The 272,959-nt window shown below is 57.3% G+C and overlaps 18 protein-coding genes across 43 annotated transcripts in view; 5 read left to right on the top strand and 13 right to left on the bottom strand.

Moving 5' to 3' along the window:
* LOC130253000 (brain-specific homeobox/POU domain protein 3) overlaps positions 1-1,448 on the bottom strand; it is a 1,599-nt gene extending 151 nt beyond the window's left edge. The window contains exons 1-2 of the mRNA XM_056491182.1: positions 1,329-1,448; positions 1-749 (exon numbers count right to left, since the gene is read on the bottom strand). The exon at positions 1-749 is cut by the window's left edge and continues 151 nt beyond it. Coding sequence (XP_056347157.1) covers positions 1-749; positions 1,329-1,448 — 869 coding nt within the window. The remainder of the gene's footprint in view (positions 750-1,328) is intronic.
* A 49,135-nt stretch (positions 1,449-50,583) lies between these two features.
* Positions 50,584-57,011, bottom strand: SPRY3 (sprouty RTK signaling antagonist 3). 2 transcript variants are annotated; one of them, XR_008840486.1, is made up of 3 exons: positions 56,895-57,011; positions 50,777-53,995; positions 50,584-50,612 (listed from the first exon to the last, which is right to left on the bottom strand). XR_008840486.1 is itself a non-coding variant. In XM_056491188.1 (2 exons), exon 2 carries the CDS (start codon positions 53,946-53,948, stop codon positions 53,112-53,114), a length of 837 nt encoding a protein of 278 aa, XP_056347163.1. In that variant the 5' UTR covers positions 53,949-53,995; positions 54,090-54,271; the 3' UTR covers positions 52,220-53,111. The 2 variants fall into 2 exon arrangements, 1 of the variants encoding a protein (XP_056347163.1); XM_056491188.1 differs by lacking the exons at positions 50,584-50,612; positions 56,895-57,011 and adding an exon at positions 54,090-54,271 and having other exon boundaries at positions 52,220-53,995.
* A 19,043-nt stretch (positions 57,012-76,054) lies between these two features.
* Positions 76,055-88,019, top strand: TMLHE (trimethyllysine hydroxylase, epsilon). 9 transcript variants are annotated; one of them, XR_008840485.1, is made up of 10 exons: positions 76,055-76,175; positions 76,269-76,428; positions 80,545-80,790; positions 81,570-81,746; positions 82,422-82,701; positions 83,645-83,764; positions 83,932-84,168; positions 85,372-85,510; positions 86,225-86,579; positions 86,857-88,019. XR_008840485.1 is itself a non-coding variant. In XM_056491179.1 (10 exons), the coding sequence occupies exons 3-9, from the start codon at positions 80,619-80,621 to the stop codon at positions 86,354-86,356; spliced, it is 1,257 nt and encodes a 418-aa protein (XP_056347154.1). In that variant the 5' UTR covers positions 76,055-76,175; positions 76,269-76,428; positions 80,545-80,618; the 3' UTR covers positions 86,357-86,377; positions 86,662-88,019. The 9 variants fall into 9 exon arrangements, 6 of the variants coding, with proteins under 6 accessions (XP_056347154.1, XP_056347153.1, XP_056347152.1 ...); XR_008840484.1 differs by having other exon boundaries at positions 86,770-88,019; XR_008840483.1 differs by having other exon boundaries at positions 86,225-86,823.
* Positions 88,020-89,304: 1,285 nt separating this feature from the next.
* On the top strand, positions 89,305-97,105 carry LOC130252996 (uncharacterized). The gene is made up of 10 exons (XM_056491168.1): positions 89,305-89,482; positions 91,678-92,004; positions 93,043-93,312; positions 93,628-93,744; positions 93,911-94,012; positions 94,649-94,771; positions 94,910-95,002; positions 95,703-95,795; positions 96,425-96,482; positions 96,940-97,105. Exons 1-10 carry the CDS (start codon positions 89,416-89,418, stop codon positions 96,983-96,985), a joined length of 1,296 nt encoding a protein of 431 aa, XP_056347143.1. The 5' UTR covers positions 89,305-89,415; the 3' UTR covers positions 96,986-97,105.
* Positions 97,106-97,994: 889 nt separating this feature from the next.
* LOC130253005 (leucine-rich repeats and immunoglobulin-like domains protein 2) lies at positions 97,995-103,437 on the bottom strand. The gene is made up of 6 exons (XM_056491190.1): positions 103,227-103,437; positions 100,770-100,973; positions 99,884-100,153; positions 99,535-99,594; positions 99,372-99,420; positions 97,995-98,801 (listed from the first exon to the last, which is right to left on the bottom strand). The coding sequence occupies exons 1-6, from the start codon at positions 103,354-103,356 to the stop codon at positions 98,798-98,800; spliced, it is 717 nt and encodes a 238-aa protein (XP_056347165.1). The 5' UTR covers positions 103,357-103,437; the 3' UTR covers positions 97,995-98,797.
* Positions 103,438-106,384: 2,947 nt separating this feature from the next.
* Positions 106,385-112,612, top strand: LOC130253001 (tumor necrosis factor ligand superfamily member 10-like). Of its 2 annotated transcripts, XM_056491183.1 has the most exons (5): positions 106,386-106,737; positions 109,003-109,149; positions 109,374-109,410; positions 109,699-109,806; positions 110,232-112,612. In XM_056491183.1, the coding sequence occupies exons 1-5, from the start codon at positions 106,474-106,476 to the stop codon at positions 110,663-110,665; spliced, it is 990 nt and encodes a 329-aa protein (XP_056347158.1). In that variant the 5' UTR covers positions 106,386-106,473; the 3' UTR covers positions 110,666-112,612. The 2 variants fall into 2 exon arrangements, with proteins under 2 accessions (XP_056347159.1, XP_056347158.1); XM_056491184.1 differs by lacking the exon at positions 109,003-109,149 and having other exon boundaries at positions 106,385-106,737.
* Positions 112,613-113,793: 1,181 nt separating this feature from the next.
* ARHGAP36 (Rho GTPase activating protein 36) lies at positions 113,794-173,343 on the bottom strand. Of its 6 annotated transcripts, XR_008840482.1 has the most exons (12): positions 173,259-173,343; positions 171,650-171,783; positions 169,006-169,068; positions 167,786-168,033; positions 165,379-165,574; positions 164,268-164,323; positions 162,697-162,847; positions 161,716-161,879; positions 160,478-160,648; positions 160,055-160,152; positions 157,947-158,904; positions 113,794-113,811 (listed from the first exon to the last, which is right to left on the bottom strand). XR_008840482.1 is itself a non-coding variant. In XM_056491166.1 (11 exons), the coding sequence occupies exons 2-11, from the start codon at positions 171,762-171,764 to the stop codon at positions 158,787-158,789; spliced, it is 1,365 nt and encodes a 454-aa protein (XP_056347141.1). In that variant the 5' UTR covers positions 171,765-171,783; positions 173,259-173,343; the 3' UTR covers positions 157,249-158,786. The 6 variants fall into 6 exon arrangements, 5 of the variants coding, with proteins under 5 accessions (XP_056347141.1, XP_056347138.1, XP_056347139.1 ...); XM_056491166.1 differs by lacking the exon at positions 113,794-113,811 and having other exon boundaries at positions 157,249-158,904; positions 161,731-161,879; XM_056491163.1 differs by lacking the exon at positions 113,794-113,811 and having other exon boundaries at positions 157,258-158,904.
* On the bottom strand, positions 116,791-144,949 carry LOC130252991 (H(+)/Cl(-) exchange transporter 5). Of its 6 annotated transcripts, none has more exons than XM_056491151.1 (13): positions 144,869-144,949; positions 134,960-135,109; positions 129,979-130,130; positions 128,654-128,753; positions 127,175-127,359; positions 126,279-126,401; positions 125,657-125,863; positions 124,496-124,576; positions 122,962-123,504; positions 122,164-122,350; positions 121,047-121,445; positions 118,080-118,296; positions 116,791-117,163 (listed from the first exon to the last, which is right to left on the bottom strand). In XM_056491151.1, exons 2-13 carry the CDS (start codon positions 135,090-135,092, stop codon positions 117,073-117,075), a joined length of 2,418 nt encoding a protein of 805 aa, XP_056347126.1. In that variant the 5' UTR covers positions 135,093-135,109; positions 144,869-144,949; the 3' UTR covers positions 116,791-117,072. The 6 variants fall into 6 exon arrangements, with proteins under 6 accessions (XP_056347126.1, XP_056347130.1, XP_056347125.1 ...); XM_056491155.1 differs by having other exon boundaries at positions 144,839-144,926; XM_056491150.1 differs by lacking the exon at positions 144,869-144,949 and adding an exon at positions 138,061-138,080.
* LOC130253008 (regulator of cell cycle RGCC-like) lies at positions 151,001-156,079 on the bottom strand. 2 transcript variants are annotated; one of them, XM_056491196.1, is made up of 5 exons: positions 155,684-156,079; positions 155,063-155,218; positions 154,303-154,383; positions 154,022-154,084; positions 151,001-151,271 (listed from the first exon to the last, which is right to left on the bottom strand). In XM_056491196.1, the coding sequence occupies exons 2-5, from the start codon at positions 155,214-155,216 to the stop codon at positions 151,231-151,233; spliced, it is 339 nt and encodes a 112-aa protein (XP_056347171.1). In that variant the 5' UTR covers positions 155,217-155,218; positions 155,684-156,079; the 3' UTR covers positions 151,001-151,230. The 2 variants fall into 2 exon arrangements, with proteins under 2 accessions (XP_056347171.1, XP_056347173.1); XM_056491198.1 differs by lacking the exon at positions 151,001-151,271 and adding an exon at positions 152,444-152,871.
* Positions 173,344-175,707: 2,364 nt separating the features above from the next.
* ENOX2 (ecto-NOX disulfide-thiol exchanger 2) lies at positions 175,708-199,086 on the bottom strand. 3 transcript variants are annotated; one of them, XM_056491157.1, is made up of 15 exons: positions 199,040-199,086; positions 191,079-191,189; positions 189,874-190,005; positions 188,034-188,189; positions 187,216-187,422; positions 186,271-186,504; positions 184,132-184,344; positions 182,645-182,751; positions 180,579-180,693; positions 180,178-180,359; positions 179,617-179,724; positions 178,839-178,895; positions 177,853-177,961; positions 177,560-177,645; positions 175,708-176,325 (listed from the first exon to the last, which is right to left on the bottom strand). In XM_056491157.1, the coding sequence occupies exons 3-15, from the start codon at positions 189,968-189,970 to the stop codon at positions 176,194-176,196; spliced, it is 1,803 nt and encodes a 600-aa protein (XP_056347132.1). In that variant the 5' UTR covers positions 189,971-190,005; positions 191,079-191,189; positions 199,040-199,086; the 3' UTR covers positions 175,708-176,193. The 3 variants fall into 3 exon arrangements, with proteins under 3 accessions (XP_056347132.1, XP_056347133.1, XP_056347131.1); XM_056491158.1 differs by lacking the exon at positions 199,040-199,086 and adding an exon at positions 198,961-198,992; XM_056491156.1 differs by lacking the exon at positions 199,040-199,086 and adding an exon at positions 198,137-198,219.
* A 183-nt stretch (positions 199,087-199,269) lies between these two features.
* GPR119 (G protein-coupled receptor 119) lies at positions 199,270-202,388 on the bottom strand. The gene has a single exon (XM_056491181.1). It carries the CDS (start codon positions 201,668-201,670, stop codon positions 200,627-200,629), a length of 1,044 nt encoding a protein of 347 aa, XP_056347156.1. The 5' UTR covers positions 201,671-202,388; the 3' UTR covers positions 199,270-200,626.
* Positions 202,389-204,245: 1,857 nt separating this feature from the next.
* SLC25A14 (solute carrier family 25 member 14) lies at positions 204,246-210,528 on the bottom strand. Of its 2 annotated transcripts, none has more exons than XM_056491185.1 (9): positions 210,252-210,528; positions 210,017-210,164; positions 209,432-209,526; positions 207,923-208,008; positions 207,230-207,325; positions 206,771-206,895; positions 205,196-205,331; positions 204,916-204,996; positions 204,246-204,563 (listed from the first exon to the last, which is right to left on the bottom strand). In XM_056491185.1, exons 1-9 carry the CDS (start codon positions 210,313-210,315, stop codon positions 204,522-204,524), a joined length of 873 nt encoding a protein of 290 aa, XP_056347160.1. In that variant the 5' UTR covers positions 210,316-210,528; the 3' UTR covers positions 204,246-204,521. The 2 variants fall into 2 exon arrangements, with proteins under 2 accessions (XP_056347160.1, XP_056347161.1); XM_056491186.1 differs by having other exon boundaries at positions 210,017-210,126; positions 210,252-210,347.
* Positions 210,529-210,799: 271 nt separating this feature from the next.
* On the bottom strand, positions 210,800-212,905 carry RBMX2 (RNA binding motif protein X-linked 2). The gene is made up of 6 exons (XM_056491187.1): positions 212,843-212,905; positions 212,642-212,757; positions 212,507-212,558; positions 212,309-212,438; positions 212,036-212,216; positions 210,800-211,558 (listed from the first exon to the last, which is right to left on the bottom strand). The coding sequence occupies exons 1-6, from the start codon at positions 212,845-212,847 to the stop codon at positions 211,176-211,178; spliced, it is 867 nt and encodes a 288-aa protein (XP_056347162.1). The 5' UTR covers positions 212,848-212,905; the 3' UTR covers positions 210,800-211,175.
* Positions 212,906-213,230: 325 nt separating this feature from the next.
* RAB33A (RAB33A, member RAS oncogene family) lies at positions 213,231-216,438 on the bottom strand. The gene is made up of 2 exons (XM_056491375.1): positions 216,009-216,438; positions 213,231-213,752 (listed from the first exon to the last, which is right to left on the bottom strand). Exons 1-2 carry the CDS (start codon positions 216,231-216,233, stop codon positions 213,294-213,296), a joined length of 684 nt encoding a protein of 227 aa, XP_056347350.1. The 5' UTR covers positions 216,234-216,438; the 3' UTR covers positions 213,231-213,293.
* A 1,492-nt stretch (positions 216,439-217,930) lies between these two features.
* Positions 217,931-221,868, bottom strand: MARS2 (methionyl-tRNA synthetase 2, mitochondrial). Its single transcript, XM_056491103.1, has 3 exons — positions 221,529-221,868; positions 220,740-221,074; positions 217,931-219,158 (listed from the first exon to the last, which is right to left on the bottom strand). Exons 1-3 carry the CDS (start codon positions 221,815-221,817, stop codon positions 217,956-217,958), a joined length of 1,827 nt encoding a protein of 608 aa, XP_056347078.1. The 5' UTR covers positions 221,818-221,868; the 3' UTR covers positions 217,931-217,955.
* Positions 221,716-236,481, top strand: AIFM1 (apoptosis inducing factor mitochondria associated 1). 2 transcript variants are annotated; one of them, XM_056491102.1, is made up of 17 exons: positions 221,716-222,025; positions 223,041-223,183; positions 225,714-225,798; positions 226,372-226,389; positions 226,823-226,935; positions 227,406-227,536; positions 228,025-228,115; positions 228,813-228,897; positions 229,628-229,704; positions 230,065-230,173; positions 230,727-230,834; positions 231,587-231,675; positions 231,752-231,892; positions 232,871-233,013; positions 234,377-234,501; positions 234,977-235,173; positions 236,279-236,481. In XM_056491102.1, exons 1-17 carry the CDS (start codon positions 221,965-221,967, stop codon positions 236,348-236,350), a joined length of 1,788 nt encoding a protein of 595 aa, XP_056347077.1. In that variant the 5' UTR covers positions 221,716-221,964; the 3' UTR covers positions 236,351-236,481. The 2 variants fall into 2 exon arrangements, with proteins under 2 accessions (XP_056347077.1, XP_056347076.1); XM_056491101.1 differs by lacking the exon at positions 223,041-223,183 and adding an exon at positions 223,965-224,092 and having other exon boundaries at positions 221,813-222,025.
* An 829-nt stretch (positions 236,482-237,310) lies between these two features.
* On the top strand, positions 237,311-239,989 carry LOC130253303 (mucin-4-like). The gene is made up of 4 exons (XM_056491792.1): positions 237,311-237,412; positions 237,467-238,587; positions 238,702-239,410; positions 239,521-239,989. Exons 1-4 carry the CDS (start codon positions 237,311-237,313, stop codon positions 239,968-239,970), a joined length of 2,382 nt encoding a protein of 793 aa, XP_056347767.1. The 3' UTR covers positions 239,971-239,989.
* A 748-nt stretch (positions 239,990-240,737) lies between these two features.
* Positions 240,738-264,234, bottom strand: BCORL1 (BCL6 corepressor like 1). The gene is made up of 14 exons (XM_056491021.1): positions 264,146-264,234; positions 256,879-257,017; positions 254,588-254,678; positions 251,797-254,349; positions 251,378-251,543; positions 250,854-250,934; positions 250,244-250,705; positions 248,131-248,360; positions 247,839-248,045; positions 247,599-247,765; positions 247,343-247,488; positions 246,415-246,492; positions 243,047-243,200; positions 240,738-242,099 (listed from the first exon to the last, which is right to left on the bottom strand). The coding sequence occupies exons 2-14, from the start codon at positions 256,962-256,964 to the stop codon at positions 241,823-241,825; spliced, it is 4,698 nt and encodes a 1,565-aa protein (XP_056346996.1). The 5' UTR covers positions 256,965-257,017; positions 264,146-264,234; the 3' UTR covers positions 240,738-241,822.
* Between the last annotated feature and the right edge of the window lie 8,725 nt (positions 264,235-272,959).

Below are 272,959 nucleotides of genomic sequence, written 5' to 3'. Positions count from 1 at the left end.
AGCGAGCGCTTCTCGGGGGCGGCGATGGACGTGCGCTTGCGCTTCTTGTCCCCCCCCGTGTAGATCTCGGGTTTGGTCATTTTCTCCCTCTGCGCCCTCTCCGCCTCCTCCAGCCACGCTTCCAGGATGGGCTTGAGGGCCACCATGTTATTGTGGGACAAGGTGAGCGACTCGAACCTGCAGATGGTGCTCTGGCTCAGGCAGCCCACGCCGGGGATCTTCAGGTTGGCCAGCGCCGAGCCCACGTCGGCCTGGGTGACCCCCAGCTTGATCCTGCGCTGCTTGAAGCGCTCGGCGAAGGACTCGAGCTCCCGCGGGTCCGTCTCGGTCTCGGGGCCGGAGATGACGGCGTGGGAAGCGAGGCCGTGGGGGTGGGACATGGGGGGCTGGGGGGGGTGGTGGCCCATGTGGCCGATGGGCGGCATGTGCGAGTGCGGGTGCGAGGGCGTGGAGCCCACCTCGGGCACCCCCGGGAGCGGCAGCGCCGAGTTCAGGTGCTCCAGCAGCTCGCCCTCCAAGCCCTGCGAGGGCTGGTGGTGGTGGTGGTGCGGGTGGTGCGTGCTGAGCACGGCCGGGTGGTGCAGGTGCACGGAGGACGAGGTAGGAGTGCAGGACACGCTGCTCATGGTGTGGTAGGTGGCGTCCGGCTTGAAGGGGTGAGTTTTCTGCGACACGATATCCACGGCGGCCAGAGCCTCGGCTCCCCGCAGCAGGGTCTCGTCAAAGCCCGCAAAGATGTTCCCCTGGATCTGGGGGGGGGGAAAGCGGAGCGGAGGAAAAAAAAAAACGAGAGAGGGTTAAAGAGAAGCGGCGGAGATCCCGTTCTGTCCCGGGCAGGGAACGCGAAGCGAGCGCTCCCCAAAGAAAAACAGCAAACCCCGAGCGCTGCCCCTCCAAGTCGGGCACTCGCTCTGCGCTCCGGGGAGACCTCCCCAAAAAACCAGGCAGCGGCAGAGGCCGGAGCCCTCGGGGGTCCCGCAGCCGCAGCGCTCGCACGGAGCTCGGCTGGAGATCCCCGAGCGGGACCGACCCCGCACCCCCGGCTGGCGCAGACCCCCTTTCCCAAGGAACAGCTGTCCCAGACCCCACAGGAACAGCCCCCCGGCTGTCCCAGACCCACAGGAACAGAGCCCCGGCTGTCCCAGACCCCTCGGGAACAGCCCCCCGGCTGTCCCAGACCCCCCGGCTGTCCCAGACCCCCTTCCCCAGGGTGCAGCGCCCCGGAGGAGGCAGGAAGGGAAGGACTGACCCCCCCAAACCCAAAGGACACCTGGACCCAGAGTCGGCGGGCACGGAGGGTCCCGCCAGCCGAGCTGGGGGTCGCTCACCTGGGGGGCGGGCAGGCAGGCTCTGCGGATGGCTTCGGAGCTGCTGTGCAGGTGCGGGTACTTGGGCTCGTGCAGGATGGGGTGCATGCTGAACGCCTGCTTGCTGTTCATGGACATCATGGTGGCAGCGGGGCAGAGCGGGGCAGGGCAGGGCAGGGCAGGGCGCTCCGGCACCCGGCTCGGGGGCGCGGTATTGTCTGGCTCCGCCGCCCGGCATCAATGGCATTATAGCCCGGCCCCCCCGCCCCCCGCCCACCGGGAGGGGACAGCGAAATGTCCCTCCCACCGCCCGCCCCCGGGCAGTGAGCTCAGCCCCCCTCAAACCGGGGCTCAGCCCCCGCGCTGCCCGTGGGACCCCCTCCCCAAATCGGTCTCTTCGTGCTCTGGTTGTTACACCCCGCTCCCCCAAAAACTGAGATCCCCAGGTGTCGGTGAGCCCCCCCAAACCGGGGCTCAACCCCTCATCTCCGCCCCTCCCCGGCTCTGCTCATCCTGCAGGTGCGTCCCTCTCCCTGTCACCCCTCTCCTTGTCACCCCTCTCCTTGTCACCCCTCCCTGTCAGCCCCTCCCTGTCACCCCTCTCCTTGTCACCCCTCTCCCTGTCACCCCTCTCCTTGTCACCCCTCCCTGTCACCCCTCTCCTTGTCACCCTTCCCTGTCAGCCCCTCCCTGTCACCCCTCTCCCTGTCACCCCTCTCTTTGTCACCCCTCCTGTCACCCTTTCCCTGTTACACCCCTAACTCTAACCCTCTCCCTGTCACCCTTCCCTGTCACCCCTCTCTGTCACCCCCTCCCTGTTACATCCCTAACTCTAACCCTCTCCCTGTCACCCCTCTCCCTGTCTCTCCCTTCTTGTCACCCCCTCCCCGTCACCCGCGGCTCCGGGGGAATTTGGGAACAGAACAGCAGAACAACCCGGAACCCCGGGCTGAAGAGGATCCGTCCCACTTCTCCCTTTGAAAGGAAGAAAAAAAATACAATTTTTGGGTCAAAAATCATAAAAGCAAAGAAATCGACAAAAGTTTCACCGACTTTGTTTTTTTTCCCCTGCTTCAACGAACCTCCGTGGCTCGTTCCCCCAGTCCTCCCGTGAAGAGTCCCGCGGGTTCCAGGATTTTGTGCGCAGCCTCTCCACGCTCCCCTCTCCCTCCCATCGCCGCCCGTTTCCCCACAGCCCGAGCTTTCCTTCCCTCCCTCCCTGCCTGCCTGGCACCAGGGCCACTCCTGCCACCGCCGGAGTTTGGATCAGGGGCGTGGGGGCAGTTCCAGCCCCCCCAGATGCTCGCAAAAGGTGCGGGAGGAGCGTGGGAGCAGCACAGAGCAGGGGGTGCCAAGGAGGAGCCCAGCGCCGGTGATGGGGGACAGGAGCGTCCTTTGCTCGCTCTCAAGGGAGCCAGGAGCGATTCTCCAGCCCCCAAATCCATCCTCGATGGCTTCGGCACACGCTGCAGCTGTTCCAGAGCCGGGGCAGGATCTCTCCTGCTCCCTTTCTTCTGTCCCGGGGATCCTGCCAGGACTGGGGACAGACATTGCCCAGGAAAGGAAAATCCTGACCTGACCTCGGATCCCCACCTTCCCTGAGAGGCTGAACCCCCAAAAATCCCAGGCTGGCTTGGGCTGGGAGGCACCTCAGGATCATCCAGGGACACGAGGGAACCTCCGGAGGCGTTTCCTTGGTGCTGGACCTGCCCAGGGGAAGCTCAGATCCAGCTCAGGAGGCTGAAAGCACAATCACCGTGTCTGGTCATCCCCACAGCACCCCCAAAACCGGGGAGAAGTGGGGGAGAGTCCCCGGGGCTGGATCCTGACTCCAGGGAAATCCTCCTGGGGAACAAACTGCCCAGGGGTGTCCCCTGGTGTCCCCTGGGGCTCTGCCAGCCCTTCCTGAGCCCTGGGGGTCCCACCAGGCCCTGCCAGGATGCTCAGAGCTCTTCCCTTCCCCTGCTGCCAGCCCAGCTCTGAGTCACGGTCTGCACTCTGCTCCTGCAGGATCCAGGGATGGACAGGGCAGAGAGGAGGCTGGAAAGCTCCACTGAGGCTTCCAGAATTCCTCAGAAGGGGAATTGTCCCTTCCAGGTGCTCCCCTCCATTTTGTTTGGTCGTTCTCCCCCATGGAGAGAATGACAAAACTCTGGGAGTTTTGTCTCAGCTCCTTTCACTGCCCCTCTACCCCCCTTTTCCTCATCCTCTGCATTTCAGCAGCTCAGGGAAGGTTGGAAGGAGCAGTTCAGCTCCCAGCCCCGGATTTCACTCTCCCCAAGGAAGCAAACCTGTGCCAAGCTGCGTTTTGCTGCTGCTCCTGTAGGAAAATTGGATCAGATGAAGCAAAGAGCATTTCCTCCTTCCCACTGCTCTGTGTGCCAGCACAGCTCTCCAAAGCACCGAGCCTTTGCTCTTCTCCTGTCACACCCCTGAGCATCCTGCCCCCAACTTTGTCCTGACAGTGAACTTCTTGAGCAAGGGAGGATCCCCAAAAGCAGGGAAAAAGAAGGAAAACCTTCCTGTCTTTGTGCAGAGATGCACAAAGCATCATTTGGAAGCACCAAACAGGGAGGAGTTTCTACCACAGTGATGATCACAAACATCTCCAGCGCTTCCACAGTTGTTGCTTTAGCCCTGGGCAACTCGGAATATTGGCACTTCCAAGGAGAGGGATGAACTTCCAGTGGCTTTGTGGAGTAGGATGGAGCAGCTCTGAAATGCTCCTTGTAGCTTTGTCATATCTGTTCCAGCTTTCCTCCCTAACTGACCCAAAAACTGGAATAGTCCCACTCACAGCAGCAAGAAATGCTTCACTGGAATCAGAATTAAAAGGGGGAAAGGCAGGATCCTTCCTGTTAAAACCAAGCAAAGAAGCACTGAACAAAAAACCCTCATGGTCAGAGTCCTAGGGAAAAAAAATTCCTTCCAGGGTGATTCCAGCTTCCAGGCTAAGAGCTGGCACCCCAGCCTGGTCAGTGTGAAATAATTCCCTGTGCAGAAGTGAAGAGCCAGGAGTCTCTCACGTTGTGCCCTGTGGTTCTGTGCCATGGGATGGCAAATGACCCAACAGGGAGAGGATGTTGTGGGAACCGTGACCAGTGCCCAGCTTCCCCCTCCCACTGGAACAACAATCCTGGCAGACCCCCCAGCAGGGTGTGAGCTGCTGTTTTTTGGAGCTGCCCCATGATCTCCCTGCCTGTAACCAAGCCCTGCTGGCTCCTGGGGCCGTGTTTCCATCAGAGAGGAAAGCTGGCTGCAGAGGCCCTGCCTGCCATGTGCTCCCTGCCTCAGGCACTTGCCTGCAGACTCCAGCTGTTTTTATTACCTAAGTGGGTTTGATTGCTCCTTCATTTGTGCCTGAGCAGAGCCCTTGGCACCCTCGTGGGCTTTAATGGGGTCTGTGTGTTCTGGCTCCCAATTAAAGCCAGGGGCAGATTAACAGCTCCCAGCACCTCCAGCACGGAGCAGGGGGCACTTTCCAGGGTCCTGGAAGGGGACACGACTTTGTGCATCCCCAGCAGACAGCTGGGCTGGCTGGAAATGCTTCTGTCCCCAGGGACTGCTGCCACTTCCTTCTCGTCAGGGGAGGGTCAGCTCAGCCATGCCAGCCTTGCACAGACACGTTTCCACACTGGGGGACACGGGGCCAGCGTGGGTGTCACCCCACAGTGGGGGTAGGGGCAGGAAGGACAGCTCCCCACTTGCTGAGGCTGCTCCTGGGAAATGTCATGGAGGGATCAGAACATCAGGGCAAGAACCACTTGGTTCTCACCTCCCTTTTCCTTGTGCTCCTGCCCAGGGCCTGAGGAGGTGGAAGTAGCCAAAACCAGTGAATTTCTGGTGCACTTGGAATTTTCAACCCCAAGTTCTGGCTCCAGGAGCCATCCCAGCCTCTGGCAGACACCGTGATGGGATCATCCTGGGAACATCCCATTATCCCATCCCATCCCATCCCATCCCATCCCATCCCATCATCCCATCCCATCCATCCCATCCCATCCCTGTATCCCATCCCATCCCATCATCCCATCCCATCCCATCCCGCTCATCCCATCCCATCCCATCCCATCCCATCCCATCCCATCCCATCCCATCCAACTGTGGGACCCCAGGGAGGAGCCATCTGTCAGAATTAAGATGTTGGGTGATTAAATGCTTCTATCTCGTTGGAATTGGTGTTTTCTGATGGAAATTGGTTCTGTCAGGAAATGTGTAAGTGGTGCTGCCTGCCAGGGGTCCCTGCACTGGGAATGGGGACAGAGTGCAGGAATGGGATGGAAAATCCAGGCCCAGGAGCTTTGAAACTCAATTAAAGTCTGGCTCGCTGCTGAGACAGCCCTGTGGCATTGGGAAGAACATTCCTGAATGTTCTGAATTAAACTTGGTGTGGGTAAAGAACAAGAACTCAACAGGCTGAAGTGACACCTCATGGAAGACTCAACAGAATCCAAAATCTGTGTTGGAATTAGGAACAGACATTCCAGAACCGTGGGATCATTGGGGTGGGAAAAATCCTCTCAGATCCTTGAGTCCACTGATCTGTGTCCCCAAGTGCCAGAACCACACAGCTCCTGACCCCTCCAGCCAAAAAAAAACACACCTTCAAAATGTTTTTGGAGGAAAATGCAGGAGTGGCTCCTGGTGAGGATGAGCTGAGCAGAGCAGGGTGTTTAATGCAGGTCTTGCACTCGAGGTGGAAGGGGAAGATGATCCGTGCTGGCCAGCACATCCAGCTTGTAAAAATCCTCATTAAAACCCCACTGAGCCCAATCAGGAAAGATGGCTTTTAATTAAAAAGTGAAACCCTCCAGCCAACTTTTATAGGAGATTGCTGTGACCCCAGGAGATGCCAACCAGCAATGGACTCAACTCCTTCCGGAGGGAGGGAGGGAATCCTTCCCTTCCTTTGTCAGCTGGAACATCTCTGCTGCTTTTAAATGGGCAGCCTCACAGCTTCCCTGAGTGTGGTTTCTTCCATTAGGAAATGGGAATCTTCTAACAGCTCAGCCAGGCAGCAAAATTCCTGCACTCCATCTCCTGCATTAGGAACCCGGAGCTGGGAGAGAGAGCGAGAGGCAGAAAAGAAAATCCAGATGGGGCAAAGTGTAGCTCGACTTTTTGAATGCTAAATTATTTACAGTAAGTAAAATCGTGTGTGTCAATTGTGAAAAGAGTCCAATTTGTTTGATTTACATTGCAGGGGGGTGCCCTGGGGTAGGGGGTGTTTAACTATCTCCTCTAATGTAATTGCCTATGGCAGCCCAGTAAATATTTGATGGGCTGCCTGAGCGAGGGAAGGAGCTGGGGCTGATGCTCCTGCAGCCCTCACAGGGTATCAAATGCAGCTGCAGCCAGGCACTACCTGAGCCCTTCCCATTGTGTAACTTCAGCCCCTTTCCGCTCTGGGAATGTGCACTTCCTGCTGGGAAATCCAAAAAAACCCGTGCAGGGGTTTGGTTTATATAAGAAACCCAAATTTCTCTGTGGGTGCCTCGAAGGGAGGGTTTTCCTCAGTTTCTCAGCAGGTTTTGCTCTTGTCAGGGATGTTTGCATGGGAGGGTCAGAGCTTGGCTGAGGATGGTGAGGGGGATGTGGATGGACAAGGATGGGAAGGGCACAGAGGTGTCTGCAAAAAATTCGTAATCAGGTTTTTTTTCCATTTTTAGTGTTTCAAGCAGCACCAGGAGAGGTTTAGGCTGAACATCAGCAGGAATTTCCCCATGAAAAGGGTGGGCAGGGGATGCCCAGGGAGGTTTGGGGTCCCCATCACTGGAGGTGTCACCTGGATGTGGCACTCAGTGCTCTGGGACAAGGTGGGGATTTGGCACAGCTTGGACTCGATGGTCCTGGAGGCTTTTCCCACCCTCAGGGATCCTGGAATTCTGTGTCAGGATGGGCAGGCTCGGGGAATGGCCCCTGTGAGCTGGGGACAAGGCTGGGACAGAGCCCCTGCTCCCGTCTGGGCAGTCCATGGGAATTCCTGGAGGGAAGGGAATGTCACATCCCCCACCTGGGACGGTAAATATTTAACAAGGGGAACACCCCCTGCCTTGCTCCCTGCCCTCCTCATCCACATCCTCATCCTGCAGCTCTTCCAGCCCTGCGGGAAACACAGGGAAGAGGGAATTCACTGAGGAGCTGGGGCTGAAGGGGTTTGGATCTCCAGATTTGGGGGTGGGAAGTCAGGGATCTATCATGCTCATCCATGGGTTTTGTGGTTTGGAAGGGATACAAGGAGGCCTCCAGCCCAATTCCATGTGTGGAAAATCTGCTACAGTGGAGTTTGAGCCTCTCCAAGCACGGAGACACCAAGGCAGTGAGCAGGGAGAGGCCACCCAAAATCTTCATCTACAAAGGCAACCAGAAATCAGGAGTGGGTGCTGCACCCAGCTGGTGTGGCACGGAAACTCCTCAGGGCTGGGGGTGGAAGGGGCTGGGCTGGGATGGCACCAGCAGCCACGCAGGGAGGGACACGTGGGACAATCTCCACAGAGCCCACGGGGGTTTCGCTGGGGTTTTTTGGGATGATACCTGTGGCTGGAACAGAGGAGGGATGGAGGTGAGGAGCAGGATGAGGTCCTGGATGCAGGGGGAGGTTTGATGTGGAAATCTGAGCAGCTGCTCCCTGGGGTGGCAGCCTGCTGCTGCCAGGACACTTCCTCTGCTTGCCCGTGCTCCAGCTCTTACAGAAACCAGCTCTATTAATATCCCAGCTCTTCCTCTCGGCCCATTACTCTCCTGACGGGCCAAATTTCCAGTTAGCTCCTCTCCAAATTTAAACGATGGCTTCCCCCTGCCTCCTCCACCGCCACCTTTCCCAGAGATGTCTGCGCTGACCCAGATTGGGCTGCCGTGCCTGGCGCCGGGGCCATTAGATCCAAGAGCTGGGCTAGGACTGGCTGGCAGCCAGCCCCGAGCCACGGGAACCACGGGAACCACGGGAACCACGGGAACCACGGGAACCACGGGAACCACGGCAGCGGGAGCCCGGAACGTCAGCACCCTGGAGAGCGACGGAGCGCGGAGAGAGGCAGGGACGGAGGGATGGATGGATGGATGGATGATGGATGGATGATGGATGATGGATGGATGGATGGATGATGGATGGATGGATGGATGGATGGATGGATGGATGGATGGATGGATGGATGGATGATGGATGGATGGATGGATGGATGGATGATGGATGGATGGATGGATGGATGGATGATGGATGGATGGATGGATGATGGATGGATGGATGGATGGATGATGGATGGATGGATGGATGGATGGATGGATGATGGATGGATGGATTGGAGTCCCATGGAGTGGTGTGGGATTGGGATCCCATGGAGTGGTGTGGGATCATGGATTGCTGTAGGATCAGGACACCATGGAATGGTGTGGGATTGGGACATGAAGGAATTCTCTGGGACTGAGATTTCATGGACTGCTGAGGGATTGGGATACCATGGAATGGTTTGGGATTGGGATTTCATGGACTGCTGTGGGATTGCTTTTCCTCTGACCCATCTTGCAGCCCCCGTGGCTCCTGAAGTCCTGGGGACTCTTTTTGGGACACCCTGAGGACTCTGGGCCCTGTGGCAGGAGTGTCACTCTGTGCGTGCCCACGCCTCAGGTGCTGCTCTGAGCAGCTCCTCTTGCCCCTGGAGGCCCCAAGCTCCACCTCAAATCCCAGAGGAAAACTCTCAGCTGTGGCTTTGTGAAGAACCTGAGTCAGTGCAGAGGCCAAAATTCCATCGATCTGTGGAAGGGAAATGCACGATCTATGATTTATGGAAGGAGACCTTGCAAAGAGGGGCAGGAAGGAGGAGAACGTCCCCTGTGCTGGCTCTGGCCAAGGCAGCCCTTCCCCAAAACCGTCCTGGGAGTCTCCTCTGGCTCTGCTCATCCTCCTTGAGCCCCAGCCTTGGGAAGAGCCTCCTTTGGTCCTCCTGGAGCTGATGGGTGCGAAAGTGAAATGAGAGAGGAAGGGAGGAGAGGTGCCCTGCCTTCCTCCAGCCTTGCCCATCGCCATCACCTCGTGGTCATCCCACCATCCCAGCCCCTTCCAAAGGGATCCAGGGCACAACAGGCAGAGCAGCTCCTCATCCAAAGGAGCTCCTCACCCCAGCCAGTTCAAAAATGAATTCCAAAATGAGTTCCTGGGAATGAATGCAGGGAGGGTGTCCAGCAAGAGGAAGAAAGTGGAAGAAAGAGTAAGAAAGAAATGCTAAGGAAATAAAAAAGAAAAGGAAGAAAACGAGGAGAGAAAGGGAGGAAAAATAAGGAAGGAAAGAGAGAGTCTTGGTTTTCTGAGTTAGAAGCAAAATTATCTTGATTTCCATTTGAATAATTCATGTTTGCCACGGGCCATGTATTCCTGAGCTTGGGTGTCAAGTGTTTATTGAATATATCTCTTGACAGGGCACTTGTGTGATATTCAGCCATTGCCAGAGTGTGAAGAAAACACAGACAACAAATGGAAAAAGAGGGGGGAAGAAAGGAAACGCCGGGATGACGGCTTCCTCCGCCTCAGTTTGAGAATAATTGGCCCAAATGAAGCCCCTTTCCTTCCAGAAATCCCCCCTGCCCCCTCCCTCCATGGGGACCAGCACGGGGTATTGTCCCTACCCCAGAGGGAGAAGCTCTGGGATCATCCTCGAGGATGAATTTGAGACTTTGTCACCTCCCCAGGTTTGCCAGGACATGGAGATGTGATCCTGGAGATTTAGAGGGGATCCCAGTTGTGGGGTGAGCTGGGGGCTCACGAGTGGCTCCTGCATGATGTGGAGCTCATGTCCAGAGGGAAAAGAAAGGAAATCTCTTTCCAGGAGAAATTTCCAGGGAATTCTTTCCTGGGGAAAGGAAATCTCCTCTCCTGGGAGAGCCAGAGGGGAGCAGGGAGCTGGAGAATTCCCAGGGGAACCCCCGGGATCAGGAGGAATGGGGAGTCCCTGCGCAAACCTGGGTCAGCCTGCAGAGCCCTGGATCCCCCAAAGAACTGGGATCCCCATGTAGAACCCTGGATCCTCCAGCACAAACCTGGATCCCCTGAATCCACACTGGATCCCCCTGTAAAAGCCTGGATCCCCCTTCAGAGCCTGGGATACCCCCGGATCCCCCTGCAGAACTCTGGATCTCCCTGTAGAAGCTCGGATCTCCCTGTAAAGCCCCGAATCCCTCTGCAGAGCTCTGGGTCCTCCTGGATCCCCCTGCAGAGCCCCGGATCCACCTGAAGAACCCTGGATTCCCCTATAAAAGCCTGGATCCTCCTGAATCCACCCTGGATCCCCCCACAGAGCCCCGGAACACCCTGGATCCCCCTGTAGAACCCAGAATCCCCCTGCAGAGCCTCGGATCCCCCTGCAGAGCTCTGCATCCCCCCGGAACCCCCTGGAACCCCCCGGATCCCCCTGCAGAGCTCTGCATCCCCCCGGAACCCCCCGGATCCCCCCAGAAACCCCCTGGATCCCCGCGGAACCCCCCGGATCCTCCTGAAACCCCCCGGATCCCCCTGCAGAGCTCTGCATCCCCCAGGAACCCCCCGGATCCCTCTGGAACCCCCCGATTCCCCCGGAACCCCCCGATCCCCCCGGACCCCCCGATCCCTCTGGAACCCCCCGATCCCCCCGGAACCCCCGATCCCCCCGGACCCCCCGATCCCTCTGGAACCCCTCGGATCCCTCTGGAACCCCCCGATCCCCCCGGAACCCCCCGATCCCCCAGGAACCCCCCGATTCCCCTGGAACCCCCGATCCCCCCGGAACCCCCCGATCCCCCCGGAACCCCCCGATCCCCCAGGAACCCCCCGATTCCCCTGGAACCCCCCGATCCCCCTGGAACCCCCGATCCCCCCGGAACCCCCCGATCCCCCGCAGGCGCCCCGCCAGCAGCGGGGCCATGTGCGGAGCGCGGGGCAGGGGGAGCGGCCAGACACGGAGCCGGGGCCGCCCCAGCACCCAGCTCGCAGCTGGTGCAGCAGCAGGGAGCCCTGCCTGGCCATATGCTCTGCGGGCTGCTCCCCCGGCCCCGCCCGAGCCCCCGAGGGGCCCGCGGGGGGAGCCAAAAACCGGCCGGGGAGGAAAGGATGGAGTCAGAGCGGCGCCGCTCCGTGCGGGACAGCGCGGGGCTGGCACAGGGCTTGGGACATGGAGGGTCGCTGTCCGCGGGTGTCACACATGTCCGGGGGTGTCCCAAATGTCCGGGAGTGTCCCTTGGTACCCAGGAGTGTCCCACATGTCCAGGAGTGTTCCAAATTCCCAGGAGTGTCCCAAATGTCTAGGAGTGCCCTTGTGCAGGAGTGTCCCCTGTGTCCAGGAGTGTCCCAAATTCCCAGGAGTGTCCCTGTGCAGGACTGTCCCTGTCTAGGCGTGTCCCTGACCAGGAGTGTCCCTCATTCCCAGCAGTGTCCCTGGTGTCCAAGAGTCTCCCTGGTGTCCAGGAGTGTCCCCTGTGTCCAGGAGTGTCCCAAATGTCCAGGAGTGTCCCTATCCAGCAGTGTCCCTATCCAGGAGTGTCCCTGTGCAGGAGTGTCCCTGTGCAGGAGTGTCCCTTGTGTCCAGGAGTGTCCCAAATTCCCAGGAGTGTCCCAAATGTCCAGCAGTGTCCCTGTCAAGGAGTGTCCCTCATGTCCAGGGGTGTCCCCTGTGTCCAGGAGTGTCCCTGTCCAGGAGTGTCCCAAATTCCCAGGAGTGTTCCTGTGTCCAGGAGTGTCCCAAATGTTCAGGAGTGTCCCCTGTATCCAGAGTGTCCCTGTGCAGGTGTGTCCCTCATTCCCAGGAGTGTCCCTTGTATCCAGTAGTGTCCCAAATTCCCAGCAGTGTCCTGGTGTCCAGGAGTGTCCCTGTGTCCAGGAGTGCCCCAAATTCCCAGGAGTGTCCCAATTCCTCTCTCCAGAAATCTGATTCTTCCCAAATTGAGCCCCCAAAGAAATGGTGCAAATGGGAAATAAAAATAATAATTAAAAAAAAAAAAATCACTGCAGCTTTTATTTCCACAAAAACAGCCTCGTGATTGCACAGAAGTGCTCATGGAAAACATTTCAGCTCCTCGAAAAATTTCTTTCTCTACTGGAAAACCAAGAAACTAAAACCTAAACCCACGTTTTCTTTTCTTTTTTAAACTTCTTTTATCTTTTTTTCCTGAAATAATCTGTGTTTCTAATGACTCAAGGAGTGTCAGTTTGTGATTATCTGATGGAAGAAAAAAAAATATTTGGTTTTCCTGAGTTCTAATTCTGGATTATTCTTGTTATCTCTAATAATGGGTTGTTTCTGAGGAGGTTTAGTTTAACTTCACAACCAGAGGAAAAATTTTTACGTGAACAATACTTGTTTTCTTGTTTTTGTCATTAGACAGATCACCCTGGTCCTTTTCTGGCCAAAATATCTCAGAATTTCTGTTCCTTTGAACTGGAATCAGACTCTCTGCTCCTTAGGAAAACTGGTAGGGTTTGGGTTGGTTTGGGTTGGGGTTTATTTTAATTTTTATAAGAGTCTAAACAGAATTTAAAAAAAAAAAAAAAAAAAAAAAAGGCCAAAAGTGCATAGAAAAAAAAAAAAAAAGTGCATGAAATGAAATTATCAAGGACTGATGTGGAGTTTATCAGGTAATTCTGGAATTCACCACCAGTGTCCAGCCTGGCCTTGGACACTTCCAGGGATCCAGGGGCACCCTGTGCCTGGAATTCCATCCCAATATCCAACCTAAATCCAGTTTTAAAACCGTTCATCCTTGTCCTACCAAAAAAAAAAAAAAAAATTGTCCCCATCTGTCCCCTGGAGCAGAGGCTGTCTCTGACCTGAGCCAGCCCCTGAAGAGCAGCAACGGGGAAGGGAGACGAGCAAAAAGCAAACCAGGGAATAATTCCGGGTGTCAAAGGCACTTGGTGAAATCGCGGCAGGAGAGCTCGCCTGGATAAATGAGGCTCAAACTGTGGGAGCTGTGGCTCTTCCTGGGGTTTCTCCCAGCCGCAGTTTGGGTCCTGGCAGGGCAGAAGAAGCTGATGGCATCAAAGCCACCCCGAGTCTCAGGTGAATTCTGATCCCATTTCCCATCCCCACTGTCCATCCTGGGATGGAATCAAACCCACCCCGTGTCTCAGGTTAATTCTGTTCCCATTTCCCATCCCCACTGTCCATCCTGGGATGGCATCAAAGCCACCCCGAGTCTCAGGTTATTTCTGATCCCATTTCCCATCCTCACTGTCCCTACTCGGGATGGCATCAAACCCACCCCGTGTCTCAGGTTAATTCTGATCCCATTTCCCATCCTCACTGTCCATCCTGGGATGGCATCAAACCCACCCCGAGTCTCAGGTGAATTCTGATCCCATTTCCCATCCTCACCCTCCCCCAGTCTCCTTCCTGGTGTTCTGGTCACTCAGAGTGGTCACTCAGGGCTGGTTCACGAGGATTTTGGAGGTATTCAGGGGAACACCCACGATTTGAAAGGGGATAAATCTCCCTGATGGGGGAAAAGGAGGGACCCCGATGTGCTGAGTGCCCTCTCTGAGCGGGGCTGCTTCCAGGATGGGGAATTGTTGTCACCCCAAAAGCTGCAGTGTGAGGAGAGCAGAGCAAGGCCAATATTTTGGATTAACTGTGGGTGTGAGCTCAGCCAGACCTCACCTGCCAAGGAGCCCTTTAGCCCCAGATCCACCTCCTCAGTGCATCCCAAGGTGTTTAAACTGAAACCTGGTTTCATTGATCCAGCCTGAAATCGATGGGCAGCAGAGGGCTGAGCCACCGTCCAAATAAAGATAACACAAACAGCAATAAAATAGCACCATTGATTTTAAAACTCCCCATCTAAGGCTTTATAAAGTATTCATTAAATATCTATTAGGATAAATTGAAAGCATTAGGAACACGGGGAACTGGTTATGCAGATTTGCGAGTGTTTTTGGTTAATTTATAAGCGCTGCATCCGCACGGACAGAGCAGGAGACATCGACAATAATTACTCTGATCCGTTCTGTTGCTCTCTGCACAGCTCCAAGTCGTGGATTCAGAAGGGGCTCCGCGTCCTGGATTTGGAGGAGGTCGGAAGTTGGGGAAGGCGTTTTTCACCTCGGAGGAGGCACAAAGCCGCGTTTCTGCGGCGGGGGGAGCGGCGGCTCCTGACGGCTGCTGATTACACGCTCATTAGGGCGCTCCGAGGGTCACAGCTCCCAGCACATGCTGCCCGGGATCGCTTTCAGCCCCGGCCGGTGGGGACAGTGGGATGCGTGTCCCCTTTCGGCAGGGACACAGTTTAATGGTTGTCACTCAGCACGGAGCCGGGATGGGGTTATCCCGCTGGGAAATGGGGTCGGGACACATCGCACATCCCCGAGGGGATGCTCTGGGCTGGAAATGGGATCCGGACACATCCCAAATCCCCGAGGGGATGCTCTGGGCTGGGAAATGGGATCGGGACACATCCCCGAGGGGATGCTCTGGGATGGGAAATGGGATCGGGACACATCCCACATCCCCCAGGGGATGCTCTGGGCTGGAAATGGGATCGGGACACATCGCACATCCCCGAGGGGATGCTCTGGGATGGGAAATGGGATCGGGACACATCCCCGAGGGGATGCTCTGGGCTGGAAATGGGATCCGGCCACATCCCCGAGGGGATGCTCTGGGCTGGAAATGGGATCGGGACACATCGCACATCCCCGAGGGGATGCTCTGGGATGGGAAATGGGATCCGGACACATCCCCGAGGGGATGCTCTGGGATGGGAAATGGGATCCGGACACATCCCCGAGGGGATGCTCTGGGCTGGAAATGGGATCCGGACACATCCCCGAGGGGATGCTCTGGGCTGGAAATGGGATCGGGACACATCCCCGAGGGGATGCTCTGGGCCGGGACAAGCAGGGAAAGCCGCCCCGAGCTGCCTCTTGTGTTGGCAGAGCTGGGAATCCTTTCAGAGCACCGGTGCCTAAGGACAATTCCAAATCCAAACTGGATTTCTCTGGATGAGGAGTGAGACGGGCAGTGCCAGAGCGGGGTTTGTGCTGAGGGTCCCGGAATAAAACGGACCTGGAGAGAGTCCAGAGCTGCTGCAGGGCTGGGGGTGCTCACCTGGAGAGAGGGATCCAGCAGAGCTCAGGGTCTGAAGGGGCTCCAGGAGAGCTGGAGAGACAAGGGATGGAGGGACAGGACACAGGGAATGGCTCCCACTGCCACAGGCATGGGATGGATTTTGGGATACTGGGCAGGAAATTTCTCAGCTCCAGGAGGCTCAGGGACCTGTCCTGCTCATCTGTGCTCAGTGCTGAAGTTCTCAGCCTTACCTGAAGCCCAAACCACCTGAAATTGAGAATCACATCTATTGAAATAAAAATCCTAGATGAGTCCTTTCCCAGGATGTGCAAAGCGTGTGCATGGATTGACAGATTTACCTCCCCAGGGTTGTTTTTGGGCGACACCAGCATCCCCAGGGCTCAGCTTTCAGAGCAAATCCCATCCCAGCACAGGGATGTCACGGAGATGAACAACCAGGGAAGCCCAGAATGGTTTGGGTTGGAAGTGCCCTCAAACCCACCCAGTGCCAGCCCCCTGCCAGCCTTCCACTGCACCAGGGTGCTCGAATGATGCTGGGAAAGCCTTGAGAGAACAGCCCATAATGCTCCATCTTGCATTTTAGCCCCTTCCCTCGATGTTCCTGCCTTTCCTTCCCTCCCCATTCCCTTCTTCTCCTCCCTCTGAATGCTCTGGAAATACCTGGTTCGGTCTCTTTGTGAATTATTAGAGGCATTTACCATAGGGCCTCTCATTAATTATTCACAGCTGTTTTGTTCTGGGGCTCAGATGTAATTAATGGCTCAATTAATATTTAAATATTAACTATTTTTAAAAACCCAAGACATCTCTGTTAAGCTTGTCCATTGAGAAATAAAAGGCAGGGCCAGCAAGGCTCGGCCAGGGAAGCTCAGAGCACGACGTAGAGTGAGAGATCCAGGTGGGAATGGCAGGAATCTGGGAAGGGGCAGCAGGATGGGGCCACAAACCTCACCAGGAGAGCAGAGCAGAGGTCTGGAGGTGTTTGGTCCTTGGGGAACCACCACTGGTACCCGAAGTGGGAATTTCTCCACGGGCTTGCTGATCCAGAAACTCCCTGGATCCCTGCTCTGCCCAGGATTCCAGATTTAAAACCTGTCCATTCCAGATTTAAATCCTGTCCATTCCAGATTTAAAACGTCTCAATTCCAGATTTAAAACCTCTCAATTTCAGTTTTAAAACCTGTCAAAGCTGGGAATCCTGCTGGTGTTCCCATCACCTCGTCCTGCTCCACATCCCAGCTGCCAGCAGAAGGAGATGGAGGCAGATGGAACAGGAAAGATGCTCTGATCCAGCCCAGAACTTGGATTGCATGAACTGGGAATTCATGGGAAGTTTTTCCACTGCTGGACACCCCAGAACTGGACACAGAACTCTGGTGGGGTTTATGGTTTTGCCACTTGGGATATTTGATTTCCAGGTGAGTTGGTGAGAGACACTGAGCAAAGCAGGAACTTTTTTTTTTTTTTTAATTTTTTTTTTTTTTTTGGAACTCTGATGGACAAGGCTGGGGCTGGGGGTTATTGGAAAAGATGATATTTGGCCATGTGGGAGCCTGGGTTGGACAATGGGATATTCCAGTTTTCCTGCTCTGTAACGCTTTTGCTTTCACTGGATTTTTTTATAAAAAGAGAGAAAACTGCAAAAGCAAAGCGAGTTGAATGAATTAGAATGAAGTTGAGGTGGAACCAAACTAAAACACTCAGCTGTGACTGTGACAAACCCCAACTTCACTGCCACCAACTCTGCTCACTTCCATTTATCTGCTGCTTTCCCAGCTGAAATTCCCTCGGAACAGATTCCTCCCACCTACCCCAAGTGGCAGCAAAACGTCTTTTCCCCACAAAATACTCAACCCAGGGGGATTTTTTTTATTATTTTCCCCTCAGGGGAACAGTGCAGGAATATTTCCCGGGTGTTTCTCATTCAGTGAACGTCTCGGGGTTCCCTGGCAATGATGCTCGAACAAAGAGCCACGGCCAAAACGCTTTGGCCGCTCCCTCCCGGCCCCGGAGCCTCCAGGGGACGAGGTTTGTGCCACCGATCGGATTTTAGGCTCCGGTTCATCCCTCGGGGATGTCAGAGCCACCGAGATCTTCCCCACGTCCCGCTGCTTCCCTCTGACGGGAATCCGCCGTGCTAAATAAAGCATTCCTGGAGCCGGGTACCTGCGGCTGCTTTCCGCCGGCTCCTGCTCGCATCCTGCTCATCCTGGGGCTGATTTACAGCGCCCAGCTCCTCACCCCGATACCCGCAGCTGAATAATGCATGCGGGGGCTTTGTGCAGGGGCCGTAACCCGATCCGCAGCCGGGGAAGCCGCCCCATCGTGCGAGCGGCTGCCACCCGATCCGAGTGCCTCGAGCACGGGCTGCTGCCCGTCCAATGGCGCTTGTGGCGAGGAAACGAGAGCCTGGCGACTTGGGCACCGGCTGGCACCCGCTCCCCCCCGGCGGCTCTCCCGGAGCTCAGGGCATTTTTCTTTTTTCCCTTCTCTTTCCCGCTGTTCTCAGCATCCCGCTGGGATTTGGGCACCCAAAGTTCCAGCAGCACGGCCGGAGCGGCCGCCCCGCTTCGTCCCAGGGAATTTTGCCTTATCCATGGCCTGTCCAGAGGGTTTTTATCCCTGAACGTGGCCCTGCTGTGTCCTGTCCCTTCAAGGAGCTCGCTCAGGGCCTTCCTTCCAGCTGCATCCTCCTCCTTTCCCCATAAAAAACCGTCACAGCTCTTCTGCAGGCAGCTCCGAGCAGCCAGGAGTTCCCCGGTGCCAAAAAAAGTCTCCGTATTTCCATTTCTTTGGGAATGTCACCCTCCATTCACACACCTGGGAATTCCAGCTCTTGAGGCCTCGGTTCTCCTCTGGCTCTGTGTCACCACGGAGGGGTCACAGAGGGACCCTGGGCACCGAATTGTCCCGGCACCACGTCAGGAACGGGCTCCGTGCCAGCCTGAGGGGCCCTCAGACAAACCAGAGTGGGATTGTATCTGCACGGCAAGGAACGCGTGGAACAATGAAGGAATAATGATGGGATAATGATGGGATAATGATGGGATAAGCGCTGGTGAGGGATTGTCCCCGTCCCGGTGACCCTGGTGACGGGCCAGCCGTGGCCCCGCTGGCCCCGAGCGCTGCTCAGAGCTCGGCAGCGGCTCCCGGAGCCGGAGCCTCTCACCTCCAACCCCACCGGGAGCGAGGTTCAGCTGAGGGTGGAATGAAAATCAGTGCGGGCGGTGGGAGGCGAGGAGAGGGGTCACGTCCCCCGGGAGCTGGGGGAGAGCAGGGAAGGGGTTCAGCGACAGCGGCCACTGCTCCTCTGCTGAATCCTCCTTCTCCTGCTTCTGGCGCTGAATCCCGACCTAGCCCCGGATAAAGCCAGCGCTTTAACCCCGGAACCTGTGCGGAGAAAGCTGGATCTGATCGTTTTAACCCAGAAACCCACTGCAGGGAAACCTGGATCTGATTAATGTAATCCGGAAAGCCACTGCAGGGAAAGCTGGATCTGATCGTTTTAACCCAGAAATCCACTGCAGGGAAACCGGGATCTGGTCAGTTTAACCCAGAAATCCACTGCAGGGAAAGCTGGATCTGGATCAATATAACCCAGAAAGCCACTGCAGGGAAACCTGCATCTGATCGTTTTAACCCAGAAATCCACTGCAGGGAAAGCTGGATCCTGGATCAATATAACCCAGAAATCCACTGCAGGGAAACCTGGATCTGATCGTTTTAACCCAGAAATCCACTGCAGGGAAAGCTGGATCTGGATCAATATAACCCAGAAATCCACTGCAGGGAAACCTGGATCTGGATCAATATAACCCAGAAATCCACTGCAGGGAAAGCTGGATGTGATCAGTTTAAGCCAGGAACTCATTGGAGGGAAATCTGGATCTAATCGATTTAACTGCAAGGAAAGCTGGATCTGATCAGTTTAACTCTGGAACTTACTGCAGGGAAATCTGGATCTGATCAACGTAACACAGAAATCCACTGCTGGGGAAAAATGGATCTGGATCAATTTAACCCGGAAATCCACTGCAGGGAAAGCTGGATCTGATCAATTTAACCCAGAAATCCACTGCTGGGAAAAATGGGTCTGATCAATTTAACTCAGGCACTCAGTGCAGGGAAGGCTGGATGTGGTCAGTCTAACTCTGGAACCCACTGCAGGGAAAGCTGGATTTGGTCAATTTAAGCCAGAAATCCACTGCAGGGAAAGCTGGATCTGATCGATTATCCCAGGAATACTGTCAGGGAAAGATGGATCTGATCGATTATCCCAGGAATACTGTCAGGGAAAGATGGATCTGATCAATTTAACTCAGGAATCCACTGCAGGGGAAGCTGGATCTGATCGATTATCCCAGGAACACGCTCAGGGAAAGCTGGATCTGATCGATCATCCCAGGAACACGCTCAGGGAAAGCTGGAAAGCGGAAAGCCGGCCGGATTTTCCATCTGCCGCTGGCTGGGGGCTGCAGCGCTGCTGCCGGCGCTTTCCACCTCGGAGTAAACCCGGTGTAGAGCTATTCCTCCCCCTCGAACCCCCCAGGCGGCTGCGACAGTGACACAAAAGCCGAGATGGGGCGGGCTGGGCGCTCCCCGGCTCGGGGGGCTCGGAGGGGTCACCGGAGCCGGCGTCAGCTGTCAGGCACCGGCACAAAGAGCCACCCTGGCCGCTGGTGGCCGCTGGTGGCCGCTGGTGGCCCTGGTGGCCCTGGTGGCCACGGGGCACACAGAGAGGGGCTGGGAGCAGCAAAAACCCGCAGCTCCTGCACCGACAGCCAACCAACCCCACTGAGTCACCGCAGGGAAAATTCGGTTTGGGTACACAGCCAGGTTGGGAGTGTCTTTTTTTTTTTTTTTTTTTTTTTTTTTTCCTCTCCATCTGGAGGGGAAAAAATGTTTAAAAAAAAAAAAAAAAAAAAGTAGCAGAAATACACGCACGCACCCGGTGCTTCACCCTGTTTCTCCCCGAGCATTCCGTTCAGCAGCTGTTTGGACTTCGGCTTTAACCTGTCTGCGCTTGTCGCTGCTCATTTGAGGGATTTTTAAGAACAAAATCACCATTTTGAAGCCCAAAAAAGCCCCCGACTTCTTCTAAATCAATACTCTCCGACATTTTCTAGTAATTCCCCACTTTCTCCTCTTTTTTGATTTGGTTTATTGAACAGGTTTCAGTTCTGTTCAGGTGAGCTGGCTTATTAAATTCAAGCTGAGTGAAAGCTTTGCATGACACAGGCTTGGAGAGGGAGAAAAAAAAAAGAAGAAAAACCTGCCTTGAAACAGAATTTGTTGTGTTTTATTGCAGAAAACGCCTCACAATATTTTGCAAATTAAGTAGTTCTACTCAATGTTGCTGTTTAATTAAAAGGCTCGGTATTGCTGATTATTTATTGAGTAGAAAGAGATTTCTAATGGACTTTATTTTCCCTGCTCAGAAGGAGAAAACCCAAATCCTTCCTGCTCTTTGTGGCTCTGGAATAAAACCTTGGAAGTTGAATTGAAAGGGATGAAGGGTCTCTGGTTTCCGTCTCTGTTTGCCACCTGGACAGCTCGTCCCGGGCAGGTGACACACGCAGGGCGGGGCTGGTGACATTTGGGGGGGATTTTCCAGAGGGGTCTCACACTGTGGCTTTGGTACCCCCTGATCAGAACCCTCAGTCACCTCCCAGCGACACAGGGATGCTGTTCCCACCCCCACCTGCCTTTTTGACCTGTTTGTGATTGGATTTGTGGGTTTTTTTCCCCGTTAGTGCTTGGATTTGGGGGTTTTTCCCCATTAGTGCTTGGATTTGGGATTTTTCCCCTGTTTGTTCCTGGCTTTTTTTTTTTTTTTTTTTTTTTTTTCCCTTGTTTGTGCTTGGGTTTTGGGGGTTTTGCCCTACTTTTGCTTAGATTTTGGGTTTTTCCCCATTAGTGCTTGGATTTGGGGGTTTTGCCCTACTTTTGCTTGGGTTTGGGTTTTTTCCCTACTTTTGCTTGGATTTTGGGTTTTTTCCCCATTAGTGCTAGGATTTTGGCTTTTTTCCCCTATTTGTACTTGGGGTTTTCCCCCTGTTTGTTCCTGGGTTTTGGGTTTTTTCCCTGTTAGTGCTTGGGTTTTGGGGGTTTTGCCCTATTTGTGCTTGGATTTTGGGGTTTTTTCCCCTGTTTGTGTTTGGGTTTCAGTTCTTGACCCCCGTTTTTGCAGATCACCATCAGCCTTGCCATTGCTTTTCCCTCTTTGGTGCTTCACCCAGCAAACAGGGGCTGTGCGGAGGGAACAGGGACAGTTTAGGGGGAAATTTGGGGAATGTCCTGAAGGAACATTCTGCTTTTGGTGGGGTCAGGGCTGGGTGCGAGCTGTCCGTGGCTGGAGGAGGATGATGATGATGATGATGGTGATGAGGATGATGATGAGGAGGGGCTGTGTCCTCGCAGGGAGGATTCCCAGGACACCCCTCATTGTCCACACGCCGTTCCCAGCTGCTGCCCGGCCCGTCTCGGTAACGGGAGCTGACACGGCTCCGTGGGACCGCAGCCCCCCGGCGCAGCCGATAATTGGAATTAACTTTTGCCCTGGGAGCGCCTCCATTACCAGGGAACCCCGCGGAGGGCTGGGGTTTGTGGGGCCAGACTAAAATCCTTTTCCGAGGCTCCCCCCAGCTTCAGACCAGACTTTCTCCTGCCCTTTCCCCTCCCACCTCCTCTCCCGATCAGCTGCTCTCTGACTGGTAAAATGTTTACACTCCGTGCGGGTCCAGAAATCAATTAGAGACACATTTAGCTGACATATGGCTCCTCCAAACCCGTGGCCCCGGCGGATCCAGGCAGAGGAAATCAAGGAGCTGGGCTGGCGACCCTGTGTGCCACCCTTATGGACACCAACCCTTTTAAATCAGTTCTGCCCCAGGGCCAGGGGCCAGAGCCATTATTCCCTGACATTTATGACCAGAACTCGCCGCCTGCTCCATCCCTGGTTTTACCCATCAGGAAATTGGTAATTCTTCTCTTCCCCAAACATCAGCTGCGCTGGGAGGTCTCGATCTGCCGGGTTTGGAACGGGCAGCAAACACAGGGGTCGGGGAAGGATTTTGGCGTTGCTTTGGTGGCTCCTTTCCCCGCTGCTCCACTTTTCCTTCCCGTGGAAAAGTCCCACAGCCCCCAGAGCTGCTCCTCACCTGCCCCGGTGGCCACAGGGCCGAGGGAGCAGGAAACTGCTCCACAAAACTCCACCTAAAACCAATTATTAAATTAAAATTAATTTAATTAAAACCTCTTCCCCATGATTGAGAGGAAAATGTCCTTTAAACACTGAACTGATGTCCTGCAGTCTCTCCTCTGTGCCCTGTGACTGGGATCTCCATTAACACATCAGCTGGCACATCCCAGACAGAATTCCTACAGCAGCTCCCACGGCAGGTGATGGAAGGACAGAGAGGGAAGAGCTGGGGATGGTGGCAGGGAGCCAGGGAAGGGGGAACAGGCAGAGCAAGGGGACAGCGGCACCTTTGGGACACTGCCCGCTGGATTTGATGCAAATCCCAAATTTTAAACACGAAACTCTGCACCACAAACCGCGCGGTGGCACCAAGACGCTTCTGAGCCATCCAGGATCCAGGGGCAGAGATTTGTCACATCCCACGAGGTGTCCCAGGCCAGGCTGGACAGGGCTTGGTTCAAATGATTTTCCACTGGCCCCTCGCAAACGCTGGGATGGAAACCCCAAACCCCAAATCCACGAGGATTTATTTCCCTCTGGAGACACATCCAGCGCACTCGTGTTTCCTCCAGCCCCCACGGGCAGCGCTCCCGTGATTTGGTGATTTACCAAAACAAGAGTATTGGTCTAATCCCGATACTCAACCGTGACGGACAAAAGACTCTCCAACAATTTAAAGTTAGAAAATGTTTGTTCATTCAGCGTGAGGTAATCCTCTAATAAGCACTGCAAAATCACAGGTGATCACAGAGTTTATTTATTGGCAAAGGATTCAAACAAATATTCATAATAACAGCCCCTCCCATCCCCTGCTTCCTCTATAGTAATTAGCTGAAATAGGGATTAAGCGTTGATTGACATCTTAAATTAAGTCTGGGGTCGTTTTTTATGGGGAGGGGTCTTAAAAAGAGGAAGTAAGGCGAGTCTTCCTCACCCTAAACTCTTGACCATTTTTATCAATGACAATACAAATAATTTCTAGAGATAGCCCAATTTTTCAAAAAATGAGTTTCTGGTTGCATTTTCCATGTTCCTTTGCATCTGCTCACTAGTTTTGTTTTTTCCCATTGTAAGCACAGCCGAGCAAACATGAAACGACACAACCAATTATTCGAGTTTCAGATAACCGCTCCCTCCTAACTTTTAATTATTTTCAGCAAGGTAACTAAAATCCTAATTTTCTAAGATGAGCGTTTCACCGGAGCCCCCCGGAGGTGCAGCCGGGCTCGGGGCCCCATCTAGCGGCAATGGGCGGCCAGAGGGACCTTTCCCAGCCCATTAATGCCGGGGGATCAATGAGCGGCTGCCCCCGGCCGGGTATTTTTAGCCTGCAAATGTCGCGGGCTGCAATCCATCTCCCCCGCTCCATTTCCTCGCAGCATTTCCGAGGATGCCGCTGCAGCCAGACTGACGAGAGCCTGGCTGGGATTATTGCACCAGGAACCGCAGGGATGGGGCTGCGTGGAGGGCTGGGGGGCTCTGCTGGTTCCAGTAAAGGCACAGCGGTTTAAGTGGAAATGACTGCTATTGATCCTGGCAGCCACGCACCAGCAGAAGTAAAAATAAGCTGCTCTCAATTAACCCGCATTGATCCGAATTAAAAGAAAAATGGATCTGCCCTAAATAAAATGCCAGCCCCTCCAGGCTCGGTGGATTTTTAGCAGAAACAGGTGGTGGAGACGGGAAGGGGAAGGTTTGGGTTTGAGGGGCAGTTCTGGGCAGGAAAGCAGCAGCACAAACGGGACCTTCCTCAGAGGGTTTTTTTCCCCCTCTCTCCCTTGTTTTGAAGGTACAAAGGGCTCTTTGTCCCGAAGCCGATTTCCAGGAGTCCCCAGGAATGTGTCCAGAGCAGCACCGAGTGCAGAAGGCTCCAGGGGAGCCACGGGGGATGGGTGGGAGCTCCTCAGCCTTGGTGAAAATCTGTGGGCAGAACCAGAAAAGCAACAGATCTTCAGACCAAAAAGAAATTTTCCAAGTGAAAACGATGGAGAAACAGCAGAAAACACAATCCTGAGCCCTGCTCCTTCTCTCAGGAGTGGTCCAGCTCTCCAGAGCCGTGCAGGATCCTTCCCTCTCCTCCGGATCCCGGGCTCCGTGTCAAGGCTAAAAGCTCATTTGCTAATCACAGGAGCTGTGAAAAACAGCATTATCTTCCCCTGCGGGATCGGTACCGCGCTGCGCGATTCCTGCGGGGCCGGGGCTGCGGCAGGCACCGAGCCGGCCCCTCGGGACACGCGGGATGCAGCCGAGACTCGGGAACGGGGAATTCTGCTGCTCCGGAGCCCGGCTGCAGCTCAGGAAACAGGAACCCCCCGCTTGTGCCGTGGGAATTTGGGTGGGGAAGGAGCAGAAATGATGCAGAGGCCGCTTCAGTGGAGGTTGTTGTACCTGAGCTCTCAATCAGAATTCACTGCTCTCCTCTCTCCTCTTATCCTTGCTTTTCCCAAAAAAAATCCTCACACTTCCCTGCCACGGGATCTCCCCAGTCCCTCAATGTCCCTGGCACAAAACCCGAACCACGGCCCAGCTCTGGGCTCAGCAAGGGAGCCAAACCTTAAATTCCCTTGGGAAGACCCCAAGGAGAGACAACTCTCCTGTGCAGGCGATTCCATGGTGGATTCATGGAGTCATGGAATCGCCTGCACAGGAAAATCCCTCTGAGCTCATCCAACCCAGCCATTCCCCACCAGTAACCCCTGTCCCCAAGTGCCACATCCCCTGCAGGGACGGGCACTCCAAACCTCCCTGGCCAGTTCCAATCCCTGACCATGTTTCCCATGAGGAAATTCCTGCTGGTGTCCACCCTTGGCCCAGTCCTCTCTCGTCCTGTCCCTGTTTCCCAACAGATCCCAAATCCCTCCTGGCTGTCCCCTCATGTCAGGGAGTTGTGCAGAGCCAGAAGTTCCCCCTGATCCTCCTTGTCCCCAGGGAATCGATGTCCCAGGGAGCAGGGGCTGCTCTGGAGCTCCCACCCTGAGCTCCCAAGGCAAACTGGTGCCATTCCCAGCTCCCAGTGACACAGCCAAGCCAAGCAAAGCCTCACTGGGCACACACAGAGCCCCCAGCCCTGCTGGAGACGGCCAGAGGACACAGAGCACCTTTCCAGGCAGTGCCTGCACCAAGTTCTGGGATCTCTGGGATGCAGAGAGACACAGAGTCTCACTCAGGGCCTGGCACCTCTCTCACATCGATCTCAGCTCGGAGCTGGGTGCCAGGAGAGCAGCAGGAGGGAGCCCAGGCTCGGGCAGGGATGGAGCCACTTCCCCAAATCGCTGCTGAATCCCCGTCCTGGCTGGGGCTGCTCCAGGCACTGCCCGTGCTCCAGATGGGAGGAAATGCTGGGAAAATGAGCCTGGGGGTAGGGAAAGGGCACAGGGATGGATGGATGGATGGATGATGGATGGATGGATGGATGGATGGATGGATGGATGGATGGATGGATGATGGATGGATGATGGATGGATGGATGGATGGATGGATGGATGATGGATGGATGATGGATGGATGGATGGATGGATGATGGATGGATGATGGATGGATGGATGATGGATGGATGATGGATGGATGGATGGATGGATGGATGGATGGATGATGGATGGATGGATGGATGGATGGATGATGGATGGATGGATGATGGATGGATGATGGATGGATGGATGGATGGATGAATGATGGATGGATGGATGGATGGATGGATGGATGGATGGATGGATGGATGGATGATGGATGGATGATGGATGGATGGAAAGCAAAGTGACAAACATGTGGCTGCTGCTCTGGCATTTCCCTCTCAGTGAAATCAGGAGGAGAATTTCCCAGGCAAATTCACCTGCTGGAGACCCAAATTCATGCAAATTTGCATCGTTTCCTGCTGTAGCTGAGTGTCAGGAGGAGCAGCAGTGGAAGGCAGCAGCAGTTGGTGTCCAGCAGCCAGGGCTCAGCCAGGTTGAAGTTCCTGATCTGGACTTGGAGCCTTTTTTTTCTCCTTTTTGCTTCTGGACAGCACATTTATTAGGGAAGCCCTTTAATTTTTCCGTTTTGGAAGAACCCCAAATGGGCTTCCCGGCAAAACTAATGCGCAGGCACTGGGCATTAAGCACTGAGTAATCCTGGAAGTACAGACCCGATGTCTCTGCAGGCAGCAATAAACTTTTCAGCACAATACTGTAACCTCAACTCTTCCTCCTTTAATGGCTTTTCTCCGTGCCATTAACATCCCTGCAGAACTTCCCAGCCCTGCCACCAGCAGGTTCTGGGAGTCAAGGCTCAGGTGCTGCCCCTTCTCCAGGATCTTTGGGCTGGGAATGCTCCTGCAGGGTGAACACACATGGAAATCCTGGCCAGGCCTTTATTCTTCACCCAGGGCCAGGCTGGATGGAGCTCTGAGCAGCCTGGTCCAGTGGAAGGTGTCCCTGCCCATCAGGGGTTGGAATGGATGAGATTTAAGGTCCCTTCCAACCCAAACCATTCCAGGATTCTGTGACTTGCAGGATTCCTTGTGCCACACTGGGAGCAGGGAATGAGGGGGACAAAATCCTCCAGGGACTCATCTGAGGCCAGAGAAGGGTGGTGGAATTTCAGGAGTAAGAGCAGATTTTGCTCAGCTGATGGCAACAGGTTGTCCAGGATGGGCCACAGCTCCTGCAAAACGCAGATTTGGGAATGCCATGGTTGTCTTTTGGCACCTGCCACATCAGCACTGGGAAGGAGGGCTCACTTCTGAGCAAGAGGATGAAGAGAAGGTCTGGAAAATGAACTCCAGAGGTGGGAACATTCCCAGAGAGGAGCCAGCTCAGTTCCCTCTCCTGCTTTCCCCTGCTCTGCCCTGGTGGCTCAGACAGTTCCCAAGGCAGGGCTGGGGCTCCGAGCTGAGCCAGCTCCCTGCAGGCAATTAAAAAGCACTAAAGCTTGGCATGGAGCAGCAAAACCTGGCTCAGATTGATGTGGGGAGGAAGAGGAATTCCTGCCATTCAGCATCCTGAATTTCTGTCACCCAGAATCCCCAATTCCTGTCACTCAGAATCCCCAATTCCTGCCACTTAAAATCCCAAATTCCTGTCACTCAGAATCTCGAATTCCTGCTGCTCAGAATCCTGAATTCCTGACTCTCAGAATCCCAAAATCCTGTCGTTCAGAATCCTGAATTCCTTCTACTCAGAATCTCGAATTTCTGTCCCTCAGAATCCCGAATTCCTGCCACTCAGCATCCTGAATTCCTGTCACTGAGAATCCCAAATTCCTGTCACTCAGAATCCTGAATTCCTGCTGCTTAGAATCCTGAATTCCTGACTCTCAGAATTCCGAATTCCTGGTGCTCAGAATCCCGAATTCCTGTCACTCAGAATCCTGAATTCCTTTCCCTCAGAACCCCCAATTCCTGCCACTCAGCATCCAGAATTCCTGTCGTTCAGAATCCTGAATTCCTGCTGCTCAGAATCCTGAATTTGTGGTGCTCAGCATCCCAAATTCCTGCTGCTCAGCATCCTGAACTCCTGCTGCTCAGAGTCCTGAATTCCTATTACTCAGAATCCCAAAATCCTGTCCCTCAGAATCCCGAATTCCTGCTGCTCAGCATCCTGAATTCCTGTCACTGAGAATCCCAAATTCCTGTCACTCAGAATCCTGAATTCCTGCTGCTTAGAATCCTGAATTCCTGACTCTCAGAATTCTGACTTCCTGTCACTCAGAATCCCGAATTCCTTTCCCTCAGAACCCCCAATTCCTGCCACTCAGCATCCAGAATTCCTGTCGTTCAGAATCCTGAATTCCTGCTGCTCAGAATCTCGAATTCCTGCCACTTAGAATCCTGAATTCCTGCTGCACAAAATCCTGAATTTGTGGTGCTCAGCATCCCAAATTCCTGCTGCTCAGCATCCTGAATTCCTGTCACTGAGAATCCCAAAATCCTGTCACTCAGAATCCTGAATTCCTGCTGCTCAGAATCCCAAATTCCTGCTGCTCAGAATCCCAAATTCCTGTTGCTTAGAATCCCAAATTCCTGTCACTCAGCATCCCAAATTCCTGCTGCTCAAAATCAGACCCCCATCCTCAGCTGCCAGCCCCTTCCTGAGAAGATTTTCAGTGACACTTCCCCCACAGCCAGGGGAAGGACAGGGACCCTGCATCAGCAAGTTCCTGCTCTTCTTCTGCTTCACAAAATCAAAGATGCAACACTTCCCTCTGAAAGCAGACAGAGTTTTCTGCCTTAAATCATCCTCAAAAAAAAGTTTAAAAAGAGGCGAATTTCCTCTTGGAACAGATTCAGGGTTGTGTGAGACAGAAGATGCTTTTGGACATTTCAGGAAAAAACCTTGGGCAGTGCCAGGGGTGCAGGGGCAGCCACAGCTTCTCATTGCTAAATACCTGCAATATCTCACTGAAAATCCCTCCTTCAGCTCCAGCTCCTCCCTTCCTTCCCCTCTCCGGGATGGATCCATCCCCACCCTGCGGGGACGGACCCTGGCACCTGGAACTGCCAGCGGCAGCGTTTTCTCTTCACTTCGGAGCAAGCAAATAAATAAAGAAATAAGTCATCCCCAGAGCTCCCCCAAGGTGCCATTAAGGAGCTGAGAGTCGGTGATTAGTGGCAACAGGAAAAGGGGGGGCGAAAAAAAAAATTATAAACAAAGAAGTCATCGTGCTGTCCGTGGGGAGAGCACTTCTAAAAATCCTTTAACAGGTCTCATGAAAAATTCATTTCTCAGTGCTGGCGATACATCCTGATTAGTGACTGCAGCTGCTGGGCCAGGGCAGGGCAGGGCTGCAGGACACACCCTGCGCTGGAAACTGCAGTTCTATTGATATCCATCTACAATAGAAACGTTTTAATGCAGAAATCGAGGAAGGAATATAGCAAGTTTTGATACAGAAGAATTGTTGAGTGAGTTTTCTTGGGTAGTTGAGAAGCTAAAGAGGAAAATGGAAGTTTTTATGGTTTAGAGTAAAGGATAAATTTATTTTGAACAAAAGATGTTTTTTATTAAGTAAAAAGATTTTTTATTAAGTAAAAAGATTTTTACAGGAAAACAAAAATGTCGAGCTGTAAGTAGGAAGAAAGGTCTCAAAAATTTCCACTTAAAAACTTTTAGCTTAAACTGTAACACACTGAATTTTTGATTGGAGAATAATAACATGACTATAATAATGTTAGTAGTTATGATAAGCTATATGTAATAGAAAAGGTATTGATTGGTTGTTATATATTAAAAAAATTATATAATTCATTGTAACCAGAATTAGAGTGAACTATATATATTAAGGACTATATATATTAAATTTCTACATTTCTACTACCTTGCTTAACATATTTCTTAAGGCCTCTGTTTATTATATTTATAATTATTATTTCTTGACCTTGCATCTTTAACTTCCTTGTATTTCTCCATCCTGAGATTTGCTTTCACACAGGCTTTGGAGAGTTTCTATTTTCCTTTCTATTATTATTAATATTTTCTATTATATATTTTCTATTCTATATTATCTGTTATATATTTTCTATTATATATCATATAACATATACCATGTTATATTATATATTTTCTGTTATATATTATCTATTATATGCTTTCTATTATATATTTTCGATTATATATTATCTATTATATATTATCTATTATATATTATCTATTATATATTGTATATTATATATTTTCTACTATATATTATATATTATATGTTAAATATTATATATTATATATTATATTAAATATTATATACTATTTTCTATTTTCTATTTTCTATTTATATTATAGCCACAGGTTATGGGATGGACACACACGGGTTATGGGACACACACGGTTTATGGGATGGACACACACAGATTATGGGATGGACACACACAGATTATGGGATGGACACACACGGGTTATGGGATGGACACACACGGGTTATGGGATGGACACACACAGATTATGGGATGGACACACACGGGTTATGGGATGGACACACACGGGTTATGGGACACACACGGGTTATGGGACACACACGGTTTATGGGATGGACGCACACAAGTTATGGGATGAACACACACAGATTAAGGGATGGACACCTCCCTGCAGCAGCAGCTCAGCCGTGACCCGGGGGGTGATTTGTCTCCTGCTCTCCTGTCTGTTCCCCCTCTCCTCCTGCCATCTCCTAAGTGGAAGCGACTGCGGAGCTTCGGCCCCATTTATCTCCATGAGAGCGGTGACAGTGATGCATGAGGCGCGTCCCCGGGCCGGGCACGGTGACACGGCCGGCTCCGCTCCGCTGCCTGTCCCCGGGGCGATGTCACCGCTCGGGGCTCCGGGGACAGCAGCACAGAAGCCATTCTTCACACCTGGCTTCAAAGGAATCACAGAAATCAAAGAGAGCGCAACTCGCCCCTGGGCGCGCCCGTGGCTGCTCGGAACTTTCTGCTTTGCTCCTCTCCGGGTTTTTCTCCGAAGTCCCCGGTGCTCCTGAATGGTTTTGGGGGACAGGGAAGGGTCACCGCTGCCCAGGTGACATCACAGGGAATTTGGGATGGGGGCAGATGTTCCAAACGCCAGAATGGGATTTTATCAGTGAAACTGAGAGAGTTACTGTCCTGTGCCTCACCAAAGGGTCTGGGTGATGTTTGGTGCCTCTTTGCCATCCTTGACCTCAGCAAATTATCCACAAAACTTTGAAAAATAGAGTCAGGTTTTCCAGAAGATCCCCAGTTTCCATGACTCCATGATGCTAAATTATGGAATTTATTATAGATGCTAAATCACTAGTATAAATTATTATTGTGGTTATTATTATTATTGATGCTAAATTATGGAATTTTCAGCCTTTCAGCAGGAAGGTTCCCTCTCCATGGAGTGAGTGATGGGAATTTGGAGCTGATCTGATCAGCAGCACCTTTCCCGAACTGAAATCCTACGGGATGGAGCAGAGGTGGAGGCAGCACCATCCCTCTGCTCCCTGCTCTGGGCTCAGGAGCTTAAATCACCAGCAAGTGACTTTGTTCATGGATTATTTCAGTTTTTGGTTTTGTGTTTGGAGAGGGACCAGAGTGACCCAATTCCCCGCGAGCCGCTCCCGCAGAGCCCTTGGAATCTCTCGGCCTTTTTTTTTTTTCCATCTGCTTTCCCATTAAGGGGAAAAGCCCCAAAGCAAAGGCAAGGAGGCTCCATGCTGGTCAGGATCACTCCGGGGATCATTCCCGGGATCATTCCTGGAATCAGTCCCGGGATCATGCCCAGGATCATTCCGGGATCATTCTCGGGGTCATTCCAGGTTCATTCCCAGGATCATTGCCAGAATCATTCCAGGATTATTCCCTGGATCATTCCTGGGAGCATTTTCGGGATCATTCCCAGAATCATTCTCGGGATCATTCCCGGATATTCCCAGGATCATTCCCAGGATCTTTCTCGGGATCATTCCAGGATCATTCCAGGTTCATTCCCAGAATCATTCTCGGGATCATTCCCGGGATCATTCCCAGGATCATTCTCGGGATCATTTTCAGGATCATTCCAGGATCATTCCAGGATCATTCTCGGGATCATTCCCAAGATTATTCCCAGAATCATTCCCAGGATCATTCTCGGGATCATTCCCAGGATCATTCCCAGGATCATTCCTGATATAATTTCCAGTATCATTCTCAGGATCTTTCCCGGGATCATTCCCAGGATCATTCCAGGATCATTCTCGGGATCATTCTCGGGATCATTCCCAAGATTATTCCCAGGATCATTCTCGGGATCATTCCAGGATCATTCCAGGATCATTCCAGGATCATTCCAGGATCATTCCCAGGATCATTCCCAGAATCATTCCCAGGATCATTCACAGGATCATTCTCGGGATCATTCCCAGGATCATTCCCAGGATCATTCCTGATATAATTTCCAGAATCATTCTCAGGATCTTTCCCGGGATCATTTCCAGGATCATTCCCAGGATCATTCCTGATATCATTTCCAGGATCATTCCCAGAATCATCCCAGCCCCACAGAGCTCCAGGATCGTTTGGACCCCAGGGTGCCCAGGGTGGGATTTTGGGGTGTCAGTGCCCCGGGGGCGGCACTGGATGATCCCGGTGGGTCCCATCCTGTAATTCCAACCAGATTCCGATCCCCGCCGTCATTCCCGAGCGCTCCGCTGCACTCGCAGGCGGCGTCACAAGATGGAGCAATTGTCGCGTTTGTCGCTGCGGCTCCCGGCCCGTCTCGGGGCTCTTTTCGGGTGAATTTCCCTTCCCCGTGACCCGGGGGATGCCCGAACCCAAACCTGCTCCTCGAATCCCGCCAGCAGCTCTGCATTCCCTGCGCTGGGAGCACCCCGAGCCTCCTGCACCCACACCCCACGGGTGTCCCGTGCTCTGCCCCACCCAAAAATGTGCTCACAGAGCCCGGGGCTCATCAAAACCCCCGGGGATGAATTTTGGCAGCGCAGCAGCGCCTTGTGCCAGATCCCACCCGGGATGCAGAACTCCCCTTGAGAGCCCCACAGGTGCCAGCCCGGAGTTTTGGGGTGTGGCCCAAAGGTTTGTGGAGGGGGAAACAGCCAGGAGGGAAGCAGGAGGGTGGATGTGCCCTTGGGAAAGGTGGAGGAGCAGAGCAGGAGGTGAGCACAGGGCTGGTTCCTTGGGGAATTAAATAAATAAAATAAAACAGGGGAAATGCCCCTTTTCCAGAAGAGTGGCCCAGCTGGAGCAGTGCCCAGGAGGGTCTGGCCATGGAGAAGTGGCTCTGTGTGCCCATTCCTGGGGACTTCTGTCCTTGTCCCAGCCAGGATCTTCCCAAACCATCCCCAAACCGTGACTCCTTGAGCTGGAGCTGTTCCACGCCTCCAGATCCCTCCTCATTGAAAACATGTTTGGAAGAGGTTTTTTCCACAGCCACATTTTCCTTGGGACAGCTTTTCCTTCCTGAAGCTCTCTCTGAAGTCGACTGGCACAACAAAACAGCCTTTTTGGAGAGACCAGCTCCAGAGGAGTCCTTTGGCCTCTTGCTTCCCAAATTCTTCCACCAGGATGGGAAAACTGAGACAGCCTGGGGACAAATCCTTTCCCAGCAGCTCCATCTGCCAGAGGCCAGCCCAGAAACTCCCCTGGTCCCCATCCAGGCCGTGGCTGCAGGGACCCCACTCCAAATATTCCAGTGCAAGTTCAGGGCCACCCAGCACCAAAGCCAAGAGGGGGAAGCCACAGCTGTGCAAACATCTGGGTCTCCAGGAGCCCTGGGACCTCTCAGCGTGTGTGTGGTGACCGAGGGAGCAGCTCCAGCTCCTCTCCCATGGAGCTGCAGCCAAGCCCTGATTTTCCATGTTCATAAAACTATGGAATGGGTTGGGTTGGAAAGGTCCTTAAAATCACCTTGTTCCAGCCCCAGGCTGGGTGTAAGTCCAGGCTTGTGCCTGGATGAGCCCTCTCATCCAACTCAGACTGGTTTGGGTTGGAAGGATCCTTAAAATTCCCTAATTCCAGCCCCAGGCTGGGTGTAAATCCAGGCTCATGCCCAGATGAGCCCTCTCATCCAACTCAGACTGGTTTGGGTAGGAAGGGTCCTTAAAATCACCTTGTTCCAGCCCCAGGCTGGGTCTAAATCCAGGCTTGTGCCCAGATGAGCCCTCTCATCCAGCCCAGACTGTTTTGGGTTGGAAGGGTCCTTAAAATTCCCTAATTCCAGCCCCAAGCTGGATGTAAATCCAGGCTCGTGCCCAGATGAGCCCTCTCATCCAACCCAGACTGGTTTGGGTAGGAAGGGTCCTTAAAATCACCTGTTCCAGCCCCAAGCTGGGTTTAAATCCAGGCTCATGCCCAGATGAGCCCTCTCATCCAGCCCAGACTGGTTTGGCCCATCCAGTGCCACCCCTGCCATGGCAGGGACACCTTCCACTGTCCCAGGCTGCTCCAAATCTCACCCAGCCTGGCCTCGGGCACTGCCAGGAGCAGCCAGATCTTCCCTGGACACGCAGCACCAGGGATATTGGGCAGTGTCTCATCCTCTCCCTCCACGGCTGCACAAAAAGTGAGTTTCCCCATTTCCTCACCTGCAGGGGAGCAAAGGAAGCTGAACTCCCCTCTCAACAAGAGCAGCATCACAAACCCCACTAATAATCCCCCAGAAATGCCCCCTGGTCCTTGCCAGTCCCCCCAGCTGGCCTGGCTGCTCATTCCAGGCGTGTTTCTCATGGATGTCAGAGGAATGCAAAGCCCTGGGGTGTTGAGGGAGAGCAGCAGCAGATCCCTGCCCAGAAGGGACAGCAGGGCTGATGTCAGAGGAAATATATTTTTATCCCTGGTTCGAAAGGACAGGAAACGACCCAGAGGAAATGCATCAAAAATAAAACTAAAAAAAAAAAATAAAAATAAAGAGGAGCCTCCTGACAATGAAAAGTCCAGCTTTGCTTTCAAGTTTTACTTTTCCCAGGACACTGCCTCCCTCCTGCCCTCAGCCAAGAGAAGCCCCCACAAACAGGAAGCTGGGGCTAAATAAAGAATATAAATATATAAAGAATATAAAGAATATAAGGAATATAAAGAATATAAAGAATATAAAGAATATAAAGAATATAAAGAATATAAAGAATATAAAGAATATAAAGAATATAAAGAATATAAAGATTGGGGCTGGTTCAGGAGCCAGGGGGGCAGGACAGGGGGTGTGAGGGATGTGATTTTGGAAGGAATTGTTCCCTGGGAGGGTGGGCAGGCCATGGCACAGGGTGCCCAGAGAAGTTGTGGATCCCTGAGAAAGCACAGCTTGTTTAGGGAGAAGAGGGAAAAGTGAAAAGCAGCAGGGCCAGAGGTTTGGGAGTTTTCTTCCCCCTGCCTGCAGCCCCTCTCCCAACTTTTGATGGACAACTTCCTTCACGCTGAGTGACACTCGGGGACCCACCCGGCTTGGGGGGACGCCTGACCCTGTCCCCACCCCGCGGCAGGGACAAGAATGAGCCCGTGAACCCTGTCCCCCGAGCCGCGGGACACCGAGGGGCTCGGGCCACCCCCAGCACCCGCCGGTGCGCGGGGGACGCGCTCTCAAAGCCGCTTTTGTCGCCGGGCTGTCACCCGGGGCAGGGCCGTCCTGGCCTCCGGTTGCCAGGACGACCAGAGGAGGAGGAGGAGGATGGGGAGGAAGCAGCAGGAAGGTTTGGGTAGAAGCGAATCCCAAAAAGTGGCTCCGTGGCTGCCTCCAGGCGCTGCTCGGGGAGATGCTCCAAGCCCCCGCTGTTGAATTTGTCCATTTAAATCAGGCCAAAAGGAGGTTTGGGGATGGCTCCAAGCCCAGAGCAGCTGTGGCTGCCCCTGAATCCCTGGGAATGCCCAAGATCAGGTTGGACAGTGAGGCCTGGAGCAGCCTGGGATGGTGGAAGGTTCCCTGCCCATGGCAAGGGGGTAAAAATTAGAAAATTTTCAAGCTCCCTTCCAAACCATTCTACCATCCCATGAAATGCATTCTTAGGCCAATGTTTATGGCTGGTCCCTTCCCAGCTCTGCAGTTCCACGGGATTCCAGGGCAGTCCAAAGGAGTTTTCCTCCTCCTGGGCCGTTCACAGCTGTCAGGTGTTGGCAGCCCAGCTCAACGTGCACATGGAAATGGCTCATTCCTGGTGAGCAGCTCCAGGGCCAGCCAGGAGTTTGTGTACCAGAAAGGGGAGCTGGGAGGAGCAGTGAGACTCTCCTTTGGGCTGGGCACGAGAAAACAGGAGAGGACTGAATTTTCCAGGGAGATCTCTCTCACCTTTCAGGGTTCTCCTCGGGGAGAAGGATGCTAATCCTGCCCCATGGGCTATTTCAAGCCAGGCTGGCCTAATTGCCAGAGCTGTCCTTGCTGATTCCAGCTCTGGGGATGCTCTTCTCCTTCCCCAGGTGCTCAGGAGAGGACAAATCTGAGTCTGAACAAGAAATTCTGTCTCTCGTGCTTTTTATCCCCACCCTGGTGGGAAGAAGAAAAAGATCCTAAAAGTGGTAGAAATCCCTGTATTTACAGAGCCCCCATGGGAACAGGACCACCTCAGCTTTGGGGTTTTGTATTCACACCCCAGCAGCAGAACCACCTCACTTTTGGGGGTTTTGCACTCACACCCCATGGGAACTGAACCACCTCATCTTTGGGGTTTTTTCACACACCCCACAGGAGCAGAACCACCTCACCTTTAGGGTTTTACACTCACACCCCACAGGAGTAGAACCACCTCACCTTTGGGGTTTTTTCACTCACCCCATGGGAACTGAACCACCTCACCTTTGGGGTTTTGTATTCACACCCCAGCAGCAGAACCACCTCACCTTTGGGGTTTTACACTCACCCCACAGGAACAGAACCACCTCACCTTTGGGGTTTTTTCACACACCCCATGGGAACAGAACCACCTCACCTTTGGGATTTTACACTCACACCCCATGGGAACAGAACCACCTCACCTTTGGGGTTTTACACTCACACCCCATGGGAACTGAACCACCTCACCTTTGGGGTTTTTTCAGTCACCCCCCTCTCCCTTCAGCGTCAGCTGCCGGCAGATGGGAGTGTGGTGGATTATTTAGGGAAAACGCCCAATAACATCACAATTACTTACCATAAAAGCCTGGTGTTTCCAATAATAGCCCAATGTTCCAGGCACCTGTCCAACAGAGCTCTCCTACCTGCCCACAGCAGGGCTCAGATCCATCTCCAGGTGCCACTGCTGCTCTGCCAGGGACAGGGGCCGCAGGACCTGCCACCCCTTGGGGTCTGCAACCACAACCTGTGGGGAAGAGGCAGCACCAAGGCAGGAATTCAGCTGGAAACCAGCACTGGGAGTGTCCCAGGCCGGGCTGGAAGGGGCTTGGAGCAGCCTGGGATGGTGGGAGGTGTCCCTGCCCATGGGGTAGGACGAGGTGGGGTTTAAGGTCCCAGCATCTGCCAGGCTTTGGGTGCTGCTGCAGCTCCAGGCTGGCCCCAGATGCCACTGTCACCTCCTGACAGGGTCACCCCAGTGCTGGAATGAGGCAGAAAGGGATAAATGGGAACAAAAGGGCCCAGAATTGTTTTTCTTGGTCAGATCCCACGAGCCCCATCAGCCACATCCGCGATGGCTTTTCCAGACCGGGCTGGGCAGCCGGATTTTGCTCAAGAGTTCCCAGAGAACAGCAACAACAAAAAAAAAAAAATTAAAAAAAAAAAAAAATCATGGACATGTGTCTTGCTGCTGATAGGAACCCAGCAGCAAAGTTCCTCGTGGGCTTGGGAAAGAGTGGAGGAGCAGCAGGGATGGTGTAACAGGATGTGGGCATCTCATCTCCCTGGAGCAGGAGACAGCCCTGGCACCCACCCAGCACTCAGCTCCAATTTGTTTGCACACAGGCTCTGCTGGAAAATTGCATGCAGCCGGCCAGTTAATAAAAACCATCCTCCCAGAGCTCACCGGCAGCGTTTGCTGAATGAGAGATGGATGCTGAATTATTCACTCTGCGCCATCGGGGCTGGGAGAGGGAGGAAGATTTTGTGTTTGCTGTCAATTGTGGAGCTCTCCATTCTCGGGGCTCTGAGCTGCCATCTGCCACGGAATTCAGCACGAGGAGCGGGGAGGGGAGAGCAGGCAGCGTTTTCAGGCACTGGCTGCTCGTGCTGCAGCAGCTCCAGGGCTGGTTTTGGAGCAGTGGTGAGGAGGAGAAATCCAGGGGGAGTGAGGGGTGATGTGGCACTCGGAGATTTCCACCCACACAGACAGAGGAGGAACATCTGAGGGCACAAAAACCATCCTGCCTCTCCTGTCTGCCACACCTGGGTGGGGCAGGGAGAGGGCAGACCCAGCACAACCTTCTGGGTGTGTCACCGGCCTTCACAGCCAGAAATTCCCCCATTTCTCCAAACATCTGTTTTCTTTTTCTAATGAGCCACCTTTCAACCCCACCCCTGCCCCAAATTTTATTTGAAAAATTCAGGAAAAAAAAAAATTTAAATTAAAATTAAAATCTTGGTAAGGTGCTCAGCAGGGAGGTCCTTGTTCTCTTACACACTAGAAACACGCTGAGAGGAAATTTTGGGGAATTGCTGTTGGAGACATCCATGGCCAGGTGCTGTGGTGGAAGCTCAGGGTGCCTGATCTGTGCTGGGAGCTGACCCAGCCCTGCTGAGCCGTTTGTTTTATCAGGAACCAGACACAGCAGAGCCCTGCAGGCAGAGCTGGGCAGGGACACAGAGCTCCTTGGCTGGGCATGACAGGCTCTGGGAGAGCGTGGCAGCAGGAAACAACAAAAATCAGCCAGGAAAACAAAGTCCCTGATCTGTTCCAAGACTCTCAGCACTGAGCACCTGAGATTTTGGGGGTTCAGTGAAGATGGAGCAGAGGGCACTGTGGGATCCCTGTGTGTGTGACAGACAGGAGAGGGATGAGGATGCAGCCTGTGGCTTCCCACAGAGCATCCCAAAGCTGGGAAAAGCCATGAACTGAGAGCTCCTGCCCTGTGATGCCTTTTCCCCCCAGGCCAGGAGCCTTTCCTCCAGCAGGATCTGGGATCAGAGCCTGGCACCTCGCACAGAGGGGATGGGTGAGCTGGGAGATCAGGCTCAGGTTCATCAACCTGTGGCTGGGATTTGGCATCAACCTGGGGCTGGAATCTACAGGCTCAGGAAAACAATTCTGGGGTGTCTGCAGCCTCCTTCCATGGGGGAAGTTTGTGTAATGGTTTGAAAGCAAAACCAGCGAGAGACTCCAAGTCAGAAATACAATTTAATAGCAAAAAGGAGAAAAAATAAAATACCTGCAATAGAACAAAAGAAAAACCACTGACACAGTCAGAATAGAACCTGACACCCCGCTGGTCAGGGTGGTGGCAGCATCTAGATGAAGTGATCTTGTTGAAGCAGTGATCCTGTAGAAAGGTCTGGTTTTCCTCTGGAATCCAGTGGGAAAGGCTGCTCTGGTGTCCAAAATGTCAGTTTTTATCTGGGTAGGAAAGGCTTGGCTCCTCCCCTGGCTGGAGCATCTCCCAGTGGGATGATGGAATTTTATCAGTCATGCCCTGGGACTCACTGGCCATGAACAGGAGATATCTCCTGGAGGGAGGATGGGCTGTGGGAAGATAAAGATGATTGCCCAGCTGGTTTAAAGATGGCCCATTAACAGGAGATATCCCAGAGATAAGGTTTAACAGCTGGTGATAGAATCCACACTTTTGGGCACATCTTTACATCATAACCTAGAACACCATGGTGCACAGGGGCTGAGGTGGGTCTGGGACACAAATGGAGGCTGCAAACCAACCTCCACCCAGCAGGGAAAAGCTCCACAGGTTCCCTTCCCACTGCACCCCTGACAGTCTCCCCTTCTGCTCCTTTGTGAGCACCCACATCACAAAGATGGCAAAAATCAGGAGAGGGAAGGGCATGGGAGCCAGGACACGCCCCGAGGGATGAGGGCTGGGACACACAGCCCCTCAGGAGTCTGAATGTTTGGGGTCCCAAAGGCAGAGCTGGAGTTTGCAATGGCTGGTGAGGTGAGGAGGAAATCTGGGAACACCAGCTGATTTTGGGGAGGGATGCTCAGTGTGGCACAACCCTGAGCAGGACGTGACCCAGACACGGCGTCCCACTCCATGGAGCTGCTGATTTTCTCATCCCTGTGCTCCACATCTCCCACCTGGAGCCCCGGGGCACAGCAAGGAGCCACGGATGGGGGGCAGAAGGTGGTCCCCTCCCCTCAGGTGTGCCCTGAAGGTCTGACCCAACAGACACCGTGGCTCAGGGTGACACAAGCTCGGATTTCCAGCTCTCTTGGACCCTCCCACCTCTCCCAGCTCACTCTGGTGCTGCTTCCTTCACTCCTGCTGGGGAAGGGATGCTCCTGCACAGCCACGCGTTCACTTCCCACCCCTCTCCCTTTCCAAAGGTGTCCCTTCTGTCCTTAAGGAGCTGAGGGACATTCAAAAGGACGGGGAAACCCCCACAATTCCAGCTGTGGAGCCCATGGAGCCACTCCCCAGGTGAGGCTGTGCTGCTCTCACCCCTGGGACAAACCAGGACGTTCTCCCTGCTGGTTATTCCCCAGCACACTTCCCTGCCCCGGAATCACGGTGGGATTTCCCCCCCAGCCTGGGGGGTGCTGATTTTTGATGCCTGTGTGTTTATTTTTGCCTTTGCCAGGACCCCTCTCCGTCCCCAGCGCTCTTTGACCCCCTCGTGTCAGGAGTTCAATCTCTGACGTTCCACCCCTTGCCCCCACCTCATTCTCTTGGAGCTGCTCTGCCTTTGAAACCTGGTGCCACATGCCAGCCCCAAAGAGTCCTGATCAATCCCAGGGGACCCTGTGACCTTGCAACCCTCCCCAAAAAGGGCAGAGGGCAGAGCCCAGCTCTGGCCGTGTTTTCATTGCAGCGTTTGCTGGAGGGGGGAGGGAGGGAAAACTTTTCTTTCTCGTTTTCTTTCTGTCTTTCTTTCCAGCTGGGACACTCCTGGCTGCCTCCTCTGCCTCATTTAATGGAAGCAAGTGCCAGAACCACCAAAAATCAGGAGAACTGGTGAGGTAAATTGGAAAAATCAGGAGCACTGTAGGAAAGGAGTTGCTCCTGCCTGTGCCCTTGGGGGTGTAAAACTCACTGCAATGGGGGCACCAGAAAAATCCCAGAAAATCCCCAACAGGACTGCTCAGGGACCTGGTTTCTCTCCCCAGAGCTCAGCCCCTTGCATGGAACAAGTGTATTCCAAGGAATTCCAAGGAATTAAAGCACTTTTGAGCAGCCCTTGCAGTCTGAGCTCAGTGCTTTCTGCAGGACCCTGTTAGAGGAATTTTGGGGCATTTTTGATCAGAGATGTGCTGATAACTCACCCCAGATCCTAATGAGCCCAAACCTGTGGGGTGAGAGCAGCACAGCCTGGGGCTGGAGAAGCAGGAAAATCCCTCTTGGATCAGTGCCCCAAGTGCTGCCCAAGGACAGGAGGGATGGGGCACCTCATCCCCAGCTCCTGCTGCTGGTGGCACGGCCATGCACCATCCAATTAACCCTTCTGGCAGCTCCCATTAAAATAAAGGGGCCTCCAGGTCCCTGCTGGAGTGGCCTATTTTAGGTGAGCATCTCCTTGGTTTTGGCAGGGTGGGTGGAGTTGGGGAGGTGGTTATTTCAGGAAAGGGACGCTATAGATAACTGATCTGCCAGCCAGGTGTCATGTTCCTTCATTTATTTTCAATTACTTTGCCTCTGGAGCTCCGGTGAGAATTGCCTGGTGTCAGTTCATTTGGTCACCTCGGTGCCTCTCCGGGGTGTGGTGTGATCCATCCCCAGGGGAGGCTGTTACAAAACAGCTCCAGCTCAGCCTGGAGGCCTCTGTCACCCCACTCGGGGTCACCCCTGGGCTCTGGGAGCAGTGGGCAGGCAGTGTTGGGGTGGGAGGTTCCTTCTGCTGCTCGTGGTGGTGGCAGGGCCCAGCCCCTCACCTGCACAGCCCCAGGTGCAGCTGGCTGTCCCCACATGCAGGTGACAAGCTCTGTCCCTTGCCTCGTTGCTCTCAAGCCCGTTTGCCCCCTCAGCTGCTGAATTTTGGGCTGATGGTGGAATGGGTTGGGCTGGGTTGGAAGGGAGTTTGAAGATCATCCCATTCCACCCCTGCCATGGCCAGGGACACCTTCCACTGCCCCAGGCTGCTCCATCCCAGAATATCCCCAGGGATCCAGGAGCAGCTTCTCTGGGCAGCTGTGCCAGGACCCCACCACCCCCAAAAGGAAGAATTCCCTGCCAATATCCCATCCATCCATCCATCCATCCATCCATCCATCCATCCATCCATCCCTGCCCTGTGGCAGCTCAAAGACATTCTCCTTGTTTTTTGAGAACCCCCCTCCCACAGGGTTCACCACCTTTAAGGTGAAGTCTCTTCACCCTTGCTGTCACTTTGAGCCCATTTCACCTGCCTGAGCTGCTCTCCAGGTGTGATCCATCCATCCCTGGGGTGTCCCCACCCCTGTGGCAGGGCTGTGGCAGGGGCAGCAGCGCTCACACTGACAACAGTGGGGACCAAGGAGGGCATGATGTCATTTTCAGATCCGCTGGGAAGTTTTCAGCAGCCACATCTTGGAAAAAAAAAATAATTTCCCCACGAAAATAAAAAAAAAAAAAAAAAAAAAAGGACACATTTGCTCTGGTTTCAATGAGAAAGAAATAAATAGAAAGCCTGGGAGTGACTGTCCTTAATTGATTAGTCATTTCTGCAGATGATAATTGCACATCAAAAGACTGAGATCCTACTGTTCCATGCAAATGTCCTCGCCCAGAGCAGCACGGCACGGGGGAAGTGGGTACAGGAAACAAACCCTTTAGAGCTCCCCAGGAGGATTTGGAGCCCCACATCAGGAAAACAGTTTTGTTCTAGATGTGCCTTGAAGAAACATCCCAAACACCAGGCACGTCCCAGGAGCAGGACAAGGAGAGGGAGGAGGACAGGGAGCAGCCCAGGGAGGGGGTGTCCAGCCAGGGGAAACATCCCAAATTCAGCCAGCAGAGGAGAGATTTGCACTGTGCTGCTGCTGCTGCTGCAGGGGCTGGGGCTGGGCTGGACCCCAGGGCCACCCTGAGCCCCCTGGTCTGCAGCATCTGTGGCCACCAAGGCCAGAGTGAGGTGGCCAGAGGAAGGACCAGGCTAAAATCAGCCTGTGACCTCCAATCCCTGCTGGGGGTGTAAAACTCACTTATGGGGGCACCATAAAAATCCCAGAAAATCCCCAACAGGACTGCTCAGGAACCTGGTTTCTCTCCCCAAAGCTCAACCCCTTGCAATGGAACAAGTGTATTCCAAGGAATTCCAAGGAATTAAAGCACTTTTGAGCAGCCCTTGCAGTCTGAGCTCAGTGCTTTCTGCAGGACCCTGTTAGAGGAATTTTGGGGCATTTTTGATCAGAGATGTGCTGATAACTCACCCCAGATCCTAATGAGCCCAAACCTGTGGGGTGAGAGCAGCACAGCCTGGGGCTGGAGAAGCAGGAAAATCCCTCTTGGATGTGTGGCTGGGCAGCACCCCCAGTTGAGGATCCTGTTTGGTGCCTGCCAGGGGTGCCCAGGCTGTCCCTGAGCCCCCAGCGAGTGCCAGCCCTGGAGTCTGGCAAAGGAGGTTGTGAGCATGACTCAGTCAGCCTCCAAAAGCAGCAGCGAAAAACAAGGATCTGCTGTGAGCTGCATCTTGATTTTTAAGCCAATCTCGTGATGTTTTTCAGGGCTGGAGTGTGGCTCTGTGGTAGCCGGGCAGTGCTGAAACCCACAGGAGTTTTGGGGTTTTTTGGGGTGTGAAAATTGTCCTTTTTTTACACACCGGGGGTCCTGGAGATCCTCCTTCCCCACATCCCCAGGGCTGCAGTCCCAGCACAGGTCACCCTTTGGCGGGGGTCATTCCTTGTCAGGGATATTCCAAATTCTCCTGGCTGCCCTCAGAGCTGCCCCTCAGCCTTGTGATGCCTGCAGGGGCTCCTGAGCCTCGCTGAGCAGCTCTGTGATGAGGATGGAGAGCAGAGGTGTCCCAGCCCTACCCAGAGCACGGCAGGGTCTGTGTGAGCGATTCACTGGGACCGGTCCCACCCAAATTCCTGCAGGAACCACCTTGGCAGCACCAGCCAAACCCACCCGGGTTTAATTCATCCCCCAGCTGCCCATCGGCACCGGCGGGGAAGCAGCGCTGGGGATGCCCGGGGTGCTGAATTCCGTGCTGGGACACCCGGAGCCGGGCTGGGAGCGGCTCCGCTCGGGTGGGGGCACAGCAGGAGCGATGGGCGCTCGCAGGGCGAGTCCTCCGGGCTGTTTAGCATCCCAGGGAGCGATGAGCGGCTCCTGCCCGGGCTCCCCCCTCTCTCTGCTGTCTGCACAGCCGAGCTCTGGCTGCAAACGCCTTCCCCGGCCCTGCCGAGCCGCCGGGCGCCCACCCGGGGAGCCGGGGATGAGAGGGGATCCCGCCCGGGCATCCTCGGGGCGGCTGAGCTCGGCCTGGCTCCGGAAAGGGGAGATTTCAACAGCGGGGAGGGGAATGGGAATGGGAATAACGGGAATGGGAAGAATGGGAATAATGGGAATAATGGGAAGAATGGGAAGAATGGGAATGGGAATGGGAATGGGAATAATGGGAATGGGAATAATGGCAATGGGAATAATGGGAATAATGGGAATAATGGGAATGGGAATGGGAATAATGGGAATAATGGGAATAATGGGAATAATGGGAATGGGAATAATGGGAATGGGAATGGGAATAATGGGAATAATGGGAATAATGGGAATAATGGGAATAATGGGAATAATGGGAATGGGAATAATGGGAAGAATGGGAAGAATGGGAAGAATGGGAATGGGAATAATGGGAATAATGGCAATGGGAATAATGGGAATGGGAATAATGGGAAGAATGGGAATAATGGGAAAGAGAGTGGGGGTGGGAATGGGGATGGGAATGGGAATGATGGGAATAATGGGAATGGGAATGGGAATAATGGGAATGTGAATAATGGGAATAATGGGAATAATGGGAATAATGGGAATAATGGGAATGGGAATGGAAATGGGAATAATGGGAATAATGGGAATAATGGGAATAATGGGAATAATGGGAATGGGAATAATGGGAATAATGGGAATAATGGGAATAATGGGAATAATGGGAATAATGGGAATAATGGGAATAATGGGAATAATGGGAATAATGGGAATAATAGGAATAATGGGAATGGGAGTGGGAATGGGAATGGGAATGGGAGTGGGAATGGGAATGGGAATGGGAATGGGAATGGGAATGGGGATGGGAATGGGAATGGGAATAGGAAAGGGGATGGGAATGTGGAAGGTGGAAATGCATTTCTGGCCATGTCTGAGGAGGGTTTCGTGGGGCTGAGCTCACTCCTGGGACAGGCAGGACGGGATATTTCAGCCCTGAACAGCCAGGAACAGCCGGGGTTCATTCCAGGCTGGGCCCTGTGGTGGCTCGGAGCCCCAGCTCGCCTGGGGTGCTGCCACGGGGTGCTGGGGGGTCTCTCCTCATCCTCACACGGATGCAGAACAGAAAATTCAGTGCAGTTATCAAAGAATCAGCCTAATCTTCGGGGAAAACCCGATTTTTGAAGGTTTTTTGTTGTTCCTGGAACCATTATGACTTCCTCCACACAGAAGGAAAGTGTTCGAGTGAGCAATTCACATCTTTTTTGATTACCATGGTCTGCAGGTCACTGTCTCGTGTCAGTTCACAGGAGAGAGACCCAGAGGTGCCAGGATTCGGTGGCATGGGGACAGGGAAGGCTTGGGAAGGTGGCACCGACGGGGCTCGAGCAGGGTTAACAGAAATCCGCACATCTGGGGATGAAAGTGCTCGGCTGTGTCCAAAAGAGAGGGACCCTGGCACCGAGAGGAGCCGATGGGTGACAAATGGCCCGGAGCCACCTTTTGTTTGAGTGAGTCACAGCGGGGACTGGAGCCACATCTGCGCTCCAGAGCCTCGGGCACATCCGGGACGCGGGAGGAGGCGCTGGAAGCGATTTTGGAAAGCAGCAATGGCATGGGAAGGCTGGGATGTGGGGTTTGATCCAGCACAGCGGCTGGGAAGGCTCCTCAGCACAAACCTGGAAACCTCCCGGGAGAGGAGGGACCTGCAGGGAGAGGAGAAGGGTCCGGCCCAAACCAAGGGGGAGAAACTGGAGCCAACAAATGGAAGAGGAATGAAGGGGGTGTCACTAATCCCCCCTCAGCTGATTGATCAGCCACCAAATCTGTGTGCAAACACCTCGGTTGTGGAGGTGCTGGGATAAAACTAAACCCCAGATGTGAGGGAGAGCAGCTGTGGGTGAGCAGAGAGGGGTGGGGATGAGGATGGGGATGGGGATGAGGATGAGGATGAGGATGAGGATGAGGATGAGGATCAGGATGAAGATGAGGATCAGGATCAGGATCAGGATCAGGATGAGGATGAGGATCAGGATCAGGATCAGGATCAGGATGAGGATCAGGATGAAGATGAGGATGAGGATGAGGATGAGGATCAGGATCAGGATGAGGATGAGGATGAGGATGAGGATGAGGATCAGGATCAGGATCAGGATGAGGATCAGGATGAGGATGAGGATCAGGATCAGGATGAGGATCAGGAACAGGATGAAGATGAGGATGAGGATCAGAATGAGGATCAGGATCAGGATCAGGATCAGGATGAGGATCAGGATGAGGATCAGGATCAGGATGAAGATGATGAGGATGAGGATGAGGATGAGGATGAGGATGAGGATGAGGATCAGGATCAGGATGAAGATGAGGATGAGGATCAGGATCAGGATCAGGATCAGGATGAAGATGAGGATGAGGATGCCTGGGCTCTGGACAGGCAGGGCTCAGGGCTCCACAGCTCTGGGCTGTGCACAGGGAGCACAGGCAGCCTCCTGGCCCAGGAGCTGCTGGGCTGTGCCCCAAATTCCCCCTGGCTTGGGCTAAACCACCCCCAAGGTGCCTTCAGCAGCTGCAGCTCCCACCGTGGCCCTGTGGCACCACCCTCTCCTGAGGCAGCAGGGAAGCCCAAACTGGATTTTGGAGGTTTGAGCATCCAAGGTTCCCAGGGAGGTGAATTCTCAGTCCCTGCCCAGCCATCCTGAGCCGTGCCCCAGCCACCACGGAGACAAGAAGGAGACCATGTTCAAAATTAATATAGATTTTTATTGAATAGTTGCTCTAAGTGGGCTCGTGAAGCCACCCACAGAATCACTTCTTTCACCTCAGCAGTGCTTCTGTAACAGTTACCAGCTTTGCAAGAGAAGAAAACCAAACAGAAGAGGGTGCAATAAAATAAATAGGTTTTTTTTTCTTATCTTTAAAATAAACTTTTCAAATAAATACTTTGGTTTTTTAATTATTTTTTTTCCTTAAAAGGTACAAGAGTATTGTCAAAAAAAAAGAAACCAGCCATGAGGTTATAAACATATATTATACCTTAGAGAAAGGAACTAGAACGGGGAGAGCTGGGCAGGGATCTGTACAGAGGGGATTTGTACCCAGAAACTGGGGATGGGAGATCTGGGATGTCCTGGGGGGTCCTGACCATGACAGGAGGGGGAGCCAGAGCCATTCCCGCTGCCCCCGAGGGCTGGGACCCCTCCCCGCCCTCCCAAACCCCTCCTGTGACCCCTCCCCGCCCTCCCGAACCCCTCCTGGGACCCCTCCCCATCCAAACCTCTCCTGTGACCCCTCCCCACCCAAACCCCTCCTGTGACCCCTCCCCACCCAAACCCCTCCTGTGACCCCTCCCCATCCAAACCTCTCCTGTGACCCCTCCCCGCCCTCCCAAACCCCTCCTGGGACCCCTCCCCACCCAAACCTCTCCTGTGACCCCTCCCCATCCACCCAAACCCCTCCTGTGACCCCTCCCCGCCCTCCCAAACCTCTCCTGTGACCCCTCCCCATCCAAACCCCTCCTGTGACCCCTCCCCACCCACCCCAACCCCTCCTGTGACCCCTCCTCACCCAAACCTCTCCTGTGACCCCTCCCCACCCAAACCCCTCCTGTGACCCCTCCCCATCCACCCAAACCTCTCCTGTGACCCCTCCCCATCCAAATCCCTCCTGTGACCCCTCCCCATCCACCCAAACCTCTCCTGTGACCCCTCCCCATCCAAATCCCTCCTGTGACCCCTCCCCGCCCTCCCAAACCCCTCCTGTGACCCCTCCCCACCCAAACCCCTCCTGTGACCCCTCCCCACCCTCCCAAACCTCTCTTGTGACCCCTCCCCATCCAAACCTCTCCTGTGACCCCTCCCCATCCCCTGTGACCCCTCCCCGCCCACCCAAACCCCTCCTGGGACCCCTCCTCACCCAAACCCCTCCTGTGACCCCTCCCCACCCTCCCAAACCCCCCCAGGATTGCCAGGTTCGTGTCCTCAGCGGATTTTTCCGATTCCTCCCCCATGCAGGGGAGAGACCCCAGCCCCGCTCCCTGTGTGACTGCAGGAGATCCCGGCGCTCAGGGGGAAATGCACAAAGCGAACTAAATTCTGATTCCAGGCTCTGGTGTCTTTTGGTCCTCGCTCCATCTGGGTTCACCCCTGGGATGGGCAGGAGGGACCTCAGCGGGGTTTCGAGGGGATCTGTGAGTCCCAAAGAGCTTCCCCCTGTTCTTTGGGGCGCTGATGTTCCTCGGGGATGAGAGGACAGCAGCCCCAGGAGCGGTGGGGTGGCATGGGAGGGACGCTGGTCCAAAACAAAAACCATCAGAGGTTCCTGCATGGATGGGTGGGGAAAGGGGGCTCTGGGTGGGGAGCAGAGCTCAGGTCCTGCCCAGCAGCTCCTGAATCCCCTTCCCTGGCTCAGCGTGCCCCCAGCCCTGCATTCCCACTCTCCCAGTGGCAATTTCCCTGGCAGAGGAAAGGAACCAGCCCAGCAAGGTGGATCCGTCCCTGGGGGAGAGCCACACCTGGTGCTCCCAAAAGGAAACCAAGAAAGACACGTCAGGACAGACAGAAAGCCCCCAAAATTAATCCAAGACGTGTCAGGACAGACAGAAAGCCCCCAAAATGGAACAGGACACATCAGGACAGACAGAAAGCCCCAAAATGGAACCAAGACGTGTCAGGGCAGACAGAAAGCCCCCAAAATTAATCCAAGACATGTCAGGGAAGGCAAAAAGCCCCAAAAATGGAACCAGGACACGTCAGGACACACAGCCAGCCCGAGTGCCAGGACAGACAGCCCACAGGTGGGATCTGACTCACGGAGGGTGGGCAGGGAGGGAAGGGGCTCCCAGCCCCAAACCCTCAAACCCAAAGCGAGGTGAGGACGGAGCGGGGCGCAGCTGGGCACAGGAGGTGGGGAAGCTCCGGGAAAGAACCGGAGGCTGCCCAGAGCTCGGTGAACCGGAGCTTCGGTGCCTGGGGAGCTCCTGGTGCTTCCCGAGCTCTCCTGGCTGCTGAGAGAGAGGAGGGGAGCAGGAATTCCAGAGGAATTCCAGGTGAAGCCACCTGCCCAAAAACCGAGGAGAAACCAAGAGGCTGAACTCATCCAGCCCTGCAGGTCCTGGATGTGGTTTTGGGTTGGTTTTGGTTCTTTGAGAACAAAGCCCTGCTCTGGTCCCACAGCCCTCAGAGCCGGCTGGGGGTCCCCTCCTCTCCACTTCCATGGAATTCCATGGAATTATTCCTGCTGGAAAAGCCCCCTGAGCCCAAACATGAGCCCAGCACTGCCAAGCCACCACTAAACCACGTCCGCAGCTTTTAAACCCCTCCCCTGCTGCGTGCCCGGAATTCCATGAAATTCATCTCCTGGATTTGTCATTCCATGGAATTCATCTGCTGGATTTGTCATTCCATGGAGAGGAGACATCCCAGAGCCCCGGCCGTGCTCCCTGCCGGGAGGGGAGGCTCTGCACCCACCCGGGAAAAGCCCAGGAGGCTCCCCAAAATTCCTGGGGGTGACTGTGGCGGGCAGAGCTGGCTCTGGGGAGCTGATCCATGGGCAGCCCTCTGCTCATCCCCAGGCTGGTTTTGGGGATCCCTCTGCACATCCCCAGGCTGGTTTTGGGGATCCCTCTGCTCACCCCCAGAATGGTTTTGGGGATCCCTCTCTCCTCATCCCCAGAATGGTTTTGGGGATCCCTCTGCTCATCCCCAGAATGGTTTTGGGGATCCCTCTCTCCTCATCCCCAGAATGGTTTTGGGGATCCCTCTGCTCATCCCCAGGCTGGTTTTGGGGATCCCTCCTCTCCCCCAGGATGGTTTTGGGGCTGATCCATGCACAGCTCTCCCCTCACCCCCAGGATGGTTTTGGGGATCCCTCTGCTCATCCCCGGGATGGTTTTGGGGCTGATCCATGCACAGCTCTCCCTTCACCCCCAGGATGGTTTTGGGGATCCCTCCTCTCCCCCGGGCTGGTTTTGGGGATCCCTCTCCTCTCCCCCAGGCTGGTTTTGGGGCTGATCCATGCACAGCTCTCCCCTCTCCCCCAGGCTGGTTTTGGGGATCCCTCTCCTCTCCCCCAGGCTGGTTTTGGGGCTGATCCATGCACAGCTCTCCCCTCATCCCCAGGCTGGTTTTGGGGATCCCTCCTCTCCCCCGGGCTGGTTTTGGGGCTGATCCATGCACAGCTCTCCCTTCACCCCCAGGCTGGTTTTGGGGCTGATCCCTCTGCTCACCCCCAGGATGGTTTTGGGGATCCCTCCTCTCCCCCAGGCTGGTTTTGGGGCTGATCCATGCACAGCTCTCCCCTCACCCCCAGGATGGTTTTGGGGTGCCCTCTCCTCTCCCCCGGGCTGGTTTTGGGGCTGATCCATGCACAGCTCTCCCCTCACCCCCAGCCCCAGCCTGGGGGAGGTCACCCCGCGCTCGCATGACTCGGGAGGCCGTGAAAATGATGAAGCTTCACATGTTGAGTCATTCCACCATCAGGAGAGGAAGCAATGAATTGCAGAGATACAGAGGTGGTAACTAAATTTACAAGTGGGATCCGTTTGAAAAGGAGGAGGAGAAAAAAAAAAAAAAATCAAAGTAGAGCAAGTTGGAAAATTCTGTTCATTAGTTTTCTTTAAAAAGTTTCAATGAACTGTTTCACATTCTCATTCAAGGGAGACAGCTCCTCCAACCCACAGGGGAAAAGGGACCTTTTCTCCCTAAAAACGCTCTCTGGTTTCATGAGGAAGGAGTTTAATCAGCACCAATAGAAGAGTGAACTGAGCCTCCCAAAGGAAGAGACTCCTGCAGGAAGTGTCTCCCCACGACATCCCTTGGAAGCAGGGAGCCAAGCAATTACTGGCACCAGGATAAATGGATTTTATACTGGCTGCCACGGGGATGATCTTAGAGGGGGTCACACACCTACAGGGCATCCTCTGAGAAGGGCATGGCTTTAAAATCCAAACGGTCCCAGAGTCCAGGCTGGCCTCAGATGGGGCTCTGTCCTTTCCTCATGCCAGGAGATCCCTCTGCACCCCAGAACATCATCCTGAGACACCCAGGGTGAAATCAGGGTTTCACTCATGTCCTTAGCATTCTCCAGCACAAACCCCCCAGCAGGGATGGGATCCATCCCCCTTCCCCACAGAACCTCGGTGTTTGGGTGCCATTTGGGCCAGGGGGGCACAGCCAGCACAGGATTTCATCCATAACACTCCCAGGCAGGATGAATCACTCCCTGCAACAGAGGGAGCCTGGATCCACCAGGAATTTCAGAAAGAGGGTGGATGGGTGGGGGGAGGAGTCCCACAGTGATCCCACTTCTGCCTCACCTCTCGGCACTGAGCCCCACCCTCCCTGCAGGGCAGAAAATCCCATTTCCCCCTCTCCCAACAACCTGAGAACCAAGGGACTGGGATTAGCCACAAAATCGTCTTTCCCAGCGTGTGCAAGTGCACCAGGGAGCCAAACCTTGTACCTGGCACCGTTCACAGCAGTATCATGAATATTATTAGTAATAGAGCTACCCATCCTAACGTTATATTTATATCTACAAAAATAGATCCACAGGGCTCTACGGGAAGGGAGCTGGGTCTTGGAGAAGCCGAGGGATGTGTTGCATATATTCCTCTCACACCCCTGGGAAGGGGGACAGGCAGGCAGGACACCACCCCTGCTCCAAACTCCCCCAAAATGGTGCCAGTAGCTGGCTCCAGCCTGCTCCTGGCTGTCTGTGGGCGGCAGAAAACCCTCAGTGAGGTGAGGACTCAAAGGAAATTTGGCAGGGGGGGAAGGTTGGGGTCACCAGGATTCACAGCCCCTCCTGCTCTCCGTGTCCTCCTGCTCAGAATCCCCCCGTGGGGAGCCCCTGGAGCACTGGCTGCTCACACTTGGCTTTGTCATAATTTTTTTTAAAGTGAATTCAGTGCTGGTGGAAGGTACCAGATCGGGGTTCGAGCATCTGCTGGGGGGTGGGATGGAGCCCGGCAGCAGCTCCCAGCTCAGGCAGCCCTCCGAGGCTGGGAGGAATGAATGGCAATTTCCAAGCAGCTCCTTGTTGTCAGCCACAGCCCAGAGGGGACCTTTCCCTCGCTGCAGCCGGGCAGGAGCGAGTGGGCTGGGCTGCCTCCCATAGCTCCTTCCCCTGCCAGAAGGTTTCTAAAGCTTCCCACACCTTCTCTTCCTCTTTGAGACAGAAAAACACGGTGCCACCTCATTTTGGAGCTCGCTCACAGCTCCCAAGCCCGGAGGGAAGCTGCTGCCACTGGCGAGACCCCCTGGCACCCCTGGGGAAAGGGGCCTGTGGCCAGCCGAGGGGTGAAAGGCCACCCGTGGAAAGTGCTGGAGGAGGAGAAGGAGCGGGAGGAGGAGGTCTGGCACCGGGGTGCACTGAGCTCTCTCCTCTCCCACTGTGGGGCAGCTCCTAAAATACGGAGGGCAGAGTCCTGAGGGCCCTCAGGCAGCCCTGCCATGGGGGCAGAGCCCCAGGGACCCTCTGGGCCGCCTTTCCCGGTGGGACACAGCCAGCGAGGGCACCCGCAGCTCGCTCTGCCTCTCCCTCATGTGCAAAACCAACCACGGGTACCCCCAGCTCGGTGTCCCAAAGGTGATGCTGGGGACGGGGGGGACACTGCAGAGCGGAGGGAGCCGAGGGAGGAGGAGGAGGACGGAGGAGAGAAGAGGAGGATGGGGAGGAAGAGGAGCAAAGCCCGCTTTTTCTCCTCCTCGGGAGGGTCATACCGGCTTGTCCAGCGTTTTGGGGAAGGGCGTGCCGCCGGCCGAGGAGATCTTCCTGCAGACAGTGTTGGTGTGGCTCTGGCAGCGGCAGCCGGGGCGTTTCAGGCCGTCATAACCCCTCTGGCAAAGTTTGAGGCAGCCCAGCGTGGGGAAGTAGCAGCAGAGGCAGGGCAGGAGCAGGGACAGGGCGCTCATGGCAGCCCAGCGGGCGCAGCAGGAGCCCGGCCCGCAGGAGCAGGGCTCGTCGGCGCAGGTGTCCTCGTCGTCGGTGGAGCAGTGGTAGAAGAGCCCCTTGACGCAGCAGAGGCAGGTGCCGTAGTCGAGGAGGCTCTCGGCGGAGCAGAGGCAGCGCTGGTTGCAGAGCCAGCAGGAGGGCAGGCTGCGGGCGGCCGTGCAGCGCGGGCAGCGGCAGCGCCCGCACGCCTCGCAGCGCAGCGCGTGTCCCTTCCGCGGGGACACCTCGGCCTTGGGGTCACCCAACCGCGGCTGCGTCCTCACCGGGGACTGCCCCGAGTGCGACGGTGTCCTCGCCAGGGACTGCCCCGAGTGCGACGGCGACAGCAGCCGCTGCTCCGACGCCGCCGTGCCCTGCGACACCGAGCTGGCCGTGCTCGAGTGGCTCAGCTGCGGGTCCTGGAAGGTGGAAGAGGCCTGGGAGCACTCGTGTTTGTGCCCCGCGGAGGGGTTGGAGCGGCTTTGCTGGCCGCACGCCGCCGGGCGCTCCACGTAGTTGTTGCTGGCGCGGATGGAGCGGATCTGGTCGATGGAGAGCACCTGCTGGAAGTCCTCGGAGGAGGGGTCCATGGTCTGGTCACAGCTGGACGAGAGCTGCATTTCCAGCAGGCAGGAGACCCTGCGGCGTCAGGGCACATCTAAAAATCCTAAAGGGTGGGGCAGGAAGAGAGAAAATATCCCTGTTAGGCGATCCGTGCATCCACATCACTGAATCTCAGGCGGCTTTGGGAGGGAAGGGACCTTAAAGCTCATTGCAGCCAGGGCAGGGACACCTCGCACCGGAGCAAAGCAGAACACGAGGGCTGGAGAGCTCCAGATGAAGGGATTTCCATCAGCCGGACCCGCGGCTGTTCTGTGCCTGGGAATATTTCCCTGCCACATCCCAAGGGAAGAGCTGTAGGATCTGCCCCTGGACACAGCGGGCACAGCCTCTCTCAGCCTCCGAGCCTCTCGTGTCCTTCCCGAGGATTTCCCAGCCCTCGGCACCTCCTCCTCCTCCTCCTCCCTCCCCGGGGACACCGGCCAGAGGAGGGGAATGGGGAGCGGAGACTGATGCAGAGCAGGGCTCTGCTCTGCTCTGGGGGCTCCCAGCACACCCCGAGCAGCCTCGTGCTCCCATTCCCTGCGCACACCGGGAGCACTGGGATGGGGAGTCTGAGCACGGCCCACTCGAGGCAGCAGCAGGGACAAATTAAATCAAATTAAGCTTGGAAAAGCCCTCTGAGATCAGCCACTCCAACCATCAACCCCGCACCACCACATCCACCATGTCCTCAAGTGCCACATCCACACTTTTTTTTTGAACACTCCCAGGGATGAAATTGCAACCAATGATCCAACCAGCGGAAAGGAAAGAGAGGACGGGAAAGGGAAAAGGAAGGGAAATTGAAATGGAAAAGGGGAAAGGGAAAAGGGAAAAGGGAAAAGGGAAAAGAAAAGGGAAAAGGGAGAAGGGAAAAGGGAAAAGGGGAAAGGGGAAAGGGGAAAGGGGAAAGGGGAAAGGGAAAAGGGGAAAGGGGAAAGGGAAAAGGGAAAAGGGAAAAGGGGAAAGGGAAAAGGGGAAAGGGGAAAGGGGAAAGGGGAAAGGGGAGGGTAAAAGGGAAAAGGGGAAAGGGGAAAATGGAAAAGGGAAAAGGGAAAAGGGAAAAGGGAAAAGGGGAAAGGGGAAAGGGGCTCCCTCTGGCATTGCCCACGCTCAGCAGGACAGGGCGGCCGCTGCTCTCAAGTAGGTGAAGGGGCCACAGGTAGAATCTGCTCATGCAGCAGAGAGAGGCAGAGGGAAGATTGATTTTCATTAGCCAGGCTGACCTTGAGGAGCAGGGAAAAGCAAAGGCAACTTACTTTGACTGTTCAAGCAAGATCTCGCCTCTCCCATCCCCCTCTCCGGAAAGAAAAGGCAACTGAGCTGCTCAGATTTGGGGTTTTCCCCCAAATTCCCGGTGTGGGGAGATGCAGGCAGGGAGGAGTGGCTCACCCAGGACAGCCACAGGTGATTTGGGCGCCCTTTTCTCCCAGTGCAGTACCAAGGAGGGCAGGGCTGGCCCGGGGGAGGTTTGTGAGCTCCCTGCAGGGATGGGAACAGGTCAGAGGCAAAGTTCTGGTGTCACCTGCTGCCACCGAGCTGCTCACCCGGGAGGGTCTCACTGGAGTGGGGGGGATTTGGAGCCCCAACACCGCCCTGAAGGGGGCTGGCCCCTCTCGGGCTGCAGCTGGGACTGTGCAGAGGGATCCGGGAGCAGCCCTGGTGCGTGCCCAGCTCCCTCCCCACCCAGATCCCGTCGGGATGGGATCGTTCAGGGAACGCTGCTGGCTCACACCCGGGTGTCCATCCCCGCTCTCCTGGGCTCTGCACTTGGTCCTTGAGACTTGTGAGGGTCCCGAGGGGCTCGAACCAAAGGGAGAGACCCCACAGAGGGTCCTGCAGCCACGGAGCCGATGGGGCTGGGGGATAAAGGGCTGGCTCAGTGCAGGTAACACAAATCCTGAACACCTGGAGCTCGGGAGGCACCAGGAGATCCCTCGGCCGGGCTGGGGAGGGACAATGTGAGGAGGAATCAAGCTGGGGGATAGAGCCAGAGAGGAGCCGACCATGGGCTGTGCTGGACGCTCCGGATCCGGGGGCAGGGCTCAGACAAGACAGACCTGGGAGCACCCCCAGCACTGGAGCGGGACCCAAATGCCCCCAGAGCTGCGATTCCCGGGTGCAGGGATCTGACAAGGACCTGGGCTCCCTGGCGGGGAGGATGTTATCGTCCCTGTGGGAACCCGGGGCAGCTGAACAGAACATCTGTGGGTCCTCCAGAGGGACAGAATGATCGGAGCTGGGACCCCACTTCTTCCTCATCCCCCACCCTGGAATAGTTCAGTGCCCCCCACTCCCTGCCAGCCGGATTCCAGGGCTGCAATCCCTGGAAAATCCAAATCCCCGCTGAGCTGAGCATCCCCGGGGCTCTGCTGCACCCCTCGCTGCCCGCCTGGGGGGCTGGGGCAGCGTCCCCCCAACCTCCTCCTCCTCCTCACACCCTGCCTGCCAGGCGGGCACGCCAGCCCCGGAAACCGGGCCGGCTTTGTGGCCACCACCAGCCCCAAACATATAAAGTTCGTGTGATAATGGGCCGGAGGAGGGATCGTAAAAGCAAATTATTTACAGGCTGGAGGTGGCTGCGAGCCGGGGGCAAGCGGCTCAGGGCGCCAGGTGGGAGAAAAGGGACCCAAAAAACCCCCCGGGGTTTTTGGGGAGCCCGAGCCCCCGGCCCCCATCAGCGCGCAGCCCCCGCGCGGTCCCGCAGCCCCTCCACGCACCCGCAGCCGGGATTCGTGTGCGGGACACCCCACAGGACAAACCACGCGTGGCTCGGACCCACACGTGTGTGCAGGACCCCAAACCTTCCCCCCCTCTGCCCGCACGGAGCCGCAGCTCCCTCGCACATCCCGTGCGCATCCAGGAGCATCCCACGCGTGCCCAGGACCCCCACCCGCAGCCCACGCGTGCCCAGGATCCGCTCCCGCCCGCGGCCCACGCGTGTCCGAGCCGGGCGGACTCACCGCGCTCCATCCGCCCCGGCGGGGGCAGCCCCGGCCCCGCGGGCAGCGGGGGGGCCCCGCTCGGTGGGAACGGGAGGCTGGGAGGAGGGAGGAGGAGGAGGAGGAGGAGGGATGGAGGGATGGAGGGAGGGACCTGGCGCTGCCCGGGAGCATCGCGCTCCCCCTCGCTCTGCGCTGCCTTCCCGGAGCTCTTAACGCTTTACCCAAGTGGCGTCATCCCGCTGAAATGGACTCGGCCCATTAGCGGCTCCGCAGAGCCCCGCAGCGCTCCCCAGGCGCCCGGCCCAGCCCCGCCGCGGGATGCTCGGCCACTGTTTCAATATTTCCGTCTGTCCCGGGCTCCATGTCCCTCCCTGCCGCACACCGGGATGTTCCTTCTGCTCCCCCCGGGAAGTTCCCCCTGCGCCCCCCGGGATGTTCCCCCTGCGCCCCCCGGGACGGCCCCGCCGCACCCCAGCCCGGTGTCCCCCCTGCGCACACCGGGACAGCCCAGCTGGGGACACGGGACAGCCCAGCTGGGGACACGGGACAGCTCGGGGTCAGTGCGACACCGTGAGCAGGTCCGCAAAGAGCCGGGAGGGACTCGGGATCCATCACCTCGCGTTTGATCCCGAAATCGCCCTGAAACGGGAGCAGTCGCCTCATGGAATCATGGAAAAGGTGGGGAAAGGCCTCTGAGGTCATGGAGCCCAACCTCCTCCCAGCTCACCTGGTCCCAGGAGGCAGCCGGGGCTGCCCAGGTGCGCCCAGCTCCGGCACTCCCCGAAAATCCAAACCCGCACCTGAGTGAGCTCCTGCAGAGACACACTCGGCAGAGGGGCTGGGAAGCGGCTTCTCCACCTGAGACCCCCAGAACCGGCCCGCACACATCCCCCCCTCCCAGAAACAACCAGCTGGGACTCAGGCTCCGAGCAGGACCTGGATTTTCCACCCTGGTGTCACGGGATGTCACCCGGCAGAGCCCCCACCCTCCCTCCATTCCCCTCGACACTTCAGGGTGCTCACCCATCCTTTCGGATGAGCAAAGCGACACCCCCAGCTCGGGCGGGGCTCCGGGTCCGTCTCAGACGCGTGAAGATGAAACCACCAAGCCCTCAGCCCCCCCAGGCAGGGCCGCAGCAGCCCGGGACCCCCTCGGGGCGGGCAGGACCCCGGGCTGGACGGCAAACACAGGGTGTGAGTGCGTGAGAGCAGGATGGGGACAGAGGGGAGAGAAGGAGCTGGAACGAGAGTGACAAAGCTGCTGCTTGTGGCTGTAACAGATGGGGACAAACTGGGATGATCCCACGGGGCTCGGGGGCTCCGTGAGCACCGGAATCCCCCCAGCTGGGGCCGGTGACTCCACCCCGTGCCCAGCGGAGCCCTTTTCGCTCGTTTTTCGGCATTTCTGGGCTGAGGGTTTCTCCATCTCCACGGGATCCCACCAGGGATGCTCCTCCAGGAGTTTCTCCAAGAAGAACAAGTCCCTGACAGCATTTCTCAGGCTCGGCTCCAGCTCAGAGCCCTGAGGCTGAATCCCCTGCGCTCCCACCGACCCCTCCTCTCCTCCCCACCGCTCTCAGCTCCGTCTTTCAGGGCGCAGAAAGGATCCGAGCTGCCCAATTCGCAGCCCACCTGCCTGCCGGGAGCACGTGTGATGTCCTCCCTTCCTCCCAGCCCCAATCTCTCACTCCCACCTCGAGGTGATTCAGGCTTCCCGCTGCCTCCAGCATCCCAGCGCAGCCCGCGTCGTGCTCAGCCGGCGCCGCTTTATTCCGCTTTATTCCCCGCTGGCTGCCGAGGGAGGGAGGAAAGGCAGAATGCGGAGCTCCAGGGAGGAGTGGGAGGGTGGGAGAGCAGAGCAGAGCAGCAGCTCCCGGTGGGTGATCGACCCCAGCAGCGCCGGGCAGGGAGTGCGACCCCAGGGCGCCGGCAGAGCGGGGGAGATCAGAGCGTCCCCCCAAGGAAGGGTCTGGGATGGAGCCCCCAAGGAAGGGTGTGGGATGGAGCCCCCAAGGAAGGGTCTGGGATGGAGCCCCCAAGGAAGGGTCTGGGATGGAGCCCCCCAAGGAAGGGTCTGGGATGGAGCCCCCCAAGGAAGGGTCTGGGATGGAGCCCCCCGCCCAGGATGGGGTTTGGCTGTCGGGAGAGAGATGAGAGCGGGGCAGAGGGAGGTGCGAGACTTCTGGAGGTTTCTGGTCATCTGTGTGTGTGGGGGGGGTGTGTGGGAGCAGGGAGTGGACAGCCCTCCTGCAGCCCCACTGCCAAACCCTGCACAGCCTCCCTGCACCCCAAACCTGCACAGCCCCACCGCACCCCAAACCCTGCTCAGCCTCCCTGCACCCCAAACTCTGCACAGCCCCCACCGCACCCCAAACCCTGCTCAGCCCCCACCGCACCCCAAACCTGCACAGCCCCACTGCACCCCAAACCTGCACAGCCCCCACCGCACCCCAAACCTGCTCAGCCCCCACCGCACCCCAAACCTGCACAGCCCCCACTGCACCCCAAACCTGCACAGCCTCCCTGCACCCCAAACCCTGCACAGCCCCACCGCACCCCAAACCTGCACAGCCTCACTCGCACCCCAAACCCTGCACAGCCCCCCACTGTACCCCAAACCTGCACAGCCCCCACCGCACCCCAAACCTGCACAGCCTCACTGAACCCCAAACCTCACAGCCCTCCCGCACCCCAAACCCTGCACAGCCCCACTGCACCCCAAACCCTGCACAGCCCCCACTGCACCCCAAACCTGCACACCCTCACTGCACCCCAAACCTGCACAGCCCCACTGAACCCCAAACCCGCACAGCTCCCACCGCACCCCAAACCCTGCACAGCCTCCACTGCACCCCAAACCTCACAGCTCCACCGCACCCCAAACCTGCACAGCCCTCACCGCACCCCAAATTCTGCACAGCCTCACCGCACCCCAAACACTGCACAGCCCTCACTGCACCCCAAACCTGCACAGCCCACACTGCACCCCAAACCCAGCACAGCTTCCCTGCACCCCAAACCTGCACAGCCCCCACTGCACCCCAAACCCTGCACAGCCTCCACTGCACCCCAAACCTGCACAGCCCCCACCGCACCCCAAACCTCACAGCCCCACCGCACCCCAAACCCTGCACAGCCCCCACCGCACCCCAAACCTGCACAGCCCCACTGCACCCCAAACCCTGCACAGCCCCACTGCACCCCAAACCTGCACAGCCCCCACTGCACCCCAAACCCTGCACAGCCCCACCGCACCCCAAACCTGCACAGCCCTCACTGCACCCCAAACCTTACAGCCCCACCGCTCCTCAGCTCCTCTTTGGGGCTGCTCCCACTCCTCATCCCAGTGCAAATCCAGCACCTTTAAGGCCGTGGGCGCCGCTGGGGTCGTGCCCAAAGGATGGGGGGAAGCAGCCCCTGGGTGTCTCGTTTATGTTTGCGGCTCAGTGCAGGTCCTGCCCGGGCAGCTGAGAGCACCAACATCCAGATGAGCATCCCGGGGTTCCCAGCTCCAGCTGAGCCTGCCCAGCAGGGCCCCAGCTCCTGCTGCATTTTGGAGAACCCCCATCCCCACCAGCCCTCACAGATCTGCAGCAGTGCCTCCCTGCTTTGCTCTTCCCATTCCCCCTACACATCCCAAACATCCCCAAAAACACGGGGAGCCACTCATTTCCATTTCCCTTCCCTAAAAGTGTTTCTCTGCATCCACACCCTGGTCACAAATCCCAAGGAGCTCAGTCTGAAGCCTGGAGAACTCATTTGGGACTTTAAAACTATCGGGAGAGCTCAGCACCATTCTCCACTGAGATTTTCCAGCTGCCTCTGAGCCTGAGCAGCTCCAGCCAGACAATTCATCCCTGGAAACCTGCCCTGGGGTGGGCAGGAGAGCAGGACACCCCAGGGCAAGGCTGGAGGGAGAGTAATTCACCTCCAGTTAGAGATGATGCAGGGGAGGGAGGGAAAAAAGAGAGAGGAGAAAGGGAGCACGCGATTCCCCTGATTGAATCAGCCAGAAACAAGGAGGTGCTGGTGCCCTCTAATTTGGAGATTCACAGATTTTAGGGCCAGAAGGGGCCGTGATGCTCATCTAGCCTGACAGTCTGGATTATGTAAAAGCCACTTGAAGCCAGACAGTGCCACGAGCTTTTCAGAAGCAACAGCCAGCACTGGGGAACTTATTAAAGGGCTGTGATTCTGCCGAGGTGGGGACATGTGGCTCCCAGCACGCTGGGAGAGGGGGAGGCCAGGTCCACCCACCCTGAGCAGACGGCAGCGCTGGGGGAGAGGAAACATCACTTCCCTTCCCTGTCAGGCAGCTCCTTCTCACAGAGAGAGGGATAAGCAAGGGAAAAAAACAGCCCCTTCCTCGTGGTTTTATTTGGAGTGTTCCCTAATCCCTGGGAAGAAAACAGAGATGCTGGCGCTGGGGTGTTTCTTGCCCACTTTGGGGTCAAACCTCACGTTCAGCAGTGTAGCTGTGGGAGGTGAGCCAGAGCCCAGCCTGAGCCCAGCCTGAGCCCAGCCCGTCTCTCCAGGAGCCGGATCCCGAGCCCCGAGCTCAGGCTGCAGCAGCCGGAGGTGTAGTCATTGATGCAGTGAGAGTTTCCCTCTGAAGATGGAGCCAGGCAGCACAAAACATCAATAAAGCGCTCAGGACGCGTCCCTTAATGAGCTGAGATCGTAGCACGCTGCCAGAGCTGCCCATTCTGGCGGCAGCGAGGAGCAGATTCTGCCGGGGGAGTGTTGAGTGGGTCCTGCTGACTCATTGATGCAGATGGTTCCGGCCCCGAGCCGAGCAGAGCAGCTCCGGGAGCCAGCAGGGATCCAGCACCCCGGCAGGGCAGGGGGCTGGCTTCCCACGGCACCATTTCCCAGGGCATGGTGTCCCATGGCATCATTTCCCATGTCATGGTGTCCCATGGAATGGTGTCCCAGGGCACCATTTCCCAGGGCATGGTGTTTGTTCTGGTTTGAAAAAGGACAGGAGTGTGCCAGGGAAAGCAGAACCATCTTTTGAAATGTAGAAAGTAAATCCCTCCCTCTGAACAAGAATAATTTTTGAAATCTTAATTTGCTTTTAGGCAAAGATAAGGGGATAGGAATAATATAGGAATAACAGTTCTTTACTAATATATATAGCAAGGCAAAACAAAACAACAACGGCTACAAAATTAACAACAGAACAGGAACCTAGGAATAGGTTTTTGGTTGTGGTTTTGGTTTTTTTGGTTGTACTTTTCCCCATGGCATGTCCTAGGTATCCCATGTACTCCAGGTATCCCACATGTCCCGAATGTCTCAAATGTCCCAGCTATCCCAATGTCTCAAATGTCCCAATGTCCCAAATGTCCCAGGTACCCTGCATGTCCCAAATGTCCCAAATGTCCAAGCTATCCCAATGTCCCAATGTCCCAAATGTCCCAGGTACCTCATGTCCCAAATGTCCCAAATGTCCCAGCTATCCCAATGTTCCAAATGTCCCAATATCCCAAATGTCCCAGGTATCCTGCATGTCCCAAATGTCTCAAATGTCCCAGCTATCCCAATGTCCCAAATGTCCCAGGTATCCTGCATGTCCCAAATGTCCCAGCTATCCCAATGTCCCAAATGTCCCAGGTATCCTGCATGTCCCAAATGTCCCAGCTATCCCAATGTCCCAAATGTCCCAAATGTCCCAAATGTCCCAGCTATCCCAATGTCCCAATGTCCCCATGTCGCAGCCATCCCGTGCCCTCCAGGCCATCCCACACGCTCCAGGATCGCTCCTGCCGCTGCTCGGCTCTCCCAGCCCCGCTCCCTCCCAAACCCGCACATCTGTCCCGAGCATCCTCCCTCCCCTGGGCGCCCCCCTTCCCGCACCCCAGGGATGGATGGGATGGGCTCCCCCAAATTCTGCGCCTTCAGCGCTCGGAGTGGCCGTTTCAATGTCACTTTAAGCCGAGCTTGTGCCGGGAGCAGGGCTCGGTATTAAATTGCCGAGCCGGTCACATGCTGCTGGGATTTGGCCGTAGCTAAGCAGCACCGCCCCCGCAGTCATTTTTTTGGCTGGTGACTCCTCTGCTCGGCGTAAGGCAGAGCCGGCGAAGAATAGGAGAAACCGAAGGGGGAAGGAAAAAAAAAATAAAATAAATAAATAAGAGAAAACCGGGCGAGTCATTGTGAATGTCAGGAGCTCCTCGGCTGCGGGTGTGACAGCGATCCTCCCCCTCCAAGCCCGCTCCGTGTGAGAGCCGAAGAGAGGATTTCATTAGGATCTGGTAGCAGGCTATTTTCGGAGCTGACATCCTACCCACGGCTAAAAATAGCCGGTCCCCTCCACGCAAACCAGGGTTTCTGTTCTTTCGAACTTTAACAAACCCCGCTGAGGCTCAGACCTTCCCTTCTCCCCTCCCTTTGCTCTCCTCCTTGCTCCGTTCCTCTCCACCCTTCCTCTCCTTCCGTCCTCTCCGCCTCTCATTTACCCGCTGTCCTCTTCCCTCCGGTCCAGTCTGTGGTACCAGAGTGGAGATGGAGCTGTCACCGTGGCAGGGCTGGGGTCACCTCCCCCCAAAAGCAGCGTCCTGCACCCAGCTCAGAGGGACTGGGGTCACCTCCCCCCAAAACCAGCGTCCTGTACCCAGCTCAGAGGGACTGGGGTCACCTCCCCCCAAAACCAGCGTCCTGCACCCAGCTCAGAGGGACTGGGGTCACCTTCCCAAAAAAAAGCAGCGTCCTGCACCCAGCTCAGAGGCTCTGGGGAGGCAGAGAGGGCTTGAGCCCCACAAGATGCTGCCAGACTCTGGCAAGGAGCATCCTTGTGGATCCTGGAGCATCCCTCTGGGGTCTGGAACATCCCTGTGAGCCTGGAGCATCCCCCTGGAGCCTGGAGCATCCCCCCTGGAGCCTCGAGCATTCCTCTGGAGCCTCCAGCATCCCCCTGGAGCCTCGAGCATTCCTCTGGAGCCTCCAGCATCCCCCTGGAGCCTGGACCATCCCTCTGGAGCCTGGACCATTCCTCTGGAGCCTCGACCATTCCTCTGGAGCCTCGAGCATCCCTCTGGAACCACGAGCATCCCTGTGGAGCCCAGGACCACCCGCTGCTCCAGGGAAGATGCTTCACTTTGGTACCTGATGTTCACGTGGAGATGATCCCAGGATCATTCCAGGATCGTGGAAAAGATCCCAGGGCTGGGCTGGGCTCAGGGAGTCCCAGCATAAAATTGTCCCAATTGTCTCATTGGGAGCAGCTCCAGCACACGGCCAGAGTCACCTCTAAAAGGGGTTTTCTCCTGAAAACCGCCCTAGCCTAAAAACCAGGTCCCTGCGACCCTGTCCCGTCTGTCCCTCCCTCCCCAGGGCGCACAGAGCCACCGCAGCCGCTGCTGCTGCTGCCGCCCCCTCCCCGAGGGGCTGCTCGCAATTCCCTCCCCTCATTAGCACCGCCAGGCAGGTACAGGTATTTATAGCCAGCACCTGCCCCCTCCTGCGGCTCCCTCACACACAGCGCGCCTTTAACCCTTTCCCAGGCTCTGCCTGACACCAGCCCAGCCCGGAGATTGAAAAATCCCACAGCTTGGAGTAACCAACCTCTGCAGAGACCTGCTGCGTTCAGTGAGCGCATCCTGTGTGTCACAGCTTCAAATATCCCGGCTCTCCTGATCCAAGCCCCAAATTTCCATCTCTCCTTGGTCCCAGTCCTAAATCTCCCACCTCTCTCTGGTCCCAGTCCTAAATTTTGCACCTCTCCCCGATCCCAGCCCCAAATGTCTAATCTCTTCTTGGTCCCAGCCGCAAATTTCACCTCTCCCTGATCCAAACCCTAAATTTTCCATCTCTCACTGGTCCCAGTCCCAAATTTCACCTCTCCCTGATCCAAGCCCCAAATCTTCCATCTTTCCTTGGTCCCAGCCCCAAATCTCACCTCTCCCTGCTCCCATTTCCAAATCTCCCACCTCTCCCTGGTCCCAGCCCCAAATCTCCCATCTCTCCTTGGTCTCAACCTCAAATCTCCCATCTCTTCCTGATCCAAGCCCTAAATCTCACATCTCTCCCTGGTCCCGATCCCAAATCTTCCACTTCTCCCTGCAACTCAGCACAGCTCGGCACAGCCCTGGCACAGCCCTGGCACAGCCCGGCACAGCCTGGCACAGCCCTGGCACAGCTCGGGCACAGCCCAGCACAGCCTGGCACAGCCGTGGCACAGCCCTGGCACGGCCCTGGCACAGCCCGGCACAGCTCGGGCACAGCCCAGCACAGCCCGGCACAGCCTGGCACAGCCCTGGCACAGCCCTGGCACAGCCTGGCACAGCCCTGGCACAGCCTGGCACAGCCTGTCACAGCCCTGGCACAGCCCGGCACAGCCTGGCACGGCCCTGGCACAGCCCTGGCACAGCCCGGCACAGCCTGGCACGGCCCTGGCACAGCCTGGCACAGCCTGGCACGGCCCTGGCACAGCCCTGGCACAGCCCGGCACAGCCCAGCCCAGCCCAGCCCAGCCCTGGCACAGCCTGGCACATCCCTGGCACAGCCCTGGCACAGCCCGGCACAGCCCAGCCCTGGCACAGCCCGGCACAGCCCTGGCACAGCCCGGCACAGCCCAGCCCAGCCCAGCCCTGGCACAGCCTGGCACAGCCCTGGCACAGCCCGGCACAGCCCAGCACAGCCCGGCACATCCCTGGCACATCCCTGGCACAGCCCGGCACAGCCCTGGCACAGCCTGGCACAGCCCTGGCACAGCCCAGCACAGCCCAGCACAGCCCAGCACAGCCCGGCACAGCCCTGGCACAGCCCGGCACAGCCCAGCCCAGCCCAGCCCTGGCACAGCCCTGCACAGCCCAGCCCAGCCCAGCCCGGCACAGCCCTGGCACGGCCCTGGCACAGCCTGGCACAGCCCTGCACAGCCCAGCCCAGCCCAGCCCGGCACAGCCCTGGCACAGCCCGGCACAGCCTGGCACATCCCTGGCACAGCCTGGCACAGCCCGACACAGCCCTGGCACAGCCTGGCACAGCCTGGCATAGCCTGGCACAGCCTGGCACACCGGGAGGGTGGCTCCGGTGCCGCGGGCTCGCTGCCCCGCGCCTTCCCCCGCGCAGCCCTGGCCGCCGGCCAGCCAGCCATTTCCTGCTAATCGAATAGCTGCAGCCGACGAACTGAAAATGCATTTCCTGCCACCGTGCTGTAAAATGTTTATTAACGTAAGGAGAGAAGGCAGCGCTGGCTCCCGGCCCTCAGTGCGGGGGGTTCGGCGGGGATGTGCAGGAACAGGGAAACTGAGGCACGGGAATGCCGTGTGAGAGCGAAACCCCGCAGCGCGTCCGGCTGCCTGCTCGGGGGGACAGAGCAGGTCTGCACCGGGACATCCAGAGCTGTCACCATCCCTGCCACCATCCCGGTGACACATCCCTGCCACCATCCCTGTCACCATCCCTGCCACCATCCCGGTGACACATCCCTGTCACCATCCCTGTCACCATTCCTGTCACCATGCTTGTCACCATTCCTGCCACACATCCCAGTGACACATCCCTGCCACCATCCCTGTCACCATCCCTGTCACCATCCCTGTCACCATCCCTGCCACCATTCCTGCCACCATCCCTGCCACCATCCCTGTCACCATCCCTGCCACCATCCCTGCCACCATTCCTGCCACCATCCCTGTCACCATCCCTGTCACCATCCCTGCCACCATTCCTGCCACCATCCCTGCCACCATCCCTGTCACCATCCCTGCCACCATCCCTGCCACCATTCCTGCCACCATCCCTGTCACCATCCCTGCCACCATCCCTGCCACCATTCCTGCCACCATTCCTGTCACCATTCCTGCCACCATCCCTGTCACCATCCCTGCCACCATCCCTGTCACCATGCCTGTCACCATCCCTGTCACCATCCCGGTGACACATCCCTGCCACCATCCCTGCCACCATCCTTGTCACACATTCCTGTCACCATTCCTGTCACCATTCCTGTCACCATCCCTGTCACACGTTCCTGTCACCATCCCTGTCACACATTCCTGTCACCATCCCTGTCACCATTCCTGTCACCATCCCTGCCACCATCCCTGTCACCATCCCTGTCACACATCCCTGCCACCATCCTGTCACCATGCTTGTCACCATCCCTGCCACACATCCCTGCCACCATCCCTGTCACCATCCCTGTCACCATCCTTGTCACCATTCCTGTCACCATTCCTGTCACCATCCCTGTCACACGTTCCTGTCACCATCCCTGTCACACATTCCTGTCACCATCCCTGCCACCATCCCTGCCACCATCCCTGCCACCATCCTTGTCACCATTCCTGTCACCATTCCTGTCACCATCCCTGTCACCATCCCTGCCACCATTCCTGCCACCATCCCTGTCACACATCCCTGCCACTATCCCTGCCACCATCCCTGTCACCATCCCAGTGACACATCCCTGCCACCATCCCTGTCACTATCCCTGCCACCATCCCTGCCACCATTCCTGCCACCATCCCTGTCACCATGCTTGTCACACATTCCTGTCACCATCCCTGTCACCATCCCTGTCACACGTTCCTGTCACCATCCCTGCCACCATCCCTGCCACCATCCCTGTCACCATTCCTGTCACCATCCCTGTCACCATCCCTGTCACCATCCCAGTGACACATCCCTGCCACCATTCCTGTCACCCATCCCTGCCACCATCCCTGTCACTATCCCTGCCACCATCCCTGCCACCATCCCTGTCACCATTCCTGTCACCATTCCTGTCACCATCCCTGCCACACATCCCGGTGACACATCCCTGCCACCATCCCTGTCACCATCCCTGTCACCATTCCTGTCACCATCCCTGTCCCCGTTTTGTCACCATCCCTGCCACCATCCCTGCCAGGCTGGAGCCCTGGTCTCAGCCTCTCCCCACCCACAGCTGCACCAAGGCAGAGCTAAATTGGACAAGCACACACAATGACCTCTTGTGGAATGTAGAATGAATATTTGATAGCTCTAATGTAATCATATCCAATCGATACCGGCAGGAATATCTCCCCCCACTCCCTGAGCTCTCACTCTGCCCTGTCCCTTCCTCTCTCTCCCTCTCTCTGCCTCCCTCTCCCTTTCATTAATGCATTCTCCACTTTACATTATTTATTAACTTCCTTCCTTTTTTTTTTTTTATTTAGAAAAAATAAATTAAATAACCGTGGTTATCTCGGACCCTCTTGCCTCAGGCTTTCAGGCCAGGCAGAAAGTTTTCTGACCTTCTGTCACCTGCTCACGTTCCTCTGCTCCTGACACCCCATCCCTCTCTGCTCCCCAACATCCCCCATGCCTGGGAGCCCCCAGACCCCCCAGGAATTTTCACCCATTGCGTGATGCTGCCCAAAGCAGGGGCTGGCAGTGCCTTGGAGGATGAGGGCGGAGGGCAGAGGATTCCCTGCCGCCTCCAGGAGGAGAGGGGAGAGTGAAGCCGTGGTGATCCCACGCTCCAGCCTCTCCCACACCCAGCTCCTGCTTCCCGAAAAGAACCTAACAGAGCCTCGGGGCTCTGTCAGACGTGGAGGAGTGACATCGGTGTCCCCCCAGCTGCCACTGCTCCCCAGGACACCGTCACCCACAGCATCTTCACCAGGGCCCGTTCCAGGAGGCTGCAGAGAGCCAAGGATCCACCCTCAGGGCTGGAGGCAGCTCCTCTCCCGCTACAGGCAATTCAGGGATTCCAGCCGGGAAAAGGCTCGAGAAAATCACAGACTCCGTGGGGACACCAGGTGCTGAGCCTCTGGGGTGGGTTTGGAGGGAGCAAAGGGCTCCTGACACCCCCTGAAGCTTTCCTGCTGCCCCGCTGGCAGGGCCAGGAGCCGCCGGTCCCCCGGAAACGGGAGGGAAGAGCCCGTGTGTCCCACAGGGGGTGCTGAGGACACGGGGACAGCTCTGCTGGCAGCTCCCTCTGCAGTGGTGACACAGCGGTGACACAGTGGTGACACAGTGGTGACACAGTGATGGCAGTGGTGACACAGTGGTGACACAGGCTGCCATCCTGTGTCACCGCTGCCAACCTGTGTCACCGCTGCCATCCCATGTCACCACTGTGTCACCGCTGTGTCACCACTGCCATCCTGTGTCACCACTGCCATCCCGTGTCACCACTGTGTCACCACTGCCATCCCGTGTCACCGCTGCCATCCCGTGTCACCACTGTGTCACCACTGCCATCCTGTGTCACCGCTGTGTCACCGCTGTGTCACCACTGCCATCACTGTGTCACCACTGCCATCCCGTGTCACCACTGTGTCACCACTGCCATCCCGTGTCACCGCTGCCATCCCGTGTCACCACTGTGTCACCGCTGCCATCCCATGTCACCACTGTGTCACCACTGCCATCCTGTGTCACCGCTGTGTCACCGCTGTGTCACCACTGCCATCACTGTCACCGCTGTGTCACCGCTGTGTCACCGCTGTGTCACCGCTGTCACCACTGTGTCACCACTGCCATCCCATGTCACCGCTGTGTCACCACTGTGTCACCACTGTGTCACCGCTGTGTCACCGCTGTGTCACCACCGCCCGGCTCCCCCGCAGCCAGGATTTGCTGAGCCAGGACAATGACAGCGCCTGTCTGTGGCCAGAGGGGAGGGGACGGGGAGAGAGGGGCCGAGACGGGGGAGATGGAGAAGGAGAAGACCCCGGGGATGCGTGGAAGGGCAGCAGAGCCGCAGGGTGAGGGAAGGTTTGGATGGAGGAGACCGTGAAACATTTCTCTTCCCTCCTGGGGGGGTCTGGAGGGTTTTCCCCGAGGATGCAGCGCTGGAACCCACACAGAACCCACAGAGGCTAAAGGTGGATCACTCACTGATCCCGCACAGAGGGGGAATGTGGGGAAAGAGCTCTGGTGAGCAGCACCAGGATGTGTTTTATCCTTGTGTTTTACCCTCGTGTTTTACCCTCGTGTTTTACCCTCCTGTTTTACCCTCGTGTTTTACCCTCGTGTTTTATCCTCTTGTTTTACCCTCGTGTTTTACCCTCGTGTTTTACCCTCGTATTTTATCCTTGTGTTTTATCCTCCTGTTTTACCCTCTTGTTTTACCCTCGTGTTTTACCCTCGTGTTTTATCCTCCTGTTTTACTCTCGTGTTTTACCCTCGTGTTTTACCCTCGTGTTTTATCCTCCTGGGCCAGCAGGCAGAGTCACCCCAATATCCCCGGGAAGATTCTCTTCCCAGAGCAGCCTCAGGAGCGTCCCGAGCTGATGCTGCCCCCATCCACCCCAGCCTTGAGCCACATCCCTGTCCCCCCATGGGGAGAGGGGAACACGAAGCTCCCAGCTCCCCAACCCCACAGCACACACTGCACATCCCACAAATATTTCTCTCTTCTGGGATATCTTCCAGCTTGGAGGAAGGAGAGGTTTCCAAGACGATGGCTCAGGGGATCAGAGCAGCGGGACCCCGTCCTCCCCTGCCTGGGGTGGGGCAGCCTCACAGATCTGGGTGGGGTCCTGCAGGTGGAACCTGCCTGGATGGAGAAGGTGAAGCCCAAGGAGAGGAGCAAAAGCCACACCTGAGCTCGGATCCATGAGGGTGGTCCTGCCCCATAGTCCAACACGGTGAATGCAGGGGTTTGGGGTTAGGGGCTAGGAAATAGGGGTTAGGGGTTAGGGGTTGGGGATTAGGGTTAGGGGTCAGGGTTAGAATTAGGTTTAGGGTTAGGATTAGGGGTTAGGGTTAAGGTTAGGGTTAGGGTTAGGGCTAAGGGGTTGGAATTAGGGTTCACAGGGATTGGAGTTAGGGCTGGAGTTAGGATTAGGGGTTAGGGACATGGGTCAGGTTTTGGGGTTAGATGTCAGGGGTTAGGGTTAGGGCTGGGGTTAGGGTCTGGGTTAGAGCCTTATTGGTTAAGGTCAGAGATAGAGTTATGGACTGGGTTCGGGTTAAAGGTCAGGGTTGGGGTTAGGATTAGGGTAAGGGTTAAGGTGTGGGTTAGGCGTAGGGTTAAGGTAAGGATTAAGGTGAGGGGTTAAGGTTATGGGTAAGGGGTAGGGGTAAAGATTAGGGTTAGTGTTAGAGTTAGGGTCAGGGTCAGGGTTAGGGTTAGGTTTAGTGTTAGGGGGTTATGGGTTAATTATTATTGTTAGCTGCGCCCCAGCTGCACCCTGGCTCAGGAATTTTTGGAGGTGGCTCCAGGCAGGTAGGGGCAATCTGGCAATGAGACTTTCTGCTGGTGGATGTCCCTGAGCTGGTGACATGGGCGGGATCAGAAGGAGCAGTGGTGGCTCCCAGGCCAAGGTAATGGGTATGAAACTGTGACACAAGGCCGGGGGAAGTGGGGTCCTGGCCTTTCCCAGGCTGTGCCCTGCCCCACTGCCCTGCCAGTTTATCTTCCACTGCTGTGCAACCAAGGGAATATCAGCCAGGACAGGACAAACAAACGTCCCAGTTTGAGCTTCTTTCCTTCGAATAACCAAAAAAAAAACAAAAAATACCACTAGAGAGATGTGTAACTCAATTAAACTTACAAAGACTGAAACAAGTCAAATAAATAAGCATTTTTGTTTCCAGGGGGACATGATCCAGTTTGGAGGTGAAATTCTGGTGGGAGAAGTTGTTTTCCTCTTTCTGTTTCATTCCAGCAGCAAAGGTCGGTCAGGACCTGGAGCTCCAGTTCTTGCACCATTATTGGCTTGGGTGTTGTGGTTTAACATAGCTTGGTTTTTATTTAAAGGGAAAATCCATCCATGACAGAAGTGACTCTGTGAGAACTGTGGACAGCTCCCTCCACACCCAGCAGCAACAATCAGTTAGTTTGAATTACTGACCCCTCGTTAAAACACTTAAGAAAGCTGGACACGCCTCTGAGAAATCACATTTAAAAAGGAGGGAACTGGAAAAGATGGTAAAAACCCAATTACCCAGAGGAAAAAAACAAAAACAAAAAAACAAACAGAATCAACCCAAACAGTTTTTTCCTGTTTTTTACACTGGTTTTGTTGGATCGTTCATTTCAGGCAGGGTTGAGGTGGTCATTCATTAAACTGTTCCTACACCACAGTGAGTTTTTCTCAGAGCTTTTTCACAAACCATTTCCAGGAACATCCCTTTGGCTCAGCCACCCTCCATTCCTTCTGCTCTGGTGGAAATTGCCTCAAGGTTTCCTGGAAAACATGAATTCCCTTGTGCTAACCTTGTCCAGAAACTTTCCCCACGTGCAGAGAGAAATCTCTGTACGTCCTGCACATCACCCAGAGCTCTGCCTAACACCAGAACCACCAAAAAACCCCAGTGTGGGAGTCCAGGGTGCTCCCCTGGATGCTTCTAGACGCCCCTGGCAGGGGTCTCAGAGGCCCTAGCAAGGTGCCCAGGGGTCCTGGGGACTGGGTTTAAACCCCTGGGAAAAATTACCATCAGTGCAGGAAGAATTACAAGTCACAAAAAATAAGTAGAGTATAAATTAGATTGTTAGAAGACAGAAAAGTGAATTTTTAGAAATGTTTATATTAGGGGGTTTGAAGCTAATATGGAGGATTTTGGGCGTGGTATGACTTTTCTTTCTTCTTCTTCCATGTTAAGTGCCAGGCTGGCATTACTGGATTTGTCTGGGACAGATTTGGACAGTGAAATAAAATTGTCATGTATTGGAAAGTAATTGTAAACATTAGGTATTTAATTTATAGTATAAAAGATAATTCCTGCCCCAAGGGCAGGGCAGTGTGCCTTGGATCTCTAGCTGAACAGACTGCCGTTAGTTAGAGAAAGAATTTCTTAGATAAACAACAAACAACCTTGAAAACCTCAGAAAACAGCCCCCTGAATCTTTGGTGACCAGCTGGGAAAACCTGAACTTTAAACCACCTGCACGTGCTGCTGTGGGGATCTCAGGCTCAGGAGACACCCCGGGGCAGGGAAGGGGGATGGATTCGTGCAGGGCCAGGGGGAGGATGTACCTGTGGGATCCAGAGTGGGTTTTTCTGGAGCCCCATGGTGTGGGACAGCTGGCAGGGCCCTTCCCAGGCCAGGGATAACTCCCCGGCCCCTGCTGGATGTGGGATCTCGCCAGCAGCACCCAGGGAGGAGGGAAGAGCACTGTGTGGGCTGCTGCTTTTTTTAAAGCTGTTTGTGACCCCGGGAGCAGCGTGTGAGTGAGGAAGGAGGGGACAAAGGGGAGGGCAGAAAATTCCCAGATCCCAGCTGTCCCTGGGAAACCCCCAGAAAGTTCCCAGGCACTTTTCTTTCCCAGCACTCGTGTTCCTACACGCTGGGGCCAAGCAGCAGGTGCACCCCAGAGCTCCTGGGGGACAGGGGGGGCTCCTCCAGGAGGGTCCCAGCACTGCCTGTCCCTGTCCCACGGGATGCTGAGGGGCACAGGAGGGACCACAGACCCCAGTGAGACCCAGAGAGCCCCGAGTGGGGCACAGGAGGGACCACAGACCCCAGTGAGATCCAGAGAGCCCCGAGTGGGGCACAGGAGGGACCACAGACCCCAGTGAGATCCAGAGAGCCCCGAGTGGGGCACAGGAGGGACCACAGACCCCAGTGAGATCCAGAGAGCCCCGAGTGGGGCACAGGAGGGACCACAGACCCCAGTGAGATCCAGAGAGCCCCGAGTGGGGCACAGGAGGGACCACAGACCCCAGTTTCTCCTCACCCCGAGGAGAAACAACCATCCCACAGCAGGGGGATCCCCCTCCCCAGAGCCCCCCAAGGCTCCCAGCCCAGCCCAGGCACGGTTCGATGCCGTTCGCTCGCATCCATCACCCCCGTGGGGAACGCGGTGAGTCCAGGAGGGACCGAGGGACAGGAGGGAGCGAGGGACAGGAGGGACCGAAGGACAGGGAGGACCGAGGGACAGGAGGGAGCGAGGGACAGGCGAGCAGCAGGAGCACGGAGGACGCTCGGGGCACCCGCTGCCTCCTCCCGGGAGCACGATCGCGCCCGTGACAAATTCTCATGGAAACCGGGATGCCTGAGCCGTGAGCTCACCCAGTGACTGACTCGTTTACGTCCCGCGGGAGCTGCACCGAGGTTTTGGGAAGCAGCGGATCCCCGACAGATCCTCTGCCCGCCCACATCGCTTCTCTGAAAAACGCTGGGAAATCGGGAATCCGCGGTGGCACCAGCGCGTCCCCTCGCTGCGAGGACAGTGAGAGCCAGCGGCTGCTCCGCGCAGGGCTGGGAAGCCGCAGAGACTCACGACACCTGGGTTCTGGAAAATCAGGCATGGGAATTCCGGCACAGCGCTGCGGGGCTTCTCCCGGTGCTTCGCTGGGGTGGTTTGTGTGCAAGGGACCGGGGAGGCACCGCTGGGACCTCATCCTGCCCCATTCCCAAACCTGGGAGGAGACCTCATCCTGCCCCATTCCCAAACCTGGGAGGAGACCTCATCCTGCCCCATTCCCAATCCAGGGTCATTCCTGAGACCTCATCCTGCCCCATTCCCAATCCAGGGGGGCATTCCTGAGACCTCATCCTGCCCCATTCCCAATCCAGGGTCATTTCTGAGACCTCATCCTGCCCCATTCCCAAACCTGGGGGCATTCCTGAGACCTCATCCTGCCCCATTCCCAATCCAGGGGGGCATTCCTGAGACCTCATCCTGCCCCATTCCCAATCCAGGGTCATTTCTGAGACCTCATCCTGCCCCATTCCCAATCCAGGGTCATTCCTGAGACCTCATCCTGCCCCATTCCCAAACCTGGGGGGCATTTCTGAGACCTCATCCTGCCCCATTCCCAATCCAGGGTCATTCCTGAGACCTCATCCTGCCCCATTCCCAATCCAGGGTCATTTCTGAGACCTCATCCTGCCCCATTCCCAATCCAGGGTCATTTCTGAGACCTCATCCTGCGCCATTCCCAATCCAGGGTCATTTCTGAGACCTCATCCTGCCCCATTCCCAGCACAGGGAGGCACCAGCACGTTTAAGCACAGGATGTCCCTAGAGATGCTCCAGGCCAGGTTGGACCGGGCTCAGAGGAACTGGGGACAGTGGAAGTGTCCCTGCCCATGGCAGGGAGTTGGAACGGGACGAGCTTTAGGGTCTCTTCTGACCCAAACGGTTCTGGAATTCTCTGTGTGAGGATTCAGGGACAGTGATGGGAATAGTGACAGGGACAGTGACAGGGTCAGGGATGGGGACAGGGAAAGTAACAGTGACAGGGACAATAACAGTGACAGTGACAGGGCTGGGGACAGGGACAGGGACAGGGACAGGGACAGGGACAGGGACAGGGCAGGGACAGGGACAGGGACAATAACAGTGACAGTGATAGGGCTGGGGACAGTGACAAGGACAGTGACAGGGGACAGGACAGTAATAGTGACAGTAACACAGACAGGGAAAGTGACAGTGACAGGGCTGGGGACAGGGACAGAAGAGGGGCAGTAACAGGCACAGTAACAGGGCCGGGAACAGTGACAGTGACAAGTGAAAGTGACAGTGACAGTGGCAGGGCCAGGAACAGTGACAGTGACAGTGACAGGGCTGGGAACAGTGACAGTGAAAGTGGCAGTGACAGTGACAGGAACGGTGACAGTGACAAGTGACAGTGACAGTGACAGTGACAGTGACAGTGACCGTGACAGTGACAGTGACAGTGACAGTGACAGGAACAGTGACAATGACAGTGGCAGTGACAGTGACAGGAACGGTGACAGTGACAAGTGACAGTGACAGTGACAGTGACAAGTGACAGTGACAGTGACAGTGGCAGTGACAGTGACAGTGACAGTGAAAGTGACAGTGACAGTGACAGGAACAGTGACAGTGACAGTGACAGTGACAGTGGCAGTGACAGTGGCAATGACAGTGACAGTGACAGTGACAGTGACAGTGGCAGCGGGCTGCCCTCGCTGCCCGCCAGTCCTCCTGCCCGCCAGGGGGCAGCACTGCAGCGCGGCTCTGCGGCCCAGCCCTCACCGCTGGCGCTCCGCACACCGGCGGCGCCGCCCGTGCCCGCTCCATCCTCTCCTTCCCCGATCTCCGTGCCGCCTGCAGCGCTCCATCCCGCAGCCTCCCGGACCGGAGCCGCGGCTCCTCCCGGGGCGGCCAAGCCCGCTCCATGTCCCGTTTGCTGCCGGCCCCGTCCCGGTTCATGTCCCGCTCGCTGCCGGCCCCGTCCCGCCCGGCTCTATGGTCTGCGGGCGCTCTGCCCCGCGCGTCTCTATGGCGGCGGCGGCTCCGCCCCGGGGCGGCCTGAGGCGGCCCCGGCCCCGCTCCCGGCCCCGCTCCCGGCCCCGCTCCCGGCCCGGCCCCGCCGCCGCCCGCGGGCTCTGGGGGCTCTGGGGCCCGGCAGCGCCGCTCCGAGGCACCGGGGCCGCGCCGGGGGCCGGGGAGCAGCCGAGGTGGGTCAGGGACCGCTCGTCCTGCTCGCGGGGCTCGGCGAGGGACCCGTTTGCAACGTAGCTTTTCTTCCTTGTTTTTTTGCCTCTTTAAAGGGTCACCGAGACGCCGGTTCCCTCGGGCAGCAGCGGCTGATGTGGGGGAGCTGCGAGCGGCGTTTTGGACCTGGTGGGCGCCGGGAGCCGGAGGAGGAGGAGGAGGAAGGAGCGGCGAAGAGCCCGGAGCAGCAGCGCGGGGGCTGCGGGATTCGCTCCGGTACGGCCCGTCCGGATCGGGCAGCGCCCCGAGCCCTCCGTGATCCCTCAGCACCCCGAGCCCTCCGTGATCCCTCAGCACCCCGAGCCCTCCGTGATCCTTTCAGTGCTCCATGATCCCCTCAGTGCCCCGAGCCCTCCGTGATCCCTCAGCGCCCCGAGCTCCGTGATCCCTCAGCACCCCGAGACTTCTGTGATCCTTTCAGTGCTCCATGATCCCCTCAGCACCAAACCCTCCGTGATCCCTCAGCACCCCAAACCCTCCGTGATCCTTCATCACCCCAAACCCTCCGTGATCCCTCAGCACCCCGAGCCCTCCGTGATCCTTTCTGTGCTCCATGATCCCCTCAGCACCAAACCCTCCGTGATCCCTCAGCACCCCGAGACTTCTGTGATCCTTTCTGTGCTCCATGATCCCCTCAGCACCCCGAGCCCTCCGTGATCCCTCAGCACCCCGAGCCCTCCGTGATCCTTTCAGCACCCCGAGACTTTTGTGATTCTTTCAGTGCTCCATGATCCCCTCATCACCCCAAACTCCTCCATGATCCCCTCGTCACCCCAAACCCCTCCATGATCCCCTTATCACCCAAACCCTCTGTGATCCCCTCATCACCCAAACTCCTCCATGATACCCTCATCACCCAATCCCTCTGTGATCCCCTCATCACCCAAACCCTTCTGTGATCCCCTCATCACCCCAAACCCTCCATGATCCCCTCATCACCCAGACTCCTCCATGATTCCCTCATCACCCTGATCCCCTCATCACCCCAAACCCCTCCATGATCCCCTCATCACCCCAAACCCCCTCATCACCTCAAGCCCTCCATGATCCCCTCATCACCCCAATCCCACCCCCAGCCTCTCTCCACATCCCCCCCTCTCCACCCCGTGCTCCAGGTCCCAGGTAAAGCCAGGCCTAGGGCACATGGGCATTGCCATCCCATCAGAAGGGAATGAAAGGCTGCACTCGTGGGCACAGCTGGTTTTCTTCACTCCTGGAAAAACACAACTCCTCCCTGCCTGGGAGAGCTGCCTGGCTGCTGCTTGCCCGGGCAGGACCCAGGGCACCGTGTGATTTAGCATTTGGAGTTTATTGCAGTAACTCCTCTGGGGGGGATTCTACCATCAGGGCTGGCTGCTTTGCTGGAAAAAAAAATCAGAATTAGAACTTGTTTCTGTTGAGCTGTGTGGCCTGGACAGGCTTTGCTTGGCAAACAGGAGGCTGGAATAAGGTTCTGGGAGTGGGGCCTGCAGTCAGGTGGGGTGTGCAGATAATTCCCTTTGCTTCCAGGAAAATGAAGTGGCTGTGAAGCTGGCAGTGCCTGGGATGTCTTTATTAGCTCCTTAATTTCATTGAAATCCCGCGTGGGGAAGGGCTGGAAGGGGAATCTGGTTCCTGACAGCTGAGATCTGATGGAGTTGTCTGCAGGGTGAGGGCAGGAGCTCAGCTGGGAACAGCCAGTCTGCTTTTTGTCTCTGTGGTAATTAATTGTAATTAACTGAGTCAGGCTGTTAAACTCTGCCTGTGTCCTGTCCAAGAGGTGCTGCCATCCTGGGGGATCTGGTTTGTCACCTGGCCTTGTGCTCTTGGCCCCTCTGGCTCTGGCAGAGCCCTCAGGGCAGCTCAGCCTTTGCAGAATTCCTCTTTTTCTTGGTGTTCCTTCACTGCAGGGAGAACTGTCAGCTTAAAGGGTCCCAGAGGATCAAAACCCAAATTCCTTTCCCTCACTTTGGACTGTTGTGCTGCTGACACCTCCCTGTTCCATATGGATCAGAAACCCTGGTTCCAGGAGTAAAAACTCAGTGAGTGTGAGCAGCTGAATGTTTGAGGTGTTTTTAATAAAAAACACCTTTTTTTTCTTTTTCTTTTTTTTTTTTTTTTTTTTTTTCTCAGAGGGGCTGGAGCAGGGAAGGGAGGGCAGCAGGGTCATCCCATGCCCAGGAGGGTTTGGCTAAAATCTGGTGAAAGCTCCAGATTTGTGAGGTTTTTCCTTCCTTAGATGTTCCCATTGCTGAACCTGTGTGGTCACTCATTTTTTCACCATTTCCTTTGGCCAGAATGGGGGCTGTGGCTTTTCCTCAAACAGTTTTGTTTCCTTAAAATGTTTCTTGTGAGACAAACTGCAGGGTTAGGGTTAGGATTAACCCCTGGGAAACCCAGCCTTCCTTTCTGCTCCTGTCCTTTCTCTCCAAAGATTGGTGGGAATTCCTCAAACCACAACAGATTTGAGATTTCTGCTTTTCCCTCCAGCACTCTTCTCTCCTTCACCCTGTGGGTTCTGTGCCTGCTCCTGTGTCACCACCATGTGTGTTTGTGCACTGAGTATTTCATGTCTGCTGCCTCCTGCCCTTTCCCTTTGAGTTCTGAGGGAAATTTTGTCTGGAATTCTCTCCTTTTAGAGCTGCCCAGGTGTCTGGACCACATAAAGCATAAAGGTGAGGTAGCAGGAAGATAATTCACATACCTCATCCAGCTCTAAAACAGAAATTATAAATCTTTCCTTATCTTACAGATTTTTGGAGTTTAATCCCTCTTAGTTTTAGTATCTCTTGGGAAAACTGAATTTAAGGCTCTCACTGAGCTGCCTGAGGTGTTTTCTTCCAGGAAGAGCAGCACAAGATCTCCCTGACTAGGTTTAAACATCTGGGTCACTTCCCATTACCTGTGTTAATTCCCTGCCCAGTTTTTGGTACTGGGAGATGAGAGATAAAAGAAATGTGTGTGGAAAGATCAAAGTGAGGTTTGTGCTGAGGGGTTTGTGGTGTTTGGGGTCCTGTTTGTGTGTGCAAACAAGATTCCTTCTGTTTCCCACCCCTCACTGGCTCAAAAGCCAGACTGGACAGAGTTTCCCTCTCCCAGATAAGCTTTGTGAGTCTGTTCAGGGTTTAAAGAGTTTCTTTAAGATTTTAAAGCTGATAAACATCAGGGGCAGCTCCTGGATTGTGTAGCTGTGGGTTTTATTCTCTTGGTTATGGGATTTGTGTGTCAGATGGGGCTCATTCCTTTTCCTGTAGCAGATTTTCAAAGCTGGGCAGCAAGAACAGAAAATGGGTATCTTGGAAAAGGAGCCAAGAGGTTTTATCTTTTCTCCCAGGTAACAAGGGATAGGAGAAGAGGAAACACCCTCAAGCTGTGCCAGGGATTTAGGTTGGATGTGGGGAAAATTTCTCATGGAAAGGCTCCATGGCTGAAGTGTGTCAGTGTGCCTTCATCCCAAACCTTCTCTTCAAAAGCATTCCCACCTTTTCTCTCTAGGGATGTCTGCATTCTTTTACCCCTGCTTAACAGGTTGCTGGCTGGGAATGTGGCACCTCTGTGGATTTGGTTGTTATCACCAGCTTTTGATGTCTCTGCAGAGCAGGAGCAGATTGGACAGCCAGAGCTCCAGTGCCTGGACTCTCCAGATAAGAAAAGGAAGGAAAATCAGAAGTTTAGGATAAGAAATGCTTTCTGAGCCTGTGTCTTATCCAGAGAGACCACATTTCAGAGCAACTTCAAAGTGCTGTTAAAATCCTGCTGGGTTTAGACCTGGCCCCCAGAAATTCATAAACATGATGGGCATTTAGGCTGAGGCATCATCTCCTAAAACTTGTCAGGGTTTTGCTTTTCCTCTTTGCACTGAAGAGCTGTTACAAATTCCCCTGGGAGAAGTCTCCTTCTAATCTCTATCCTAAAACTAATCACAGTGGTTTCTCCTCCATGCCAGCTGTGTCCTTCACAACAGCAGAGATCTTCCTGCTCCTCCTCATGTTTTGCCTGCTTTTTCTAGAGCAGACCCAATTACTGGATTCCTCTGCTATTGCTTCCCTGACCAAGGTTAATGATTGCTGCAGTTCCATCCAGGAATGGTGAATTCAAACTGGGAATGCTGGAGGGGGGGCAAGACCTTCAGAGATGAGGCTTTGCCACTGTTTTGCACAGGAGTGTTGAACACAGCTGTCCTGGAATGGCTTTGCCTGGTAAATCACAGAATCCTGGAATGGCTTGGGTTGGAAGGGACCTTAAAGCTCATCCCATTCCACCCCCTGCCATGGGCAGGGACACCTTCCACAAGCCCAGATGGCTCCAAGCTCCTGTGCCAAACCTGACAGGATCTCCTTTGTGTCTCCTCAGGTCTGTGTCCTGCTGGGGTGTAGGACAGAGCGTCACATCCAGGTCACCCTGTCCCCTGTGTGCTGGCTGCCAGGATGTGGTGCCAGAGGCTGGCCTGGCTGCTCCAGGGGTGCCAGGGGAGCCCTGGGCATGGCTGGCCACGGCTGCCCCGAGCCCCCAGGCCCATCCTGGCTGTCCCAGCTCGCTGCCACCCCACTGCACCAGCATCCCCTCCCTGTGCCTGGCAGCTGCACCAGGACCATCTCGGTAGGTGTGCTGGTGTGGGTGCCACAGGGACAGCAGGGAGGGTTTCCAGCCTTGTTCCCTGCAGTGATGGGTGTTTTCCTTCTCAAATAGGGATGCACATGGGGCTGCCTCACGTTCCCTGGGGGAATTCCCAAAGGCAGGATGGGATGTCTTCTATAAGTGAGGCACTGCTAAATGAGTAATCAAATCCAGGGGTTCCGGGACAAAAACTGAGCCCTTCTCTGTGCCATACTCAGGCTCTCCCTGGCAGAGCCCTCCTCAGCTCTGGTGTGTGCCCACCTTTGCAGCTGAGGCCAGTGAGATCTCAGTACTCCCAGTCACTTGCAAGCAGAGGGAACTGCTCAGCATTTTACACAGTGGCTCCAAAGCAAAGGAGCCAGGCCTTCCTCATGTGACAGTGTATGTCCCTGCCATTGGGATGACTGAGTGTGGGCTGCAGCTGTTGGCTTTGTTGGTGAGATGCCACCACTTAGAACCCTAGTTGTTCCTTGAGTGCCAAACACCTCATCTAAATAGAAATTGCAAAAGTGGTGAAGTGAGCTTTATTTCACAGATAAATAGCCCCTGGTTTGTGTCCAGGGCCCTGGGCCTGAGACTGGGCTTCTGCCTGCTAAATTTCCCGAACGGATCAGGATTTCTCCCAGACCAAAGCTGCAACCACTTTGAACCCTGGCTACATTTGGAGTCAGAAACACTTCCTCCAAATGATACTAGGAAGCGGGGAGGGTGTGTTTGTTTTCAAAGGGTTGGTGCTCCCTGCTGTGCTCCCTCCCCTGCAGAGCTGAGCTACGGCAGCACGGTGATGCGCCTGGATTTCGTCTGGCTGCGGGACCACTGCCGCTCTGCCTCCTGCTACAACGCCAAGACCAGCCAGCGCAGCCTGGACACGGCCAGCGTGGACCTGGCCATCCAGCCCCGGGCTGTCAGGGTGGATGGCAGCACTCTCTTCCTCACCTGTGAGTCCTGAGCACCTGCTGCAGCCAGGGCAGCCTTATCCCCACAGCTTACCTGGTGTTCAACACTGCTGTGGCTGTGAACACGCCTCTGCACCAGTGTGTGCTTCTCCTGCCCAGCCCTGTGTGTGTGTGTGTGTGTGTGCACGGGGCGTGGGTTGTTTCTCCTTTCCTTCCCATCCTGCGTGGGCAGCTGTCAGCCCTGCTCACCATGCCACTTTTCTGTCCTTTCTCCTCACTTTCCCAGCTGCTTCCTTCCTTTTGGTGGAACAACCTTTACTTTATAGAACCTTTCTGCCTTTATTTGGTAGAACCTTTCTACCTTTATTTGGTAGAACCTTTCTACCTTTATTTGGTGGAACCTTTCTACCTCTATTGGAGAGCTTGACTTCAAAGCTTTGACTATGCTTGGGGTCCTGTCAACAAAAACCAAAAGCACTGCAGATGCAACAGCTGGCTGGGAATTTGCAGAGGGTTGCAGCAGCTGCCCTGAATCGTGGCAGCAATGACAGCACCTTTAGGACTCGTGGCCTCTCAGGTCATGTTTTGGGTGGCAGCAGGGTGCAAAGAGCCCATCCCCAGCCAGGTGATGAGGGTGGGGCCTGTCCTGGCTGACAGGTGCCACCATCTGGGCTGGCCAGGGGGATGTTGGTGACTGTGCCCCTGTCCCTGTGGCAGGGCCAGATGGACACGTGACACGCTACGGGCTAGAGTGGCTGGCCAAGAACAGCTACGAGGGGCAGAAGCAGCAGGTGGTGCACCCCAGGATCCTCTGGAATGCTGAGATCTACCAGCAAGCCCAGGTCCCCTCCACCGACTGCCAGCGCTTCCTGCACACGGACGAGGGGCTGAAGGAATTCCTGCAGAACTTCCTGTTGTATGGGATTGCTTTTGTGGAAAACGTCACTCCCACCAAAGAGCACACGGAAATCGTGGCAAAGAGGGTCAGCATCATCAGGTAGCTGGGCTGTCCTGGGAAGGGTCAGCTTGTATTTTGTGTGGCATGGATTGGTTTGCAGGCAAATGCTCTGGCTGCTCCCCTTGACCTGGGATGGAGGATCCCAGTGGGGGATCCACCCTCCTTTATGGGAGAGCTGGGAGTCACTCAGTTCCTCAGCTGCCCCTGGAGCATCCCATGACTTTTGTGACAGTGGAACTGTGCAGAGAGGAGGGACTGGAGGAAGTGGCTGTCTGGGAAGAGCAGAGCTTTGCAAGGAGTGACATTTCCTGTTATGACTTGAGGGGTCATGAGGGCAGCCTGGCCCTGGGAGCCAGGGAGATCAAAAACCAGTGGGAGCTCTTGCTGGAGAAAAACAGGGAGAGGTGTTGGTGCTGGGCTGAGCTTGGGGCTCTATCCAAGCTGCAGAAACAGTTTGATTTGCCTGGGGCTGTTGGGAAAGAAGGGATTGCTGTTAACAAACAGTCATTCCAAATAGAAACAAGGGGCTCTAGGGAGTATGCAGCCAGCTTTTGTCTCCAGGCTCCCTCCCCCTGTAGCCCCTGAGTGCTGTTTGGCTTGCCTGCTGTCCCTTCCCTCCTGTGCCTGTTGGAGGGGGAGGGAGTGAAAACAGGATTGTGGGAAGAAGAGATGGAATTATTGGGCAGCCCTGTGTGGATACAAGTAAGGGCTGGCTGCACTAGGGCAGCTCCTTGTGTCACTTCCATGACTGGGGATGGTGGCTGGTGTTAGTGGAGGGGAAGACTCGTCACCACCAATCTTTTGGGGCAGAAAAGAGGAGCTGGACACCAGAAGAAGGGTTAGAAGCACCACGCCTGAAATCTGAATTTTGTGAAATTGTTTGTTCTGCTTTAATGACTCTGCATGGGGCAGAGGGGAATAACTCCAGTGTAGGGGAGGATGTGCCTTACACAGCCACTCACCTGTGTTATCCCATTTGCAGGGAGACCATTTATGGCAGGATGTGGTACTTCACCTCTGACTTCTCCCGGGGGGACACAGCCTACACCAAGCTGGCCCTGGACAGACACACAGACACCACCTACTTCCAGGAGCCCTGTGGGTACGTGCTGCTGCAGGGACCCCTCCCACTGCCCTGCCTGGACACTTCCAGGCGCGGGGCAGCCTCTTTGGCTCTGCATTTTGGGTGGCACAGCCGTCACCCCGCAGCTGCTGCCGTCTCCCGGTGCGGCTGGGTTTGGGAAGCAGCGCGGGCCGATGTCTCTGCAGCATCCAGGTGTTCCACTGCCTGAAGCACGAGGGCACGGGCGGGCGCACCCTGCTGGTGGACGGGTTCCGCGCGGCCGAGGAGGTGCGGCTGCAGGCCCCCGAGCACTTCGAGCTGCTGGCCAAGGTGCCGCTGCGCCACGAGTACGTGGAGAACGTGGGCGGCTGCCACAACCACATGGTCGGAGTGGGGCCCCTGCTCAACGTCTACCCCTGGAACAACGAGCTTTACCTCATCAGGTAAGGGCCAGCAGCCTCTGGGGCTGTGCTGGTGCTTCTCCAGAACATTCCGTGAGTATCTGGGTGTGAATATACCAGAGTGTCTTGGAGGAGCAGGGATGAGCACCCTGTGTTCCTCCTGCTTTGGAGGAAGCACCAGCACCTGATACAAAGATGGGTGTCAGTGCTGAGCTTTGATTTTTCACTCCTGACATTCTCCCTTCAGCTCCAAGCTCTCATCCCATTCCATTAGAGATGCAGGAGAATTCAGCTCCAAGCTCTCATCCCATTCCCTATGAGATGCAGGAGAATTCAGCTCTTCTGTGGAGAAGCCCCTAGAAACCATCCTGGGGGAGTGCAGGATAATCCATTCCAAAGGGAACTTGGGCTGATTTTTGAAACTCCAGTTTGGCTCAGTTCTGGAGGTTGCCCAGCACTGCTCTGCTCATAGTCTTGCCATGTCCTTCCATAGAAAACCAGGAGAAACAGGTGTGCACTTGATAGTAAACTCCTCTTGCCCTCAGTGCTGTGTTCCCAAAAATCCTGTGCTGGCAGCACAAGCTCTCTGGTCACCTCTGCAGCCTCCCTTAAACCCCCACAAAGCCCACAGGCTCCTGGGGTTCTCTTGGAAGGTTCTCTCCTGAGGTTCACCTGGAGCTGCATTGGGCAGTCTCTTGTCTCTCCTCTTGCCTGGAACAGAGACTAGACAGAGCAAAAGGCATAAAATTGGTATTTATTTATTGAAAGGAATAAAATAGGAATTTATTGAAAGGAATAAAATAGGCGTTTATTGAAAGGAATAAAATAGGAATTTATTGAAAGGAATAAAATAGGCGTTTATTGAAAGGAATAAAATAGGCGTTTATTGAAAGGAATAAAATTGGTATTTGTTGAAAGGATCCACCTTGGGCACTGTAAGAGCCTGGCTGGGGCTACCCCCAGCTTAAATCCCAGGTGGATCCCAGTCACTTTTACACTTTTATAAGTTTTGGTTCATCTGCATATTGGGGTCAGTTGTGGGCTTGCCCCCTTTCCCTCACTGTTGTTTCTGCTTTTTGGTTACCAAAAGTCCTTGATTCTTTAGCTAGAAAGGGATTTTTTTATCTAACTACCCTGTGAAGAGAACCTATTAACACCTAACATGAAGTTTCAGAGTTCCACACCAAGCAGCAGGGACTGTAAAAAACACAAAATCTGAAGCCCAGGGCGTTCCTCTCCCTGCAGGTACAACAACTACGACCGTGCTGTGATCAACACCGTGCCGCACGCCGTGGTGCGCCGCTGGTACCACGCCCACCGCGCCCTCACCGCCGAGCTGCGCCGGCCCCACAACGAGCTCTGGGTCAAGCTGAAGCCGGGCAAGGTGCGAGCTGGGGCTGCATCCCCTGGGGCTGCATCCCCTGGGGCTGCTGCGGGGTGGGCTTGGAGCAGGTGTGCACTGCCATACCCAGCATTATTCCTCATTACTTCTGCTTGTGTGCTCTGCTGTCCTACAGCAAAATCAGCTCCCAGGTGAGGCAGAGGTGTTTAGTTCAAGCTCTGCCTCAGAGGAAAGTTAGTTCCCAGTTAGTTTCCCAGTTTCCAGCCACTGAGATGAGAATCCTCAGGAGCAGAGAGGCCAGAACACTTAATGTTCAGGTTTCACTTCTTGCAGAAGAAATTACAGCTCTGAGGTTGTGTTTGAGCCCTTCCCTGGGTAAGTGACACCACAGAGGAGGTTGGAGGTGTTCAAATCCAGGTTCCATGGGGCTTGGAATAACCTGGGAGGGTGGAAGGTGTCCCTGCCCATGGCAGAGGGTGGAACAAGATGGGCTTTAAGGTTCCTTCCAACCCAAGCATTCTGGGATTCAGTGATGAGTTGGCCACTGCCTATTGCTGTTTCCTCTGCAGTAGAAAGGAAAGAAACCCCAAAATGTGTTTGTGGTCTGGCTCCATATAGAGCTGTGCTGGATCCCTCACCGGTGCCGGTGGAAGGGCACACCCTTACCTGCCCTTCCAGGCTCCAGGGATGCCCAGCACTGCCCAGCCAGAGGCTGCTGCCCTGCCTGCTGTCCCCTGATGGCCTTTCCCCCTGCAGGCCCTGTTTGTGGATAACTGGCGGGTGCTGCACGGCCGGGAGGCGTTCACGGGGTACCGGCAGCTCTGCGGCTGTTACCTGACCCGGGACGACGTGCTGAACACGGCCCGCCTGCTGGGGCTGCAGGCCTAGCCCGGCCTGCTGCTGGGAGAGGCAGGAGCCCCCCAGTCCTGCTGCTGGGAGAGCCTGCAGCCCCCAGTCCTGCTGCTGGGAGAGGCAGGAGCCCCCCAGTCCTGCTGCTGGGAGAGGCAGGAGATCCCAGTCCTGCTGCTGGGAGAGCCTGCAGCCCCCAGTCCTGCTGCTGGGAGAGGCAGGAGCCCCCAGTCCTGCTGCTGGGAGAGGCAGGAGCCCCCCAGTCCTGCTGCTGGGAGAGGCAGGAGCCCCCCAGTCCTGCTGCTGGGAGAGGCAGGAGCCCCCCAGTCCTGCTGCTGGGAGAGGCAGGAGATCCCAGTCCTGCTGCTGGGAGAGGCAGGAGATCCCAGTCCTGCTGCTGGGAGAGCCTGCAGCCCCCCAGTCCTGCTGCTGGGAGAGGCAGGAGATCCCAGTCCCACTGCCAGGAGAGGCAGGAGCCCCCCAGTGCCACTGCCAGGAGCCCCTCAGTGCCACCCCTGGGAGCACCAGGAGCCCCCCAGTGCCACCCTGGGAGCACCAGGAGCCCCCCAGTGCCACCCTGGGAAAGGCAGGAGCCCCTCAGTGCCACCCCTGGGAGCACCAGGATCCCCCCAGTGCCACCCTGGGAAAGGCAGGAGCCCCTCAGTGCCACCCCTGGGAGCACCAGGATCCCTTCAGTGCCACCCTGGGAGCACCAGGAGCCCCTCAGTGCCACCCCTGGGAGCACCAGGAGCCCCCCAGTGCCACCCTGGGAAAGGCAGGAGCCCCCCAGTGCCACCCTGGGAAAGGCAGGAGCCCCCCAGTGCCACCCTGGGAGCACCAGGAGCCCCCCAGTGCCACCCTGCCATGCTGCTGTTCCCTCTGCCTGTTGCACTGCACTCGTGTTGAGGGCTCAGCAGCCCCTCAATTTGTGACAAACTTCCACTGTGCCTCCTCTCCCATCCTTTCTTAAGGATGAACCTCACTCTTTGGCTGGATTTTTTCCCAAAATTGTCCCGCTCTGAATGTAACCAGAGGTGCCTTTCAGCTCCTGTGGCACTGGAGGGCCGTGGGGTAAGGAACAAAAACAAATCCCACTCTTACAGAATTTTTCATTCTGCCACATCTTTTGGGCTGTTACAGAATTTTTCATCCTGCCACATCTCTTGGGCTGTTACAGAATTTTTCATTCTGCCACATCTCTTGGGCTGTTACAGAATTTTTCATCCTGCCACATCTCTTGGGCTCTGCTCTGAGCAGACCTCAGGGCAGTGCAGGTGCACAGGTGCTCAACTTGCTGCCCTTGTTTAATCCAAACACTGAATGTACAGATCGTGGTGCCAAAACATTCCTGAAATCAGATTTTCCTGAAATCTGCTCTGGCTGTGGGACCAGCTCCCTGATGCTCCCAGTCCCAGGGTTCCCTTCCCATCCCTGTGAGCCCCTGGGAATGAGCAGGGCTCTTTCTGAGCCCAGCTGGGCAGGTGCTGCCAGGTGAGCTGCCCTCTGTCAGGTACAGCTCCACTGGCAGCCTTGGATCCCAGCAGGAGCCAGTTTTAAAATGCAGCAGGAACATGAAGCTCCCTCCAGCCAACTTTTTCTTCCACTATGGACAAAGACTGGGAGAGTCTGAGCTGGAGTCACAATTTACTGAAGAAATCGCAATAATCACGCTGATATCAATAAAGATTGTACAAAAAGAGAATGGTTTGCTCACCAAAAGGGCCCTGGGACAGAGGTGGGAGGTGGCCATGGTGGCAGGGGAGGTTCCCTCCGGGGTGAGCCCAGCAAGAGGATCCCTCCTCTTCCACCTCCAGTGTTTGAAGGGGACAAAGCCTCTTCCTTCCACAACCAGGGAAAGAAAAAAGGTTCTGCTTGAGCATTCCCTGCTGGGAAGGGTGGGGAACGTGCTGAGTGTCCCCTGGGGCTGATCCCATCCCATCCCTGGATCCCTGGATCCCACCCCGCCCTCCCCGAGCCGCTGCTCCGGCCGTTCCCTTCCATCCCACACGATGGCACAAGATGCCAGAAATTCCCTTTTCAAAAGCCCATCCCCGGGCGGGCTCGGGGCTCCCGGTGCCGCCGCTGTCTCCATCCAGCCCAGGAGTTGCTGTTCGCAGCCTCTGTGGCTGTGGAGGGTTTTTTAGGATGTACAAACTGAAAATCCCTTTGCAGAAATCCTGCGGGCAGAGACGATCCCAGCACACCTCAAGGGCTGCAGCAAAAAGCTGCTCACGGGTAGTTTAGAGCCAGACCGAGCCCCTGCTCCCCTCGGACCGGGCTGGGGGGAATTCCAGCTCCGCTCCAGGCTCTGGGAGAGGAGCGAGGGGAAGGGATAGGGATGGATCCTCTGGGGCATGGAAATGGATGGAATTTTTATTCCTGCCCGGCAGAGCCCCCGATGGATCCCAGCGCGGTGCCGGAGCCGCGGGCAGCTCCTTCCCGGGGGAACGGGGACGGGAGAGGGAACGGGAGAGGGGACAGGAGAGGGGACAGGAGTGGGGACAGGAGAGGGGACAGGAGTGGGGACAGGAGAGGGGACAGGAGAGGGGACAGGAGTGGGGACAGGAGCAGGAGAGGGGACAGGAGCATGAGAGGGGACAGGAGTGGGGACAGGAGTGGGGACAGGAGTGGGGACAGGAGAGGGGACAGGAGAGGGGACAGGAGAGGAGAGAGGAGTGGGGACAGGAGTGGGGACAGGAGAGGGGACAGGACCATCAGGAGAGGGGACAGGAGAGGGGACAGGAGCAGAAGTGGGGACAGGAGAGGGGACAGGAGAAGATACGGGATCGGGGACAGGAACAAGGACAATAGTGGGGACAGGAGCAAAGACAGAAGCAGAGACAGAAGCAGGAGCGGGGACAATAGCGAGGACAATAGCGAGGACAGGAGCGGGGACAATAGCGGGGACATTAGCGAGGACATTAGCGAGGACAGGAGCAGAGACATTAGCGGGGACAGGAGCGGGAGCTGCGCTGCGCCACTCCCGGGAGGAGCCTGGGAGGGGAATGAGCTCGGAGGGAGCACCGGGAATCCATCGCGGGCTGCGCACCGGCCGTGCAGCCTCCCCCGCCGCTCCCACCGCGCCCAATTAGCGGGACATGGCTCAGATCGGGGCTGCTTCCCCTCGGCAGGTGCTGCTCGGAACCGCCTGGCTGCTGCTGGCAGGTAAGGGGTGGGCTGGGGTGGGCTGGGGGCTCCTCACCTCCTCCAAACCCCTTTGGAACCGGCGCAGGCAGCTTTTAGTTAAAGGATTAACCTGGAAGGCAAATTGTGCAAGGAGAGACGAGGTGGAAAAGCCACGCACAGCCCCGGGGGTAAATGTCTGCTGCAGGCAGGTTTATAGTGGGGTGACAGCTGTACCCACACATAAATATCAGTATTTATGTTAATGTCTGTGTTTGTGTTGAAAATCGATAGGTAAAAGTAGTTTAAAAGTTTTATTTCCAGTTAAACTCATCTGAGCGTTTTCACTGTGCTCCCCAAATAGTCACTGGCGCCTGAAACACAAACCATGGAATAACAGGAGGGTTTGGGTTGAAAAGGATCCTAAAGCTCATCCCATCCCACCCCAGGCTGCTCCAGCCCTGTCCAGCCTGACCTTGAGCACTTCCAGGGATGGGGCAGCCCCAGCTGCTCTGGGCAACCTGGGCTAGATCCAAACTCACAGAGATTTTCAGGATGAGCAGCTAAAATAGAAAGGAAGCCCATTACCCTCCAGCCTGATTTTGGGATGGTGTCAGTGTCTGTAGGATGAGTTTTGGCCATTGCAGCTGCAAAAGATGGAGTGTTTTCCTCTCCCCTTCAGCTCATTGTTCTGTTCTCTATAAATAGTGATTTCTCGGCTGAAAAAGGAGATTTTTTCAGATAAAAATAATTTTTAGTCATTAATTGTGTTTTCTCCCTCCCAATCTACAGTTTGGGAGGCAGGAGGACATGAAAATAGCTGCCTCTCCAGGTTACAGGAGGGAGAAATTAAAACCACCAGTTGAACCTGACTTCACCTGCATTGTCACACCTGTTTTCCCTCCCACCTGAGCTGCAGCATCCCCAGGGGTTTCCAGGGCCTGGCAGGTGCAGAGGGAATGCAGGTGAACAGCTGCTTATCGGGGCAGGAGCTGGGACAGGCTGAGAGCAAACACAGCCCGTGAGGAGCCCCTGGATCCCTGCCCCCTCCCTGCCCCTCTCCTCTTTCCTACCATCCCCTTCCTGGGGAGGGGGCTCTGGCACTGGGACCTTCCCACAGCAGCTCCTCCTTCAGCCCTTGGGTCGTGACAAGCCCAGAAATTTGGGGAAGGCATCCTGCATCCAGCAGCACGTGGACACCTTCAGCCCCGAACAAGAGCAGGAATTCTGTGGCTGTCCCACCCCTGGAAGGGTTCAGGGGAGGCTGAGCAGGGGTTGGAGCAGCCTGGTCTGGAGGAAGGTGTCCCTGTGGATCGAGATGAGCTTTGGGCTCCCTTCCAACCCAAACCTTTCCAGGGCTCTGTGAACTGGGGATGAGCCAAGGGAATTAGGTCAGTGTGACAAAAACTCAGGTGGGAGAAGCTCATTCATGGGCAGAGCCCCCATCCCTGTGCCATGGGCAGAGCCCCCATCCCCAGCCCCATCCCTGTGCCAGGGGCAGAGCCCCCAGCCCCACCCTGTGCCATGGGCACAGCCCCATCCTGTGCCATGGGCAGAGCCCCTATCCCCAGCCCCACCCCGTGCAATGGGCAGAGCCCCCAGCCCCATCCCTGTGCCACGGGCAGAGCCCCCAGCCCCACCCTGTGCCATGGGCAGAGCCCCCAGACCCACCCTGTGCCAGGGGCAGAGCCCCCATCCCTGTGCCACGGGCAGAGCCCCCAGCCCCATCCTGTGCCATGGGCAGAGCCCCCAGCCCCATCCTGTGCCATGGTCACAGCCCCACCCTGTGCCACCGGCAGAGCCCCCATCCCCACCCTGTGCCTTGGGCAGAGCCCCCAGCCCCACCCTGTGCCATGGGCAGAGCCCCCAGCCCCATCCTGTGCCATGGGCAGAGCCCCCATCCCCATCCCTGTGCCATGGGCAGAGCCCCCAGCCCCACCCTGTGCCTTGGGCAGAGCCCCCAGCCCCATCCTGTGCCACGGGCAGAGCCCCCATCCCTGTGCCACGGGCAGAGCCCCCAGCCCCAGCCCCACCCTGTGCCAGGGGCAGAGCCCCCAGCCCCATCCTGTGCCATGGGCAGAGCCCCCAGCCCCATCCTGTGCAATGGGCAGAGCCCCCAGCCCCACCCTGTGCCACGGGCAGAGCCCCCATCCCTGTGCCATGGGCAGAGCCCCCAGCCCCATCCTGTGCCACGGGCAGAGCCCCCAGCCCCATTCCCACCTCTCTCCTCCCTCCAGGGCTGCTGCTGCCGTTCCCTCCGGCTCTGGAAGCTGCAGGACCCGTCCTCAGAGCTGTGGGATCCTCGGTGCTGCTCCCTGGGCTGGGGAACACCACCCACAGCCGTTCCACACGCTGGGAGTTCCTCAACGGCAGCGGCCCCCTCCCCATCCTGCAGCACCTCGGGGGGGTCCTGCCCCCAGCCATCCACCCTGCCTATGCAGGACGAGCCCTGTTCCATCCATCCAACGGATCCCTCCTGCTGCAGGACGTCCGGGAAAGCGACAGTGGCACCTACAGGGTGACAGGAGGCAGGGAGAGCCGGGAAACGCAGCTGGAAGTGCTCTGTGAGTGCTGGGAGGGTGGTGGATCCCTGTCTGTGCAGGCTCCAGGGGCTGGGTGGGCCAGTCCTGGCCCTGTTTGCACCTGGCACGTGTGGAGAGCACCAGGAGACCTCGGGAAGAGGCTCCAGCCTGTGCTGGGGAGCAGATCTGGGAGAGCTGCCCTGTGAGACCCTCCAGGGACAGAGGGACAGCCCCATCCTGGAAAGGCAATTCCCTCCCTCGTTTGTCACAGCTCAGCGCAGGGGTGGAGGGAGTGTGGGAGGACAGAGGGGTGATGGAGGGACTTGTAACAGGATGGAAGAACCAGTGGGGTGATGGGGGATGGAGGAACCAGAGGGATGATGGATGAACCAGAGGGATGATGGAGGGGCTGGTGGGATGATGGAGGAATCAGAGGGTTAAGGGAGGGGCTGGTGGGTTCTGTGGTCCCTGCCCTGCCAGGGACAGCTGAGCTGAGGGTTCTGCAGAAGCCACCACCCTCAGGCCAGGCTGTCCCCTGTGTCCTCAGCAGGCGCCAGCTGCCACCACAGAGACCAGAGGCACTTACAGGGCCCCAGATCCCTCAGAACTGCTGCCAGCAATTCCCTTGATGTGCTCTGCTTTCTGCCCCTCTCAGCAATCACTCCGTGGCCACAATGCCACCACAGCCCTGTGCCACACAATCTGGGTGGGATCTGCTGCCTTCTCTGCTCTTTTCTCATTTCCTGGCACATCTCAGAGTGCTCTCTATTTGCCCACATCCATTACAAGCAAAACCAAACCAGTCCTGAAAGCACAGCAGCAGGATGGAGCTCCCAGGGGACGGCACCTGTGCCCACACTGGTGATTGCAGCCCAAGGGATGCTCCAGGTCACCTCCACTGGCACAGGTGCCCAGAGCAGCTCTGGCTGCCCCTGGATCCCTGGAAATGCCCAGGGCCAGGCTGGGCAGGGCTGGGGGCAGCCTGGGACAGCGGGAGGTGTCCCTGCCAAGGTCCCTGCAACCCAAACCATTCTGGGATTTCGTGTCTGAGAAGGGCTGGGGTCTCTGCTCCCTTTGCAGACCCCGTGTCCCGCCCCCAGCTCCGGGCCAGCAGCCTCGTGGCCGGGGCCGCCGGCCGGGTGGTGTGTGAGGTGGCGGAGGGCAGGGTGGACAGCATCAGCTGGAGCAAGGACGGGCAGCCCCCGGCCCCGGGCAGCGTGTCCCGGCTGTCCGGCAGCAGCAGCGCCCTGCAGCTGAGCCCAGCCACGAGGTCGGACTGCGGCTCCTACTCCTGCAACGCCAGCAACGGCATCAGCTGGCAGGAGAGCTCGCTGGAGATCGCCATCGAAGGTCTCAGCTCCCGCTGCCCCTCCTGCCCTCCGCCCTCCCCCGGCGGGGCCTCGGCGGTGCCACCCCACCCTGTCTCCATCCCCCGAGTCCCCCGAGGTGCTGCTGGGTGAGGAGCAGCCATTCCCACCTCCTGGGGGTCCCAAATCCAAGGCGATGCTGGGCGGGGGCAGGAAGGTGCTGCCTGTGGGCTGGACACCGCATGGAGTGGGTTTGGGATCTGTCCCGGGGGTGCAGGATCCCCGCGGCCACCAGAGCGGGGGCTGGTCCTGCCGCTGTCCCGGCTCCTGCCCCTCGGGGTCCCTCTTTCTCCTCCAGGTCTGTCCCATCGCTTGAAGCACACCCTGAGGATGGCGGTGGTCGCTGTGGTCTTCGCCGTTGTCTCGGCGTGGGGGTTGATTATTCCTGTCTGCCAGTCCCAAAAGCTCCGGATAAGTGAGTTGTGGGGAGCAGGACCCCGTTTCCCTCGGCTGGTGGGGTACAGCAAAGAGCATCCCCCAGATCTGGGATATCCTGCGGCATCCCAGGGCTGCAGCCCGCCCTGAGCACCTGCAGGGATTCTGGGGGTCACAGGGTCACCCCCTCTGCTCTGGGATTTCAGGGGGGGAGCTCTGGCGGTGGCTGAGCTGCTACACCTGCGGGCTGGTGTGCATCGCCTGCGCCCTGGACGGCACCGCCGGCGTCCTCTGGATGTGGGAGGAAGGTCAGGGGGGCTGGGGGACGGAGGGAGGGGGGACAGACCCCGTGGGAGATGGAGACCCCGGAGAGGGAGGCAGAGAGGGACAGGGGGGTCACAGCAGGGAATGTGGGGGACAGACCCATCAGAGCAGTGCAGGATCCACGTGTGACTCCAATGTGTGACCCCAATGTGTGACCCCCACGTGTGACCCCCACGTGTGACTCCAATGTGTAACCCCACGTGGGACCCCAATGTGTGACCCCACGTGGGACCCCAATGTGTGACCCCCACGTGTGACCCCCACGTGTGACCCCAATGTGTGACCCCAATATGTGACCCCACATGTGACCCCAATGTGTGACCCCCACGTGTGACCCCCACGTGTGACCCCACGTGTGACCCCAATGTGTGACCCAAATTTGTGACCCCAATGTGTGCCCCCCAGCTCTGCACCACCTCGTGCATTACACACCCTTTCCCTGCACAATTATTCCCAGTTATTCCCCTTCCCCCAGACCCTTTCCCAGCAGGACAAAATGATCAGAGAAAGAAGGGCTGGAGAGAGGAGGGTGGGTGGGTGAGGGACTCAGTGCAGGTCCCAGGAGGTGAGGGGTGGGCAGGGGAACTCTGGGGTCTCCGCCTTGTCCCTCTGTCTGTCAGGCCCCTCTGTGGCTGTCATACTGCCCGAGATCACCCTGAGCTACCTCACCGTGGTCACCTTCCTGGTCGCCACCACCGTGATTTTCCAGCCCGCCGACTTCAGCCACCTGAAGAGCAAAAAAGGTGAGGGGGTCCCACCAGGACGGAGCAGGCTGCTCCCCAGGGGTTATCCCACCCTGAACATCACCCCAGCCCTTGAAACGAGCGCTGCCGCTCCGGCTGGTCCGTGAGCAGAGCCCGGGGCCGTGCCCGCTCCCGCAGCTCAGCGCACCATGAGCTACGCCGCGCCCGGGGCCGTGCTGGCCGTGCTGCTCAGCAGCGCCTTCCTCATCCGCAGCATCCACCAGCGCCACGGTGAGCACGGACCCGGGACCCCCGGGACCCCCGGGACCCCTCAGCTCCCGTGTCCCACCCCTCAGCTCCCGTGTCCCACCCCGCAGCTCCCGTGTCCCACCCCGCAGCTCCTGTGTCACCCCCTCAGCTCCTGTGTCACCCCGCAGCTCCTGGTCACCCCTCAGCTCCTGTGTCACCCCGCAGCTCCCGTGTCCCACCCCGCAGCTCCCGTGTCCCACCCCTCAGCTCCTGTGTCACCCCTCAGCTCCTGTATCACCCCACAGCTCCCGTGTCCCACCCCTCAGCTCCTGTATCACCCCCACAGCTCCTGTGTCACCCCCGCAGCTCCCGTGTCCCACCCCGCAGCTCCCGTGTCCCACCTCTCAGCTCCTGTATCACCTCTCAGCTCCTGTGTCACCCCTCATCTCCCGTGTCCCACCCCTCAGCTCCTGTGTCACCCCACAGCTCCTGTGTCACCCCACAGCTCCCGTGTCCCACCCCGCAGCTCCCGTGTCACCCCACAGCTCCCGTGTCCCACCCCACAGCTCCCGTGTCCCACCCCGCAGCTCCTGTTCCTGTTCCCGAACCCGGGAAGGGACATCGTGGCAGGAACATCTCGGTTTCGACATCCTCCGCCTGTTTTATTTTCTATTTTTTGTGTGTTTGCCCTCCCATGGTGGCAACCTGCCGCGCTCCCTTCCTCGCCCGGCGCCGGTGGCAGAAGGAGGATGCACCAAGTTCATGGATGTGACTGTCCTGGTGGCCAGCACGGCGGCCGTGGTGGCCCTGCCCCTCCTGGCCATCGGCCTCTGCTGTGAGTCTGCTCCTCCTCCTCCTCCTCGGGGGCCCCGCAGCACCCAGCAGCCACAGCAATTATTTAGAAGTGCTTTATTTGGTTTCTGTGAAGCCCCCATGGCTCCCACTGACTGTTTCCCTTTTCTGGGAAGCCCCAGGGGCTGTATCCCAAATCGAACATCCCAGGGCTGTATCCCAAATAGAACATTCCAGGGGCTGTATCCCAAATCGAACATCCCAGGGCTGTATCCCAAATCCAACATCCCAGGGGCTGTATCCCAAATAGAACATCCCAGGGGCTGTATCCCAAATAGAACATTCCAGGGGCTGTATCCCAAATCCAACATCCCAGGGCTGTATCCCAAATAGAACATCCCAGGGGCTGTATCCCAAATAGAACATTCCAGGGGCTGTATCCCAAATCCAACATCCCAGGGCTGTATCCCAAATCCAACATCCCAGGGCTGTATCCCAAATCCAACATCCCAGGGGCTGTATCCCAAATAGAACATCCCAGGGCTGTATCCCAAATCCCTCTCCCCAGGGGCTGTACCCCAAATCCCTCACCCCAGGGGCTGTATCCCAAATCCCTCACCCCATCCTTGGTGCCTCTCACACTTCCTATCTGGGGACAATTTGATTTTGCAGATCAAAGGACTCAGAGCTGTCCCAAGCAGCAGGATGGCTCTTGGATGGACAAAGTCAGGTATGACCTGTGTTCCTATTTTCCACAAAGATTCCAATTTTCCACATGAATTTGTACATTTTGAAGTGAAGGAAGCAGGATGTGGAAACTCTCCTGGGTTTCAGTTTAAGACCCAGACCCCAAGGAAGATCCAGCCCAGCCCTGGGCTCTTGCTGGGTGCAGGGGGAGGCTCTGGTGGGGTCCCCATCCAGCAAAGAGTGAGACCCCACTCAAAACTCCCCCTCATGGCCTCAGCCTGAAGTTTTAAAACCTGAATTCCTCCTGAGTTCATTCAAACAGAATGGTTTGGGTGCAAAGGGAACTCTAAGATTATCCTGTCCCACCCTGCTCCAGCCTGGCCTTGGACACTTCAGGGACCCAGGGGCAGCCTCAGCTCCTCTGGGCACCTGTGCCAGGCCCTGCCACCCTCAGGAACGATTTTGCTGCTCAGCACATCCCCCTCCTCTTCCTTCCACAGCTTTGAGATGTCTGAGCCAGGCCCCAAGGACACCATTCCCAGCTGAGATCCAGGGGGGTGGCTCTGAGCTGGCTCAGCCAGCCCCAAACCTCCCCAGGTTCAGTGGGTCCAGAACTCATTTGGTTCCTCTATGATCCTCATAATAAATGTCCACAAAATTAACCTGATTCTGCCTTTTGTTTTTTTTTTTATAAAACAGACCCAGAGGAGGCCAAATGCACATTTCCCCCTTTCCTTCTCCAGAAAACCAAAGAAATAGAAATTTCTCTCTGAAACAGAGAAGCCCCTTCAGCAGCAGCTGCAGGAGTCCCTCACTGGTTTATCTTTACTTAATGTTTGTTTACAACCATTTAGAGCTCTTTGTGTAAGACACACCTGGCAGCAGCATGAGATACTTTTCTGGGTGTAACCCTGCAGTAACCTGAAATAGATTCTGGCTTTAGCATGAAGGCAGAGAAGGACATGCAGGCACAGAAAGCAGGGTGGGAGGAGGTGGGTGCTGCCAACAGCTCTGCCCCAGCTCCATCCCAGGGTGTCTGACACACTCTGGCATTTATTTACTCCAGGCAGGATTAAATCACACCCAGCCTGTGCCAGGGGCTGTTTTTCCTGCCTGTCACAACTGAGGAGTTTCCTGCAGCCCAAGGGAGGCTTTTCCAACCACAAACAGCTGCTGAGCACAGCCCTGCACCCAAAGCCCCCCAGGTGAACCCCAAAAATCCCCCTGGAGCAGCTCCTTGGGAGGCAGCTCCTCCTGGGCACTGCCAGGCTCCTGTGAGCCAGGGAGTGGGGCCAGGTTAAAAATACCCTCAGCAGATTTGGAGCAGAGGTGTTGAGCTGTTTTTAACCCCAGCTGAGTCCCTCAGGCTCAGGAGCAGGAGAGGGAGGGGATGGGGAGGCAGGAACCCCACAGGGGGAGCAAATGATGCCCTGAAGAGCAAAGGATCATCCCCCAGAGCTGGCACTGGGACAAATCCAGCTCTGCCACACCCCACCAGGGGCTGACTCCCATCCCAGGGCCATTCCCCACCCCCAAACACCACAGCAACTCCCTCTGGGATAAAACACACTCTTTATTAGCAGCAACAGCCATCACAAACCACAAAACCATTCACAGACAACTCCCCAAAAGTGTTTCTTGTGAAACACGTGGCTGTTTTACAGCCCCAAGTGCAACAGAGAACAGGACAGCCTGCAGTTCCAGCGGGGCTGGAACCTCACTGTGCCCCTTCCAGGGACAACAGGGAGCTGCCTACAACGTGAATTTTCTGGGAACCAAGGCAGTGCCCTACAAGCAGCAGGCTGAAGGTTGTTATTAACATGTCAAAGTCCCAGCTGAGCCATCAAAAAGCAGCGTGGGAGGAAGAGGAGCTCTGATCAGCTCAGAAAGAGCAGCAAGTGTTTCATGTCCCCAGGGACTTCCTTGGGATCTCCCTTCCCACACTGACCTCCTCTGCTGCTGCCCCATTCCCTGCCAGCTGCTGCTGCCCCTGCTCCCCCTGGCTGCACAGCCCTGCCCCTCTCCTCCCTCCCAGGGCCACACAGAGCAGCATGCCCAGAGCTCAGCCAGCAGCCCCAGGACAGGGCCAGTGGCTCCTGGCAGAGCCATGGGCCCATGGAGGCTCTGCAGGAAGGCAGGAGGGTGGAGGGGGGCAGCAGGTACATCCCTCTCCCCAGGGATGCACAGCAGGACAACACAGAAACAAGTCCAAACCAGAGCTTTCCAAAAAACTATCTGCAGGTCCTGGCAGCTTGAACACTTCAGAGGTGAGCCCAGGAGAGGCTGGGATGGGACAGGATGGGACACCTGGCACTCCCAGCAGTATCCACCTCCAGGGAAGGCAGGGCTGAGGCAGCTCTACCTGCAAGGAGAGGAGAGGCCCCACCTGAGCCATGTCCTGGCACTTGGGCCCCTGCAGCCAGCTCAGAGTGTCCCACACTGGCACTGGCAGCACCAGGAGGTCTGGACCCTTGTCCTGCTCCAAATTCCAGGAGCTACCTTGGCCAGTTTATCCCTGGCTGGATCTCCCTGGGATCTGAAGGCACCTGAGAGCTCCTGGTTTCATAACCCAGCACCTCAGGGATGGGTTTTGCACTTCCTGACCCTCACCCTGCAGGAAGCTCCAGGGAACAGCCTGAGTGTGTTTGTGGCCACAGGGAGGGAGCAATTTCTGAGAACATCTCGAGAATCACTTGCTTCCCAGAAATCTCCAGAGTATTCCAATTCCAATTCAGTATTCACCCATTATTCAGAGCTAAGGAGTGTCAGGCTCTGGGTGGAGGAATCGGGAATATTTCCAGAGTGGGGATTAAACAGGGAGTCCCCAGGGTGGGAGATCCCACGAGATCTCCCACTTCTCCAGCTCACTCAGATCCAGCCAAGGATAAATCTGGGCTTGTAGAGAGAAAATTTTGGGCTGGAGGCATCTTACCTGGAGTCACCACTCGAGTTCTTCCTTCTCCGGCACCAGACAAAGATACCTGGGGACAAATCAGCAGCAGAGAATCCCAGAATCCCAGAACCACTGGGGCTGGAGGGGCCTCCAAAGCCTCAAAGAGTCACCCCAGCACCCACCTGGCCAGCCCAAAACCCACCTGCAAGCACACCAATGATGACACAGGCCAGGACCATGGGCAGCACCACGTTGGCAGAGTCTGCAAAGGGGACAACCCAGAGCAAACTGAACAGGGAAGGGAAGGGAAGGGAAGGGAAGGGAAGGGAAGGGAAGGGAAGGGAAGGGAAGGGAAGGGAAGGGAAGGGAAGGGAAGGGAAGGGAAGGGAAGGGAAGGGAAGGGAAGGGAAGGGAAGGGAAGGGAAGGGAAGGGAAGGGAAGGGAAGGGAAGGGAAGGGAAGGGAAGGGAAGGGAAGGGAAGGGAAGGGAAGGGAAGGGAAGGGAAGGGAAGGGAAGGGAAGGGAAGGGAAGGGAAGGCTGGATTCACTCACGGTGCACCTGCAGCAGGAAGGAGGTCTCGTTCTGGCTCACAGCGTTGCTCACCACGCAGGTGTAGTAGCCGCTGTCGCTGATGGTGGCGTGCAGGATGCAGAGGGTGCGGTTCCCCAGCAGGCGGAGGCGCTCGCTGCCCCGCAGCACCGCCCCGTTCTTCTTCCACCAGTAGGAGTCTGCCTGCCCGCGCAGCACGCTGCACACCAGCCGGGCGCTGCTGCCCGCCTTCACCACCCGGCTGCCCACGATCCTGGGCTGGGACAGCGGCTCTGGGGGCGGCACAGGCAGTGTCACAGCCCAGACTCGAGCCTGGGATAAAGCACTTTCTGTGCTTTCTGGCTCTGACCCCAAAAGAACACTGATTTTGACCTGAGGCCTTGAAGGCTTCCAAATTTGAGTTGGGTGTAGTTTGAATAGAAGTGTGTAACATCACATAGTGAAGGGTTTGGAATTTGGGGTTTTAGAATATAGTAATAGGTATGGGACAACATGGGTATGGGACAATTAGTGTTGTCTCTTCTTCCTTCTTGTTCCTCCTTCTTGGTTTCAGGCAGTAGTTTTTGGTTGGATAGAAGGTACTGCACTGCAGGTCATGGGTGTTTGGTTATTGAGTCAAAAGTATAAATAATGTTAGTTTTTAATTAGATAGCCTTTAAAAGATGCTGCAACTAACTAGACCCACCTCTACTTCCTCGCTTTTAGGTTGTTAGTGAAATTAACTGTACTATGGATACAAATTAATAAACAAGTAAGCCCGGACACAAAAACCCCATTTCTCACGCTCCAAGCCCGACTCTCCCCCATTTCTCACGCTCCAAGCTCGACTCTAACTAGAACCAGGGGAACCCAGGCGCAGGCTCTGAGAGGAAAGCCGGCAGCACTCACCCAGCACGCTGAGCTGCAGCCGGGCTGCGGCCGCCCGCCGGCCCCGCAGGCGGCACAGCCGCACCCGCAGCGCCCCGCTGGGCCGGGACTCGCTCGGGGGGCCGTGGCTGAGGATCAGCCCCTGCTCCGAGCCCCGGCGGTGCTCCCGGGCTCCGCGGGAGGGTGCCGGCAGCAGCGCGGAGCAGGACACCGGGGACGGGCGGGCTGCGGGAAAAGAGGGGTCAGCAGGCAGGACAGCTCACCTGAGCCTAAAATAAACCCAGCCTGGGGCTGCCGAGCCCGCTGAGCTGTGACAGCCCAAGCGCGGACCACAGCGCCCAAGCTGAAACCTGCAAAATCAATCTTATATAATTAGAAATACAAACCAACTATTATTGTGTAATGTAGTCTCTCAAACATGTTAAATTGCTAATGTAAATTAGTATCTCAAAGGTTCAACCGATCCACACTTGTTTCCTAAACACATCCTTTAAAAAATAAACCCAGCCTGGGACTGCTAACCCCACTGAACTGTAAGTGCCCAAGTGCAGACCACAGCGCCCAAGCTGAAACCTGCAAAATCAATCTTATATAATTAGAAATACAAACCAATTATTATTGTGTAATGTAGTCTCTCAAACATGTTAAATTGCTAAAGCAAATTAGTATCTCAAAGGTTCAACTGATCCACACTTGTTTCCTAAACACATCCTTTAGAAAATTAATCCCATCCCTACAACAACTAACTCCACTGAACTGTGAGAGCCCAAGTGCAGACCACAGCACCCAAGCCGAAATCTGTAAAGTCAGATTTTAGTCAGTCTGTTTAGTCAGACTGTAAAGTCAGTCTATATATATAATTGGAAACACAAACCAACAGCAATTATTGTGTAACCCAAAGCAGTCTCTCAAATAATAAATTGCTAATGTAAATTAGTGTCTCAAAAGTTCAACCAATCCACACTTCTTTCCTAAACACATCCTTTAGAAAACAGATGACATAACTACAAAACTTCAGCCATGGGGATCCCACTGCATCCACTGGCAGGTGCTGCAGGAGCCCTTCCTGCCTCGGCTCAGAATTATTTACAGAATTGTGGAAGGGTTTGGAAGGGACCTTAAAGATGCCCCAGTTGGACGGCAGGGACACCTTGCACTGTCCCAGTTCTGCCACACCTTGGGCACTGCCAGGGATGGAGCAGCCACAGCTGCTCTGAGAAACCTCAGCCAGGCCTTCCCCACCTTCACAGGGAACAATTCCTGCCCAAAATCCATCCCCTGTGCCCTGTCCCTCCAGCCCTTGTCTCTCCAGCTCTCCTGGAGCCCCTTGAGACCCTGAGCTCTGCTGGATCCTTCTCCTGTCCTGTGGATTTCTCTGTGGATTTCTCTGTGGATTTCTCTGATTTATTCCAGCAGCTCCATGGATTTCTCTGATTTATCCCAGCAGATCTCTGGATTCCTCTGATTTACCCCAGCAGCTCCCTGGATTTCTCTGATTTATCCCAGCACCTCCCTGGATTCCTCTGATTTATCCCAGCACCTCCCTGGATTTCTCTGGGTTTACCCCAGCAGCTCCCTGGATTTATCTGATTTATTCCAGCAGCTCCCTGGATTTCTCTGATTTATCCCAGCAGTTCCCTGGATTTATCTGATTTATTCCAGCACCTCCCTGGATTCCTCTGATTTATCCCAGCACCTCCCTGGATTTCTCTGGGTTTATCCCAGCACCTCCCTGGATTTATCTGATTAATCCCTGCAGCTCCCTGGATTTCTCTGGGTTTATTCCAGCAGCTCCCTGGATTTATCTGATTTATTCCAGCAGTTCCCTGGATTTATCTGATTTATTCCAGCAGCTCCCTGGATTTCTCTGGGTTTATCCCAGCAGCTCCCTGGATTTCTCTGGGTTTATCCCAGCAGCTCCCTGGATTTCTCTGATTTATTCCAGCAGCTCCCTGGATTTCTCTGGGTTTATCCCAGCAGCTCCCTGGATTTATCTGATTTATTCCAGCAGCTCCCTGGATTTATCTGATTTATTCCAGCAGCTCCGGGTCCGTGCTGTGCTGGGCCCAGGGTCTCACCTGAGGGGCCAGGCCGAGCTTCTCACCCACCAGCACCTCAAATCTGCCAAAACCCCCAAATCTCCCAGTACCCCCAAATCCCCCAGCACCCCCAAACCCTCCAGCACCCCCAAACCCTCCAGCACCCCCAAATCCCCCAGCAGGGCCCTGGACACGCTCCCCGTGGCTGTGGGGCCCGGCCCGGAGCCCGGAGCAGCCGCAGCCCCCGAGCCCGGAGCTCCTGCCCGGTCCCCTCGCAGCTGTGCCCCGGGATTACGGCTGGAACCGCCGCCAGGAGCCGGGAGAAGCTCCCGTGAGGCGGGAGGGGGTGCCGGGGTCCCGCCCGCCTCCCCCGGGCCCAGCCGGGCCCAGCCGGGCCGAGCCCCGGCCCCGGGCGGTACCGGGCGGCACCGGGCGGTACCGGGCTGACACTCGCCTGTGACCCCCGCGGCGACCGCGGCGCTGCCGGGGGCGAGCAGGAGGAGGAGGAGGGAGAGGAAGGAGAGGAGGGAGAGGAGGGAGAGGAAGGAGAGGAGGGGGACGGGGAACATCGGCGGGGTCGGCGGCGCCACGAGCTGTGCACGGCCGGGGCGGGACCGGGCGGCGCCTCCGGCCCGAGTCCGAGTCCTCCCCTCCTCCCCTTCCCCTCTCCTGCCTTCCCTTTCTTCCCTTCCCCTCTTCACCTCCTCTGTTCCTCTTCTCTCTTCTCCCCCTCTTCACCGCTCTTCTACTCCTCGTCCTCTTCCCTTCCCCTCTCCTCCCCTCCCCTCCCTTTCTTCCCTTCCCTTCCCCTCCTCACCTTCTCTTCTCTTCTCTTCTCTTCTCTTCTCTTCTCTTCTCTTCTCTTCTCTTCTCTTCTCTTCTCTTCTCTTCTCTTCTCTTCTCTTCTCTTCTCTCTTCCTTTCCCCTCCTCACCTCCTCTCTCCCTCTTCTCTCTTCTCCCCCTCCTCACCTCTTCTCTTCTTCTCCTCCTCTCGTCCCCTCTCCTCCCCTTCTTCCTTTCCTCTCTTCACCTCCTCTCTTCCTCTTCTCTCTTCTCCCCCTCCTTTCCCTTTCTTCCCCTCCCCTCCTCACCTCTCTCTTCTTCTTCTTCTCTGCCCACGCAGCCATCCCAATCCCACTAGAGGGAGCGAGGAGATCAGCTATGCGAGCTGGAGATCATTGTGCCAGGAGATCGGATCATTGTGCCACGAGAGAGATCTTTGTGCCAGGAGATCATTGTGCCAGGAGATCAGCTCTTTGTGCCAGGAGATCATTGTGTGAGGAGAGAGATCATTGTGCCAGGAGATCAGCTCAGCTGTGAGGAACCAAGGAGGTGCTGGGACCAGAGAGCCCAGCCCAGGGAAGGAGCTGCAGCAGAACTTGCCTGTCCCTGCCTGTCCCTGCCTGTCCCTGTGTGCCCCTGCCTGTTTCTGCCTGTCCCTGTGTGTCCCTGTGTGTCCCTGCCTGTCCCTGCCTGTCCCTGCCTGTTTCTGCCTGTCCCTGTGTGTCCCTGCCTGTCCCTGTGTGTCCCTGCCTGTCCCTGCCTGTCCCTGCCTGTTTCTGCCTGTCCCTGTGTGTCCCTGCCTGTCCCTGTGTGTTCCTGCCTGTCCCTGTGTGCCACTGCCTGTCCCTGTGTGTCCCTGCCTGTCCCTGCCTGTCCCTGCCTGTCCCTGTGTGTCCCTGCCTGTCCCTGCCTGTCCCTGCCTGTCCCTGCCTGTCCCTGCCTGTCCCTTCCATCCATCACCCTGCCCACGGCATGGATGTCTCAGGAGCTCTGTCCCACCCTGGGATGTTCCAGAGGCTGCTGCTCCTCGTCTCTCCTGGGAAAACTCGCAGCTCCAGGGATCCATGGGGCTCCTCCATCCATCCCAAGCTCCTGCAGCTGTGCAGGGAGCACCCCTGGGTGCCCACAGAGCCTCTCTGCTCCTTTCCCTCTCTCCCTATCCTGTGTCCAGCAGCCAGAGGCAGGAAGGGCTGTGAGGACCAGCTTGTGCCCATCCCAATGTCCCGAGGCTGGATCCAAGAGGTTGGATGCCTGACGAAGTACGGTGTGATGAGGAAGAGGCTGTTCCCAGAAATCACCTCAGCACAGGAATTGATGGGTTGCAACCCAAAGACAAACATCTGAGGGCACATTCCAGGGAGGTTACAGCAGGCAGGGGGTGACTCCACGGCGCAGGGGCTGCAGTTTGCTCAGGGAGAGCCGCGTGTGTGTGGCCAGCACATGCTGGGAGTCATCAGCCAGGCCGGGCCGGGCTGGGCTGGGCTCTGGGAGAGCTCTGGGGAGGAGCATCCTGCCCTGAGCCAGCTCAGGGATCTGCCTTGGCCATCCCACGGAGCACAACTAGAACTGCACGTTCCTGCCAGAAGGGAACTGCAGCGGGAGCGAGGGACAGGCTGGGAAGTGCCAGACTCGGCTCCAGGTCCGTGTCAGCATCTCCTGCCGGGCTTCCCCCATCCCAGCCCCGCTGAGAGCAGCAGGAGACCAGGCAGCCCCCTCCTGCTCCCCTGCACTTGCTCTGCTCCACTGAGGAAACAGATTTCCAGGCTCTGCCTGACCCGGCTCTCCCAGTGCACACACCAGGAAACATTCGAAGTGAAAAACAACTCCTCAGCCAGGACTGAGGCATTCTTTTCCCCCTGGCTCTCACCCAGTTTTCTCTGCACAGCTCCAGTTTTCTGGTGCTGCCCTGACTCACAGACAAACCTTTGGGGTTCTGACTGCTCCTGGTTTCCCTCTGCTCCTCAGCCGTGCCCTGTCCCATCCCAGGGAGCAGCACAGAGAGCAGGGGGCCCAGGTTCCTTCAGCACAAACATCTGTGCCCCAAATGGCAAATCATGAAATCGTGCAATGGTTTGGTTTGGAAGGGATCTGAATCTCATCCCATTCCACACCCTGCCGTGGACAGGGACACTTCCCACTAGACCAGGCTGGCAGCTGCTCCCCAGGTGTGCCCTTTGCATCCCCAGATGTGCCCTCTGCACCCCCAGGTGTGCCCTCTGCACCCCCAGATGTGCCCTTTGCACCCCCAGATGTGCTTTTTGCATCTCCAGCTGTGCCCTTTGCAGCTCCTCCCTCCTCCCCTGCCTCGGCAGGTCCCGAGCCCTTTTCCCGGAGCAACCACGAGGTTTGAGTTGTCGTGGGATTTTTTTAGCCCTAATCAATCACCTCCCTCCCAGCTCAGCGCCCTTCCCAAACTCGTGGGGAGCGGCTCCGTGCCCGGGCAGGGGCGGGGCTGTGGCACCGGGCACACGCTGGGCTGGCAGAGGGACAGCGAAATCATCCCCGGGGCTGGCAGATGTTTGGGCTGGAGATGCCCTGCTCTGCCTGGGCCGTGATTTTGGGGTGGGACGTGCTGGGGAGGGGATTCCCACCTCCATGAGGGGTCTGGGGGCTGCTGAGCTGGGTCAGCGCTGAGGCCACCCCCTCCCGCGGGACAGGAGAAGTGACACCCTGGGGACACCCTGGGGACACGCACCGGCCCCGCCGCCCCCCGAGCATCACCCCCGCGGCCACCCTCGCCCCGCCGGCCCCTCGGTGGCCACCACAGACGCCGCCCCTCCTGCCACAGGCCACCCCCACCGCCCCAACCCCCGCCCCCCGCCCCGCCCCTCCCGCCCGTCCCGCCGCGCTCGGGGCCGCGGCACCGGCACCGGCACCGGGACCGGACCGGACCGGCCGGGCCATGGCCCCGCAGCCGCCCAGCCCCGGGCAGTACCTGCGCTCCGACAGCGGCGGCTCCGACGCGCCCATGCTGCCCGAGGGCTCCGCTCCCGGTGCCGGTGCCGCTCCCGGTGCCGCTCCCGGTGCCGCTCCCGCTCCGGACGGGGGGCAGCGGCGGCGGCGCTGCGGGCCGCTCTGGGGCAGCGTGGCCGTCATGGCCATCGTGGCCCTGCAGATCGCCTCCACCACCGGCCTCTTCGTCTACTTCACCATGGCCATCGCCAAGGTGAGCTTTGTCCCGGGAGCCCCGGCGGGAGGGCGGCTCCAGATGTGGATTGGGGGGTGGGACGGTGCCCCAGCTCCGCAGGGAGCCACGGATCCAGATGTGGATTGGGGGGTGGGACAGTGCCCCAAAGAGACACGGATCCAGATGTGTATTCGGGGCTGGGACAGTGCCCCAGCTCCCCAGGAACCGGCGGGTCCAGATGTGGATTGGGGGGTGGACACTGCCCCGGGGAGCCAGGGATCCAGATGTGGATTGGGGGGTGGACACTGGCCGAGCTCCGCCCGGAGCTGCAGATCCAGCTGTGCAGGCGTGGGCGGGGGGTGGACGCTGCCGCCGATCCAGATGTGGAGAGACGGCGCCTTTGTCCTTCCTGGGCCCTGCCCGGAGCTGAGGTTGGCTCTGAGCGAGGGGGGCTCTGCCCTGGGATCCCCTCGGAGTCTCCAGCCCCAGATGTGGCTGCGAGGGAGCTTCCCGGGGCTCCAGCCCCCACTGACCCCTGGCTCCGGCTTCATCTTTTCCCTCCTCCCATTCCCACCTCCCTCCCACTGCAGGACCCCCAAATCCTCCTCACGCCCTTTGGGAGCTGCTGGGACCCCCCATTCCCAGCCGTGCTGGATCCCGCCATTCCCGCCTCCCACGGGGTCACTCGGGCAAAGCCGCTCCCAAACTTGGCTGGGACGGCTCTGATCCTTTCCCAGCCCCGCCAGCCCCTCCCCGCAGCTGATCCCGAGCCACAACAACCCCCGAGCCGCTCGGGAGATCCGCGGGTGGAGGGAAATTCGGGGCTGGCAGCAGTTCCGTGGAAGCTGCTCTCATCCCTGAGGGTGAGGCAAAAAAAAAAAAAAAAAAAAAAAAAAAAAGGAAAAAAATGGTCCTGCAGTGCCAGACATTCCACAAATCACAGCAGAGACGGGGAAGAAGGAAAAGCCCTGCCCGCGGATGCGGGGGGATAAACAGCCTGTCTGGATCCAGCGGAGCATCCTTCGGGGCGGGCTCCAGGCCTCCTTCGGGCTTTGTCTCCATCGCTGGTCTCAGGAGGTCCCGCTGAGAGGGATTTACGTGGAGGGCGGGCAGAGGAGGGGAAGGGGGAGCCACAGCCCCGGGGAGAGGCGGAGGGAGGAGAAAAGCGCTCCAGTGGAACAGCTCGGGCTCGTTTCGGCGGATGTGTGCCGGGAGTTGGGAATCAGTCTCCTGGAGCAGCTTGAGCCTGGCAGGGGCTCTGAGCTCTCCTGGAGCCTTCTCCAGGTGAGCAGCCCCGGAGCAGCTCCGCGCCTTTCTCTGGAGCCGCCCCAGCCTGGAGCAGCCCTGCCCGGACCCGCAGCCGCCGCGGGCATTGCCGGGGAGCAGCCCCAGCCCCGGGATCCGCTGCCTCGGCACAGCCCCTGGGCGGGCAGGTGTGTGCAGGTGTGTGCAGCTGTGCCCAGCTGTGCCCAGCTGTGTGCAGGACCCTGCGAGCCCTCCCGCTGCCCACCCACGGGCAATGGCCGGGGCAGGGCAGGGCTGGGCGGGGCTCCAGGGGGGCAGAGACGAACCCAGATCCTTTCACTGACCTCACACCGCTGTCCTGTGGATACACAGGCTGAACTGAGCCCAAATCCTGTGGATACAGAGTGTGAATTGATCCCAGTATCCTGTGGATCCAGAGGCTGAGTTGATCCCAATATTCTGTGGATATAGGGGCTGGATGATCCCAAAATCCTGTGGATACAGAGGTTGAGTTAATCCCAATATCCTGTGGATACAGAGGCAGAACTGATCCCAGTATCCTGTGAATACAGAGGTTGAGTTAATCCAAATATCATGTGGATCTAGAGGCTGAATTGATCTCAATATCCTGTGGATAGAGAAGCTGAATTGACCCCAATATCCTGTGGATACAGAGTGTGAATTTATCCCAGTATCCTGTGGATCCAGAGGCTGAATGATCCCAGTATCCTGTGGATTTAGTCTCTGAGTTAATCCCAGTATCCTGTGGATTTAGACCCTGAGTTAATCCCAGGATCTGTGGATCCAGAGGCTGGATGATCCCAGTATCCTGTGGATTTAGTCTCTGAGTTAATCCCAGTATCCTGTGGATTTAGACCCTGAGTTAATCCCAGGATCTGTGGATCCAGAGGCTGGATGATCCCAGAGCCCTGGCTGTTCTCTGCGTGCCCAGCTGCTGGAGGAGCCAGGCTGGAGGCAGCTGCTCCTGCTCCCCCCCAGCAGGATCCTGGCTGCTCCCAGTGTGTCCCAGTTTGCCATCGGGCTTTGTTTCCCTCCCAGCTGCGCCCCCAGGCTCCGGGCAGCGCCGAGGAGCTGCGCTGTCTGCAGATGCTCAACCAGCAGCCCGAGGGCTCCAGCCTGGAGGAGCTGAGCAGCAGCCAGGGCTGCCTCAAGCTGGCCAGCACCATCAAAGCCTACGTGGCCACGGTGAGCCCGGGACCAGGCAGGGGGGGAGCTCCTGGGTGTGCCTGTGCCTCAGTTTCCCCATCCTCACTGGAGTGCTGGGAGGGGGAAGAGCCAGGATGGGATTTGAGCCCTCCACAGTGAGGAGGTGGTGGAGCCCAGAGCCAGCCTGACAGGGAAGGGGGTGGAGGCTTGGAGGGACCCAAGGTCACCTTGAACCAGGAAATTTTCTCTTCTCTGTGGCACAGGTGACCGAGAACATCATCCGCAGGAATGCTGTGAAGGGTGAGTCCCTCCTGGGCTGCACCAGGGCTGACCCACTCCTGGGGCTGCTGTGGGCTGGGGCAGGAGAGGGGAGAGCAGGATTGTCCCTTGACAGGCACAGGTTCACAGTTCTGGGGCACAGCCACGTCCCTTTGCCCAGGGCACTGCACACACCGTGTGCTGGTTGATGATTGATGAGACATTTCCACCCTCAGTAACCTGTTGCTCTGCTGGGTCAGTGGGGCATTCCCTGCCCTACCAGGTGTCCCCAGGCTGGCTGTCCTCACAGCATCTGTCCCCTTCCTGCAGAGGCCTGGCAGAGCTACTACAACACCTCCGAGGGGCAGCTGCCTCCCAAAAGAGCCGGGAAAGCCTCAGCACATCTCACACTGCGCCCACAGAGCCTGGCCCAGGATGGTGAGTGGGGAAACCCCTGTGGGGGGTCTCCAGATGGGAGCAGGGGGGAGATCAAAGGGCAGGGGGCTGGGGTGGGTGGGTGGCTGATGGAGAGAGGTGTTTGACTGGGATGGGGCCAGTGTGAGCCTGGCAGCCCCTCAGTGTGAGGGGTTGCTGAGGCTCCTTCCCAGCCCCAGACTAGGTCAGTTTCTAAGAAGCAGCCTAAGAAGCAAGGACAGAGTAAAAGATTACAAAAGAGGCTCTTTGCCCTTTCTGGGGATTCGAGGTTTATGGGATAGAGATCTTTTCTAAGAGGGGGACGGGGGGAGAACTGCCATCTCACCAATAGGATAAAAAAAAGGGGAACGGTCAAACCAACGCGATAAACCACTCCTGAGACATGTCGGGCAGCGGGTCACAGCCTCAGCACCCATCCCTCCCCGCAGGACCCCCGCCGCGGCCCGGGAACCTGTCGCAGTCGTGTCGCCACGCGCTGCGGCACTGGGGGCACGGCGGGCTGCGCTCCCACCTGCACAACATGAGCTACGGCGCGGGGCGGCTGCGGGTGGAGCAGCCCGGCAAGTACTACGTCTATTCCCAGATCTATTTCCGCTACCCCGGGGCCGGCGGGGACTCGGGGCCGCAGCTGGTGCAGTGCATCCAGCGGCAGCCGGCGCACGGGCCGCCGCTGCTGCTGCTCAAGGGCGTGGGCACCAAGTGCTGGGCGCCCGCCGCCGAGTTCGGGCTGCAGGCGCTCTACCAGGGCGGCCTCTTCGAGCTGCGCGCCGGCGATGAGCTCTTCGTGTCCGTCTCCTCCCTGGCCATCGACTCCCACGATGCTGCAGCCACTTATTTCGGGGCCTTTCGGCTCGAGCTGTGAGCCCCCGGCGTGGCTCCTGGGCAGGGCTTGCTCTTGTCACCGTGCTGGCTCTTGTCACCGTGCTGGTCCTCAGGGTGAGGGACGAGCCAGGAGGGACACGGGGGTGCTGCCCACAGGGTCCGGCTGTGCCCGGTGCCACCCTCAGCCGTGAGGCAGCAACGGGCTGCAGGACCTGCAGGGGACACGCCCGTGCCAGCCCTGGGGACATGCCAGCCCTGGGGACACGGCCATGCCAGCCCTGGGGACACACATGCCAGCCCTGGGGACCCGGCCATGGCCATGCCAGCCCTGGGGACACAGCCATGCCAGCCCTGGGGACACGGCCATGGCCATGCCAGCCCTGGGACATGCCAGCCCTGGGGACATGGCCATGCCAGCCCTGGGGAAATGCACATGCCAGCCCTGGGGACATGCCAGCCCTGGGGACACACACATGCCAGCCCTGGGGACATGCACATGCCAGCCCTGGGGACATGGCCATGCCAGCCCCGGGGACATGCCAGCCCTGGGGACACACACATGCCAGCCCTGGGGACACACACATGCCAGCCCTGGGGACACAGCAGCTCCCTGCAGCAGGAAAGGCACCAAGGTCACGTCTGAAAGTGTCCCCACAGTGACACCCACGAGCCTGAGCCCACCTGGGCAGGGCTGTTGTGCCAGGACTGGGGCTGGAAGCACCCCCAGGGCAGGGCTGGCACCTCTGGCACAGCAGTGAGGGCACGGGGCAGGTCCAGGGAGGGAGTTTCAGTCTGGGAGATGAAAACCTGGGGCACAGCAGCCCTGGCTGCAGGGAGGGCAAAGGGCAGGACAGTGACACTGCCAGTCCTGGCAGCACAGCTGGCACGTGGCACTGGGGCACGTGGGGACTGCACAGAGCAGGAGCTCAGCACAGCTGCTGGCCAAGCACCTCTCCCTGTGGGATTTTGTCATTCCCAGCCCCCAGTTCCTCACAGCCCCTGCAGGGTCCCAGCTCTGGGTGACCTTGGAGGGACCAAACCAGCCCTGGGGTGATGGAGGCCACCCCAGAGGCCAGAGGTGGCTCCAGGCAGGGCCCAGCTGGCTCAGCCCACGGACACTGGGTGGGCACAGCCCCCTTTTCTAACTCCCCTTTACTCTCTGTATCCCACTAAGCCTGGGGGGATTTACAGACAGGTGTGGGCTCCCAGGGAGGATGGAATAAATCCTTGTACTCCAGCACAGTCTGGCCCTTTGCACCCAGGATGGACCCAGAGCCAGAGGGGACAAAATCCATTCCAAAAACCATCCTCTTTCTTTCACCTCTCATCCCCCCTCCTGCTGTCACCTTGGTGACCCACAGCAGGGCTCTTGGCACCCCTGGGAGCTGATCCACCCCTGGGGCAGCCATGGGAGAGCAGAGCTGCAGGAAATGCAGCAGGTGGCTGCAGGATTTCCTTTGGAAGGGAGCTGAACGTGGACACAGCCAGTGGAGCCAGCAGAGGTTGTGTCTGCCAGGGAGGAAGCAGGGAAAGCAGAGAGCAGGGGAGCTGGGCTCAGAGCCCAGCTGGTTTCCTGGAAAGGAGAGGGCTCGTGGGTGGGTGCATGGGGAGGGAGAACTGCAGCAGCATCAGGGCAAAGAGCAGCCTCACCCTGTGTGAGACAGCCCAGCTGGAATTCCTGGCTCTGAGGAACTGGCACAGGCTGCCCTGAACAGCCTCAGCCTCCCTGGACACCCCCAGCCTGGCCAGCTGCTCCCACCTGGAGGGGAAGCCAGGTGTGAAAACCCAGCCTGCACAAAAACTGCCTGTGCCAGCACTGACATGCTCCAGGAGAGAAACAACAAAGTGTGGAAAGACCTGGATGAGGACACAGCTCTTTTCTCTGAGGAAACAGAATCTGCTGCACAAATGGAGCAAAGTGCTGATACAGCTTTTCTGTTATTGTTAAAATCGTTTATTAGAAATTACAACTCGCTATTTTAATGAACTGCTGACAGGTTCATTGCAAATCCTGCTAGAAAGCAAAGTCAATAATCCCTAAACCAGCCCTGCATCTCCCTCTGCCTGGGGAGAGCCACAAGAATAAACAACTGCCCATTATCCCTTCTGACCCTGAACCCCAAACTGAGAGCTCCAGCTCCCCAGGCAGCAGAGTGCCCTGCAGTGTCCCTTCAGTGTCCCTTCAGTGTCCCTGCAGTGACAGCTCAGTCCCTCCTGGCTCTTCCTCAACACCTTGAGCTGAAGCCAGACAGGGTCAGGAGGGATAAAGGGGAAATTCCCTGTGGGAGAGGTGAGGTCCTGGCACAGGTGCCCCTGGCAGTGCCCAGGGCCAGGCTGGGTGGGCTGGGAGCAGCCTGGGATGGTGGGAGCTGGGCTGGAACAGGATGAGTTTTATCATCCCAACCCAAACCATTGCAGAATTGTCTGAGTCCCTCCTGCCCTGCCCCAGCCTGGGAGGTGGGGGGTGGCTGCAGCACTCACCAAATCTCCACACTGACCCGATTTCCCTCGGCCTCACCCCGGGGATCAATCCAGACACAAAGTGCTTCCTGCAGCCGCTGCCAAAGGACCCTCTTATCTCCAGTGGGATGAGCTGTTACCTCAGCCCAGGGCTCAGCCTTGTCTCTCAGTAAATCCTGGGCCCAAAGGCTCCTTTTTTTTTCCCTCTTTGTTGTTATGAACCAGCTCATTGCACCTCCAGCTCTCCATCCCTGCCCAGACACGATCTCGTTTCACTTTCAAGTCTCCAGCCTGGCCCGAGTTCACAGCGGGGAGAGGAAATCCACGTCAGCAGGGCAGGAAATCATTCCCTGGGCCACTGCAAATAAAGCACACAAAGAATCATTCCCTGGGCCACTGTACATAAAGCACACAAAGAATCATTCCCTGGGCCACTCACAGAGAGGCAGTGGGGTGGGTGTGAGCCCAGCAGTGCCCCCACTCTGCCCCAGGCAGGAATCCAGCCTGGAAAAACGGGGAACAAAACAGAAACCTTTTTTCCTACAGCACAAAGGATTCATGGGGCTGTGGGATGCTCCTTAAACCCTGGGAATGCTGTGAATGAGCAGGGAGAGCCTCGCTCAGCTCAGCTCATCCCTTGCAGGATCCCAGATGCTTCGCTTTGGGTGGGAAGGACCTTTAAATCCATTTAGTGCAACCCCATCCCAGCTGTGCCACTCCCAGCCCCTTTCCCTCGGCCCCACGGGGACCCCGCAGTGAAGGAAGGATTTCTCTCCTTGCAGGGAGAGCCCCGGGTGTGGCAGAGCCAGAGGCAGCAGTGGAGTCGTTCCCTCGGCTCCCTCTCGGGCTCAGCACCCCCAAACCGAGCTCAGCATCCCCAAATTGGGCTCAGCACCCCCAAACCGGGCTCAGCATCCCCAAATCGGGCTCAGAACCCCCTTGGGCAGAGAGAGCTGAACTCTGAGCCAGCTCCAGCCTCCTGCACCACTCCCACCCAGCTTTTTCCTTTTATTCCCCCAGGAAACAAGCTGGAGGCAGCAGGAAAAAATAATTGCACTTCAAAGGAAAATCCCTCGTTTTGTGTGCTGCTCAAAGCCCTGCACCCTTGCAAGGAACCACGGAATCAGACTGGTTTGGGGTGGCTCCTTAAAGACCAGAATCAGCTCCTCCCAGTCCCATCCTGCCCTTCCAGCATCCCCCAGCCCTGGCCCCAGGGAGGCCCCCAAACCACGGGCCATAAATGGGATATTAATGGATATACACGGGATATAAACGGGTCCCTCCGGGTCCCCCTGCTGTGGGTGGATCTCTCCGGCTCTCTCTGCACCCCCAAGTGCCAAAGGGAGCCCCGGGCTCCTCCTGGAGTGAAGCAGTGGAAGAGCAGGAGCTGGGCAGGGCAAAGCTCCGCTCAGGAGCTGAAGTTTGGCAGAGGAAAACAATCCTGCCTGGAAGTGAGCCTGCCCAAAGCCCTGCTGGGCTCCTCCTGCCCTTCCTGGGCAGGACTTTCTCCACTGGAAGAACATCTGTGACAGACTCAGCAGCTGAGCAGAGAGAGGAGCAGCTGGGCAGCTGCTTCCTGCCCCGGGCTCCCATTTCCAGTGAGGAGCAGCTGCAGCTCCCCCTGACAGCTGCAATTCCCTCTGACAGCTGCAATTCCCCCTGACAGCTGCAATTCCCTCTGACAGCTGCAATTCCCTCTGACAGCTGCAGCTCCCTCTGCAATTCCCTCTGCAATTCCCTCTGCAGTTCCCCCTGCCAGCTGCTCCCTGCCCTCCTGCCTCCCCAGGAGCAGCTGGCATGAGCCACCAGCCAGCTGGGATGTTCCATCTGGGATTTAAATCTGGGATTTCTATCTGGGATTTTCCAGCTGGGATGTTCCATCTGGGATATTCCATCTGGATTTTCCATCTGGGATGTTCCAGCTGGGATGTTCCAGCTGGGATTTACATCTGAGATGTTCTAGCTGGGATGTTCCATCTGGGATGTTCCAGCTGGGATTTTCCATCTGAGATTCTCCATGTGGGATGTTCCATCTGGGATGTTGCAGCTGGGATGCTCCATCTGGGATTTACAGCTGGGATATTCCACCTGGGATATTCCATCTAGGATTTTCCAGCTGGGATTTTCCAGCTGGGATTTCCATCTGGGATGTTCCATGTGGGATGTTTCACCTGGGATGCTCCATCTGGGATTTACAGCTGGGATGTTCCATCTAGGATTTTCCAGCTGGGATTTCCATCTGGGATTTTCCAGCTGGGATATTCCATCTGGGATATTCCATCTGGGATTTCCATCTGGGATGTTCCACCTGGGATGTTCCACCTGGGATGTTCCACCTGGGATGTTCCACCTGGGATAACCCTGCACACAGGTTTCCCCTCTGGCACCTTACCTTGGCCTTCCCACCAGGAGAGGAATCTGCTCATGGATCCTGGATCTAACTGAGGCAGGAGCACATTTCTCAGCTGGGAGCCTCCTGAGGATGGAAGGTGAGGAGAGACTAGAAGAGCTTTGTGTTTCTGGTGTCCCAGGTGTGCCAGGACAGGGACTCCCAAGGCAGCTCCTTCCCTGCCCTCCAAACACAAGGAAAGGAATTCCAAAGCCAAGCTGCTGCTGCTGCCATGGGCTGAGGCAGCACATGCAGAATTCCAGCCACCTCCTGCTGGACAAAACCACCACAGACCAGTCCAGGCATTTATTTTCCAAGTAGAAGGAACTGGATCCACCAGTGACATCTCAGGCTGAGGCAGCTTTGAGCTGTACAAGGATTGAGACATCAGGTGGAAGCAGCAGAGCAGGGACTGGTTGGAACATCAGGAATCTGGATTTTGCTCCTTGCAAAGACAAGGAATTTGTCACAGAGAGACTTTGAGAGGGACCCAACCCAGCCAGGAGTCCCCAGTCCCCATGAACATGGCACATGAGGAGCACCAGCCCCCCAAGGCATCCAGAAACCTCCAAACCCCAGTGAGTGGCAGTTTTATGGGATTTGGTCAGTGCTGGGACAGGACAGGGAGCTCAGGGGGCTGTGGGAGAGGGTTTCTTGCAGAGTTGTGGGTCAAAGGAGAGCTGGAGCAGTGGGTTCCTGCTGGGATCAGGAGGGAGCAGCAGCATCCCAGGGCTGTGCCCAACACCACTGGGGTCTGGGAAGGGCAGAGCTCAGGACTCAGCCTCTGGGATTTTGCTGCTGAGCCCAGGGGGAATCAGGGAGAAGGAACCCTTGGGCAGGGACCAGAGAAAGGGAGCAGGAGGGGGAGACACCTGTGGACTCATCCTTCCTCCTCCCTGGGGTTCTCCTGACAAGGCAGCAGCAGAGTAATTAACATTAATATTAATATAATTAATTAATACATTCACTAATTAATCAAAACCAGCATCTTCTCAATCAGTAACTGGGCCCAATTTTAAGGAGATCTGGTGTGGGAAGTTTGGTTTGGCTTTTTTTTTTTTTCTTTCTTTCACCCTCAGCTGGGCAGATTTTATTTTTCTCTCCCATGTTTTGGCTTCCCAAGGTTGTGATTTTTCCCAAGTGGACACAACTGGGAATGCACCAGGCTGAGCCCAGCCCTGTCCCTCTGCCAGCACCTGAACACTGTGCACAACCATCCTGCTCCTTCCACACCTCTGCAAGTGCACAAACACCTTGGCACTTCCTCCCCACCTCTGTGACAGCAGCTCCAACAAAAGAGGAGGAAATAAATGCAATTCTCTAACATTTTGCTTTTACTCCTTCATGGAATCTTTCCAACTCAACTTCACAAAAACAACCTAAATAAAGTCTCTTTTTTTTTCTCCTTCTAAAAAGAAGATCCTGTTCCACAGATTCCGTAGTGCAATTGGTTATCTGGTAGAAAAAAAAATATCTTCTTCAGCTCCATGGAGGAAAAGACTGGAAACAGTTCCATGGTCTCAATAAAAATAGGAAAGTCTACCCAGGATGGGCCAGAAAGTTCCAGGTGTGGGACACAGAATCCCTGCAGGCTGCCTCTAGTTGAAGAGGATGGACTCGGGGTCCTGGTTGGCCATCTGTGCAATGTGCTTCAGTACATCCTTCTTGGTGATGATCCCCAGCAGCTTCCTGCAAAATGAACAAAAAAAAAATTAATGCATTGGCACTGTCACAAGGAACCCTGGCAGGTGCTGAGGAGCTTTTTGGGATTCAAAGTGACACCCCACAGAGGGTGGTGAAACCCTGACACAGCCCCAGAGCAGCTGTGGCTGCCCCATCCCTGCACAGGGACAGTTCAGGGATCTGGGCTGACACAGGTGCCTCTGCCAGCCAGAGCTGCTCCAGGGCCCAGCCCAGATGGATCCCATGCTGATCCCTCTGCAGAGCAGCCCTGACCCCAAACCCCCAGATGGATCCCATGCTGATCCCTCTGCAGAGCAGCCCTGACCCCAAACCCCCAGGTGGATCCCACTGCTGATCCCTCTGCAGAGCAGCCCTGACCCCAGATGGATCCCATGCTGATTCCTTTGCAGCCCTGACCCCAGTGGATCCCATGCTGTCCCTTTACATCTCTGACCCCAGATGGATCCCATGCTGATTCCTTTGCAGCCCTGACCCCAGTGGATCCCATGCTGTCCCTTTACATCTCTGACCCCAGATGGATCCCATGCTGATCCCTTTGCAGCCCTGACCCCAGATGGATCCCATGCTGATTCCTTTGCAGCCCTGACCCCAGTGGATCCCATGCTGTCCCTTTACATCTCTGACCCCAGATGGATCCCATGCTGATTCCTTTGCAGCCCTGACCCCAGTGGATCCCATGCTGATCCCTTTTCAGAGCAGCCCTGACCCCAGTGGATCCCATGCTGTCCCCCTTGCACAGCAGCCCAGCCCCAGCCCCAGCCCTGACCCGTTGTGAGTGAGCAGGCACTGGCGCAGCCCCAGATGGATCCCATGCTGATCCCTCTGCAGCCCTGACCCCAGATGGATCCCCTTGCAGAGCAGCCCAGCCCCAGCCCCAGCCCAGCCCAGCCCCAGCCCTGACCCGTTGTGAGTGACCAGGCACTGGCGCAGCCCCAGCTTGCGGAAAATGTCCACCACGATCTCCATGGGCGTCTCGTCCGTCACCGTGAAGGGGCTCAGGTCCAGGATGCTCCTGAGCTTCAGCACAGAGGGGGAGCTCGGGGGCAGGGGCGGGCAGTAGTCAGTGAAACAAACGATGGAGGTGCTGACGATCCCATCCTGCTTCTTGCGGGCGTTTTCTGCAGAGAAACCTCGGGCTCAGCACCAGCACTCAGCTCCTAACAAACAGCACTCAGCTCATGTTTCATCCTTCCCTCCAACTCCAGCTCCTTCCCCTAACAAACAGAACTGCTCCCTTTCCCCAGCTCACATTTCATCCTTCCCTCCAAGTCCAGCTCCTTCCCCTAACAAACAGAACTGCTCCCTTTCCCCAGCTCACATTTCATCCTTCCCTCCAACTCCAGCTCCTTCCCCTAACAAACAGAACTGCTCCCTTTCCCCAGCTCACATTTCATCCTTCCCTCCAACTCCAGCTCCTTCCCCTAACAAACAGAACTGCTCCCTTTCCCCAGCTCACATTTCATCCTTCCCTCCAACTCCAGCTCCTCCCTCTAACAAACAGAACTGCTCCCTTTCCCCAGCTCACATTTCATCCTTCCCTCCAACTCCAGCTCCTTCCTCTAACAAACAGAACTGCTCCCTTTCCCCAGCTCACATTTCATCCTTCCCTCCCCTCTGCCACAGCTGTTCCCACCAGGGAGGCTGTGGTGCCTCTCCAGCCTTTCTCCCAGGGGAGCCATGCAATCACTGACACCTTCAAGGCCATCAAGTCCAACCATACACCAGCACCACACCACGGTCACCACTGATGTCCCCAAGTGCCACATCCACATTTTCTGAACACTCCCAGGGATGGTGACTCCAGGGCTGGACAACCCTTTCCATCTAAACATTCTCCCCCAATATCCAACCTAAACCTCACCTGGGCACAACTTCAGGTCTTGTCCTGTCACTTGTTATGTGGGAGAACCTCCAAGATCTCCCAAGTTCCACTGCAGGGCAGGATCAGCACATGAGCCTGCCCAAAGCCCAGGCTGCTGCACCTCACTGTGCTCTGGCCAGGTAAACACAATTCTGGAGAACTTTTAACTTCCCACTTTTCAGAGGAGGTAAATGAAATGCTTTGTACTTTCATGAGTCACTGATTTGGGTCCCATGCAGAGCACTTAAAGGACTGTTTTTAAGCACTCAGCAACTGGCACAGGCTCCATGGACGTCATCAGGGTCAGGAATGGAAAACAAGTCAAGCACTGGCCATCCCTCAGAGCAGTGCACACACAGGTTCTGTGGGCACCTGCACTCTGCAGCCTGGTATCAGCATTCCAAGGCTTCCTGGCAAGGGGCAGGTCTGGCAGCCCAAACACCAGGCTGGATATTCAGGATACTTTAGAGTATCTGGAATATTTGATCATGAAAACCCAAATCCCATCCTGTGCACAGTCTGGGGACAGAACCACTCTTCATGGATCCCTGGAGATCCTCAGGCAGGCAATGCACATAATATCCTGATGTACTCATTCCTGTACTTTATTCCATATTGTCCCTGGCACCAGGGACAGGACAAGAGGACACAGGCTCAAGCTGTGCCAGGGGAGGCTCGGGATGGACATCCAAGAGCTGGAAAAGCATCAGGAAAGCTTGCTAAGGCTGAAGAGGCTGTGCAGGGAGGGAAGGGCTGGATGTGGCACTCAGAGCTCTGGGCTGGGGACAAGGTGGGGACCAGGACTGGGTCCTTGTCACAATACAAGCTTGTTACTGGGCAAATGGATTCTCCAGATACGGGAGAAGCAGCCTGGTGGGACAGACAGTCCTCTGGGGACAGGGACAGGATAAGATTTGGGACAGACAGGGATTTGACCCAGTGGGCTCCTGCCTGGCTGCAGAGGCTGTTGGTCAGAGCTGGGCAGCCTGAACTCTGAACCAACCAGCAGTGCCCGCTGAGGATATTAAGGATATTAAGAAGGATATTTAAGGAGCAGCTCAGAATAAAGGAATTTTTGTCACATGAAACACAGAGAGTGCTGTGTCTATGTCTAGTTCTATATGTAAACTGGTGTGTTAAGAGACTGGAATTCTAATAGGTTAAGGAGTGGTGGTCTGAGCTTGTGTCTCAGCTTGTTAGAAAAATCCTGTATAAGAGTTTGACTGGGGAGAGTTGGTGCTTTTAGCTATACAGCTTTTAGCCATTCTGGCTTCTGGCCATTTGCTTATTGCTGCTGCTTTGCCATTGCTTTTTGCTATTGCTTGTCTGTGTACTGAGACTGATGTGCTTTGTAATAAATAACTTTTTTAACTATTAGCTGCTTTGCTTATTTAAGATTACCCAATGAAGTAGGAGCCTAAGAACTCCAGAGCAGGAGCCTATAGAGCTCCAGAGCAGGAACCTATAGAGCTCCAGAGTAGGAACCTATAGAGCTCCAGAGTAGGAACCTATAGAGCTCCAGAGCAGGAGCTTATAGAGCTCCAGAGCAGGAACCTATAGAGCTCCAGAGCAGGAGCCTATAGAGCTCCAGAGTTTGGTGCCTGTAGAGCACTGCAGGTCTAAAGAACCTCCAGCAGTGTGTGCCCTCCCAAGCCCACCACCCCTCATCCCCCTCACTGATGGAGATGATGGGGCCCCTCCCAAGCCCACCCCTCACCTATAGAGATGATGAGGCCCCTCCCAAGCCCACCCCTCACCTATAGAGATGATGAGGTCCCTCCCAAGCCCACCCCTCACCTATAGAGATGATGAGGTCCCTCCCAAGCCCACCCCTCACTATAGAGATGATGAGGTCCCTCCCAAGCCCACCCCCCTCACCTATAGAGATGATGAGGTCCCTCCCACCCCTCCCACCCCTCACCTATAGAGATGATGAGGCCCCTCCCACCCCTCACTCCCCTCACCTATAGAGATGATGAGGCCCCTCCCACCCCTCACTCCCCTCACCGATGGAGATGATGAGGTCCCTCCTGAGCACGAAGCCCACCAGGCGCTGCGAGGCCCGCGACACCACCACGGGGTAGCCGCTGTAGGTGGTGCTGCCCACGATGGCCTCCACCTGCTCCACGCTCATGGTGTCCTGCGTGATGACGGTGAGCGCGGGGTCGCTCTTGCGCGGCCGCATCACGTCCATGGCGCGGGTCTTGTGCGAGAACTCCTCCTTGGCCTCCAGGAAGGGGTAGCCGTTCAGCCGGATGTGCGCGTCGTAGATCCCCTCGCGCCCCACCGCGTCCGCCACCCACTTGCTGGTCATGGCCGCGGCCATCAGCGGCACGATGTACTCCAGCCCGCCCGTCAGCTCGAACATGATCACCACCAGCGACACCGTCATGCGCGTCACGCCCCCTGCGGGACCACACGGATGGCACGGCTGGCCCCGGGATCCACAGGGGGGTCTCACGCCCTGAGAAGGGCCCCTAGGGGGTCTCACACCCCAAGACAATGAGAAATGCTCCCCCAAGCTGAAAAGAGCAGGAGAGCAGGAGCCCCACGCTCATCCAGCACAGCCCCAACCAGCCTGTGGCTCAGGGATTAAAGCTGGGGTAACCTCTCAGAGCAGGAGTCCCACCATTCACCCAGCACACCCCAAACCAGCCTGTGGCTCTGTTAGCAAGGCTGGGGTAACCCCTAACCCCAGGAGCCCCAGCACACACCCCAAACCAGCCTGTGGCTCTGTTATCAAGGTTGGGGTAACCCCTAACACCAGGAGCCCCACCATTCACCCAGCACAGCCCAAACCATCCTGTGGCTCAGGGATTAAGGATGGGATAACCCCTAACACCAGGAGCCCCACACTCACCCCACACACCCCAAACCAGCCTGTGGCTCTGTTATCAAGGCTGGGATAACCCCTAACACCAGGAGCCCCAGCACTCACCCAGCACACCCCAAACCATCCTGTGGCTCTGTTAGCAAGGCTGGGGTAGCCCCTAACCCCAGGAGCCCCAGCACTCACCCCACACACCCCAAACCATCCTGTGGCTCTGTTAGCAAGGCTGGGGTAACCCCTAACCCCAGGAGCCCCAGCACTCACCCCACACACCCCCTGCCAAGCCCAGCTTACCCAGACAGGCAGCAGCTCCCACCATGGCATAGAGGCCAGGGGTGATGCAGTCGGCCCCAGGGCTGCACCAGCCACTGAAGATGGCCCAGTCATGGTGGTAAAAGGCCAATTGCTCCACAGCCACACCCAGCAGCCGGCCGGCAATGGCCCCCACGGCCATGCTGGGGATGAAGAGCCCCGAGGGCACCTGTGGGAACAGGGGGCAGTGAGCAGCACAGCCCTGGGGTGGATCTCAAACCACAGTGGCTGCAGCTCAGCTGGGCACTGGGAAAGTCATCTGGGGACTGCACATCCCCTGCAAGGAGCAGGGAAGTGAAAACTCCACCAGCTCCACCCACTGCAGGGCAGCTCACACCTGCGAGCCCCAGAGACTGCTCCAAACAACTTCCAAACCCTCTGAGCAAGGAACTCCTGAGCAAGCCCTCACCTTCCAGACCCTCTGAGCAAGGAACTCCTGAGCAAGCCCTCAACTTCCAGACCCTCTGAGCAAGGAACAGCTCCAGTGGTGCATTAACAAATGAAGAAGCTGATTGCTTTGCAATTAGCTCTTTCATCTAAATCACATTTATATCAAAAAAGCTTGAGGCAGGACAATTTAGGAGCACTCAGCGTCTGGAGAACGGGATGTGGAGCCCTGAGGCACCAGTGCTGTGACTGCACACTCAGGCTGGAAGGTTTTACTGCCCTCAGCTCCGAGCAGCAGGAGGAACAACTGACAGAGCCTGGGGGGACACAGCTCTGCTTAGGGAGGAAATACAACTCTGAGGGTTCTGAAGGCACTTCACAGGCACTTCTCACCTTCATGCCAAAGGTGAAGATGGTGATGAAGACCTTCATGAGCAGGGCCAGTGCCAGCTGCCACATGGCCGTGTAGACGCCGGGGCCGGCGGCGCGGTCGGGCAGGTCGTCGCCCTTGGTGCTGTTGAAGTCGTTGACGTACTCACAGAGCTTGGAGGAATCCAGGATGCCGCAGTCGTTGAAGAGCTCAGAGATGAGCTCGCTGGTGCTCATCCTGGTGTACTCATTGGGGAAGGCCAGCACGGCTGTAATGGCCGTGACCACCAGCACCTCCAGCACCGGGTACCTGCCCAGCCGCGTGCTCTTGCGCCGCCGGCACCAGGCGATGTTGCTGCGGATGAAGAAGGCGCCCCAGAGCCCCCCGAAGATGCCCAGCAGGATGAAGGGCAGCAGCTCCAGCAGGTGCCAGGGCATGTGGAACTCCACGTAGAACAGCACCAGGCGGCTGTTGCCGAAGGGGTTGATGGAGCGCAGCGTGAAGGCGGCGACCAGCGCGGCGAAGAAGGAGCGCCACAGCGTCTTCAGGGGGAAGTAGTAACTCACCTGAGGGCAGGGCAGAGCACAGCTGGGCACCCAGCACGGCCCCAGGGCAGGGGGAAAGGTGTTACTTCCCCCAAACTGGGCCCCGGGACCTGGTTCCTTAAACAAAGGAATTCCTTGAAGCAGGGCTCCTTTCTCCTTATCCAAACTTCTCTCATCTTTTAGGATTTCTATTGGTAATTGGTCTTTTTCTTACTTAGAATTTTAAGGTAATTGGTTAGTTTGTAATTTGTATTTTTTATTGGTTAGAAGTTCAATCCTTTAGAAAGCTATAAAAGCCCTTTGTTATATCATGTAATTGGACTCTTGTCAGTAGAACCCTTCGAAGAAATAAAACATCTTTGGAATCTCTGCAAGGTCTCAAGCCTTCACTCTCCACTAGCATGTAGCTGTGGCTTTGCCATGAGAGCTCCTGAAGCCATTGGAACTCTTGCAGCATCCCAGGGTTGGAAAGAATCCAACCTCAAAACAGCTACAGGCAGGGGGGAAAGCCAGCACAGGGATCCATGAGCTGCTCCCAGTTCAGTGAGGAGCTGGGATGGGCCCTGGCCTGCAGCACGTGCCCTCTGTGATCCCTGGAGCAGCTCACTGGGGTAATAAAACCTGTTACACATCAGCCATGAGCTGAATCCAGAGAATTCTGTGCTTCTGCAAGGTCCAAAGTACCAAACAGCAGTGCCTGCCAACACTGCCACCACTATTGCTCAGGTGAGCACATCCATCAGAGCCTCCCTCTGAAACCCACCCCAGCCTCCCTCTGAAACATCCTGCTAGTCCCCTGAGCTAAACAGCAATGGTCATTTCACACCCAGACCAAGAGATTAAGGATTAGGTGGTCCTTGGGAAGAAAAGAGGATTGATAAACCAGAGAAGTTTGCTCCCAGGTACCCCAGGACACACCCAGGGGAGTGGACAAGGGAAAAAGGCCTCAAGCTGTGGCAGGGCAGGGTCAGGGTGGGCAGCAGGAGGAATTTCTCCAGCATGGCCAGGTTACCTCCTCCAGGCTGAAGAGCACTCCTCCAATGGGAGCTCCAAAAGCCACGGACACCCCGGCAGCAGCAGCTGCTGACAGCACCTGAGGGACACACAGAGACACTCAGGCTCCTCAACCACCCCCTTCTTGGTCTGTCCTCACTTAAATTGGTACAGTGTTTATCTACAGCACAGTCTGCCAGGTCTGGTCTGCTTTCAACAGCAGGGAAAAGCTGCAGTGAGCCAGTTCCCTAAGAAGGAGCTCCAAGAAAATCTGTGGTAGCATAACAGGACCATTCACCCCAAAACACAACCACTTACCCCAAAATAGAGCAATTTACCCCAAAGTACCAGCACCTGCCCCAAAACAGAGCCATTCACCCCAAAACACCAGCACCTGCCCCCAAACAGAACCACCTAGCCCAAAATATAACCACCTGCCCCAAAACAGAACCAATCACTCCAAAACTCGACCACCTGCCCCAAAACAAGACCACCTGCTCCAAAACTCAACCATCTGCCCCTAAATACCAGCACCTGCCCCAAAATACAACCATTTACCCCAAAACTCAACCACCTGTCCCAAAACAGAGCCATTTACCCCAAAACAGAACCACCTAGTCCAAAATAGATCCAATCACCCCAAAACACCACCACCTGCACCAAAACTCAACCATCTGCCCCAAAACTCAAACACCTGCCCCAAAACAGAGCCATTCACCCCAAAGCAGAGCCATTCACCCCAAAACTCAACCACCTGCCCCCAAACAAGACCATCTGCCCCAAAACACCAGCACCTGCCCCAAAGCAGAGCCATTCACCCCAGAACACCAGCACCTGTCCCAAAGCAGAGCCATTGACCCCAAAGCAGAGCCACTCACCCTGTCCCAAAGCAGAGCCATTGACCCCAAAGCAGAGCCACTCACCCCAAAGCAGAGCCACTCACCCCAAAGCAGAGCCATTGACCCCGGCCCCTCTGCCCCCGGCCCCTCTGCCCCCAGCCCCTCTGCCCCCTCTGCCCCAGCCCCTCTGCCCCCCGGCCCCTCTGCCCCCTCTGCCCCCAGCCCCTCTGCCCCCAGCCCCCCAGCCCCTCTGCCCCCCAGCCCCTCTGCCCCCAGCCCTTCTGCCCCCTCTGCCCCCAGCCCCTCTGCCCCAGCCCCTCTCCCCCGCCCCTCCCGCGCACCTCGCGGCGCTTGGCCTCATTCTTGCGGTACTTGGTGAAGAGGTGGCACAGGATGTTCCCACAGCAGCAGGCCACGTGCACCAGGGGCCCCTCCTTGCCCAGGCTCAGCCCCGAGGACACGGCCAGCACCAGCGTCACCGTTTTGATGACCAGCGTCCACTTGCCCAGGTAGCCTCTAATGATGAAACCACTTAAGATAGTTTTGATCTGGAAGTCAAGCACACAAAGCTCTACAGGCTTTCATTCAAGCCCTGGTCAGAGCTCCTCATTTATTGGGTGTTCACAATCCTGCCCTTTCTTACAGGTTTTTAGAGTTCCTGAGCTATCAAAAGAGGGAGTCCAGAAAAATCTGTCAGGAGCAGCCATCTGAGTCTTTCCCTGGGCAGGAACACCTAAATCCCTCCTGCAGCAATGCCAAAACATCTGATTTTCCATGGAGACTTTAGTATTAGACATGTGTCCTGGTTTAGGGCTAATCTGGGAGGAAACCAAGCATCAAACAGCTTGGAAAAACACCTGTGTATGAAGGCATTATTTAAAGTGGAATATATTATTCCACAACATGTATGTGTGAATTTTGGGTGGTGGATCCCCTACCCCACCTGAAAAACAGCCCACTCACCTCTGGGATCCCTGAGCCACAGGCATAGGGAGCAAAGCCCTTCACCAGGAGCACAGCAAGGAGGGAGAACATCAAGGCCCAGATGACATACATGAAGTAGTTGAGGATATATGCAAAGGCCCCCTGAAACACAGAGGAAATTGCCCAAATCAGATGGTTTCAACTGAAACCACGTCAGACCTGGGCACTGAAGTGACACAGGGAACCAGCAGGTCACCCCACAGCTAAAAATGGAGAGACCTGCCCTAGGTCTGGCCCATTCTGGGTTACCAATCATGGCATTCATTCCACCAGAATGTTCATGAGAAAAACACCCTGTAAAGCACATCCTGGGAGGAGGAGAAGGGGGAGAAGGGGGAGAAGGGGGAGAAGGGGGAGAAGGGGGAGAAGGGGGAGAAGGGGGAGAAGGGGGAGAAGGGGGAGAAGGGGGAGAAGGGGGAGAAGGGGGAGAAGGGGGAGAAGGGGGAGAAGGGGGAGAAGGGGGAGAAGGGGGAGAAGGGGGAGAAGGGGGAGAAGGGGGAGGAAGAGGAGAAGGAGGAGAAGGAGGAGAAGGAAGAGGAGAAGGAGGAGAAGGAAGTGACACAGGGAACCAGCAGATCATCCCACAGAGTTACCAGCTAAAAATGAGAGACCTGCCCTAGGTCTGGCCCATTCTGGGTTACCAATCGTGGCACTGGTTCATTCTTCCAGAAAGGACAAAACACCCTGCAAAGCACATCCTGGGCACAGCAGGACATGCTGCTCCTGTAACTGTGGCAGGGTTCTGCTCCCCACATCCCCACAAGGACACAACCTGTTCACTGACACCCCTTCAGGGATGAAGCTCTGAGCCCCCACAGCCCCCCAGGGTGCCACAGCAGGGAATCCAGCAGAGAGCAGCTGCAGGCACACATCACCTCCCCATGGCCAAGGATCAGCTGGGACCAGCTCTTCCACTCAGGACACTTGTCCCTGTCAGTGAAGGTGGTGTTGGATTTCCAGCAGCAGTGCTCGTGGTTGAACCAGAAGCCTGCCAAGCACACTCCTTCCTTCAGATCTGTCATCCAGTGGGCAGAGATGTCAATCAGACCTGCCAAGGAACCTGGTTGGAAGGGGGAAAAAAAAAAATCAGAATAATTTAATGAGCAGACTCAAACACCTGAAGGTCACAGTCTGCCCCTGCAATTTTGGACTCACCTCCCAGCACAGAGCAGTGTGGTATTTATGCCTACAACTAGGGGAGCTAAATGAGAGGGTTTGCCTAATTTTGAATAATTTCAATATATTGAAAAGAGCAGGTCAGGAAACAGAGCATGGCTGATGATGTTTCAAAGGCTGATTGTGTTCCACCTCCCTGCCCTGCATCACCAGCAATTAATTTTTCTCAATAACTGTTTGTTAAATACAGCAGAGCAGCAGTGGGAGGGCAGAGAGGGATGTCCCACATTCCTGGGGGACTCAGACAAAATGTGTCACCAGGAGCCAGGAGCTGCACCAACAACAGCAACACTGTGACAGGAATAACTCTGAATTTGGAGAAAACATTTCCAGCCCTAATTTTAAAAAAGAAAAATAAAGGAGGGGAAAATTCCAACTGTGCCAAGTAAAACAAGGCAAGCAGAGCCAGCACAGAAGGGAAGTCAGGTTTTAAGAGGAATCTTTTGTTGTAGCTCCTCCAAGCCCAAAACCCCCACACCAAGGCAGAGGCCAGGGACCTCTGATCCACAGGAGCAGGAGGCAGCACAAGCTGCAGAGGCTGCAATAACCCTCCAGCAAATCCCCCAGTTAATGACCAACTGGCCAGCAGCCTTCCTGGGTGAACATTAACACAAGATTTCACTGCATCCTTCGTGACAGATGCTTGCTGCTTCCTGCAGGGAAGATTTGTATCCAAGTGATTTATTCCTGCTGCCCTGGGGCCAAAGTTTGTTTCTAAGTAATAGAAAAGGGCTCAACCAGCTGAATTCTGAAAGGCACCTGATCTCCACAACACCTCTCTGTTTTTATATCTAAGTATGGAAGGAAAAAAAAAACAAAAAAAGAAACTTTTGCTGGCAGCCCTTGGCATTAACCCCTTCAGAAACCACGGAGAGCACTTCAATCAGCTCTGCTTTAATGAACATTTTTAATTTATTTCAGAGCTCTGTGCCAGCAGCAGACCCAGAGCAGTGCCCAGGACACCTCTCAGCCTCATTTTTGTATTTTGGTTTTGCAGACTCAGCCTCAAAGCACAAAAATAATTCCCTGTGAATTTAGGAGGCAGCAGCAGAGCCCTGGGTGTCAGCACAAGTCCTCACTCCAAAATCCTGCTGCTCCAAGGATCCCCAGGCCTGGGGGAGGAATGGGTCCTGGTGCTGCAGAGCAGGAATTGGCTTTACCTGGAGGTTTGCTCTCACCTGCCAACAAACCAATGAGGAGCATCAGCAGCCAGCCAGAGAAAGCGTCGCTCACGCTGTGCAGCAGAGCCCAGGTGGATTCCTTGCTCCTGTTGGTGATCTGGGAAAGGGTTTGCAGAAAGAAACAAAAACCCCTGAGAACTCTCACCCACTGTGGTGTAAATGCTCTAAAACTATTGGTGACACTGGGACTCTGCTTTGAGCTGGGGAGAAAAAGCATCTGGTGGCTGCTCCTACAGCTCTGGGTGTGGGGAGGGGAATGATCAGGGATGATGGAATCCCAGAACTGGGACCTTAGAGATCACCCAGTGCCACCCCTGCCATGGGCAGGGACACCCTCCACCATCCCAGGCTGCTCCAAGCCCCATCCAGCCTGGTCTGAGCACTTGCAGGGATCCAGGGGCAGCCACAGCTGGACACGAGGGGGGCACTGATTTAATGCCAGGAGTGACCCAGCTGGGAACTGGCACTGGTGGCACTGGGAAGGGGGACTCAGCCCTGTCCCAGTGCCAAGATGGCTGAGGCCTGTCAGTCCCACTGGCCCTGACAGGCACACAAAGGGTGACAGAACAGCCATTGTGTGCCTGGCTGCCTGTCCCAAGGGAAATGTTCCAGTCCTGCACTGCCATTCCCTGTTATTGCAGACACTGCTCGTTATTCCCTGTTATTCATTCCCTGTGACAAAGCCAGGCAGGAGCAGGCTGGGGACGTGGGCATTTCAGCTAAAATCCCCCTTGCATTCTCAGAAAGGATTCCTTTAATTGCACAGTGGTGAAGTCCTGGGAAGGAATTCTGGAAGAACTGAACTCAGTCTCCTCAAACAAAACAAATTCCAACAGAAAGAGCACCATTCACCAGTGCAAATGTGAGAGCAGAAAAGCAGGCTGGCTCTGTGCTCCAAAGCCCATCTGAAATAAATCAAAGCCTTCACAAGAGAAGCAGCAATGAACTGCAACATGTGGGATTTGGTGCTTCTTTTCCTCAAACTGAACTCCCAGCTCCCATCCTAAGGGCAATCCCTCCATCCCAGGAGTCCCTACCCCAGGAGGAGGAGGAGGAGGAGGAGGAGGAGGAGGAGAAGGGGGAGAAGGAGGAGAAGGAGGAGAAGGAGGAGAAAAGGAGGAGGAGAAGAAGAAGAAGAAGAAAAGAAGGAGGAGAAGAAGAAGAAGAAAAGGAGGAGGAAAAGAAGAAGAAGAAGAAAAAAAGGAGGAGAAGAAGAAGAAGAAGAAGAAAAGGAGGAGGAGAAGAAGAAGAAAAGGAGGAGGAGAAGAAGAAGAAGAAAAGGAGGAGAAGAAGGAGGAGGAAGAAGAGGAAGAGGATTTTACCTCCCTGTGCCTGTCCCTGTCCCGGGACTTCTCCCGCACCCAGTCGATGGTGTTAAAATCCTCGTAGGTGCCCACGCCAGGGAGAGGCTCCTCCAGGAAATCCATCATGGAGCTCGTGCCATTCATCCCTCCTCCATTATATGAGGAAAAGCCTGCTGGGGGAGGAAGGGGGGAAGTGGAGCATTTGAGGGTATCCCAGGTGGATCCTGCAAGGGTGAGAGCAGGATGGGAGCAGGAAACAGGGAAAGCAGAGCATCCAGTGGGGCCTGGAAAGCACAAAGGGCCAGAATGGGGGCTTGGGAAAACACCAAACTGGGCCTTGCAGCCCCCCTCAGGTGAGAACTCAGCCAAAAAAAAAACATCATTAAATAATCTGTTTAGTTAACTAAACCTCACACCATTACATTTAAAAATAAGCATGTATATTTAGTTGTTATCATAGCATTTGTACCTGATCTACTTCAGTGTATCCAACAAAAAGTTAACAGAACTGACAGAACAGTATTCACAGTCAAACAAACTGGGCCACTGTCTAACCTGCTCCAGCCCATGGAAAACAATGCTTAGCTTGGGTGGACATTCCCCAGATTCTGCTTCTGGAAGACACTGAGTGTTTGCAGTCATTCAGAGGGAAAAACAGAGGAGTAAAAACCAAAATCCAGTCAAAACTGGGAGGTGGGGGGAAGAGGAGGTTTAGAACTCCCAGGCAGAAGATAATGGTTGATACTGGAGCATATTTAGCTTGCAGATACCACGGGGGCAAAGGTGTCTCCAGAGAGGAAAAATAAGGAATTTAAAGTGCTGCCCCATCATCTGGAGCAGGAAGGGAAAAGCTGTGAAGTCTTCCCAAACTCATCTCCCAGACTGCCACAGCTGCAGGAAAACAAGATGAGTCATGTACAGAACTGACAACCACCACAGAATAACCCACTTAAAACAGCTCCAAGCCTCACTTGGGACGAAATTAAAAAATAAAAAAAGAGGTGGAGTTCTGCAGAGCTCTTCCAATGCTGAGTGCACAGGCTTTCCTAAAGATAACAGATACAGCTGTGCTAAAGGAAAGTATCCATGCAGGAGAGTTAACCAAGCTAACAGAACACCCTGAGAAGCATTTTCTGCAAGAAGGTGAGATCAGGCACATTCCATGCTCACCCTCCTGGAATAACTGCCCAGAGCAGTGACTTGGAGCTGTCCTGGGAACACTGTCCCAGCTCAAAGCTGGTCCTGGAGCACAGAACCAGACCCTGAGGCACAGATGAGCTGCTGTGACAGAGGGGCTGCAAGTCCTGGTAGCCCCAGCAAGATCTGGTACCTGCAGGATCCTTCAGGGACAGCCCCTGTGATCCCATCCCATGCATCCCATCCCATCCCAGATCCTGCTCCTGCTCTCCAGGATCCCTGCTCAGCCCTCCCACAGCCCCAGGGTTTCTGTTCCCAAAGGAGAACCCTGAGGTCTCCAGCCACACACAATGGCTCATCTGACAGATGATAATGAGAAAACATCTCTGGATTTTTTTCAGGGGTAATCCAGAACAATGAAATGGCTGACAGCCATAAATATTTATAAAGATCATATTTCCTGCCTCAGCTTGCTGCAAAGCAAGGATCCCAGGATTCCCAGAGAGGAATAAAGAAGGAAGATGAGCTCTGTGATGCTCTGCCAAAACACATCCAAGATGATGCACAGATCTCCCTGTTTGGAACATCCAGGTACCCAAACCACAGAGTGAAAAGTGACCCTGCTGCAGCTCATTGCAAACAGATTTCTCTGTTTTGCTCACTGCCCAGAAGGGGTTAATTAATGCTCCACTTCACACCCTGCAGGGCTGCACTTGGTGAAGTTGCAGCACAAAGCCACAGTTTGGTTTGTCCTGGGGACAGCCAGGGCACCTGAGAGCTCTGGGGCTGCTCCCTGCTCCAGCAAATCCCAGAAATGCAGGGGGGTCACAGGAACAAACAAACAGGGAATCAAACAATTACAATAATTAATAACAGGGAATAAAGCAATTACAGAGCAGAAACCCCACAGCCCACCCAGCCTGACCCACCACACACCCCATCCTGGCTGCAGAGCAGGGACACGGGGACACACAGACACAGGGACACGGGGACACACAGACACAGAGACACGGGGACACACAGACACAGGGACATGGGGACACACAGACACAGGGACACACAGACACAGGGACACGGGGACACACAGACACAGGGACACGGGGACACACAGACACAGGGACACACGGACACACAGACACACGGACACAGGGACACACGGACACACAGACACAGGGACTCCCCTGGCTCACACCCCCTTTTCCTCCCTGCTCTCCTCACCCTGGCTCAGGCACTCCCCATCCCGCAGGAGCAGCTCCAGGGCTCTGTCTGTGCCATGGCCAGGCACAGAGGGACATTCCCAGGGACATCCCCAGGGACATTCCCGGGCTCACAGAGGCACTGTGTGCATCCTCCCCCTCCTCCTCCTCCTCCTCCTCCTCCTGACTGATCCCGCAGCAGCGCTGAGCCCTCCCCCCTCCCGGCGTCACCGGCACCGTCACCAGAGCCAGCCCCTGAACCCACAGAGGGGACAGTGCCACCAGGGCCAGCCCATGGGGACACTGCCACCAGAGCCAGCCCCTGAACCCACAGAGGGGACACTGCCACCAGAGCCAGCCCCTGAACCCACAGAGGGGACACTGCCACCAGGGCCAGCCCCTGAACCCACAGAGGGGACAGTGCCACCAGGGCCAGCCCCTGAACCCACAGAGGGGACAGTGCCACCAGGGCCAGCCCCTGAACCCACAGAGGGGACAGTGCCACCAGGGCCAGCCCCTGAACCCACAGAGGGGACAGTGCCACCAGGGCCAGCCCCTGAACCCACAGAGGGGACAGTGCCACCAGGGCCAGCCCCTGAACCCACAGAGGGGACAGTGCCACCAGGGCCAGCCCCTGAACCCACAGAGGGGACACTGCCACCAGGGCCAGCCCCTGAACCCACAGAGGGGACACTGCCACCAGGGCCAGCCCCTGAACCCACAGAGGGGACACTGCCACCAGGGCCAGCCCCTGAACCCACAGAGGGGACAGTGCCACCAGAGCCAGCCCCTGCACACACCGTGGGGACACTGCCACCAGGGCCAGCCCCTGAACCCACAGAGGGGACACTGCCACCAGAGCCAGCCCATGGGGACACCATGGGGACACTGCCACCAGGGCCAGCCCATGGGGACACCATGGGGACACTGCCACCAGGGCCAGCCCTGCACCCACAGACCCCCAGACCCACCCCTCACCACAGGGACACCCAGACCCGAGCACTCTGCTCACCAGCTCCCCCCTGGCACCCCAGCCTGGCCCCCTCCCTGCTCTGCAGCCATTCCCAAAGCTCTGCCCCAGCCACGATGCAGCACAGGGAATTTGTCACCCCTCTCCTGCCAGCAGTGGGTCAGTCACTGCTGCTCTGACACACAAAGCCCTTTCTCTTCCCACCCAGCTGACATTTCCTTGCTGAAGCACCCCCTGCAGTGCTCTTTGCTCACTGTCTCTGGATTTTCCTTTTGTCCTCTTCAAAGGCTCCCCCAGCACAGCCCCACAGCAGCCTTTATCTGGCCTTTATTTAGTGCACACAGAGCTCAAAGGAGCTGCTGATTAAGTTCCTCGGGCTCTAATTTGCTGGTGATAACTTGTCACTCAAGCATTGTCTGGGAGGCTGAAGCTCTGCACACTCCCCACGTTGACTTTGGTCTCACTGATAAAAGCTCCCGGGCTCTGTCTGAGGTCAAGGAGGAAGGTGCTGAAGAAAGCTGGGGAGATGAGCCAGCTCAAGGCTCCCACTTCAATTTTAAGTTAATTTTTAATTTAAAATGGACAATAACTCACAGCTAAACCCTGTTTGTGCTTATAAGCACCAGGAATCATTCAGGGCAAGCTGAGCACTCAGACCTCTGATCATGGAGTCACGGAAGGGACTTAAAAGCTCATTCCATATTCCCCCTGCCATGGCAGGACACCTCCCACTGCCCCAGGCTGCTCAAACCCCGAGTCCAGCCTGGCCTTGGGCACTGCCAGGGATCCAGGGGCAGCCAGAGCTTTTCTGGGCACCTGTGCCAGCCCTGCCCACCCTGCAGGAAACAATTTCTTCCTAAATCTAACCTCAGTCTTCCCTCTCTCAGTCCAAACCCATCCCTGCCTCAACTCTTGCCTTTAGAGCTCGAAGAGAAAAAACCTTTTCAAAGCCACAGAGGAAAGGAGACCTTCCACCACTGAAACACTTGAGTCTTCCTGTGAAAGGAGGGGAGAACCTCAGCCACCACCCCCACAGCTTCAGGTTTCACACCTGGCACCCAACATGTGCCAGCCAACTTCTGCAGTCAGCAGGGGAAGTTCACATGGAGAACTGAAACTGGCATTCAGGCAAGGAACTCTTCCCCCTTTAGTTTCCTCTTTTACTTCAGTGTCACCTCCCCTGAGGATCTGAGCACCCTGCCAGCAGGGAGAGCCTCGTCCAGGGGAAGCTGTCCTTGGAGTCCAGCAGATCCATTAATTCTCCATTCATTAATTCTCCAGAATTTCAGAGGAGGAGGAGCAGACCCTCTGTCCAGACAAGGTGCAGGGGAATCACCAAATCCTCTGTGCTGCCACACACAGAGATCCTGCCAGGATGACAAACCTCCAAAATTTCAGATCAGCAAGAAGGGAAGGGAGGGGACAGTCTGTGCTCACATCACAACCCTCAGGAATGGCTCAGTGCTGCAATTCCACGGACTCACATGGACCCTCCTGCCACTGCCAGCTCCTCCCCACAGCAGCTGCCTTGGGAAACTCACCTGAAGCCAGAGGATGTCACAGCTCAGGAGCCACACAGGCAGGGATGGAATCCTGCAAACTCCTCAGCCAGAAAACAGCAGACCCACAGCAAACACTGCCATGCAAGCCCAGCAAAGGCACCAGGACAGACAGAGGGCAGAGCAGGGGCAGTTACCTCCCAGCTCCCTGTCCAGCGGCGGGTCATCGTCGGGCACGCCGAGCTCCAGCGACGCCCCCGCGATTTCCAGCATGTCCTCGTCACTGGTGCCGCTCTGGAAGCTGCCCCGCCGGTAGCCCTTGTGCTCCATGGCCAGAGCCTGCACTCCTGCAGCACAGAGACTGTCAGGGCACAGCCAGAACCATCCTCCAACCCAAACAGGACCTGCACAGACCCTGCTGATAGCCCTTGTGCTCCATGGCCAGAGCCTGCACTCCTGCAGCACAGAGACTGTCAGGGCACAGAAAAACCATCCTCCAACCCAAACAGGACCTGCACAGACCCTGCTGATAGCCCTTGTGCTCCATGGCCAGAGCCTGCACTCCTGCAGCACAGAGACTGTCAGGGCACAGCCAGAACCATCCTCCAACCCAAACAGGACCTGGAGAGGCTGCACTGATAGTCCCTGTGCTCCATGGCCAGAGCCTGCTCACCTGCAGCACAGAGACTGTCAAGGCACAGAAAAACCATCTTCCAACCCAAACAGGACCTGCACAGACCCTGCTGATAGTCCCTGTGCTCCATGGCCAGAGCCTGCACTCCTGCAGCACAGGGGATGCTCAGGGCACAGAGAAACCATCCTCCAACCCAAACAGGACCTGCACAGACCCTGCTGATAGCCCCTGTGCTCCATGGCCAGAGCCTGCACTCCTGCAGCACAGAGACTGTCAGGGCACAGAAAAACCATCCTCCAACCCAAACAGGCCCTGGAGGCAGAGGCTGCACTGCCCAGCCCCTGGGAAGAGTGATGTCACCCATGATGTCCCCCGAATTTTAGGCAGGAATTCCAGAGTTAGCAGGGAAGAGCCACCCTGATGGATTTATTAAATAACCCCACACCTGCTCTCAACAGGTTTGCACTGATTTTTTTTTTTTTTCTTCTTTTTCTTCTTGCCAGGGTCAGGATTGAATGCACAGGACATGGAATTTCTTGCTGGGACTCTTACCTATGAATTTCTGTGAGTTCTACAGCACTTCCAGCTAACCAGCTAAAAATGGAGATGTATCTCTCTTTCTACAAGGCCTTTTAAGGGCCAACTAAGAAATTCAGAAATGACACCTAAATTATTTTTAGCCCAATAACCAATCACCCATGACCTGCAATGAGAACTTTTCTATCTAATCATAAAATATCACCCAGACCCACGAAGAAGGTGAAGAAGAACAATCTCCCACCCTAAAACCTCCATCTTGCTTTCTATACATTGTTCTATACTAGGATCTTAAATTCTGAATTTTTCACCCTGTGCTATTACACACCTCTATTCACCACACAGCCACAATCCCAGCTCTATCACTCAATTTTGGGAGCCTTCTCCAAAATCCTCAGGTCAAATGCAGAGTTCTCCTGGGGGTCAGTGCCTGCCAGCACAGAAAGTTCAAAACTCCCATTCCAGGGCTCCAACACCCACCAATCTCTACTCATGCCAGGATGGCAGAGGAACTACAAAAGCACAAGCTCTGAAAATATAATAATAAACTTAATTGTGAGGGGAAAGTCAGATCTAAGCCTTGAAAACAGCTCTTGCCACATGGAAGTGGGAATCTTTGCACCTCCATGAGAAGACAGAACCACAGAATCATTTCAGACCATCAAGTCCAAACTGTGCCAAATCCCCAGAGCACTGAGTGCCACCTCCAGGGATGGGGACTCCAAACCTCCCTGGGCAGCTCCTTCTCAAACAAATTTTTAAAGATTTCCTCCCAAATTTACCCCAAACCAAAACAACCAGACAATGTCAGCAAGATTCCTGTGAAGAAATCCCTGCTGGTGTCCAGTCTGAACCTGAGGCTGCCCTGGACACACAGTTCCTGATCCAGGCCAGGCTGCCCACCTGGACTCACTGCTGGCCATGTGCAATTTGCTCTTGCAAACCCTGATTTTCTTCCAGAGAATTCAAAGAAAAAACAGCTCAGGGCTGTTCCAGGAAGGGAAAAAGCAAACCAGCACTTCCCAACAGGCTGGATGACACACTCTGCAGAAAACACTTCCTATTGCACAGAACAGCCAGCACAGCACCCAGAGCCCGGGCCAGCCTGAGCCCCCCATGGTGGAACATGCCCTAAAGCTCCAGGCTGTGTTTGCTCACCAAACTGCTGCAGAAATCCTGGAGAAGAGGGAGCTGAGGGGAGCAGGGTGCTTGGGAAGGCACAAGCAGCTGCACACCCTGAGAGCTGAGGGCAGGAGAAACCAGCAATTCAAAGTTAGTATTTGCAAGCTAATAATGAAAAAAATTCCATGGCATTGAAGTGCTGTGATGCTCTTCCAGGGAGCACAACTCATGCAGCTGCCAGCCTGGGGGAAGGGATTAAGCACAGCAGGGAACTCAGGGAACTCTGCTCCTGTGTCTCAGGGTTGTCTGCAGCACAACATGGTTTCACAGGGGTTTTCCAGGAAGACTCAGAGTGTGCAAATATGTGGGAAATGGGGGCTGTGTATTTGTAGAATCCCAGGATGTTGGGGTGGGAGGGATTTTAAAGCTCATCCTGTTCTAACTCCTGTCATGGCAGGGACACCTTCCACTGTCCCCTGTTCCAAGTCCCAATGTCCAACTGACCTTGGGCACTGCCAGGGATCCAGGGGCAGCCACAGCTGCTCTGGGCACCTGTGCCAGCCCTGCCCACCCTGCCAGGGAAGATTTCTCCCCCATTTTCCATCTAAACCTCCCTGCTTTGCACAGAAAGCAGCAGTCCCTGCTGGAGGAGCAAAATCCAGAGCAAGGCACCTCCTGCTCCCCTCAATCCCTCCCTGAGCTGCTTCTCATTTACAGCTTTAAAACCCAAAGCCACAGCAGCAAACTCAGCAGCCTGCAGCCACAGCAGAGCCCAGGAGGATAATTCCATGCTCACTTCTCCTGCCAGCTCCCCACACAGGTTCAAGACACTTTTTCTTACCAAAACACTCCCTCTACAGGTGAGTGATGCTTTCCCAGGTTCCAGGAATAAAATAAAACAAAATCAGACTGTCTTCATGCTTATCTAATTATTAATTTACCCAATTCTCCATTGGACAGCAGCTGCCCCTGGCCCTGCAGAACCCCCAGAGCACCTGTACCTACCCCAGGGCCCGTGTGACACCATCCTCCTCCTCCTCCAGCTGCTCCATCCACCTCCTCCACCTCTGCTCCGTGCTGCTGCTCCCAGGGCAGCCAGGGAAAGAAAGGGAAGCAGCAAAGCAGAAGCCAGCAGGTCCCCAGGCTGCCTGGAAGTGACTCAGTGACAGTGCTGGCAGCAGGAAGCCAGAGCCCTGTTGCCATTTCCAATCCCCACACTGAGCATTCCGAGGTTTTCTCCTCATTCCAGCCTTGGTGGCACCCAGCAGATGGGCTCCCTCAGCCTCTGTCCCAGTGCCACCCTGGGAGGGGACTGGGACTGCACCAGCCCTTCCAGCACACAGGCTCCAGGGTTTCCCAGTCAGAGCATGTAAAAAGTTCCCACAGCGTTTTTGTTCTATTTTTTCCTCCCTGTCAGAGGAGAGGCTGGACCCCAGCTCCAGCATCACACCAGGAGCAGGCAGCAATCCCAAGCAGCCACCACTGGAGCCAGTTTAGCACCTAGAGCCTGTTTCCTCTGGGAAACCAAAATCCTGGATCACAGCACTGGGGAGTCTTTACAGATCAGCAAATCTAAGCTGAGCTTTGACAGCTCAGGGTTCTCCTTCCTCCCCAGCCCCACCAGGCTCTCAGGCACATCCCTTCCCACAAGTACCAGACCCACTGGCAGACAAACTAGGAAAAAAAACTGCAGAATAAGCCAGTTGTAACTGAAAAGAGGAAAGGAGAAAAAAAAAAATGCAGCATTTAGTGTTGGGTCAAAACTCCTGGTGCCTGGCTGGGAGCCAGCAGAGCCAGGCTTCCATAGTCCTGGAATTTGGGTTGGAAAGGACCTTAAAGCCCCAGGGGCAGGGACACCTTCCACCATTCCAGGGGGCTCCAAGCTCCATCCAGCCTGGCCTTGGACACTGCCAGGGTGTCCACAACCTGTCTGGGCAACATCAGCACCCTACAGGCTGCCAGCAGCACTAACACATCCCCACATTTCCCACCCTGAGCAGAGGAAGGGACCCCACGAGGGTGAAACTCCACCTGTGTGTGATCTGAGAGAGCTGGTTTGGATTGTGTTTTATTCCAACCCTCCAGACATGAACTGAGAAGTCTCCTGCACAGCTGTGCTGCCAAATCAGGGAGGGGCCACCCTGTGTCCCCGTGCTGTGACAACAGAGCCCATGATTTGCTGCAGGCAATTCCAAGACAATGTTATTTTTCCAAGCCATTCCCTCCTTCCCTGTGCTGTCTGCAGTGACCACGGCCAGCCCTGGCTTTGGCAGAGAGGAAATCACCAGATTTCCAAGGGCCTGGAGTGGCAGGAGAGAGGAAATCACATTTCCAAGGGCCTGGAGTGACAGGAGAGAGGAAATCACCACATTTCCAAGGGCCTGGAGTGACAGGAGAGAGGAAATCACATTTCCAAAGGCCTGGAGTGACAGGACAAGGGGGAATGGCTTCACCAGGCAGAGGACAGGGTTAGCTGGGATACTGGGATGGAATCCCTTCCTGTGAGGGCTGCCACAGGGTGCCCAGAGAAGCTGTGGCTGTCCCTGGATCCCTGAATATTCAAGGCCAGCTTGGACAGGGCTTGGAGCAGCCTGGGATGGTGGAAGATGTCCCTGCCCCTGGGGCTCCTCCAGCCCAAAGCACTCCAGGACTGTGCCAGCCCCACTGCTGGTGAGGCCCCAGAGGACACTGGTGCAGGAGCCTGCAGGAGCTGTGCACAAGGCTGACCTCTCCAGCACAGGCCAGCACAGCCTGGCAGGGCTGCCTGTGTCCAGCCTCAACAACGGCAGGTCTGAGAGCCCCTGGAATGCTCCCAGCACAGGCTGAACACAAAGCCCTGCATTGTTCTGGGGCCTGTCTGGGCTCTCCTGCTGCTCTGAGTGTGCTCACAGGGGAGCCAGCCCTGCAGCACTGCTCTGCCCCCCTGCAGCAGGGACAGGGCTGGCAATGTCCCCAGCCATGGCACAGGGCAGCACAGGAACCCTGGGGCACTTTGGGGTTCCCTGGCTCACGGGGTGCTGTGGATTTGCTGCCATCCCAGAAAGCACAGACACACAGAGCCTCATCCTCACCTCCATCCTCCCCTGGGATAATCCAGCACTCTGCCCCCAGCCCAGGACACTGGGACACTCAAACAGAGGCAAACAGCAAGGCACCCATCCCAAAACAGCCCAGCAGCAGCTCCAGACTGAGCTGAGGGCACAGATGTGCCCAGAGGCACTGCCAGCCCTGCTAGAACCAGCACCAGCCCCCAAAACCCAAAATAAACATTGTTTAACACAATTCCAGCTGAGCTGGGAGCACTGCTGCACCACAACTCAGAACTAGGAACATGTCTTGGTTACTTATTCACAGTTATCTGCTCCATCCATTGGTTTCAACACAAAACCTCTTTTTTTTTTCCCTAAACTTTCTGTCATGACCATTTTCTCTCTCAGTTAAAAAGCCACAATCTCAGCTCAGCCACCTCTTCCCAGGAGTTTCCTCACAACTCCTTCCAGCTCCTTTTCCTTTTTGCTTCATGTTTTGACTAAAAACAGCTCAACATGAAACTGCCCAAGACCAGACCCACAGGTATGTGTGGCCAGCTGAGGGGAGGCTGCTCCTGGACTCTAAGCTGCATTTTCCAGACTAAATCCAGTTATTTACAGCCTGGCCTTGGACACTTCCAGGGATCCAGGGGCAGCTCTGGGCAACAAAGAAGAGAATCCTCTACTCCCCAAATAAGTAAGTTACTGGTTTGTGAGTTTGTTCTGCAGTATTTTGTAAGCTCATTTCCAGTTTCCAGGTTACAAATGTCTCTGCTGGAGTCACACACTGTCTGTTCACCACCACAGAGGTTCCACACCTTGGATCACAACAAGCCTTATACTTATCCCATTCTTCCTATATCTATGTTTTGTTATTTTCCTGGAATTCAAAAAGGAAAAGGATCTGCTGCTACAGATCTAACAGAGAAAGCTGATGCCCAAAACTGTGCCAGATTTAAAAAAAAAAAAGCCAAATCACCACTGATAAAATACCATCTCACCTGAAACATCACTTCTTTTTTTTTCATTTTTCTTTCTCCCTTAATTGCTTTAAGGACTGTAATGGCTACAAAAGCAAGACTGGAACAGATATTTCCAATTCTATTTTATAGTCCAGTTTAGTGTCACAACTGCATCAAGTCCCAGCTGGAAATGTGTCATTCCATGCTCATGTGATCTGTGATCCATCACGCTGGATCTCTTCCAGCAGAACACCTTCCCCTTCTAGTGTTCTTTTCAGGAGACACCTCTCAGCACAGCCCAAACTCCAAACAGCACCACACAGAACCAGATTCACTCTGATGAGAACTAAGCTACAACAGGTTTAACAGGGATTTTCAGGCACAAAGAGAACACCAAACACCCAACTTGCACAAAATCCTGGAGAGAACAGGCTGGGGAAGCCTCCCTGAGGGGAGGGGAAGGCTCAGGGGAGGAGAGCCAAGGCCAGGCTGGAACCTGACCTCTCCACAGAATCCATCCCAGCTGCTCAGCACACGACCAGGAGATGATTTTACACATTTTTATCAAACCACAGGATCTCATTCCACTCCCAGGCCTGAACTACAAACCCTCCTTCCCTGCTGATGGTTAAGAAATGAACAGAAGCTCCTGAAGGAGGGAGGAATAAAGGCAGCTGAGTGTGCTGGATCACAGCCCAGCTGCTCTGAACCCCCCAGCACGAGGCACAAGAGGCTGGCAGCAGAGCACAGGGCCAGCACAGCCCTGCAGCCACTCTCCAGCCTCATTCAGTCTCCAGGGATGGCTCCAGCCTCCTCCCAAAGCAGGACACACATTCCAGCCTCACCTTCCACCCAGCAACAGCACAAACTGGGACATTTCTGGCTCCAAATACTCTGGAGGAAAAGGGACTACCAAAAGAAAATCAGGGGTCTGAAGGAATATCCCAGCCCAAAATGCCACCAGCTGCTGTGTCAGGGCTAAGGGCTCAGCTAGGCTTGCTCCTGTCCCCAAACTCCAGGGACAGCTGTAGCATCCTGGTTCCAACCAAAGCAAGTGGAGAGCCAGGAGAGATCCATGGAGAGCCAGGAATGGTGGCTTCAGCTGCCAGAGGGTTGTGTGGGACACTGGGGAGAAACTCTTTGAGGGTGAGGGGTGTGCCCAGAGAAGCTGTGGCTGCCCCTGGGAGTGCCCAAGGTCAGGCTGGACAGGGCCTGGAGCCCCTGTCCCTGGCAGGGCTGGCACTGGATGTGCTTCCAGGTCCCTTCCAGCACAAAACACCCCATGACCTACACAACCAGTCCCTCACAAACACCTGCACGTGAGTGGGGAGTTATCCCAGAGGGAACAATTAAAGGCCTGATGCACAGAGCCAGCCCAGCCATGCTGTCACCTGTGTGTCACACCTGAGCCCAATTCTGGACAAACCTGCTGGGTGAGAGCGTGACCAGGCTGTGGCAGGGTCACTCAGTGCCAGCCTGGGGCTGCAGACATCCTTCCTGCAACTGCCACAGCACCCCAGGGACTGCCACCCTGCAGGAAGAGCTCTGGGTGAACGTGCTCCAGCTCAGAAACTGGGGGCCAACTTGCCTTCCCTGAGCAGCAGCCACATCCAGCTGGTGCCAGCTTGCACAACAAGGAGTGAAGAAGAAAATGAGGGACTGTGACAGAGGGAAAGAAATCATCTGGGATTTAGGGAAGGGAGGGTGAAGATGGAAGGCACAGCAGCACAAATCCAAGTGTGAGGTCACAACCCCCAGCCCTGTGCACAGCCAGATGATGATTTGGCTGCTGCACCCCAAAGAATTAAAAACAATTCTCTACTCTACACAAGCAGCACGTGGAAACAAGGACAACCCTGGTTTTGAGTCCTTGTGGGAATAACAGGAGCCAGAGGAGCAGTAGTGTCTGCCAGCCATGTCCCCACAGCCCCCTGAGCCTGGAACAGAACCACCAACACCTGGAAAATTCCAAAACGTGCATTCCACAAGCACCTGCCCTGAACAGATGTAAAAAGCTGAATCACTCATTTTATTCTGCCTGCAAAAACCTGAGGAACGAGCTCCAGGATTGAGGAAGGCTTTAAAGCCTGGACAAGCCAAAGCTGCCAGCACCCAGAGGCTGGGAGCACAGAGCAGCACAGGATTCCCCAATTCCAGCTGCTCTGCTTCTCACCCTGCCTGCTCCTGGAGGTTCCTCCAGAGGGGACTTTTCCTCGAGCACCCAGACACGTGTAGGGACAGCCAGGGGAATCCCACCCCATCCCTGTGCTGCCCCACCCCACTGAGTGCTCAGTGACCACTCCAGAGGCTCGTTTATCACCAGCAGGGCGTGTGCACCTCGTGCCGAGGATCAGCTGCTGCTGCCGCCAGCCTGGCTCCCCTGGAGCTGCCGGGGCAGAGGGGGCTCCAGGCAAGGAAACCCAGCCAGGACACAGAGCCCCACTGGCTGAACTGTGGGGCTGCTGCCACTTCACACAGGAGGCACCGAGAGGGTTTGGGGCCAAAAGGGACCTCAAAGCCCATCTTTGAGCCCAAAACCTGATCCTGTCATGGGCAGGGACACCTTTCATTGTCCCAGGTGCTCCAAACCCCAGTGTCCAGCCTGGCCTTGGGCACTGCCAGGGATCCAGGGGCAGCCACAGCTGCTCTGGGCACCTGTGCCAGGGCTGCCCTCCTTCCTGGGGAGAATTCCTCCCCTGGTTCCCATCCAAACCCTGCACCCATCCAAACCCAGTCCCCATCCAAACCCTGCACCCATCCAAACCCAGTCCCCATCCAAACCAGCCCTCTGGCAGTTGGAAGCCACTGACTCCTGCCAGTCACAGCCACGAGGTCAGTGATGGGGTCATGGGGGGTCAGTGATGGGGTCAGTGAGGGGGGGTCAGTGATGGGGTCAGTGATGGGGTCAGAGATGAGGGGTCAGTGATGGGGGGGTCAGTGATGGGGTCAATGATGGGGTCAGTGATGGGGGGTCAGTGATGGGGGGTCAATGATGGGGTCAGTGATGGGGTCAGTGATGGGGGGGTCAGTGATGGGGTCAGTGATGGGGGGTCAGTGATGGGGGGTCAGTGATGGGGGGTCAGTGATGGGGGGTCAGTGATGGGGTCGTGTCAGTGATGGGGTGTCAGTGATGGGGTCAGTGATGGGGATCAGTGATGGGGTCAGTGATGGGGTCAGTGATGGGGTCAGTGATGGGGGGGTCAGTGATGGGGTCAGTGATGGGGGGTCAGTGATGGGGTCAGTGATGGGGTCAGTGATGGGGGGGTCAGTGATGGGGTCAGTGATGGGGGGGTCAGTGATGGGGGGGTCAGTGATGGGGGGTCAGTGATGGGGTCAGTGATGGGGTCAGTGATGGGGGGGTCAGTGATGGGGGGGTCAGTGATGGGGTCAGTGATGGGGGTCAGCGATGGGGGGTCAGTGATGGGGTCAGCGATGGGCAGTCTCTGCTGGGGGACCCGCCGCGGGGACCCCAAGCCCCGGGTTCCGTCAGTGCCCGAGCTGCCACCGCCACCTCCTGCGGAGCTCGGGGGCGGCGGCCGCGCTGCTCTCACCCACCAGGGCCCAGGGGAGGGGACACTCCGGCAGGGGCACGGACCGCGCTGCGGCTCCGGGAGCGACCCCGGCCCTGTCCCGGCCCTGTCCCCTCACCCCCGTACCTGTCCCGTACCTGTCCCCTCATCCCCGTACCTGTCCCGTACCTGTCCCCTCACCTCGGGCCATGTCCCCTCACCCCCGTACCTGTCCCGTACCTGTCCCCTCATCCCCGGCCCTGTCCCGTACCTGTCCCCTCACCTCGGGCCCTGTCCCGTACCGTCCCCTCACCTCGGGCCCTGTCCCGTTCTGTCCGGCCCGGCCCGTCCCGGGCCCGGCGCCCGCGGCCCCTGCGGCGGCTGCTCCGGCGGGGCGGGCGGAAGGGGCGGGGCGAGCGGCGGTCACGGCTCCCCGCGCACGCGCACTGCGGGCACGGGCGGAGCGCGCCGCCGCCATCTTGGGTGAGGGCACCGCGCTCTTAAAGGGGCAGCGCACCGTTCTGCGCGGCGGGGACACGGCGGGGACAGCGGGCTCCGTCCTGCCCTGGCCGCTCCGGCCCATCGCTCGCACCCATCCTCGGACCCCCGTCACTGTCCAGCGCCATCCCCGGTCTCCCAGCAGAGGCTGACCATTGCTTACCCCATAACTGACCCCATTCCGGACCCCCACATTGCTACTGACCCCCCATCACTGACCCCATCACTGACCCCCCATCACTGACCCCTCATCGCTGACCCCATCACTGACCCCTCCATCGCTGACCCCATCACTGACCCCTCATCACTGACCCCATCGCTGACACCCCCCATCGCTGACCCCATCGCTGACCCCATCACTGACCCCCCATCACTGACCCTATCACTGACCCCCCATCACTGACCCCCCATCACTGACCCCCCATCACTGACCCCAGCACTGACCCTATCACTGACACCCTATCACTGACCCCATCACTGACCCCAGCACTGACACCCCATCACTGACCCCATCACTGACACCCCATCGCTGACCCCAGCACTGACCCCAGCACTGACCCCAGCACTGACCCCCCATCACTGACACCCCATCGCTGACCCCCCATCGCTGACACCCCATCGCTGACCCCCCCACTGACCCCATCACTGACCCCCCATCGCTGACCCCATCACTGACCCCATCACTGACCCCTGGCCTCCCAGAAGAAACCCCCCCAATGATCCTCCTCCTTGTCCCCCCACGCAGTGCCACCACCAGAGCCCCCCCAGTGTCCCCAGTGTCCCCTCCAGTGTTCCCAGTGTCCCCAGTCCCCATGTGGGGGTCACTAGAGGGCAGCAGCGGCCCGGGCAGGAGCTCCCGTTATTATTTTCTCCTTCTCCTTCTCCTTCCTCTTCTCCAGGGACGGGCACTCCACCTGGAGTGGACACCCTGTCCATGAAGGAATTGTCCCAACTTCCAGCCTGACCCTCCCCTGGCACAATTTGGGGCGTTTCCTTTCATCCTGCCGCCCCCACACCTCCCCCAGGTCCCTCCTGACCCCCCTTTTCTGCAGGCTGAGCCCCCCAGCCCCAGGGGAAGGAGCACAGACCCCATCCCCAGTTTCCTGCCCATTGTTTCCCACGCTCAGGAGCAGCTCCAGAAGGAAGAACCAATCCCCCAGGCTGGATGTGGAGCCCAGCAAGGCAGGGGCAGCCCAGGCTGGAAGGGGAAGCAGGAAACCCTGAAATAGCAGAAGTGGAAACACGTGGCCAGTGTCCCCCAGCACATCATTCCAGGATGGACCCACAGCCTTCTGCTGTGGCAGATCCTTGTCTCCCTAGAGCCAGCAGAGAGCCAGAGTTATGGTTTCCAACAGCCAGAGGGCCGGGGCAGATGGAATATTGGCCAGAAACCCTCAGGGGTGAGGCCCTGGCACTGCTGTGGCTGCCCCTGGAGCTCCAGGTTGGAGCAGCCTGGGACAGGGGAAGGTGCCCTGCCCAGGGCAGGGGGTGGAACAGGATCTCCCAACCCAAACCAGTCCTGGATTCTATGAACATATCCCAAATAAAGTAAATATCAGCCAAATGGGAAAAGAGCTGAACTTTACAGTCTAAATATTCCCCACAGCACTCGGATGTGGAGACCTAAGCATGGAGAATTCCTGGGGAGCAAGCAGAGATTTCCAGGTCCAAAGATCACAGCTGGGGCAAGCTGGGCACAGGAATTGGGGATTATGGTGGGAGGGTGTTTGCAGGCTCAGCCCTGCCTGAATGGGGGCTCAGAGCCAGGAATGGGGGCACAGGATGGGATTGGATTGATCAGCTCAGGGCTGAGGCCGGTGCCCCCAGCCCAGCCTGGTCCAGCCACGGCTCTGCTGAGCTCAGCCTGGGCTCAGCCCGGGCTCTGTAAGCTCGGACCGAGGGCTGGGAGCACCAGGGACACTCAGGGACAGGAGGGCTTTTCCTTGCTCCATCCCAGAGCCAGACCCAGCAGCCCCTCCCTGCCCCTCCCGGGGGACAGCAGAGCAGAACAATCCCGGGAAGGGCCGGGGAGGGGGACAGAGGGGACAGAGGGGACAGGATGCCGTGCTGGCCACCGGCACCAGCATTGTCCTCCGGATACCTGCGGGGGGAGGGCAGAGGCTGAGGGGAGAAACAGCAAACCCTGGTCAGAGGCTCTGAGCCCAGCAGGGCTGGGGGAGGCTGTCCTCACATCCCTGGGGGAGGCTGATTCCTCCCAAACCTGGGGGAGGCTGTGTCCTCCCAAACCTGGGGGAGGCTGTGTCCTCCCATCCCTGGGGGAGGCTGATTCCTCCCAAACCTGGGGGAGGCTGTGTCCTCCCAAACCTGGGGGAGGCTGTGTCCTTCCATCCCTGGGGGAGGCTGATTCCTCCCATCCCTGGGGGAGGCTGTGTCCTTCCATCCCTGGGGGAGGCTGTGTCCTCCCAAACCTGGGGGAGGCTGTGTCCTCCCATCCCTGGGGGAGGCTGATTCCTTCCATCCCTGGGGGAGTCTGTCTGTTCCATCCTGGGGCTGGGATCCTTGGGAGAGGGGGCTCTCCTGTCCCCTGGGCAGCTGGAGCTCACTCAGAGCCCCCACAGGCACAGCAGGAGCCCCAGCGCTGCTGAGGATCCTCCCAGCCCTGGGGTGCAGCAGCAACCTCTGGAAAACCCAAATTCTGCACAGGTGGGAAAATCCCCTCCATGCCCCAGGGCTGGAGCCAGGCTGGGGGTGCTCACCTGGAGACAAGGAGGTTCCAGGGGGAGCTCAGAGCCTGAGGGGCTCCAGGAGAGCTGGAGAGGGGCTGGGGACAAGGGATGGAGGGACAGCACACAGGGAATGGCTCCCACTGCCAGAGGGCATGGATGGATTTTGGGATTTGGGGATTTTGGGATTTGGGGCAGGAATTGTTCCCTGGCAGGGTGGGAGGGTGGCACAGGTGCCCAGAGCAGCTGTGGCTGCCCCTGGACCCCTGGCAGTGCCCAAGGCCAGGCTGGACACTGGGGTTTGGAGCAGAGGACAGGGGAGCAGGGTGGGCTTTAAGGTCCCTTTTAACCCAAACCATTCTGGGATTCCATAAAATTATGTGAGGGGGCTTCAGAGGAGGGGAAGCCTGTGACATCCCTGGGGTGAGGCTGTCTCCCAAAATAGCTGCAGCCTCCTCCACCACAGCCAGACTGTCTGGGCAGCCAGGAACTTCCCTCCCCAGGGAGATGAGGTTCCTCTCCAAACTGCAGAGGGGCAGCAGCTTCTTTTGGGGGAACTCTGGTGACTCTTCCTGCCCCATCTGGGAGGGAGATCCTGCCAGGTGGGAGCAGCTTCACTGTCACACCTGGGCAGGGTGAGGAGCTCCTCCAGCTCCACCAGGGTTGGAGCCTGCCTTGAGGGATCCATCCTCCCTCCTTCCCTTTTCCTGGGGATGTGAGAGTGGGGAAAAGCAGGGACAGCAGGGACAGCAGGGACACTGAGAACAGGGACAGCGACAGCAGGGACAGCAGTGACAGTGAGAGCAGGGACAGCAGGGACAGCAGGGAGCAGGGACAGTGAGAGCAGGGACAGTGAGAGCAGGGACAGCAGGGACAGCAGTGACACTGAGAGCAGGGCCAGCCTCTGGGGCTGGTGGCCCTGAGCAGCAGCACAGCCCCTCTCCAGCCCTGCCTTGGAAGCTTTTCCTGCAGGGCCCTGGGGAGGAACTGCCCTGCACTGCAGGATGTGAGTGTTCACTGATCGATTGTGCAGCTGCACCTGCAGGGCACGGGCAGGAGCACGGACCTGCAGCCACAGAGCCTGTAACCCATGGATCCTATACCCACAGAGCCTGTAACCCATGGATCCTATAACCCACAGACCCTGTAACCCACAGAGCCTGTAACCCATGGATCCTATACCCACAGAGCCTGTAACCCACAGAGCCTGTAACCCAGAGATCCTGTAACCCACAGAGCCTGTAACCCAGAGATCCTACAGCCACAGAGCCTGTAACCCACAGAGCCTGTAACCCAGAGATCCTACAGCCACAGAGCCTGTAACCCACAGAGCCTGTAACCCATGGATCCTATACCCACAGAGCCTGTAACCCATGGATCCTATAACCCACAGACCCTGTAACCCACAGAGCCTGTAACCCAGAGATCCTACAGTCACAGAGCCTGTAACCCATGGATCCTATACCCACAGAGCCTGTAACCCACAGAGCCTGTAACCCATGGATCCTATAACCCACAGAGCCTGTAACCCACAGAGCCTGTAACCCATGGATCCTATACCCACAGAGCCTGTAACCCACAGAGCCTGTAACCCATGGATCCTATACCCACAGACCCTGTAACCCACAGACCCAGTAACCCATGGATCCTATACCCACAGAGCCTGTAACCCACAGAGCCTGTAACCCATGGATCCTATACCCACAGAGCCTGTAACCCATGGATCCTAAACCCACAGAGCCTGTAACCCATGGATCCTATACCCACAGAGCCTGTAACCCACAGAGCCTGTAACCCATGGATCCTATACCCACAGAGCCTGTAACCCAGAGATCCTACAGTCACAGAGCCTGTAACCCAGAGATCCTGTAACCCACAGAGCCTGTAACCCATGGACCCTACAGCCACAGAACCTATAATCACAGACACTGTAACCTATAGACCCTACAGCCACAGAGCCTGTAACCCAGAGATCCTATAATCACAAACCCTGTATTCCATGGATCCTGTAACCCATGGACCCTGCAATCACAGACCCTGCAACCCATGGATCCTATAACCCACAGACCCTATAATCCACAGATCCTGTAATCACAGACCCTGCAGCCTGGAGATCCTATAATTACAGACACTGCAACCCAGAGATCCTGTAACCCATGGATCCTGTAATCACAGATCCTGTTACCTACAGACCCTACAACCACAGACCCTGTAACCCAGAGATCCTATAACCCACGGACCCTGTAACTCATGGATCCTATAACCCATGGATCCTATAACCCACAGACCCTGTAACCCACAGACCCTGTAACCCACGGACCTTGTAACCCACGGACCCTGTAACTCATGGATCCTATAACCCATGGATCCTATAACCCACAGACCCTGTAATTCATGGATCCTATAACCCATGGATCCTATAACCCACAGACCCTGTAATTCATGGATCCTGTAACCCATTGATCCTGTAACCCACGGACCCTGTAACTCATGGATCCTATAACCCACAGACCCTGTAACTCATGGATCCTATAACCCACGGACCCTGTAACCCACGGACCCTGTGCTGATGGGACAGCTCAGCCCTGGGACAGGGGCAGCTCCCACCCACCCACCCCGACCCCAAGGGGCTGGAGGAGCCCAGGGTGACCCCAAAGCTGCTCCTGGCAACCCCCACAACAAACAAACCAAGCCCGGGGTGTCACCAGGGCTGTGCTGTGGCTGGGGGGTTATCGACCTCAGCACATTTGGGGCTGGAAAATATTTATTTCTGTAGCTTGGCAACACTTGTCACTGCTGTGGGGGTGGAAGGGGCCCGGGGACAGTGACACCCGAGCACCGCTGTGACTCAGAGGGGAAAATCTCAGTGACACTGAGCACGGTGGGGACAGTCCCACAGCAGCCAGTGGTGTGGGCTGGGTGTCCCCACAGAGCCCTGGGTGACACAGACACCCCTGGGTGACACAGACACCCCTGAGTGTCACAGACATCTCTGAGTGTGTCCTGGTTTGGAGGACAGGTGTCTGCCAATAAAGGCAGAAGTTTCTCTTTGAAATGCAGAATGTAAACCCCCTCCCTCCAAATTATTGTAATTTTGAAATAAGGAGGTCTCAGTTAAAGATATAGAAATAACAGTTTTTGACTAGGAAAATTAAAATAGCAATGCAGTATTACACAGAACAATCCCAATCCCTGCCAGAGTCAGAATCCAAGCTGACACCCGTCAGTCAGTCAGGGTGTTGGCACAGTCCCATTCAATGGTGGCTGCATCCTCCTGCAGGGGCAGATGTGGTTCAGCTGGAGCAGTGCTCCTGGAGAAGGTGCAGTTTCCTCTGAAGCTCCAGGGATGATGTGGAAAGGTCTGGTTTTCCTCTGGAATCCAGTGGAAAGAAGGTTCCTTGGTGTCCCAAATGTCAGTTTTTATCTGGGTAGGAAAGGCTTGGCTCCTCCCCTGGCTGGAGCATCTCCCAGTGGGATGATGGAATTTTATCAGTCATGCCCTGGGACTCACTGGCCATGAACAGGAGATATCTCCTGGAGGGAGGATGGAAATCTTTATCTTATGGAAAGATAAAGATGATTGCCCAGCTGGCCCAGGCTGGGAGCTGTGTGTGCTCAGTCCTGGGAGGGCAGAGGGGTCCAGGACTCTGCTCAGCACCCAGGCCCAGGGCAGGAACACAAACTGCTCATTTCCTGCTCAGCCACACGTGACTCTGCTCCACGGGGGACAGCAGAGCCACAGCTTCCTCTTCTGGCATCCCCCTGCTCAGGGGATGGGAAACTGCAGGGGAAAGGCAGGAGGGGAACCCCTGGGGCACCCAGCATCCCATCCAGAGCCAAAGCTCAGCTGGGCAGGGCAAAGCCACAGCCCTGGGCTGCTGCCAGGGGCAATACCCGGGGGAAGTGGCAGCAGGACCCCCCTGATCCATCCCCATGGTTCAAACACAGCAGGACCCCCTGATCCACCCCAGCAGGATCCCCCTGATCCACCCCAGCAGGACCCCCCTGATCCATCCCCATGGTTCAAACACAGCAGGACCCCCTGATCCACCCCAGCAGGACCCCCCTGACCCACCCCAGCAGGACCCCCTGATCCACCCCAGCAGGACCCCCCTGATCCACCCCAGCAGGACCCCCCTGACCCACCCCAGCAGGACCCCCTGGTCCATCCCAGCAGGACCCCCTGGTCCACCCCAGCAGGACCCCCCTGACCCACCCCAGCAGGACCCCCTGGTCCACCCCAGCAGGACCCCCTGGTCCACCCCAGCAGGACCCCCCTGACCCACCCCAGCAGGACCCCCTGACCCATCCCAGCAGGACCCCCTGACCCATCCCCATGGTTCAAACACAGCAGGACCCCCCTGATCCACCCCAGCAGGATCCCCCTGGTCCATCCCAGCAGGACCCCCTGACCCATCCCAGCAGGACCCCCTGATCCACCCCAGCAGGACCCCCTGACCCACCCCAGCAGGATCCCCCTGGTCCATCCCAGCAGGACCCCCTGGTCCACCCCAGCAGGATGGCAGCAGCTCCCTGAGCACGTGGGGACAGGCAGGGACTTTCCCACCCCACACTGTCTGAGCACCAAGGGGAAGGCAGGACAGGGAATTCCTGCTATTCCTCCTCAGCCAGGCACTGAACTTGCTTCCCTAAGTCTCCCCCTTTTCCAGTGCCAGCCCCACCCCAAAGATGGACACACACAGGCACAGCTTCCAAAATCCTGTTCACAGAACCACCTCTGTACAGCAAAACCATCTTTTTTTTACAGTATTTACAGCAGCAGCTGGGGCAGGGGCACTTGGGGGGCAGGGAGGGCCCCATCTGGGGCTCCCCATGCACAGCAAGGCTCAGCACTGGCAGATGCCACCAAGCAATGGGGGTCCCAGCCTGGGGGGGACACTGAGGTCACAGTGATGTCCTGCAAGCTGATCTGCCCCAGAATCACTCTGGGGGTTTCAGGAGTGGCCCAGCTCCCCCCAAACCCCTTTGCCCACCCAGGCTGTCCTCTCCTGGCGCTGGCAGGGCTGGATCTGTGCCCAGTGCCCTCCCTGTCCCCAGGGCTGTCCCACCCAGGGGGTGCAGAAGCAGAGGCAGCAGCAGAGACACCCAGGGCTGCTCTTGCAGGCTCACATCTCTGCAGGGGGACAGAGAACACGGTGACAGTCAGCAGGGTGACAATCTGGGGCAGGGGGTCTGCTCCCTTCCCTCCCTGCAGCACAGGAACCCCTCCCAGCAGCCAGCTCATTTTGGGATGGGAACAGAGAGCAGAACTGTGCCTTGCACACTCTGTGTGGGGGGAAATGTTTGGGTTTTTTTTCACCCAGGTTCTCTCCAGCCTGTCACAAAGGGCCCCTGTGGGAGGAAGTGGCCTCTGCCTCAGTTTCCCCAGCAAGGCAGCCAGGGGGGAGCAGCCAAACTCTGCAGAGCTGGGCAGCACAGCATCACCCCCTGACAGGGACAGGCTCTGAGCAGGAGGGAAACACACCTGCAGGAGGGCAGTGACCCTGCCAGCAGCCAGAGCCACCCTCCTGCTGGGGGAGGCTAGGATACACCACAGGGAAAGAGACTTTTTATTGCTCCTGCTCAGTGAAGAGCAGCCTCTGAGCAGCAGCTGGAGGGACACAGGGCATCTTCCCAAAAACACCAACAGGAGTCCCAGCCCAGGTGTCACATCCCAGGTGTCACATCCCAGGTGCCCCATCCCTGGTGTCACATCCCAGGTGCCCCATCCCTGGTGTCCCATCCCAGGTGTCCCATCCCAGGTGCCCCATCCCTGGTGTCACATCCCAGGTGTCCCATCCCAGGTGTCCCATCCCAGGTGACCCATCCCAGGTGTCACATCCCAGGTGTCTCAGCCCAGGTGTCCCATCCCATGTGACCCATCCCTGGTGTCACATCCCAGGTGTCACATCCCAGGTGTCCCAGTCCAGGTGTTCCATCCCAGGTGTCACATCCCAGGTGTTCCATCCCATGTGTCACATCCCTGGTGTCCCATCCCTGGTGTCACATCCCAGGTGTCACATCCCATGTGTCACATCCCATGTGTCCCAGCCCAGGTGTCCCAGCCCAGGTGTCACATCCCAGGTGTCACATCCCTGGTGTCACATCCCAGGTGTCCCAGCCCAGGTGTCACATCCCAGGTGTCACATCCCAGGTGCCCCATCCCTGGTGTCCCATCCCATGTGTCACATCCCAGGTGCCCCATCCCTGGTGTCCCATCCCATGTGTCACACCCCAGGTGTCCCATCCCATGGCAAGCACAGGGACCAAGGCTGCCCACGTACCCTCCAAGGCTTTATCCAGGTCTGCAATGAACTCCTCCAGCTCCTGCGTGTCTCCAAGCTTTGCTTTGGGGAAAAGCGCAGTTTCCCATCAGTTTCCCATCAGTTTCCCTGCAGTTTCCCTGCAGTTTCCCATTTCCCCTGCCATTTCCCCAGCCCCTGCTCCTGACACAGCTGTGTCAATCCAGCTGCTGCAGGACACCAGGGCTCATTGCCACCCTGCACCCCCTCCCCAGGGCTGGCTGTCACCCCCACCCAAACCCTTTGGGAGGGGCCAGGCTCACCTTTGGGGGGCAAGGTGCCAGCTGGGGTGTTGAGGTGCTCCTCACTGGAGCTGAGGCTGCTCCCTGGGGACGTGCTGGCACCTGAGGACACACAGATCAGTCCCTGGCCCTGGGCACGGGGTGGCACTCTTGGGGACCCCATCTCTCCTCCCCTGCTTCGAGGAATGCTTGGAACAATGGGATTGAGTTCCTTCCTCAGGTCAAAGAGCACCAGAGGTTGTCTGGGCACAGTTTCAGGGTTATTACAGGGAAATGGGTTATCCCCAACATCCCATGGAACTGCAGCAGCCCTGGCAGATGGTGGCAGGTCCTGGGCTGGTATCCAGGGGTCATTTCCCAAACTGCTCATCCCCATTAGTGCTCATCCCCCATACTGCTCATCCCCCAAACTGCTCATCCAGCCCACCAGGGATGAGTCAAGCAGCATCAGCAGGAAGGTGGAGGAACCACAGAGCTCCCACCCTGACTGACACCATCCTCATCCCCAGCCAGACTCACTAAGGTCATTCCTCAGCCCCAGACTCACTTTCAGTGTCACCCCCACCCCAGATCACTCCCCAGTGTCACCCCCAGCCCAGATCACTCCCCAGTGTCACCCCCATCCCAGGCTCACTCCCCAGTGTCACCCCCAGCCCAGACTCTCTCCCCAGTGTCACCCCCATCCCAGGCTCACTCCCCAGTGTCACCCTCACCCCAGATCACTCCCCAGTGTCACCCCCAGCCCAGATCACTCCCCAGTGTCACTCCCAGCCAGACTCACTCTCCAGCTCATCGATGCCGCTGTCATACACGCCCTGTCCCGCTCTCCTCTTCAGCTCCTGCAGGTGCTGCTGGTACTGGCAGGCGGGGCCCCGCTCAAAGTCCTCCATCACCTCGTGGAACTCCCTCAGCAGCTCGCTGAGCTCCTCGGCCATGGCTGGGGACACACGGGGCGTTGGGGGCCCGGCAGGAGCCCCTGGCAGGAGCCCAGCACACCCAGCCCAGCCCAGCCCGGTAAGAACCGCTCCTGCCCAGGCTTGACACAGCCCCAGCCGGGTTCGGGTGGGAACAGACCCCAAATCCCACCCAGTGCCACCCGTGCCATGGCAGGGCCACTCGCACTGTCCCGGGGCTCCAGCCCCAGTGTCCAGCCGGGCCCTGGCACTGCAGGGATGCAGGGGCAGCAGAGCCGCTCCTGGCGGCACAGGGAGCGAGGGGACAGGGCGCGACCCGGGGGACAGCCCCGAGCCCCGGCTCCGTCCCGGCTCCGTCCCCGCTCGGTACCAGCTCCGTCCCGGCTCGGTCCCGGGGCTCGCAGGGTGACCCAGGAGCGGAGCCGCTGCTAAGGGGGTTCCGAGGAGGCGGCATCGCCTGGTTCGGCTCGGTTCGGTTCGGTACTCACCGGCTGCTCGGCTCGGTTCGGCTCTCACCGGCGGCTCGGTTCGGTTCTGGTCGGCTCGGCTCGGCTCGGTTCCGTTCGGCTCGGTTCGGCACACACTGGCTGCTCGGCTCGGCTCGGTTCGGCTCTCACCAGCCGCTCGGTGCGGCTCGGGTCGGCACTCACCGGCCGCTCGGCTCGGCTCGGCTCGGTTCGGTTCGGCTCGGCTCTGCTCGGCACTCGCCGCCGCTCGGCTCGGCTCAGTTCAGCTCAGTTCGGCTCGACTCAGTTCAGTTCAGTTCGGCTCAGCTCGGTTCTGTTAGACTCGGCTCGGTTCAGTTTAGTTCGGCTCGGTTCTGTTAGGCTCGGCTCGGCTCAGTTTAGTTCGGTTCGGTTCGGCTCGGTTCGGCTCTCACCGGCCGCTCGGCTCCTCCCGCTCCGCTCCCGCCGCTTTTGGCCGCGCACCGGGGCTGGGCGGGGTCACCGGGAGGCTCCGCCCCCCCCCAAAAACGGTCGGGAGGGACCGGGGGAGTCCCGGGGTCACCCCCCAAACACAGCCCCAAACCGCCCCAAGCACCCCCAAACACCCAACCCCAAACAACCCCAAATAAACACCCCCAAACACACAACCCCAAACAAACAACCCCAAATACTCCCAAACAAACAACTCCAAACAAACAACCCCAAATAAACCTCAAATACCCCCAAAAACCCCCCAAACATCCCCAAAAAAACACCCCCAAATAAACTTCCCTAAATACCCCCAAATACACGCCCCAAACACCCCCAAACACACAACCCCAAACAAACATCCCCAAACAAACAACCCCAAACAAACATCCCAAAACCCCCCAAACCCCCAACAGGAGGTGGGACAGGGACAGAGAGGCTGAAGTGACAGGGAGGGTCAGGTTGGATATCGGGGTCAGGATGGATTTTAGGGTCAGGTTGGATTTTAGGGTCAGGCTGGATATTGGGGTCAGATTGGGTTTTAGGGTCAGGCTGGATTTTAGGAAAAATTCCCTCCTGGCACGGCTGCCCTGGGCAGGGTGCAGTGCCCGTCCCCGGAGGGGCTGAACAGCCTCATGCATGTGACATTTGGGGACACGGGCTGGGGTGGCCTTGGGGAATGCTGGGCTGCTGGGCTTGGGGGGCTTTTCAGGGATCCCACAGGTTTCCCAGAGCCCTGGATGCTGCTCAGGGTTTTTAAAAAATGAGTCCCAGTCCTACAGATATTCCCTGTTGTACCCTCATACCCAGTGCAAGGGGGTTTTGGTGGGGCTGGACCTAAAAACCGGCCAGAACCACCCCAAAAACAGCAACCCTAACCAGCAGTGACCCCCCAGCCAGCCACCACCCCCAAAACAGGGAGAGCCACCATCCTCCCCCAAATATCCCCCACCCCACAACAGCCACCCCAAAAGCAGCCAGCCCCCCTAAAGCAGGCACCCCAACAGCAACAGCCCCCCTAAAGCAGGCACCCCAACAGCAACAGCCCCTCCCGAGCCAGCAAAGATCCAGCCAGATGGTTTGGGGTGACCCCAAGGCTTGCAGGGCCGGAGAACAGAACCAAGAACAGAACCTGGAGTGGGACAACAGCCAGTCACCCCCCCAGAGCGGGTGCAGAGCACCCCAAGGCCCCGTGGTGAGTTTGGAGCCGCCCGGGGAGGGGATTTTATTTGGTGATGCTGGGATGGAACAGCCCCGGAGTCTCTGAGCAGCCTGGGCTGCCCTCAAGTGGAGCTTGCAGCAATGCCAGGGATAAACACCCTCCGTGGGTCTGAAAGCTTCCCAGGGAGCTCATTCTGGTGCTGGGAGAGTGAAATCCAGCAGGAATTTCCTGCAGAGAGCAGCCTCCTGTGCCAGCATCCCCATCACATCCTGCAGTCAGGGAATCACAGAAGGTTTGGGTGGGAAGGGACCCTAAAGCCCATCCCTGTATCCCATCCCTGTATCCCATCCCATCCCATCCCATCGATCCCATTGATCCCATCCCATCCCTGTATCCCATCCCTGTATCCCATCCCATCCCATTGATCCCATTGATCCCATTGATCCCTGTATCCCATCCCATCCTATCACTGTATCCCATCCCATTGATCCCATTGATCCCATCCCATCCCTGTATCCCATCCTGTATCCCATCCCATCCCATCGATCCCATTGATCCCACTGATCCCATTGATCCCATCCCATCCCATCCCATCCCATTTCCCATCCCACCGGGTCTCAGACATTTCCAGGGATCCACAGCTGCTCCGGGCACCCCGTGCCACTGTCCCACCACCCCAGGGAGGAATTTGAGGGGCTGGGGGCTGCCCTGGCAGCAGGAACAATCCCACCCAGAGCCACGGCTGGCACTCAGCGCTCTGGTGGGACCTCCCACAGCCTCGTGGTGTCCCAAATTTATCTGCTGCTCCAGACCCAACAGCCTTATCAGCTGCCAGGGGCTCTCAGCAGCTATCTCACAGCACAGGCTCCCCGGGAAATGCCTCCCACCCATCCCCACCGGGAAGGAGCTCAGCACAGTAAAACCCAGTCCTGGGCAGGTCTGGGTGCCAGGGCAGGCTGTGGTGGGATGTGCAGTGTCCTGGTTTATCCCCAGGAACGCCCTGCTGTGGCTGCCCCGTCCCTGGAAAGGCTCAAGGCCAGAAGGATGGAGCAGCCTGGTGCTGTGGGAGGTGTCCCTGCCTGTGCCAGGGCATCCCTGCCCTCAGGGGCGAGAATTTCTGAATTTATCTGAATTTCTCTGAATTTCCCTGAATTTCCCTCAATTTCCCTCAATTTCTCTCAATTTCTCTCAATTTCCCTCAATTTCCCTCAATTTCTCTCAGTTTCTCTCAGTTTCTCTCAGTTTCTCTCAGTTTCTCTCAAGCCTGGCCGTGCCCTCTGGCAGTGGGAAGCCGCTCCCCTTGTCCTGTCCCTCCAGGCCATTACAAAAACATTTGGGTGCATGGCTAAGGTCCATCTCTGCTCCAGGCTCCCAGCAGGGATGCTCCAGGGTGGAAATCCATTTCCCCAGCTGCTGGGAGAAGGAGGCTGTGCTGAGCCCTGCAGGGAGGTGCCAGCCTGGCAGCTGAGCCAGGGGCTGGGTTTTTTTGGGGTTTTTTTTTGGGTTTTGTGCTCTCTAGATGCCAACGTCCAGGTTGAGGAAGGAGATGTTGCTGAAGAGCTCGGAGGAGGCTGAGCCTGGCTGCAGGCTGTGTGTCCAGGCAGATGGAGGCTGCTCCTCATGCTCTGGGCTCCTGAGGAAGCAAAAAAAAAGAGAGAGATGCTGTTTGCAAATGCTTGTCCCAAATGAGCAGGGACCCCACAGGTCCCAGACTGCCATCTCCAGAAGGAATGTGGAGACTGCCAGGGAGCTGCAGCACGGATCAGAGAATCCTGGGTTTGGGTTGAAGGGACTTTGAGGAGCATCTCCCCCAGACCAGGCTGCTCCCAAGTTGTTATGGAAGTGGATGGAGAGGAAAACCCTTCCCACAGGATAATTCACATTTACTGAGCAGTCACATCCCCACTGGAGGTTCCTGAGCATCCCCTGCTTCCCAGGATCCCATTTCCAGCCATTCCCTGCTGCCACCCCCAGGGAACAAACCCCTCCTGTGTGATGTGCCAGGGTGGACCCTGCCCAGGGTGTGCTGTCACTGTCCCCATGTCCTGTAGGGTGTGCAGGGTGTGCTGTCCCTGTGCTGTCACTGTGCTGTCACTGTCCCTGTGCTGTCACTGTCCCCATGTCCTGTAGGGTGTGCAGGGTGTGCTGTCACTGTGCTGTCCCTGTGCTGTCACTGTCCCTGTGCTGTCACTGTCCCCATGTCCTGCAGGATGTGCAGGCTGTGCTGTCACTGTGCTGTCATTGTGCTGTCTGTCACTGTGCTGTCACTGTCCCCGTGTCCTGCAGGATGTGCTGTCACTGTGCTGTCACTGTCCCATGTCCTGTAGGGTGTGCAGGGTGTGCTGTCACTGTGCTGTCTGTCACTGTGCTGACACTGTCCCTGTGCCCTGTATGATGTTCAGGGTGTGCTGTCACTGTGCTGTCACTGTCCCCATGCCCTGGATAATGTGCAGGGTGTGCTGTCACTGTGCTGTCACTGTGCTGTCACTGTGCTGTCACTCTGCTGTCACTGTCCCCATGTCCTGGATGATGTGCAGGGTGTGCTGTCACTGTGCTGTCTGTCACTGTGCTGTCACTGTCCCCATGTCCTGTAGGGTGTGCAGGATGTGCTGTCACTGTGCTGTCACTGTCCCTGTGCCCTGCAGGATGAGCAGGGTGTGCTGTCACTGTGCTGTCTGTCACTGTGCTGTCACTGTCCCTGTGCTGTCACTGTGCTGTCACTGTGCTGTCTGTCACTGTGCTGTCACTGTCCCCGTCCCCTGGGAGCCCCTGGGGACACTCACAGCACGTCAGGGAACTTCCTGCGCAGCAGGTACTCGATGACATCGGGGTCAGTCTGGAACAGCCTCCTCAGCACGTCACTCTGCATTTCTGGGGACACCTGGGGTGACACAGCCACGCCACTCAGGAGCCCAGCACGTGGTGACACCCCCAGAGTGTTGGTGTCACACCCCTCCCAAGGTCTTTAGGATCCCTGCTTTCCCCCCACTATCCCCGGTGCTTCAGCTCCCTGCAGACCCCAAAATTTCTATGAGGCTTTTTGGGGACCAGAAATGTCACATTCCAATAGAACTGGGGGGACTCTGCTGCCTGCAAGTGCCCTGTGGGAAAGCACACCTGGGCACAGGTGTGCATCTCTGACAGGGACAAAATCCTTGTCCTGCTGCCCTGGAAGAGCTCAGAGGGTCCTGAGGAGCCCCACGTACCGTGAACAGGGAGTGGTGGTGCTCAATCAGCCTCTGCAGCACCAGGATTATGGCAGCACTGTCCTCAAAGTTGAGGCCACCAGCATCTTTCTCTCCAGGCTTCTCCTTCTGCAAGATGTTGGGACCAAAGACCGTGGCCAGGTTGGACACTGTCATTTTATTGCCAGGGATCTGCAAGGGAGCACAGGAGGAGCCCGTGGGTGCAGCGCCATGGGATGTGCCCTCACCCACCCCAGGGTGGGCCACGAGGGTGAGATGCTGCTCTGGGTCCAGCTTGGTCCCCTCTGAGCTGCTGGCAGGGCCAGCACAAAGGGTTTGAGGTGCTGGAGCCCACGCTCATCCCTTGGCACCTGCCTCACCTCCCCACCTTTCCCAGCCACACTGATCCTGGGGTTCTGTGAAATGTTTGGGTTTGTTTTTCCCCAAACCCTTCACCCAGGCTTGCAGCAGCTCCAGATCCCAGTGTTGGTTCCATGAAAGGTTTGGGTTTGTTTTCTCCCCAAGCCTTCACCCAGGTTTGCAGCAGCTCCAGATCCTGGGGTTCTGTGAAAGGTTTGGGTTTGTTTTTTTCCCAAGCCCAGGATTGCAGCAGCTCCAGAGATTGATTCCATGGAGGATTTGGGTTTATTTTCTCCCCAAACCTTCACCCAGCCTTGCAGCAGCTCCAGATCCTGGGGTTGGTTCCACGAAGGATTTGGGTTTGTTTTTTCCCCAAGCCTGGCCTTGCAGCAGCTCCAGAGGTTGGTTCCATGAAGGATTTGGGTTTATTTTTTTCCCCAAGCCCAGATACTGGGGTTGGCTCCATGAAAGGTTTGGGTTTGTTTTCTCCCCAAGCCCAGCCTTGCAGCAGCCAGAACTCCAGTTCCTCGAGTTCTGTGAAAGGTTTGGGTTTGTTTTCTCCCCAAACCCTTCACCCAGCCCTGCAGCAGCTCCAGAGGTTGGTCCCATGAAGAATTCAGGTTTATTTTCTCCGCTTCACCCAGCCCTGCAGCAGCTCCAGAGGTTGGTCCCATGAAGGATTTGGGTTTGTTCTCTCCCCAAGCCCAGCCCTGCAGCAGCTCCAGATCCCAGAGTCGGTTCCATTAAAGATTTGGGTTTGTTTTCTCCGCTTCACCCAGCCCTGCAGCAGCTCCAGAGGTTGGTCCCATGAAGAATTCAGGTTTATTTTCTCCCCTTCACCCAGCCCTGCAGCAGCTCCCACCACAGCAGCCCCAGCACCCTTTCCCCCCCCGGCTCACCTGCAGCAGCCTCACCTGGTGGCCCTGGGGGTCGCAGGAGCCCTCAGCATGTTTGGCCACCTGGGCCAGGAAGCTCAGGAGGCGCAGCAGGGTGTCGCTGTGGCAGGGGGGCAGCAGGAACAGCAGCAGCTGCAGCGTCTCCAGCTGTGCTGGCCCCTCCATGCCTGGGGAGAGCAGCTGTTAGTGGGGGTCCCTCCACCCAATAATCCATTTTTACATGGCTTATTCGTGGTTAAATGGTTGTTAAAACACTTCAAAGCCGCTAAAACATCAATTGTACTCAATTAAAAAAAAAAATAAATAAAGCTAAAATACAAAATGCCAAAATGTAAAAACCCCAAATAAAAGTAAGCAGTAAAGTTTTAGGCAACCACCAGTCATTGTACCTAAAAAACTGGTAAACAGCATAAAAACACCAATCAAACAATTCATTATCGAATAAACAGTGGTCTTAAAATATATAATTAAAACTTAGAAATAAACAATAAATCAGCTTCTGCATAATCATGTTAATTTACTGTCCAGAAGTCTTATTTCTCCTGCAACCCAGCAAGGGCTGTGCTGGATATTGGGTATTGAATATTGGATATTGGATTTTGGATGTTGGATGTTGGTTATTTGATATTGGATGTTGGATTTTGTATGTTGGATGCTGGATGTTGGATATTGGATGTTGGATGTTGGATGTTGGATATCGCATGTTGGATTTTGGATGTTGAATTTTGGATGTTGGATGTTGAATGTTGGATTTTGGATCTTGGATGTTGGATATTGAATGTTGGATTTTGGACGATGAATTTTGGATGTTGGATGTTGGAGGTCGGATTAAATACTCAAATAATCGAAAAATTAAATAATTAAATAAATAAATTATCTAATAACTATATAATCCAATAATTAAATAATTAAATAATCGAATAATTCTATAATTAAATAATTAGATAATTAAATCTCGGGGCTGCCTCCCACCCCCGCACTCACGGGCGGTGCTGAGGAAAGCTCCGTAGAGCTCCCGCGGGATCAGGGGCTCGGGCAGGTCCCGCAGGAACTCCTTGAGCAGCGCGGCCACGTCATGGACGCTCTGCTGCTCGTCCAGGTAAACGTCCAGCCCCAGATCGAACTCCTCCCGCAGCTGGGGAGAGGAGGGAGATCGGGTCAGTGCAGGAGTGTGCTACACCTGTCCGCACCTGTGCCAGCTCCCCTGAGCTCTGCACACCTGTGCCAGCTACACCTGAGCTCTGCACACCTGTGCCAGCTACACCTGAGCTCTGCACACCTGTGCCAGCTCCTCATCAACCTCTGCACACCTGTGCCAGCTCCTCATCAACCTCTGCACACCTGTGCCAGCTCCTCATCAACCTCTGCACACCTGTGCCAGCTACAACTGATCTCTGCACACCTGTGCGAGCTCCTCATCAACCTCTGCACACCTGTGCCAGCTACACCTGAGCTCTGCACACCTGTGCCAGCTCCTCATCAACCTCTGCACACCTGTGCCAGCTCCTCATCAACCTCTGCACACCTGTGCCAGCTCCATCCCCTGAGCTCTGCACACCTGTGCCAGCTACACCTGAGCTCTGCACACCTGTGCCAGCTACACCTGAACCTCTGCACACCTGTGCCAGCTCCATCCCCTGAGCTCTGCACACCTGTGCCAGCTACACCTGAACCTCTGCACACCTGTGCCAGCTACACCTGAACCTCTGCACACCTGTGCCAGCTCCTCATCAACCTCTGCACACCTGTGCCAGCTACACCTGAACCTCTGCACACCTGTGCCAGCTCCCCTGAGCTCTGCACACCTGTGCCAGCTCCTCCAGAGCTCTGCACACCTGTGCCAGCTCCTCATCAACCTCTGCACACCTGTGCCAGCTCCCCCTGAGCTCTGCACACCTGTGCCAGCTCCCCCTGCACACCTGTGCCAGCTCCCCCTGATCCCTGCACACCTGTGCCAGCTCCCCCTGCACACCTGTGCCAGCTCCCCCTGCACACCTGTGCCAGCTCCATCCCCTGCACACCTGTGCCAGCTCCCCCTGCACACCTGTGCCAGCTCCATCCCCTGCACACCTGTGCCAGCTACACCTGAACCACTGCACACCTGTGCCAGCTCCATCCCCTGCACACCTGTGCCAGCTCCCCCTGCACACCTGTGCCAGCTCCCCCTGATCCCTGCACACCTGTGCCAGCTCCCCCTGCACACCTGTGCCAGCTCCCCCTGATCCCTGCACACCTGTGCCAGCTCCCCCTGCACACCTGTGCCAGCTCCCCCTGCACACCTGTGCCAGCTCCATCCCCTGCACACCTGTGCCAGCTCCCCCTGATCCCTGCACACCTGTGCCAGCTCCCCCTGCACACCTGTGCCAGCTCCCCCTGCACACCTGTGCCAGCTCCCCCTGCACACCTGTGCCAGCTCCATCCCCTGCACACCTGTGCCAGCTCCATCCCCTGATCTCTGCACACCTGTGCCAGCTCCATCCCCTGCACACCTGTGCCAGCTCCCCCTGCACTGTCCCCACAGGCACAGCCCAGCCCGCGCTCAGTGTCCCCTTTACCTGCTGGACTCGCTTCTTGGAGCTCCCGACACGGAAAATGCCGACGGTGTGGAGCCCTGGGGACAGAGGGGTCAGTGCTGGGCAGTGCCACCCCAGTGCCACCCCCAGTGCCACCCCAGTGCAGTGCCACCCCATGGGCATTGTCACCCCAGTGTCACCCCAGTGCCACCCCCAGTGCCACCCCATGGGCATTGTCACCCCAGTGCCACCCCCAGTGTCACCCAGTGCAGCAGCTGAGGCACCAGGAGGTGGTCAGTGACACACACAGTGACACACGCAGTGACACACACAGTGACACACACAGTGACATTCCCCTGTCAGTGACACACACAGTGACACACACAGTGACACACACACAGTGACACACAGTGACACACACAGTGACACACGCAGTGACACACGCAGTGACATTCCCCTCTGCTGCTGCATCCAGCCTAGGGGACCCAGTAAAATTTCAGACAAAAACTCGTAAACAGCATAAAAACACCAATCAAAAAATGCATAATTGCATAAAGAGTAGTCTAAAATTATATAATTAAAATTTAAAAATAAACAATAAAAATAAAATAAAAATAAACAATAAAATAAACAATAAAATAAACAATAAAATAAACAATAAAATAAAATAAAATAATAAATAAAAAACAATAAAATAAAATAAATAAAAACAATAAAATACAATAAAATTTTTAAAATTAAATTAAATTAAATTAATAATAGAAAAAAAGAAAAATACAAAATAAAACACAATAAAACATAATTAAAAAAATAAAATAAAACAAAATCAATAAAAAATAAAAAAATAAAATAAAATAAAATAAAATAAAATAAAATAAAATAAAATAAAATAAATAAAAATGAAATAAAACAAAATCAATAAAAAATAAAATAAAATAAAATAAAATAAAATAAAATAAAATAAAATAAAATAAAATAAAATAAAATAAAATAAAATAAAATAAACAATAAATCAGCCCAGGGGACTCCCTCCACAGGAGGATTTCTGGGAGATGCCGTGCCCCAGCACCCACAGAACCATCCAGGTTGGGACAGACGCCCCAGACCGTGGGTTGCAGCCTGGGGTGCAGCCCAGGTGCCCCCGCAGCCTCACCGTGCGTCTCCAGGTGCGCGCAGCACCTGTCGAGCAGCCGGGGCACCTGCCAGCCCAGCGGGTTCAGGCTCAGCGCTCGCTCCGCGCCGCGGCTCCGGCGGGGCTGCAGCTCCCGGGGGTGGCAGAGCTGCAGCGCCTCCAGCAGCTGCGACGGGCTGGCGGCCAGCTCGGTGATGGAATCCACGGACAGGGCGCCCTGGGGGGAGAGCGAGCCCACGGATCTGTCAGTGCTAATGGGGGGAGAGGGGCAGGAACGAACCCACGGATCTGTCAGTGCCCCGTGGGGGGAGAGGAGAACGAACCCACGGATCTGTCAGTGCCCCATGGGGGGAGAGGAGAGCGAACCCACGGATCTGTCACTGCCCCATGGGGGGAGAGGAGAGCGAACCCACGGATCTGTCAGTGCCCCATGGGGGGAGAGGAGAGCGAGCCCACGGATCTGTCAGTGCCCCATGGGGGGAGAGCGAGCCCACGGATCTGTCACTGCTAATGGGGCAGAGGAGAGCGAGCCCACGGATCTGTCAGTGCTAATGGGGGGAGAGCGAGCCCACGGATCTGTCAGTGCAAATGGGGGGAGAGGGGCGGGAGCGAACCCACGGATCTGTCAGTGCCCCATGGGGGGAGAGGAGAGCGAGCCCACGGATCTGTCACTGCTAATGGGGGGAGAGCGAGCCCACGGATCTGTCAGTGCTAATGGGGGGAGAGGGGAACGAACCCACGGATCTGTCAGTGCCCCATGGGGCGGAGAATGAGCCCACGGATCTGTCAGTGCTAATGGGGGGAGAGGAGAGCGAGCCCACGGATCTGTCACTGCTAATGGGGGGAGAGCGAACCCACGGATCTGTCAGTGCTAATGGGGCAGAGGGGCAGGAACGAGCCCACGGATCTGTCACTGATAATGGGGGGAGAGCGAGCCCACGGATCTGTCAGTGCCCCGCGGGGGGAGAGGAGAACGAACCCACGGATCTGTCACTGATAATGGGGGGAGAGCGAGCCCACGGATCTGTCAGTGCCCCGTGGGGGGAGAGGAGAACGAACCCACGGATCTGTCACTGATAATGGGGGGAGAGCGAGCCCACGGATCTGTCACTGCCCTGGGGGGGACAGAGGGGCGGGAGCGAACCCACGGATCTGTCAGTGCTAATGGGGGGAGAGGGGCGGGAACGAACCCACGGATCTGTCACTGCTAATGGGGGGAGAGGAGAACGAACCCACGGATCTGTCACTGCTAATGGGGGAGAGGAGCGGGAACGAACCCACGGATCTGTCACTGCACCCTGGGGCAGAGGAGAACGAACCCACGGATCTGTCAGTGCTAATGGGGGGAGAGGGGCGGGAGCGAACCCACGGATCTGTCACTGCCCTGGGGGGGACAGAGGGGCAGGAACGAACCCACGGATCTGTCACTGCACCCTGGGGCGGAGAATGAACCCACGGATCTGTCACTGATAATGGGGGCAGAGGAGCAGGAACGAACCCACAGACCCATCACTGCCCTGAGATCACTCCATGTCCCACGGCAGGGTCACTGCCACTGCCCCAGGCTGCCCCAATCCCCATCCAGCCTGGACCCACAGCTACTCTGGGCACCTGTGCAGGGCCTGGAGTTCCATCCCAATATCCCATCCCAATATCCCATCCCAATATCCCATCCCAATATCCCATCCCAATATCCCATCCCAATATCCCATCCCAATATCCCATCCCATCACAGCTGCGCTGTGAGAAGCCCCCCACTCCATCTCTGAGGGGATTTGGGGACATCAAAAATTCCCTGGGGACAGGCTGGGACACAGCCAGCCCAGAGCAGATCCTGGGAAATGCCATTAATGCCGAATTCACCCCTAGGAAATCCCATTTATTGCTAAATTCACCCTCAGCCCGTTTTGGGGAGCAAACCCTGGAAATTCCATTAATGCTGAATTTATTCCCCCAGCCCGTTTTGGGGAGCAGACCCTGGGAAATCCCATTAATTGCTGAATTCACCCCCAGCCCATTTTGGGAAGCAGACCCCGGAAATCCCATTTATTGCCCGTTTTGGGGAGCAGATCCCGAAATCCCGTTTATTGCCCGTTTTGGGGAGCAGACCCCGAAATCCCATTAATGCTGAATTTATCCCCAGCCCGTTTTGGGGAGCAGACCCCGAAATCCCGTTTATTGCCCGTTTTGGGGAGCAGACCCGGGAATCCCGTTTATTGCCCATTTTGGGGAGCAGACCCCCAAATCCCGTTTATTGCCCGTTTTGGGGAGCAGACCCGGACATCCCGTTTATTGCCCGTTTTGGGGAGCAGACCCTGGAATCCCGTTTATTTGCCCGTTTTGGGGAGCAGACCCTGGGACATCCCGTTTATTGCCCGTTTTGGGGAGCAGACCCCCAAATCCCGTTTATTTTCCGCGGGCTCCGTACCCTGCGCTGGCTCCAGCAGCTCCCGTCCCGCGGCGCGGGGCTCGGCGGCTCCTCGGGGAGGGATGCTCGGATGCAGGCGGTACCCACGGGCAGCCGCCGCTGCCTGCGGGCCCGGAACGAGGTGACAGTGGCCTCCAGCTCCAGGCAGAGGCGGCGGCTCCTGCCCACGGCCGCCCGCAGCCGGCGGCAGGCGCGGTCGTTGGCGATGACCTGGGGCAGCGGCACCCCGAAGGTGTGTGGGGAGCACTCTGGGGGCACACACAGGGAGAATGAACCCGCTAACAGCGGGGGCTGATGGCCAAAAAGGAGGCAGAAAAGTCCTTTTTGCTTTATTGCGATAAAGGGAGAGATTACCCTGGGATCTCTCAGATTTTTGGAGAATTCAGCTCCCTTTTTATCCCAATTTCCATCCACATTTCCCTCTCTCTTTCCCCATTGCTGAGGTATTGAGAGGCACAGACTGCCCAAACACCTCATACATGACACTCCCCTCTAATGTACAACCCTCCCTTTGAATTTTTAATTCTTACAGAATTCATAATTTTTCCCCACTGCTCCTTTCATCTTCCAATATCCAATTTCATTTATCAGCAAACCCACAGTTTCCTTGTAAAGGCAAATATATTTTTTTCCATTCATCCATCCCATTATTTCTTTTATCTCTCAGTGCTAACTCCTCTAACTGGCTACAGCCCCATGAAATCCCAAACATCTTCATAAATCACCAAAAAAATCCTTTTCAAGTTCTAGCCTCCACTTTTCTCTTGCCTCAGCTATGCCTGCTCAAGAAAAGTCCTGCTATTTGTGGTGTTTTTCTCAAATAATTGTCCCTCTCATCCCTGTCTCTCCTCCCAGCCTTTGCACTGCCCTGGGGTTTTACACCCAGAGCAGAGCCACAAATCCTTTTTGGTGAAATATGAGGCATTAATTTCAGTAGTTTCCTTGAGTGGGCTTTGGTGTGGGGAAGCTCATTCCCACCTGGCTCTGCTCTGGGATTCTGGGATAACTGGAGGCAGCAGGATGGGCAGACAGACACATTTCTGGTGCTCCCTGAGAATGCATTTCCCATCACACACATTCCACAATCCCTGTGCCTTCCCAGCTCCACCGAGCTCCTGCACCCCAAGAGCAGCAGAACCACCTGGGGCACCTCCCGCCCCCAGGAATCCCCCATTCCCCCAAAAACAGGGAGCAAAGCAGGTGAAAGGGAGGCTGCTCACCTTTCCTGTCCTTGGAGAGGCTCTCCAGCTTCTGCCGGATGGATCTGATGCCTCTGGAGCCATCTGGGAGGAGAAGGGGGAATTTCAGCAGCAGCACCTCGGGCTGGGTGTGCACGGGGTCCCTGTCCCTCGGCAGGAGCCAGGGGACACTGCAGCCACGAGATGGACAGAACTGACTGGATGGACAGAACTGCTGGGATGGACAGAACTGACTGGGGATGGACAGAACTGCTGGGATGGACAGAACTGACTGGGATGGACAGAACTGACTGGGGATGGACAGCACAGACTGGGATGGACAGAACTGACTGGGGATGGACAGAACTGCTGGGATGGACAGAACTGACTGGGATGGACAGAACTGCTGGGATGGACAGAACTGCTGGGATGGACAGAACTGCTGGGATGGACAGGACTGCTGGGATGGACAGAACTGCTGGGATGGACAGAACTGACTGGGATGGACAGAACTCACTGGATGGACAGAACTGACTGGGATGGACAGAACTGACTGGGATGGACAGAACTGACTGGGATGGACAGAACTGCTGGGATGGACAGAACTGACTGGGGATGGACAGGACTGCTGGGATGGACAGAACTGACTGGGATGGACAGAACTGACTGGATGGACAGAACTGAGTGGGGATGGACAGAACTGAGTGGGGATGGACAGAACTGAGTGGGGATGGACAGAACTGAGTGGGATGGACAGAAATGCTGGGATGGACAGAACTGACTGGGGATGGACAGAACTGACTGGGATGGACAGAACTGACTGGGATGGACAGAACTGAGTGGGGATGGACAGAACTGACTGGGATGGACAGAACTGAGTGGGGATGGACAGAACTGACTGGGATGGACAGAACTGACTGGGGATGGACAGAACTGACTGGGGATGGACAGAACTGACTGGGGATGGACAGAACTGACTGGGATGGACAGAACTCACTGGATGGACAGAACTGAGTGGGGATGGACAGAACTGAGTGGGGATGGACAGAACTGACTGGGATGGACAGAACTGACTGGGATGGACAGAACTGAGTGGGGATGGACAGAACTGAGTGGGGATGGACAGAACTGACTGGGATGGACAGAACTGACTGGGGATGGACAGAACTGACTGGGATGGACAGAACTGAGATGTGGACAGAACTGACTGGATTGAAACTAAAGCTGGGATGGACAGAACTGACTGGATGGACAGAACTGACTGGGATGGACAGAACTGACTGGGGATGGACAGAACTGCTGGGATGGACAGAACTGACTGGGATGGACAGAACTGCTGGGATGGACAGAACTGCCCAGGGAACATTCCCATAGGCACCACCCTCCCCAGATGAAGGGGTGAGGGGACCCCATGGTTTTACATGAGGCCCAGAAAGGTTTTGGGAATGCTTTGCAGAGCACAGACATAAGAAGTTGTACCAAGCCCCATCACAAATCCCATCCTGTTCTAGGGGACTCCCACCTCATACATCCAGCAGCAGTGAACTGAGAATTCACTCACTGCCCACCCTAAACCCTTCCAGGACACATCACCCTATTCTGGCCCAAACTCCTCATTCCTGAGGAATTCTCTTCCTAGAACAGCTTATAGCTGCTTGTTTGGGTTATTTTGTGAGGCTTAGAGCAAAGCTCTGACAGCTGGAATGAGGAACATGAGTGTAGAAGCCAACATAAATTATCCAGCAGCAAGCAGACCAGCCAGGAAGGAAATATTGGGGTTTGGGTTTTGTTTTTTTTTTTGGCAGTGCACTGGTCCCTGGAGGAGCTGCTGCTGCAGGGTGTCACTGCAAGGGGGATCACAACATCCAAAATTAAACAAAACAGAAAAGGAATCAGGATGTTTGTGGTCAGAGCCCTCCAGGGACTGGTGCTGCAGCCCTGGAGCCACTGGGAGCTCTGGGAAGGAGAGGGAGCTGTGCTGGGCTCTCCATGGAGCCATTTCATGGCATGAAACCTCGGGGATATTAGGATGGGAAACCAAGCCTGGGTGTCAGCTCAGGCACTCTCACAGCCCTGGGGCCGAGGTCTCACATCTGGTTTGGGTTTGGGGGTCAGGTTCTCACACTGCTGTGGACACACAAACCCCCCACATGCTGCCCAGGGCTCAGAATAAAGCAGGAATGAGAAATAAAATGGATCCAAGCGTGTCACAAAAGTCTTTCCATAACCACCACCCCGGGCTGTGGGGCAGGGGGTGAGCAGCATGAATGGCTGAGCCCCAGCATCCCCTGGAGGAGCTGCTGTCCCTCCTGTCCATTGTGTCCCATCCTGTCCATTGTGTCCCTCCTGTCCATTGTGCCCCATCATGTCCCATCGTGTCACATTCTGTCTCTTCTGTCCATTCTGTCCCATCCTGTCCCATTTTGTCCCTCCTGTCCCATCATGTCCCTCCCATCCCACCCTGTCCCTCCTGTCCCATGCTCACCCTGGCTCTCCCATCATGTCCCTGCTGTCCCTTTCTGTCCCTCCTGTCCCTCCCATCCCCTCCCGTCCCAGGCTCTCCCATCTTGCCTCCTCCATCCCCTCCTGTCCGTCCCTGTCCCTGCTGTCCCATCATGTCCCTCCTGTCCCTCCTGTCCCTCCTGTCCCTCCTGTCCCATCCCCTCCCACCCCTCCCAGCCGGTACCTCTGTCCAGGCTCAGCTGCGCCCCGGGCAGCCTCTCCCGCAGCCGGAACAGCGCCAGTTCCTGCAGGCTGGCTCTCTCCAGCTCGGACAGGCTCTGCAGAGCCGCGGGCTGCATCCCTGAGCGGGGACAGCACCTGTGTGACAGAGCGATGGCAGCCACACCTGCCTGGGGACAGGAGCTGCTGGCAGCGCCCAGGGAGCCCCTGAGCACATCTGTCCCTCTGTCCCTCCCCAGACAGCCCCAGCCACGTCATCTCCCTTCAGGAGAAGGGATTTGGGATGGATATCGGGCAGGAATTGCTGCCGGTGAGGGAGGGAGCCTGGCACAGGTGCCCAGAGAGGCTGTGGCTGTGCCTGCAGTGTCCATGGCCAGGCTGGACCCGGGCCTGGAGCAGCTGGGAAACGTCCCTGCCCGGAGGGAGATGAGCCTCAGTGTCCCTCCCAGCCCCAGCAATCCCCAATTCCATCATTTATCTCCTTTAATCACAAACAGCTGCACGTGCCCAGAGGTGCCAAAGCCCTTTGCCCCACCCTGGGCACCCCATCTCCTCTCCAGAGCTGTGGGGAGCACACAGGGGCCTCAGCCCACACTGACCTGGCTGCCACAGCCCGGTGCCACCTCCTCCCAGTGCCACCTGTGCCACTGGCCCTGCACCAGCCCGGTCCAAAGAGCAGCAGCAGCCCCAGGGGGCAGGGCTGAGGTCAGAGTACAGGCTCTGCCAAGAGCCTCCCAGGCAGGCTTAAGGCAAGAATGAAAAATAAATGCCTGGAGGTCTCCAGGGATGAGGGAGAGACCCCCAGGGACGGGCCAGGGACTCTCCAGCCCCTGAGACTGGCTCCTGCTGCCAGGTTTGAGGAAGTTACAGAAACTAAAGAGAAAACAAATACAAGAATTGTTCAGGGCTCCCTGTAAGGGCACACAGAAAAGGGAACTCAGCTACATCATAGAATCCCACACTGGTTTGGGTTGAGACCTCAGAAACCACCTCAACTCCTGACACCTCCCACTGTGCCAGGTGCTCCAAACCCGTGTCCAGCCTGGCCTTGGGCACTGCCAGGGATCCAGGGGCACCACAGCTGCTCTGGGCACCTGTGCCAGCCAGGAATTCCTTCCCAATATCCCATCTGACCCTGCCCTCTGTCAAATTAAACACGTGCAACCCAGGGATTTTTATAACTTCCATCCTGGGGCAGGAAACTCCTTGTCTGTCACAGGTGAGAGAATCTCCATGTGCCAGGGACAGCAACTGCTGCAGCCAGAGCTGCCTGCAGGGATGGGTGTCCCTGCAGGGGACAGGGATCAGTGGCCCCTGTGCACCCCAGGGGACAGGGATGGGTGTCCCTGCAGGGATGGGTGTCCCTGTGGGTCCCAGGGGACAGGAGAGCTCACTCAGCCTGGACAGGCACTGGGCTCTCCCACAGCAGGGGCAAAGCCAGAGCCCCACAAAAATCCCAAAATCCTCCTTTGGAGGGGATGCTGGAGCAGGAATCTCACTCAGTCAAAAGCAGGGCTGGTGCCCGTTTCAGGAGATCCCAGCTCCATCCCAGGGAGCTCCCCAGCTCCAGCTGCAGTTTGTCCCCCCAGCTGGAACAAAGGACCCACGTTTACCTCGTCCCTGTCCTCGGCAGCAGCAGCAGCAGCTCCCGCAGCTCCCAGCTCCCCTCTGCCTGTCGCAGCAGCGTCTCCTCCCAGCCCAGAGGCGGCGGGAGAAGAGGGGAAGGGATGGGAAGGAGCTGCCGCGGCCGAGGGGAGGAGAGAGGGACGAGAATGCGAAATTCCTGCCAAAGGAAGGAGAGCAGGCAGGGCTGGGGAAAGGAAGGAGCTTCCCAGGCTGGGATTGCTCAATGCCCCATCCAGGGGCAGCCAGCACAGCCCAGAGCAGCAGCTGTGCTGCAGGGTGAGTCCTGGCTGGAGCAGCTGGAGCAGCTGGAACAGCTGGAACAGCTGGAACAGCTGGATGATGAGGCTGGCAGCTCCCTGTGCCAGGCTGGCTGCTCCCCGTGCCAGGCTGGCTGCTCCCCACACCAGGGTCTCTGCTCTTGAGGAGCTCACAGACCCCACGGGTGGATTCACAGCTCAGGTTGTTCCCAGCGGGTTACAGCCCTTGGACAGCCCCCCAAACCTCCACCAACAACCAAAATTGGCACTTCCTTGCCAATTAACACCCCCAGGAGCCCTTTGGGGGCCACAGCCAGGCTCCCACCCCATGATCACAGAATGGTTTGGGTTGAAATGACAAAGAAAGCAGCAAGGCCAAGATTTGCCCATAAAAAATGTTTATTCCTTAAAAATACAGCATTCATCTTGCAGGGACACAACTATTCAGAACATTTTTATTTTTTTTTAAAGGGTTTTTTGTCTGCTCCCAGTGTGGCAAGTGCTCAGTGTTGGGAACAGCCAGTCCCAAGGAAGGTGTCTGTCACCCTGTCACCTCAGCAGGATGGACTCCCCCTGGGAGACACCTCAGCCCCTCTGGAAAGGCCCTGGAAGGGGAAGCAGCAGGACCTGGGGTGCTCCAGCCCCAACTCCCTTTCACAGCACCAGCCATTGCTGCACAGCTCCTGTCCCTCCTGCTGCCCCATGAACAACCTGCAGCAGCCCCAGCACCCCCAGCACCCCCCAGGAGGGGCTCTGGCTGATCCCCAGCCCCCTCAGCCCCCCAGGAGGGGCTCTGACTGATCCCCCAGCCTCCAGCCCCAGCCCAGGGCCAGCAGAGTGCTTGTGCTGCAGGAGCTGCTGGGGAGCCCAACCCTGTGACCCCACTGATCCCCCCGGCCCCATTGATCCTCCTGTTCCCACTGATCCCCTGTGACCCCACTGATCCCCCTGAGATCCACTGCGACCCCACTGATCCCCTTGTGACCCCACTGACCTCCCCCTGATCCACTGTGACCCCACTGATCCCCCTCCTGATCCCCTGTGGCCACTGGATCCCCCCGTTCCCCATTGATCCCCCATTGATCCCCCAGATCCCCCTGTGACCCCACTGATCCCCCTGAGATCCCCCAGATCCCCCTGTGACCCCCCCTGTTCCCCCTGTGACCCCACTGATCCCTGTTCCCCTCCCTGGCTCCACACACCACCCGCCCTCTCCCCCTGGCTGACCCCAGGGCACAGGTGGCACAGGTGGCACAGGTGGCACAGGTGGCACAGGTGGCACATTCCCAGAGGTGTCTCCTCTGTGACCACCCCAGTGCCCCAGATGAACTGGTGCCAATGCAGTGACGAGGAGGAGGAGGAGGATGGTTCATGGGGCAGGAGGATGAAGGTGCAGGGAGAAACCCAAGGGATCTGGAGACACTCGGGGCACTGGGGTGAGGGGGAGAGGAGCACAGGGAGTGCCTCCTCTGTCCTCCCACTGCAGGGGCCAGGACCTGGCTCCAAGCCTGCTGCCACCAGGGGCATTTTGGGGTTTTTGGATGAGGAATTGGTTCACACAGCACCAGGTGCCTGTGCCAGGGACACAGCACACACCAAATGCCCCTGCACTCACCTGGGCACCAGCCTGGCCATGGCACAGGGAGGAGAGCACCTGGCAGGAGGCACCAGGGCTGGGGATGTCACACACTGGGGACAGGAGCACAGAACTGGGGCCTCTCCCCCAGAGAGGAGGGGATCAGCAGCCCAAGTGAGGGGCACCTGCAGCAAACAGGAGGGGCTGGAACTGGGACAGCTGGGATGTGCAGGAGGGGAACTGTGAGCTCTGGAATGGGGGGTGCTGTGGGCAGGGGCTGGGCTGTGCCCCCCTGCCCCTCTGCACAGCAGCCTGGCATGCACTGGCAACATCAGCAATGCTGCTGGGGAGGTGCAGGGGCAGGGCAGCCTGTGCTGCTTCAGCCTGGGCTCCAAAGCAAAGTAAGGGGAGGAACTGGGTGGGAAAAATCACCAAAGGCCAGGCTGATGTAGCTCTGCTCCACTCACATCCCAGAAAATTAAACACCCTTCCCATGCAAGAGATTCTGTACAGACTGACCCAGAGCACGAGTGGCACTGCCAGAATCTCAGCCTAACTGCAAACAGAGCAAACAGCACAAAAAAAAAAACAAAAAAAAAACAATTCCTTAGCTCAGAGGCCTCTGAGCCATCTAAATCTTATGTTTGAACATACCTTGGGTTTTACTCATAGAAATATCTAAAAAATGCCTTTTTTTCCCTTTTGGTGACCTGGAAACCAGAAGATGCCCCTTTGTTGTTGCCTCAGGCCAGTCTGTGGCTCTCCCAGCAGAAGGAAGGGTGAGGAGGAGGAATTTGGGCACACAAGCACATACAACATTGGCAGAACACAGAGGGGTCAGGCTGTGCTTCAAAGGGACAGGCAGGAGCTTTTTTCCCCCAAATACATTGAGCAGCACTTGCCCATTAACAAATAAGTGACCAGAGAGCTGCAGAAGCTGGAGGTTCCCCCAGGGCTGCTCCGGACTCGGTTTCACTTTACACTTTGTCCCCGAGGCCGTGGTGTGGGGGAATCATCAGAGCAGAGGGAGGAGCAGCCCGGGCTGTTCTCAGCACTCACACCCCATTGTTTGCAGATGGAAGTGACAGCTCAGGTCATTTTCAGCCCATCGAAGCCACAGAACTTCCACCTCTTCTCCAGGCTGGCGCCCACCCCGCTGAGCTCCTGGCGGAAAGTGTTCTGCAGCCGTGTCATCAGGACCTCCACCTCAGCCGTGCAGATCTGGGGCACAGAGAGCTCTGAGACACAGCCAGGGAAACCCTCTGCTGGTAATTCAAACCCCAGAGGGGCAGGGCTGGAGCTCAGGCTGTCCCTGAGCTCCTGGCACAGCAGGAGCTGTGTCCAACAAGCCCAGAGCCACTGGGATGCTGCACTGAGGAGGAGCCTGAGCTGAGCCCAAGTCCTGCCCAGCCACGCTCAGGGCTGCAGGCAGCCTTTCACAGGCTCTTTTCAGGCTCTTTCCCAGCTCCAAACCAGCTCAGGATCTGTTTTTGTGCTCTCTGCTGGCTTTCCTGGTGAGAATGACAGGGAACAGACTCCCCTTCCTCTCCTGTTCAACAAGTCAGGCTGCACCCAAGCACTACCCCTCCTCCTGCCTCAACTCAGGCCCAAAGATCTACTCAGGGTTCAAAATAACATCCCAAATTTCTAACCTGAGGTCCTGCAGGAGTGAAGGAGGAGGCAGAGAGCTCAGAAGGAGCACAGAGGGAATAGCCCAGGTGTGAGTGAACACGGGGCCAGGTTAAAGCCCAGCTCAGGTTAAGGGCTGGGCTCTGCACAGGGGGTCCCAAGCAGGAGCTTCCAGGAGCCCTTCTCTGCACTGGGGACAGCAAAGAGGAACTTCCAGAAGGCAGCTGGATGCTGTGATGGCAGTTTTATAACCAAAATAAAGGCAGCTGGTGGCCCCACAGACAAATTCCAAGCTGGAATGGGGAGATAAAATTCTTAACTCTGTCTTTATAAGGCTGGAGTGAGCCAGGCCAAGGAGCCATGTTTTCTGAGGAAAGGGCAAATTAAACACTCAGTTATAAACACAAGCAGCTGGAGAAGTTCCCATCCCAAGACAGGATTCCCATGCCTGTGGGGCCTCCCAGAGTGCCTGGGGCTCTTTAAGGAAGACAGCTGGAGACCAGGATGGAGGAGAATGGGATGGAATTGCTTCCTCCATGCAGCAGCTTTGCACAGCAGCACTCCCACTGACTGCCACAAGGAGCAAAAAGCCAGTGGCAGCACCTGAGGATGTGCTGAGTGTGCAGACCCCAAAGCTGGGCTGCTCTGGGCAGCCTGGACAGTGGAAATGTCCCTGCCCTACACAGGGCATGGAACTGGCTGGGCTTTGAGGCCCCTCCCAACACAAATCACTCAAGAACTCACCCCATCCCTCATCCCCTCCCAGCAGAATGCTGCAGGGAGCAGAGCCCAGCCCCAGCTGGCCCCCAGCCTGTCCCACACCCACCTTGCTGTCCAGGCGCTGCAGGTAGGAGCAGATGTACTCAATGCTGGCTCCAAAGGGATGCACGTGCAGAAAGGTGGAAATGATCCCTGGGGAAAGAACAGCACCAAGGCCACTGATGAGACAAGAGCCAGCTGGGGCAGCAGCCCTGTGTCCCTGCAGGCAGCCAAGGGGGCAGCAGGTCACAGCCCGAGCCCAGCAAAGCTCCAGGGCTCCTGGCATGAGCAGAGGTGGGCAGGAGCAGTGCCAGGTCCCCCAGCCCAGGTCTCTGGCACCAGCACTGAGCCAGGACTCACCAACCAGGAGAACTTCCCGCTCAGATTTCACAGGGCTGTTGCTCAAGCTCTTCTCCACTGGGCATTCCTTCTCCTGGCTGCAGGCACAAACCCTGGATGTGCTGCTCTCCTGCAAAACAAACCCACAGGGCACGTTCAGACAAGCTGGCACAGCAGGCCCTGCCCTGGGCAGGCTCCACACAGCCTGCAGGGGCTTCCCTGCATTTCTCAGTCCCTGCACCCATCTCTGTATCTGCTGCTTGTTTCCCAAAATGCTCCCAGCAAAGCACAGCTGTGTCCCTGGTGCTGGGTGTGACCCACCAAGTGAGATGAAAAGGTCACAAAGCTGAGCAGAGCCACCCTGCACCAGCCCTGCTCCCTGGCTGACATCTTTGTGCCTTGCTTTGAACAGCAAAATACAAACCAGACTGTGGCCATGACTTGGAGGTTTGTTTTCCAAATGCCCAAACTGACACAAATGGGATCAACCAATGCCATGGGGCTGCACAGGGCTCAGGATCTGACTGTCCCCAGCCTGAGTTTGTGGCACTGAATTAAAACAGAATTTGGCATCATTTATTACACCTGATATAAACCAAACAATGCAAGGATGGTGGCTGCACTAAAAGCAGAACTTGCTGTTATTCCCTGGTTTTATGTGGAATTCCAGTGGCCTGGGAGCTGTGGGCAGCTATAATTGGGAACAGCTTCCAGTGAGCAGTGGGATGGGCTGGAGGGAGGCCAGTGACCAAGATAGAACTGAATGGTCCCCTGGGTTTGCTCAAATTCTTACAGCAGAGCAGTTCTCAGCTCACAGGGCTGAGCTCCCACATTGAACTCCAGAGGAGAAAGAGGAGCTCTGCCCTGTGGAAGGTGATGCAGGGAGTGCAGCCCAGAGCCTGCCTTCTGCAGATCCCAGGATCATGGGCTGGGCTGGAGGGACCTCAAAGCCCCCCCTGTTCTGGGGACACCTTCCACTACCCCAGAGCAGCAGCTCTTGGACTTACATTCCCTTGGCAGTCAGCCACATCTCCCTCCTTGTCCTCTTCATCTGCCATGCTCTGCTATATATGGGCAAAGAAAGGAGAGATTACTGGTGACAATCTGTTATTTTTGTTTTGAAGCTCCTGCTCTGATGAGTACTGGAATACACAAAACCATTTTTAGTTAGCAGAAACTAGACTATTAGTTGCATTATCTTCCCCAGCTCATGGCACAAAAAAGTGGGACTGAAGATGGAAAATGAGACAAAGCCAGTATCTGGGTTTATCAAGGGGAAGTGCTGCCTCATCCTCCTTGTGAAATTGTGTCTGTGTGGAGTCATGGCCTGATCCAAATCAAATCAGAGTGGATCAACCTGAGAAGCAGCACTATGGATTTCAAAAACAAAATTATTAAACATTCACAAAAACTGCCAGTTCCAAAGTGTTTCATGGAGGGCAGATCAAAACATTCTCCTAAACCACAGTTATGAATACCACTGATAGTCTGATAACTGAGACCTTTTTTTTTTATCTTTTAAAAGCTCAGGCTGCAGAAAGACCCATTCCAGCTGTGATGCCACTGTTCAGTGACAGTCCTATTTTATTTTACAGCTGCTGAGATTGTCTCACAGGCACATGAAGCAACTGCAGCTCCATTCCTGACTGACCTCCTGCAATTTAACAGGGAATTTTTCCTCATTTTCCAGGGACAACTGCTCCAAAGCAGGGCTGGGCATTCTCACCAGGAGTTCTTCAGCACAAAACCCAAGGATTGCACAAGGAAGACCTGCATGGCACATACCTGCTCCTTCAGGTTTTCTAGTAATGTTTCTATTTTCAGTTTGTCTTCTTTCACTTTTTCCAACTCAGCTTCTCTCTTTTTGTACTCCTCTTGGACTTTCAAAAGATGCTGGAAGAGAAAAGATAAACTCTTAAGCTGCCTTCCACCATAACATTTAGAAGGTCTTTTCCATGAAGACCAGACAGACCACATGCAGAACTGTTACAAGATGAATTAGAAAAGAGAAGCACAGTGTGCCTTAGAAACACCTTTGCCTATTGGCACAGAAAAAAGCCCAGTTGTGCAAACATGGGGCAGCAATTCCATCCCCAAGGGATGGGATTTCCCACTTCCTTCCTCAGCTGGCTCTGGACAGACTTGGCACTTTGGAAGTCACAGTAAGAGCACACCAGGAATCCATTGACTATGGATTGCTTCATCAGCTCACACATAATCCCTGCTACCAATATTTGCTTTTAGCAACACTGGACACATCAAAGCTGCTCCCCCTGCCGGTCCGGATCCTGCTACAACCCCCAGTATTCTCCCACGTGTTCCTGCACTGGAAAATCCCAGGCCCACCTTCTGCATGCCCTGCAGGGCCTGCTGGAGGAGCTTCATCTGCTGCTCCTTGGTGGTGTCCTCGTCCCTGGAGGCCTTGCCCTGCTCCTGCTTGAGCAGCTCCACCTCGTTGCGGTAAGCGTCCAGCTGCCAGCGCAGGCTGTCGTTCTCCTCCTTCAGAGCCTCCAGCTGGGCCACCAGCGCTGGGGACAGCACAGCCACTCACACACAGCCAGCTCACCCCTGGCTGCCTCCCCACCCTCCCAGGGCTCAGCAGCTCGGGTTACATCCCCAAGGAATGGTGCAGCAGCTCCAGGGAGAGCTGGGGAGGGACCGGACAAAGGACGGAGGGACAGGACACAGGGAATGGCCTCCCAGTGCCACAAAGAAACCACTGAAGAGAGTGTCCAGAGGGATTCTACCTGACTCTTCTGTTTCCTTCATCTCTGATGGATCTGCTATTTCCTCATCAGACATTTCCATCTCCTCCTCCCTCCGGATGCCCATCAGCTCGTCGTTGTGGATGTTTCGGATCTCCTGGGGTTCACAAAGCACAGGGGGTTTCAGTGCTGAGCAACAGCTTGGCTGGATGAGAGTTCCTGAAATGCAGGTCTAAAACACAGCTCCAGGACATGACTTCAAAACTGGCACAGGTTATTAGATCAAGGGCAATACCCAGCTCAAGTCACTCTGGGATTACTGACTCTTCCATCTCCCTTCTGCTCTCGGGATGAGGCAGCTCAGCCTTGCTGTGCAAACCATGGAGAACTGGAGTCAGCCCTAATCCTCTGGAGCCAAAAGTCCCAAGCTGAGCTGGGACAGAGCAAACCAAGCTACAGCTGCACCCCTGCATGTACAGGGACCTCCTCAAGGTGACCCCAAAAGGCTGAGAGACCCTTTAGCCAGCATCTGGTATCTACAATGAGGTAAGAGGCATTTTAAATTACACCTAGAGATGTACCATGCAGCAGCATTTCTATAAATACAGAAGTGTCTGCCAAAATCTGCACCAAGAAGCTGCATCCTGTGGCTCCCACCTTCCTTTAAGAGCAGACCCTAAGCTGGGGGAGAGCAGCAGCTGAAGTGCTCCTGGAAGAGGCCTCACCAGTGGCCTCACAGCCTCTTCCCACTGGAGAACTTACCTTGGAACAAAAGCCAGCTCCAACTGGAGAGAGAGCTCCCACCCCAGCCACAGGCAGCCTTGGGAAGGGCAGGGAACAACAGGAGCACTGGGCTCAGAGGGAATCTCAACCTGACTACACAATCCATGGAGGTCACAGGCCAGGACACCCCAATCCATGGGATAACACCCCAATCCATGGGGATCACAGACCTGGACACCCCAACCCATGGGGATAACACCCCAATCCATGGGGATCACAGGCCTGGACACCCCAATCCATGGGATAACACCCCAATCCATGGGGATCACAGACCTGGACACCCCAATCCATGGGATAACACCCCAATCCATGGAGGTCACAGGCCAGGACACCCCAGTCCATGGGATAACACCCCAATCCATGGGGATCACAGGTCTGGACACCCCAGTCCATGGGATAACCCCAATCCATAGGGATCCCTGGCCTGTGCTGATCACAGATCAGCTTTGCCAAGATTCTCTCTGGAGGTTAAATAACCTTAACTCCTGCCTTTGCTGGGATAGACTTGCTGCCCAAGTTTGCAGTGAGGAACTCAATACCCCAGACAAACCCAGAACCACAGGAAGATTTACACTGGGGTAAGGAATGAGAGCCAAAAGGACCAGGACAGGGTGGAGCAGTGGGATCAAACTCCTGAGACTCAGCAAGGCTCAGTGCCAGCCCCAGAGTGGCAGCTGGCAGCAGGGATCTCATCACAGCCCAGCACAGACATCCCCCACCCATCACTCTCCAATGGGCACCTTTCTTTACCTTGCTTCCTCATTTCTGACATCCTGCCTGACTCCCTCAGCTGAATTTATCACATCTTACTGGACTAAGAACTGCTCTTCCTCCTGCAGTGGGAGTGACAAGCCTTCTTCCACCAGCTCCTTCCTGATCACCACACATTTTACCATGTCACTTCATGGATAAATACACAAATGTGACAACATCCTCCCTCAAGCTTTCCAGGCTGTTCCACCTCCAGGTGGAAATATCACATTAAAATGTGACGAAAGATTCTGATGACACTTGGAGTTTGTTGTTGGTTTAACACCTCCCTAGAAATCCTTTTTGCTTTAATATTAAAATCAGCAGAAAAATCAACATTTATTATAATTATCATGACTATTATTGTGCACAGCTTCCATCAGCAGACAGGTGTGGCTGCATTGCTGCTGGTGACACAAATACCAAGAGAAAATGGATTACCTGTAGCACAAGAGCCTCCTGAGTGATCCCCACCTCCCACTGTGAAGGAAGGCGCCGTTATCCACGTGCAAACTCAACATCAACATCCTGACAAGCAAGAGCTGGAGGGTCTGACACAAGAAAAGATTACCAACCTCTGCTTGTTTGCACCACACGCTGATGTTCTTACGCTGAGCTTTCGTGAAATGGTCCCAAGCCTTTTGTTTGGAGGCAGAATGGTACACGGCCACTATCTGCTCGACTGGAGTGGCAAATCAGCAGCAAACAGGCCCAGATAGCATCCAGAGAGGGCAGACAAGAGGAGTAAAGGAGTAAAAAAGTGCAATCAGGCAGGTGGTTTGGCTCCCCTTTTCTCCTAACACTGCACTGTGCTGAGGCTACGCTCAGGGAAGGGGCTCAGGGTCTGCAAAGAGCCCCGTGGGTGTCACCAGGCCACTGCCTCAACAGAGCAACGACCAGCTGGGAAAAAGGCAGCACAGGTGCTGAAAAATATCCAAATAGGCTGTGTGAGGCTGGCTGGAGTGGGAGTTCAGAGGGGCAGGACTCACCTCTGACATGGGGTGATGAGCTACAACATTTGGGCTGTGTGAGCTACAGCAACAGCACCAGGCTCAAAGCAAAGGCACCAGCCAGCAGCTTTTCTTGCTCCTGGGATTTATTCCTTCTGCTCCTCTAGAAAATTCAGAGGATTTGGAACACACAAAGTGCTTCTCCTTGGCTGAGAGCTCACCCACAGCACAAAGCACATCCACTTGATTTTTTTTCTATGCTTGTGATGCAGTACCCATAATACTCACAAAATAAACACATCTCCCTGCTCCTCAGACTATCCTAAGAGTGGCTGAGCTATCAGTCCTGGCTTTAGTTCCACACTAGCCTCTATTGCTACTTACTCTGCAGTGCTCACTGTATGTCCCTCTGGACCGTGTGCCCGTTGTTTTTACCATCAACAGAATTCAAAAAGAAAGAACAATTTGAAAAATCAAGTAACAGCTAAAATTACTAGATACAAAACCAAAAGTTCAGAATGTTCAAAAGTTAGGCAAGGGGCTCAAAGAGAATTAGCACAATTGTGGAGAAGGTACTTGTAAAGAAGTAAAAATTTTCAGATTTACTACGGCAAGGATGTGTAAGAGGCAATGAAGGGACTGAGGAACTGTTACAAATCACATCCTGGAATTAATACAGTCCATGCCTCTTCCTTGGTTTCCTGGCTGTATAAAGTGCTGGGGTTTGAAAGGCCCAGGGTCTGCAGCAGGCTGTTGGCAGCACTCTGCTGCTCCTACCTTTGGCGACCAAATCCTGCACACTTCGCTGAGGCAGCAGATTCCCAGCAACTTACCTTGGCTGTGCACAGGAGGGGTTCAAAAGATGGCAGAACTAATAACATGGCAATTAAGAGGAAACAAATCCAGAATTCATCCTCTCCTCCCTCAAGATGTGGACTCTTACTCCAGTAAAAAGGACCACAAGGGGTTTTTGCCAGGTTAGTGCCACGTTTCACAGAAGCAATCACCACTCCTTTTCCCAGAGCCCTTTCAGTGGGACCCCTCCAGACTCTGGACATTAAGAGCCTTCCCTACACCAGCCAACCAACATCCAGCGTGGAGACACTACTCACACTGCACCAGGATCCCTGAGAGAGCCAGCTTGAACTTCTCCTTGGCCTCTTCCATCTCCTTCTCGTGAGCTGCCTTCTCGTTGACCAGCCTGCGGATGTGGCTGTTGGCCGACTGGATCATGGAGTAGAAGTTGTTGGCAGTTCTCCTGTTCACCTCCCCACGTTCTATCCAGGTCAGCAAGGTCTGGATGGCTTCTGAGAACTTGGTGTCATCTGCAGCAGGAAAGGACAACTTTACACCACAGCTCTGGGCAGTGTTCAGGTCCTTTCCCTGCTCCTCCAAAGGTCAGTGTCCTTCAGGGGACTCATCACAACTCCTGGAGGCAGGGAAGGATCTGAACACGTGGCTGTGTAAAAGGAGGCAAGTCCAGCACCAAGATGATGGAACAAATCACCTGCTGAGGTGCAGCAAGAGAAGGAACAAGCACTAGAAACTCACTGAAAAACTTCACATCTACTCAGATGGACCCTTCTGTGAAAGGAAATTACCTCCAGCTCCAAAATCATCAGGTCACACATGAATCTCAGGCTTCCAAGAAAGTTTTACATTAGTCCTTTCAACCTTAACCAAAATAATCTGGAAGAAACTTGTACCCCATTCAGAGATTTTCTCCCTAAATTTACCCTAAACCAGGACACCCCTGAAGAACACTCATGGCTGAGGGAGCTGGGGTTGTTCAGCCTGGGGAAAAGGAGCTCAGGGGTGACCTTATCACTCTACAACTCCCTGAAAGGAGGTTGTGCTCAGCTGGGGTTGGTTTCTCCAGGCAGCACTGACAGAATGAGAGGACAGTGGTGCAAGTTGAATCAAGAGAAAATCAGGTTGGATATCAGGGAAAAGTTTTTAATGGAAAGAATGGTAAAGTACTGAAATGGTGGAGTCACCATCCCTGGATGTGTTTAAATAAAGACTGGATGTGTCACTCAGTGCCATGGTCTAGTGAGGTGTTAGGACATGGCTTGGACTCAATGATCCTGAAGCTCTCTTCCAACCTGCACTTCTGTGAATCCTGTGAACCCAGAGCTCTGCCTGCCCACCTGTAAGAGTCAGTCTGAAGTTTCTCTGATCTGCCCCACGACCATCATCAGAGACTGAGACCCAGGACCCACCACTCACCCTGACCTGAGCTCTGGCCTGGCCCAGGTGGATGCTTACCCAGGACTGTCTGTGCCTGGTGCTTGCCCAGGGCTGTCTCCCCACCTTTTGGCCAGAGGCCACTGGCTTTGGAAAAGGACTATAAAAAGTGACTTTCCTAAAGAGACTCTAAGATCCCTTTCTCCCAATGGATTGAAGATGTGTCCATTGTCAGACGACCACGAGGACACATCCTGTCTGTTGGTAGCTACATCCCATCCTTTCTCTTTCTCTCCCCTATTTAATTCATTTCCTTTACCTCTCTCTCTCACTTCTATCACTGAATTGTTTTCATGCCATAAACTGCATTGCTGCTTGCTGCTGAACAAAATCTGACTCTCTGCTTTTTGTCTTTCGCACCCTGGGCTCGAACGAACCATCCCATCATGACCCCTGCTGGGGTTGAACGGATGGTGACACCAACCCCTGTCACCTCTGAGCTTCTCGGCCACCAGGCATCACCCCTGTCACCTCTGAGCTCCTCAGCCACCAGGCATCCCCCCAGTTACCTTGGAGCTTCTCGGCCACCAGGCATCACCCCTGTCACCTCTGAGCTTCTGTGCCACCAGGCATCACCCCTGTCACCTCTGAGCTTCTGAGCCACCAGACATCACCCCTGTCACCTCTGAGCTTCTGTGCCACCAGGCATCACCCCTGTCACCTCTGAGCTTCTGTGCCACCAGACATCACCCCTGTCACCTCTGAGCTCCTCAGCCACCAGGCATCACCCCTGTCACCTCTGAGCTCCTCAGCCACCAGGCATCCCCCCTGTCACCTTTGAGCTTCTCGGCCACCAGACATCACCCCCTGTCACCTCTGAGCTTCTGTGCCACCAGGCATCACCCCTGTCACCTCTGAGCTTCTGTGCCACCAGACATCACCCCTGTCACCTCTGAGCTCCTCAGCCACCAGGCATCACCCCTGTCACCTCTGAGCTCCTCAGCCACCAGGCACCCCCCCAGTCACCTTTGAGCTTCTCGGCCACCAGGCATCCCCCCTGTCACCTTTGAGCTTCTCGGCCACCAGGCTGCCCTCGTGGTCGGAGTAGTGCACGACGGGGGGCGGCGAGGGCGGCCGGAAGCGCTCCTCGGCCAGGCGGCGCCGGTGGCGCTCCTCGCGCGCCAGCATGCGCTGCTTGCACTCCCACTCGTACAGGTCGTCCCTGGCCTGCGCAAAGTCCACGTGCAGCCGGCCCGTGTCCTTCTTGTCCGTGCTGGAGCCCAGGCGGATGCGGTACCCTGCGGGACACGGGGAGGGTTACCTGGGGTTCATGTGAAGGGAGCATGGAGGGCTCGGCTCTGATGGGAACAGGGAAAAATCTGCTAAGGAAGGGCACCAGGTAAATGAAACCCCACTAGGCAAGGGCAGCAGGTAAATGAAACCCCACTAGGCAAGGGCAGCAGGTAAATGAAACCCCACCAAGCCACACCAACCAGCCAAATCAAACCCCACTGAGGCAAACTAAGCCACTAAATAAAGCCCCACTTAAGGTAAGCCAACTAGCCAAACAAAACCCCACTAAGTCAAGCTCACCAGCCAAATAAAACCCACTAAGTCAAGCTCACCAGCCAAATAAAACCCACTAAGCCAAGCCCACCAGCCAAACAAAACCCCACTAAGCCAAGCCCACCAGCCAAGTAAGTCCACACCATCAGTCAGCAAACCAGGAGTAAATGTCCATTATTTTAGGCATTATCTACAGAATCAGCTGGACACTTGTCCATGTAAGATGGAAACAGACTCTGCAGCTCAGCCCAATGTTTTGTAAACGTTCTCAGGTGACCAAGCATCGCTGCCTTTCCTCTCAGGAGCTGGTTTCACTCAGTTAAGCAGAAATGCAATGGCAGCAGAAGGCAAACTGACACAGCACCAGAGAAACCTGCCCCCACCCCACTGCTCTGCCTACAAATGCAAGACTGAAAGCTGCCCTCTGAGCCAAGCACACCCACCAGACAGGTAGAGGGCCTTGTCCACCATGAACTCCTCGGCGAAGCGGATGTGGCAGAAGTTCTTCTTGCTCTTGCGGATGGCGATGACCTCCCCGCACTGCTCAAACACCTCCATGATGATCTGCTCCGTGCCATTCTCTGGCAGCCCCCCCACAAACACTGTCTTGCACCCTGGGGGCCTCTCTCTCGTGGCTGGAGGGGGGAGATCTGAGGAGAGAAGCACAGCAGGTCAGGTTTTGGGTTGACCACACCACCCTGGATTCTCCAAACACACACTCACATTTATGGGCTGGATCCACAGCACTGCTGAGGTGCTGCATAAAAATATTCACCAGCAAATTCATTTGGGAGTCTGGAGCCCTCCAAACACCCTCCTGAGTGCAGGAGGTTCACTGAGCTGCTGCCAAAGAACAGAAGCAGCACCAGGAGCTCCCAACTTGTATCGTGGAAGGTGCTACAAAATCACAGCTTAAAAAATTGCCCTAATATAAACAACACATAAAAAATATACCCAGGGGATTCTCTGTGCTGCAACTGCACACACTCTAGATTTGTGTGCTTGAGCTACACCTCACTACACATGAGAATCAAACCATAAAGATTTCAAATAGTCAGTGACTGGAATGGCCTCTCCCCCAGTCCTTATCAACCCAGCAGCTGAAATGGCCACTTGTGGACATGGCAAACACTCAGTGACAAGAACACGCTTTTCCTGCTGCTCTGCCACCCCCTGGGCAGCAGTGAGTGCCAGGAATGGCCCTTTCCCCACACACCTGGGGTTGACATGGACACAGACACAGGCACAAGCAGCCACTCACGTGGGTTGGGAGGGAACAGAGTGCAGCTCTTGCAGTGGATGATCTCCTTCACGGCCGGCATGTCCGGAGGGATGGGAGGGGGGACAATCCCCAGCCCTGGCATCATGGGGTTGATGGGAGGGATTCCAGTCATCATCCCAAGAGCAGGGTCAAAATCTAAATGGGGCAGAGAGTAAGGGAGTCACTTGGGGGCAGAGTCATACAGTGACTGTGTGACACAAACAGGGAACGCTCCCACACGTGCCTGTGAAAACCAGAGACATTGCCAACATCAAACTTCAGATCTGTGCCCTTCAAATAATGTTTTACAACTACTTCATTGCCACAGTCTTAAAATAAATTGCTTCCTTCTCTCCTCTATAGACACTGGTTCCCATCTAATGTCCAACCATTCCCAGAGAGTTTCTCCACAAAAAGAAACCTGTGACATAAAAGAACAGTGGAAAAGCTGACCCAGTTTGGTTTATTAAGCAGTTCAGCAGCACAGAGAGCTGTGACACAGGCCTAAGGGCATCAGGAAGGATTTGTGCATGGAAAAGTTGTCAGGCAATGGAAGGAGTGGAGTCCCCATGCCTGGAGGTGTCCAAGGAATGTCTGGATGTGGCAATCACAGCTCTGGGCTGACAAGGTGGGGATCAAACACAGGTTGGACTCAGTGATCCTGGAGGTCTTTTCCAACCTAAATGGTTCCAGGATTTAGGGCATCATCTCACCAAGCAGACAAGTGCAGCAACTCCAGCAGCTCGGAACCTGCCATTTCCTCAGTATTTTGAAACAGCCACAGCACAAACCGGGATCTGAGGCCAATCCTCTGCCACCAATTGGTGGTTTTGGAGAAAGGGACAAGAAACATTCCAGTTCCAACTGTGAAACACAATTGTAGGAGTACATGGGAATTGTATCCTTGTCCAAGAGATAGGCTTGTGTTGATTTTTCCTTCATGGAAGAATGTCAGCAGGAGAATGGCACAGAAACACCAACACCACAGCAAAGCCAAATGTGAAACAAGGCCTTGTGAGAGCAGAGAACACTCTGTGTTACTGCTGAGAGAGCTGGGCTGCTCAAACTGGAGAGGAGAAGGTTGTGCTGTCTGCCAGCACAGACATTCCCTCCCAAGGTGAGCAGGCAGGTCTCATGGCAGGGAGAGCAAAGCAGCAAAGCACTTTGCAGTCAGTTCCACTCAGGACTTTGATGCCCAGCATCCTGCACTGCTGGGAAATCAGGCACAGCTCAGCTCTGCTCCTGCAGGAGCTCCTTCATCCAGTACAAGATGACTCAGCCATGCACATGTACTTCACACTGCTCATTTCTGGAGCACAATCCTCCATTAATTCCTGCCATATCCATATGCTGCTTTCCTCTTCATCTTCCTCCCATCCTTCCTTCCCAGCCACTCCAGTTCAGTTTAGAGTGACATGTTCCTGGATATCTTTATTTTCCTGACCTCTGTGTGGCACCCTCCTCTTCCTCCTGCTCCACTGCAGGATCCCTGGGGGTACCCCACAATAACTATTACCTTCAGTCACTGCAGTAACTATTAGAATTGCCCACAGTAACTATTACCTTCAGTAACTATTAGAATTGCCCACAGTAACTATTACCTTCAGTAACTATTAGAATTGCCCAGAGTAACTATTACCTTCAGTAACTATTAGAATTGCCCACAGTAACTATTACCTTCAGTAACTATTATAACTGCCCACAGTAACTTCTTGCATTAACAAACACTATTCCCCTGCCCTCTCAGCTCAGGTCTCTAAAGAAATCCCTTGCAGCAGGAAGGCAGCTCAGGCACAGCCCAGGTGCCCGTGCTGGTGTGCCCAGGCCAGGGGCAGCTCACCAGGCAGGAGGGGCTGTCCTGTCATGCCCATGGGAGCCATGCCCAGGTTGTTCATGGCCGTGGCCCAGGCGCTGGGGTCGGACATTGGCAATCCCATCGGAATGGACTCCAGGCTCAGATTTCTGCCACCATCTGTGGAGAGCAACAGAAAAGTGATTAAGGGCTTAGAGCAGATCTCAGCTCTGCACAGACAGGCTCTGCAGTGTCAGCACCCCACACCAGAGCTAAACTCACCCTCAGGGAAGAGCCAGCAAGAAGAAAGCCAAGCAGTGCTGTGGCTCTGAAGCAGCTGGGAGCTGGCAAACACCTCAAAGCTCCTCAGTCATGGTTCACCCACTGCAATCAACAGCCCTAAGGGGCCTTGAGGGAGCACTGATTAAAGGAAAGGGGATGCTGACTCCTCACAAGAGATTTAGGACACATCCAGCAGGCACCAAGTGTCAGACTGCACTGAACTGAAGGAGCTGTCCCAGCAGGATCCTCCCAGGGCCATGGGAAGTGCTCTGCCAGCTCATCAAAACCAGGATTTCTAACTCTTCAGGGGAACAGCTGGCCCTTCTCTCCAGCCAGCAGCATTTCCCCCTCTCTTTCTGCAGCTGGGGGCTTTGCACATCCCCTTCCTCCTGCCTCAGGTGCAGCCTCATCCTTCCCCCTGCAGCTGGAACCTGCCCAGGGAGGTTCCTGGCTCATTCCCACAGACTGCTGCACAAGCAGGTGCCACATTTCCCAGTCACTGCTGGGATTGCAGCTCTCAGGCACATCTAACCTGCAAAGGTTATTATTCTGTGCTCTCTTTTTTCCCAATCCTCTGTGAGAAACCCTGAAGCTGGCATCTAGGAAGTTTTCCTTGATCTGACATTACAACATCACACAGTTCATTGAACACCTTGTTTTTATGACATTATGTTAAATGTGAATGTCTCCAGTCACTCAGCCTGAGCTGCCTTATCCTGCTTTTAATGATGGTCATGATTTTAATCTTGAGATTCTGTTCAATTAGGAAAATAAATCTGCTGGGACAAGTATAGAGAATGACAGAAAGGACATAAATACTATCCTGCCATGGCAGGGACACCTCCCACTGTCCCAGGGTGCCCCAATCCCAATGTCCAACCTGGCCTGGGACACTTCCAGGGATCCAGGGGCAGCCACAGCTGCTCTGGGCACCTGTGCCAGCCCTGCCCACCCTCCAGGTACCAGCTCACCTGGGGAAATGCTGCTCCTCTTCCTCTTCCCCGGGTCACTGCCATCCTCAGCTGGGCTGTCCAGCCCCAGGGACTCAGTGCTGGCAGGGTCAAAGGACAGGTGGTTTAAACCTGAAAGAGAAAAGCCTTGACTTAATCTGGTTTGTGATGCTGCTGGATCACTGCAGTGAGAGGAATGCCCAGTTCTGGAAGCAGCAGCACTCCAGGCCCTGAAGGAATCCTGACTCCTGGCCCCAGCTCTGCCTGATCTGAATGTTACACAATCAAATCTTACTCACCAGCACCAATTCCACCACCCACACAAATCAAACAGCCTCCAGTGTAAGCCAGGGCTGCATCTTCCCTGGCTGGAGCAGCATCTCCAGCCTGGAAACTCAAAGCATTTTTCCCCATTTCTTCAGCCCAGGAATACACTGTTAAAATTTTCACCAGCTGAGAATTCACCTGGGGTGATTTACTACCAAAAAACAAGGCACATCTGAGAACACCTTCAGAATGAGAAGATGCTGCTGGAGTTTTTGTTCAAGGAGTCTGACACACAGCTGCTCCTGGCAGCAGCCATGGGTGGGGCTCTGGGATGCACATCCCAAAAAGGGAGCTCCAGACCCCCCACTGCACCCTCCTGTCAGGGAGCTGTGGAGAGCAGCTCCATGAGCCTCCTTCAGTCCAGGCTGTCTCCTCCTGTCACAGTCAGCACTTGCAGGGATGTAAGACTGAAGGAGCATTGAAAAATCAAGCTTGATTTATCTGGGCTCAGCAAATTCACCCTGAACAGCCAATACAGGGAAAAAAATAGAAAAAAAACCCCAAACAAATCTTTTTTTGTGGACCCATATAAAGTGATAAAAATAACCACATTTCTGAACTGCTCTGTGCTCTCAGGGGAATCAGCAGAACTACAAGAGCAATAATGACAATTATCCCATCCCAGGGCACTGATGGGCTGAGGCATTTGTACCAAACTTCCTCCAGACCCTCTGCAGTGCTGTGATTTCTGTTCCACAGGATCCCACTTCCAGGAACTTAACAAACAAGGCTGCTGGGTCTGGCTGTAAATAGCCCAGTGGGCACAGGGAGCCTGGAGGGCTCCTGTCAGAGCCACTGAAAGGTGAGAACCCAAGAAGCAGCCAAAAAACCAGGGACCATTCAGCTGGCAACAACAATAGTCACGGCCGGCCATGCAGGAGGCCCACAATGCTGTGGTGTAAATATCCCAAAGTCAAAATATCATGGGGGTCATGAGGGCTCAGGAAAACAAATCTGAATGCAGCAGGTTAAAAATAGAGAGGAGACAGCAGGAGAATGGAAAAGGAGCAGCTCTAAGCTGACTTTGGTGTCATTCATGTGACAGAAAAGGCAAAATTGAACTTGAACAAGGGTTTTCTACACTTGGGAGTGGGGAAGGATGGAGAGAAGCAGCAGGACAGCTGGACACTGCTGTCAGCAGGATGGACAGACACCCTGCTGTGGCTGGAGACAATGCTGGGCACACAGCTGGCACTGAGCAGCACCTGAGTGCCAGGGGACACTGCTCCAGACACTCACTCCAAGCATTTCCAGCCCCAGCTCGAGCTGGGATGCTCCAATGTCCCAGTGTGTCCCCAGGGCCAGCTGACAGCCTGACAGCAGCCAGAAACAGCAGCCAGCAGCTGGAAAGCTCTGGGTGAAGCACCTGTGGGACCTGGAGCAGGAGCCTTGTCCTCAGGGCTCCCCAAAACAGCACCAGCTACCACCCACCAGAGCCTGACAGCAAACACAGAGCAGGAAACCCCCTGGGAAAGCTTTGCTCCCACTTCAGCAGGACGGAGAAAGAGCAGAGGGCAGGATGGAAAGTGGGCCATGGAAGCTGTAAGAAAGGTTGCTTGCTGCTCTCTAGCAGCAGTTTGCTCCAAAAATTAAAACAAGCCAGAGAAAGGATTCCCAACACACTCTGGAGTAAGAAACCCCTCATTGTGTCAGATTTGCCACCCTACACATGGACACCAGCTAACTTTCAGACCTGCCTGCCTCCCCTGTCACCTCAGAGAGCAGCCAGAGCTGCAGCCACACCCCACTGGGTACAGAGAATGGGCTCAGCAGGAAGCTGAAGCTGCAGAAAATCCTCTCTCCTGGGCCCTGAGCAGGATAAAAGCTGACAGGCTCAGCCAGCAGGCACAAACAGGAGCATCCTCTGTCCTTTGTGCCAAGCAGAACCAGGTGTCCTTGGCCACTCCAAGCTGCTCTGCTCAGGAGGGAAGGAACCAGCACAGCAGCAAACCACAGGGGTTTGCTGAGAATTCCTGTACTGAGCCAGCCTGGAAAGGCCAAAATCAGATTTCTGCATTTGCTGGGAAATGCCACACAGAAGGTGAGGGGGGAGGAGAAAATCTGGGTTTCCAGCAAGTGTCAGAGCTGGTGTCAGCACTTCCAGAGCCAGGTACCAGTGTGCCCTCCATCCCCCTGCTCCCATCTCCAGGGATTTTCAGAGCAGCCCACCTTTAGGAATGAGACATGAGGCACTGCCATAATGCAGTGACTAAACATTTAAAAATAAAAACTCGGGCTAGAAGATTCCTCAGCAGAAAAACAGATCAGGGAAAGAAGGGGGGATGCTGAAAGATGAGCAGAAGGTGACTCTGAGCAAAGCCTCTCCCACAGCACAGCAGGTCCCTGTGGGTGGATTTCCCCTCTGGAAACAGATGCCTGATGGGCAGAGTGCAGCTCCCCACTGGCCTGAGCAGCAGTGACACTGCACACCCCACACACCAGGCTGGGATCACTCCAGCTCCCTGCTGGGCACAGCTTCAGCAAGGGGCTGGGGACAGAGCAAAGATCTCAATGTTCCAGACATCAATCAAGGCAAGGATCCATCCTGCCAGACACAGGACTTGCTTTCCCAATCCTGCTAACACAGCTGGGCCATTTGCCTTAATGACCAGGGGAAAATAAACCCCAAAAAAGTCCCTGGGGTGAACTGAAAAACCTGTTTTAAAATCACTCCCATTAGCAAGAGCTGGAAACTCTGGAAACCACAACCAAAACATGGGATTGTGCAACACTCCTGGGACCACAGGGCTGCCCCCTCAGGGTTTGGGCTCCCTGCTGGGCTCAGGTGGCACAAGCCTCACTCTGCCCAGGCACTGCAACAGCTTTCCTGCCACCCAACCAGTTAACAAACAGCAGGAACATAAACCTGTGCCCAAAACTAAATGACAATTATTAGCAGGTACTCTGTCACACATCTAAAAGCCTTTCTGTGACCCACTCAAAGCCTGTGCAGGCTGGTGCTTGTATGGCTGTGATTTGGGGTGTCCTGGAATCCTCTCAGCTACCAGGGGTGCCCCTGGTCCCTGTGAAACCTTCAGGTGAGATTTTGGGGTCCCCTGGGCTCCTCTGAACACATATTAGACTTCTCTTACTGAGCATCAGGGGAACTCCAGAAATGGGCTGACACAGGCTCTACTATAAATATGGATTTACCTTTTGCCAACATTGGCAAACACAGGCAATAAGCAGGGCTCAGTCTGAGCAGGCTGCCTGTGTTTTTGGGAATAAACTGGATTCTGGGATACCCTGTGCCATTGATCACACAGTGCTGCTTTTAAGCCCTCAAGAAATGAACTTGATTAGACACCAAAGTACATCTGCAGCAATTGATTAGAACACAAGAGAAGACACCAGCAGGGAAGGGAGAGCAGGGGGACACCAAAGCTTTGAAGTTACATTTTGATCCCAACCATTTCCTTTTGGAAACCAATTCCCAGGTTCAAAAACTACTGCTGGTAGTAGTTCACATTCCTCTGCCACACTCCTGGTTTAATTATCACTGATAGAGCTTCCCAAGCATCAGCCTGAGCCAGGAGCTGGCCAGGCACAACTCTGCCAGTGACTCCTGTCAGCTGCAGATAATCCTGCAGGGAGCCCCAGACCCCCCCGTGTTACCTGTGAACTGCAGGAGGAACATGGCAAGGTGCTCATCACAAGACAGGAGCTCAGCCAGCTCTCCCACTGCTCCCAGCTTGCCTTTGGGTCTGAAAATCCCAGTGCCAGGCTGAGCTGCCTCGCCCAGCTCCCAGCACAAGAGCAAAGCTGGCAGCCAGTGGCAGCAGAACTGCCCCAGGGCAGGCAGGACAGCCCAGGCTGGGAGCCCAGGCTGGCACCCTGCAGCCCCACGTGTCCCCATCCATCTCCTGTCACTGACACCACAGGCAGGTTCCAGGATGCAGGGGAAGGAGGCAGATGAGCAGGTGGGGAGGCAATTAACAGCCAGAGCATCTGAATTTGCCAGGGATTTCATCCATCACTGCTCTAAGCACTGGCACACAGCTCCATAAACCCTGTTTGCATGCCTGAGATTAGTGGCCTTTGCACTGCAAGATTAATTCCTGGTAATCCTGGATGGGAAGAGGCACACTGCTTGCTTTCCTTCCTTCTGCTTGTATTTGAAAGAAATATATTAATTTCAGGCAGCTAATTATTCGAGCAGGGCTGTATAAAACCAAGGGACACAAAGAGCCCCTTGTCCTTTGTGCCCAAGTATGCAGCAGTCAGCAACCCCAGTCAGGGACACCAACCTGCAGAGTTTCCACACAAATACAGCCCCAGCAGCAAAAACAGGGGGATTTGACAAGTCCTGTATGAGCTGTGCTCTTCACTCCATGCTGTAACCCAAACCAAAGGGAAAACTCCTTAGCAGCATGTGTGTGCACAAATGTGTCACCAGCAGTGACCTAACACAGCCCTCAGTGCCTGCCAACAGCAGAACCTGCCATGCCCACCATGCCAAACCATTAAATATTCCATGGAATGCTTTCAGGATGCTCACAAGGCTCTGCCAAACCACCCTCCCTCTGCACACACATCCAGGAATTCTGAGCCTGGCATTTCCAGGGGGTGCAGGGCAGGCAGCTCAGTCCCATCCCTTTCTGTCCTTCCAGACTCCCCAGCATTCCTGGAGGGCAGCATCCAGCAAATGCCACCCCAGAACAACACTCAGCAGCTCCTATTTCCAGAAATATATTTTTGAAAAGCTAGAAGAACAAAGCTGATGGGTAAACAGATGCAGGACTAACTACACAAAGCTACTGGGGAAGAAAGAAAAAAAGAGGTGGGAAAAAAAAAAGAGGACACAAAGAAAAGTAGAGCCAGCAGTCAGGATCATCAGAAAATCCCAGGGCACAAGCTTGGACTGATGGGCAAGAGGAAAGGCAGCAGCAGTGTGAGGAAGTGCTGGCTGAGAGTGGAGCAGCTGGACAGGATGGACATGCTGGAACTGCAATAATGTCAGCAGAAAAGTTGGGGATTAAGGGAGAAATCTCACACCATCTTTGGAAGGTATACAGAATACCCCTGCAGCAACACCTGATCTTTGAGTGACTCGGTGATTGAGCCTCATCCCTGCCACCAGCTCCAAGCTCATGACCTTAAACTCAGAAACCTGACCTCAGCTCCCACACAGCTTTCAACAGCTCAGCTCAGGGCCTTTTTAATTAGATCCTCAAAATTCCTCAAATAAGCCTTGAAGAAACAGAGCAGCCAACCCCTTGGCTTCCAGCACAGGGAGGAGTATGGCTGGAGTGAGAGGAGCACAAGTGGGAGGGACAAACTCCTACCCCAGGTCACCTCCATGCTGTCCCACCATCCCACAGCTCTGCTGCAACTTTCTGCAGGAAAACATGGAAAAATGCAATGGCTAATTGATGTAGCTGCAGGGGAGGCAAGGATGGTGCAAACTAACAAGGAGTGTACCCATGGATTAATGTTTGTGTAACAAACACGGGGCACTAAAGAACAAAAACTGACATCACTGGGAACAGCACACAGCACCAAAACAGGAGGAAAATAAGAGTAAGAGGCACATAAACGAGAGAAGCTCGATGTAAATGCTGAAGGAACCAAATAAATGCATGCATGTGCCTGTATGAGTTCCAGCCCAGGGCTGTGGGCACCAGCACGAGCCCCAAAGCTCCCTGTGGGACCCAGCCCAGCCCCCTGAGAGCCTGGGGAGCAGCACAGCCAGGGAGAGCTGCACTTCACCCCTTCTGCCACCTGCTCACTTATGGGCCACCAGAGTGATTCATTTATGTGCAGCAGGTTTCTCCTTGTGCCCCTCTCACAGGATCGAGAGAGACCTTGGAGACCATCCAGCACCACAAAAACACATCCCCAAGTGCCCCCTGAACACTTTCAGGGACAGTGCCTCCCCCCCGAGCAATGCATTCCAAGGCTCTGGTAGGGAAAGGATAGTTACTAATTCCTAACCTGATAGTTACTAATTCCTAACCTGATAGTTACTGATTCCTGACCTGATAGTTACTAATTCCTAACCTGATAGTTACTAATTCCTAACCTGACTGTCACTAATTCCTAACCTGTCACTAATTCCTAACCTGACTGTCACTAATTCCTAACCTGATAGTTACTAATTCCTAACCTGACTGTCACTAATTCCTAACCTGACTGTCACTAACCCCTAACCTGGGCCCTCCCTGGCCATTCCCTCTCACCTTGAGCAGACACGACGTGGCCAAGGGCCGGACCCACGGCTGTTCCTGCTGTCAGGGGGTTCTGCAGAGCCCCCTTTTCCCCAGCTGCTCCCCCTGGACACTCTCTATCTTTCCTGGTGTAATTTTAAAGTTACTTTTTAAGAGATTTTAGCGACCACTGAACCCAACCCGCGGCGCAGACGCTTCCCATATACAATAAGCCTTCCCACAGCCTCCGCACACCCGCACGGACCGGGAGTCCCGCCGGCCTTCCCCACACCCCGCTTCCCACGGGGCTCTTCGGGCCCTCACAAAACTCCGCGGCTGGGAGGAGGCCGATCCTGCCCGGCGAGCCCCGCTGCGGCCGGGGAGCGGCCCGGAGAGGAACGGAGAGCGGGGCGGCCCCTCAGCACGGCCGGGCCCCGGGACGGGAGCGCTGCGGCCCGGGCCGCCGCTCGGCCTCTCGCTGCGGGGCTCCGGGGCAGGGCGAGGCCGGGGCGGCCGCGCTCCCCGCAGTGGGACCCGCGATGTTCGGACCCGGGACGTTCGGGCCCGACACGTTCGATCGCCGCTCCCCCCGCGCCCCGCACTCACCGCCCGGCCCGGCCCGGCCCGGCCCGGCCGCTCCCGCACGCGCCGCCGCTTCCGCCGCACGCCCCGCCCCGCCCCGCGCGCCCACGCCGCGCTCGCCCATTGGCTGCCGCCCGGGGCAAGGGGCGGGGCCAGAGCTGCGCGCGCACAGTGACGGGCACGTGACGGCGCACGGCAGGGCGGGAGCGCGCGGGAGGGACCGGGAACCACCCCCGGAACCGGGACCAACCCACCGGGACCGGGACCAACCCCCGGGACCGGGAACCACCCCTGGAACCGGGACCAACCCACCGGGACCGGGACCAACCCACCGGGACCGGGAACCACCCCCGGAACCGGGACCAACCTCCGGGACCGGGACCGGGACCGGGACCAACCCACCGGGACCAGGAACCACCCCCGGAACCGGGACCAACCTCCGGGACCGAGACCAACCCCCGGGACCGGGACCCACCCCCGGAACCGGGACCAACCCACCGGGACCGGGACCCACCCCCGGAACCGGGACCAACCCACCGGGACCGGGACCAACCCCCGGGACCGGGAACCAGCCCCGGGACCGGGACCAACCCACCGCGACCGGGAACCACCCCAGGGACCGGGACCAACCCCCGGGACCAGGAACCACCCCCGGAACCGGGACCAACACACCGGGACCGGGAACCACCCCTCTGGGAGCGGGAACTAACCCTCGGAACCGGGAACCACCCCCGGAACCGGGAGCCACCCCTCTGGGACCGGGAACCACCCCCGGAACCGGGACCAACCCACCGGGACCGGGAACCATCCCCGGGAGCGGGACCAACACACCGGGACCGGGAACTAACCCTCGGGACCGGCCACATCCCCAGTACCGGGACCAACACACTGGGACCGGGAACCACCCCTCTGGAACCGGGAACTAACCCTCGGAACCGGGAACCACCCCCGGGACCGGCCACACCCCCAGTACCGGGACCAACCCTTGGGACTGGGACTAACCCCCGGGATCGGGACCATCCCACCGGGACCGCCCACACCCAACGAAGCAGAGTCCAGGCGGGCACCAAAGGCGTTTGTTTATTCAGCAGTGGGGCAGCGCCCTCCGTCCTTCCGTCCGTCCTCCCCGGTGTCCGTGAGCGGCTCCGTCCCCGCCGCTCCCGGTGCAGCTGCTCCCAGCGGGGCAGCGCTGGCCGCACAGGGACCGGCTCAGCCCAGCAGGACCCGGAGGTGTGTCCGGGGATGGAGCCGGAGCCGGGCCGGCCCCTGAGCCCCGCCAGCCCGCGGAGAGGGGTCAGCGCCAGGCTGAGGTGCCCATCGCAGGAGGAGCTCTGCCCCGTGTCCCCAGCCTGCTCAGTGTCACAGAACCTCGGGATGGTTTGGACTGGGAGGGATCTCAAAGCCCATCCCATTCCAACCCTCTGTCACGGGCACCTTCCACTGTGCCAGGCTCCAAACCCTGCCCAGCCTGGCCTTGGGCACTGCCGGGGATCCAGGGGCTCTGGGCACCTGTGCCACCCTCCCAGGGAGCAATTCCTGCTCGGTATCCCATCCAGCAGGGAGCCATCCCCCTTGTGCCATCACTCCAGTGTTCAAAGCCCACATTCTCCATCTCTTGTAGGCTCCCTTCTGGTGCTGGAGCTGTCCCCTCTCCCAGCTGGGACCTGCTGCAGGAGGGTGCTGGAGGGAGGCAGAGGCTCCGTGAGGATGAGGATGATGGAAGCCACAGCAGAGCTCAGATGTCACCAAGAGCAGGCAGCAAATCCCTGGTGCAGGTGCAGGGAGATGATGAGGTTGAGCCCAGAGCTGAGCCCAGAGATTGTGTCTGCCAGTGGGGCAAGGACAGAGGTGGGAAGAGCTGCTGCTTCATGCAGAGCACCCTCAATTTCAGAGCAGAGTACTTTTTTTAGCAAATAAACCTCTTCTAAGGGAAGTTTTCTTGCTGTGTGGATGAAATGAAATGATTTTAGGAGAAGCAATCTCTATAGCCTTCAGCAGGGGCAGGCACCAGGGCAGAAGGGGGGGCTCCCAGGGGCAGGGTGGGTGTGCAGGGACCCTTCCAGTCCCAAATCCTGGGTGGGGCACAGCAGCTCTCCATCACAGGGATCTCTGGGGCAGCCAATCCTCCCTATCCCTGTTCAGCCAGTTACTCATTGACTCATTTTACAGCCTGGGTAAACAGTGACAGCAGGGCCAGGCTGCCCCCAAACCCTCCCTGTGCCCCATGCCCAAACCCACCCCCTCACCTCTGCTCCATGTGGGCACAGCCCCAAGCAGGGCTGGCCCTGTGTAGGATGGAGAGGTGGGTTTGGAAGGACTGGGAGCACCCAGGGCGAGGGTGAATCCAGCTGTTGGATTTTACCCTTTTCTAACCCAGACTTGTGGCACCTGAGGGACTTTTTAAAAATCTTTTATCCCGTGCTGGGGCTGTGGGGCAGTGGGCAGGCAGGAATCTGGCCGTGATGGTGGCTGGGAATCACCAGCCAGACTGGTGCCAGCGCTCTCCTTACCCACTCAGTCCTGCAGCTCCAGGCAGGACACAGCAGGGAGAGCCTTGGTGTCTCTGCCAGGGAAACACCGACCACGACCCAGGTGGAGCAGCACCCTCCTCTTGAGAGCCGCAGCCAGCTGGGAGAGCTGGAGCTGCACGTCCCTCTGCCAGTAGGAGTAGAGCAGCGGGTTCAGCAGCGAGTTGCCCAGCCCCAGCAGCCAGAGGAAGTTCTCGATGACCCTGTAGGGGAAGCACTCGGGGCAGAGCATCTGCACCACGCTGGCGATGAAGAAGGGCAGCCAGGAGGCGGTGAAGCAGCCGATGAGCGCGGCCACCGTGCGCATGGCTTTCATGTCGCCGCTGGCGCGGCCGGGGGGACAGCGCCCCGCCAGCCCCGCCACCTTCACCCGCTGGATGTGCCGCACGTGCCCCCAGGCCACCTGCAGCATGTCGCAGTACAGGTAGAGGAACAGGAAGAGCGCGGGGAAGAAGCCCAGGCAGAACAAGGTGAGCATGTAGGAAGGCTGGAAGACGTTGAAGAAGGAGCACTTCCAGTGGTTGGAGACCCTCTGGAAGCGCGGGATGAAGACTGGGAGGAAGCCGACGGCGGCAGCCAGCAGCCAGAGCGCCAGCAGGCACAGCCCCACCCGCAGCGCTGTCACCAGCTGCAGGTAGTGGAAAGGCTTCCTGATGGCCAGGTGCCTGTCACACGCCACCAGGATCAGAGACAGGATGGAGGCGGCGCAGGCCGAGGTCACGAAAGCCATTCTCAGCACGCAGAAGTTCTGGGAAGGATAGAAGGGCTGGGAGAGCTCATCCGCAGCCACACCCATAACCGCAAAGCCGACCATGGCATCGGCCAGGGCGAGGTTGAGCACGAAGCAGAGCCCCTTGGAGCCGCTCCTGTGGATGTGGCACAGCAGGACGACGGCCACCGGCACGTTGGCGGCCAGGATGAGCGAGGCCAGCGCGGCCAGGATGGCTCCCATGGCCCGGCTGGCCGTGGCCACGTTGTGGGACGCGCACCACGGGGCTGCCGTGCCCCCGGGCTGGTCCTCGGCAGCCATCGCTCACCTGCACCTCACCTGCCGGGCACCAGCGGCAGCCCCAGAGAGTCCTGGCGGCAGCGGGGATCCCTGGGGAGCAACGGGAATTTCAGGAGCAGAAGGAATCTTTGGGGAGCAGTGGGGATCCCTGGGGAACAGAAGGAATCCTTGGGGATCAGCGGGATCCCTGGGAAGTAGCAGGAATTTCAGGAGAAGCAGGAATCCCTGGGGAGCAGCAGGAATCCTTGGGGAGCAGCAGGAGTCCTTGGGATCAGCAGGAATCCTCCTTGGGGTCAGCAGGAATCTTTGGGGAGCAGCAGGAATCCCAGGATCAGCAATCCTTGGGAATCAGCAGGAACCCCAGGAGCAGAAGCAATCCCACGGGAGCAGCAGGAACCCCAGAATCAGCAGGAATTTCAGGATCAGCAGTCCCTGGGGAGCAGCAGGAACCCCAGGGTCAGCAGGAATCCCTGGGGAGCAGTAGGAATTTCAGGATCCGCAGGAACCCCAGGTTTCAGCAGGAATTTCAGGATCAGCAGTCCCCGGGGAGCAGCAGGAACCCCAGGATGAACAGGAACCCCAGGGTTTCAGCAGTCCCTGGGGAGCAGGGCTGTCTCCCAGCACAGCTCTGCCCCTGGAAGGGATGCTGGACTCTGCTGAGCTCACAGAGATCCCTCCCCCTCCCCTCCAGCCACGTTTCCAGACAACCCTGGAGCAGGGGGTGACAGGGAGCACAGGGCAGGGAGCTGCCACGGTGGCACAGTGGGGACAAGCACAGGGCCAGGAGAGCTCCTGCTGCTGGGAACAGCTCTGACACGGATGGAGGAGCAGCTGCCAGCCTGGGAGAGCAGCTGGGAACCTGCAGTGCCCTGGCAGGCAGCACAGAACATCCCTGGGGGGCTGGAGACAGGGAACTGCTGGAAGCTGCAGGGCAAACACCACACACAGAGGGGACTGAGCTCCAGGCAGGATCTGAGAGCTGTGTGCTCTGCCCACTCTTGGATCCAGGCAGAAGGGACTGGAACTGCCCCCAAGAGCCTCTCCCAGTCTGGAGCTGCCCCTTGGGACCCCAGCACAGCAGGATCCACCACATGGGCCATATCCAAGCCTTGTCCATCACTGGCTGACCCCACCTGGGGGTTTGAGCTTGGCTGTGATACTTCAGTGAAATCTGTGTAAGTGCCACAAACAGTAAAAAATAATTATTCCAAGTACACACTCACTTTGCTAGTCATAAATGTATTTACCTGATAATTTGTAACAAATAAATTAGTGAAAGCAAAGCCTCTGCACCCCACAACACCCCTCACACCTCCTGGGGGGGTTTGACCTTCTCAGGGTCTGGCAGTGGCAGCTCCAGCCCCTCCACAGGTGTCACATCCTGCTCTGCCTGCTGAGCTGGAACAATCCAGGCTGCCAGGAAACCAGCAGGACTGGTGCCAATGGCAAACAGGGACTGGGGAGGGGCTGGCAGGAGGGAGGGAGCAGCTGGGGTGGGATCCAGGGATGGGATCCAGGGATGGGATACAGGGATACAGGGATACAGGGATGGGATGCAGGGATGGGATGGGATCCAGGGATGGGATGGGATCCAGGGATGGGATGGGATACAGGGATGGGATGGGATACAGGGATGGGATACAGGGATGGGATCCAGGGATGGGATGGGATCCAGGGATGGGATCCAGGGATGGGATCCAGGGATGGGATGCAGGGATGGGATACAGGGATGGGATGCAGGGATGGGATGCAGGGATGGGATACAGGGATGGGATCCAGGGATGGGATACAGGGATGGGATCCAGGGATGGGATGGGGGGCACTGTGGGGATGGGGGCACTGGCTGTGGGGACCCTCAGGAACCCCCAGGCAGCCACAGGAAGGGCTCTGGTCACATCTCACACCCTCTGTCTGCCCAGGGAGATGTCTGGGGAAGCTTTTCCCTGATGCTGGAGAGAGTCCAAACCCTCAGGAGAGCAAGGCCAGGGCAGTGAGGAGCCAGGGCCTTTTACTGCCATCTTCAGCTGTCATGGATCAGGAACACAAGAATTTCTTCCTCAAACACCTGGGGAGGGCTGACTGGCTCCCATGGAGCCTCCCATGCTGGATTTCCTCCCCTGGACCTTCCTGTGTCACATCCATCCTCATCCAAACCACAGCCAGCCCCCATGAAGAGGAAAGGGAGCAGGAACATAAGAACCATTTGCTTGCATAGCCATAAACATGAAAAAATAACCAAAAACCAGAGAGGATGATCAAAGTACCCTGCTCAGAACCACAGCCACGATTTTCCAGTGGAAAAAAAATAAATAAATAAATAAAGTGAGCTCAGCTTTAAAGCACAGCACCTGGCTTTACAAATGATTTCAGCAAAAATAGAATAACTAAGGATAAGCAGGAATTTGAGAGGCTGAGGTCTGGCAAAATTGAGCTGAGAGGGCAACAAGGTCATTTTCTGACAGTAACAGAAACGTCTCTGCTGAAGTGGATCCTACAGATTGTTTTTACACAAATATATGGAGAACAAAGGTGCAGAGCAGCCTCAGTGCCCTCCAGGGGCAGACACCCCTGTGAATGAGCACAGACCCAAACCCAATCCAGTCAATAAATAATTTAATGGAGTTACAAGTTCTGCAAGAGACACGATGACAGGGGCACCTCCCCGGGCCCAGCCCTGCCCCGGGGGCACGGGAGGACCCCCAGCTGCCAGCCAGCAGCCCCAGGGCCCGGGGCCACCGTGCACAGATCTTCACAGAAGATACTCCTGGGGCACACGGGCTGGGCTGTCCCTGCAGCCCCAGGGAGCAAACAGCAGGATGGGGACGGGGTGAGGGGCAGGCTCAGCAGGTGCTGAGGGGAGGGAAGGCAGCTCTCAGAAGGGGAGGCGCTTCAGCTGCTCGTAGGTGATAAAAAACTGACAGGGAGAGTCAAGGAACTGGCAGAGAGGGAGGCAGAGGGTCCAGCTGGGCTGGGCACACACCCAGGGAGCTCCTGGATCATCTAGGGAGATCCTGGCTCAGCCAGGGAGCTCCTGAATCACCCAAAGAGATCCTGAATTACCCAAAGAGATCCTGGATCACTCTGGGAGCTCCTGAATCACACAGAGAGATCCTGAATCACCCAGGGAGCTCCTGGATTATCCAGGGAGCTCCTGGATCACCCAGGGAATTCCTGAATCACACAGGGAGCTCCTGGATCACCCAGGGTGTGAGCCCTGCCCTGCCCAGCTGTGTCCCCCTCATCCCCAGCAGCACAGGGAAGGATACAATGATGTTCCAGGGACCCAGACGAAGCCAGTTGGGCCAGAAGCCTTTGTAGAGTGCAAAGAAACCTTCATTCTTCCATGTCTGGGAGGAAAAACAGATTAGGAGACCCCCCAGCCCATGCCCTGCCCACAGCTGTGTGTGAAGCATCACTCACAGTCTCTGAACCCAGAGAAATGCCCAAATTTTGTCCCAGGAGCTGGGAGAGTGCTCAGGGAAGTGACTCAGGGCCCTCTCCTGCCTCACTGCAGATGTCCCTGCTGCCAGCAGGGCAGTGCCTCACCTTGAGCAGCCCATCCAGGGTGCCCCTGTAGAGCTCAGTGCTGCCCACGATGGCTCGTTGGTTCATCATCCTGGTCCTCACCACGTCCACGGGGTTGGAGGCAATGGCTCCTGCCAGCCCACAGGTGAAACTGGAGCTGCACACACAGAGCAGGGAGGGACAGCCTGAGAGGTGAGGGACAGCCTGAGAGGTGAGGGACAGCCCTCACAGCCTCCAGACAGCTTCCACTGCTGCTAGCAGAGCAATGAGCATGAGCTGCACAACCTGCTCCCAGCTGGGAAAGGGGCAGTGCCAGCACTGGGCCAGCTCAGGGCAGGGAAAGGCTCAGCTCAGCTAATCCAGACCCTCACTGAGCCCACAGCTGCTCCCACAGGGCACCTGCAGCCCTGCAAGGCTCCCAGGTGACACAGAGCTGAAGGCACAGCCTGGGAGTGCAGAGCCTTCCCACCACAGCAAACATTGCTTGGGAAGGAGGAGAAAGAGAGATCTTCTGGAATAACTGACCCTGCTCCAGCCCCTGCAATACCTGACCCTGCTCCAGCTCCCCTGCAATACCTGACCCTGCTCCAGCCCCTGCAATACCTGACCCTGCTCCAAATCCCTGCAATACCTGACCCTGCTCCAAATCCCCTGCAATACCTGACCCTGCTCCAGCTCCTGCAATACCTGACCCTGCTCCAGCTCCTGCAATACCTGACCCTGCTCCAGCTCCTGCAATACCTGACCCTGCTCCAGCCCCTGCAATACCTGACCCTGCTCCAAATCCCTGCAATACCTGACCCTGCTCCAGATCCCCTGCAATACCTGACCCTGCTCCAGCACCTGCAATACCTGACCCTGCTCCAAATCCCCTGCAATACCTGACCCTGCTCCAGCCCCTGCAATACCTGACCCTGCTCCAGCTCCTGCAATACCTGACCCTGCTCCAGCTCCCCTGCAATACCTGACCCTGCTCCAGCTCCTGCAATACCTGACCCTGCTCCAAATCCCCTGCAATACCTGACCCTGCTCCAGATCTCCCTGCAATACCTGACCCTGCTCCAGCTCCTGCAATACCTGACCCTGCTCCAAATCCCCTGCAATACCTGACCCTGCTCCAGCTCCCTGCAATACCTGACCCTGCTCCAGCTCCCTGCAATACCTGACCCTGCTCCAGCTCCTGCAATACCTGACCCTGCTCCAGACCCTGCAATACCTGACCCTGCTCCAGCTCCCGCAATACCTGACCCTGCTCCAGCCCCTGCAATACCTGACCCTGCTCCAGCTCCTGCAATACCTGACCCTGCTCCAGCCCCTGCAATACCTGACCCTGCTCCAGCTCCCCTGCAATACCTGACCCTGCTCCAGCTCCTGCAATACCTGACCCTGCTCCAGCTCCTGCAATACCTGACCCTGCTCCAAATCCCTGCAATACCTGACCCTGCTCCAGCTCCTGCAATACCTGACCCTGCTCCAGACCCTCTGCAATACCTGACCCTGCTCCAGCTCCTGCAATACCTGACCCTGACCCTGCTCCTGCAGCCCCCTGGATGTTCTGCCCAGCCCCAGCTGTGCCCCCCAGCCCCAGGCACTCACACAAAGTGGGCCAGCATGGTGTCCCCCATCAGGCCCGACAGGATCAGGTGTTTCTTGGTGATGTCGTAGACTGGCAGCTCCACCCCCACCACGATGGCCGCTCGCTGGGCCGTGGGGACGACGCCCTGTGGGGCAGGGACACTGTCACCAACCACTGCCACGTCCCCCAGCTCCCCCTGAGCCCCCCAGCAGCAGCAGCTGTGCTCAGAGCCCAGCAGGGTGGCTCCACCTGGCATTTTCCCAGCTGGATTCACCCACTCTGCTCCCTGCTGCAGCACGTGGCACTGCTGCCACCCCCTCGCCTTCTGCACACATTTCAATGCCAGAAGGATTCTGAGCACAGCAGCAGCAGTTTGAGAGCCAGGAGAGGCTCCAGAGCCTCAGAACAGCAGGAGAGCTGCTTCCCTGAGGGTTTTGCTGGCTCTGCTGCTGTGGGGGATCCCAGGAGTCGGTGCTCACCCTCCAGAGGCCTCGGGTGCCTTCCTGCTGGTAGATGTCAATGAAGCTGCCAATCATCCCACCCTGGAACAAGCTGCCCTGAGCCTGCATTCGGATCTGCAAGAAAGGGAAGAGCCAGCAGCAGGATGTCAGCAGCTGGCCTGACAGCAGCTGTGCACAGGGTAGGGACAGGAGGGGCAGCAGGGGCAGGGACAGGGGCAGGGACAGAAGCAGGAGCAGGCGCAGCAGCAGCAGGAGCAGGGGCAGGAGGAGCAGGAGCAGCAGCAGGAACAGGGGCAGGAGCAGCAGGAGCAGCAGGAGCAGGGGCAGCAGGAGCAGCAGGAGCAGGGGCAGGAGCAGGAACAGGAGCAGCAGCAGCAGGGGCAGGAGCAGGAGCAGGAGCAGGAACAGGAGCAGGAGCAGCAGGAGCAGGGGCAGGAGCAGGAGGAGCAGCAGCAGGAGGAGCAGGAGCAGCAGCAGGAACAGGGGCAGGAGCAGGAGGAGCAGCAGGAGCAGGGGCAGGAACAGGAGCAGGGGCAGGAGGAGCAGCAGGAGCAGCAGCAGGAACAGGGGCAGGAGCAGGAGGAGCAGCAGGAGCAGGGGCAGGAGCAGGAGGAGCAGCAGGAGCAGGAGCAGCAGCAGGAGCAGAAGAGCAGGAGGAGCAGGAACAGGAGCAGGAGCAGGAACAGGAACAGAAGCAGGAGCAGCCCTTACCTTCAGCACATCTGTGGGATTGGCCAGCGCAGAGGAGATGACCCCCGAGACCACCCCACAGATGACATTGATGAGCAAGGTTTCATCTGCAACCAAGGAAAGGAGGTCAGAGCTCAGCAGGGAACCAGGGCTGGGAAGAGCAGAGCACTCAGTTCTCAAATCACACAGTGAAGCTGCAGGAGCAGGGCCTGGGCAGTGCCACAGCCCTGACAGGTCTGTCCCCACACCTGCCAGGGACAGGAGCTGGCAGCTGAAACACTCAGCAAGGCACTCAGAGGGCCTGACTGATGGGAAGGGAAACCCTGGGACATGTGAAAATTGTGAGCAGTTAGTTAATTATCTGAGATCTCTCACTGCAGGGATGAGCCAGGACAGAGGCAGACAGAGAGGGACACCCAGCATTCCCCCAGGCCCCTGGATTTGCCTACACAAGCCACTGGAGCCAGCTGAGGATGCAGAACAGGAGTTAGGTGGGATTAGTGCCAGGGAACAGCCAGAGCTCCCAGGGCAGGATTAGGATGGTGGTTACATTGGAAAAGGCACAGGTACTGACCAGGACACCTCCCAGAGGACACCAGGCTGCCCCAGGCCTGTAGGGAGACAAACATTCAGCAGCTGGGACAGCGAGGGGGCGTGGGGCTGTGAGCACAGACAGAACCAGGCAGGGAGAGGTGTGACAGCCCTGGAAGGAGCTCTGCACTCACAGAACCTGCTGAGGTGGAAGGGTCCCTCACCCAGACACCCCAACAATCCCACCCTGGGCATCCCTGGCAGCAGTGTCCAAACATTCCTGGAGCTCTGGCAGCCTCTGGGAAGTGCCCAGCTCCCTCTGGGGAAAAAAACCTTCTCCTGCTATCAACCTAAACTCCCCTGGCACAGCTTTATATCATCAGTGTGCTGCATTCCAGCTGCTCATGCCACTTCCCCAGGCTGGAGCAGTGTTGCAACATCCCCTCAGATCACAGCAGGGATGAAAACCTCCCCTGCACATCTGGGTGCTGCCTGGGGAACACGCAGCAGCTCCTGCTGCTCCACTCCCCAGGCAGGAGCTGCACAGGTGGAACCTCAGCTCTGCAGTCAGGAACAAAGCTGGACTGCACAATTCCCACCCAGAATGGGCCTGGCTGAGCCAGGGGAGGCTCAGGAGGACTCAGCAGGAATTTCTCCATGGAAAAGGTGCTCAGGGACTGGAAGGGGCTGCCCAGGGAGGTTTCCCTGGAGGTGCCCAAGGAAGGGCTGGAGGTGGCACTCAGAGCTCTGGGCTGGGGACAAGGTGGGGATCAGGGTGGATTTGGTGATCCTGACCTAAATGATTCTGTGGTTCTGTGAAAGGAACCTGGCTGGGGTCAGGAGGCAGTGCAGGGCACAGTGACTGAATCCAATCCTTGCTCTCACTGGGAAACCAAACCACAGCAGCCAGTAAAGTATTCCCATTCCTGTGGGATCTCGGGGTGGGCAGGACGGAGCAGAACAGAGCCCAGAGCGGGAGGGGCACTGGGAGGTGCTGACCTTCCATGCGATCCACGAAGAGCCGCTTCAGGCTCTGGTAGATGCCGATCTTGATGGTGCCGTAGGACGCCTGTCTCAGCAGCGCCGGGGCGATCCTGGGCGGGGACGGGGACGGAGCCTGAGCGTCCTGCGGGCCAGCCCGGCCACTCCCCAGCTGCCCTCAGGCTGCCGGGGCCGGGAAACGCAGCTCGGACAGCCCGGGATAACCCGGGATAACGCGGGATAGCCCCACCACCCGCGGGGACCCGGGATGGGCCGGCGGGGGCGAACTCGGCAGAACGGGGATGCTGAGGACGGAGAGGGAGCCCGGAACCGGCACTGGGAGCTCCGGAGAAAGAGGGGACGGAGCCGGGGGGTGGAAGGAGGTGAGGGGCGGGTGGAGGTGCCGGGGCGGATGGATGAGGGCTCCGTACGGATGGATGGGGTCCCGGTACGGATGGATGGGGTCGCGGCAGGGATGGATGAGGTCCCGGTAGGGATGGATGGGGGTCCCGTACGGATGGATGGGGGTCCCGTACGGATGGATACGGTCCCGGTACGGATGGATACGGGTCCCGTACGGATGGACGCGGTCCCGGTGCTCACCCCGAGTACAGGGCCCGTCCGCCCTCCTCGCGGCAGATGCGGAAGAGCGCGTGGAACATGCCCCGGTACCGAACCTCGCGGAACCGCGCGTCCGTGCTCTGCCCCTGCACCTGCAGCCGCGTCTTGGTGAGGTCCACGGGGAACGTGCCTGCGGGACACGGGGACACGGGGACAGCGGCTCAGCGCCCGCCGGTCCCCGCACCGCTCCCGCCCGGCCCCGCTCCCGGTGCCTCACCGAACTCGGCCACGATGGAGGCGAGCCCGCCATACACGAAGGGTTTCCAGTTGAGCGCGGACATGGCATGGCGGGCGGACACCGCCGCGCGCGCCGCCGCCACCGGGCCGGGACCGGAACCGGAACCGCCGCCGGAACCGGGCTCTGCACCGCCGCAACGCGCGCGCCCCCTGCCGGCACCGGCGGGACCCGCAGAACCCGCACCGGGACCGGCACTGCCCGCACCGAGACTGGGACCAGCAGCACCAGGACCAGCAGAACTCGCACAGGGACCGGGACCGGGGCCGCCCCCACCCCAACCCCGCCGCACCCCCTCGGTGTCACCGGCAGCTGTCCCGGTGCCCCGGAACAAATTCCCCCTTGAGCCTGTAACCGGTGCAGACCCGCCCTGCAGGGATTCCTCCTTTAGGAACCAAATCCGGCTAACGCCCCTCCCTTCTCCGCCCGGGGAATCCCCACTCCGGCCAAATCAGCCCAAAATGAGCGTAAGAAAAAGAGATGACGCCTCCTCCCCGGCCCGCGGACAGGAACACTGCTCCGGGACCAGCTTCTCCCTAACAGGAACTTTTATTAAGAAAGCTTTAAACAAATCCACGATAAATCACCCCAACACAGCGGTGGATTTCACACCGTGGAATCCAGAAGATGCTGGGTGGGCACAGAGTGGCCCACGAGGCCAGACAGGACACCCAGCAGCCAGAGGGGACACTGCCCCAGGGATTTAGGGAGGGGAGCATCCTGCTGCTCCCAGCCTTCACTGCTTGACACCCTCCACGGCCGAAGGACAACCCCCTGTCCCAGCCAGCAGCAGGAGCCCAGGGTGGGATGAGAGGCAAGGGGAGCTCCCAGGTGACAGGTCCAGCTGTGGCAGCCCAGGAGCTCGGAGCAGGAGTGGGCAGGCTCACCCCAAACGCTCACCAGGGCTCAGCAGCGCCCCGAGTCTCTGTCTCTGTCTCTGGCAGAGCCCCTCTCCCTGTGCCGGGAGTGGGACTCCCGGGCTCTGCCGCCCCTGGGGGACACGTCCTGCCGGCTGCCGTGGCCGTCGCCCCTCCTGCCAGCCTCCTCCCTCTTCTCCCGCTCCTCCCAGGAGCTCTTGTCGCCCCGCCTGTCCGGGTGCCGCTGGTGCCGCCGCTGCTCCTCCTCCCGCTGCGTCCTGCTGCCGGCGCTCCCGGCGTAGCGCTCGTACCCGGGGTCCTCCTTCTCCTTCTTGATCCTGATCCTGCCGTGGGGCTCCTCCGTGCTCGCCCGTTTCCCAGCCGGCGGGCTCGGCCTTGCCCGTTCTGCTCTGCTCTGCTGCTTCTCTGCAGCTGGGGTTCAATTTTGGGATGGACCAAACCCCGGGAGCACCTTGCTCCCCATGGTTCCCCAGCACCACCCCAACTCTTCTTCCCCTCCACCCCATTTCCCAGCCTGCTTCCCTTCACGGAGATCCCACTCCACTTCCAACCACAACTTTCTCTCCTCTCTTTAACACTCACATCATGCTCTTCCCAGCAAGGCTGGGCATTTCCTCACCACCTGGAATGCTGGGAACCTCCCTTTCATTCCCCTTCCTCAGTAATGTTGTGATGCACTCTGTGGAAATTACCCCTCCCCACACAGGATTCTTCCTTCCTGGCTCTCCTTCTCCCTCATTTTTGAGCATCTCCTCAGCACTCTATAGCAACACTTTATTCCCACCCCCATTTTGTGCCCTTTTTTCTTCTCTCCACGCAGACTCCAGCCCCCAAACCCTACCACAGGCACTCCCACCTGCGATCCAGCCTGGCAGGAACACTCCTCACCTTTCTGCTTTTTCACGGGCACATCCTCATCCTCCGAGGGGGAGTCGGACGAGGTGTGAGGCGGCGTTTTGACCCCGCAGCCCTTGGCGTCGAGGGCTCTGGTCACCTCATCCCAGTCCTCGGACTCCTTGGGGGGCCGGTAGTTTGCCACATGGTCCACGCGGATGGTCCGGCCCTTGATCTGCGGGCCGGCTGTCACTGTCACTGTCACTGTCACCGTCACCGTCCCCGGCAGCTCTCAGCGAGCCGCGGCAGCACCCGAGCTCCACTCACCTTGATCCCATTGAAGTTATCCACAGCCAGGATGGTGCTCCTCTGGTCCTCATAGCACAGGAAGCAGAAGCCCTTGGACTTGCCGGTCTTCTTGTCCCGCACGAGGTTGATGTTGACGATCTCGCCGTACCTGCGACACACGCAATGGCAGCGCCGGCGGCAGCGCCCGCGGCGCGGGGCCGGGGCCGGGAAACTTACTGCGAGAACACGCAGATGACATCGCCCTCCGTCAGCTGGTAGTGCAGCCCGCCTGCGGGGAGAGGGGAGGGGAGGAAGGGCCTGCAGCACCGGTACCGGTACCGGCACCGCCGCCGCCCCCGGCCCGGCCCGTACCCACAAAGATCCAGGCGCTGTCCTTGTACTCCGCGTGCCACGACACCGCCTCCTGCACGCCCAGCTCCGCCTCCCGCGCGTTCAGCTCATTGATCAGCTTCACCTTGGTCAGGGGGCTGCGGGCGAGGCACCGTCAGCACCGGCGGGACAGAACCGGGACCGGAACCAGGCCCGGCCATCCCCCCTCACACCCACACCTACTTCATGGCGGCGGCGGCGCGCACTGCGCCTGCGCGCGGCACCGCCCCGCCCCGAGCCGGGCCGGAAGTAACCGAGCGGAGCCGAGTTGGGCCGATTATAGCCGAGATAGCCCGAGCACGGCCGAACAGGGCCGATTGTAGCCGAGTCAGGTCAATTATTACCGAGATAGCCCGAGCGCGGCCGAACAGGGCCGACTGTAGCCGAATCGGACCGATTGTAGCCGAATAGGACCGATTGTAGCCGAGGCTACACACCGAACCGGACCGATTGCGGCCGAGCCGGGCCGATCACAGCCGAAGCGGGCGAATGTAGCCGAGCGCTGCGGGCCGAAGCGCACCGATTGCGGCCGAGCCAAGCCGATCACGGCCGATCACGGCCGGCCCGGCTGAGGCGCAAAGCAAGAGTCGGAGCGCAGGGGGCTCAGAGCCTTTATTGGGCCCGGGGGTCCCGCTCAGCACGGGCAGGAGCCTTTCCCGCTGGGCTCGTCCGGCCGCCGGGGCTGCGGCTGGGGCTGCGGCGGCCAGCGCTCCGCGTCCCGGCAGGGCAGCGAGCGCTGCGCCTTCAGCCGGCACACCAGGCACATGAAAATCGCGTCCACGTTCTGGCTCTCCTGCGGGTCCTTGGCCGAGGTCTCAAACAAAAGCATGTTGTGAGCGTCGGCGAACTTGAGGGCCAGGCTGGACGGCACCTGGATCAGGTCCTTCAAGTCACACTTGTTCCCCACGAGCACGCGGGGGACGAGCGGGGGCACGGCGTGCCCGTTGCACTCCTCGATCCACGTCTTGAGGTTGGTGAAGGAGCTCATCTTGGTCACGTCGTACACGAAGACCACGGCGTGCACGTTGCGGTAGTAGTGCTCCACCATGCTCTTCCGGAAGCGCTCCTGCCCGGCCGTGTCCCACACCTGCACCTGGGAGGGAGCACAGAGCGGAGGGACGGAGTGTGGAGCAGGGGCTGTCAGAGCCCCAGCATGGCAGGGACTGGCAGGGAATTTAAACATCAGCCAGTCCACGGGCATGCCATGGGCAGGGACACCTCCCACTAGCCCAGTTTGCCCCAAGCCCCAGTGTCCAGCCTGGCTTGGGCACTGCCAGGGATCCAGGGGCAGCCAGAGCTGCTCTGGGCCTGTGCCAGGGTCTCCCCACCCTCACAGCCAGGAATTTCTTCCCAATACCCAATCCAAACCTGCTCTCCTTCAGTTTAAGGCCATTGTCCTTTCCCTCCATCCCTTGTCCCCCCCCAGATCTCCTGGCACTGGAAGGGGGTCTGAGGTCTCCCCCGAGCCTTCTCCTGTCCAGGCTGAACATCCCCAGCTCTCGCAGCCTGGCTCCAGAGCAGAGGGGCTGCAGCCCCCAGAGCCTCTCTGCAGCCTCCTCTGGGCTGCCTCCAGCAGATCCTTGGTAGTTGTGCACCAAATCCTACGCCACGAGCGAGAACGCTGATTTCACAGAGGAGAAAACGAGGAGGGGGAGCCACCCTTTGTGTAGGAGCACAGTGGGAGGGCCAGCAGCTCTGTGGGGATGGGTGAGGAGCCAGCAGAGCTCATGGGGGAGGATTAAAGAGCTGATGAGGTGCTCTGGGGACACTGAGCAGCAGCCTTGTGTTTGCAGCCCCTGGTTCCCACAGAGAACTCCAGCCACCCCAACACCTCCTGGAGGGACAGGCAATCCAGAACATTCCAGCACACCATCGATGGCAGCTCCCTGACCCGAGTGACAGGGATGGCAGGAGGCCTCTGGGCTGGATGAGCAGAAGGTGAAGCTGGATTGGGAACTGGCTGGATGTCTGGGCCTGGACCATGCTGGTCAGTGACACCAAGTCTGGGTGAACGCTGGTGACCAGCAGAGTGCCCCAGGGATCAGTCTGGGTTATCCTGGAAATGGTTTGTAGCCTGGAAGTGGCAATTTCCAAGTTAATCCAAATTGCCCTGTACCCAGGGAGACACTACCTGCCTCAGAGCCTTTCCAGTTGAAAAATGCTGGCACACAGAGCTGCTGCTCTGTCCTTTCAGGGCCAGTCTCTCCCAGGCAGAGCAGGAGAGGGAGGGTCCTTCTCCCACCTCTCACCTCCTCTCTTGGATACACATCCCAGGAAAAGGCTGGCTTGCTGCACTGCCTCCCACCCCTGCCCACTGGAGCTCAAATCAAATCCAAAGGTAGAAAACCTGGCAACATTTTGCAGATAGTGGCAGCAAACAGGCTCCATGCCAGCCTGCACCACAGCTCAGACCAGCACGGCTCCGTGGGGCTGGACAGAGCTGGGGAGGGCAGGACAACGAGCACCTCTAAAGGAGAGAGGGAAAAACATTCACGGGCTGCCCAGGAGCACAAACAAAGCTCTGGTTTCGTTGTGAGTTCAACTTTTGCTCAGCCATCTGTCAGTACAGCAGCGAGGTTTGCTCATCCAGCTCCAGCCTCGGGGGCCGTGGGTGCTGATCCCAGAGCTGGGCAGGCCAAGCTCCACCACAAACTGCTCCTGCCAGGCAGATTTGCTCTGACACACCAGCCAGAGCTCTCCAGGCCTGGGCTGATCATTCTTTACAGGTGTCACACCAGCCTTCAGGAGCAAATCCAGCCCGCTGCAGTGGCAGCTCCGGGTGCAGCTGGAGCAGGTTCAGCACCGCTGGCTCTGGCCTGTGGCAGCTCTCGGCTCCCTGCTGCCAGCCCACCCACTGCCCTCTGCCTCCCCAGCGCTCCGGCTGAGCACGGAGCTCTGTCCCCATCCCTCTGCAGCTCTGCCCCTGCGGTCCGTGCCCGGGGCTGGAGCCCCGCGGTGATCCAGCTGTGCCATGGCAGGGGTGGCGGTGACTCACCCCGAGCCATCCTTCGGATCTCTGCAGCCTCAGGCCAGCCCAGGAACAGTGACAAGGCAGCAGCGGCTGCTCCAGGGGGATCGCTGCAACGCAGGGACGAGAATCCTCCCCTGGCCCTGCTCCCTCCCTCCAGCTGGGATGAAAGGAAAAGCCCCCAGGAGGGGTTTGGCAAGAGGCAGGGCTGGGGACCGGCTGCCATCGCGACAGAGCGGGGACAGAGCGGGGCTCACGGGGGATGGAGCGGGGCCACCGGGGCTGAGTGGGACCCTCCGGGGCCGGTGTGGGACCCTCCGGGGCCGGTGTTGGACCCTCCGGGGCCGGTGTCAGCCCGCCCGGAGCCGCCGCGGGGCCCACCTTGATGCGCTCCCCCTCGATCTCCACCGTCTTCTCGCGGAAATCCACGCCGATGGTGGCCTCGGTCTTGCCGGGGAAGGTGCCCCCGCAGAAGCGGAAGGTCAGGCACGTCTTGCCCACGTTGGAGTCTCCGATCACGATGATTTTGAAGATGCGGGTCTGCACGTAGGGCTCCAGCGCGGGGTCGGGGCCCGGCGGCCGCCCCCCGCCGCCGCCCGCCGCCATCCCTCCCGCACCGCTGCCGCCTCACCGGCTCATCGGGCACCGGCACCGGCACCGGCACGGCTCCGGGTAGCGGCACCGGCACCGCTCGTCCCCGCCCCACGCCCCAGCTACGGCACAGCGCGTCCCCGCCCCGCGGACCGGCACCGGCACAACACGGCTCCACCCCACGCACCGGCACCGGCGCAGCGGCACCGGCACAGCCCCGCCCCGCGTACCGGCACCGGCACCGCACGGTCCCGCCCCATGGACCGGGACCAGCACCGCAAGGTCCCGCCCCGCGTACCGGCACCGGCACCGCACGGTCCCGCCCCGCACACACCGGCTACGGCACCACACGGTCCCGCCCCATGGACCGGCACCAGCACGGCCCCACGGACCGGCACCGGTACAGCCCCGCGGACCGGGCACCGAGTGCCTGCAGCCCGGGCGGTGCGGGCATCCCCAGCGGAGCGGCAGGAACCGGCAGGGAGGGAGCGAGAGACCGAGGGGCACAGCGAGGCGGGACCGGACACCGGGAACACCGACATCTGCACGTTCCCGGTGCCGAGAGCCCCGGGGATACCGACACCCGCACGTTCCCGGTGCCGAGAGCACGGGGGACACCGACACCCGCAGGTTCCCGGTGCACACCGACACCTGCACGTTCCCGGTGCCAGGAGGTGCCAGCGGGATCACAGCCGCCGGTGCCAGAATGCCCCTCTCCACGTCCGGCTGGGCAGCCACAGCCCCCGTGTGCCACCATCAGAGACACCGGGAAGGGGACGTGTCCCTCCTGTCCCCAAGGAACAGGGCAGCACCCACGGCACGGGGCTGCAGCAGGAAGGACACACGCAAGGATTGCAGAAGTGAGGGGAGCAGGTGATGATGTGCAGGAGGAGAGAACCATGGCAGGAGGGGTGAGGGGACTCAGGTCAGCTGGACTGGGACAGCATCAGGCTGTGGCACAATGGTGGCATGGGGATGGATGGGAACATGGGGCACAGCCCCAGGGGCTGCATTGCTCCTGCTCTCACAGCCCAGGCAGTTCCAAAAGAACCCAAAGCCCCCCAGAAGGGCTTCTGGAAGACGGCTCCTCCAGTGCCAGCACTGATGGGACCTGCAGGAGCTGGAGGCTCCTTCCCAGAGACCCCCAGAGGTCACCTCCACCCCAGAGTGTCAGTGCTCATCTGCTTCCAGCAGCATGGACATGAAACAGGGTATACTGAGCCTTGCAGCAGGTGGAAAAGCCTCAGAAAGCTGAGTCTGATGAAACACATCCCCCCTTTTCCAGTTTGGTCACATCTGCAGGTCTGCACTGCTGGATGAGACCCACTGTCTGACCATGGCACTGCCCTGCCCTCAGAATAAAGAGCAGCCACACAGGATTGTCCACAGTGAGGCTCAGAATTGTTCTGGCCCACAAAGGGAGCTCAGTTGAAAGACCCAATGGGCACCACGGCCCCACAGAACCATTTCTGAATTCACAGAACCACCCCCAGCTACTTCTGACCTGGCCAAAAACCCCGTGGATCAAAAGTGAGATGAGGACATCACAGAGTGACTGCTGATCCATCTCCCTGTGCAAGGAGACACCAAGGAGGCTCAGGACCAAGCCTGTCCCTCCTCAGGGCTTGATCCTCCCTGCTCAGGCTGGCTTCCCACCCCTCCACAGCACCACCAGGAATGGGAGGAAAGTGCTTTTAACAGAGACAATGTCGTCCAGGAATTCCCTGCAGTTTTTATTCACAGAAGCTGCTTGTCAGGGACTTGAGCTTCTTGCTTTCTCTTCTTCCCAGTTTCCAGCCTGCCCAGCCTGTGGAACAAGACGCCAGTGTCAGGCCCGAGCTGCCTGCCCTCAAAGGGACAAGGCTTTCCGTGGTAGCGTGCCAGGAAGGTCAGCCCAGAGAGGCCCCTCTCCCCCGGCCCCACAGCCAGCCGGGACAGCAGCTGGTCGGCCGTGCGCGGCACCACGGGCTGCAGCAGCGTCCCGAACACGCGCAGGCACTCCAGCGTCACGTGCAGCACCGTGTCCAGCCACTGCTGCTCCCCAGCCTCCCTCCGCTCCAGCTTCCAGGGCCTGTGCCTCTGGAAGAAGCCGTTGGTCTGCCTCACACACTGGGCAATGCACTCCAAAGCCTTGTAGATCTGGAAGCTTTGGAAATGAGCGTCCACCTGCGCAGGCAGCGCGGCCACCGCGGCCACCAGCTCGTAGTCCTCAGCACACGCCCTGCCCGCGCCCCTGGCCTCCCTGCAGCCCAGCACCTTTGGGAAACAGGCCTCTGAGAAGCGTGGGTAGGTGCTGCTGGGGTTAATGCTGGGGGCTGTCGAGCGATTCAGGAGCCCCCCGAGCGCGTCTGCCAGCTCGGAGTTCACCAGCTTCACCACCTTCTCCTCGTAGTAGTCACAGTCCCTCTCGGGGACGCCCTGCCGCAGCAGGAAGTACCTGAACCCGTCCACACCGAACTGCCCCACGCATACACCGGGCTCCACCACGTTGCCCAGGCTCTTGGACATCTTCTGGCCCCTGACGGTCCAGTGGGAGTGCACCAGGATGCGCTCGGGGGGCTGCAGCCCCGCCGCCAGCAGCAGCGCCGGCCAGTAGAGCGCGTGGAACCTGAGGATGTCCTTGCCCACCACGTGGTGCACGGCTGGCCACCACGCCCCGTGGCCCTCGGGGTAGCCCAGCACGCTCAGGTAGTTGACCAGGGCGTCCACCCAGACGTAGATGGTCTGGCTGGGGTCCCCGGGCACGGGGATGCCCCAGTGCAGGCGGCTGCGCTCGCGGGACACCGACAAGTCCGGCAAGTCCTCGTCCAGCCAGCGCAGCACGCGCTGCAGGAAAGGGTGGGGGACGATGGCACGGGGGTTGTCCCTGAGCCAGTTCTGCAGGGGATCCCGGAACGCTGACAGCCTGAACATGTAATTCTCCTCCTTGGTCCAGTGCACCTGGGACAGCAGGAGAGGAAAGGGTTACGGCCCCAGGAACAGGCTGGCAATCTGCGCACACCATTCTCATTGCACACTGCCGTGTCTGGGTGTCCTCCCATGCCATGGGAACTCTCAGCCCCTTTCCAAGGCACTGCCTCCTTGGGATCCCCAGGAACACACCTGAGGACTCAGGCACCTGGGATGGTTCAGCACCTCATTTCTAAAAACACTTGTAACCCTGGGAAGGAGCACCTTTCCACCTGGCAGGTTGATGGGATATCAGAAAGGAGTAAGGGAGATGAGAATACACCTTCTGAACAGCATAGTTTTGCAATAATAGTGGAAAATCATGAGAAGACAAAATGACATTGTAATTCCTGCCCCACTGCCACCCCTGGTGCCTGCCTCTGTTCTCCTGGGGCTGTACTCCTCTGTTTCCTCAGTTTGTGCTTTAATGCACCGAAGTCACTAACTTTGTTTGCTTACAGCACTGACAGCACTTCTCCCCCACAGTTAAATCCATTAAATGACACATTTAGCTAAACCAGTGAAAACTTGGTGGGTGGATGTGGTATGAGTGAGCTGTGTAAGGCACTCAGGGATCCCTGGCTGGGTCAGCAATCTTGCAGTGTGCAAGGAAGACCTGAAGAGCATCATTCAAAGACAAGCTGTGTGTCCTCACCCCCAGGCTCCAGCGGATGCCAGAACCCACTCACTCACCACAAGTCTGGGGTTTATGGCATGTGCAAACTCCCCCTTTTCCTTCACAAAATTCCCAAGGAACAAACTGCCCAACTGCCTCTTCCAGGCTGGAGATAAACCCTCCCATTCCTTCCTACCACACTGCAAGAGCTTCTCTGCTCCATGCACACTCCTGTTCCTTGGAGTTCCTTCAACACAGGCAAGGCTGGGAGCTGCTCCCAGGGTACACTTGACTTTGAAGTCTGCTGATTGTTTTAGGTCTAAAGAATGATTACTTTGCCTGGAAACTCATCTTTTCCCCTATCTTAGATTAACTTTCTCAGAATAACTTTCTCAAGAGTTACCATTTGCCAGTACAGCCCTTTCTGTGTGGACCACCATTCCCACAACCCAACCTCATATAAATAACACAGGAACATAATCTGTGCTGAGCTCTGAGCAGGATTATCTGTAGCTGCTGCATTAAATCATGTAACTCCACACCTTCTAGAAAACTGGCAGAGAGATGCTGGGGAAGGTACCACACTCCTGAGGCTGACCACAGGCGGGTGATGTTACAGTGCTTTAGGCAGTGCCAAAACACATTCAAGAGATGGGGAGGTGTCCAGAAGCCAAACTGAACTGCCTCACAAAACAGGTCTGAAACTCTGAACCCCCAAGGACCCCTCAGTTAAATACACCCTTATCCTCCTGCTCAGCTAACTTGTCTCATCACCCTTTAGAACACCATTCCCAGGCCAGCAGGGGCTGAATCCTTCCCGTTGCACAGAGCTGCGATGTGCACCGGCCAGTGCAGACACTCTATTGAAATACAGGCGAGTCTCAGCCAACACAAGCATTACAGGAAGCACAGAACACCCCGAAACTGAGTGTGGCAGTGCCCCTGCAGCCCTTTACCTCGTGGCCGCTCTCCAAGGACACCTTGCAGGGGCGGCCCTGGCTGTCCGTGCGCTCGGCCAGCTGGCTCTCGGGCAGGAAGCTCTCCTCGGGCGTGCAGTACCAGCCCTCGTAGGAGCCCTTGTAGAGCACCCCCGCATCGCCCAGGGCCCCCCAGAAATGCCGCACGGCTCGCTGGTGCCGCGGCTCGCTGGTGCGGATGAAGTCGGTGTAGGCGACGCCGGCCCCGGTCAGCGCCTGGCGGAACAGCCCCGAGACGCGCTGGCAGAGCTCGGCGGGCGATGTCCCCGCCGCGGCCGCCGCCTGCTGGATCTTCAGCCCGTGCTCGTCCGTCCCTGAAACGGAGAGAGGCCGTGGGGAGAGCCCGCAGCCCCGCGGGGACACGGGGGGCTGGGGACACGGGGAGGGGATCAGCGCTGGGGAGGGGGATCAGCTCCGGGGAGAGGGATCAGCCCCGGGGTGGGGATTAGCCCATGGAGGGGGATCAGCCCGGGGGAATGGGGCTCGGGCCGGGGCAGGGGGTCATCCCCGGGAAGGGGGATCAGCCCTGGGGAGGAGGAACAGCCCTGGGGAGAGGGATCAGCCCTGGGGAGGGGGATTAGCCCTGGGGAGGAGGAACAGCCCTGGGGAGGGGGTCACCCCTGGGAAGCGAGACTCGGAGCGGGGGAGAGGGTCATCCCCGGGAAATGGGGCACGGAGCGGGAGAAGGGGTCATCCTTGGGGATCGAGGCTCGGGCCGGGAGCTCGGGTCATCCCCGGGACGGGGCTCGGAGCGGGGCTCTGGCTGACCCGTGCAGAGCCGGGCCGGGCCGGCGGCGCGCAGGCGGCGGTGGCGGAGCAGCGCATCGGCCAGCAGCGCCGAGTACAGGTGCCCGATGTGCGGCGGCCCGTTCGCGTAGAAGATGGGGGTGGAGAGCAGCAGGCGGCGGCCGGGCGCGGTGCCGGTGCCGATGGCGGTGCCGGTGCCTATGGCGGTGCCGGTGCCTGTGCCGGTGCCTGTGCTGGTGCCCGTGCCGGTGCCGGTGGCGGCGGCGCGGCGCAGCGGGCGCGGGAGGCGGCGGCGGGGCGGCCGCCACATGGCGGCGGCGGCGGCACCATCGACGCGGCGGCGCGGAGCGGAGCGGCCGCCCGGAAGCGGCGGGAGGCGCGTGCGCGGCGGGGCAGGGCCGGGCCGGGCCGGCGGGACCGCGACACAGACGCCGAGACACCGGCGGCGACCGGCGACATGTTCCGGGCGGGCCTGGCGCGCGCCCTGCGCCCCCCGCCGCGGGGACGCGCACCCGCGGGTCAGTGCCGGCACCGGGACAAGGACCCGCACCGGGAGCGGGGGCACCGGGCGCGATTCCCGCCGCTCCGATGGCGGCCCGCCGCTGCAGCCCGAGGCCCGAGGCCCGGGGCCGGTGGCGGTGCCGGCCGGGAGCGCGGTTTGCGGAGGGCACCGGGCCGGGCGGGATGCGGGATGCGGGATGCGGGATGCGGTGCGGGACGGGGCGCGGGCGGCGGAGCCGCGGGTGCTGCGGGAGCGCGTTCGGGACAGCGGCGCTGACCCGGAGCTGCCGGCAGCTCGGTCGCTTTTCGGGTGCCGCCGGCTGTGGATTTTGTGGAATTAGTGCCTGGAGGCTGGGGTGAGGCGGGTTTGGCGGAGGTGGCGATTGAGGCAGCCCGAGCCTTTCCCGGAGCGCCCAGCGCTCGGAGCCGTTCCCGCTCCGGTCAGGCCGCTGGCGCTGTGATTTCGGTGATGGAGGAACAAAACGGCTCAGCCAAGGGCGCTCCGGGTGCTGCTGGTGCGCCTGGCTCTGCTCCTTCCCGCCGGGGATCCCCTTCTGCTCCTTCCCACCGGGGATGCCCTTTTTGCCAGCAAACCCCCGTTCCTCGCTGGTGCTTTGTCCCGGTGAATGAGCCGTGTGAGCAGAGAGCTCGGTGCCGGTGTCACCATCCCTGCTGCCCGTCCTGGTCTTGCTTTTGCTGGAGCCAGGTGCGTCCTCGGACAGGAGAGGCCTGGAGGAGGTGTAGGAACCACCAGTTCACATCTGTCCAGCTGCAGGAGCCTTTCCAGCTGCTGGAGATGCTGCTGCTGTCAGTCAGTTCAGTTCCCCCTTGATCTCACAGATAATTTGGTCTCCACAGCTGCCCAGAGCACACTGTTGTGACTCAGGATAAAGCCCCGTGGTCGCTCAGATGTGGAGCTGGGTTTTCCAAAGGATGAATTTGTTTGGGTTGAGAACTGACTTAGTCTCTAAATTCCCAGACTTACCTCTGTATTGACAGTGTTTTGTTTCTCCAACAAATTGTGTTCCTCAGGCCGGTTGTTGCAGCGCTGGAATGTGCCCCCAGACCTGCAGCTGAGCAGACAAATGGCTGGCACAGGCGTGCCTGGGCAAAAGGGCAGTAATTCGGTTTTTGTCCTTATTGTGGGCTTGTCCACCCTAGGAGCGGGTGCCTATGTAAGTAGAAAGGTGGTTCCTGGGAAGAAGCCCCAATCCATCTCTCCTGTCGAGTGTTTGCTGCATTCCAGCTCTCTTCACTCAGCTTTTGGTCTCTGTAGCTGTATCTCTGTTTTCTCCTTCAGAAGACTTCAAGGGGAGCTAAATGGAAATTAATTTCTTGTGATTACTTGGGTTTAGACTGTAATTTCAGTTACCTTTTAAGTTTTTTTACCTTAAAGGCACTCTTGGGTTGTTTTTTTTTTTGTTATGACCAGCCACAGCTCTGTTGTCTTGTATGGGACAAACAATTCCTTGCCAAATCTCAGTTCAGAGCATTTGTTTAAGTTGTGTGAATATTCCAAACCAACCCCCAGCTGGGGAGCATTTATGTTCTGCTTGGAAAGGATAAAGGTTTGCAGCCTCACTGAAAGAGTAAATGACATTCCCAGAGAGCATTGCCTTGGACTGGATAGATCCCAAGTTTACACCACACAAATCTTTGTTTCCAAGCTCTTTGTCTAGGAGGATCATATTCTTTAAAAGTTCCAAATCCCAATTTATTCCTAAGGAAGTTTCTGAGAAAGGGGAAAAAAATCAAAATAGTGAATGGAAGAAAAATATTTTCCTATTTCCTTTAAATACAATTCTTTCCTGTGCCCTGCTGCCCTTTTTTTTTGGCAGACAAGGTAGCTGAAATTACAAAGTGCACTCTGCTTCTCCCAAGACCTGTTTAATCAAGAATCCTTCCTAATACTCAGCTCTTTCCCTCTTCTCTTCCATTGCCTGTCTTCCCCTGCAGTTTTGCAATGCCATCAGCTAAGATGCCCTTCTAGATCCCTGACGTCTTCAGGTGTTCCTGGCAAAGCTGGCAGCAACCTCTTGTTATACTTAATAGTGGGAGGAACAGTCACTGGGACAGGAGTTTATGTAAGACACTTCACTAAAGGTGTTTTGGGGTGGGAGGGTGGAGGGGGGCACCTGTCTGTACCTCCCACCTGTGACCCTTCACTTCCCAGCCTCTTCCTGCTCCCTGGCCTGAGGTGTTTCATTTTCAAGGGACATTGCCAAATAATTTGTGGTTACAAATTGAATATTTTCAGGTGGTGCTGTTCTTAGTGGGGAAGCCTGCCTTAGAATTAACCTTTGCACATTAAGTACATCTAAACTCAAACTGGCCATCTTTGGTTTGTGACTGTGTAAGGGCACAAATTATTAATTAGTGCACTCTCCTGATATCAGTAATGCTGGCATGCAGAGAAGGAAATAATACCTGAATATAAGTGTGCTAAAAGGAGGGCAAGAAAACATGTCCAACTTGGAGATTTCCTCAGGGAAGAGCACTGAAACATCACCCCATGTCCTGGCAAAGTACAGTTGTGCTTCTGACTAGAAAGAACTTGACATTGTCCCACTGGAAATGTTTATCCTCAAGGCCTGATCTGGTGTTTTGCCTGTGCATAATGGTGTTTTTTCCTAAAGGATCAGGTTTAATTTGCTGTATGCTGCCCTTTGGACTCGCTTAAAACCTTCCTGATTCTGCTTGTAAAAGCAGAGGTGGTTTGTTAACCTTGGCTTTTCTGTCTTTGAGCAAAAGGCTTTAAAAATACCTTTATCTATTTAAAAATACCTTTACCAACAAGTTCTTGTTTTCTGATATTTCTGACATTTCTCCAGTGCCCTGGACAGGCTTTTGTCCTGTGCTCTTTTTTTGTGCCTGGCATTAAATTCCTCCATTCTTGTGAGACTATTTGCTATAAAAGACCAACTTGTGAGGATTGGCAAATGAAATTTGATGTCATGCACATGGCAGGGGTTATTAGCAAGGCTGGGTTCTGCCTCAAAGAAAGGTTTGCTTCCCTCTAATTTTTTACCCTTGGGGAAAAACACTGAACTCTGACCTGCTCCCAGCACTCCCAGTGTCTTCAGCTGCTCTCTTTTACCAGTTTTTCTTGGAAGTTAATGTGATGTAAGAGATGTTCCCTCCTTGTCTGTACCTGTAAATTGTACATGCAGGCTCTGCTTGTGCTGTACCCCGAGTTTCACAGACAAATAACCAGCTCAGCATTCAGCTGGAAGAGATCCCATGCCCAAGGGCCAATGGAGCAGTGGCTCAGGGCCCTGCTAATGTCAGGGTGACCTGCCAGAACTGTGCCTAGAGAAAGCCTGGCCGATTATTGGCTCTGCCCCGCTGCTCTGGGCTTTGGAAGCTGGGAGATGCTTTTCCTTTGGATTGCTCTTCCATTTCTGCAGCCTTGTGTTGTGGTCTTGGGGCTGGTTTGGCTGCATTTCCTTCATTGGAGCCGGTTCCCCTTGGAACAGGTGTACAGCCAACCAGCTGCAGGAAGGTTCATTGTGGCAAGCAGCCAGACCTGCAGGGCTCATCACAGGGGAGCAGGGCATTTTCTCAGTGGGCACCTTGTCCAGGGAGGTCTGCTTTGCCCCACATGTTGTCACTGGCTTTTCCAGCACGTGGGGTGGACCAAAGGCAGTCAGGGGCAGCAGCAGGGTGCTGTGAGGTGCCAGGTAAATGTGTGCTGTGTGTCTGCAGGTGTACAGAATTCTGCAGGAGAGCAAGGAGCGCGAGGCCAGCCGCATGGCCAGGATGAGCAGGAGAGCCCAGGACGAGTCCTCAGGTGGGTGCCAGCCTGCCAGGTCAGGGTCTCATCTGTTCTTCATGAGCCTGGGGCCTCCAAAGCAAACAGGACACAGCCCCTCTGGAATCACAGCTGTGCCTCTGGAGGATTGCACCTCTCAGTCTGGGCTGTTGTTTCACGTTCCCATTCAGGGCCAGGTTGGACAGGGCTTGGAGCAGCCTGGGATAGTGGGAGGTGTCCCTGCCCATGGCAGGGGTTGGGACTGGATGAACTTTAAGGTCTGTCCCAACCCAACCCATTCTGGGATTCTGTTCTGGGACTTTCCAGCACAACAGACAGTGCTGGCTCCATTACCCAGAAAAGGCTGTTTTCCACACTAGGATGTCTCCTGGGGCTGATTTCTGTCCCTTACTCCTTCTGTGATAAAAAGAGAAAAGAGAGAGCCCTGCTTCTGGCTTTTACCTTTGCACAGTCTGGCAAGGACACTGATTCCAGAGGGCCTCTTTCCCTGGCTGCTGGAGAGCCTGTTCATCCTGGAGTCAGCCTGAAGTGCAGCTCCCAAACTACAGCCTGTGCTTTCGTGACTTAAGCCGTGTCTTTCTTCCCTTTCAGGTGCTGGGGGCACAGCAGGTGAGTTCTGGTGCTGATACTGAACTGCCTGGTTTGTCCCTGCCCACAGATTAACTGTGTGTTGCTCAGCAACAGGACCTGCCTGTGGGAGGAGGTGCCTTCTGCACAACCTCAAAAGTTGTCTCCTTGAACAAAATTACAGAAAAACGTGACTTGGCCTTTTGGGGAACTTCCCTTTCTTATAAGCTGTTCAGTGGTTGGCCAGTGCAGAGTTTCAGGCTTGCTTAGAGAAACCAGTTTGCTGCAATCTGACTGATTGCTGCAGGGAGCAGATTTGGGGGAAGCAGCAGTGGGGTTCTGGGGAAGGGTACTGGGGCAGAAGAGAACAATTTCCAAAGGAAGTCTGGGTGTGGGAGCCCTGGTGCCACTCTGTGCCCTGGGGCTGGGCTGTGTGCCTGTACTTGCAGTAATTTGTCCCATCTGTCACCTGCAGCTCTGGGCACTCATCCCAAGGTCCCATCCCACGTCCCTTTCCTGCTCATTGGGGGAGGAACTGCTGCTTTTGCTGCTGCCAGGTCCATCCGGGCCCGTGACCCCGGAGCGCGGGTAAGGGCTGTGCTGCTGCTGCCCCTCTGTGTGCCCTGGGAGTGCTATGGGTGTGCTATGGGTGTGCCCTGGGTGTGCCCTGTGTGCCCTGGGTGTGCCCTGTGTGTGTCCTGTGTGTGCCCTGGGTGCCCTGTGTGCCCTGTGTGCCCTGGGAGTGCCCTGTGTGTGTCCTGTGTGCCTTGTGTGCCCTGGGTGTGCCCTGTGTGTGCCCTGGGAGTGCCCTGTGTGTGTCCTGTGTGCCTTGGGTGCCCTGGGTGTGCCCTGGGTGTGCCCTGTGTGTGTCCTGGGTGTGCCCTGGGTGTGCCCTGTGTGTGTGTGCTGTGTGTGCCCTGGGTATATGCCCTGTGTGTGCCCTGGGTGCCCTGGGTGCCCTGTGTGCCATGGGAGTGCCCTGGGTGTGCCATGGGTGCCCTGCATGCCCTGGGTGTGCTGCTCTCACTCCAGCTCCCCTGTTTCCTGGCCGATTGCAGGTGCTGATTGTGTCTGAGGATCCTGCCCTGCCCTACATGCGCCCCCCCCTCTCCAAAGAGCTGTGGTTCTCCGATGATCCCAACGTGACAGAGACGCTGCGGTTCAAGCAGTGGAACGGCAAGGAGAGGAGGTACGTGCCACTGCAGGTGACAGGGCAGAGGACAGTGACCAAATTGCTGTTTGGAGGGATCCACCAGCCAGTGAGGGGCAGGGAAAGGGGCTGAGGAATTCTGCTTCCCACCAGAGCTCGCTCAGTACTCGATACCTCTTGAACTTTGCTGCGATTCCCCTTAGACATGTCCCTGTATGGGCAGCAGTCCTGGAAGATAACAAAGGTGAAGCTCCACAGGTCCAGGGACACAGGATCACACTTGATTTTTGTGACTTCTGTGATTATGCCTTACTTGGTGGTTGTGACTTTATGGTCTTTTCCCACCTGACCGATTCTGCGATTCCATGATCCAAACCCTTGAAATTCCACAGTGTGAAGACCCTAATTCTTAAAAATAGATAAATAATTGTGGAGCTTGTTATAGATGCACAGAGCTGTCTTTGTCTTGTTGGATTTCTGGCATCCCCGAGCCAGGGGAACCTGTTTGATAATGGAGCTTTTCTCAGTATCTATTTCCAGCCGCCGTCTTTCTACGTGCCTGTCCAGGACCTGTCTTCTGTGGAAAATGGTGGGGTGGCAGTTCTGCCTGGCAAGAAGGTGGGTACAGCACTGGCTGTTGTTCCTACAGCTTTTCCTGAGCAGAGCCTGCACCCTAAGCTGGTACTGAACCACTGGAATTGGAGTTGGCTGGGAAAGGGAATTTGGATAAGTTTGGGGAAAATGTGACGGAGCAGAGATTATGCTAATCTGAAGTGAAGTTTGAAAGCAGGAGAAACCAAGAGGAATAGCAGTGAGCTGAAGGAAGATGATGAGGAAGAGAGAAGGATAAGTTTTGAGTCTGGGCATGGGACAAAAATATGTAGAGCTTAGAGATGGGGTGTGACAAGTGGGGACTGGGCAGTGTGGGCTGGAGGGTGAGGTGAGGAGAGAGGCAGTGGGTGATGAGGTGAGCAGGGGCACTGTGCCAAACTGCAGGAAGGTGGAGAAATTCATGGTGAACCCTCTAAAATATTTATACCCTCAGTTGTTTGTGTGTTGCTATGATGAGTGTCAGTGATTCCTCTTCCTGCTGACCTGTGCTGTGTCTGAGCCCATTTCACACTCAGACCCTGGGAAGATCAACCTGGCTTATGGTGACTCCCAAAGAAATTCACTCAATTCCCACTTGCAGTCCTCTCACTTCCCCACTCCTGCCCCCACCTAAACCTGAGGGAGACTGTGAATTCCAAGTTTGCAGCTCTGCTCAGCAGTCCATGGAGTGAAGAGCTGGAGCTCAGCTGGGCTCATCTTGCAGGTTGTGCACATGGATGTCAGAGGGAACACAGTGAAGCTCAATGATGGGACCCAGATATCCTATGACAAATGTCTCATTGCCACTGGTAAGTGCTGTGGTTTTTCTCTTGTTCCTGGTCTTGTGCCAGGCTTTTTATTTCAGTGACATTTAGCTAAATTCTCTCAAGTACCCCCCCTGTGGAGCCAAGCTGGGAGAGCTGGGGGAGTCCAGCCTGGAAGAGAGAAGGCTTTGGGGAGATCTGTGAGCCTTCCAGTGCCTAAAGGGGCTCCAGGAGAGCTGGAGAGGGACTTTGGACAAGGGTCTGCAGTGACAGGACAGTGGGGAATGCCAGAGGACAGGATTAGCTGGGGTAATGGGAAGGAATTCTTCCTGGGCATGGGCTGCCAGAGCAGCTGTGGCTGTCCCTGGATCCCTGGCAGTGCCCAAGGCCAGGTTGGACTTTGGGGCTTGGAGCATCCTGGGACAGTGGGAGGTGTCCCTGCCCATGGCAGGGGGTGGAGCTGGATCAGCTTTAAGGTTCCTTCCAATCCAAACCCTTCTGGGATTGCTTGGTTCTATTTGAGAAGTCTCTGCAGTGTCAAACATGATGTGGAGCAGTCACTTGAAGGACACTTGTGCAGACAGCCATGCTGGGTTTTTCACCTGCCTTGCATCATCAGATTTTCTGGGACATTCAGGCAGCAGCAGGGACACTGGGATATTCCCACACTGGAACAGTTTGGGAAGCACAGTTGAGATCCAAGACAGCTTTGCACTGTGTGGATGTCCAGTGCCATGGCTGTGGTGTCATGAGTGTCCCTTCTCTCTCCTGCCAGGGGGAACCCCCAGGAACCTGCCTGCCATCGAGCGAGCAGGAAAGGACGTGCAGAAAAGGCTGACCCTGTTCAGAAAGGTAACTGCAGTGCTGCCAGCCCCAGGAGGCTCAGGAAATCAGAAACACCACTGTGTCCAGTTCTTAAACTCTTCTGCTTTGGGTCTGCCCTGGCACTGCTTCCCTCAGATGGTGCCCAGGAATCCCTTCCTGCTTATTCTTCTTCCCAGGCAGGAAACCAGGGTAGAGTCTGCTCAACCACTCCCCTGCTTGCCACAACCTGAGAGCTTTAACAGGGTGGGGAATTACGGGGTTTAGGTATTTTCTTTCCTGTGTGACTTTGCTGCACCTTCCAAAGTGAATAAAAACCATTGAATATGAATGCTTTCTGCTGCCATCCCTGTTAGAGGGGATTGCAAATGGGGGTAAATGTTCTTTCAGATCGACGACTTCCGAAGGCTGGAGAAGATTTCCAGGGAAGTCAAGTCCATCACAATTATTGGTGGTGGTTTCCTTGGCAGTGAGCTGGCCTGTGCTCTGGGAAGGAGAGGTGAGTGTGTGAAGAAACTTTTCCCTGTTTCCCTGTGTAAAAAGAAACTTCTTTTTAGTCCCCAGCTGCTGAGTTTTTGCAGAGACTGTGTTTGCCTAAAGGAGACAACACACGGTGTTTTGTTATCAGTATAGCCAAGTTTTCCCAAGTTCTTCCTCATTAGCAGCCCCTGACCACAGAGGTGGGAACTGCAAAGTTCATTCCACCCTCTGAAAAGTCACATTTGTTCTCTGTGCCCAAACTATGATTTGGAGGTTGGAACTGGATGATCTCTAAGGTTCCTTCCAACCCAAAGAATTCCATAATTCTGTGATTTCAAGGAGGTGGTGAGCAGCTGGATTCTAATGGTATTTTTTTAAAGTTTTTGCCAAGCATGCTCCCTAAAAGTCTGATATCTAGACTTTGCAGGTGTATGTGAAACACTTTGTGGCTCCTTGGGAGTCAGAACTCCCGGATTTGGAAACTTCTGTCAAGCTCCTTGTGTAAAGTAAAGCCTGTGTTTCCCAGCATCTGCTGCTGCTCTTTATCCTGCTGCTCTGTGCTTCCCTTCCAGCACAGACCCGAGGCCTGGAGGTGATCCAGCTGTTTCCAGAGAAGGGCAACATGGGCAAAGTCCTGCCTGAATACCTGAGCAACTGGACCACGGAGAAAGTCAGGAGAGGTGAAGCTGCTGGGTTTGGGCTGGGAGCTGCTGGCAGCTGCTGCTGGGCACATCCAGCTCCTTTCTGTGCTGGAGCCCTGGGAGGGCTGGGCCCAGCTGCAGCACAGGGGAGGTTGCAGTTCAGGCAGCTTGGGCAGCACAGAACTGCCATGAATGCTGGGTTTGTTGGCAGTTCCTCAGGGAAGGCTGAGCAAAAGGCTTCCTGATGCCAGTGAGGCTTTCCTTCCCTTGCCTGCTTCCCTGGAATGATCTCTGTGCTATGCACACACCTGGCCAGGTGCTGTAGTGCTGAGCTGATAAAGTCAGTAAGATCCAAAACACCTTTTTCCATTTGCTGCATTAAGTGCAAAATAATCCTGTGCATTGGGAAGCAGAGAGGGAGGAGGAATGTCATTGTGGTGTGGATTGCAGGGCCTGATAACCCACAGGTCTGAGTTACTTCGTTTTTGAAGCTGCTTTTTTGGACCTTTGGGTCTGGCTGTGGCACAGCAGTAGGTAATTGAGTGTCCTTGGTTCCTGAGGAGAATTCTAGGCAATTCTTTTGGATGTGGCCTTGTCATCACATGGGATGTACTTTGGGTTGTCATTTAAGCAGCTTTCACACTTTTTAGCTGGGTTTGTCCTCGTGCTTCCCCCAGAGCTGCACTAGCACCTGCAGCAGAGCTCTGTCGTGGTTCCTCAGGCAGCAGCACCTGCTGCAGGTGGGCTGTGCCCAGCTGAGCAGGCAGTGAGTGTGCTGTGCTCCTTTCCAGAGGGGGTCAATGTCCTGCCCAATGCCGTGGTCAAGTCCGTGTCAGTCTCCGGGAAGCGGCTGCTGATTAAACTGAAGGACGGCCGGAAGGTAAACGGGACAGCAGGGACAGCTCAGCCCCAGGGGCCCAGGGGCAGCTCACATCCTAACTGTGCATTCCCAACAGGTGGAGACAGATCACATCGTGGCTGCAGTGGGGCTGGAGCCCAACGTGGAGCTGGCCAAGTCAGCGGGGCTGGAGGTGGACTCGGATTTCGGGGGGTTCCGGGTGAACGCGGAGCTGCAGGCACGCTCCAACATCTGGGTGGTGAGTGTGGGCACAGCCTCCAACATCTGGGTGTGAGCATGGGCACATCTGGGTGGTGAATGTGATCCCAGCCTGGCACATCTGGGTATGAGCGTGGGCACATCTGGGTGTGAGTGTGGCCCCAGCCTGGCACATCTGGGTGTGAGTGTGGGCACGTCTGGGTGGTGAATGTGATCCCAGCCTGGCACATCTGGGTGTGAGTGTGGCCCAGCCTGGCACATCTGGGTGGTGAATGTGATCCCAGCCTGGCACATCTGGGTATGAGCGTGGGCACATCTGGGTGTGAGTGTGGCCCCAGCCTGGCACATCTGGGTGTGAGCATGGCCCAGCCTGGCACATCTGGGTGGTGAATGTGATCCCAGCCTGGCACATCTGGGTGGTGAATGTGGCCCCAGCCTGGCACATCTGGGTGTGAGCGTGGCCCAGCCTGGCACGTCTGGGTGGTGAATGTGATCCCAGCCTGGCACATCTGGGGTGAGCGTGGCCCAGCCTGGCACATCTGGGTGGTGAATGTGATCCCAGCCTGGCACATCTGGGGTGAGCGTGGCCCAGCCTGGCAGCACTCCTGCTGCAGGACACACGAGGCAGGAGGAGGTGAGCGGGGTGAGCAGGAGCGAGTGAGGAGAGGAAGGAGAGGTTGTAGCGCAGGCCCAGAGCCTGGTCAGGCGCTGCAGCCACCTCGTTGCCGTGGCAACCACGGCAAGTTTGGAATATTTATGCTGTGTAAGAGGAGTTGGGGTAACCTAAAGATAGCCTGGATCACTCGCTTGCATAAGAGTCCCTTGGTGGGCGTTGAGACTGATTCCTCTGGAAATCATACCTCCTGCTGCTTTGTTTTCCAAAGACGGGGGAAATGCTGAGGAACTGGGAGTTGTGCACCCAGGGAGTGGGATGGGGCAGTGCTGGTGTTCGGGGTGTGGCAGAAGAGCTCGGTTCCCTGTTTCCTGCTGTGGCTGGGCTCACTCTGGCTCTCTCCAGGCAGGGGATGCTGCCTGCTTCTATGACATCAAGCTGGGCCGGAGGCGCGTGGAGCACCACGACCACGCCGTGGTCAGCGGCAGGCTGGCTGGAGAGAACATGACAGGAGCTGCAAAGCCCTACTGGCACCAGTCCATGTTCTGGTAATGCTCCTTTCCTCTTGGGGGTTCCTTCTTTGAACACGTTGCAGGAGCTGATACACCTTGAGAAGTGTGAGTTTCCCACAAGGAGTGCAAGCACCTCAGCAAACACCTTGGACAGCTTCATGTTCCTAAAGCTCAGGGCTCTGCCCTCACATCCCTCAAGTGTTTTTCCTGAATGAGTCCCATTCCTCAGAGCAATACAGAACACCTCTTTCCTCAGAGCAGACTGATTTACAGCTTGAATTTAGCAGCATTTAGAATTAGAATTTAGCTTTTCTCTTATGATTATCTGAATTCCCCAGCCCAATATGTGGGTCTGAGTGTTGCACTTTGCTGAATGGATGTTTTAGTGACAAAACTTCGCTGCATCCAGGTGTACCTGAAAAGTTGTTTTCCAGAGAGAGGTATCTGGAAAATGGGTAATTTTGCTGTATTTTCCTGAAGTTCTTTTTAAAACAAAATGAATGAAAACAAAACAAAGCACCCCACAAAAAATTACAATCCAAAAGGCTGTTAGCTCAGCCCAGTTAAAAATCCCAAATCCTGTTTGTTAACAGGATTTCAAATATGGGTAAAAGAGTTTTAGTTTTCTCAGGGAAATCCCCACAGAAATAGTTACTTATGACTTGCTGTCACTTACCTGACCTCTTGGTCTGTCCTGCCTGGACTTGGGACCCAGAGCATTTCTCACTTCACTTTTAAACAAGAAACATAGAGCCACAGAATCCTTGAGGTGGAGAAGGACTTCAGAGGTCACTGAGTGCAGCTAAGGACACAAGACAGCTATTCCCCTGGGGTGCTTTCCTCTGGTGCTCCCAGCCATGACCAGGTGCAGGTGAAGGAAGGAGGGCTGTGAGTTGCAGCCTGTGTTTGTGACAGTGACACTTCATTCCCCATGCTGAAAAGCTGGGAAGTGGCAGGAATTCCTCATGCACTGTGTCAGCGTGCTCAGGATCCTGATCCTCTGGGAGAAAAGGTTCTTCTTCAAGAAGGTGTAAGGGCAAGGTTTTCTTCTCTTTAGTCTTTTCTAAACGCTCTCAGAAATATTCACAGAATCCTTGTCCATGCTGCCAAGCCTGGTGTGGATAACAGCACTGCCAGAAGCTGGGAAGCCTCCAGCTGCTTCCCAGGGAGCAGGCCTGAAGGATTTCAAAGTTTTGGTCAGTGAGCTGTTTTTTCTGAAGCTCATGGCCCTGGGCTTGTCATGTCTTGACTCCTTGTTCCAGCTGTGTGTGCAGAGGAGAATCCATGCCCAGCATTGCCCACACCACGCTGGAGTAGGGAGTGGAGCATGGATGGATGGAGCTGCCTTGGGTTTGTCTCACTACTGCTACTAATTCCTTTATTCCCACTTCATTCCTAGGAGTGACCTGGGCCCCAACGTGGGGTATGAAGCCATTGGCCTCGTGGACAGCAGTTTGCCCACAGTGGGGGTGTTTGCCAAGGCCACAGCCAAGGACACGCCGAAAAGTGCAACAGAACAGTCAGGTAGGGACTGGGGAGCTCCTGCACCTGCTGCTGTGGGGACCACAGAGTCACCCTGACAGCAATCTGCTGCCTCGTTTCTGGACCAAGATTTAAAGGCTGGCTTTTATATTAAAATGTGATTAAAACACAACATTCCTCCAGGAAGATGTCAGGGAATGCCTCTACTGCCATGCAGACTTTCCCAGGGAAGTTTGATCTCCTCCATGGCAATGAAGTGATCAGTCTGGGACACCAGAGCATGTTTATTTTGTATCTGCTGCCTGGAGGAAGCAGACTGTGCTGTCCTTTCCATTTGGGGGTGGAAGTTGGGGATTATCAGTTGGGATTGTTTCACCCCTGTGTTAATGAAACTTAACTTTTGGGGAACACAGCTCAAAGGGAAGCACCTCAGGCTCCTGCAGAACACGCTCTTGAGTGTGCTCCCATCATCACATGTCCTGCCCTGGCTGTGTGACTCCTCCTCTTTCTGCCCTAGGGACTGGAATTCGATCTGAGAGCGAAACGGAAGCGGAAGCCTCAGAAGTCCAGATCTCTCCAAGCTCTTCACCAACGCCTCAGGTCCCAAAACAAGGAGAAGATTACGGCAAAGGTGTCATTTTCTACCTCAGGGATAAAGTCGTGGTGGGAATTGTGTTGTGGAACATCTTCAACAGGATGCCCATTGCCCGCAAGGTCAGTGCAGGGTGGGGGTGGTGGATGGGGGGTTGCTAGAGCAGGGCTTTTTTTGTGGAAAAATCAATCTGTCAATTCAAAGTGAGGGTAAATAAAGGCAGATGCTCTGTGTGATGCAGAGCTGGCAGTATCCAATGGGAGCACTGTTCTGGGTGAATTGAGCTGTCCCCATGCTTTTTTGTATGTTTGCAAATTTTTAACAGAAATAATTCCAATCAGGTGTGTGCTCCAAGCCTTGCCTTGGTGTGGCTGAAATTCCAGGTCTGTAGTAAATACAGGCTGGAGTCACAGTGGTAGTGAAATGTCCCATCTTTGTGCTGCTGAAACAGTCTCAAATGTCACCATCCCAGAAACAGCCACCCTGGCAGGGCTGAAGCAGCCCTGAGTGTGTGAGGCTTGGTGTGTCCCCACCCCTGTGGCCTGTCCTGGACCTCCCAGCTCACTGAGCCAGACTCAGGCCAGGTTTTAACACCTTTGAAGAACTTTGGTTGTTTAAATTGTGGGAGTGATCCTCAGGATCACTTCAGTGATCACTAAAAAATCACAGTTAACCTCAGGTGCTCCCAAGACAAACTATTCATGGTGGAAGTCTTCGTTGATATCTTATATGAAGATGCAGTTGAAACATGTTGCTTCTGCCATCCCCATGGAAGGGACACCCTGCCTTCCTTCCTCCTTTCCTTGCTCCCATTCTTCCCTCCCTCTCTTCCTCCCTTAGCAGTCCTTACCCTAAATCCATGGTCTCTTCATCTTGTATAAAAGTTGCAGGTTCAAGCCAGGTATCCTGGCTCCAAGTCAATGCCAGGCTCACCTTTGCAGAGCTGAATCCCTTTTTAAAACACTTGTTCTCCCAGGCTGTAAAGGGAAACCCAGAAACAAATCCCACAGGGACAGGAGGTTGGTTTTCCTGCTGTTGCTGTAGGCAGGTGATGGTACATTTAAGACTCCCATGTGAATTTGGGTGTAGAAAGCGCTGTCATGTTGTGGCTGTCTCAGTCTGGTGCTTCAGAGAGGATCCAGGGAGTTCCTGGCATTGGCTGTGACAGTCCTGTAGTGCTGGCTCTTTGTGGGATGTGCAGCATTTAATGTGTTCTCCTTCCTCCAGATCATCAAAGACGGGGAGGAGCACGAGGACCTCAATGAAGTAGCAAAGCTCTTCAACATCCACGAAGACTGAACTCTGCAGCAGGAACAGCTGGAGGGAGCAGGCTGCTGGCTGCACCTTGGGCAGCTTCCTGGGAGCACTTGGGAATATTCCTCTCACCCAAGCCCAGTGTTTGCACCAATAAAGTCAGATTGTTCTAGTCACCTGCTCCTTCCTGCACCACTGCCTGGCTGGTGAGGAAAGGGGAACAGGCTGCCCCTCTGGGGCGAGTTTTCCCTTGTGTCAGTCTTGGAGAAGCCTGCAGAACTCCCTCTTTCCTTGCAGGAACTCCCACGGGGAAGCAAGCAGGCCTGCAGGCTTTCTGCCTGTACTCCAGCCTGTCAAAACAAACTCAACTTGGGGAAATCAATTACCAATCAAAATCAGAGCAGGATGATGACAAGTAAAACAAATCTTAAAAACAGCTCCCCTCCCTCCCTTTCCTTCCTGGGCTCCCCCTCCTCTCTCCCATCATCACAAGGAGATGAGGAATGAGAGCCATGGTCAGTTCATCACAGGTTGTTTCTGTCCCTGCTCAGGAAGAGGGGTTGTAGTCCTTCCCCTGCTGCAGTGTGGGGTCCCTCCCACAGGAGCCAGTGCTCCGTGAACTTCTCCAGCATGAGTCCTTCCCACGGGCTGCGGTTAAATCTTTTACCCCTGAGGTATAACCCCCATCTCTGCTGGGCTCAGCCTTGGCCAGCAGTGGGTGCATCCTGAGGCTGGTGGATTTGGCTCTGCTGGACATGAGGAAAGTTCTGGCAGTTCCTCACAGAAGCCACCCCTGTAGCCCCCTCACTGCCAAAACCTGGCCATGCAAACCCAACAGAGCTGACACTGCACTGGGTGATGCAAGGCTTCATGACACCAAGGGGCCATTGTGACACAGCAGCCCATGGGGTGTTTAAGGAGCCCCCCTGGGGTACCCACTCAAGCAGAACATCTTGCTCAGGAAGCAACAGCTTCCCAGAACACCAGCTCCCAGGAAAAGGAGCCATGGAGGAGCAGAACCCCAGTTCCCAGAGCCCCAAGGAGAGGCACCAGCTGAAAGACAGAGAGACAGGCCAACAGAAGGATGGCAGCAAGCACAGCAGCACCGTGCCCAGGCAGCTGCCTCCATCCCACACCTCTTCCTCCTCCTCCCGCCCGCAGCTGCAGCAGCCTCAGGGCAGCAAGGGGCGGTCTGTGCATTGGCTGACAGCTCCCTACAGCACCCAGGGCCTGTCCTTGCACCGACTGACAGCTCCCTACAGCACTCAGGGCCGGTCCCTGCACCGACTGACAGCTCCCTACAGCACTCAGGGCCTGTCCTTGCACCGACTGACAGCTCCCCACAGTGCCCAGAACACCCAGGGTCGATCCCTGCACCGACTGACAGTTCCCCACAGTGCCCAGAACACCCAGGGCCGGTCCCTGCACCGACTGACAGTTCCCCAGAACACCCAGGGCCGGTCCTTGCACCGACTGACAGCTCCCTACAGCACTCAGGGCCTGTCCTTGCACCGACTGACAGCTCCCCACAGTGCCCAGAGCACCCAGGGCCTCTCCCTGCACAGACTGACAGTTCCCCAGAACACCCAGGGCCGGTCCTTGCACCGACTGACAGCTCCCCAGGGCACCCAGGGCACCCAGGGCCGGTCCCTGCACCGACTGACAGCTCCCCACAGTGCCCAGAGCACCCAGGGCCGGTCCCTGCACCGACTGACAGCTCCCCACAGTGCCCAGGGCCGGTCCCTGCACCGACTGACAGCTCCTCACAGCACCCAGAGCACCCAGGGTCGCTCTCTGCACCGACTGACAGCTCCCCAGAACACCCAGGGCACCCAGGGCCGGTCCCTGCACCGACTGACAGCTCCTCAGAACACCCAGGGCACCCAGGGCCGGTCCCTGCACCGACTGACAGCTCCCCAGAACACCCAGGGCACCCAGGGCCGGTCCCTGCACCGACTGACAGCTCCTCACAGTGCCCAGAGCACCCAGGGCCGGTCCCTGCACCGACTGACAGCTCCCCAGAACACCCAGAGCACCCAGGGCCGGTCCCTGCACCGACTGACAGCTCCCCAGAACACCCAGAGCAGCCAGGGCCGGTCCCTGCACCGACTGACAGCTCCCCACAGCGCCCAGGGCAGCCAGGCCCGGTCCATCCCCCGGCTGACACCATACCGCAGCTCCCAGGGCAGCCAGAACTGCTCCCTGCACTGGCTGACACTGCCCGAGAGCTCCCAGGACCAGTCTGTGCCCCCGGTGACACCATCCCAGAGCTCCCAGGGCCAGTCTGTTCCCCCGGTGACACCATCCCAGAGCTCCCAGGGCTGCTCTGTGTCCCAGCCAAAAGCAGCCTGCAGCAGCCAGGCCCGGTCTGTGCCCCAACTGCCATCAGCCCGCAGCTCCCAAGGCCGGTCCCCGCACCGGCTGGCATCGCCTCGCAGCACCCAGAGCGCCCAGAGCGCCCAGAGCGCCCAGGCCCGCTCCGTGCCCCAGCTGACACCGTCCCACAGCACCCAGGCCCGGTCTGTGTCCCGGCTGACATCACCCTGCAGCTCCAAGAGCACCCAGGCCCGGTCTGTGTCCCGGGTGACACCGTCCCGCAGCTCCCAGGGCACCCAGGCCCGGTCTGTGTCCCGGGTGACATCACCCTGCAGCTCCAAGAGCACCCAGGCCCGGTCCCTGTCCCGGGTGACACCGTCCTGCGGCTCTGAGGCCCGGTCTGTGTCCCGGGTGACACCGTCCCGCAGCTCCCAGGGCACCCAGGCCCAGTCTGTGTCCCGGGTGACATCACCCTGCAGTTCCCACAGCTCCCAGGACCGGTCCCTGTCACGACTGACACCGTCCCGCAGCTGCCAGGACTGTTCCCTGTCACGACTGACACCATCCCGCAGCTCTGAGGCCCGCTCCGTGTCCTGGCACACGCCGTCCCGCAGCACCCTGAGCTCGGGGGGCACCGAGAGCCACCTCAGCCCGGAGGAGGGGGGCCGGGAGCAAGGCCTGCAGGGCCGCAGGTGCCGCCGCAGGGGCTCCTCCAAGGCGGCCGCCCCGGCCCAGCCGCGGCCCGTGAGGCGCTGCCAGGCCTGCAGCGGCCTGGCGGGGCCGGAGCCGGTGAGGGCCGGGCTGGGCCTCCCCTGCCCGCAGCTCCTGCAGCTCCTGCGCCAGCAGCGGCTGCTGGGGGGAGCTCAATGACCTCTACAGATCCCCAACTCTCCTTCCAGGTCTCCACAGGGAAACCCGCTCCTGGCCCGCAGAGACAGGCCTCTCGCCGCCGTGTGGAGCAGGAAACCCAGACTGAGGAACAAGATTCAGCTGCTCAATACGCTGAGCAGGAGACACAGACAGATACTGAAGCAGAAGAGGAAAGGAATTCAGCTGCTTCCCTCATGGCTGACCAGGAGACAAAGGAGAATTCAGCTTCTCAAATCACTAACAAGGGGACCCAGACCCGTAGCTCTGCCCTCTGCATGGGCACTGATGTCCTGGCTGCCCAGCAGCCGCTCTCCGTGTCGGGCAGGGCGTTCTGGCGTCCTGCACAGCCCGGAGCCCTGCAGGATCCCGGGACCGGCCGCTGCTCGGGGCAGCCACCACGTCCTGAGCCCGACAAGTGGGGCTGGACGGCACTGCCGCCCTACTCTTGGCCATGGCTTATTGAGATGAACCAGATTTAATAAAATATTTCATTTCTCTAATGGTGCTCACCTGTGCCTGGTCCATCAGGAGAAAGCTGGCTGCAGGGAAGGCCCGTGCAGAGCAGGAGAGCTCCTGTGCTCCTCCAGCCAAACAGAGCCTGTGCCCTCAGCCTCTGCCAGGCTTCAGGTGCTCCAGCTGCTCTGCTTCACATCCCTGGGCTGCTTCACATCCGTCAGCTCCATCCCACCCACCTGCTTCCAACTGAACATTTCGGATCATCAATTTGGTGAGTTTTCCTAAGGCTGCACCTCCTTAGGTTCATGAAGAGTGTGGGGTAGGAGCACCCCTCCCCTCTCTTTTTAAGGCCTGCCTTGACTGCTCCTGGTACCGCTTTGGGGAGTTCCTCTTGGTGGCGTGTGGGCAACGCTTTCCTCCAATCCTGCCACCAGGGCACACCTGCTGCCCTTTCTAAGGAAACAAATAACAAACCTACAGCAGTGCCCTGAGCTCGCTCTGCTCCCACAGCGGAGATTAAAGGCAGCCAGGGACAGACAGGGCTACCCTGACATCTGTGTTTGGGGATGGCTGGGCTTGGCTGCAGAGTTCCAGCACCAGGATCAGGCAGGAAACTGGGAGGAGCAGTGGAGTCTCCCTGTTTTCCCAGCTGTGCAGACACATGGGCCCTGCAGGTCCCACAGGCCACTTCCCCTCTCCCCTCCTTGAGCCACAGACTCAGGCTGACAAGCACAGAAATCTGTCTAAAACACGAATGAAAAAAAAAAGGCAGGAGCCAGGGAGCCTGATGCAGGTTTTTTCTGTACATCAGTGTTTTTGACACCACAGCCTGTTGCTGCATATAATAAAACAGAAATCAGAAAGAGCAACCAGAATACACACCCAAAGGCAAAAAAACCCTTGGCTTAAAGAAGGTGCTGCCGGGCCCCCGGGAGAAGGCTGGCAGCGGGGCTCCAAGGGGGGAAACGCCTGCCCTGGCTGGGGAGAAGAAACACAACACAAAGAAAAAACGAACCAACAAAAAAAACTCACCCAAGGCTCCCGCTGCGGAGCGGGGAGAGCCAGAAATCCCCCGATTGTCCCGACCTCAGTCCTGTTAGCACCTGTACAATAAAACTGTACCGGCCCCGAGGCGGAGCAGCCCGCCCGCGCCCGCTCCCGGGACAGCGGCGGGGCGAGGGGAGCGGGGCAGGGGGCGGCTGCTGCCCTGGGGACAGAGCCTGGGGCGGGGAACAAGCTGCCGAAGCGGGGCACAGGGAGCAGCAGCACGGATGAGATGGAGGAAGGAGCACGGCAGAGGATGGAGCAGCGGGGCTGGCTCCCGGCTGAGCGCTGGCAGCAGGAGCCAGCTCCGAAGCCAAGGGAAGGGGCTGTCCCCTGGCTTGTGGGGACCCCTGAGCCGGGCTGGCCTCGGGGCACGCTGGAGAGGGGCGGGGGACAGCCCCCATCACCATCACAGTGATACAGACTCAGCAAAAAAACAAAGAAAACATTACAAATTAAATACTAATTAAATAAATACTATGGAAGACGTCGGGGCGGGGCGGGGGGGCGAACGGAGAGGTGCAGTTCCGTGGGGTCCGGTGGGGAGGGGCGGCGGCTCGCACCCCTCGCTGCCCCTCCGAGCCCCCATTGAGCGCAGGGGCGTCCATCACCCACCGGAGCTGCGGCAGCGGCAGCGAGCGCCGCCGCCCGTGGCAGGGGGACCTCGGCAAGTCCTTGGAGGCGAGGGTCCTCCCTCCCCAGCTGGCGGAGACCCTGAGGAGAGGAGGAGCGGCTGCTCAAAGGCTCGGCCCCTGCTGCTGGCGCTGAGAGAGCTGCTTCCCCTTGGTCCTTTTATTATTGCCTCGAGATGCCGGGAGTGGCCGGTGCCCGTCAGCTGCTCCACGCCTGGTACTCCACGGCCGAGCCCAGCAGCTGCAGCAGCTCGGGCTCGTAGTGCACCAGCTCCACAGTCTCTGCCGTGCCCGGCGCCGGCTCGGGGCTGGCCGGCACCTCCTCCTGTGCCAGCACCTGGCTGAGGGACACCTGCCGCTGGAACTCTGCCCGCGGCAGCGTGGCCACCTCCAAGTGCGGGAAGCGAGCCTGGAATATGCGTGAGGACAGCTTCAGGCGCTTGAGCACATCGGAGAACAGGAACCAGTTGCAGGGCCTGTGGGGATGGCAAGAGCACAGAGGGTTGTAGGGCTGGAGGGGCTGCAGGCACGGCTCCTGACCCCCTGCCCTCCTGGCACGCTGGCCCTGGCACTGTTCTCCACTGCTGCTTCCCCTCAGGAGCCCAGAGACTGGGTTTGATCACAGCCTCACAGGTCACAGCTTTTTTAAACACTCACAGCCAGCCAGGGACAGAGGCGTGAAAGTCCTGCCTTCAACAAGGTCCTGGCAGCTTCCCTGCCAGGAATAAGCCACATGGCCAGGAAATGGAGCTTCTGGTGTGGTTTATTGCTGGAGGGCAGGCTGCATGTGTCCCTCTGCATGGACAGACACTGGCAGGCACAGAAATCTGCTGCACAGAAAAGCAATGCTATGGTTGCTGCCTCTTCCAAGCCACCCTTCTACTCCAGCAGCAGCCACTGTGTCACAGGAGTGCAGGTGGCAGTGCTGCTCCACTGCTGGGACTGATATAGCCATGATGGAAAGGAAACAATCCCACAGCCATCAGTGTGAGCTGCTGCTGAAGGAACATGGGGCTAGAAGCAGGATCACAGGGATGAGAGAGGGGAGTTTCCTGACACAGAGACACTCAGGGCAGCAGGATGTGCCTGGCCATGGAAGGTGGGGCATGACAAGCCTTCCCTGCTCCCTGAGAACATTCCAGGCTGTGCCAAGCCAGGCAGTGCTTCCCCAACTTCCCCAGTGCCACAGCCACAACTTCTCAGCTGTGGCTGCCCCATCCCTGGCAGTGCCCAAGGCCAGCCTGGATGAGGCTTGGAGCCCCTGGTCTAATGGAAGAGCACGGAGGGTGGAATGGGATGAGCTGTAAGGCCCTTCCCAACCCAAACCATTCTGTGATGATTCTATGAAAAAAAACCACCCGAGATCCACGAGCAGCACTTAAACCCCAGTGGTGCTGCTGTGTGCTCCAGGACAGGCACTCACCCCCGGGACACCGACACTTGCAGGTTGTAGCTGGGAAGCAGCGGCTTGTCTGAGAACTCAAACATGAAGTTATCTGCTTCTTGTTCCTCTTCCTCCTGGTCTGAGCTCCCTGGAGGGTTGAGCAGCAGGTCACAGCCGATGCTGTCCTTCCCCTCTGCAACAGGACAGAGGTTGGCACGGCTCAGTCACACCCAGCCCATGCTGGCACTCCTTGGCATTGCCACCTTCCCACAGCATTCCTGCAGCCATGAGAACTGCACCCTCCTGCTCCCCTCCAGCCCCTGGTGCCAGAGGAACATGGAGCAAGTCCTGGCCAGGGGAGGTGGGAGAACATCCCCAGTCCTGGCAGGAAGCTCAGTGTGCTCTGGTCCCACAGCTGGGACAGGACACAGCCTGCACCATGAACCACCCCACTGGTGGACCCCAAAGTGGCCTTGGCCCCTCTCCCATGCCAGACAGACTCCTCAGCCTGGAAGAGCCTGGAACAGCGAGGTGGGAGGTGGATGCAGAGAGGCTTTGCCTGCAAAGGCCCCACCAGGGAAGGCACAGTAAGCACTCTGCCCCTCAAGAGCTTCTCCACCCAGATCCCACCCCCAGAACCTCCAGCAGGTGATCCAGGGCAGCCAGCACCTGTCCCAGTGAGGCTGTGCCACCAGAGACTCAGCCAACCAAGCAACAAGCATGAGGAGAAACTGGAGGTGGATATATACAAGTTCTTCCCTGTGAGAGTGGTGAGGCCCTGGCACAGGGCTCAGAGCAGCTCTGGCTGCCCTGGATCCCTGGAAGTGTCCAAGGCCGGGCTGGACAGGGCTTGGAGCAACGTGGGACAGTGGAAGGTGTCCCTGCTCATGGTAGAAGAGTGGAAAAAGATGAACTTTAAGGTCCCTTCCAACTCAAACCAATGCATGATTCTATGACTTAGAGAATTTGCCTGGGTGTTCCAGGACTCATCTGAGCTCCAGCTGGATCTGTGTCCAGAGGGGATGGAGAACAGCAGGCTGGATCCAAAATAATTTAAAACCAGGTAATTTTCCCTGTTTACCAATCTGAAAAGATCCTGTTGAAGAGAAGCTTACTGGATTTTACTATGAAGAGGTGGGAACAGTCTTAAGCTTGCAGAGTGGTGGTGTCCCACTGAGGTAATACAGGAGAGCTCCAAAAACTTCCAGATAAGAGAGTTTAGATTCTACAGAAAGCAGCGAGACCCAATGTTCCCCTGAGCAAATAAACCAATCATGCAAAAGTTCAACCCCACGCACAAGAGAAAAGGCTGGAAAAAAGAAAATCTTCTGGTGTGCTGCATGAGGAAGCTTCACACACCCAGCTGCTCACCCAGCACGAGTGAGATTCCAACTGAGGAACAACAGCAGATGACAGGAGACACTGGCTCAGGCAGGGTCTTGGGGAAAAACAGTTATTTCCTAGTGCTGCCAAGGGAAAAAAAATTCCCTAAGAAACAGGGTGCTGAAATTGTCCAAACTCGCTGTAGAACAGGACAAAAATAAGTGACGTGGTTATTGATCCAATGTTGCTGCTGGCAAAGCTCAGATGCCATCACTGAAAAACCTCAGATTTCCTGAGCAACTCGGAAAAAAATAATTAAATGCATTTAATGTGGCAAAAATAGGGCTTGCTGTCTGTCCTGAAAGCTCAGTGCTGTCTGTCTGCCCCTGCAAAGGCCGGGACAAGGACAGGAACATTCTGTACCCCTGGGGGAGACAATCAGGCACAACAATGCCTGTCCCAGGTGGAGACAAATCCTGGACTGGGAATTTGTGTCTGGAGCTCCAGCAGCAGCAAGTGCAGGACTCTGATGACTTTTCCACACCTCAGAGATCCCACACCCTGGCTTCCTTCATTATCCTGCCGCCCCCAGAGAGTTGCAGACCTCAAGGAAAATGTGGCCAGCATTCCTGCCTCAAAGAATAGGAACAGCTCAAGCAGAGCCTGGGATTTCTCCTGTACCCTGAGGGATGTACAGTGCTTCAGCTGGTGGAGCTGATGGAAAGGGAGATTTCAAAGGACTGATCCACTGGAGAGTTGTTTGCTGCCTGAGTGAGATGCAGCTCAGTTATTCCAGAGCAGAACCAGCTACTGCCCTGGGCTGTACCTGTGCCAGGTGACCCCAGGTGACTGCTGAGATACCTGAGCCAGAAAGGAACATTTCAGGACACACAGTGAACAGGCTGTAAAGAAAGCAGCCCATGTCCCAGGCCTGGCAGTGTCCAGCAGCAGTGCCTGGCACGGCGCAGGTGACGCGGGGCTGGCACCGCAGCTGCTGCTGTAAACTGATCCCAGGAGCATGGGCAGGAGGGTCCCTTCCCTTCCTGTGCCTGCTGGAAACACACCTGGCAGGGCAAGGGATCACTTCCCAGCTGGGTTAGCTCCTGCCTTGCCAGGCAGCCTCCCAAAGGCAGCATTGGGAATGCCCCGTGGATGGGGCAGCAGGGAAGCAGTGATAAATCAAAAGGGGTAGTACCCTAAAAGATATCTTTTAAAATAAATTAAAAGAATGGCTATTTTTCTTTGTAAGAACTGTGACAGCCTTGAGAGTGAGAAATTCTGAGGAAGGAGGCTGAGGTCTGAACTGTTCTCTTGGCAGGTCAGAGGTGCAGCAGCCTACAAACAGCACTCTCAGGAGTGAAGAATTCCTCCTGCTCTGGAATGGAAAGACATCAGGGTCCTCCAAGGACAAGTCCTCTACCCAGAGCACCTCCTGAATGTATCAGATTTGGTTTTGTTTCTAGAAGGAAGGTGAGCAACTGCAATCAACAAGCAGCCTCAGCCTGCCAGGGTAAATGCTCCAAGTCCTTACAGAGAGCTCGGGAGTGCTGAACATGGAAGAGGCTGCAGGGACTCCAGTGTGCCACTGGCCCATGTCAGATCCAGAACATCTTATTGTAACCACAGTTTTGAGGAAGTGACAGTAAAGGCAGAAGTCAGCCCTTCACTGTGAAAAATGCCTGGTGTTGTAAGAACAGGAGCTCCTCTGGATGAACATCTCCTCTCCAAAGCAGGGGAGAGAGATGGGCAGCTCTGGGAACCTGGAAGTTCAAGACTTCCACACCTTGAAGGAATAAGTACATCCTTCACCTTCCTTGGTGATCAGTTAGCAGGGGAGCAACAAGAACTGCTCCAAGAATGATGTGCTTGGGATCAAGAACCAAAGAGCCTCACGAATCACCAGCAGAACCTGGCACCCAGTCCTGCACCCAAAGGGATGCACATTCAGCTTCCCAAAGAAGTCCCAGGAGCAACTCCCTCTCAGGGCAAGGTTTCTACCCAAAGTGTGAGTAGAGAGGGATGAGGCCAAACCTCAGGGGTTTTCTGGATGTGTTTCTCAGCACCACCTCCTGCTCTGCACTCACCGAGCACGGAGCTGCTGTAGAAGTCCCAGGCTGTCCGAGGGTCTCCGTCACTGCGGCCCTGCAGGTCTGACAGGTAATCTAGAGAGGGGAAACCGAGAGGGTTAATCCTCTGAGCATCACCCCAATGTGCACAGCCACAGATCCAGGGGAGCTGCTTCACCCCTGCTGCTTTCCCCACTTAGGCATTATGGCAAAAGCTGAACCACAGCTGCAGGAAGGGTGTCCACACTCAGGAGTGGGCACCAGCCCAGGCCCCCAGCCAGGAAATGGGAGCAGAAAAGGGAAAACAACAGACAGTGTGAAGTGGCTTGGAAAGAAAGATTTGTAGAGCAGTCCTGACCTATCCCCAAAACCTGTGTGAGTAGTTGAGCCTGGAGGAGCTCACACAGGTAGTGGGCAAACAGAGTTTTTTCAACACTGGGGATTTTCTGTCTTGTCTCTGTCTGGGAACCAGCTCTGGCTGTCCCTTCCTTGCTGTTGTGGAGAAGCCATAACACTTGTGTGTACAGAAATGGCACCAAATGCAGCCATAGGGATCCAAAAGGGCCCTTTCTGTCAGCAGCAGCATTTGGGCAGGGCTCTTTTGCCACAGAAGGCAGCATTATTTGGCAACAAAAATCTGTTCCATTAGGCTAAGCAGTAGAACCAGGGAGTGTGGAACAGCATCTCCAAGCAGAGCACTGTTTAATTGTGTGACCACAGCACAGTCATCTCCTTGCACATGGAAAACTGAAAAGTGACTTGTATCCTATACAGGAAACATATACAATTCTATAATTGAAATCTGGGTGGTAAAAACATGGTTGTGTGACAGGAGAGAGCGAAAGACTGAGCCACTTTCTGCTCAGGCCCTTTGACACCCAGATTTGGCCCTGCCTGCTGCCAGAGGGGAAGGTCTGGAGCTCTGTGACCCCAGCCTGGCACGTACCACAGAGGAAGCGCTTCATCACGTCGCTGGTGGCCAGCTTCACCGCTGTCTGCCCAGAGTATGTGGCCAGAGTGGGGTCAGCACCATAGGAAAGGAGAAGCCACATGGTTTCCAGGTTGTCGTTGGCTACCGCGTCGTGGATAGGCCTGCGAGGGGCAGGGGCAGAGAGGGGCCGGGAGTTCATTAAGGGTTGAGACTCTCTTTGGGCCAAGATCCCCTTGGTGCTGGCCCAGCTGAAGAAGCCCCCCTGGCTCACCGGGTGCCGTCCTGGGCGCTGCAGTTGACGTTGGCGCCGTGCTGCAGCAGCACGTGCAGGATGTCGAGCCAGCCGCGCGCGCACGCCTCGTGCAGGGCCGTGTACCCCGCGTTGTCGTGGTGGTTCACGTCGCTGCTCTTCTTCTGCAGGCAGTACAGCACCACGTCCTGCGGGGAGCGGGGCTGTGAGGCCGGCTGTGAGGGCACAGCCGCAGGGAGGGCTCGGCGCTCGCTCACTCACCTTGTAGCCCAGGCGAGCTGCTCGCTGCAGCAGCGTCTCCCCCGCGTTCTTGTTGACGATCAGCCGCCGGGCCCCGGGAGGGACGCTCTGCGCCGGGGGCGGCTCGGGGCAGCTCCCCGCGCTGCCCCGATGCGACTTACAGAGTGTGCACAAGTCCTGGGCCTTCTTCAGAGAGCACGCTTTGGGCTGGCTGCAGCAGCCTTTCCCCTGGGAAAGAAAGGAACACAGCTCCTTGGCACATGTGGTAACGACTCACAGGAGTCCCCCTCTCCTCTCACCGTCCAAGCCATACCTTCCCCTCATCACAGATCCCTGCCAGGTGCTTGGTTTTACATTTGCGTTTTCCTGATGGTTTCTCCAGCTCTTCTTGGGCAGGAGAGCTGTCAGAGTGCTCCAGGAAGAAGCCATTCCGAAAGTCCGTGCGTGCTTGGGACTTCCTGGGGGATGGGGACAGCCTGCTCCTCAGCTGCAGCTCTGTGCCTTTGCCCTTCCCAGACTCCTTCTGCTTTCGGTGCCTGCAGTCTAGAGCAGAAATGTGAATCAGGAGCTTCTCTAGATACCACTCTGAAGATCATCCAGATGTTTGCCACCAGGCAAGACAAACTGCCCATCTCTGAGAGCTGCACAGAAATCAGAGCAGCTGTGGCTGTGCCATCCCTGGGAGTGTCCAAGGCCACGTTGGACAGGGCTTGGAACACCCTGGGATAATGGGGTTCCATGGCAGGGGGTGGAACTGGGTAAGATTTAATGTCTCTTCCAACCCAAACCTTTCTGGGGTTCCACGATTCTAAATCCAGCCCCAGGGTCACTGCAGGAAGGAGAAGCAGAGAGAACACACAGATCCTCCCATCTGGGATGGACTCAGCATGGACATGGGACACCAAGGGAAGACAGGAGCAGGATTCATTGGGATATGTCTTAGAGAGGCAGGAGCTGCCTGTGAACACTCAGTGCTTGCTGCCTAAACATAACAGGCCCTGCCTTGCCCTCTCACATCTTCCCCTCAAATTAAGGGGCACATTTAAGACTTCATTTACATGCATCCAGTTAGGAAGCACCAGGATTCCTCAAGGGAAATCCAGCCTTGTCTTCCCTGAATGGAGGGACCCTGCTCACTCAATCCTGCAGCACTCCATGAAACGAGTAAGAGATCAGTTAAAAAGAGACAGAGGAAAGGACTTTGCACAGCATGGAGAGAACTTCAGGACCTCACTGCCACTGGAGATGGCTCCAGACCACAACCTCTGAATCCAAACTACAGCAGGTCCCCTCCCTATCTGAGGGCTGAGTGAGCAGCCTCTGAGGGAAGCTGGACAGACAGACAGAGACTCAACACATGTGGTAACTCTTCTGGGCAAACCCTCCTGAACACCACTGCACTCAAAGCTCCTTCCAGGCTCCTGTTCCCAACAGAACCAGTCCTGAGAGTGTCTCTGAGCTGCCAAGAGGCTGGGAAGGCGACTTGACACTTTATTCCTGGTCTGGCAGAGGCTCACAGGCACGGCAGGATAGTGTAGCTGTGCTGGAGCAGGTACCAGGGCTGGAGGGCAGCAGCACCTCTGCTCCTGCAGCATCTCAGCAGCACCCCAGGAGCACCAGCCTGAGCTCCAATGTGGCAGAAGGCAACAGGGCAGTGGCCACTCCATGCCCTCCAAGAGCACAGCCCAAGCATGCAGAGGGCTGGCACAAGAGCTGTCCATGACAGAATCACACCTGTGTGACTCTGGCCATGGCTACGAGCCACAGGTGAGCACCAGCACCCAGGTCCCACAGGGAGAGGGGACCACAGGGACTGCTGCCCATCATGGGTTTGGTTTCACAGAGGGTCTGGCAGTGGCAGGGGAAGGCACAGGAGCAGTGGCACAGGTGGGCACAGGCAGGCACAGCCTGTTCCTCCTCACACCTACAAACCACAGAGGGAGATTCCCCCGTCACTGCACCCTGTCACCCCTGTGCTCCCTGGTGCAAGGCTGCAAGGGGCCCTCACAGAGCAAGACAAAGCCAGGAGCAGCCCAGCTGGATTGGGGTGGCTCTGCATCCCCCTGTGTTAGCACAGATTGCTGAGTGTGGCTCCCAGGGGCCCTGCTTGTCCAGAAATATTCCACTGTGCTACCTCGTCCCATCCTCGTTTTCCCACGCCCTCTGTCTTAATCCAAGGGTAAGATCAGTGTCTAATTAGCCACACAAATTGCTGTTTACTGCTCTGGAATTTACTGCAAATGTTTTTGAAAGAAGAGCTGATCGATTGAAGCAGCCCATGCTGCGGCCACCAAGTCATTAAAAGTGAGGGAGTTTCATCCTTACAACAAAAATTACAAAAACCAAATCCCCCCCAAAATTCTGCACATAACAAAAATTCCCACTGGTGCCCAGTTTAGAAGCAGAACCCCGTTCCCAGGCTGTACCTGCTTTGGATTTCCGCCTCCGGTGGGGATACCCCACCTGCTCCTCCTCCCGCTCCGTCAGGTATTCCCCCGTCTGGTACTTCCGACTCTTCTGCCGTCTCCTTTTCTTCCTCTTGATGTGGCCATCCTCCTCCTCCTCCTCCTCCTCCTCGTTGGGCTCCCACAGCTGCCTGGGAGATTCTGCTCTCCAGGGCAGCTCCCGGCTCCTCCTGGTGTGACAGCTGCTCCTCTCGGACACAGACCTGTCCCTGTCCCTGTCCCTGTCCCTGCGGCTGTGGCACCGGGGTGTCCTGTGCGATTTGCGCAGCTTGCGATGTTTCAAGGATGTCTCTTCCTCCTCCTCCTCCTCCTCCTCTTCCTCCTCCTCCTCTTCTTCCTGATCCTCCTCCAGCAATGGTGAAGTCTCCTGACCACTCACATCACACTCTCCCGTCACACCAGCAGAAGAGCCAGCGATGCTTCCTGCAATAAAGTGGGATTTCCAGCTGACAAAAAAGCCAAGAGGATCCACAAGGCAGAGGCTCCAAGCAGGACAAAATGCAGGGACAAGTGAAAAGGGAATGCTCCCAGTGCCAGCAGGACTGCCACAGGGGCCAGGGCAGCAGCTCACCCGACTGACTGCGCGTCCGGCTGCTCAGCACCACCGGGATGAAATCCCGAAAGTTGTTCTTGGGCTTCTTCTCCAAGTACCCTGTGAGGAAAAGCCAGCCTTGGGAAAAGAGATCACACACCTGGGATGTGGGAAGGGCAGCAGTGCCACCAAGGGGGATGGCTTTAAACGAATGGAGATTGGTTTAGATTGGACATAGGGAAGGAGTTTTTGAAAATGAGGGTGCTGAAACACAGGCACAGGTTTTCCAGAGAGGTGGGGGATGTGCCATTCCTGGAAACATCCAAGGCCAGGCTCCACTGGGAGCACTAGGAGCAACCTGGTCTGGTGGAAGGTGCCCACAGCAGCAGGGTGGAACAAGATCAGCTTTAAGGCTCCTCCCAACCTCCTCCATTCTGTGAGTCTGATCATGCTGCAGCTCTGTTTTGGATCCCAACCCAGCTCCAGAGGCCATTTGGCCTCAGGAGAGCAGCAGGCTGGCCCCTGGGGACCCTGCAGGAACCTGCTGCTGTTCCCAGGAGTACCTTCCTCGTGGCTGTCCCCGCGGTGAGCCGGAGATGGGCACTCTGTCTTGGCTGCCCTCCGGCGCTTGCGCTTTACCCTGAGGCTGTTGTGATCCGTGGGGGCTCCCAGGCTGCCCCGGCCCTCCTGCTTGCCAAGCTCACGTGGATTGTCGTGGTGTTTTTGCCACTGTGAAGGGAGGACATGAGCTGAAGCTGGAGCTTCCCTCTGGCTCCCGCAAAAAGGACAAAACTCCATCTCCGCTGATTACGCTGGTGCCCTGCAGCTATTTTGACATTTTTGCCCTGGATAACCTGGATAACAGCACAGGTACATTCCCCCACAGCCAGGTAGAAAGCCCCGTGCCCTCAGCTGTCCCCCCATGGGAGCTCCCTGCTCTCCCCCAGCCCCACCTTTGCCCTGACCCAGGGGTCCCACGCACCTTCCTGCCATGCGCGCTCCGGCTGCCCGCCTTGCTTGGGGACTCCTCGCTGTCCTGGCCCTGGCACTTCAGTCTCTTGTGGCTCTGCCGGGTGTCCCCGTCATGCTGCCGCTTGGCCTTGCAGCGAGTGCCACCCTCCTGCTTGATCTGCCCCGTTCCTTTCAGCTTGGCCTCGGGGAAGGCCTGGGGAGCCGCCCCGGCCCGCAGGCAGGTCACCGAGGGAAAGGACACCTCGCACTCCACGCGCTCCTTCTTGACCCTGCACAGATCCACCTGCTGGCCGCAGGGCAGGGGCTCGGCGGCCGGCGGCTCCCGGGAGCCCCCGCAGCCCGGCTCCTTGCGCTGCCCGTCCTTGGGCACCTGCTGCCCCGCCGCCGGCGCCTCGTGCGACAAGTACGCCGCCAACACTTGGTTTTTGGGCTTTGCATCCAGCTGTTTGAGGCTACAGCTCCCCTGGGGAGCCTCAGTCTGTGCGCTGCTGTCCTGACCGGAGCCAGCCTCCGGCTGAGTGCACTCCTGACTCTTTGGAGCGTTGTCCAGCTTCCCCTTTCCCCCTTTCCCATCCAGCGCGCTGGTCTGCAGAGCTGGACCTGCCTCCAGCGGCGCTGGGTTGGAGGGCTCCTCGCAGGGCTTGGGCAGGACCCGGCAGCTCTTGCTCTTGGCCGCAGCATCCTGCTGCTGAGGCGGGAGCCGGGGCAGCCCCTCGGGCAGGCTCTGGGCGGCCGCGCCGGGCTCGGCCGGCTGCGCGCTCGGGAACGCCGGCAGCTCGCCCGCCCCGGCCGGCTGGCAGGGGCTGCTCTGGGCCAGCGGCAGCTGCCCTGATGTGGAGATACCGATGGAAAGCAGCGGGGTTTGATGGTACGGAGACCAGCCCAGAGGCAGGAGCTGAGGGTTGGAAGGTTTGCCATTGATGGGGCATCGCGGGTACACGCTTCCCTGGACGGGATTCCAGGCTGCGATGTCCTTGGACTGGCACAAAGGAGCTCCTGGAGCAACTCTGGCGTGAAGGAGTCTCCTGGCAGGATCCTGCTGTCCTTCCGTGCCAGCCTGGCTGGCTTTCTTCCCGCAGGGGACGCCGGCGCCGCGGGGCTCGCCCTGGTCGATGATGGAGATGGGCTCCTGCTTGGGCAGGTGGCGCGGGTCCCTGCCGAGGCTCACGCCCGCGTCCTTGCTGAGCAGCAGCGAGGCCGGCACCGGGTTGGCCACGCCGACGTACGTGCCGGGGATGGTGCTAATGAGCGCGGTGTTCTTCACCCAGGAGCCCTGCTCGCCGTTGCGCAGGAACTCGGGGAAGATGACCAGGGGCGGCGCGGTGCCGAGGCACGAGGTGACGCTGCTGCCCGTGGCCTGCGCCGCGCGCTGCGACTTGGAGAGGACGGTGGTGAGCAGCGCCTTGCCGCTGGTGTGCACGGGGGTGAGGATGGGCATGGGGGGCGTCTTGCGCTGGCTGGGGGGAGGCAGCTTCTGCCGGTTGGACTTGGAGGAGAGATCCAGAGGCATCTCGCTGCACTCCGGGGACGAGACCATCTCACGCTCTAGCTGGGGAGGGGACTTGAGGGGGGACAGGGAGGTGGCAGCCCCCGGTGCGTGCGGCTCGGGAGCTGCCGGGGCTCTGGCCTGCACGGCGGTGCCAGAGGAGGGAGCAGCGCTCCCAGCTGGGGCTGCTGCTGCCGGCAGAGCCTGGCTGGAGGGCAGGGCCAGCCCGCTGCTGGGCAGGGGAGCGCTCTCAGCCGCAGCCTGGGCGCTGCTTCCGCCCGAGGGTGGGGGGCAGCTGAGCTGATTCACCTCCACAGACACCACCTTGGCGTCCGAAGCCAAGGGCCTGGTGACAGAGAAGGTGTAGGGGTAGGAGCGCAGCTCTGGGGAAGCGATGATGCCCGGCAGGCAGCGCTCGTGCAGGTAGGAGGGCAGGACGGGCAGGGTGAGTGTGGAGGAGACCCCCAGGGTGGCGGGCAGCGTGGCCACGCTGAGGGGCTGCCCGCAGCTGGGCGGGGGGATGTACACCAGAGACTGGCTGGGGCTCAGCACAGCCCCAGCCTGGAAGGACAGGGGCAGCTTTTGCATAGCAGGGGCCTGAGAGGCGGGAAAGCAAACCCTGTTGAGCGTGAAGGTGGCAGGAGTGGAGGCAGAGGTGTTGCAGCTGGAGACAACCACAGACAACGTCCCTTCTGCCAGCACGCCTGGCCCCGGTGCTGCAGTGCTCGGGGGGCCTTTCTCACTCCCAGCAGCCTCACTCTGCGGAGGCACGGAGCAGGCTGGGGCAGCATCAGCCTGCTTGTCGCTGGGAGGATCTGCCGGCGTCCAGGCAGCATCAGCACCGCTGCTCTCCTGCTCCACAGCTCTGGGGGTCGCTGGCTCCTGCCCTCTGCCATCCCCCTGACCTGCCAGAGGGCCCAGGGTGTCATCTGTCACAGTCTTTCCCACACACTCCAGGTTTGGGTTGGGATCAGGTGGCTGCTCCTCCAGTTTGGGTCCAAGCTTTTCCTCCACCTTGCCATCAGCATCCAGCCCCTGGGCACTGCTGCCACCACCGCTGACTGCTGTGAGCTCCACCTGCAGCAAGAAGGGAGAAGCTGTTCCTGGGAGCTCAGCAAGTGGCACCCAGGGAAGCAGGAAGGGTCTGCCCAGCCCGGACACAGAGGCAAAATCAGCGGACAGCTCTGCCCAAAGGAGAGCATGGCTTTGCCTCACTGCAGTCCTCTCAAGAGGGAGTCTATTAATCCATTAGGGAAAATGCTCCTGCTTGGCCTGTTCCATCAGGGAATGGCCTTCTTGGACCCAAAGAACTCACCTCGGAAAGGGTGCTGCTGACACAAAACTCTTGAGACCCCAAGTGCTGGGAGCTGCTAGTTTTTGACTCCTCATCAGAAATGGGGGCTCTCCTAGGTGAGGAAGAAGACACAGCATTATGAAACTCCAAAATACCCTCCCAGAATCCCACCCCTCTCTGTCCCTCTGTGTGGGACAGTGGAGCAGCTGTACACCTTCCTTACTCACAGCGACCTGGCCTCACCATGGGCCAGCCCAGCCTACCCCAGTGTCACAGCCTGGTGCCACACACCTGTTCCTGTCCCCTCCATTTCCCATTCTGTCCCACCACAGCTCTCCATCCTCCCCTGAGTCTCATCCTGCTTGTCTCTTCCTCCTTATTCCCACTCCTCCTGCCTCCTCCCTGTCCTGGGGCCCCCAGCCCAGCCTAGCTGCCAGTGGGGATCTCCCTCTGGTGCCAAAGCTCCCCGGGCTCAGGAGGCCTGGACAGAAGCAGCAGGTGTCCACAGCCATCCCCATGCGCCATGTCTTGCTGGCCAGCATGTCTGGACCCTCTCTCTCTGGAATGTGATTCCTCTGGGATTCAGGACAAGGACTGTGACCTCCTTGGGACCCTCCTTCCCCTGCGATATTCAGTGGACAGCTGCTAGTGCCAGCACTAAACAGATCGAGTTTGGATTCTGTTGATGACATAATTTCAGCTGGATTTGCTTCCTATGTCCTGACAGTCACAGACACAGAGCTGTGGGCACAGGATTTGTCCCTGGACTGAGTACCCCCAATGCTGGGGCATGTTACATACCCCCAGCATCAGGACCTCGCTCTGGGCTGCCTCTCTGGCACTCTGCTTCCTACCCACAACCTTCTCTGCAGCCCTTGCAGCAGGACCCTGCTCTGTTCCCCCCTGCCAGGACCTGTTTCCGTGCCATCCCCGCCTCCCTCCGGCTCAGTGACAGCCCAGCCGCTCCCGCAGGGCTCTGCCGGGCGGGGCGGTCACGGGCCGGGGATGGCGGCGGGGCGAGAGCCCGGAGCGGGCGGGGGTCGGGGGGGTCCCGGGGGGTCTCGGGGGTCCCGGAGCGGGCGGGGGTCGGGGGGTCCCGGGGGGTCTCGGGGGGTCCCGGAGCGGGCGGGGGTCGGGGGGTCCCGGGGGTCCCGGAGCGGAGCGGGGCCGGAGCCGAGCGCCAGGGGGAGCCCGAGCGCAGCCGCCCGCCCGCCCGCCCGCGGGGCCCGCCCGGCCCGGCGCTTCCCGGCGCTTCCCGGGTATTCCCGGAGCTTCCCGGGCATTACGGGGCATTACCGGGCATTCCCAGACATTCCCGGACATTCCCAGCCCGGAGCAGCGCTGAGGGCGGAGCGCGGTGCCCGCCCGGCCCTGCCGCGGCTCCTCCCGGGGATCCTCCCGGGGATCCTCCCTGGCACTGCTCGCACAAACGGGGCCCGAGGAATGAGATGGGGATCGGGGATCAGAGAGCCGGGGATCGCAGCCCCCCGCCCTGCCCGCACATCTCCGAATGTGCCGCCTGTTTGAAGGCGGGAGCAGCGCCGGAGGCTCGGTTCATGGTAGGGCCGTGGCAGCGCTTATCTGCGGGACACAGCGGGGCTGCAGATCAGCTCTGCCCGAGCCAGACCTGCGGCTCGTCCCTGCCCACCGGCCTCGGGGGATGCCTGCCAAAAGCCTCGGCACCCGCGGCCAGCAGTGACAGCCACACGTTGCACATAAAAACTTCCCCGGCTTTGGCACATGCATGGAACAGACGCGGTGGCCTTGAGGAAGCCACAAACTAGTCGGTTCTGAGAATAAGGCGCCTGAGCACGGGAATGAACAGGCGATGCAAAGCCACAGAGCTTGGCTTGATCGATCCTACCTCCCAGCCACTAATCTTCCCTAATCCCCTGTTTGGTGGAAGTCACAACCCTCCCATCTGATCATTTGGTTGGCACAAACCCTCCTGGGTCACCAAAAGCTTTTAGTTCAAGCTCTTTCCCTTCCTTGGCCATTGAGAGCACAGGTCCAGTGAGGCCACCAGCAGGTGCAGACAACTTGGCCCTGTTAGCATCAAAGCTGTGGAGGCAACATAACCACTCTGGGGCAAGAGATCCCGAGCTGAGACCTGCAGCACACTCCTCACTGCAGCATGGCATGTGGGGACTCCCAAAATGCCAACACATCCAACCCCTCCCTGCGGCTCATCTGCACTTCAGGCCATTTTAGACCCCAGAAAAGGGTTGAGTCAGCACCAGCTGGCTTCCCACAGACCCCTGAGAGGGATTTCTCGAGCCTCCCTTCCCCTGCCCGCCGCCCACGCACCTCACCTCTCCTCGTTGAGGCCACACATGCGAATCCGCTCTGTGCTGGTCCAGTTGTGCACCCCGCTGTACAGAGGTGCTGTAGAGATCATGACAGCTGCTCCTCACCCTCCAGGACCTGCTGGGGCTCCAGGGACCACTCTGCCTGCAAAAGGGAAGCAGAGGGTTGGGAACGCTCCTTGGGATGATCCATTCAACTTCCCTTTTGGAAAACTCATCCCCAGCTTTGCTGCAGGCAGATGGGGAACAACGCCCCGGGATGCCACAGGTCTGGATGAGGGCTAGGAGGAATTAGCAGTGCCTTTGGACAGAACCCACTGTCCAACCATCCTCTCATTAAACACTGTTATTGACAAAAAGCTGCTGGCTACCACGAGAGTTTCACACAAGTGCCTTTGCACACTCACACGTCCTTTGAAACATTCCCCCACTTTCCTTCTCCCTGAAGAACCAGCACCAGAAGACGCCAAGCAGAGCTGTACACGGTGATGCCCTTTTACAGCACTGAAACTTCAAGGCTGCACAGGACTCTCCTAAAGCAGCCCACGGCAGGTCCTAGGGGCAAAGCCTCAAACAAGGAGGGTCTGTCCCCAGCTGAGGGCTCCTGGAGGGAGCAGAGGTTTGCCAGTGGTGCTGCCGAGGGTTTATCCCCTCCTTCTGTGAGGAAGGTGCTGGTTTTCTTTGGAGTTACAGGTGGAAAACACGAGGGAATCCAGAGATTCAGGAGCATCCATGAGGCACTGTCGGCTGGGTGGAGCTTTCAGGGGAGAGCGTTGCAGCCAATCGTGCAGCGCTGGGTGCTGGAGCCTTGAGAAGCTCTGCTGCTCCAGGGAAAAGGCAGAGGAGGAAGAGAGGACCTCCTGTGCTAACAAGTGGACTCAGCCAAACCAAGCAGGATTGACTGCGAAAGGGAGAGAGACGCTGTCAAGGAGGTTCAGGGAAATACTAAGCCCTGAAGGGTAAAGCAGGCACAGAGCCACGGCAACGCTGCCGGTGCAGCGGTGGGAGTGGGAATTAGCTGGAAGCAGCACGTGATCCCCAATCTCTGCCGGCTGTCTTTTCCCTGACAAACTCCTGGCGACACCAGCTCTGCACGGGACGAGCGGCAGCCTGTGCCACCAAAGGAGCCAGGCAGGGACTGCCGGCCAAGGGACGAGAGCAGAGCTGCCGGGTGGCCCCGCCGCAGCCCCGGGCAGCAGCAGGGGAAAGGGGCCAGGCACTCGGGAGAAACGGGGGCAAGGCAGCCGGTGTGCCACAGGGAAAGCGACGGACCCATCCGCACGTACGAGGGCACCAGTAAGCAAACAGCGCACGGAAATCAGAGGTCAGGGGGAGAGGGGAAACCTGCTAAAAACGCACATTGTGAGACGGGAGAAATGCTCGGCAGCGATGGGGGAGACGGGCAGACGCCGAGGCAGAGAGCAGGGTCATACCCAAAGAGAACGAGGTGGCTTGGAGCAGGAAGGGGAGGAGTCTTTCGATGCTTGGAGAGAAATGCAACATAAAGGAAATAGGGGAACAAACAATCTGCGGGGATTTCACCATCTTAGGCTAAACTGAAAGAAGGGGAGGAGGAAGGTTCTGCCCCCAAGCACAGCAGCAGGACTGATGTTCCAGGGGGAATCCAAAGGGACCCTCTGTGCCCCGGGGGAAGGGGATGCACGACGTGGAGCTGGGGACAAGCAGAGATCAGGCGTGACCCCGGAATAGGTCTGGCAAGGGAGGAGTGATAACGGGGTGCTACGAGCAGCTGGAAGGAACAGCACGTTTGGGGTGCTCCAGTAAGAGCTGGAGAAAAGAGCCGGAATGACGGCCACAAGAGGAGAGCTGGGAGGACACAGCGACAGAAATCAACTCTGTTCGTGGATTCTTGGCCTCTATCCTCTACAGACCAAGTGGGACACATGCCAAAGACAGGCACTTCACAGGGGACGAAGAACAGAAAAGAAAAAGAATCCAGATATGAACTCAGAGAAGGAATAAAACAGGGGCGAGCACCAGACGGGGTTCAAGCGCAAACCAGTGGAGCAACAGCATCCTTAGAAAGGCAGAGCAGGAAGTTAGTGGGAAACGCAGGGATTAGCAGCATCCCCTGCACCACGGAACCAGAGAGAGCCACTGCAGCCTGCCTGGGTCAGAACACTGCCAGCCGAGTCGGAAAGTGAGCAGATCTCCCATCCACACTGGTGCAGCTGGAAGCGACATTAAAGGGATGTAATTAAACTCGCAGGAAACCCTTGGAGAACACAACTAGGGCATGGCTTCACATGCCTGTCTTCGAGCTGTTGAGAAACTATTGAAGCCCTTCTCTCCCTTCACCCCTTCAGTCATGCCACTGAAGCCCTGCAGTATCCCAGTAAACCTGACCAGGGACTTGATCTCTGTTTAAAACTTTTTTTTTTTTTTTTCCTGGCTGAACTGGTTTTAACCTATACCAGCTCCTAGATCAGCTTCACCAAGAGGGAGAGAGGGCAGAGCCTGGCACAGACTCTACTTAATCCACAACGTCTGCCAAAGGAAGTGTATACGAAACCACAGTCTTATTTTGATTTAGCTAAATAGGTGCTCAGCCAATTCTAATTAACGCCAAAGAAAACGAGTTTAGAATGAAGTAAGAACATCGAGGCATTCTGCGTGGGGAAGCTCATACACTATTAAAGCACCTTCACCTCCCAAAACAAAACCGTGAGCAAGGAAGGTGCTGAACACACTCGCCTCCAACAAGCCCTCCAAGAGGTTTGCAATGAAACTACTACAGCAAATTAAAAGAAAAGGGGATTTTGTTCATTAAGGCAACACATCTCACCGTTTCGCAAAAGGAAACGATGCTACTCTGCAAACCCGCCTCTTCCAGGCTCCAGGAAAAGCAAAGCAGATGTTTTCCTTGCAGTGAAAGCGTGCTTTTACTCGGGTTAGTGATGACTTGGCTACCCATGGAAGCTCCCTTGGATTAAGTCAAGAAATTACTCTTCTGAAATATTGCTGTACAGCGATGGAAACAAGTTTCCTGAGATTAAGTTCTTCAGGAATGGACATTTTTTAACCATTATCTCATTATGGACAAGTCCTCCTTGCAATGAAAACCCAGCAGCCCCAAGACAACCATCATTCCAGGGCAGGCTGAGCAAGGGCTCCAGGACAGGCTCCCCCAGCATTTACCTGCCAGCTCCCACTGCTGACAAGAATTAAGCCCATGCCACCTCCACGCTGAGCCCTGTTAAACCCTGCCTGTTCCCTGGCTCTTGGGGATCCCAGCTTGAGCTGCCTGAAGTGCCCCACTGCAGCCCCTCACAGTCACACCTCCCACCCCAGCTCTAACAGCAAAGGGGGTGCAGAGTAGATTCTGAAGCCATCCTGCTGCAAGCCACCCTCTTTTCCCAGTGACAGCCATCCCTTGGCCCCGTCAGGTCCCCAACCTGACAACTCTCAGCTCCTCAAGCACTTGCACTGGCAATCACGTAAAGCAACTTCTCAGGCTGGCACCAAGCTGCCAGTCACGGATAGCCAAAGGTTTGCTTCTCACTGGGGAGTCTGGTGCTCTTGGTGTTTGCCCTCACAGATGTCACAACTCTGTTGCCACCTGGTCTAACTCACTTTGATCAGATTACCCAGAGCCATGACCTCCTACAGTGTCCACCTGTGACAGAGCCAGGCCTACCAGTGTGGGAAGGGGGCTTTTCCCTGCTCCTCCCAGAGACAGCCTGTGCCAATCACCTCCATGTGCAAACACACCCCTCTGCAGGACCGTGCTGCCCTGAGCCCCCTCAAAGGCTTTCCATGTACTTTCCTGCTCTGTCCATTTCCAAGTACTAAAACCACCCAGATTTCAAAGGGCTTTCCCTTCCTCTTCTGCACGTGAGCTACACTCCAAGAGATGGAGCAGTGTCCTGCTGCACCCTGCCTGGACAGGTACTGAAACAGCAGCAGCCAGTCTTCTCAACCCCCCAGCACCTGGATTCCCTCTGCCTGCTCTGGGCAGGCACATCATCCCCAACACAGGCGGGAGAGCAGCAAGCAAAGAGCCAAAAGGCAGCAAAGGGAGCTCACACAGTGGCACAGGTTCACCCAGGGAGAGAATCAGCTTTGCCATTTCTCCTGCATGAGCAGCAGCCACAGCATGAGCCGACTCCAGGAATCCCAGTGTGGGTCACTTGGACACAGCATGAGCCGACTCCAGGAATCCCAGTGTGGGTCACTTGGGCACAGCATGAGCTGTCCAGTCAGTGGTGCCTCCATGCTGGCACTGAGTGGAAGGACAAGGACTTCCCAGCCCTCTGTATGGAACAGAGAAGGGCCAGCCCATCCTGGGCAGCAGGAGATGGGGAGGATGCCGAGGTTGCCCTCCCACAGCAGCGTGTGGCTCCTGTGGCCAGGGGACACTGCGGAAGGCCGGGAGCAATGCACTTTGACCCTGGAAACACACCCGCGGGAGACACCTTTGAAACAGTCATTCCCCGAGCAGCCAAACCTGTCAGGAAAGGGGGTTTTATCCCCTGGGTGGCTACAAAATATAAAACGAGGTCAGCTGCTGGAAACTCGGGTGGGATTCAGCGCCCAGAGCACAGCTGGCCACTCTGACAGGAGTGGGGTGGGATGTGCCCTGCAGCTCCTCCCGGGGGTCAGGGGGGCCAGAAGGGAACACTCTGCAGCCACAGCCAGGTCTCCTTCCCTTGCCATAGTTTGTTCACTTTGGCAATTCTTTGTTGCCATTAGTAACGCAGGCAAGGAATTCTATTTGTTTTGAAATGTGATGGTCTGGTGTCCATTGGAGGTGCAGAGGGCTGGAGCGAGCACCGAGCCCAAGACCTGCCCCCAGCACCTCAGCCCCAAGCACCACTTTGGAAAACCTGGCTGAGCAAACTGCTGGCAAAAAATTTAAAATTAAACCAAAAATTAAATCAAAAAACCTACGACGGCCCTATCACAGGACTCGCAGCGGGCACGATACGCAACGAGGGAAAAATTTAAACAAGAAAACTGAAAAAAAAAAAAAAAGAGAGAACAGTCTATCTTACATTATGTTACCACTCATGCAGAGGTCAGAAACTGTAGGAGAATGGCCCAGGAATGACTAGAGAGGCACAAGAGGCAGCAAGGAAGGGCCAGGCCACCTCTGGGGCAGCCTGGGCAGAGCGGTGCCCGGCGAGGGCGGCCCCGAGCCGGGTTTGGTCCCCGCTGCCTGCACAGCCGCCCCGGCCGCTGCGGAGCTGAGCCAGGCTTTGCCTACACGCATTTGCTTAAGCTGATTTAAAGAAACAGTAACACCACACGTAATTATAGATCCTCGGCACGATGAATTGGAAATAAAAAAAGGAAAGAAAAAAAATCCGTCCCTATTTCAGAAAAAAAAAATAAATAAAAAAATAAAAGTTTGCTGCACGCCGGGCAGTGCCGTGATAATTGGTCCCAGCTGCTGGACAACTGGTGTCACTAAAGCCGGGCTTGTCTGCAACAACCAGGCTGCCCCCACCAAAGCCCGCACATTTTTAAGGACTGAAAAAGAGCCATTAAGGGATGACAATGTTCAAAAATGTCTCTGACAAGGTGCACATCGTCCAAAACCCCAAAAGCAGAGTGCAGCCTCCCATGCCTGGGAGCCAGACTGGTGCTCCAGAGCCCAGAGGTCCCAAGGGCAGCTCTGAAGGCCAAACCCCGCTGGAGCCCGGGCTCTGACACCTGGAATGCGCCTCCAGACCCAGGTGACAGCGGCGCAGCTGCTGCCCTCGGCTGGCGCCACGCAGCCGCCCGCCAGCGCTGGCACTGGGACCACCCAAAGCCAAAGGGTGGCCAGGGCAATGGAAACGGCACAGCGGGCAGGGAAGGGAAGGAAGGGAAGAGAAGAAAGGGAAGGGAAGGCTGCGCAGACAGGGCCAAAAAGATGCAGAGGAGCTGCGAAGGGCACGGGATGCACCGGCCCTGCCCTAACACTCATCCCCAGACTCCAGGGGAGGAGGGTGCCAGAGAGCGGATGCTCTGTGACAGCAGAAATTCACTTCGTCCCTATTTTAGCCTGACAGACCTTCTCGCGGTGCTGCTCCGAGCCGGCCTCACCCAGGCTGGGATGAGGGCAGCGATGTCGCTGGCCGAGGAGCCAGGAGCCCTCCCGGTACCGGCACGCTGCCGCGGGAGGGCCGGTTTCCTCCCCGGTGAGGGCGGCAGGAAGCGCCGCCTCCCGCGCCCGGTCCTGCCGCTGCCCGGCCATCACCGTGGGCACGGGCGGGGGACCGGCCGCCCCCGCCGCCCCGCCCCGGGCGTCGGGGGGCGTCGGCACGGAGCGGCACCGCCCCGGCCCCGGCCGAAGCCCGCCCCGGGGCCGGCTCGGCGGGGGATCCCCGGGAGCCCCCCGCCCGAGGCGCGGCACGTCCCGCCGCCAGCCCCCGGCACGGCCCGCGGCCCCGGGGCGCGCAGCCCCCCCTGCCCGGGACGCGGGGCCGCTCCGGGGGGCCGCGCCCCGCACCCCGCAGCCGCACCGGGGCCAGGCCCCGCCGTGCTGCCCCGCGCCCGCTCCCGCAGCCCCCCGGCTCAACAGTTGCCCCCGGGGCCGCTCCCCGGCGGAGCGTCCCGCAGCCCCGGCGGCCGCGGCCGGGCCCCCGCGCTGCCGCACCGGGGCAGCCCCGGACATGGAGGTGGCGGCGGCGGCCGCGCTGCCCCCGGGGAGGGGCTCTTCCGCCACCGCCCGGCACCCGCAGCCGAACCGGCCCCGGGCACGGCGGCGGCCGGGGCGGGCGGGCTCGGGCCACGCCGCCAAACTCCACGAGCGCCGGGCGCCGCCGTCCCACCGCCGCCCCGGGAGCGCCGCGCTGCGCGGCCGCCCCGCCCCGCCGCGGGACCCCCCGCACCGCCCCGCCAGCAGCGGCAGGTGCCGCCGGTGCCGGAGCCGGAGCAGCCGTGCCGTGCCGGGCAGGGCAGCGGCACCGCCGCGCCGTCGCGGGGCGGGGAGCGGAGCCGCCGCCGCCGCCGCCGCCCGCTGCCCCCCGCCCGGCGCTGTCAGTGCCCGCCGCGGCCCCGCCGCTGTCCCGCCGCAGGACGTCGCCGTTCCCCCCCGGCCCGCACACCCCCCCCCCCCCCGCGCCGCCCCACCGCCGCCCCCGGGGGTGTCCCGGGACCGTTTCCATGGAGATCCCGTCCGGACGGCCCGGAGGGGGGGGTCGGGCCGGCCGCTCCCCCCCGGCTGCCCCCGTGTGCCGTGGGTGCGGGGCGGCGCGGGCCCGGGGTGCCCGGGCAGCGGGGGCCGGGGTCCAGCGCGGGGCGGCGCGGGGCGCTGGGTACGCACCTGCTCCCCGAGGCGGGCGGGCGGCGGGGGGCGGCGGGCCGGGGCGGGCCCCTGCCCCAGGGCGGCGGGTCGGACCCCGGGCGCTGCGAGCGGCGGTTCGGCGGCAGCGGCGGCGGCGGAGGAGACACTGGCAGCGGCAGCCGGAGTGTGAGGGCGAGAGCGAGCCGCGGCCGCGCGGCACGCCGGGAGCCGTAGTCCGTCCGCCGGGGCCGGGAGCCGCCGAGCCGCCCCGCGGACTGCGGGTCCCGGCGTGCCGCGCGCCCCGGCCCGCGCGGGGGGGCCGGTCCGGAGAGGGAACGGGCGGGCGCGGGGAGGGAACGAGGGAGGGAGCGCGGGGAGGGAGGGAGGGGGCTCCGCGCCCGGCGCGGCCCCGGGAGGGGCGGGGGGCGGGAGGCCGCCGCGCCCGGGGCTCGGCTCGGCACGGCACGGAGCGGAGTGGCTCGGCTCGGCACGGGGGGAGCCCAACGCACGCACACACACACACACACACACACGCCCGCCCGACCCCGCGCCGGGGCACCGGCTCCCGCACCGGGGAGCGACGATCGCTCCGCACCGGGGGGAGGAGAAGGATGGAGGAGGAGGCGGCAGCGGGGGCGGGCGCTCGCTCCACGCCCGGGCAGCGCCGGGCGCCCGACAGCGGGCAGAGCCGGACGGGCAGCGCACGGCGAGCGCGGCGCACGCAGCTCCGGTGCCCGCAGTCCCGATGTCCCCAACCCTAGAGTCCTCAGCCCCGGTGCCCGACGCTCCGCTGCCCCCCGCCTCGTTGCTCTCCGCCTGGAACCCCCCGCCCGTTGCCCACCGCTGGCCGCGGTCGCGGGGGGAGTGGGTGGGTGTCCCCGGGGCGCATCGGGGCCGGGCCGGTTGAGAAAACGCGGACCCGCCTGCCCAGCCCAGCCCAGCCCAGCCCAGGTGGGCGTGCGGCCCCCACCCCGTGCGGACCCCCCGGACCCGCCCCCCCTCCGGCTCGATGCCCCGCGGGGCGCGTAGCGCTGCGGGGCGGGGGGCGAGGCGTCTCCCCCGCGCCATGCGGGACACCGAGCGGCACGGCACGGCGCGGCACGGCGCGGCGGCCGCAAGTTTGTCACCGGCCCCCGCCCGCGGCAACCGGGGCCCGCAGGCCCGGAGGCCGCCGCACCCCCCGTGGTGCCCGGCCGGGCCCGCTCCGCACCGTCCCGCAGCGCCCCGCCGCTGACAGCCTCGCCCGGCCCGGGGCCGCGCCGCCCCCGGCGCCCGCACGGGGCCTCGGAGCCCGGCGGCCTCGCAGCGCCCTGGCGCGGCCCCGCCGTGCGGGCACCGGCTGCCCGGCCCGGCCCTGCCCGGCCACGCCGCCCCGGGCCGTGCCGGGCCCGCGCAGCACCGCCCCGTGCCCGCCGCGCTCCCGCCGCCCCTCGCCCCGGCCCCTCCGCCCGGCCCCGCGTACCGGCAGCCGGGGGGGTCCCCGCTCCCGCAGGACACGGAGGGGAGGGCGGGACCCGGCCCCCCCCTCCCGGCCCGCGGCGCGGGGGCTGCACGGGGACGGGCAGGAGCGGCCGGTCCCGGGGCGGGCGGGGGGCGCGGTGCCGCCGCGGTGTCCCCGGTGCCCGTGCGGTGACACCGCGCTCCGGCTGGAGCGGCCCCGGGGGCGGGCAGGGCTGCCGGGGGCTCCCCGGGGCCGGCCCCGCGGGGTGCGGGGTGGGCTCGGAACGGGGCGGTGCTGCGGGGACGCGATCCCGCGGGGGCTGGCGGTGTGTCACCGTCCCGCGCCCGTGCGTGCTGCTCGGACCCCCGTGGGCTCCGGTGGAGATCTCCGCGGGGTCCGGGCTGCCCTCACCCCCGCAGGACCCGCGTGCTCCCCCGGTTTGGTCCATCCCATGGCGAAGTCTCCTCTTAGCCGGGGCCTCCGGGAGGTGGGCACGGGCTCCAGGGTGGGGCCACCCCTAGATGGCACATCTGGGTTGGCAGCCACACCCTGGTGTCACCTGCCGGGAGAGTCCTCTGCAGCCTCAGCCCCAAACCTTTACAGTGCCTTAGGAGAGGAAAAAACATCTTACACAGAGATGGAGCTCGGCTTTTTTCAGAAAAGGCCACAGCAGACTGGGGCAGGAGACGGCCCGTCCCCCTTTTGGGGGTGTGGGGGCTTGGAGAGCGGTTTGGGGCAGGAGTCTGTGGGCAGAAGAGTGCTGGGCTTGTGGGGCATGAGATTCGGGAACTGTAGATATAACTGTGAGGGGTGGCAGGGTGAAACGTGGGGCTGCCAGAACCGTGGGAAGCGACAGAGCCAGGGCTCCACCGAGGAAGGCCGGGAGGGAGGAAGCTCTTCCTGCAGAGGGGGATTACTCCACTTCTCCACATCATATTGAACCTTTTCCCACTGCTGCCTCCAGCTAGACTGTGGGTAAAAGAGGTGCTCCAAGAGGCATTTGAGGCTGGGTGATGGTCAGAAAGCCAGGCTGGCACAGCCTGAGACAGGCACATCACCCCCAGGTTCATAAAGACCTGCCTTATTTGCATCCTGGTACAATTAAAAACAGACAGTTTGAGTAACAGCCTCATGCTGCAGCTGCCTCACCCCATCCCTGCAGGAATTGCACCCAGGGTTGCATGGTGCTGACTGGGAGAGCTCTGCATCCCAGCATTGCATCCTCTGACACCCTGCTGCTCCTGCCCTTTAAAATCTCCAGGACGGGATAATTTCCACCAAAGGACTTTAAAAGGTGGTGGTGAAAAATTCTGCAGCTCTCGTGTTCCAGGGAAATGGGAAAGTCTGGGGAATAACGGGCATTTTCCATCAGGGACTGGAGCTAATCAGGTACCAGTCATGGGCTAACTTGCAGAAATGCCAATGGGAATGATCTGTCACAGCAAAAATGCGAAAAGGAACCCTCACTGGGAATTCCTCAAGGGAATCAACTGGGCCTTGAGCTGCAGGGGGAGCTGGGGGCTCCCTCACCTCCCCTCCGTGCTGGGGACACGTCCCCCAGGCCCCCAGCCTGGGGCAGCCCCAGCTCTGGGCTCACCTCAGCGTTTGCTCCCCTCTTCCTTCCTGGGGAGCAGGACTCCTGCTGAGCTCTGCAGCTCCAAGGCAGCCAGAATGTGGGGTCAGCCAGAATGTGGGATCAGCCAGAATGTGGGGTCAGCCAGAATGTGGGATTAGCCAGAATGTGGGATCAGCCAGAATGTAGGATAACCCAGAATGGGGGATCACCCAGAATGGAGGATCAGCCAGAATGTGGGGTCAGCCAGAATGTGGGATCAGCCAGAATGTGGGATCAGCCAGAATGGAGGATCAGCCAGAATGTGGGATCAGCCAGAATGTGGGATAACCCAGAATGTGGGATCACCCAGAATGTGGGATAACCCAGAATGTGGGATCAGCCAGAATGTGGGATCACCCAGAATGGAGGATCACCCAGAATGTGGGATAACCCAGAATGTGGGATCACCCAGAATGGAGGATCACCCAGAATGTGGGATCACCCAGAATGGAGGATCAGCCAGAATGTGGGATCAGCCAGAATGGAGGATCAGCCAGAATGTGGGATAACCCAGAATGTGGGATCACCCAGAATGGAGGATCACCCAGAATGTGGGATCACCCAGAATGGAGGATCACCCAGAATGTGGGGTCAGCCAGAATGTGGGATAACCCGCTCTGAGAGCCCTGAGCTGTGTGTCCCTGCCTGCTCTGCTCCCCTGGGCCACCAGGGCCTGAGCACTCAGCTCTGACCTGGCCTGCAGTACTGTTGCTGCTGCTTTTGTCATTACTGCTCCATTTTGTGTCCTTTTTTATTTATTTATCCTCTCCCTGCAGTTTTTTTGGCCAGAATCCACATCATTGCCCCCTCCCTGACCAGAAACCAGAACGTGTTGCTAACACACCCAGCTGGGCATGGCACACTCTGCTCCTGCCAGGCTGCTGTGGGGAGACCCTGACCCTTTTGGGAATCCCATTGAGCAGCCAGGCTGGCAGGTGCCTCAGGATGAGCTGGGATCATGGAACCTTCTCCTCTGGCAGCTGGTGGCAGCAAAGGTGGCTTGTAGTTCCTGGCAGCAGAAGAAGAGGGATGAGGTGATGCCCCGTGTGCTCCATGTCACCTCCATGTCCAGGGCTGGCTCTGCTCTGGGCACCTCAGCTCTCCCTGGGAAGGTGGGACAGTGGCTGGGGGGCCAGGGGACGGGTGTCCCATTGGGAGGAGCATCAGGGGTTTCCATTCCTGAGGGGTCTGGGGGTTTCTCACTGGCTTTCTTGGGACTTTTCTGAGGAAGGATCCTCTGTGCTGCTCCCTCTGAGGTGGGCAGAGCTCCCCTGGGTTTGGCTGGTGCAGTGACACTGTGGAGAGGTGTCACCTGTCACCACAGCCCTCATCCTCCCACATTCCATGGGCTGTCCCCACTCTGACAACAATCACTGGCAGTGCAGAGAGAAGGTGACAATGTCAGAGTGGCTGCCTTGTCCTCCCTGCTGGCAGCTGGGGACGGGGCAGGGAGGCCACGAGTCCTGCAGGGCACACGACAGGCCAGGCTGCTGTCCTGCTGTCCTCTGAGCAGCCCCTCTTCCCCTGCTCCCCGGGGGACTCCAGCTCAGGAGGGACATGGGACAGTCCCACCTCCTGCGTGAGAAACTGGATCTGCCATGAGCTCACAGGCTGACATTCTGAACTCAGCTGCTGGGGCCAAAACAAGGCTGCTCCTGCCTCGGGGAGGGAATTTCATGGATTGAGATTTTGGGTGGCTTCCTCTTGGACCATCCAAGGGAGTTTGGGATTAGCCTCTCCCTCCTCAGCCGCCCCAGGCCTCCTTGCTGGCTGGAGGACTCTGCATTGCCCTGGTGAGCAGCACAGACAGGAGCCAGCAGGCACACGCTGTCTCTGCTGCCCTCCTCCTCCTCCTCCACATCCCAGGAGAAGCCCTGGCGGGTGGGAATGTGGGATCACCAGGACAAGGCAGGGAGGAACCACGTTGTGCCTGTGAGCCAAGGGAAGAGCTGGCAGCCAGGGCAAGGGCAGAGTGATGGAGGGGAGGAGGATTCAGTGGGTGAGCAGAGGTTGGGGTGCCAGGGGAGCCCCAGAAAGCAGGTGAGGAGCCCTGCAGGGGTGAGAGGGGTGCCCTGGCCACACTCCAGCCCTTTTCAACGCAGCATGATGCTCTGGAGAGTAGCTGGCTGTGGGCAGAGCAGGGCCTGCCCCTCTCCCAGGCTGCCATGCCAGTTTCCAGCTCCTTTAGTGTCCGTCCCCCAGCCCTGAGCTTCCCAGGTGCAGCCTCGGTAGCCACCGGGGGCTCCTAATTGTAACAGCAGACAAAGAGCTGGGCTCTGCCCTCAGTGCTGCATCTGACAGCCTGTGCCTGGGGACGCTGCAAGTGCTGCCAGCAGTCCCGGCAGTGGCCAGGCTGTGAGGGGCTTGGGGCCCCCCAGGAGCTGGAGGCTGCAATGACCAGCAATGCCCAGCCTCAGGTGGCACCCCCAGGCTCCCTGCTGCTGCTGCCCTGCCAGCTGAGGAGCCCTCGGAGGCTCCAGATGGCCCAGGCTTGGCCAGGACAAGGGTGGCCAAGGAAGGTCCCGCTGGGAGCAGAGGTGGGGCAGGAGCATGGAGGGGGCTGAGGCAAGGAGGGACACGGGGGATGAGCCCCACATCTCCCACAGGCGCTGAGTGGGCAGGGGTGTGTCCCAGTGTGTCCCAGCGCGTGTCCCAGGGGCGTTCCCGTGCTTCTCCCCCCGTCTCTGCAGCGGGAGTTGGGGTTTGCCAGAGCTCTGCCGTGTGCAGAACGGAAGGTGCCACCTCTGCGGCAGCTGTGCTCAAACGGAGCTGCTGTGATAACACTGGCCAGGGCACACGCACACACAGCTGCCTGCCAGGAGCGCATCTGCCTCTGCTCACCTTTGCCTTGGCCTCAGCCCTGCCCTTTGGGGCCCTTCATGTTCCCCCCGGGAGGTTTTCGGTGCTCTGGCTGGGCTGGAACTCGACCAGGAGTCACTCAGCTCTGGGATGCTGCTGGTTTGGGGCTGGGTACCTGATCCCCTGGTGCAGGAGCGCAGCACTGCTTCCCACCTGCTGTCACCGACATCCCACCCTGTCACTGTGGGAGCTGCAGGGTGGCAGCTGGGACAAAGTCATCGGGGAACGCGGGGGTTTCCCCCTTTCCTCTCCAGGCAGCTGGGGACAGGCAGGGACCCGCCATCTCTTGGAGACCCTGGATGTGGCAGCACAGCCCGGGTGAGGGGGTTCCCGCTCTGGAGGGTGACAGGGCTGGCGACAGCTCCGCCAGGATGCTCAGAGCCGCAGGTATCGGTGTCCCAGCGCTGTCACCGAGCTGCTGTGAGGAGCGGTGGGTGACACCACAGGCACCCCCGAGCCCCGAGGGCTCCGGCCACCCCCGTCCCCGGGAATGGCCCCGCTGCGGGGCGAGGGTCCCGACTACAGCATCTCGGCAGAATCTCCGGCTCAGGTTGTGCCGTGCTGGATACGGCATCTCCATGGAAACCCCCGGCTCGGGCGGTGCGGGCTTGGGAGATGCCATCTCCACGGAAACCGCTGCGGCGCCCGGATGCGGCCGGGATGCGCCGGGCACCGGGTACCGCGGCGGGAGGAGCGGGGTGAGCGCGCCCCTGCTGCGGGGCGATGGAGGCTGGGAGACTCGGGGAGCGGGGACCACCCCTGTCACACGGAACAGGCTGGGGAGAGCATTTCTTAGCCCGGCGTTCCAACCCCGGACTTGCCTCCCCTGCGCTGTTTGTCCCGCACTGTGCCAGGCTGAGCCTCTCCCTCCCTCCGGTCGGGTGCTCAGCCCCTCTCCCACCCCGGGGAGTGGAGCTCAGGCCCATTCTGGGGAGGACCATTTCCAGCCCATGGGGGCTGGAGGTGTTCAGGGACACGGAAATTCCCCGATCCCAACAAGCGAAGGTACAGGACTCCAGGGACCCAGCCCAGGGTGCTCCATGGCAGCCCCAGTGCTCGCACTCACATCCTGAGCTTGGAAAGCCAGAGGGACAAGATTTCAGCTGCAGAAACAGCCCAGACGAAATATTTTACAGGTTATTTATAGCCCGCATTAAAAAAAGATAACAAAAAAAGAAACAAACCCCCCCCCCCCCAACCCCCAAAAAAACAGCGACCAAAAGCCTTTTGTTTGTTGATTTTAAATCCGCCTTTCACTCCATCCCGCTCCCACCGGCCTCCCGGGACGCCTGTGCATGAGCCGGGCTGCACCGGCAGCTCCCCGGGCCGGGGCGGCCCTCGCTCCCGGTGGCTCCGTGCCCGGGGGTCCCGGTGGCGCCGTGCCCGCCCCCCGCCCTGCCCGCTGCCCACCGCCCGTGTGCCAGCCAGCGGGGCGGCCCCGGGCCCGGATTAGCCCCGCTCCCCGCTGGCACCGGGAGCGGCCGGGCCGCCCTCGCCGCGGCTCCCGGCTCGGTAAGCCCGGCTTTGACGTAGCCCAGCAGAAAGTAGGCCAGTAAGAGCAACCGCAGCCGCTGGCGGCTCTCGGGGGACGCGGCCGAGGGAGGGCTCCGCGCCCGCACGGCCGCGCCGGGGCTCCCGCGGCCAGCGCCGTGGCCCCCGACAACAGCGCTTTGTCCCGGTTCTGCTCGGCTCGGCTGCGGCCGGCCCTGCTGTCACGGGGACGGCGACATCAGGCCGGGGAAGTCCCTGCCGGGAGCCGCCCCGGCCCGCGGCCGTGCCAGGCTCCCCGGGCCGTTCTGTCCGCTCTCAAAGGGCTCTCGCCCCCTTCCCCGCCGCCCTGGGAGCTGCCAGCGGACATCCCTGGCATCCCCCTTTCCTGCGGCAGACCCGAAGCGGGTTATTAATTGAAAAACCCCAAGCTCCCGTGCCCAGTAAATCCATTTCTGCAGAGAAGTCGGGCGGACAAGCGTTGTTGCGGTGCGGGGCTCCAGAGGCGCCTGTGCTGAGGCAGGAGCCTGCAGGGGCCGGGATGTCGGCACGAGGGTCCCCCCGAACCAGGGTCCCTCCTACTCAAGCCAGCAGCTCGTGCTAACGCTGTCCCCGTTTATTTCTGAAGCATCTCTGGATACCGGCAGCCCCAGTTCAAGCCAGTCCAGTCCAGTGCTGCCGTTCCTCACAGGACGAGGCAGATCCAGATGTTCCCTCCCACGCTGAGCATCACCCACGCTCAGGCTGCCAGACCCACCAGCTCTGTGTGAGGGATCCACACATTGATCTGCACCTCGGCAGGTCCTGGCGATCCAATGCAGACCTGCTTGTCCCCGCTCTGAACTGGTGCTAGACCCTCCGGCCTCGCTCCTCTGCAGGATCTGCTCCTGGGGACTGTCCTGGTGCCACCACCTTCCCGGCCCTGGAGGGAGCATCACATCCGGGACGTCCCAGTTCAGGCTGGGGCAGGGCAGTGCCCCCTGCTCAGGGACACAGGGGACGCCACGCACGGCAGCAGCATCCTTGGCCGTGGGGTGGGACAAATTCGAGGGCTGAAGGTGTGTGGGGGTTCCCCTCCCTGCAGAGGCAAACAGCAGGACAGGATCCCGAACCCCGCATTGCGAACCCCGCACCTCGAACCCCGCACCCCGAACCCTGCTGGGACAGCCCCCCCGGCCCGTTCGCAGCCCGGGTACCCCGAGCATCCCGGGCCGGAGCGGAGGAGGTGGCTGGCTGCCGGGACAGCCCATCGTGTCCAGCCAAACACTGTCCGGGCTGGGGAGGAGGAAGGCAGAGCCATTGGCCGGGGCAGGCAGGGGAGGGCCCCTGCAGAGGGACAGGGACGGCGGTGCCGCAGGGATCTCCGGGGGCTGGGGGGCTCTGGGGGCTGCGGGCAGCTGGAGGGGCTGCCTGCCCCTGCTTAGGGCGCCTCGGCTTTTGCTAAAACAAA

The sequence above is a fragment of the Oenanthe melanoleuca genome, chromosome 4A (assembly GCF_029582105.1).
Source record: "Oenanthe melanoleuca isolate GR-GAL-2019-014 chromosome 4A, OMel1.0, whole genome shotgun sequence".
In the NCBI taxonomy this organism is placed as follows: Eukaryota; Metazoa; Chordata; class Aves; order Passeriformes; family Muscicapidae; genus Oenanthe; species Oenanthe melanoleuca.
The sequence above is the reverse complement of the archived record's forward strand: the minus strand, read 5'-3'. Positions and strand labels throughout refer to the sequence as shown.

Bases quoted from the DNA above. Each gene is read 5' to 3' on its own strand.
- SPRY3 (XM_056491188.1), bottom strand. From the start codon at position 53,948: ATGCAGCTCTCGTCCAGCTGTGACCAGACCATGGACCCCTCCTCCGAG.
- TMLHE (XM_056491179.1), top strand. From the start codon at position 80,619: ATGTGGTGCCAGAGGCTGGCCTGGCTGCTCCAGGGGTGCCAGGGGAGC. The intron at 82,702-83,644 runs GTAGCTGGGCTG...TCCCATTTGCAG, and splicing joins AAGAGGGTCAGCATCATCAG to GGAGACCATTTATGGCAGGA. The intron at 83,765-83,931 runs GTACGTGCTGCT...ATGTCTCTGCAG, and splicing joins TACTTCCAGGAGCCCTGTGG to CATCCAGGTGTTCCACTGCC.
- LOC130252996 (XM_056491168.1), top strand. From the start codon at position 89,416: ATGGCTCAGATCGGGGCTGCTTCCCCTCGGCAGGTGCTGCTCGGAACC. The intron at 94,013-94,648 runs GTCAGGGGGGCT...TCTGTCTGTCAG, and splicing joins CCTCTGGATGTGGGAGGAAG to GCCCCTCTGTGGCTGTCATA. The intron at 94,772-94,909 runs GTGAGGGGGTCC...CCGCTCCCGCAG, and splicing joins CCACCTGAAGAGCAAAAAAG to CTCAGCGCACCATGAGCTAC.
- LOC130253005 (XM_056491190.1), bottom strand. From the start codon at position 103,356: ATGTTCCCCGTCCCCCTCCTCTCCTTCCTCTCCCTCCTCTCCCTCCTC. The intron at 100,154-100,769 runs GTGAGTGCTGCC...TGCCGCCCCCAG, and splicing joins GCTGCAGCTCAGCGTGCTGG to AGCCGCTGTCCCAGCCCAGG. The intron at 99,421-99,534 runs GTGGGTTTTGGG...ATTTGTCCCCAG, and splicing joins CATCATTGGTGTGCTTGCAG to GTATCTTTGTCTGGTGCCGG.
- LOC130253001 (XM_056491183.1), top strand. From the start codon at position 106,474: ATGGCCCCGCAGCCGCCCAGCCCCGGGCAGTACCTGCGCTCCGACAGC. The intron at 106,738-109,002 runs GTGAGCTTTGTC...TTTCCCTCCCAG, and splicing joins TCACCATGGCCATCGCCAAG to CTGCGCCCCCAGGCTCCGGG. The intron at 109,411-109,698 runs GTGAGTCCCTCC...CCCTTCCTGCAG, and splicing joins CCGCAGGAATGCTGTGAAGG to AGGCCTGGCAGAGCTACTAC.
- LOC130252991 (XM_056491151.1), bottom strand. From the start codon at position 135,092: ATGGAGCACAAGGGCTACCGGCGGGGCAGCTTCCAGAGCGGCACCAGT. The intron at 126,402-127,174 runs GTGATGTGTGCC...TCTGTGTTTCAG, and splicing joins TGATCCTTGGCCATGGGGAG to GGGGCCTTTGCATATATCCT. The intron at 123,505-124,495 runs GTAACCTGGCCA...CCCTGCCCTCAG, and splicing joins TGCTCTTCAGCCTGGAGGAG to GTGAGTTACTACTTCCCCCT.
- LOC130253008 (XM_056491196.1), bottom strand. From the start codon at position 155,216: ATGGCCGAGGAGCTCAGCGAGCTGCTGAGGGAGTTCCACGAGGTGATG. The intron at 154,384-155,062 runs GTGAGTCTGGCT...GTGTGTCCTCAG, and splicing joins CGGCATCGATGAGCTGGAGA to GTGCCAGCACGTCCCCAGGG. The intron at 151,272-154,021 runs GTACGTGGGCAG...TCCTCCCTCCAG, and splicing joins CCTGGATAAAGCCTTGGAGG to GAGATATCTCCTGTTCATGG.
- ARHGAP36 (XM_056491163.1), bottom strand. From the start codon at position 171,764: ATGCAGCCCGCGGCTCTGCAGAGCCTGTCCGAGCTGGAGAGAGCCAGC. The intron at 165,575-167,785 runs GTACGGAGCCCG...CTCTCCCCCCAG, and splicing joins GCTGCTGGAGCCAGCGCAGG to GGCGCCCTGTCCGTGGATTC. The intron at 160,649-161,715 runs GTGAGCCGGGGG...GCTCCCTTGCAG, and splicing joins ACCAGGTGAGGCTGCTGCAG to ATCCCTGGCAATAAAATGAC.
- ENOX2 (XM_056491157.1), bottom strand. From the start codon at position 189,970: ATGGGATTGCCAATGTCCGACCCCAGCGCCTGGGCCACGGCCATGAAC. The intron at 186,505-187,215 runs GTGGGTGTGCTT...CGTGTCCCGCAG, and splicing joins CAAGGCCCTCTACCTGTCTG to GGTACCGCATCCGCCTGGGC. The intron at 177,646-177,852 runs GTGAGTCCTGGC...TTCTTTCCCCAG, and splicing joins GCGGGAAGTTCTCCTGGTTG to GGATCATTTCCACCTTTCTG.
- GPR119 (XM_056491181.1), bottom strand. From the start codon at position 201,670: ATGGCTGCCGAGGACCAGCCCGGGGGCACGGCAGCCCCGTGGTGCGCG.
- SLC25A14 (XM_056491185.1), bottom strand. From the start codon at position 210,315: ATGTCCGCGCTCAACTGGAAACCCTTCGTGTATGGCGGGCTCGCCTCC. The intron at 208,009-209,431 runs GTCAGCACCTCC...CCTTGGTTGCAG, and splicing joins CTTCGTGGATCGCATGGAAG to ATGAAACCTTGCTCATCAAT. The intron at 205,332-206,770 runs GTGAGTGCCTGG...CTGTGTGTGCAG, and splicing joins ACCATGCTGGCCCACTTTGT to CTCCAGTTTCACCTGTGGGC.
- RBMX2 (XM_056491187.1), bottom strand. The intron at 212,559-212,641 runs GTACGGGCCGGG...CTCTCCCCGCAG, and splicing joins CAGCGCCTGGATCTTTGTGG to GCGGGCTGCACTACCAGCTG. The intron at 212,439-212,506 runs GTAAGTTTCCCG...CGTGTGTCGCAG, and splicing joins GTCATCTGCGTGTTCTCGCA to GTACGGCGAGATCGTCAACA.
- RAB33A (XM_056491375.1), bottom strand. From the start codon at position 216,233: ATGGCGGCGGGCGGCGGCGGGGGGCGGCCGCCGGGCCCCGACCCCGCG. The intron at 213,753-216,008 runs GTGGGCCCCGCG...GCTCCCTCCCAG, and splicing joins TCGAGGGGGAGCGCATCAAG to GTGCAGGTGTGGGACACGGC.
- MARS2 (XM_056491103.1), bottom strand. From the start codon at position 221,817: ATGTGGCGGCCGCCCCGCCGCCGCCTCCCGCGCCCGCTGCGCCGCGCC. The intron at 221,075-221,528 runs GTCAGCCAGAGC...TCTCCGTTTCAG, and splicing joins CCCGGCCCGGCTCTGCACGG to GGACGGACGAGCACGGGCTG. The intron at 219,159-220,739 runs GTAAAGGGCTGC...CTGCTGTCCCAG, and splicing joins CCTTGGAGAGCGGCCACGAG to GTGCACTGGACCAAGGAGGA.
- AIFM1 (XM_056491102.1), top strand. From the start codon at position 221,965: ATGTTCCGGGCGGGCCTGGCGCGCGCCCTGCGCCCCCCGCCGCGGGGA. The intron at 230,835-231,586 runs GTGAAGCTGCTG...GCTCCTTTCCAG, and splicing joins CACGGAGAAAGTCAGGAGAG to AGGGGGTCAATGTCCTGCCC. The intron at 231,893-232,870 runs GTGAGTGTGGGC...GGCTCTCTCCAG, and splicing joins CACGCTCCAACATCTGGGTG to GCAGGGGATGCTGCCTGCTT.
- LOC130253303 (XM_056491792.1), top strand. From the start codon at position 237,311: ATGGAGGAGCAGAACCCCAGTTCCCAGAGCCCCAAGGAGAGGCACCAG. The intron at 238,588-238,701 runs GTCTGTTCCCCC...ATCAGCCCGCAG, and splicing joins TCCCAGAGCTCCCAGGGCCA to CTCCCAAGGCCGGTCCCCGC. The intron at 239,411-239,520 runs GTGAGGGCCGGG...CTCTCCTTCCAG, and splicing joins GCCTGGCGGGGCCGGAGCCG to GTCTCCACAGGGAAACCCGC.
- BCORL1 (XM_056491021.1), bottom strand. From the start codon at position 256,964: ATGATCTCTACAGCACCTCTGTACAGCGGGGTGCACAACTGGACCAGC. The intron at 250,935-251,377 runs GTACTCCTGGGA...TTTTCCTCACAG, and splicing joins CGGGGACAGCCACGAGGAAG to GGTACTTGGAGAAGAAGCCC. The intron at 248,361-250,243 runs GTACAGCCTGGG...TTTCTGCTCTAG, and splicing joins GAGGCGGAAATCCAAAGCAG to ACTGCAGGCACCGAAAGCAG.